Below are 288358 nucleotides of genomic sequence, written 5' to 3'. Positions count from 1 at the left end.
ATAAAAGACAAAGAAAAAAGGAAGAAAAAGCAATAAAAAACAGATGAGGATGAAATAACCAACAACTCTAATCTGTGCAGGAAAACATCATAAACTTCCCGGGCTGCAGTCCCCTTTTAAACTTCCTGAGGATGCAGCAGGCAGTTCGAGCTGACAGTGAGATGCAGAGCACCCCTGGCATTACGGGAAGGGTCCTCAGGTGAGGGGCAGTTTTTCCCATGGATACATTGAAATCATTTAATTTGCTGAAAGGCCAGATCCTCCTCTCTCGCCTCTGCTCACAGGGATGCTTTTTCCTGAGATCTTTGGTTCAGGTGAGTGTTCTTCAACTGCTGACATTTAATATTGTTCAAGGCAAAGAGGCTGTGTGACCAGACCTCTTTATCAGCTAAAAAGTAAACACGTTTGCAGCTTTGCTAAATTTTGTTCGACTGCCTGAAATGAAAACTAGACTGAATGATAACAGGCTGAAACACCCTGAGACTCAAACAAATCAAACACTACTTTAATGGGGACCATGAAAAGTCTTTTGAAAAAATTCCAAGAGCAAAACACTACAGAATGGCAAAAAGACTATCTTGAGGGAGTGTTACTTAATGACTTTTCTCCTACAAAAACTGTTAATACAAAAAGACACCTGGATTTTCTGATACAAAAAAAAAAAAGTAGACAAATAAATATCTCTACCCACAATTCTACTCAGTGTCACCAGTTGTTAGAATATTTTTCTAAGTCTCATCAGCTAGTGAAAGGCCATCTGGAAGAGCACTAGGGAAGACTACGTAAACTATGGCATTGGCTGTTGAACGTGGCTGTGGGAGCTCCATACCTGCAGGCTGAATGGAAGGACACATCCAGAAAGCAAAGTTCCTTCTTGGGTAATAAGATCCACACCAGACAGCTCTGCCACTGAATTACGTACACTCCACAAGAGTTTTCAAGAGAGCTTTCAGAAAAGTTGAGTGAATAGGTATTTTCTCTCTCTTAGAGAAAACACTTAAAGGTAAGAAGACTAACTGACAATAGCTCTGTGCATGAGGCAATGCTGTCTGCCAGTACCTATCTTTTGGTGACACACCTCCACCCACAAATGCACCTCTTTGCTGCAAGCTCCCTCATGAGGGCCTCTTCTCTCAATAGTTTTATGAAAAATAGCATCCTAGGGATGCTCAGTGCTACACTAAGCACCAGCCTTACACAGCACTGCAGATGCGTACATCTCTGCCTCGTGTCATGCAATCGCCCCCTTTACATGAAGACCAGAAACAGACGCGTCCCACCCTCTGCCCTCGTCACCCATCACCACCACTTTGGGAGTTTCTGCTTGGTTCCCTCCCAAGGCCTGTTCTGGTTTTGCTCATGATCGCTAATGCAGCAGCTGTCTCTGGATTGCCTGCCTTCTGTTGCTTCTCTTGCTGGGGTGAATATGTGCTTTCTTGCTTCTGAACAGAGGTCAGCTCAGACTCAGTAATGGGTACTATGTCTGGCCCTTCCCCCTCATCAGGGTTGTCCAGTGCAGCACTGCATTATTCGCAAGCTAGTTGGAGCAGCAGCCAAATGGCCTGGTTCTGCCCATGCGTAGTCCCCACCACCAAGAGCTTAGTGCATCCATCTGGTGTATGGCATCTCCATTCCTTGTATCTGATACTCCTGACATGTCTCTGGTCACAGTGCAGGCATTAAGAGATGCACAAGTAATTTCTTAATTTCTCAATTGTCTTATTTCTTAATCTGAAACACAGTAGATTTAGATTAGATATAAGGAAGAAATTTTTTACAATGAGGGTGGTGAAACACTGGAATAGGCTGCCCAGAGGAATTGTGGATGCCTCATCCCCGGGCATGTTTCAAGGCCAGGTTGGATGAGGCTTCGAGCAACCTGATCTAGTGGGAAGGTGTCCCTGCCCATGACAGGAGTTTGGAACTAAACAATTTTTAAGGTCCCTTCCAACCCAAACCATTCTATAATTCTGTGGTTTCCCAGATCAAACACAGAGGATTGCTGTATGTCCAATGCCAGTTGCAGGGTAGTGCCTACCATGTCCTTGCCCCAAGGCTGCTGTCACTGCAATGGACACGTCACTGACTTCATGTAAGAAGGTAGCTCCTCACCAAGTTAGGAAGATTTAACACATCTGCATGAACCTGTGATGGATGTTGCCCATTATTAGCAAGGAAAGGTAAGTGCTGCTTGGAGTATTTTGGCATGTTAGACGTGAGTTCTGGGAATTCCTTATTTTGCATTGTCAAGAGTACATTCCAAATAGAAAAAAATAACTAATATAAGAATAGCTATTTTCAACTCCAAAGCTGCCATCTACTGAATTCTTGTCACTACCCAGAGAAGCTGGTAAGCATCTAACAACCTTGTGCTGCAGGAAGGTAACACTAAAAAGCATTGATTTGCTTGAGTGTCAAAGCTGGAACTAAAACTCAACTCCCAGCCTCCAAATTTCTCTTAAAAATCTCGGAGTGGTCAAATATTAAGTTCAAGTTTTTCAAAAGAACCTGATCCAGTCAGCATATCAATGGGAAGTACTACTTCTGTGGACAATTTCTTCTGCAGCCCATGAAGCTCCTCACAGAAAGTGGGTTTCCACAGCTTGTCTCTGAATAGACGGAAGTCTAGAGCAAATTATGTTTTCTTTAAAACAGGAAAGAGAAACTGTCAGACGATTTTCCAACTTCAGTATTGTTAGCTGTTACTAAATTAACAAAACATCCAGTACGTGACCAAATTATCAAATGGCTTAAATACAATTATAGTGCATTTTAAATATCAGTTCTAATTATATTTTCCTTTGACAAAGTAATTACACTTCAAGAAACCACAATCAGAACAATTTTTCACTGCCAAATCTGAGAACAGAAGGTGAAAAAGGTGCATTTAGATGATTTTATAAATGACTAGCTTAACTTTTGTATAACAAAAAAACGTAATAGAACAGCTTAAAAATAGACTAGAGAACTCACATTTTAATCTTATTTCAAGTCATTCAATGATTTGTAATTTAATGAGCCTTAATGCAAAGCTTATATTTAGTTTTCTTTCCCTCCATTAACTTGATTTCTGGATATTTAAAGTTGCTGGGCTGCCATAGAGAGGCTATATATTTTTAGTCAAAAATTCACACACGAGTAAAATTAAACACAGCAGTTTCCTGTCCCACCCCAGCTCCAGCAAAATCCTCTTTAAAGAAGACTGCAAAATACCCTTGTGAGGACTGAAAGGTTATTTGATTTGAGAGAATATCAGGTTAAGGGCTCTCGAACGTAAAAGACTGGGACAAGAGGCAGGAAGAGAAGAAATAAATTAAAAACCCTGATGCAGAACCAACTGCAAAGAAGCAAGAGAAAATAGAGACTGCACCAAAGACCAGAGCTCTCACATTGTTTATTGATGGGACATTGCAGGAACCACTCAAAGCTTTGAAGAGTCTCAAGCAGAACTCTGTAACTGATAAGGAGGTGGGAACAAGGTTACCATGGGTCTTAAGGGCAAAAGCAAATTTATGAGGAGATATTTGAGAGAAATTGTGGGAATGTGATAAACTTATTATGGGGTGCCTAAAGGAAGGGGAAAGGCAGATGACATGGGAGATTGGGGAGCACCAATAATGGGAAAAAGGAGAGGAGGTCAGATAAAAGTGGTCCGGTCCTGTGCCTGACCACTGCAGTCTGCCATTGTTACACTCCATTTCCAACTCAACTCTCAACTTTTGAGAGCTGGCTAATGAAGGGATTGTATATCTGAGTCAGCTACCTGGCAACCCAGGGGCCTGAGAAGTGTCTACTTGGGACACCATGGGCAGGATCTGCTACCAGAGAGACCTACTTCTGTTTAAATGTGCATGTGTGGGTGTGAGATCTGCTAGCAAAGTTTCATCCCAACTAAACAGCAAGTAAGGACCATTTGTATTTCTCATGTTTATGTCAGGTGGCCACTGGAGCCTGGAAAATGACACTGAGCCCTGAAGCCTCCCAGGCTCAGCTTTCCTCCAACAATACTCCCTCTGTGGTCCTGGTGTCTTCAGGTGCACACATACACACACATCTCTCCAGGTGTGCTATGGATAAGCAGAACCACTATGTAAAGGCAACGCTGAAAGAGAAAACATCTATTCCATCCCTGCCACATGAACCCAGTGCTTTTCCAGCCTGAGGCAACAAGGGATGCAAGGAAAAATTCCCAAATTTTCACCAGGCTAATTTTGATAAATTGCTCCTTCCGGACTGATGACAGTGGGATATCATGAGCATGATAGCAAGAAATGCTGTTCTGTTTTCTCCTCTCCTTCTCACTATACAAAGCACAGAAGGAGTTTCTGATAGCACACAGATTCCAGACTTAACGATGCCTATGGGGTCTTCTGTGAGAGAAGATTTCCTCTGAAAGCGATGCTGCATGGACTGCATATACAGGGCAGTATGGTGGCCTGGATGCAGTATCTTTTTAAGCACTACCTCAGGCCCAAAAATCACCAATAAGGTCTGAAAAAGTTTCAAGTAACATTTGACATGCCACCTTAGCTACTTACCTCCCTACAGTGCCTTTGAGAAAACCACAAGCCCAGGGTAGGTCACAGAAAAGCTTGGTGGAGATACAAGTAAATAGTGGGTTTGGTACAAGTTTATCTCCACAGCCAGACTAGTAGCAAATTGAGAGGGGGAAGATAATTAGCAATTTTGGGATGTTGGCAATATGCAATTTGAGACAAAAATATTTGCTCTGAAGCTCTGACTTACAGTTTTGGCACCATTTCTTTTCCAGTCTTCCTTTCAGATGTTAGACACTGTCCAAGTTCTGGCTGACCGCTGCTTTATCTCCTTTTTTTCCTCCTTGTAATTAAAGTATGTTACACGCTTTTGGAATCAGATAATTTTGTTCAAGGTCTTCTTTTTTTCCCTGTATTCAGCTAATGAGCATCACAGCTATTAAATTTGAAATTAGTTTGGTGGTTTTCAAATCTCACCCACCCTGGACTGCAAGGTTCAGGGCCACTGCAAGCTCTTAGCAACTTCTCACATGCCTCCAAGAAGCTCATACTTATTTTCTTAAAAAAGGGAATATCCCTAGAGCAATGCTGTATAGCAATTATAATTGCTACCCTGGCTCTTTTTGCTGTATTAGAGACCATTTTGTGAGGGAAATTGCTTTCTCATCCTTTTCGATTGCTGCACATCTTTTCAGTGTCCTTCCACAGTAACGCCAGAAGTTGGGTCAGTTGTTCCTGTGTTTTGGAGGTCAGCAGTGGAATTCGAGAAGCTGTGAAAGTTGCACAGCTGGGCCCTGGCGGTGTAGCACCGATGTTCTCCTGACACATAGGACCTGGGAGTGACAATCTGCCCATTACAATGAGGTTGTCAGGAAGTAACTGTGGAAAGAGTCTTCATCATCCTTGCTGTCATATATAGAATCATAGAATAGTTTGGCTTGGAAGGGACCTCAAAGATCATCTAGTTCCAAGTCCTCTGTCATGGGCAGGGACACCTTCCACTAGATCAGGTTTCTCAAAGTCTCATCCAGCCTGGCCTTGAATACTTTCAGGGATGGGGCATCCATGGAAGTGGATATGCCTGGATCAGAAATAAAGGTCTATCTCATGACAGCATTACAGAGAATAGTAATTGCACCTGAGACTTTATAGGCTGACTGGACTAATCAGGCCATATTTCGACTCACTTCTCACTGGATTCAATTTCCATTTCTCACGTGAATACTGGAATATATCAGAGTACTCCACACATACAGTGTCTGGTTTTAATTCATAGCCAGGTTTTGAAAATGGACGACTCCCAGAAATCACTTCTTAAAGGCCTTTTTGTAGTAATGATTGTGATTAGCACAGAGAAAAAACAAATTCAGGCACATTGGTATTCAAATCCAAGCAAAAAAGCATCAATGTAGTCTTAAAAGTCATTGGCCTGATTTATGGCTTGAATTATTACATTCCTCCAGGGTTTCAGTGATGACATACTTGCTCCATGCTGTCTGTTTCACACAGTTCTTGGTCTATCTCAGTATTATTCTATAAATTCAGGATTTATGCAAAAGAAAACTAAGGGAAGATTAGAAAGGCCAGAATGGTACTACGCCCATCATGCAAATCACGTGGCAGAAATGTCTTATGTGTTGTCGCCAGTGGCACAGCTGTCCCTTCCACTTTCCACTCCCAGTCATGGAACATCTTTGTTTTCCCCTCAAATATCACGATGTTTCACAAAAAAAGCACATGAGCATAGGCTTCAGCCTGGGGTTCACAGCAGCAGGGCTTCAGTGCTGATTGTGAGCCATTCTGATGTTTTCCCTGATTACCATTCAGATTTCTCTCTTACACAACATCTAAACTGATTCCTCATGTTTCTGTTGTCTTCTCTCCCAATACAAAAGAAAAGGGCATTCCCTAATACTGAAAGGCAGATAAGGAGCACTTTCCCTAGGCAAAGTATGACTAGCCTGTGGCCAACCTCTTTCATAATATTCTGCTATGTCAACATCTTTTCTAGATCCCCCAAATGATTATGCATTCATTCTGAAAATACCCAGAGGCATCGTAATGCCAAGACCTTTGGTGCGAATGTGTCTGCTCACCCTTCCTTCAAGGTACAAAACAGTTTCACACTCAAAGAGATAAAAAAGAAACTTTCTGTACGCTCAAAATATTAAACTGCCAACTTTGTATTTCTGCAACACATCTGGTACCTCCTGTTACTGGAGGCAAAAAACTGAGCTAGATAGATCAGTGTTTGAATAACAAAGCTACTGTTTCTTTATTAATATCATAAAATATGTCCACTGGTGGCCAAGATGGAGCTACACTTGACAGCAGACCACTCAGCCTTTTCATAAATGTATGCCAGCTTTTATGGCAGTCGTGAACAAGATAGATGAGTGCAATACCAGCAATTTTTCTCTTTTCTTCCCTGTTTTTCATTTGTTTCCCAGTGTTTCTCTCTAAGTCCCATTAACAATCAACAATTCAACAGCCTCACAGGTTGCCTTACTCAAAGCAAGAACTTGGTTTAAATTTGACTCACAAACTCTCTACCAGAAGCAGAAATTTTACAGCTTTAAAAATACATTAATACGAAGCTGGAGGCAAGAGTTAATGACTGTCATTTCTACCTTTCTCTAAGTACTGACTGTACATGCAGGGACTCAAAGAAATTCTTGTTTCTAACAGTATGTATCCTTCATTACGAGATGAGGAATGAGGCAACTTTCCTTTCTTCTCCAGGAAGACAGGCTTTTAAGGACTTAACATTGTAAAGGAATCAAAGGGTAAAATAACCGTACCTCCGTGCTTTCCTTTACTATTTCACCCTGGGTTGCAGGCACACCAAATATGCAGCTGCATTGTCGTGAGATCATTCAAAAGGAAATATGGAAGACATTGAGGACCATTCAAGCCATTGCTGTCACACAATGTGTGAATCAATGCTAGGCTGACTGAACACATGTCTAACTTCGGCATTTTCCCTATGAAATGTCCCAAATGTTAACTCTTGACCACTTCTGAAATTTTGAACATAAACATTCTTTTTTTATATAACTGAGTAAGCTTTTCATTATGAGTCCCCAAAAGTATTAAGGATATTTTTATTAAGGATATTTTTATTCAGGATATTTTTATTCTATTTTATTTACTTACTTATTGTTGAAGTTGCAGACATTAAAAAAAAGTTATTTTACTACTGATAATTTAACATATGACAAATGAAGAGACGCGTACTATGCTTAAACGACTTTTCCTCTTTAAGGCTTTGTAAAAAAAAATAAATGTTTATCCTGTTTTTAAGATCTGACTGGCAGATCCAAAGCTGCAGGTTTCCTGATGAAACAGTGAAGTTCACAGAACTGGATGGCAATTCCCCCTACACCATGCGTTTAAATAATTTAAGTATTTAAATGAGCTGTCATTTAAGTCTGATCCTTTGAGTACATAGAAATTGTAATCTACTCTGCACAGTGGCCAAACTAAACGTTCATTGCTGGATGCAGCTGAAGAAGCAGCGAGGAAGGGTGATAAATCACTGCCATGGTAAGGAAAACAACCCCTTAAGCTGAAGACACCAGCTTTCCAAACCTGCTGCTTGGAAGGAGCACGCAGTCTAATGTCTCCCAAGTGTTTTGTAGCGTGTAACCTCTGAAACTGTAACTCACTTCAGACAAGCCTTGACAAAGAACTGAAGTAGGCATCACTGCAGCAGGCAGGCACTGATGCCATCAGAGAATACAGGGATGGTTTAGGTAGTGTAGGAGTGTTTAGTGCCTAAATCCCACCTTTCCAGACCAGCTCTGAATCCTTTGCACTGTGGAGCTCAAGGATACCAAATAAATGAGTCTTACTTCATGCTGCACCTTCCCCACAAGACTAACTCCAGAGAAGTTAACAGCAGGATTAACTCATGATTTAACAAGAACTGCATTATAAGTCATTTGATATCTTGCTCTACACGGTTTACACTTGCCATCACTAGAAGAGTCCCACCAAACTGAAACCTCTCAAACTTCCTCTGCACACACTGCACAGTTGCACAGAGATGCTCCATGTGTGCACAGCAGACATCTGACACCTCGGAGCCCATCAGACTTACTGCCCAGCTGCGAACTGACTTCCCATGATGTGGGCATGGAGTTTCAGACACGTCCACCTCCTCATGCAGATGAGCTGCACTGAAGCTAGCTGCTTGTAACTGCCGTATACAAGGCAGCCCAACCAAAGCAAGCAGCCTGGCCAAAGCTGTAGTTCATATGGAGTAAAACAGAGGTATTTTTCTCAGCTTCACCAGCTTTGTTCTTCTCAGTCTCTGTTCCTCTCAGTTCCTCAAGCTTGTGAGCAACTGTGAAAGCAGTTCATGGCTACAATTTGTAGGCTGAGAGAGGAATTTCCCAATAGTTCAAATCCTGGAGCTGACAAGCATGCTCTATAAATAAGAGAAGTGGCAATTTTTAATCCTGAGCTCAAATTAGGTTTAAACATTCTGAAAAACCTCCTGTGAACCTGCAGTACTGGTAGGAAGTACACACATTTACTCTTTGTCTAACCGACCTCACGTTAATCTCCCCTAACTTCTTTCCGTTTGGAGGAAATTTTGTGACGTTCTGATTCAGATCCAGAAAAAAAGATTTAGATGTGTCATCCAAAGTTTTATCTCCATCTTGAATGCTCAGCTAATTATGGAGGCATCTACGCTCCCTTACGAGGGCTTGAACAACACAATCCCAGGTGCTCAGATGCCTGCTGCCAGCATGTGCCCCGCACCTACTGTCACACAGATATCTGCCTTTCCCACCCCTCACACCTGCTGGTCCTATTGAAATGAACCCATCAGACTCTCAGAAAGCATCAGCCAACTCAGGCTTCATTACAAAAAAGAAACAAATATGATGGGGTAACTTCCTCCTGGTGCCTACCAGGCAGGCTGGTGCTTACTGGTTCTTCACCATTGGTGTAAAAGTGCCAGACGCAAATCCTTCCTTCCCCTACACCTCAAAAGAAATTCAGTATAAACCCAGACTTCTAGCAAGAATATTCGGATTGTTAGATTACATTTTGATTTCTCCTCTTGGAATTTCTCGACTTTGTATGCAATTATTCAATGTCTTTTGGAGCAGAATTTTAATGTTTGCTGCCTGCGCTTCTGGCATCTTCTTGTGGTACATCTCAGGTACCAATACATTACAAAACAGTGTCTACAGAAAATGTGTGTGTCCAAAGAAGTATTAACAGTGCATTAAGATATATTTGATTGCCCTAATGGAATCTGTCAGAGGTTTTCTGATGTCTCAGTGGGGAAAAAGAAAAGAAAAATCTTTTGCCTTCTATTGACAAATTTTTGAGCATATGCAGCTTAATTTTATTTTTTAAAAAAAATTTCTTCTTTTTAGGTTGAGGTATACTTTCAAGTGAAGGGATTCATTTTTGCTACTACAGAGATCAATGAGAGCACCACCATCTTTCTTTTTTGCCTCTGGCTCTACGATTTCCCGATTAAGCAATTCACTAAACTCTTTTTGCCTTAACCTTAAGGTGAACTTTCTAAAAACATCAGAAAGGTATCACATTTCTTGTGTATCCTTCCATAGTCTGTTGACAGATTTCCTATTCAAGAAAGATCTTTTAAATTTTTTCTCATCTAGTTTCTCACCTATTTATCTCCCTTTCCACTGAACACACTCTCAAATGAAAGCAAAGATTTGATGTGTTCTTAAACTAATAACGGGCATTATATTTCCTGATAGTATTAAATATTGCATCTGTTCCAGTTTATTTACCAGTAAATTTAATTCATATTTTCTTTCATGGAGTTTAGGTCACCTCAGCAAACAGGAAGTTTACCTCTTCACCTGCTGTTTGTGGATTTTCTTTCAGAAGTAATCTCTCAGTTGCTGGCACTATATCCATATCCAGCTTGAAATGAATAAATATCCCATTTCCTTGCGTGCTGGCAGTTCTTTAAGCTTTTGCTGCAATATTGACAATTATTCTTATGATATGTTTTCTGAGGTAATGTTGTTGCTGCTATCTTCTAAGCAGCCTGTGCATGAAAACACTAGCAAAGCAAATCAATACAATTTAGTTCTTGCATGTTTGTTACAAATACTAGTCACTGCCTGGGGTTGAGTGGTTTGATAGATGTGCTGAATTTTTGTGGTCTCAGCCTTAGAGTTAAGTCTACTTTCCTGCCCTAGACCTTTTTTAAGATTTTGATTCTCTACCATACACATAGCAGCAAAACAATCTTCAGCCTCCATAAGGTTCGAACTCTAGTGAGTTACTCACTTTTCTGGGTAACTTTGTTTCAGATTTTTCACATTTATATTTATTCATATCTGGAGTTTGGCTCAAAATATACTAATCTTAATATTTATGACTTGATTTGTAGGCAAATATTTGCAGAAAAAAGGACTCTTCTCATTATCTAACACAAAGACATGCTCTTGCAGCTCTTATTAATGGAAGTATAGTGAAACTCCATCCTTGGAGGTATTCAAAAACCAGTTATATAGGTCCATCAGCAGCCTGATCTGACTTTAAGGATGGCCGTGCATTGAGCAGGAGCTTTGACCAGGTGGCCTCCAGAGATCCCTTTCAATTTAATTATTCTATGAATACGTGGTATTAGCATGCTATCTTATACTGTTGATTTTATTACTGTAATTTGCTCTCTCTTGGGAAGTTTTGCTGTAAAATGAGATGTGAATCTGGTGCTTATGAAATCATCAGACAAACAGGGATTACCTAAACTTCATAGCAAAAGCAGAGATTGTGTAAGCTTCCCAGCAGTTTTTACAACTTCAGTTTGTAAATATGTTATTCTTGTTTTTTCCTGCCTAGGGAAGGCCTGCTGTACTAACTGTGTGGTAGATCAGTGCTCTGAACATATGATACCCTACATCTCTACAGCTCTACATGTTGCATGCAATGTTTGCTCTTTAGGTGGCAAATCACTAAATAAAATCCAAATCTGTAAAGAGAGGTACATGTGTTGAGGGATACTTATTCCTGAAGCCTGTGTGTTTCTCTGTAGCCACCTCTGGTTGCGAAAGCTCCCAGCCTATGCGCTTCTGCTGTCCATAGAGTCCCGCTTAGCCAAGCCAACCAGCACCTTTCCTTCAGCAGTGCTCTCCTCCCACCCTCTTCGCACTGAGGCTTTCTGACTCTGCTTACTAGTGTTTTAGGATGTTCATGACTTTTCTAGCAGCAGACTTGTTCAAAAGAGCAGGAAGTATGAGGACTTCTTCTCTGACTGACACAGACCAAGATGCCGCTGGTGATGACAGACCATGCAGTGCTCACCCATTGATGGGAAAGACTATGACAAAGTCTAGTTAGAAAACAATCACCAGGTGCAACCCCAACAGCTTCTGTTGGATGCCAATACATCACAGCACCTAACATACTTCATCATCATCTTCTCTTCCGTTTTTCTTCAGCATGATTTAATCCTCCTCCACAGGAAATTCAGGGTTCTGAGTATTACTGCTAAGTCCTAAGGCTCAGTGAGTGGAAATCTCCTACTGAAACTTATTTAAAATAAGGAGCTTTGGATGAATTCAAAAAAACAGAACCCCAAGTGCTGTTACTGTTCAGGGTGGACCATTTCCTACAGAGAGTTGGCACAGACGAAGGGATGTAGAATTATTTAAATAAGGATCAAAATTTAACAAATAAAGCATCATCACTCTCTGTTTTTGTGGTTTTAAAGTTTTTGGATTATAACAAATCATAACATTCATAAATCTTTTTGTATTCGATACTTTTATTCAATACTCATTCATCTACTGGAGTGCACTTTACATTTTTTTAAATAAACCATCTAACTGGAGAAAGTCAGATCTATTTTTGCAGGTGACTTAGGTGAGCATATAGATCCTATGATTAGCAAAAAGAAAATAGTCAAAACAAGCAGTTCACAGGAAGCTTATGAACAGAAACACTCTCTTCAGACTACCTGGTAATTAAATGGCTAGAAATAACAAATAGCTGGAGAAATCAAGGCCAGTTTGAAAAAGACCTGTGAACAAATGCAGGACTAAATCTGCAGTGACCCAATCGACTTCACAACCTTGATCCTACAATCTTAGCAGAGATAACTGTACAGTATTTCTAGTTGACATGTACCAGATATGACCAAATCATTTTATTTCTTGTGATCTACAATGGTGAAGTGACATACAAAAATCAGTTACTTCAGGATTTACCACAAGCTTATGATTCCATCTTCACAAGGAATCAAATGTTACATCAGACCTTACAGGACTATGCTGTAAATCTTTCGCAAAACTGGAGCACATGTTCAGTATGTTGAGCAAGATCTACAGTTACGGTTTTTTGAAACTTCTAAAACGGCACATGAGCTTCCTCCTTTTCTTTGCTATCCCCAGTGTTGCACATAACAACAAGTTTTAACTTTAATATAGTTTAGAAAGGACTGGGCAAGTCAGTATGTTTGTTAAGGTGAGTTGATGAGTACATTGCTTGCATGGTATCGACCAGCTGAAATCCTTTTTATGCTTCATTTACTTTCTATCTCTAATTATTTTGCATGATCTATTTTTTTTTTTAACATGTAACTATGCAACTGCCAAATTGCTTAAATGTGTGGTTACTTAGTCTGTGGCCAGTTAAGGATAAGCAGTACTTCAGGCAGCGGGATAGTTGAGTTAAATTGTCTTACTCAAACCACTCTACTGAAAATGTAATGGTTAGTTTAACTTATTGCTAATTCCACTTTTTCTTCCTCTGTTTCAGGTTCCTTTGCATCCTGCTCTCACCACATACCTCATGTTTGACTTTGTGTTCTAAATATAAGGAAAACCTTCTAGTTTTAAGAGGGGAAGGAGGGAGGTAATAGCTACAATAAGAATTGCAGAAATATATTATGTAAAATCCTAAGGAATTACTTCAATCATAAGTAATTTCTTCAATCATTTTAATCAAGCAATAAGAACTCACATTGTGACAACTCTCTGCATTTTTTAATAATTGTCCCTCCTGAACTGCTGTTAGTCTCCAGATCAGTTCTCTTTTAGGAAAAAACCTTGTAACCTCTTACTTCTCCTTGGCAAACAGTGTGAAATATGTTAACTCCTGTTGATGAGTCTTTTCAATGAACATAAAAACAATGATGTCACAGTGTACATGTACTCACTGCAGGAAATCCCAGCCTCTCTGAGAACCAAAAATCCAGCTAGATCCTCCAAAATGTCCCATATCCTAGTATGAAACTTTTTCTCCAATCCAAAATTCATAAGAGCTTCAGGTTTCTTTTCACTTGCACTTGCTCTTACTAACTTTCCATCCAAGAGATGTTCTATATTTTGAAGCTCTCCAATCTTCAGTACGTTATTTGAAGTCCTTTATTATCCTGCCATCCGTGGGCTCACTGACATAGAGAATCCTGTAATTAACAGGCAAGGACAGAATTTAAAAAATATAAAAACTTTAAGGTCTACTATCCTGTGACAAAGATGCAGTTTTGTCCCAACTAATTAATACAGATCCTGAGTGTGCTGCACAGCAGCTAAATTGCAAGCTGTTTTGTTTGTGTTAATTGCTCTGTTGGCATTATTTATCTGTCCTGCATTAATTTAAGCAAGAACAGGTTTTGTTCTTTGGATTTCAATGGAGACCATATTAAATATAGCTACTTTCATTTCCTTTGCCACTTTTCCTTGATGTTGCAAAAAGACCAATTTGAAAAGAAAGAAGAACACAGTAAATTTTGACTCAGTGGGAGATGCATTCACAGTTGGATCCCTTCTTTTTATATTTCTCATAAATGCACAAGTGTGTTGCCTCCTGCATTTTCCTAATGACAGAAATTTAAAGTACTAGACAACAATCAACACTACAGGGGCAAAACTAGTGCAGTTTTATTATCACAGATATAAAATCAAAAGCTGGATCTGAGGCTGTACATTTTTCAACTTTTTCTTAATTTCAGTTTTTACCACTTTTGCTTATCATTCATCAAAAAAACAGGGCTCTCAAGTTATTACTGAGTATATCAGATAATTTTTAATTAAGCATGAATAATAAATAGCCAGATTGCTGCTTTTCTTAGTGAACATGATGTCCACATGAGTAGCATGTTTACAGAGGACACTGAACCCCAGGTAGGTTAAATAATTTCCTCAAACCTCTACATGGAATAAGTGACAAAAAAGAGAGAGGGTGACATTATCAGGCTGTTCAGCAGAACAGGAGTCAATTTGGAGAAAGACTGCGAGGACTAGAGAAATCTGCACAGACAGAATGTAAACACACTTCACAGCTCCCACTGGCTGCAGTAAATTTTCTGACATTTTATGAAATGACATTGTTGAGTGTCCAGTTAGCATCTTAACCTCCAGTGGGGCAAAATTAAGATAAAACATAAAATTCACAACCAAATTAACAAGTCCACAGTCTGTTCAGCCATTTCTAGTTGAAGGAGAGGAAGAGACAGCACTCAGATTATGATTTTGGAGCAAGCTCGTTTGAAAGATCAGAACAGGGTAGCGGTGTTCAAATGGGATTAAATAACTGCCTTAGGGATTTAGTGAGGAAATTAATGAAGAAAAAGATCATGTGCCCCTTTTATTTCTCTTTTGCAATGAAAATAAGTAATGTGAGATTAATATTTGAAGAAGAAAAGAGTTTTATGTTTGACGTATTAGAGACCTTAGTAGTAAATACGGATGAGAATATGGGATTTTTTGAAGGAATTAAGAAGGTGGTGAATGCACTCAAAGCAGCATTCTCCACTCACACCCCCCTTGATTTAAACATTGCTACAAGAATCACTAATGCACTGGGGAGATAACAGATGTCCCTCAACTAGAGAAAATTACAGGGAAATAATCACAGAAATACAGCCTCAGCACAGAGAGATATTATTTTAAGACTCTGGCAACCTCAGCTCAAAAGAAATATAGTCAGAATCAGACCTAATTTACACTAGTGAAAATCCATGTTTAAGCCAATAATTTATTTTAACTAATTATTCTGAATCAGGCTTAGAACACATTCCAGAGCCTATAATTTTTCCTCATGCCTGAAAAAAAAGTAGTATAATGGAATTAAGTATCACAGGACTAGGACTTTGTATTTCTCTGAGAGACTACAGTAGTAGTTGCAAACTCTTCTTATTAAACATGAAAGACCAAAACATTTGACACTTCTTGAAAAAATGATCCTTTTTTTTAATCTAAGGCAGGAAAAAGCGTGTACAGCAATGCTCATTAGGTGTCAGTTTTCAGTTATTCTAGAAAGATAAACAAACATTCACATTCTCAAGTATGTAAGGGGAATTTCGTTATAATCCATTATAAATGAGGGAGGAGGGAACGATGGAGTTACATCCTTCCTCCACACACTTTTCTGCCCTCCCTAACATTAGTGCTGAATCTGCGCAGAGTACCGTGCAGATCAATGTATTACTATTGACAATATGTTAAGGTTTAACTTCATGAACAAGAAAATCACTTCTTCAATCTGTGTTATTCACAGTGAGAAACACTGTATTGCTATTGCTTTGGCTGCTTTTGTAATTTTTCACGTTCCCGGCAGAAGCAGAACAGAATGTATTAGTTAGATGGTATAAATGATTCACTATTTTTTAGGTGTTATTACAAAATCTGAATTTTGACATCCTTTATGGAAGAGTTTTGTTATTATTCCTCACAGTTTTAGAGCTTTGGAGATTTTGTCGTAAAAAAAACCGAAACACATCTTTAGTACTTTTTGAAATTCACATTGCTGTATATGCAACTTCTTTAAATAACTGTTAATAACATAACAGAAACATGCAACAGATTCTGATAATGTCTTGCAATCATACCTTTTGCTCTGTCCATGCTCAGGGATCTAAAGTGCTTTCACAATGCAACAAACCATTTGCACCCATACACCTTCATTCAGGGCACTATAGAAATCTCTACAGCCATTGCAGCTCAGCAGAGCAGCTTTTCACTGTTCGCAGCTGCACTGCATGGTAGTTATAGGTGTCAAACACTGAAAAATGTATACAGTGAAGCTGCAGGGGAATTTAGGGACACAAAATATAAAGTAAGACTCTACAAGCTAAACTGGTAGCAATGCCTGCAGTTAAGTTTATCCAACACTTTCTTTTATCAGGCTCTGGATTCAGTTGCTTATAATATTAATTTAGTCATTGATTGGAGGTTTTGTGTCCCAGATGTCTTTCTCCAATTAAAGTTTCAGCTCATTTTTTTTCTGCTGTTCCCAGAACAAGAGCATTGTCGGTGGAGTGAGTACAATGGGCTTCAGGTGGTTTGAGAAGTCATAGCTCCGGCAGGTTTCAGTTACCACTGGAGCATGCAAACAGGTCTCTCCCCATCAGCAACCACTGGTAAGGCTCACACACAGACACGATAAGGCAACAAAACCTTCAGTTTCACAGAGCTGACCTCAAGCGTGTTTCCACCAGCGCCATGAGCATCAGGAAAAAATACAATGCTTGGGCCATACATTATTCTCAGCTGTTCTGTTGTTAATGCACATAAGCTCTGAATGAAGCGTTTGAAAATTAGCATGAGGGGGGCCACTGAGGTGTTAGAAATTATAATGTTCCTGTGAGAACTCAAAGCTTAACCAAAACTACAAGTCTTCAGAGTAAACCTTATTTGCTATAAAATTATGATGGCCCGGGGTAAAGGATGGGGACAATCTCAGAGTGGATCCATCTGGGGAAGGACAAGCTGAGGGTTCAGAGTGTTGAGTTGCAGGCTGCTCTCTGTGATCCCTGAGGCAGCTTCCATGCATTTCAAAGAAGAGGAAATCATGATTGCAGGGCACAGAAAAATCTGTATGGGAACAGGAAAGAACAGGGAAAGTAGATGAAAAAAAAAAAAAAAGGCGGCAATTTATTAGCAGAGTGGAAGAGGTGGCTCATTTTTGAGGTAGAGCAAACAAAACAGAGAAGGTCTGGAGCTGAGGGACTGGAGGCCAGGAGGGACAGCAGGAGATGGGTTGAGGCAGGGTGGTGACAAGGGCCAGGGTAGGAGTCTGCAAGTGATGGGAGGAGGAGGCAGAGCAGGACACGCTGGGAGGAGCGGGGAGCAAGGAAAGGCTGGGGATATGGGCCCAGGACACTCCTCCAAAAGCCTGAACCAGACACTGTTGTTCTGAATTTCTGCATTCCTCTTTTGTGCTGCTTTTCCCAGTTAGGCTGGAAAAACAGAAAGTCTGTCATACCACACCATATGGGCCTATCCTAAGGGCCAGTCATCTGAAATCCGTCATATAAGTGTGAGCTGAGCGAGTGGCTGGGAGCTGCATTGCACGGCTCTGCCATGTGAATGTCTGCTGTCACCGAGGCACTCGGAATACTAATGGGGTTTACAACTGCTAGAGGACAAATAAGGATGCATTTACATTGGCAGACCTCAGGAATAAGCCCGTACAGTGCTGTACATTTGAATTTCTATGTTTTGAGGTTGGTGAGGGTTTTTTTGGTTTAGTTAGTTTAGTTGGTTAGGCATGAAAAACCTGACACTATTGGAAAGAAAGCAAAAAAATATTCAAGTTATCTGTACATGGAATGAACAAGGGCTCCTATGGGAGAAAGGAGCATGTAGTTCAAGGCAGTAACATGCTGCATAAATCCAAAGCAGCTGGAATTATTTTGGAAAGAAAACCTTCAGTCTGTCATTTCCCAACTTTCTCAAGATTGATTTGCAAATGAATGTTTCCTTACTGGGTAATGGAATAAGGAAATTATGCAAACTGTGGTGCAGAGGCCACTGGGGTCATCTCATCACCTCTTTTTCCAAAGTATCCTGGGATATTTAACTACTGCAGAGCGAAGTTACAAGCTTATTTTCAGAGTCAGTGCACCACAGTTTTAAGCATCATTGGAAAATGCTTTCCTTCTTCTACAAAGTCATCATAGGATGTGGGGAGCTTTCTCTCTTGAGACACAGGAACCGGGTGGTTTGCAAAACCAGGCATCTCATCTCCAGTCTGGTGGGGCTGGTTTAAAACATGCCAATCTAAATGCTGGAGCAGACATAGAGTGGCTTCCGCAAAACATGACAGGACCCAGAGAGGCTGTCTAGTGTCACAGGAGACCACAGAGCAAAAAGCTATTTTTGGAATTATTCCTTCTTGTGCAGTGTCGTGGGTTAGGCCACTCCGGCAACCAAACCCTACACAGTTGCTCACTCACCCTCCCCCAGCCCCAAGGATGAGGGAGAGAATTAAAGGAGAAACGGGAAACCCGTGGGTTGAGATAAGAACAATTTAATACAGATGATTTAATACACAGTGTAGATGCTCACCACCCCCTCGTATGCGAAGCCCGTCTCGTCCCGAAGCTGCAATCCCGGACGAATGCGAGGCCCCGAAATAGAGAGGGGCAGAGAGAGAGAGAGAGAGTACTCCGAGAGTGGGAGTACTGGGAGAGAGAGAAAAAAAAGGCAATAGAGCAAAAGCGCAGAAGCACAAATGAGCAGAAGCGGCGAAAGAGCCAAAGCGCAGAAGCCCTTCTTCCCGGCTGACCCTCACCTTTATGCTGGGCATGACGCTGCATGATATGGAATACTAATTGGCCAGTTTGGCCCTCAATCTTAAGTTCCACCACAAATCACAAGGGGAATCGTGGCCCCCCTTGTCCCAGCTATGCTCCCCCCTTATCCCGCTGTGCTTCTACACTCCGGCCAGAACACGGCACACTGAAAAGTCCTTGGAGTTTCACGTCCAACCACAAGCATCAGCTTGCTATCAACATTCTTCTCAGAGCGAGCCTCTGAGTAAAACCAAAACACAGAGCTCTTCTAGCTGCTAAAAAGAAGAGCTAACTCTGTCCCTGCTAGAACCAGGACATGCAGCAAATAAGTAATTTTTATTTCTTTTACTGCTTTCATAAGCAATTTCTCACCCACACAGGGTTTGATTTGTCAAATAATATATCTACCTATCTACATAGGTAGGTCTCTTTTTTGTTTCATTTTGTTTTGTTTTTTTTCCGGAACAAAGAACCACAGGAGATGTCCTGAGCTAGTGAAAATTCTTATTTCACTATGGAACTCGTTTCATTGATGGTTGAAAATTGAAGACTACTTGGGATTTGACATTTGGGGTACTCTTTGACATCTATGAACTGAAGAGTTCAGGCATCAACCAGAAAATAACTCCATATAAAATAAATAAATAAATAAATAAACAAACCCACCATTTTTTTTCTCTTGAAAATTATCATTTGGACTTCTTCCATGCCTACAAGCAAAATTTAGGAATGCAGTCAAACACATGTGCACAGCTCCCACTAAAGTTGCTAAGAGTTTCATGTGCTTACTAAAGGGTAAATAATTTTCTGTGAGCCTTTAAATGTTTTATTTGCAGATGTGCTAGAATCTATATGACCAGTATGTGCAGATATTATTGCATTTTATTCCCTTCAAATGGAAGCAGATTTAGAGAATGAAAATGGTGAACAGAAGTTCAGCATTAGCAGCCTTATTTTGCATTCTTGCAACTCAACCATGCTACAAAAACTGAATCATGAACTGATGCTTTCATAAATCATGAGCTATGCTCTCTTAGTATTTGAAAAATGAATGAATAAGTGATATTTTAAAATATGGCTAGTGTACATGTCGGATAATTTTCTTTTGGCTTTTTAAATCCATATTCCAGTACTAGCATCATGATCACTCCAGGCATGCTAGGAATCAGTATCGTCCAATATGGGTTCAGGGTGTTGGTCTCTGGAGGATGTTCTTACCATGACAATGTTTTAATGATTGCTTGATGTAAAAAATATCTTGAACGTTTTACAGTATCATCATGCCATCTAGAGGAGGGATATCATTGAGGCTCCCACTTATCTTTGAGCCAGAGAAAAGCAACATAGTTAGAGGTTTAGTGGGATGGAGGCCTTTAAAGATTGCCTTTCACTAGGATGGAGCCAGCACCATATGGTATTGGCCCCTTGCTGGGCAGTGTATCTGATGATTCAGGTCCCATATTGGGGTAGCAGTGGGATGCAGCCGTCCTAGAGGTAGACCTTTGGACGTTCTGCATCTGCATAACTTCTGGTCCTAACCTGATAATATGGACTTGGCAACCCAGAAAGCCAACCATATCCTGGGCTGCATCAAAAGAAGCGCGGCCAGCAGGTCGAGGGAGGTGATTCTGCCCCTCTACTCTGCTCTCATAAGACCCCACCTGAAATACTGCATTCAGCTCTGGAGTCCCCAATACAAGAAGGACATGGAGCTGCTGGAGTGGGTCCAGAGGAGGGCCACAAAGATGATCCGAGGGCTGGAACACCTCTGCTATGAGGACAGGCTGAGGGAATTGGGGCTGTTCAGCCTGGAGAAGAGAAGGCACCAGGGTGATCTTATTGCAGCCTTCCAGTACTTAAATGGGGCCTACAGGAAAGCTGGAGAGGGGCTTTTTACAAGGGCATGTAGTGATAGGACAAGGGGAAATGGCTTTAAATTGAAAGAGGGCAGATTTAGATTAGATATAAGGAAGAATTTTTTCACTCAGAGGGTGGTGAGTCAGTGGAACAGGTTGCCCAGAGAAGTTGTAGATGCCCCATCCCTGGAAGTGTTCAAGGCCAGGTTGGATGAGGCTTTGAGCAACCTGGCGTAGTGGAGGGTGTCCCTGCCCATGGCAGGTGGGGTTGGAACTAGATGATCTTTGATGTCCCTTCCAACCCTGACCATTCTATGATTCTATGATTCTATGACTTCTTTCTCACTCTTCATATCCCATACTAAAGTCACTCAGCTGATCAGAAGTCAAGCTGCCCATCTGTATCTTGTTGAGAATGGGGAACACTCAGTAGCCGGTGTTGTGCTGCACATACACTCCATATGGCATAAAGGAGAGGAAAGGGAAGTCTGTTCTGGGAGCCTCGGTGCTAAGACACGTGAATGAATGGCAAATATGCTTGCAATTATGGAGAAACTCCCTAATTTCAGCGAACATACTCACACCTCTTCAGTTACAGCCCTCATTACAGAGAGGGGTGTCCTGGTTTCAGCTGGGACAGAGTTAGCTCTTCTTTTTAGCAGCCAGAAGAGCTCCTTTTTTTGTTTCTAGTCAGAGACTTGCTCTGAGAAGAACGCTGACAGTGCACTGATGTTTAAAGTTGGCACTGAGGTCCCAAGGACTTTTCAGCTGCCATGTTCTTGCCAGTGTGCAGGAGCACAACAGGATAGGAGGGAGCATAGCTGGGACAGAGGGTCCACGACTCTCCTTATGATTTGTACTTAGAATTGAGGGTCAAACCGGCCAATTAGTATTCCATGTCATGCAGCGTCATGCCCAGGATGAAAATGAGGGTCAGCCGGAAAGAGCGTTCTTTGCTCTTCTGGGACTCTCACTCTCAGACTCTCAGAGTGCTCTCTCTGTCTCACTCTCTATTTTGGGGCCTCTTGCTCATCTGGGATTGTGGTGTCAGGACTTATCTATTTCGGGATCGTTAATTTGGGACGAGACAGGCCTCAGTTAAAGAGTGGTGAGCAATTACACCGTACATCACTCGTTGGTATATATCCACCATTGTACATATCTGTGTATATATATATTAGTAGCAGTAAATTGTTCTTATCTCAACCCACGGATCTCTTTTCCTTTTCTCCTTTAATTCCCTTCCTCATCCCAGGGGGTGGGGGAGGGTGGATGAGCGGCTTTGTGGAGTTTAGTTGCCAGAGCCACCTAAACCATGACAAGGAGTCAGGAGAGATGCAAAGGTCAGTAACACGAAGGATGCAGTTTTCAAGGAGCTTTCCATCTGGGACATGGAGTGTGGACCTCCTGCATTCAAACAGTCCACCTCACCAACTGCAGAAGTACTGCAGATCCATTTCCAATAGTTTTGTGACTGGTACTGAGAGATGCATGAATTCTGCCTGAGCTCACTTGCAAGGCTCATATCTCCTTGCACTTACCTTTCTCTCCCCTTTACAAGCATTCATCCCAGTTTGTGTCTAAGCTGTAGAGACACTAACAGAGTCTTTCTCCATTACCTAGCTTCTTCCTCTATTAAACACATAGAAACTTAATATTTGAGGCTGCTCTGTCATATTTAGTTGCAATTAGACCATAGGTTCCAACACTACTAGTAGAGGACAGAAAATGCTATTGCATGAGACTCATTGGGAAATAAGTTAGATGTTAAAAAACCCATTGATCATTCACAAAAGAAAAATAAGTGCTGGACAATCTGTTGCTTTTCTACCCAGCTCCACTAGAAACTGTGCTGCATCTGGCACTCCGTATTCACCTGCCTATGAAGTCCTACAGAAGAATAAACACTGTAAGGACCAACTCTGTTCAAAGCAGATGAGTCAGGTCCATTTCAAAAAGGAAAAATTAAAAGAAACAGCCAGCCTTGCATTCACCACATGCTCCCCATCTGCCTCAGCCCCCTGATTTCCCGATTCTTTTCCTACTTTCCCGAAGTAACAGGTCCTTGAACGGGAATCAAATATTTCTCATGAAATTAAAGGACTACAGGATAACTCAGACTGGAAGAGGAGATCTCTGGTCCAACCTCCTGCTAAAGCAAGGATAAGGGTGAGATCAGAATAGCTTTCTCAGGAATTTGACTAGTCAGGTCTTGAGGACAGGGTTAGGACAGAGATAGCACAACCTCTACAGTTGAACTGTTCCACAGCTCAACTGTCCTTATGGGGAACTAGTTTCTCCTTGTATCCAGACTGGATCCTTGTTGTTCAACTTACACTCTGTCTCTCACCCTTTATCACACACCTCTGTGACAAGGCTGGCTCTGTGGTTTTGTGACCTGCTTGTGGCTAGTGAGACACCAACATTGAATTCCTCCTGAAGTCCCTCCTGAAGCCACCTCGTCTCCAGGCTGAACAAGTGCCAGTCCCTCAGCCTCTCCCCACAGGACAAGTCCTTCCACCCTGACCACTCTGAAGACCCTCTGCTGAATGTGTTCCTGTTCATTGATGTCTTTCTTCTATTGTGGCCCCAAAACCGGCTGCAGTAATCCGGATATGGTCTAATGAGTTTAGCTCATTAGCAAATCTCAGAATTTATTATAAACTTATTAAATTTGTTAGCATTTTTTACAGTATTGGCTTTTATTATCTCATGATTTCTGTTTAATTGAATAACAGGAGATGTATGTATTTCATATGCATGTACAAACTCTCTTAATAAAGAGTTCAAAAACAAGGAAGAAAGGAAAGGACTACTGACAAGAAGGTTGCTGTTGGAAACTGGCAAGAGAGCCATGATTGTGTTTAGTTATGATTCTCAACTTCTTTTACCTTCAGGTGATTCTTGTCGTGTTTTTAAGAATACAAGAACAATAAATTAAATAAGGATATTGCATAGCAAAACTACTGAGAAAAACAGAAATATCTTTTCCTCATAGCAAAAATCTGTTGCTTCATTTACTTTAGGCCTCCTATTACGTATAAAACCTATGACTGAATTTGCTTTACTGTCTACTGTTATATTCTTGCACCTAAAAGTACAGAACAAGCAAACGTCAGCATTGAAAAACAATATAGAAAAGAAAGTCTCAGCTCAGTGCCCTTGCAAAATAGCATCAAAGGCATTCTAGAAACAACCCTCATCACTAGAAATATATGTCAAAACTAGTGATTAGTACTGTAATTACCCTACAGGCTTGGCATCTGGCTTATATAACCATTTAAGCCCCAAGAAAACAGGTCAGCATGACTTCAGTTGACACTTAGAAATATATGATATTGGAAGAGCCAATCAAAACTCAGAAAAATGCCATGCTTCCACGTGGACAGTGCTACATGGGATGCTCATGTTTTCAGCAAGCTCCCAACACCGTCTGTGTAAGTTATTCAACAATTCGTCCAATGTAAAATTCATAAACTGTTTTGGAAGCAGGAGTTACTCCATTGCCAGCCATGTCTCTTAACAAAAATAGTTGTTTCCACTGTGCTTTGTGCTACATTCAGTTGTCTTGGAGCACTAAGTACTCACCTCCACTACGGTGGGAACCGGGGTGGTTGCATGGCCACCATGGGCCCCACCGAGGAGGCTCTGCCCATGCCAGGGTAGACATCATGACAGACATGCTGTGGCAACTGAAAACTGAACTGCTGAAGCTACTATCTGCAGCTGTGGCTCAACCTCTTTGAGATACATTGGTGTGTCTCAGTAGACAAGTGTGTTAATGGGAATCAATAACTGTAGCATCATAGTTTGCAGCCAGGCATCGTAGGGGTAGATCTGGAACACGGAGATCAGTCTTTCCTGTGGTGGTGGGAGGATACCTGTTAGTGGGGCAGAGTGACCATGGCCTCAGCTGCCCTTCCTCATGCCACATCCGCCACAGTCTCAGGAGGTGGGATAGACTTTGCGTTAGCATCCGTATCCCATTCTGGCTTTCCTCTGTGGACATACGCACCTGTATCTCTGAGCCAGCACCCAGTTAGTTTTGGCTAGTGACGAGAATTTAAAACCTTGTTTTGCCTTTCTCTTTAGGAAAAGAATCAGATAAGAACAGCACCAGATCTGACACCAAAAGAGATCTGCCTTCTTCCAATCTCTGAAATTTCCAGCCTCTTAGAACTGCAAAACCAGGCACTTTAGAGGAATAATAGCAATAATAATTTTATCTCTATTTGTATAACTAAATACACTATTTTCAACCATAAATGTTTCTAAAACCCTTGGAAATCTGCTGTATAATATTGTAGGTTGAGGATATCTGCTTTAAAAAGAAAAGTTCAGACTTTAATCTGTGTATATTTATTTCAGAATTATTAATTTACTTCCTTTCAAGATTATCAGATGCTCCGTTCTCGATATAGTGGTGAAATTTTCCAAAAACTAGGCACAAGACTGCTGAGTTTGTTTTGTTTCCTGAAAATCAGCTACTACTTTTGAAGAACACTGCAAAGTCACAAGGTCTGAGACCTCAAAACTGTCAGTAAAATTTGAGAGGGTTCTGATATATTTATTTTTAGAGAGAGATATATTTAAAAAAAAAAAAAAAGATTATTCATGTGCACAGAAATCATTATATATTTATTAGATAAAAGATACATTTATTAGAAAGTGAATGTAGAATTCTCAAGACAGTTTGCAGTCCTTTTGGTTCATAACAATGGAAGCTCATTTAATTTCAGTTTTTACAGGACAAGCAGTTACACTGTTCAGTTTCCTATTTCATGAGCTAATGCTAAGCTTCCCAGCAAGTGCCTGCCTTATGAGTTAATCTTGCACTCATTATCTACACCAGCAAAAATACACCCTTGTGATTGCAAGAAATGGCACCTTAACAGAAAATAGAAAAGAAAAGCAGCTGCCCACTGTCATGAGAGAAAACAACCTGAGCATGATATTCCTTGAGGACCTGTTTGAATTGATACATAATGACAACCATCATCAAAACAAAGATAATGTCATAGAGCTCAATAAAACAGGAATAGTGAGAGGGTGTAGTAATATTTGCAGTAATAAAACTGTGTTTCTGACAAAAGCCTAAACAAAGAACAGACTAACACAATCAAGGAAAGAATTAACTGGCCTGGATTTCCTTCTAAGCAGTCCCCTGTTTTTTTACTATAATGGTGACCAATCAGTTGAAGGAAAAAAACAATTACACTAGCCCTTACATGGTGCAGCAAAGGATTTATAAAGAATCATAGAATCATAAAATTGTTTAGGTTGGAAAAGACCTTTAAGATCATCGAGTCCAGCCTTTAACCTACCACTGTCAAGTCCACCACTAAGCCATGTCCCTAAGAACCACATCTGCACGTCTTTTTAAACACTTCCAGGGGTGATGACTCAACCACTTCCCCTGGGCTGCCTGTTCCAATGCTTGACAACCCTCTTGGTGAAGGAATTTTTCCCAATATCCAGTCTAAACCTCCCCTGGCGCAACACAGAGTAAGAAGCTAGTGAGAAACCCAGAGTGTTTCCACGCATACCCCCAAACTCTTTTTCCAGCTAATGTGCTAATCTTTTATTCTTTGTGATTCATCTCCTCGCGCATGTCATTCATATTAACCATCACTCAAAGAGATTTAAGACCAGAGGTCAGTCAGAAACAGAGCCCAGAGACACCCAGCTCTGCGACCCTTTCTCCCTGCTGCGTGTCCAGACCTGACCTGCCGTCCTGCACACGAGGGCACTGCTGTACAGTGCTGATTAAAGGCAGGCTCTTCTATTTCTCAAAAGGCCAAAAAAAAATATGGCAATAACAAGGCCTTCAGTACCCAGAAGTGACTGCAGTGAATCTTTACCCGGCACCACTGGCAGCCCACGATACCGCTGCCAGGTGTGGAAACAGCCCCAGAAGAAGAAGGGCAGGGGAGCGGCAGCACCAGGCAGCGCTCCAGCTGCCCTCGCCTCACTGCAGCTTGCCACGCTCACAAAGTTCACCCGCACTTACAAAGGTGAGCTGAGATCTACGTGCTCGTCTAAACGTCATCTATCGAGACGTGAGCATTTTCTTTGATGCATTCCTGACTTTCTGCGTACTGCCCTCCTGCTCCTCAGTCTTTATCACAACCCCATTCTCCAGCTCTGCTGGCAAACGGTGAGTCGATAGCACGTGTAAAGGTAACTGCCAGCAGCTCTCTCACCAGCTGTCAGAAAGGAATCAATACAAATACTGTGTTTGGCTTCTCCATTTATTGCTGATACAGTAGAATATTAAATTCCAGCTTTTATTCTTTGAGAGCACTGCTCTAAACTTACTTTTGTATTGTCTGTTGCTACACACACAAGAAATACAAGCTATCAGTACGAGTAGAGCAGCCCCTGAAAACGTGTTGCATTTTTCTGGAAACACACTTTTTACTCTTTTCTCTGTCTTACCTACATTGTAATACTTTAATCTTTGCCAGTGCAATGCTTTCTATAAGAGTTATATCCATAAAAACAGAAAAAAAAACCCTCTTTGTAGAGAGTGACACGGGTGAAACAGTAATACCAGAGAATGTGAAGTAACGCAACAGCCCAAGAAATTCTGCTTTATTTTCATGCCAGCAGCAGCTAAACTCATGAATTGTTACCCCTGTAATGTGTCAGGTTTGTCACTTTACAGCCCTTACCCATGACTGAGACCCAGAAAGAAAGAGCAACTTAACGTGTTATGCGTGTTAAATGTGAGGTGTGAGTATTTGCATACAAAGATAGAACTTTTCAGAAAGATTCTCCCTTACCTTTATATTTGGCTGAGTTTTCCAAAGACTCTTTCATGTTGCCTATCCTGCCTTGCAAACCTGCCCATAGCTGTCTCCCTGGGAAGTGCCGAGTGCTTCTTGTAAAGCAAGCTCTTCTGTGAGCAGCACACAAAGGGCACCGAGCTTCAGATGTGTCCTGTACTCCTTGCAGTCACCACCCAGCCACCTAACTAGAACTGCTCTCTTCTAGCTTTCCCTTTCACACCAGTTCACACCAGTGTGACTCCTTCTCCTTTTGGTCTTTGAGCCTCAGCCTGAGCTCTGACCAACACTACAGTAACATCTGAGGTTTTTATTTTCGGCACAATGGTTTATGGCCTTTCCCTTAAAAGTCCTGCTTCTATACAGTAACGACTTTTACCTTTTTTTTACCTTTTTTTTTTCCCCCTCATAAATGGAAGTCCAGGAAGAAGAGGAAGCCCTTCCTTGCTGTGAGCTTAAGGCCAGATTTTGAATCATTGAAGAATTCAGCACATTTCAATTACAATTTTGCACCCTGGTCTGTGCAGATGTTCCTCCCAGCCTTACAGTCAGAAGCACAAGAGGGTAAGCATTTCAAAATGAACGTATCAATTTGTTTTCTCCCCAGGAACCTGGCAGACTAGGGGTGCACCACTAACAGGCAGACCAAGACATGGCCATCAGTAACGATTTTGCACTATTTCCTGCTTTCAAACTACTGGAGATCCCAGTGTGGTGGCTACACGTTATACTAACAGAAATGAGTCTCAGTAACCCAGAAGGTCTTTCAAGGTACATGATCCAGTGTTGTTTCTGGCATGTATGCAATTAGTGGAAAGTGAACTGGTAGCAGGGCTGGACCACAAAGGGCCTGGGAGCTGTATCACAACATACAGGTCTCCATAACCATGGGATCTGATATATGTGCCCCGGGCAGACTTGGATTTGCCAGTTAAGTGTGGTCAGAAGAACTCTCACCTTCCATCAGATTTCTACTGCCTGCCTTGCACGCACCTGTGTACACTAAGTCAAGCCTGTCCATACCCCAACGTCTCCTCCACATCTGCTGCTGGGCCACATCTGCTCCTGCAGCGGTCACATCCTCAGAGTCGACCACTCAGAGCCTGCTGTGAAATAAAATCTGATCAGGACACTTGGGTCGTCTCCTTCCAAATCTCCTGGCATTTGGTACTCCTTGTAGGAATGTATCCTCACTACCAGGACATATCCCATGCTAGATGGTGATGATGACGAGTTCTCTTCTTGGTCACTGTAGGAGAAAAACGTAAAGGAGATGCTCTGACAGTGGCTCACTGTCCCGGGCATGGAGCAGGCATGGAGATTTGTCTGCAGAGGGAAGCCCAGGCAGGGCTGACGTTGTACTGACCATGTCCTCAGTGCTGCAGCCGTCTGGCTCCTGGCTGGGCTGGGCAGATGTCAGCTCAGCACCACAGGAACCTCTCTGTCTTCGACAGCTTCATGTAGGGCCTCCCTGTAGCTCCTGGGTTTTTTAAGGGCTAATTTCCCAAAATTCAGCCAGTACAAACCTTACGCAAAGAACTACTGTACTGTCAGAAAAGAAGCAGTTCTTAATACGGAAGGACAAAATTCCTACTTTTTTTGTGTGTTAGAGTGCTGAACAAGAGATTTCACACAAGTCAATTGGCTATTTTTTCCTTTGATATTACATAGATAAAGTTAACAAGTAGATCCTTTGTTCATTCCAAAGACATTCTTTATTTCAGTTTTACTACAGCATCATTGCAGAGACAAATTTTGTTATGATGTTCTCCAGCGCAAGGTTGAATAATTGAATTGTCAGCCAAGAAGCTAGTTGAGATTTTAAAAAAATATTTATAACTGTCAAGCACAGAAGCACTGTAGTGTTTTCAGCACACATTTGTTCCCTTTTTAATACTTTCAGATCATTCAAATGGAGTCAGTCATTATTGTTTTAAAGGATGTTTCTAATACGTTATTATATTATCTCTACAGAAGTTGAACATTCATCAATCCAGGCAAGGTTGTCATGGCTAAAGACAGCTTTTGGAACCACAGATATTTATATACTATGTATTGCTATCAATCACAGCAGAGGTATCAGCATTCTTCTTCTCAAAAGAAAACAGGTACACACATGTCCTTTATTATTCTCTTCTCTTTTGATGTTTCTTCTCACATACAGGGACTGCTACTTTTACATCTTAATAACTGGTGGTATTAAGTATTAGAAACCTCTCTGGCCTGTCTAGGTCAGAAATTAGAACCAAACTTCCCAGACATCAGAAAATAAGGTACTGTATCAGCTTTTCCTTAAACAGAGAGCTGCAGACAGAAATCCAGGTGGAGACGGAGACTGAAAAGTTTTCAAAGGGGTTTGGTAAGGTACTGTTGACTGCAGCAGCACGCAGCGGGACACAGAGATGCAGCAGACCTTCTCCAGTTATACAATTAATATATGTATTTCTAAATATCCTGTCGCAATAGCACCTTGGTGCTGCTACCTTCATCCTCGAGGTTGTCCCTCTCCTGCACGGTGCTCCTGCTTGGAGAAAGGCTGACAGTTGTGGACGTGCCACTCTGCACGCAGATCTCGGGTGAAATCCAAGGTACCCCACGCCTCCGGAGCAGCCCTGGTGCCGCCATGCCTGTGTGCACACCCAGCCACCACACCACGTCCTCATGCCCGGCCGTGGCGCCGGCAGGGCTGGCAGCGGGGCCACCCGCCTCCCCCGATGGCCACAAACCACTCGTGGGAGCAGCTGGGTGTTCTCTGCAGATAGCCTTAATTAGTAACATCACTGGTAATCAATAATGACAGCTCAAGTAATATCCAGCTATTACAGTGCCATAAACGGAAATCAAATGCTTTTGTATTAGGTCAATTAAGCTGCAGATAGTAAGAGTCTCTTAAGCTATCAGAGTGGCATTTTAAATAGATTACTGAAACTTGAAATAGCCTTTATTTGATGTAGTCTTTATCTTCCGACACAGAGTATTTTCAAATCTTTGCACTCCTTGCAAAAGCGCTGCCAAACCTGCTTGCCCTCAACACGAGCAGCACAAACGCAGTCGGAAGTAAACAGAAAGCATAATCTTAGCATCACGTACAGCCGGCTGCGGGACAGGGCAAACAGGGGAACAAACAGCAGCCATCGAGAAAAGAGTTCAGGAGGGATAATGGAATAGCATAACCAAACAGGAAATCATCCATATTTTAAAACCGAGTGAACAACTGGCCAACCTCCTAAAATAAATATCTAGTCCTTTTTTCTAATGAATTAGTCATGAGACTTTCTGTTGAATTTTTTCATGCCAAATCTCTGGGTAACACCTAAACATATTATACAAGGAAATCTTTTCTAAATCGATCTTTTTTTTTTTTCTAAAAGAGCAGGTTTTATTGCTCTTGAGTAGATAAGAGATGTGGTTTCACCCCTAGACAGTGGAACTAGAATATCAGCATAATCCTTCTTAATGCTTTCTTTGCTGCTTTAGCTGTGTAATCGTTTCCAAAAATATCTGTGTGACTAGGGATCCAAGTGAGATCAACAACAGCTCCAATCGATTTCAATTGTTCACACAGCTGTATGACTTAAGAATATATCCTTTATCCTTATTTGGATTGCTAACAGACACCCAGTAAAATCCTGTAGGATTTTATCTGTTTGTGTGAAAACGCCTCCTGAGTAATATTAACCTGCCAGTTTAAAGCTGGGATAATACAATTACCTAGAGCTAGATCTTGCAGCCCTACTTACACTCGTGAGCCCATAAAAAAACCTCAGGAAGCAGTGAGTAATTCACAGGGGAAAAAAAATCCAACCAGTGTGAGGAGGGGATACATAAATTAGTATTTCCAAGTTTACACGGCCAAAGTTGATGGGAACTTTCATGGGAGCATAACTAGGCCTCTAGGCAATTTGTATCCTTGGCCAAAATTAAAATATGAGTAGTCCACCAGCACAATATTAATGTTAACAGATCATATCCATGTAATTAAAATCAAAGATAATCCTTACACAGTAATTTTTAGAATATTACAAGGCACAGATGAAGGCAAGAAGCAATTTTCACTGGCAGGTTATTGATTCATGTAATTTTAACTATACCAAAATATACCAAAGTACTGGTGGCACTATCATTAAGTCATCAGAGTTAATAGCTAGAATTAAAACACTGGAAGTCAAAAAGTTTAGCTTTCTATTTGTCATGGAAAATGCAAATTATTTTTTCATTTAGAGTGTTTCTTGATTCCAAAATATATACTGTTTTGAATTGCATATATGACCTCCCCAGAAGACCTTTTTCTGAGAAGAAAATGAGGTCTTCCCACCTGCCATGCTAGCGAGCACCATTAGGCTCCCAGAGCAATAAAAGGCTAGATTGAAAGTATTTTGCTAAGTCATGCCAAAATATCAGTGCTTAAACACTTTCTATAAGAAATTGCATAGATGATGCAAAGAAAAGGTGGCTATTAACAGCACATTGCTTCAACTATGAAAGAGAGATCAAAAACACTCATTGATATCAGATTCAACTGTTTGGCTCGATTGGGTTCAAGTATATGTCACATCTGGAAAATACTGCACAAGGCTTTAAAAGCACCAGAGCTGTTGGTTCAGGTATTTCCGTTGCACTGAGATGGTCTGTCTTGGTTCCTGGGAAAAGAATAAGCTCTTACAACAGTGAGCTACACTCCTCAGACCACAGCAGGTTTCCACGTTGCTTTTCAGCCAAAGATGACTAAGACTAAGGTGCTCTTTCAAATGTTTCTTCAGTTTATTCACATGATTTTCAAAGTACTTGATCCTGTTTTCCCAAGGGATCCAACACTGATGACTCCCTTTCAAAGAGTTTTACAGGAAGTGTTTGATAGCAGAGCTATCTACAACATGAAATTATGTATTAGCAGCACCAAACCTCTTAAGTGAAGAAAATTCTGCTGTATGGTGCATTTTTTCTATCTTTACACAAAGTATCTGTTCTGACGTTTCTCGATTTTCCTGCTATAAATTTAGTATAGTGTTACTTACACCTATACAAACCTCCTCAAGATGTATTTCATAATGTTTTTCAATGGATCTGCAGGTCCTCATGCTAGTTTCATGGACTGTCTACATTGCCTCCTTTGTATTTATATTTGCATTTATGTTCACAATGTGCTTTCTTTTGAAGACACTGCTATCTCGCACACCTGCAGTTCCACTACCGGCCTGTATTTCTGTATTTGCTTTCTGCCTGTTTATAATAGAACAATAATTCTGGAGAGAGTGAGAAACCCACTCAATCTGGCATACTTTCTCCCAGCTTGCAATATATTTTGTATGATGTAAAGTCCTACTACAGTTAAGTATGTTTTTATGACCAATTTGCAAGATTTTTTGGGCAGATTATTGAGGTTTTTGTTCTGTGTTGGCTGGCTATATATATATATCTAAATATATATAATAAAATAGGCTTCAGATGCCACAGTTATAATAAAGAGAACAACATACCATTCATCTGCCTTTTGTGCATCCATTTGCAATCATTCACATATACACTTCTGAGTTTTTACCAGATCATTGCGAAATTAATTATTTAATATTACATAATACAATGCTTTTTTAATCTCCAGTTCAATCGCTGTCACTTAAAAGGTGTGTCTCTTCTGTGTCCTATATCTGAGCACACTTCAAATGAGTATTTTTTGTGATGATCAACTTTAACAACTTTTTGTGAAGATCACACATTCAAAAACCACTTCCTTATTGAACTTTCGTTATTGTAACTGTATCATTTCTGCTTAGATTATTTAACTTTCCACTCTTGTTTCTCTCAATTATTGCTAAAATAGGAGGAAAAAACCCTTCGGTGGAAAGATCTTTCAACATTACTTCCTAGTGGTGTTCGTGAAACAAGTCCACATTAATTTCACTTGTTTGTGAAACAAGTCCACAATTCCATATTAACATGACAGAAGTGTGCATCAGTTACGTGTAGCATAGTACTAAAACGTAATAATAAATCAGATTTTTCAAAAGAACTGTTACAGATTTAATTTCAAACAACCACTGATTTGTCAATACAAGATAGAAATTACTTTCTACAAGACCAAACCAGTAATTTTTTTGTGGCTATCAGGAAGTTACAAGGTAAGTGACTACATGGCACGTAAAGGATTGGAGTATGAAGTCTTTTTTTAAAGAAGCATGTGTATTATCCTAATAATTTAATTCTTTTTTCCCTGATAATTTTATAGTCTCAGATCTTATAAACAAAGCTCATTTTCTATGAGAAACAGAATATAAAAATCTACATGGGAACTGCATATTTTTCTATTTAGCACAAAAAAATATTCAGTCTATGCAGTTCCAATGATTTCAGATGGAATTTAAGAAACTGATTAAATCCAACCTCTCTTCTTGATGTGAGAAGCTTACATTAACCATCGTGGTAGAACTAATTTAATATTTAATGGTTTTCTTCTGTTTTAGAGATGTTTTGAGAATTTCATTTTTCTTAGCGTCAGAGGAAACAGAAATAAATCCTGTAAAACTGCTATAATAAACCAGCAGGAGTTTCCACTATGCCTGCAACATTTATCTGGGACAGTTACTTTCCTTAGTGGCAGATGTTTTATGATTCGTGTCATTTATTACACCAGAATTTTACTGTGTAGTGCTATCGCACACTACAGAAAAGGCCACAGTCTGCATCTGGAGGGAAGAAACCTGCTTGAGCATTCTCTGGCAATGCTCTTAGCTCACAGAACCGTAGCAAAGAGCAGGGTTTTCACTGCCATGGGCGAAGTTTGGCCATCTGCTCCCCCACCCAGCACACAGCCAAACACAACCAGGGGATGCACAATCGCATCCTGTGTCCAGGCAACACTCCTGCCTCTCTCTCGTCTGCCCCTGCTCTCACTCAAACCCCTGCAAAGAAAGCTGCATTTAAGACAGCACAAGCTCTGGGAAGGGACATGAAGTTTTGGAAACAATGAAAACGGCAGCACTGTACTTAACTTTGCTTGCTTTGGTGTTTGATTCAAACACTTCTGGACAGGAGCCAGTGAAAGTCAATGCTGACAAAGGGGAATGGTTTGTGGTCCACCATAGCTTGTTTCTTCTTACCCATGTGAAACGATGTTCTCCCTTCCCAGGGCAGCCATTGAATAAGCCTGAGGCCAAACATGGCCACAAAGTTCCAGCCTGGAAGGAATGGTCTCTCATAAAGCAGGTGGTTAGAAAACCTCCTTACGCCCTCATTTCTGTGACATCTATATTCCATGTTTTTGCATATCAATCAGATCAGGCTCCTCAGAAGAGATAAGCCATGGATCTCAGTAGCACTTAGGCATGAAAATGAATGTACTATTATGCAAGTTCTTTTAACATTTCCTTTCCACCTAGGAGATTTTATATTGCCATCTTGTCAGAACATGGCTTGGTTGACTGCAGTGTGCTGTACAACTGAGGAACCAGAGCTATTAGTTCTTAGACAATACAAACTAATCCAGAACATAGGAAATCATCTCCTCGACTGACTGGGAACACCAGGAGTCTTCTCCTTTGAGTCTTACCTCATAAGGCTGATGAAACCTTCTTTGCTGCCTAGAAGCAGTAGCTAAGGAACAAGGCTCCATGGGGCAGAGCCCTACAGCAAGCATGGCGTTGCCATTGCTAGTAAGAGCCCACAACCTTTGTATTAGGTCTGCAAGGCCTTGGAGCTAGGACATGTCAGGATGGCTTTGTTTGGATTGCCTTGGCTTGCCTGGAGCTTGGTTTTAGCCAGCTGAGCTGTAGCAGCAATTATTTACCTGCCAGGTGAATATTATTCAATTTGGTTTATGTTTTAGCTTAGGTTTGTAGGGTTGTGTATTATAATGCTTACTGTTATAACACTTTGGAGATTTCTATATATAATAGATAGTAGAGGAACAATAGTTATTTTGTGTAGAGACAGCTATGACCTAGAATAAAACCAGTGTAGAGGATCACAGAATCATAGAATCATAGAATGGTTTGGGTTGGAAGGGACCTCAAAGATCATCTAGTTCCAACCCCACCTGCCATGGGCAGGGAAACCCTCCACTACACCAGGTTGCCCAAAGCCTCATCCAACCTGGCCTCAAACACTTCCAGGGATGGGGCATCTACAACTTCTCTGGGCAACCTGTTCCAGTACCTCACCACCCTCAGAGTGAAAAATTTATTTCTTAGATCTAATCTAAATCTCCCCTCTTTCAGTTTAAGTCCATTTCCCCTTGTCCTATCACTACATGCCCTTGTAAAAAGTCCCTCTCCAGCTTTCCTGTACGCCTCCCTTAAGCACTAGAAAGCTGCAATAAGATCACCCCAGAGCCTTCTCTTCTCCAGGCTGAACAGCCCCAACTCTCTCAGCTGGGTGCTCCAGCCTTCGGATCATCTTCATGGCCCTCTTCTGGACCTGCTCCAGCAGCTCCATGTCCTTCTTGTACTGGGGACTCCAGAGCTGAGTGCAGTATTCCAGGTGGGGTGTCACGAGAGCTGAGTAGAGGGGCAGAATCACCTCCCTCGACCTGCTGGCCACACTTCTTTGCATGCAGTCCAAGATACGGTTGGCTTTCTGGGCTGCCAGCGCACGTTGCCGGCTCATGTTGAGCTTCTCATCCACCAGCACTCCCAAATCCTTTTCCTCGGGGCTGCTCTCAATCCATTCTCTGCCTGGCCTGTACTTATGCTTTGATTGCCCCAACCCACATGCAGGACCTTGCACTTGGCTTCCTTGAACTTCATGAGGTTCTCACAGGCCCACCTCTGCAGCCTGTCAAGGTCCCTCTGGATGGCATCCCTTCCCTCCAGCGTGTCTTCAACACCACACAACTTGGTGTCATCTGCAAACTTGCTGAGAGTGCACTCGATCCCACTGTCCATGTCTCCAACAAAGATGTTAAATAGCACTGGCCCCAGTATTGACCCCTGAGGAACACCACTTGTCACTGGCCTCCACTTGGCCATTGAACCGTTGACTACAAGTAAAGGATTAAAATGGAGATTTTATAAGTGTGGAGACAGGATGAAATCAGAGACTCCTGGGTTATAAACAAATCATTAAAGATCAATTACTAGTCATTAAGCCTTTGGGAGGCCAGTAAAACTGGCTTTAGAGATAACAAAGGGAACAAAGAACAAATATTCAACATACGTAATTAAAACACTATATATGGTATATTTAGATACAGAGTGGAATTGTGGACCAATGAAGGAAGAGGAACGTGTAGTACGTGCTAAGAAACATATAAAAATAGCCTCAAGCAGATCCTGGAGTAAGGTGGAAGAAATCCTCAGCAACACCATACTTCTTCCACTGAAGAACTTGGGACACTAAACTCACTGTAACCCTCTTCTCCTCCGCTTCTTGAGAACCGACGGAAGGGTGAGCATAACACCGGAGAAAGGAGTAGAGACAAGCAAATTGGTATATACTAGTTTCGATTCCTCATGACTGGGAGTGAGCTATAGTAATTACAAAATTTGGAGTGTTGGTTTTATCAAAATGGCACTAATAACTCTTTGATTAGACTGCTAATACCTCAATTAATTCTTGGATTGATATGTAATGTTTGGGTTTTTAGCTCACATAAATTGCATAGTGTGTTTTGTTTGGTATATTCTGTACCCATGACGCTCAGTTGTAATTGTGAATGCAACACAAAACCACATTGAGGAGTTGTTATTCCCAGGAGCATATGGTCTACATGATGACAAAAAATACAAAGTGCATGAGACAGAAGCTGAGGTATGAGTTAGTACTAAACCAAGCATATTATCTACAGGAGACAGAGATTTCAGAGAGACAGTTCAGTTGTGCCTATTGCTTAGAAGAATAAATAAAGCCTTCTTGGTTTAGAGAAGATGAACACTTTTTATTCTGACAGCTCTGTTTTCCCATTAGTAGCTTTCCATGGCATTGCCATCAGATTGTTGACAGAAATGTGCTTTTGTAAGTATTAATTTCTAGAGGGGCTGGCTCAGTCCCTTAGGCCATAATTTTTGTCACAATAGAAGCAGCTTTTCACATTGCTAAAATTAGTCTTTCAGTTGACTTTGCTAGCAGAAATATGACAAATGCTTCTGAAAATTCTTATTAAGCAAATTTCATGGAGATATTTATTGTAACTTCCTGATATCCTTAAAAAAAATGCAAAACACAGAGTACTCTTCTGAGGTATATGCACACATTTAAATAACTTCTCACCAAAATAATGGAATGTAAATGAGAACAGTCAAGACAACAATACCTTCACTGTAATACATGCCAGTGTTTCCAGTTCCATTAGTAGCATCTCATATAGTCTACCTGAACCTGCTGCCTGTGTGATTTTTAATTTTTCTAAATAACAAAGCCAACTAGGGGACTGGAGTACAGAAGGCCAAATAGAACAGGGTAGAAATTGTCCTCTTTTTCATATGTAGTCTCTTAGGGCTGCTGTCAGCATATTTCCAGAGCACACCTGCCTGTGAAGTACTACTTGTGAAACCTGAAAGTCTGCATCTTTACTTTTTCTGGGAGACTTGTCATTCTCTCTTCTTTGAGTTAGCTGTAAACACTACCTTCACAAAAAATAATCTTAATGTGTCTGGGATACTGTGCAAGAAAAAAAAAAAACAGAGAAAAGCTGACTGCTAGTAAGAAGAGCACTTTTTAAAAAGTTGAAAGGACAAACAGAGAAGCTAGAAGAAAGAGTAGAGGAGCAGAGAGCACGGTCAGTGCTGTGAGGTCAGTAAGAGGAAAGTGTGAAGGGAAGAGACTTTGAGGACAGAACATTCGTTGTTCTGCCAAGATCAAAAGCAAGACCTTTTGGAAGAATTATGTCATTTAATAACAACTCACAATCATTTCTGAAGAACTCAAACTCACCCTTTCCAGTGGGTTAGGTGTTACTACTCTCTCTCTACAAAAAACTGAAGACAGGTTAGAAGGCTTCATGTCCTCAATCCAGATGAAAACAGCTGAGCACTGGCCTTTCAGCCAGCCAAGGTCCTAGCTCTGGGCTTTGAGAGAGGAGAGAGATGGTGGGATACTTATCTGGGTCTGCTCACCCTTGGATCAATGTCAGCTTTGCACTTGCTCTCCAGGTGACAGCAGCAGCACTGGCTAAAGTTGCTGTGTACACAACCCACTCTTCACATGGCATTGGCAAGTGCAACCTGGTTTTCTTAAAGAACTGATTTATGACCTTCCTTTCGTTAATCTGAACCACACCTCAAGTGTGGCTCAAGTCCTGCTAATTAAATGAGAGTAGTCATCTGGACAACTATCTTACCCAGGGAAACTAGCACCTCGCATTGTTCAAATTGCTTCCTCTTCCGTCTTCCGCTTGATGGCCAAGCAGAGCAATGATGACCAGTGATATCATAAGCACTCAGAAGCCCTGAATAAAACTACTGAGGAGTCTCAGAGACTTGATAACACTACAAACATTAAAGTCCTCTCTATCATTGCCAGGCTGACACCAGAAGTCATCTACTCAGTTAAGTAGCCTATTCATCTTCATGTCCCCTTCTTACTGCTCTCTATCATAATGTAGTAATATTGCATTATGTTATCTCTGTCATAATGCAGTAATATTGCATAATTGTAACATAATAAATGTATCACCAGACAAGAAGCTCTACCCTTCTTAAGGCAGCATAGCTACAAGGATATCAAAATAGTTTCTCCTAGATTGAATTTTAGTTTTTATTTCTGTCTGTGTCTGCTGGCTATTGCTATCATGATAACGAAGTTCCTGGTTTCAAAAGGAAAATAAAAAAAAAAAGAGCAAAACAAAAATATATGTCTAACTAGCCTAGAAGAAAAGAAATGCTTTTCAAGCTCTTTCTGTGCTGGATAATACTGGCACATATTTATTAAGAAGTTTGTGTCTGGAAAATTTTTTTACAAGTTGCCAGGAAGGATTAAAGCAGGACACAAATACCAGGCACATGCAGTCAGAACTAGCTTGATGGAGTTCTTAGGCCCTGCAGAGCTCAGAAGAAGAGATTTAAACTAATGTGGTAGTATTCATAGGAATAAGTAAAAAGATAGTATGGCTCAACTGATATGTAGTAACTCCTTCAGCTGCTGTGACTTGGTCCTATGTTCGAGTATTTTGGCAGCAGTAGTGATTTTCTCAGCAAAAAGTCTGGGTTTGCTGGTGGTGTGATTACCTGGAGTGAGGTGCTCAAAATGCATTTGGGACTTTTGTATTCTTTCTGAGTCCAGCAGATTGGTTGATGTCTCTACATTTTCTATGCTGTTATTAATAGGATTAATATTTCTCCTTGTGATTCAATTTTTAATTAGCTAGACGATAGCTGTAAAGACACTACATAAATAGGATGCAATAGTCTGGTAGGGTTACAGGCAGAAGTTCAAAAGCTTATTTTCTCTCTCATAAGCAATTCTAAATTTCAGAATACGGTTGCATTCCAAATGTGGGGAAAAGAAACAATGCTTTTTTCAAAAGTGAGATTTAAAAAGTAGTTTCATTTGAAAGATCTATAACATTATCCAGAAGAGATATTCAGCTTTCCAGAACACCTCTTGTTAACCTCTTCTAAATCATCTAAATATGACAGTTCAGCTTCATGGAATGGAAGCAAGTCTAGTTAGAAGTGCAAAGCAGGGGAAAAATTACCATCCCACTTATGGATGTTTGTAAATAAACTTTTAAAAGAAACCACTAGATGTACTGTAATGACTTATTGGACACATATGGCTTGTAGATCATGAGGATCTATTCAAAGGTATAAAAGGCTCAAAGGCATTACAGTCTCTAAATAAATACTTTTTAATTTAGCCTTTCTTTTCCTAGCCCCATTTTGAAATGTTATTGGACATGAACACACAGTGTAAAATATGGCACCCATTGCCTGTGAAGTTTAAGGTATGATGTCTCTAGTTGTTGAGGACACTCTACAGAAATAAAGTACTCCCAGTATGACATCATCACATTTGTGCAACATTCATATCTCCACACATCCCATGAAAAAATACATTCTTTCAACTCCAGAAAGGATCAGACAGAAGCTCAGAATTTAGGCTTTGCTTTGGGCCATTGACTGAAACATTTCAATGTGTTTTGAAGTCTCTTTTTTTTCACTGTACCAGGATGTTCTCCTCAGGATAATTCAATTACAAGTATTTTGCTTTCCATCTCACATGAAATTACAGTATAGTTTATCTGTGAAAGGCTTGACACGCGGACACAGACTCCATAACTCGGAGAGTTGTAAAGCAGGTATGTTTATTGCAGTGCTGGGTGCACGGGGGATCACTCCGCCACAAACGTGCACACCCGCCGTAGCAGTTTTCTTGTATTTATACAGACACACTCATAAACCCCTCCCCAAAAGGCCAGTCTCTCCCATGAGATCATTTCCACAGCCCCCGCCTCCGGATCCGCCTCATGCTCCTCCTTGACACGCCTCCTGGTGGTCATGGACCGGGGTCTTTGGGATGAAGGCCGTAGGTCTTCCTCGCTGTGTGTTTTCACTTCTTCCCTAAAATTCCTGTTTCGGCTGGGCTTGCAGAGCCAAACCGTTTCCCAGCCTGGCCTGGCCTTGAGTGGACACCTGGTTGTCTCCCACTTGTTATTGTTTGAAGACAAATGTTAGTTCTTGTTAGTCCTTATCTCTCCTCTTTGTCTGTTTTTCTCCCTATGGGTCATGAGTTACAACCTTGCCATCATTTATTTTGTCTCTCTTACCGGCCTTCTTTTCGGGTAGTATTTCAAAGCAGGGATTAGTATTTGATAACTTCTAACATTTCACAGAGCTATGTATTCCAGAGTCTTATGTAGTCTTAGGCCTATTCTTATACCTATCCATAGAAATAACAGCTAATATAGTTTTATATGGTCTTATGCCTACTCCTATACCTATCCCCCTATCATGCTACGAAGTTAAAATCCTGCATGTTACTCCACATCAGACAATAACTATATCTAAGACATCAGAGGATGTTTTGGCCTCCTGGTAGGCTCTGTTGTCAGCAGGGTATGTTCCCAGAAATTAAGTGAGCAACAGTATCACGTGTTTGTTGTAAATTAAGGAAAGACTAATTAGAAAAGAAGTAACAAGCTGGAATGCGGCAGGGACCCAGAGTAGCCTTCAGAAATGCATGCACAAGAGTTATCCCTGGTCACGGGGTAGCTTTATCTGCTGAAACAGCAAGGAAGGATGATATTGAATGGTATTATCATCTCAGAAATGGAAGTGTCACTCTGTGAATAGATGACAAACACCATCTGAACAAAATTACCTTTATTTAGCATACAAAACAGGATGTTTTAGCTGCCTTTAATCCCCACCTAAAAGCCAAAATGGCAGGTAGCCAAAAACCAGAAAATAATGCTAAAAATGGAAAAGCTCGTACAGTTGCATTTTTCTGTCTCCTAGTGACACTATTAGTAAGTCAGATAAGTAAGTAAGATGTCCTTCTAGGATCATCTTTACTGATCTTCTCATGTGCCTTGGAGACTAATGAGACACAATGAAAACCTGAGACATCTCACACATATGTATGTGAATGCAGTTCCTTTGCAAATATTAACTTTATAGGCAGGAATCTAAGAGAGCTTTCACCAAGCCAGGAACAGCAAATGGAAAAACGCTTCAGTCATTACCGACTTTCGGCCTCCCATGTCGCAGTCTCACTTCTGACAAGAAAAATGATTCCCCTTCTCACGCTCCTCACTTCTCAAACACTTTCTCAGAAGGCGGTCAAAATGAAGCATGGACAGGCTGGATGAAGTTAGTGATTTGTATTGAAAGAAAGAAGCTAGAAATTTCTGTCTCCTCCAAAAACTCACTTGTTCTCTAGCTTTGAACATCTGATCACACCACAGCTCATCTCTGTATGTATACTTTTGGCTTGTGTTTTCACTTGCTGAGCACCTTATGAAATGCTGTTTATCTTGGTCTGCAACTTCAAGCAATCTGCACTGCTCACCTGCTTGCATGCCCAGCACCTCCCTCACAGTCTTACAGATAAATCACTGTGCAAGAGAGAAAACTAAAGCTTAGGTTTGTATTACCACTCTGTAGAAATTGATAGAAAACATTTACAGTCAACATCTTCAGCCTGAGCATGTGAAGAAAACGAACCATCACATGAAATAGTGTCAAGCAAAGTTCAAGAAAGTTTTTTGACTTTATTTGAAAGAGAAATACGATCTGATTTGCCTCCTAAAGACCACTTTTTATTTTTTTTTTTTTTAAGTCAAGTTTCATACAACTGCTCCAGGGCAAAAGAGCATGAAGTTACTCTGAATGGTTTCCAGTCAGTGATGATGTCATTGTACGGAAACCCCACAGATTTAACAGAGACACCTGTGTCTGTGATTTTGTGAGGGGTACAAGAATCGTGTATTTACTGGTTCTGGGAAAGCTGACGTCAAGCCAGCTACCCTTAAACACTAAAGACCCAGCTCTTCACTCCCAATACACTATGAGGCCCTAGAGGGAAGAGGGGCACAAGAAAGCTGGTTAATATTCAAGATCACCTCCTCCAAGCTCAGGAGCGGTGCATCCCAACAAAGAGAAAGTCAGGTAGGAACACCAGGAGGCCCACATGGATGAATAAGGAGCTCCTGGACCAACTCGGGCACAAAAAGAAAGCCTATAGGGGGTGGAAGCAAGGACAGGTAGCCTGGGAAGAATACAGAGAAATTGTCCAAGTAACCAGAGATCAGGTTAGGAAAGCCAAAGCCCTGATAGAGTTAAATCTGGCCAGGGACATCAAGGGCAACAAGAAAGGCTTCTATAGATATGTCAGTGATAAAAAGAGATCTAGGGAAAATGTAGGCCCTCTCCGGAAGAAAACGGGGGACCTGGCCACCCAGTATATGGTGAAGGCTGAGGTTCTCAACGACTTCTTTGCCTCAGTCTTCACTGGCAAGACCTCTAGCGGCATGGCCCAAGTCATGGAAGGCAAAGGCAGGGACTGGGAGAATGAAGAACCGCCCACTGTGGGAGAAGATCAGGTTCGAGACCATCTAAAGAACCTGAAGGTGGACAAGTCCATGGGACCGGATGAGGTGCATCTGCGGGTCCTGAGGGAACTGGCAGATGAAGTTGCTAAGCCACTATCCATCATATAGTCGTGGCAATCGGGTGAAGTTCCCAATGACTGGAAAAGGGGAAACATAGCCCCCATCTTTAAAAAGGCAAAAAAAGAAGACCCAGGGAACTACAGGCCAGTCAGTCTCACCTCTGTGCCCGGCAAGATCATGGAGCAGATCCTCCTGGCAACTATGCTAAGGCACATAGAAAACAAGGAGGTGATTGGTGACAGCCAACATGGCTTCAATAAGGGCAAATCCTGCCTGACTAATTTGGTGGCCTTCTATGATGAGGTTACAGCATTGATGGATAGGGGAAGAGCAACTGACATTGTCTACCTGGACTTATCCAAAGCATTTGATACTGTCCCACACGACATCCTTATCTCTAAACTGGAAAGACATGGTTTTGTTGGATGGACCACTCGGTGGATAAGGAATTGGCTGGATGGTCGCTCCCAAAGAGTTGTGGTCAACGGTTCAATGCCCACGTGGAGGCCAATGACAAGTGGTGTTCCTCAGGGGTCGGTACTGGGACCAGTGCTATTTAACATCTTTGTTGGAGACATGGACAGTGGGATTGAGTGCACCCTCAGCGAGTTTGCAGATGACACCAAGTTGTGTGGTGTTGTGGACACGCTGGAGGGAAGGGATGCCATCCAGAGGGACCTTGACAGGCTGGAGAGATGGGCCTGTGAGAACCTCATGAAGTTCAACAAGGCCAAGTTCAAGGTCCTGCATGTGGGTTGGGGCAATCCCATGCACAAGTACAGGCTGGGCGGAGAATGGATTGAGAGCAGCCCCGAGGAAAAGGACTTGGGAGTGCTGGTGGATGAGAAGCTCAACATGAGCCGGCAATGTGCGCTGGCAACCCAGAAAGCCAACCGCATCCTGGGCTGTATCAAAAGGAGCGTGGCCAGCAGGTCAAGGGACGTGATTCTGCCCCTCTACTCAGCTCTCGTGACACCCCACCTGGAATACTGCATTCAGCTCTGGAGTCCCCAACACAAGAAGGACATGGAGCTACCAGAACGAGTCCAGAGGAGGGCCACGAAGATGATCCGAGGGCTGGAGCACCTCTGCTATGAAGACAGGCAGAGAGAGTTGAGGCTGTTCAGCCTGGAGAATAGAAGGCTCCAGGGTGATCTTATAGTGGCTTTCCAGTACCTAAAGGGGGCCTACAGGAAAGCTGGAGAGGGGCTTTTTACAAGGATGTGTAGTGATAGGACAAGGGGCAATGGATTTAAATTGAAAGAGGGCAGATTTAGGTTAGATATAAGAAAGAAATTCTTTACATTGAGGGTGGCGAGGTACTGGAACAGGTTGCCCAGGGAAGTTGTGGATGCTCCATTCCTGGAGGTGTTCAAGGCCAGGTTGGATGAGGCTTTGGGCAACCTGGTGTAGTGGAGGATTTTCCTGCCCGTGGCAGGGCGGTTGGAACTGGATGATCTTTAAGGTCCCTTCCAACCCACACCATTCTATGATTCTATGATTCTATGCTTTGTGCAGAAATGCCATGATAGGGAGCAAAGAATACAGGACAAATCTTATTTTTAGATCATGTTACTGCGTGCCCTGTTTTCACGTAGAAATTCATCCTAGTCTGGCATCACTAAGATTTGGGTTAACTAGTGTGCTTGATGGTGTTTTGTGATCTCTAATGCATAAATTCTGACAGATGTGCTGACTTCCATTCTGAATACCTTCATAATTTCAGACCTCAGAATAGGCACCTAGCACAGGATCTGGTTTATTACGTCCTCCAATCTGCGAAGGCTTCACATAACAAAGAAAGGCTTTACAATGCTATAGTCAGAACTTTTGTTTCAGATGCTAAAACTTTAAGGCACAATCCCAAGACTATACCTTCCTTGCCAAGGAAAACATAAAAACAAGTATATTTCAAACAGTGATATAACAGAGTTACAAATGTTTATCACCAACCTTGAGACTGCATTTATAGTAAATTTCCATCAGCCTTTGAGATGTCTCACGGTCTCCCTGTGGGTATGGTGGCTCCCCCATGGCACCAGGACTGCTTCTGCCAGAGGCAGCGGTCCTAGTTGTGTGTCCTGGGACTCTCTGGTCTCAGTGTGTGTTTGCTGCCTGATGGAGATTTTGCAGCACAAAGTGACAAGCTCTGTGCCTCTTCTCTTCTTTCCCTTCTGGGTTTTTTTTAGAAGATTGTCATCTCTTCTTCCACAGTATCTCTGAGCCTGGGGAAACAACCTCCTACAAACAACATGCAGCTTTGTAACACCATTGCTCTTTTTTTTTCCTACAAAAAGGAGCACAGGGAAGTGATGAGAGAAGACAACAAAAGGAAAAAAAAAAAAAGGAAAGGGTGAAGTGTGAGGGTTGAGAGCTCAAAAATGTATCAGGAGGACTCCAGGGAGGGACACGGAGTGGAGCACACTGCTTCCAGCGGGCTGCCAGTGGCTGTTGCCCAGGCAGGTTGCCCTGCTTGGCCATCTAGGAGCAGAGGCGAGCCCTGCGGCCACGGCTTCCCTGTGCCTGTGCTGCATTCTTCTAGTGGCAGAGACGGAACATTCTTCTGTGGCCAGAGCCAGGAGAGTCTCAGCAAGCAGGTCTTGGGATTTACAGGGGCTTTGGAGGAGCAAGGCAAAAATGGAGAGGTGAGGGGAGGAGTGGAGCCAGAAGCTGTGAGAAGTCCTGGGGGAGCCCGAGAAAGAACCGCGACCTACATATGGAGGTGGAGACTGTGCAGGAGGGGTGGCAAGGAGTTCCTCCCTCTTGGTGGCTGCAGGGGTCCTGCTTGCTTCCCATCCCAGGTCTGACAGAGGCCTTGGGAGAAGACGAGCAGCCCAGAGGAGTCTGCCAAAGGCAGATTACTGCAGAGGACAGCAGAAGGTCGCAGCTGCAGCAAAGCCCTTGATGGTGATGGAGGAAAGAGCACGTCGGCACTCCCCAGGCCAGACTGCCTGCTCCAGGGAGAGTGCCTGCAGGGCCTGGAGGAGGGAGGTCTGGACTCAGCTGTGTGCGCAGACCGGCAGCCCTGCCCTCCCTCCTCCAGGGCCAGGAGGAGCTGGACACCAACCCTGGACCTCCGCGACTGTGGCCCCAGAGGACGTCTATGTGAGTGCGATTCACCCACATCTGTACTTCTACACGGTGTTTGGATTCGTTTTTCCATTTCTTCATTGGACTGAGCAGGAGGGACTGGACAAAACCTTCTAAAAGCATAATTCCCTGCTTAAGCTTGTGTCTGCCGAATGGAGGCCTATTGTCAGGCATGCTAGGTCAACAAAAATAAATTTGACACACACAACGGTCTTCTGGAGTCATCTCGTTGGAGGCAAATAGTAATAGATAGTAAAGCTATCTCAGGAAAAGGAGAATAATGGTTTGGAACACAAACACACAGGACGCACAAATAAGCACATCCTCTCACAATTCAGGTTTTTTTCCTGTTTTTCTGTGAGCTCTTTTACTAGATATGGCCTTCACCATGGCCACACTACATAGGATATGCCTTATTCTCTTTCTAAACACAATTGCTCAGCTAAGACTCATGTATGAGATGTCCATGGCCTTTTCTTTATACATTTGAATTCTGAAATTATCCGCACGTACACTTTGGAAGATCTTTCCCACTAGTACTGTCAAGTTCACCACTCTCATGTTTTCAGACTAAATTTAATCTTGCATTCACGATGCGAATTGTTTTCTGAAGCATCTCAGCCTCAGTAACTATTGTTCCAATAAGAGCAATGTACAAATATCTCTCTGGATTTTCTTCTGTTGTCAAACACCCTGGAAATCCTGTTTGCAATTTCAAGGTTGTATTGAAACCGCAAGTCACACTCCATAACTGAAAAATAATGAAAAATAGCCATTGGCCAGGCTCTGTTTGGTAATTCCTTATGATTTATAATCAGTTTCAAATAGCACTGGCCTTCAGTAAATAAAAATGTATGGTTTTGTTTATTTCCATGACTAAGACTAAATCTTCTTTTTTTTCCCTCTGAGAATACCTAAGTTTTGTTAACTCATAAACAACTGTGATCATTTGGTTTTTCCACACTATTTAAAAGGACTACATCAACATATGTCCCAAAATCCTCCACGGATGATTTACTCTCAGGTCTGAATGTCTAATTAATTCCTTCTTTTTCTCAATTTTTTTAAATAATTACATGCAAGATCATCATGATGGCACTCTCAAGAATCTACACTAAGTATATATTTCTCTTTACAATTAGGCACCCAAATATTGTTGGAGAATTGCTGAATATTTGCTGGTGATTTACTTGGGTTTTGTGCTAACTTTTCTTCAAGTACATCATTATTTGTGTTACATGGCATTTACAGTGTTGTTCGTCCAGCTTCAGCCCAGAAGGACAGTTTTTTCCACGGCTGCTCCAAGCCAGTGTTTTTCATCAGAAGTAAATGTCATCTATATAAATCTTACAAACCTGAAAGGCATGAAAAATTTATCACGTTTTTCCTCAGGTGCCAAAAGCAGCCTAAATAGACATCTAAGAAAACAGTGCAGCTCACAAAGGTTTCATGGATATTCAAAAAACCTGTTCTTGTCTTTTTCCTAATATGAACAGGAAGCCCAGGTGGGAATATGAACCAGGAGCCCCATGATGTACTAAAGACAGAGAGGTATTTGTCACTGTCCATATCTCCCCTGGTCGTGTAGGAGATCTGTTTTGTTTCTTCAGGTCTATCTATGGACAATCAAGGGGTTTCATTCATCTTTTCTATCACTATAAGAACTACTCCGTCAGTTTCTCCAGTCATCCCAGAGCAATGAGAGTATCCAGCTCTTTCTTTAAGCATGGCCTTACAGTATGAAGGGCTCGCACAGGTGTGAGGATTGTTGGACAATTCAATCTTTTCCTACATTATTTAATATTCATGAGGTATTGATCTACTGAGAAATGGATTCAAAGTCTTTCTCAGCTTTTTTGTTCATGATCTTACATAGGATCTCAATGTAAGATCACCCTGATGCTCCGAAGGGCATAGCGCTTGTCCTTTTTTTCCATCTATTATGAATTTGTACATTTATTTCTCATACATCTTTGTGGGGTTAGCCTTGTGATTTTAAGCTCTGTGAGGGAACTGCCTTCCTTTCCACTCCCTCTAGATTTTATTTTAAATGTAATAACAATATTTTTGGCAGCATGTTAGTTGACGGGTCAGCTGAAAAAGAATACTACAGTATTTAATTCCAGGTATGTCCACTGCCTTGGTGCTCTTTGCTCCTGTAAGAAAGTCCAAGATTACCTCTATGTTTAATGTTCTCTAAGCCTTTTCCTTCTTAGTGTGTTTATCTAGTTAGTTTCCAGCTAGTTTTCCAAAAGCAAGCTGATATAAAAAATATTTCTTTTTTACTTTCTTCCTCTTTACCGGCAGACATTGCTTGCAGATTTAGAGTGCAACATTATTTAAATCCCCTTCAATTCATTTTCCAAACATCTTATAAAATCTTAGTGCTAGTGGGACTCTCTTAACTCCTTTCTCCTGTCTGGACTATGATTCAGTCCAGTGATCTTTCGACGTTTAAAACATCTGTTTGGAATTGTGTCCCATTCCAAACAAATATGTAATGTCAAGAGCTTTGCAGCCTCCCAGAGGCTTATCCCCATTTCTCAATACATATCCATCGCAGGCTCTGGCTCCACAGGATTGCTGTAACTGCCAGGAATATCTAGAGAATCTCAGAGATCAGGTACTTTCAACCATCCCCATGCCAAAATCTTTTCACCCCGATGTGACATTCTTACTGTCCCTACCCACAGCTGGAATGGCACAGGAGAGCTGTGACACTCAAAAAAAGCAACTTGCCTTCCAGGCAAATAGTTGCTGTTGCGCTTCTATGACATTCTTGCCTTCTGAAATTCTCAGTTTAGTCTTCCAAGAGCAGGGCAAAGCAGCCAAACCTCAGCTCTGGCTGATAGCCAAAGGGCAAGTCAGTGCCAGCGTGACAAAAGCAACCACAGCTTCACCTCAGCTGTAAACACAAGGGCTGGGACTTTCCCTGAGGCTTTGATGGGAAGTTCTTTCACCCCACACAGACAGACAAGGCTTGCAACATCCGCTCGTCTCTCCCTCGCCTGCGCGCTCGCCCTGGCTTCCACTAGATAAATGCCAGTGAAGCTGTCAGGGTTTCTGCACTCTGGTCTGGGCAAGAGAACCTCTCTGCAGCTCCTGAGGTCTCTCGTGCTCCGTCACAAACAGCATCTCACCGGCTGGGAGAGCACTGCCTTGCCTAGGAGGACTGCAGAATGTTGAGTGCACAGGTGAGTTTTACACAGACAAGCCACAGGTTGCTCTCGCTTCTGCAGGTGGGAACATGGAACAGAATGGCTAAATTATCCACCTGAGAAGTTTAGGTGGGCTTGAACGAAAATTTTTAACTCTCCTGATAAAATTTTACCCTAGCCTTTCTCTCTGCTAGGCAAAAAAATGCAAAGACAAAGCGCGTCTCCCAGTTTTGTATTGACATTATACAACCTATTAGTAACCACGTTGTAAGGAAACCCTGAGACATAGGGACGGATTTGTACCTGTAAAGTTAGGAGAAACCAGAGCCTCAGATTAGTCAATTGGTATTCAGAGAGCTTATATAGGAGATAACAAGTTTATTTAATCTTCCAGAGGTGTTTGCTATAGTTAAAGAAGTGGAGAAAGCTTCTGCAAATAAGGGTCGGTCAGTGTGTTTTAAATGATGAAGCTGGAAAGTAGATTTTCTTCCCTAAGCCAGAGCCAAAATACTGGTTTGAATTTTAGTAGCACGTGCAGGTACTCCAAGGGTGTTTGATTTACTCCAAATCATAAGCTATATCACTAGTAACAGTTGGAACTAATTATTCTTTTCACTTGTGGATTCATATGTGGATTTCATGTTTCCTCTTCCCATTCAAGCAGCATACCAATTTTAATCTTGTTTAATATTTTATAAGCAATGGGCTTCAATGTTGCAGAAAGAAATGGATTTTTCTTAAATATTGTCTTATACCAGCTTCACATTATTAATTCAGAGAACATTTGCTACTGTCAGAACTATTCTTCAGCTTTGATACAGGAGAATTTCATATCCCTTCTAAATCTGCAAACACAAACTGTCACTCAGACTACAGGCCAATTTTTCAAGACTGTTGAGACTGTATAAAATGATGGAATTAGTGGAATTTTTATATGTGGCCTTCCCGAAGCTCCTAGATTTGTTAATAGCAATGATTTAGACTAGCATGAAGTAGTACTGTAACTACATACCAAAATATTCCAACAGTCATTAAGAAATCAAGCATCCCTGTACTTTCTTCCTCCATATTGGAATTTTCTTATACAAACATATTAAGCACTTTCCATATTTGTACAATTTTAGGCAGATGGCACATTTTTATATTACTTCTCTTAGTTACAGGCAGAAATGATAACTGGATAAGGAGTATACTTCATGTCGAGAAATCATTAACAAAGCGTGTTGCCTACATTAGTGTTTTATTTCAGAGCAAGAGCTCATGTGGGAACTGACTCTGCTGCCCTCCACCATGCACCACGCCGTGTTTCACATCTGAGAGTAGGCTGGGGACATGCAGTCTCAGATGCTCTTAGGTGAAATGAAACAATCCCACCCACCTCTAATGGCAATTAAGCACAGAGGACCAGACCAAAGCTAGTCCAATGTAAAAACCCCAGCAATGTGCCTAGCATGGGTGCTAGGTGCTCAAAATCACCTTTTCCTCCCTACAAATCCGGTCCCTCAAAAATACAGACAGCAACTGAGGCTTTCAGGGAAGGTAGTTAAAATCTACATATTTTAAGACCTCCCTCACTGCTTCCCAGTCTATTTTTATCAAAATCTGTTTATTTGTAACTTGAAGATTTAAGCCAACCATTTCTCCCATTTTGTTCTTAGTTACACTGCTAACAGAGTAGAACTGCAACATTTTAAACATTTTCTTTTCTGCAGGACACGTTAGAGATGTTGGCATTTTGACTTCATTGTTATTCTATTTAGATTTTCCATATATTGACTTTGGTTTATGAAAGCTGGTTTTTGGGAAGAAAAGTTAGCAACAGGTATTTGAATGTCACCTTTACAGACGCTTGTTGCAGTTCAAATGTAGGGAATTTTGTCCCTGCACGCTCTAAAACAAAAAAAAAAATCGGGGTGTTTTTCCCTCTTTTGACATCTCTGTTTAGACCCACGTGCTCTCTTCTTTTTCAAAATTTCTCCTACATGTATTCGCCGTAGTGAGAACATGGCTAATAAAATAGTAAATTCACTTACTTGATGTCGTAGACGGGGCCACGGGAAACAGGTGCACTCTCAAATGTCCTCGCAGAGCATTTTTGGGGCTGCCAACGACGGCTGTCTCCTCTGTGCTGCGGCAGATGGGGCAGGGGGCTGCGGCCGGGCTGCAGTGGCCAGTGGGTGGCAGCTCGGGTAAGCGCTGGTCATGTCGGGGCTTCTTGGAAACAGAGGAGGAGCAGGAATAGCTACCCGCAAAAGCATTAATTACGGGACTGACAAAGCCACCTCCCAAGCTCATAGTGACTACTGAGTACAGCAATTGCAATTGCAGTGGGGCTTCAAGCTTTTATTTTTAATTTACTACACTGTTGAGATGACCTTCTCCTGGTCAAATTACCAGAGGAATGCTCTAACTTTGGTGGTGGTGGTGGTGTGCTGGAGGCACAGGGTCAGGCTGCCCAGCTCAGGACCGCACTTCTCATGCTCAGCTGAGCTGCTTTGTGTGTCGTGCTGGCGAAGTGCTGCAGACTGCCTCGGTTCAGTGACAAGGCTAGCTCTAAATCTCTGCTTGGGAGATGCAGATCCCATGACTTGCTTTGGAAAACATGAGGTTGAGATTAAATCAGAGTGAGGATGGATTCTCAGCTCTGGATTATTTCCCTCCTTGTGCTTTTCCCAAGTGGAGCAGCCTCACCAGGACAAATCTGAATGTGCAGAAAAAACATTTCCATAAACAGCATGATATCCCATAAAAATGAGGATATTAATAAATCTTGTTTGAATTCTACAACCTGAACCATACCAGAGCGACATATAACTTGGCACTTCAAAGGTACTTAATTATAATAATCTGCTACAAACTGCCTGATCAATGGTGGAAGCAGCTCAGGCATCCACCTTAGACGAGTTACAGCACCTGAGGATGGGGATCAAAGTCTTTTACTGCTGCCTGTCACCAATCCGTTAGTGATACCAACTATGTGAGCAAGTTTCTGTAGTCCTCTAGATAAACAAGCCTTAAGTGCTAAAAAACTTAGAGGGGAGGTTGATTGCCAAAGAGCAGAACGCTTTCTGGCATCATTAGAGCACAGGAATGTTTGACAAAGGATTTCTCTGGGGTGGCCCCATGCTATGAGGACTGTGAGAGCAGGAAATATGTAAAAAGACATGAGTACTCACACCAAATGGGTAATTATGCAATAATTGTAATAGCGTAGAATGGTATGCAATAAAGACAATGGGTTTATTCAGAAAACCCAGTTCCTAATTTTGTATTGCATTTCCTTACTGAAGAGAGGGTCACCCTACAGGAGGGAAATATTTTGTTCAATTAGGCAATTACAAAAGCAGAATGAGACTTTACTTTGTACCTCCTGGCTCACATTCAGCTCTCTTTCACCCCAAAATATAGAGAGTAGACCTCAGTGACTTTTGGGACTAAGCAGCATCGGCGATGTTAGGGTCAGGCTTTTTTTCGCGTCTCAGAAGTGACTGCACATACATTTAGGGAAAAAACCACCCTGAAAAGCACCCAGCAGATCTAAAATCTTTTGCTTGTAAAATTAGTGGAAGATCTATGCAAGCAAAGAAGGTCAGTACTTCCCTATGTCAGTATAAAAGAAGATTTTTTTTTCTTTAAAATCTGGATTGGAAATTGAATTCAAACTTCTGGATTACCAACCTAGATCTCTACCAAAAGTAGTAGCCGGGGCTTTTTAAGAGAAGTTAACTGTGACAGTTGCAATTTTCATTGGTGATACGCACTGGGAAAACTGTTTACTTAAGGAATTGTTTCTTTCAAGATATCATTTTAAGAACTAAGATTGAAGGATTTTGAGCCAAATTCCCTATCAGCATAAAAATAAGTTATTTCCTCCAGCCCACTCTTTGTTTTTCCTCATTATCTGTCTGCAAAGTGAAGGGCTCTTCGTACCCATATATAACTTAGAATCATAGAATGGTTTGGGTTGGAAGGGACATCAAAGATCATCTAGATCCACGTCCTCTGTCATTGGCAGGGACACCTTCCACTAGATCAGGTTGCTCAAAGTCTCATCCAGCCTGGCCTGGAACACTTCCAGGGATGGGGCATCCACATCTCTGGGCAACCTATTCCACCCTCTGAGTGAAGAATTTCTTCCTTAGATCTAATCTAAATCTACCCTCTTTCAGTTTAAAGCCATTGCCCCTTGTCCTATCACTACATGCCCTTGTAAAAAGTCCCTCTCCAGCTTTCCTGTAGGTCGCCTTTAAGTACTGGAAGGCTGCTCAAAGGTGTCCCCAGAAACTTCTCTTCTCCAGGCTGACTTCTTAGTTCCCTCTTCTTTCCTCTTCAGCTGACTTCAGTAAGAACACATAAGCTTTTCATTTGTCTCTGCTCCATATCACGTCTCAAATATCCGCCTTTTCCTTCACTCCAATTGCACAGACAGGGCCTGGTGCTCCTTTCTTGCATATTGCATGGTCTTCAGACGAAGAACCAGGAGCGTAACTTCTGCCTTGACTCCACGTATTTCACAGGGATTGGAACAAGAGATACCCAGTGACCTTACTGAGACCCAGGAGCAAGCAGAAGACAGAAATCAGGGTGACTTCTCTCTGAAGGTGACAGCCTCTGCGTAACAGGGCTCAGGCAGCAGAGATTTGTCGGAGATCCTATGTAAGGTTTCCTGTGCCCCTGTGCAGCAGACCATGGGATGGGTTAATACTGCCTGCCCTGACTGCGAGCAATCCGGTGGCAACGCTGTGCTCCAAGAGCCTACAGAAACTTGCTCACAGGCAGTACCCTGGCAGAGAGATTTCACCCGTGCCAATGCCTGGGCTAAGAGCCAAGGCAAAGACCAGCTGCAGGGTGCTCCCATCCCCCTCGCCAGGCTGGGGAATCACCAGCAGCAACTCAGCCATCCACAAAACCTGAGCTGAACTGGAAGGGAGCTTTGGTTGGAAAAAAATAACAAACTAGATCTTTCCATTTCTCAGTATAGGATGCTGCCCTCAAAAGTTCTGCAAATTTTTGATGAACCTCACCTCTGTTGGGTTTTTTTATAAAAAAAGCATGGTTTTGAACTCAGGCTTCTCAGCAGTTAATTTTCAAAGTCTGTAGCTGAAGGTTGTTGCTTGAAGACTCGTGAAGTCATCAGCTCAGTAAGAAGGGGAATTTCTTCCGTCTTGAGAAAGAACTAGTTTTTAAAAGATTGCCTGATAAGAATTTTTCCTTGTTGAAAAATGCAACAGCATTTAAAGCTGCCTCTTTTTTTTTTTTTTTGTGAGAAACATAATTTATTTCTGAAGATATCAATGTTCGTTTTGTCCTGAAGGCAGGCATGTCTCCGTAGATGCCACTTGACTGCAGTCAAGTAGCAGACGAAAATGTTTCAGTCCACGCAGAAGGAAGGAAACAAAAAGGAGCAAGTAAATACATTTAATGTACTTCATATTAAGTGAATAAGGGAGCTGATAAAATTATTCACTGTTAAATCATATGTCTTTAAACAGTTTTTTGTAACAGCATTTTAGTGCATAGGCTTGTGTGAGCAAGAACACAGATTAATGAACTTTCTGTAAAACCTTCTTGGCTCTGTTCCAGACATGTTGCAAATCCACACATATTTGTTTTGGCAAGAAAACTTCATATTCATGCTCCTTTTTCTTAAATCTTTCATCATACTCTCCCTCCACTACTTGGATTTCTATGAGCATAAGGCAGCCAAGAACATCGTCACTGTGTCACAGCAGCCACCTTGCCTTTGATTTTATCACAGGTGTTATGAAGCAACTGGGCTTCATTCTTTTCCTGCTTGTGCCCTCCTGATCCAAAAGCAAGTTAACTGAAAATCAACGATTGCATTAGTGTAAATGGGAAGAGAATCAGACTTATCACACACTCCTAGAGCTCATAATAAATGCGTGGATTGAACTCTTACATATTTAGTGCTCTGAAGGTCTGGGTTTGTTTGGTTGCTGGTGCAATGACAGCTAGTTCCAGTCTTGGTGTATCCGACTGACGGGCTGTCAATAAAAGCATCCCAAATAACATCCCCTACCTCGTCCTCCGTTCCCTTCAACAGACCACGACACAGGGTCACGACTGAAGAGCCGTTTCTCACTTGTTTCATTCTATTTTTCTGGTACAGACATGCATGTGGGTGTGTGTACATCATGAATTTTTTTAAATGTCCATTATTTCAGCCTGATTTCTGTAGGAAGCGAGATTTCTCTGATCATGCAAAGGTATGTGAGTATATGTATGTTTATTTGTGTTCCTCAATCATTTTTTTAAGTGATGATTTCAAGCAAATACAGGCCTCTGTTTTCCTTTTGTTGCATGGAAAAAGGGCAGCTGAAGACCCCACAGAACAGTCCTGAAAAATCAAAGACTATACTGTGACTATATACATTTAAAAGACCTAAAAATCCACATGAGAAGAAATGTTATAGAAGTCATCTCCTGTGATTGGAAACAGCTTCAATCAGTGCTTGTAATCAGCCAAGAAACACAAACCCCTAGGAAGCCAGGCTTCATTATTTCTAGTGTTATTTCTCCATGAGACAGAGCTATTTGTTAACGTCTCTAAAAGGCAGATAAAAGACGCTCAGAAGAATAGTGAGGGGACAACTCAGCAGGAATCCAGGAGGTACTTCTCCACACACAGTGGATCTGAAAACATGCCTTTCGAGGTTTCAGGACTTCTCCTGAACCAAAACCAGGGCTCCCTGCACTGTAGGCAGATCTGTCTCTCCTCTCACCCATGCTCACCTTCAGGTGTTTTATGAAATATTTTCATTCTCCTTGCAGTTGACTGGGCTAGATTAAAGCTTAATACCTACACACCTCAGAACAGTACAACAGCCCCGAAAAGACTGAGGGAATTACTCAAGTTATAGCTGGGTCTTACGTGTTTATGGGAGCAGTTGGAAGTGGTGAGATTTCCAGTTCTCTCAGTACTTTGCTATGATTTAGACAACGTTAAGCACATCTATTTAGGCCTATACTTCATCTGTTTGAAGAGCCTCCAGGCAGCTTTAGTGTTCTCCTGATAAAAAGTGAAGATGTGGGAAATGCAATGTCCTCTGTAGGAGGATTTATTGTCTCAAACAATTATTTTTTATCAGCTTTGTCAAAACTTGGAGCCCAGGATTTTCTGCTGAGAAGAACAGCAGATATTCATTTGCTTGAAAGAAAACTCATGAATAATTTGTTGTAATATGTTTGTTAGGAACTATTCTGCTATTTTCTTTATGTGTTTAAGTACCGGATTAATCATGGGAGAGTACTTTAGCCACATGCCTTTCAGTTTTAGGTATATCAAGCCACAGAAATGCAGTTTATAATTTAGGGCAGATTTGGTTCTACAACTGTCAGCTTATAAGAAACAGTATTTGTTACAGAGTGGGTTTTTTCTCTCTCTGTGGGAATGGTAAAATGAAATTTTAAGTAAATGAGATTGCTTCAAAGTAGTGTACGTGTCTTCCTGAGGAGACTTTTTAAATTGCAGGATTACCGAATGTTATGCATGTGTGAAATACTTCATAAAGATACTTCCAAAGCTGCAGTACTACATAGGCCAGAAATGAAGTATTAATCGCTTTCTTTTTCTACTATATTTAATGGGCTACTATATGTAATTTTAGTGTATTAGGGCACTTTCATCTCATATACACCTTTTGATCATAGATGACAAGACAAAGCAGGATTCTCATTTACAAAAACAAAACCACAAAAACAGTTGAGGATGACTTCTACTTGCCAGTACATGCAATAAACAGCTAAGACAATAATGAGAATTAACTCTATTTCTGAAAGAAATTGTTTAGCTTTGGAGAACTTGACAGCATGGGAAGCTGAAAATTACCGACCAAAAAAGTATAATTCCAAACAAAAATATGTACTCGTTTACTCATTTGGTTGAAGTTCACCACGCTCATCCAGAACTATACAGGGATTTGAAGGAAACTATGAAAAAAAGAGACTTGGTATTAAAAAAAACAGCCAAACAAACAAAACCTGGCCACTCCTACTGCCTTTGACACCCTTGGCTGTAGGCACTGTTCTCCATTGCCATCAGCACGAGTACATGCCGTAGCATGGTGTCAAAGCACTGTGCAGCTCACCCGTGCTTGAGAAAGATGTATATTTATCAGGTGGGGAAGGATCAGGTGTACACAGGGGCGCTGAGGAGGCAAACCTGAGGGAATCTGTTTAGTTTGTTCAAAGAAGTATGAGGAAGATCTGCAGGACACAGGACACCTCCAAAAGGCTTATTTTCATCAGTTTGGTCACAAATGCCAACTGAAGATCAGCTCACAGTTGCCCAGAAGGATTAAGACGTGACCATGTCAAGTCAGATGGCGTGCTGGGTTTTCTCTCCATAGTAGTGGTGACAATCTGGTTTCAAAGTGTTTTGGAAGAGACAAGCTCTGAATGTCTGTTTGTGAAATGAGTTGCAATGTGCTCAGCTCTGCCCATGTGGTTCAAACCATGTAAACAAGTTATTGAATCCAGGTAAGGAACTTAACACTTTCAGATGCTTCCTGACCAGGGAAATATAGAGCTTTGGCTGAAAAAGACCTTTAGTAGAGGCTTGAGGACTTATATATGTGGCTGCCATGTGAGAAAGTTCAGCTGATCCTTGCTGTAATGACAATGAGAGATTTGGGAAAAAAAGAAAACAGGAACAGACAAATCTTTTGTGTTAAAAGAGCAGTAGAGTTAAGGTGAGATGTAAGAAGTCATGTCAGAAGCTTAAAATGAGGTCTACAGGAGGACATAGAGCGAACCCAAACCACTCATCCCAGATGTCCTGGTTTCGCTACTGTACAAGCAGAGTTAAACACCAAAGGTTAGTGAACCTGAGGGAAGAATCATCTTCTTCATGTAGCAGCATACTATTAGAGTTACGCTGTGCAAGGGACTAAATTTAATAAGATCCAAAGTGTCAACCCAAGTGCCTCCCCATCATTACAGAAAAATAACTCTTTTGAAATTCAAAGAAACAAACTGCTTCTAGAAAGGTGCACCCAGAAAACAGACTGTTCATACTGATACTCTAGTACATGAATCACAGGAATACGCAGTCAGTACTGTTGTCATGACTCACATATAACTGTATATGAAATCACACAGATGAATCTACCCCCAGCATGCTATATAATCAGGCAGATGTATTATGTCAGGACCTTTATTTGCCTCCAGAATGCTGTGCTAGAACAACCAGCAAGCTGCTCCAGAGAGGACATTCTCATGCCTAGCACTGTTTATTATTTGCGTCATGTAACAGAGTCTCTGCTGTGATTTACAAGGAAAGAACAGTGAAAATATTTAGTTTACATAGAAAGAGGGCCTTTGATATGTCACTTTTTAAAGTTACGCTCTCATAATATTTGTTCTGCATATAAACTTTATGACTACCTTCAGGATTATGATTTTTAAAATGAGCTTAAAAAAAAAAATATGATAAATGGATCAGTGTTGCGAATGTTCAGACTAGTTCCTACAGTAGACAACACCATAACATACCTGGGTCACAGCTGTGCTGGCCATTAGCTCTCTTCTTATTCTACTTGCAAACCTTTCTTTTACATGGCTATGAATCAAACTCCTGTCAATGCTTTGGACATTTATCTTCTCACAGCCCTTATATATGCTGCTTCATCTTCTAAACTTTTGTCCTGAATCAAAGGATAAAAGAACACAGACCTAGTAGAAGGTTTTGGAAAATGGCAGAGGGGAAAATACAGAGGTTCTGTCACGACTGAGAGCCACCGCAGGCCACCAGGTGAGATCAAGTTCTCAAAAATGGGCTTGTCCATCTAGCAGAATAATAAGCAGATTATACAAAATTCTGAAGGTGGGAAGATGATGTTCCATGAGAAGTACAATTTCAGAGGAAGAACAGGTCAGAAGATTTGACAGCTGCTTAAAGAAACTATGTTAAAAGCAGAGACATAAAGTTTGCAACACAGAGGAAGGACTGCAGTAAGATAGCTACGCAGCTGGAGCTGTGAATTCTTCAGAAACTTGAAATTCAAAAAGCATACATAAATCAAAATCTATGGACAAGCACAGAAGAATAGTACTCATATGTTGATAAGATCTGAAAAGCCACAGCACAAAAAGAAATGCAATTAGTAAGGTACATCTAGAATAACAAGAAGTGTCCTGTAAAAACGTACTGTTAAAGGAAAACCGAGGAGATGATTGATCCACCATTGAACTGAGAGAAAGCTATTGAATAATGACTCCAAGAAAGTCATCTCTGTAATGCCTATTTTGTGCTTTCTTCACTAGAAGGGTCAACTGTGATAAAAGGGTTTACACCAGTAGCAAAGAGCGGAAAATTCAGGCTAGATGACAGAAGAAACATATCAGGCTGTGCTTAGGTGAGTCAAATGACCTGAGATCAGTGAGGCTGATGGAATTCACCTCACATTGCTCAGGGCGTAACTGAAGCATTTCCACAGTCATTAATAACTATTTTAAGAACTGCGTAGAAGAGGTAAAGTTTTGAAAGACTGGAAAGGCAAGAATAACAGCTATCTTTAAAAGTAAGAAGAAAAAGGAGGTGCAGAATTATGGCCCAATCTATTTAAATACAATTTTCAAACAAGTAGAGGAAGTAAACAGAAGATAAGAAAGAAACGGGCAATAGGCACAAGGATTAATCAAGAACAAATAATTCCAAACCAACTTCATTTCCTCTTTTAACAGGATAATAGGCCTTGTGAATCACAGAGGCTATGCAACTTGACATGGGTGAAGTTTTTAGTATGATAAGTGTTAGAGAAAATTTTCAAAAGCATACTAGGAAAATGCAGCCTAGATTAAACTAATATAAGGTAAGGTTCTGCACAAGTAGTGAAAGAAGCATTTTCAGTCTCTCAGTTAATCGTTGTCAAAATGGAAGACTACAATTACTGCAGATATACAGGGGGTCTCTCCTGGTAAAAGTCCTGTTCCAGAATTTCATTAAATGGCGTAGATGCTGGGATAGACACTGTGCTTATTAAAACTGACAATCTGTCAAAGTTGAAAAGGGCTGCAAGCACATTAGAGGACAGGCTTAGAAATCAAAATGATCTTGACGAATTGAAGCTACAGTTTGAAAAAATATGGTGCTATTCAACAGGGACAATTGCATGATACAGCTCTGAGTCAGAAAAAACCTACAGAAATCGAGGATGGAGCAACTGGAGGGAGAAGTCCAATTAAAGGATTGGGTGTAACAGGATGCACTTGCATTAGTATTTCAGTTTTGATCACATGTTGAAGCAGATCACCACCTATCAAGCTTTGCTTTACACCACAGAGAGCTCTTGGAACATATGAGACTAGATTCCTTTCCATGAAATCTGAGACAGAAGACATGCTTTAGGTGTACCCCAATGCACTGTGGCTACTAATGGGCATTCAGGCTGCGGTACTAGACCAAAGTTAGTCCAAGGTGGAAATCTCTGACACATGGACAGTGTGAACATCATGTGCTCTGCACCAGCTGTTTCACTCCACATCTTGGTTCTTGTTGCCACACGCTACTTGTTAAAGTACTCATAACCTTAATGCATCACAAGCTGACTATGAACCAGCTGTGTTGTGACTAAGACAAATGTGACAGCAGGATGATGTGTCTATGAGGCAAGTGAAGCAATCCTTTTCTATCTGATAAGATCTCAGCAAGAGTACTGCATTCAGTTTTAGCACCATACTTTTAATTAACAGTTGGAGCAGTTTAGCCTGGAAAGATCAGAAGCAAGCCACTTTTGGAAGACCACCACTCTCAGAAGCAGGAGTTTCAGGGAAAGATCTGGGGTTGTTTTATCTAGAGAAGAAAGGGGTGAAATGGCAACAGCTTTCATGTCCAACAAAGGCTGCTGCAAACAGAAGGGGGATAAATTGACACCTGTGTCTACTGTGGAGGAGGCGATATAGATTAGACATTGGAAAATGCACCTAATAGTATGGCTGAGAAAGCAGTAAGCGAGGAAGATTTCAGAATCCACAACACAGGGAGGTTTTACAAACAGGTTAGACAAGCATTTTCCAGACATGGTTTAAACATAGTTTATCCTGCCTTAGGGAGGAAATGGACTAGATAATCTCTTGAGATCACTACCAGAGTTATTTCGTTTGCTTCTTTTTCAAATGTAAATAGTAAATTATCCACCCGAGAGTCCTGAGAGAGCTGGCGGATGTCATTGCCAAACCCCTGTCCATTATCTTTGGACAGTCTTGGCTCACTGGGGAAGTTCCGCTGGACTGGAGGCTGGCGGACGTTACCCCCATTTACAAAAAAGGGCGGAAGGAGGATCCGGGGAACTACAGGCCTGTCAGTCTGACCTCGGTGACGGGCAAAGTCATGGAACAGGTTATCTTGAGTGCTATTACTGAGCACATACAGGTTAACCGGGTGATCAGGCCCAGTCAACATGGGTTTATGAAAGGCAGGTCTTGCCAATCAAACCTGATCACCTCCTATGACAGTGTGACCCGCCTGGCTGACGAGGGAAGGGCTGTGGATGTAGTTTTCCTTGACCTCAGTAAAGCGTTTGATACAATTTCTCATGGTGTTCTGGTTGAGAAACTGATAATTGCTGGCCTGGATAGGCACACCCTCCTTTGGGTTAAAAACTGGCTGAATGGCCGGGCCCAAAGAGTGGTGGTAAATGGGGCTAAATCCGGCTGGAGGCCGGTCACCAGTGGGGTTCCCCAGGGCTCAGTGCTGGGTCCAGTTCTGTTTAACGTCTTTATCAATGACCTGGATGAGGGGATTGAATGTACCCTCAGTAAATTTGCGGACGACACCAAGCTGGGAGGCTGTGTCGATCTGCTCGAGGGTAGGGAGGCCCTTCAGAGGGATTTGAACAGACTGGATCGTTGGGCTGAGGCCAATGGCATGAGCTTTAATAAGGCCAAGTGCAGAGTCCTTCACTTGGGGTATAAAAACCCCAAGCATCGCTATAGGCTTGGGGAAGAGTGGCTGGAGAGCTGCCTGGCGGAGAAGGACCTGGGGGTCTTGGTTGACTACCGGCTTGATATGAGCCAGAAGTGTGCCCAGGTGGCCAAAAAGGCCAATGGGATACTGGCGTGTATCAAGAATAGTGTGACCAGCAGGAGCAGGGAAGTGATCCTGCCCCTGTACTCGGCACTGGTGAGGCCGCACCTGGAATATTGTGTCCAGTTTTGGGCCCCTCGCTTTAAGAGAGATATTGAGCTCCTGGAGCGAGTCCAAAGAACGGTGACTAAACTGGTCAAGGGGCTGGAAAATAAAACTTATGAGGAGCGGCTGAGGGAGTTGGGGCTGTTTAGCCCGGAGAAGAGGAGGCTGAGGGGAGACCTAATTACAGCCTACAAATACTTGAGAAGGGATGGTGGGGAGGTGGGGGAAGGGCTCTTTACATTAGTGTTGGGTGATAGAACAAGAGGAAATGGGTATAAGCTTAGTCAGGGGAGATTCAGGTTAGATGTTAGGAAATATTTCTTCTCTGAAAGGGTTGTCAGCCACTGGAATAGGCTGCCCAGGGAGGCGGTTGAGTCCCCATCCCTGGACGTGTTTAAGAATAGGGTGGATGATCTACTTAGCAATATGGTTTAATGGGGATTAGGGATGGTTGGACTCGATGATCTCTAAGGTCTTTTCCAACCTAGAAATCTATGAAATGAAATCGATCTTGTCTTTCTACCTTTTGACTCATTCCACTGATCTCCCATCTCCCACTTCATGTTACATCTTTTTGATGTTTCCATTATCCATCCCAGTCTATGTCTCACTCTCAACTTTGACTTTCCACTTTTGGCACTGTACTTCATTTGCGGCAGTGTTCTGCGAGGAAATCCCGCACTTTTCCCAGTGCCAGGCAACCTGCCCATCTTCATGCAAACTCCTACATAAACAAAGTATTTACATATAATTGCTGAACTAAACATTGTACTTTCATTCAGTTCCCCTACAGTTTACACAGTGGGTAGAAACAACAGTTTTGCGCAGTTACCTTCTTTTTTTCTTTCAGTGCCTCCTTTTATCATTACTGACCAAGAGGTAATCAGCTCAGAGATTACCACCATTTTCTTTAAATAGGATAATTCGCTGTATAAGAATACAGCCACAATATAGAAGAGAAAGGACACAGTTAATCATTACAGAAGCTTACATGGATTATCTTTCAAATAACAAAAGGCATCACCAGTGCTCTCATGTTAGAGGGATGGAGATAAGCAAAAATATTGTGTATGGATACAAATCTTTATGGCTTTTTCTCAGATAATAGATGCCTACATATATAAAAGAACAGATAATGATTACTACATGTTTCTTTGCTGGTATTTCTGCTTTCCCCTGGGGCTTTGAGAGTGCTCAGCATAGCCCATGGGCACAGAGTAGACCCCAGTGTCAGCCTTTGGACTGAGCTCCCAGGCACCAGCCTGGCCCTGTCTTCTTTGTGATGTACTTCCGCTTCATGTCTTTCACACTGATGTATGACGATAAAACACCTTGTCCTATAGCAAATGAATATCTTCTTGCATTGCAGCTATTGCTGTCATGGGCTCTGGGAGGCCATTTTCCTTGCTTCGAATTTGTACCCACCCAGTTGCCATCAGAGGCTGCATTTTGTTCAAATATACAGAGCAAAACCAGAACTTATCTATGTGCTGTCTGTGTGTCCATAACCCACCACATAAACTAACCTCCAGAAGTTCACTGCAAAGCCCACAACCTACTTTTAGTTCAACAACAGCCAGCTGACACAAGGGCATGTAGGAAGGAAGGAAAAAAAGGATTCAGTGGAGAAAATTGATTTAATTTCCCTCTTTGTTAGAAGGAGGCATGGTTCAGAAGGCCTGGAATTTAAAAGTAAACGTGCCTCATCTTACATGTGATTTTCAGAAGTAGCAGATGCACTATTAAATTAATATCAGTTTACAATATACTTAATTTGTTAAGAAATTCATTGGTGAGTAGTTTATTTCTGATATATAATGTGTACCATCATAGCAGCTCTGGGCATCCCTATTAAGTATTTCTTAAAAAGAAAAGGTAAATTTTGCTTACTTTATTCAAGCAAATTGTCTCTCTTGTTAAAAATGGTATTAAGATAAATTAGCCCACTAGTATTAAAGGCAGCATTAATGCTCTTCAGCTTCCTATGGAATAATATTCAGTGCCTTATACAAGTTCCTTTACATCTTACATAGTGCTCCAAGAAACTGTATTTTGAAAAGAAAAAATGTTCCTTACGTTAATTTTTCTTTTAATCTCTCTTTTTTGCTTTTCTGGCAAGATGAGTTCAGTGCTGACTAGCAAATGAGATGTTCAGTATTAGTGAACAATGGAAGTGCTTTATAGATTTATTCCTTGCTGGTGAACCCATTTCTTTTATAAGCTCAAACAAAACATAACTTGTTTTCTTGTAATCTCGCAAATACGTTACCTGATAACACCCATTTAAGGGATTTTTTTTTCAGTCTTACTTTGGAGAGGAGAATGATTTACATGATCTACTCAGCAATAACTTGATTTCTTGAGGGCAAATATGGAAGTTTTCAACTGGATGATCATGTGTTACAAATAAGTTTTACTTTTCATTTTAAACAGGAAACTACTTTGTTAAAAGGAAAAATTCAGAAAGGAAAGTTGAGTCTTATTAGGTACTGAGTCAGACCATTTATTAATATTACATACACAACTCTTCTGTTCTCTTTGAAATATAGACTATGCCCAAAAAGGAATTTTATAGCTCTAGTCACATTAGAGCCTCATGGGACATGACTAAAGCCCTCAGAGAATGATTTTTGAACATGTCAAAAAGGACTTTGCATTTGTATGCGTGTGCCAGAGCACACAAATATGCAAGAGGCATTCAGATGGGTCCCTTTGAGGATCTATTTTCATGCTCAGTGTGTTACTTGATGAAGTACACAGTGTCTGGTGTGGTGGTTGTGATTGCTTCAGGATTGCTGGGCTGTGCTCCAAGGCCTCCCTTGGGACCTGCCCGAGCCACACCAGCCACAAGCGCTCATATCCTTGGACCTTTCTCTGCCCCAGTCAATGCCTTCCTCTAATGACCAGAAGCAAACTCCCTTGGCAGCTCTCCAAATCCCAGGGCTCCCACAGCCCATTGTAAGAACGGTGCTGAGCAGGCACTGATGCCAACGGAGGGCTAGCTCGCTACATACAGAGCTAGTTCAAGCCAAAATCTTCATCCATAATCCTCAGAATAAGCATTTCTCTGCCTGTCTTGCTAGTGAAGCTTACACCCTCCAGCACAGGCCAAAAGGCTGTGTGCAACCCTGGCTCATGGCCCTTAGCTCCTGGTGACAGCAGAGTAGGGGGAAGTCAGGGCTTGATTATTTTGTTCACCAAACAAATGCATATTTTGGGTCAAACAATTTAAAATCATGCCAGATTTTTAAAAAGCAAAAACCATAAAAGAAAGTGAATGGTATCATCTCAGTATTTTTAAATAGCATTTCATTCTGAATGGTGCTTCACAGAAGAATGTAAGCAAAGGGTTAATAAACAGCAGTAGCAAAGCAATTGTTTTGGGTGTAGCTACCCGTTCCATGCATTTCTTTCCTGCAAATTGGAAAATAGGTTATTCCCATGGCTTTAGTTAAGACAATTACCTGTGATGCAGTGAAAGACCTGAGTCAGGGCTCCTGCAAATTAAATGGCCTCTGTAAGTACTACATTACTGGCCAGTCCAAGAGAGGCGTCTCTCAGGATCTCCTGTTGGAGGTCTTCCTTCAAGCCTTAGGTTTTCTGATCTGAGTTCACCTTTTGTAGAGTGAGGACAACAGCTTGTGAACCTACTGCAAGACCTTTGGAGCAGACCTTTTTGATTCTGTATTTGTATCATGAGTCTCACTCTGCAAGCACAGAGAATAAGTAGTGCTATGGCATGGATAATACATTAAAGACTTTGAAGCTTCCAGGTACAGTGATAAAGGAGGATAGTAAAAACCTCAAAGAGAATTTTATTATGAGTAATATATAAATATCAGAAATAAACGTTCAACAGGAGATTTCCAATTCCACTGTCCAAATGCTTCACAGGACATTCTTCAGCAAATTGAAGAACAATAATAAAACAAAGTGGCACTGACTAGTCATATTAAGGAAATACTGAGGACAACAGATGGGTTTGTAGCTACCTTTTATAATAGCTCTTCTTCAAATATTTTACAAAAGACCTTTCAGGTTCTAATGTGATTAGAAACACACTCCTCTTCAACATTTTTCTATAGCATAAGTAAGCAGAAATTACCCTGAAACGTGTGCAACCGTTGCTCTCTGTGCTTCTGCATCTTTTCCTCCTGCTTTCCCTTTGAGAAGGGAAAACTGCAATCGTTCAGCTGAATGTTAAAATCCATGAAATGGCTGGACAAGCGGGTGCTATAAGAGATGAAGAGGTCAATATCCAGAACTGTTTTTTAAAAACTATACAGAAATCTTCTGAGAGTATGTATTCAGAAAAGTGTGCCGGAAGCATATTAAGAGGCAAGAAAGCTCTCAGATATCCATTTTGTATAGCCAGACTGGATGCTAACCTTTCATTTTCAAGAGATTGATGTTTTGCTTAGTTTGTTCTTATTACTTTTTTTCTTTAACAGATGAAGAAAAATTCTTCCAACACAATGGCTTTGGCTCCTAACACTTCTAACAAAAGAGAGACAGTGTGTATATTTGGAACTGGAGATTTTGGAAGAGCTCTGGGGCATAAAATGATTCAATCTGGCTACCCCGTTGTGTTTGGAAGCCGGAGCACACAGACATCCCCCCTGATTCCCAAGGACGCAGAGGTGTTGAGCCATGCAGAGGCAGCGCAGAAGGCTGCCATCATCATTATAGCAATCCAGAGGCAACATTACAACTTCCTTACACCACTGGCAGAAATCCTCCATGGAAAGGTTTTGGTGGACGTAAGCAACAACTTAAAAATAAACCAGTATCCCGAATCCAATGCAGAGTACCTCGCTCAGCTGGTGCCTGGCGCTAAGGTTGTGAAAGCCTTTAACACCGTGTCAGCCTGGGCCTTGCAGTCAGGCACGCTGGATGCAAGCCGGCAGGTAACAACAAGCAATTGTGGTTTCCTATGTCATAGAGTTACATATCATGTGGTTTCTTAACAGTTAGACAAAACACACATGGAATATACAAATCAGACAAGATTGAGATGGAATTTTCGCTATAATTGTCCATTTCAAATCAAATGTGAGCTAAAATTTACTATTGGTTTGTATTATGGCATGACAAGGGATATCGATAGCTTGCCTCTGAACTCGGTAAGGTGTTCAGAGAGACTAGAGAAGCAAGGAAAGAAAGATAGCAGGGCTAGAAAGAGAGAGACAGCAAATCAGGAGGAAATGAGGGCTGCATCATTTATTCACCAAGAATGTAAAGTCAAACAGAAAGGATATAGGAGGGATATATCAAAGCAAGAATAAAATGAAGAAAGCCAAAAAAAGGGAGGCAAGGAATATGATGGAGCAACAGAACGAGGACGGGCAACAGAAGTGAGCTGAAAGGTGAACAAATTAATAAAGTCTTCTAAATCAGAATCCACCATCACAGAAGTTTAACACTGTAACAGTATGTGCAAACCATTTTAACCAGCTCCTTAACCACAGGCCAGCCAGCACAGAGCTGGTCATAGGAAGAAATGCAGCAGCTTAATTGAAGACAAATCATTTATTATTACCCTGTTTTCTGCTGCTCTCAGGGATAGTGCTCTTGTACAACACAAGGTTTCAGTCAGCTACTCAAACGGTTTCTAGCTTTGCTTTCTGCTGCCAGATAAACCGTAAAGACTTCTAAGCCTAGGCTCTACAAGCCTTCATCACATCAGTGAAAGCAGAAATTACTCCCTTTTTCCCAGTTCCAAATGGAGTATTGTCTTGCACACTCACAGAAAAGATGGTTTCTTAACTATTTTACTAGACTTGGAAAGAAGTAATATTTACTTTTGTGATAGGGCAATCATATTTTAAAGATCTCTGTCCCTCGTTCTCTGCAGATCTTATGGACCACTGTAGCAGCAATTGAAAATTTTGCTCCTATTTACTCCACGAAATCTTGTGCTTACAAACTGCTTGCAGGTCTTCAGAAGGGTATGTCAAGTCTTCTAGGCAAAGACTTGTGCTAAGTGTGCATACGTTGTTCTTTTCAGACACAAAATTTTGCCACTTGAAACAATCTCCTTCCCCAGAGAAAGATTCATATTCTTAGTTCTTGGACCTATTGGCCAAGAAAGTATCCATAGGCTTTTTTTTGCCTATATAAACTAAGACCAGCAGGGTAGCCAACAAGTAGACTAGGAAGCTTGTGCTCATTGTCCGACTCCAGGCAGGACAGTAGCAAAGGATGTCACAGAAGTCTGTCTAAATAAAACTTCTCTTTGTGTTTCACTGCAGGTGTTTGTCTGTGGAGATGACATGGAAGCTAAACAAATGGTGATGGATATCGTTCGTGCACTGGGTCTCACTCCATTAGATCAGGGATCCCTTTTGGCTGCTCAGGAAATAGAAAATTACCCTCTGCAGCTCTTTCCAATGTGGAAGTTTCCCATCTTTTTGTCCCTTGGCCTAACCGCATTCTTCTTCTTCTACAGTTTGACTCGTGATGTAATTTACCCTTACGTTTATGAAAAAGAAGATTTTTCATTTTTTATTGCAATTTCCATTCCAAATAGGATCTGCCCTGTATTGGCCCTCATCCTTCTTGCCTTGGTTTATCTTCCTGGTGTATTTGCTGCAATTATTCAGTTATACAGAGGTACCAAATACCGCCGTTTCCCAGACTGGCTGGACAAATGGATGCTGTGTAGGAAACAACTTGGACTAGTAGCCTTGGCATTTGCTTCTTTGCACGTTTTGTACACTCTTGTTATTCCTATTCGTTCCTTTGTGAGATGGAGAACCAGCAATCAAATTGTCTCCCAGGTAAGATTTCTTCCCTGCTCTGTGTCTTCCTTTCTTCTGGCCCTGTTACAAATATTAACTGCTATCTTGAGCATCAGAAATTCAAGTGGACAGTGTAATGTTCTCTACAGTAGGGTTATTGGTATATGCCATTGGTATATCCAAATGTTGTTGATATTATGTTGAGTTGAGAGGATTTCTGGCCTCAGTCTTCCTCCTAGAAAGTTTATATATTAATAAAATAAGCAACAAAAATGTAAACAGTGAGAGTAATGTAAAGAAACATATTTCCCTATTTCTACATATGCCTTTAAGAATGGCACATATTTTGACTTTAAAATGGCACATATTTTTGCTTTCTGATCTTATTTAACAACACAGGATCACATATCTGTCCTCAACAGCAAGTCTACAGCAGTATAAAACATGCACCACAATTATAGGTACATGGAACCTATATATAACATAATGCCTCTTCTGTTTTTCAAGTAGGTGTTCACAGTAAATCTCCAACCATTTTCAGAGAGTTAATGTATAACATTTATCTCTTAGTTACCTTAAAGCATATTTTTTTCTGCATATTGATCCTAAAGCTGTTATCACTGAGATATACCTGGTCTTTTCTTCAGGCACTGAACAACGTAACAGAATCACTCAACATCACTAATGCCTGGCTTAGTGACTCTTATTTGGCTTTGGGGATTTTAGGATTTTTTTTGTTTGTTCTTCTGGGAATAACTTCCTTGCCTTCAGTCAGCAACAACGTCAACTGGCGAGAATTTCGATTTGTACAGGTAAGAAAATTACTTATTCTAAAAAACCTTCTTCCCTCTCTTCTGGAAAATTCCTTATTCCCTTCTCCATTAATATCTCTAAATGTGATGTGTGCACTACCCACCATCACATGGTGAAAGAAAAATACCTACACGGCTATACAGCTCACCTGCGAAAAAACACAACTGCTGATGGCTGCTTACGGTACAACTGGGATTACTGCATTGACAAGTGAAAATTGGGAAGATGCGAGCTCCCAGATGACAAATCGAAAGCTGGCATTGTGGAATTATCAAATCCCACAATTATACCAAGTCAGAAAATATTTTAGCCATTTATTGGGCTAATTTTGTTGGTTCACAAGATAATTAAGTTAAAATGGGTCTGAAGAATGACTCCATAACTCAGATCCTCTCAATGCCAAGCATCTAAAGAGAATCTGCAGTTTCTGCAGTCTCTAAAAACTGCTGTGCCTATAAACAGGCTGCCCTTGGTAACACTATAATCTCAGCCCCTGATTCGGAGGAAGCTTGGTGCAAGCTGCCGTGCCTCTGCAGGAGCTGGGCTGGCAGGGGAGAGGAGGCACGGGGAGGGCAAATTACCGTCAGCAATGTTTTATCAAGGCCAAAAACTTGCACAGTATGGTAGTTCTGGATGGATTAGCAGTAAAGCATATAAAAGCACTGAATTTCAGCATTTTCTCTGCATTTTCACAAATATGACAACCACTAGGCAGCATGTGTGAGCTAGCAAAAATTACAAGGATTGTTGATGGAGAAAAAACACAAAGAAGTGTGTTTCACCTAGATCCATTTGAATGAATCTTTATTAAAAAGCAATAAGAGCTTTTGTATTATAAAAACAGTTTAATTTCAGCAGACTCCAATTAGTCCCGAAGTCGGAACATTCCACAAAGCTTACTGTGTCTTGTAAAATGCATTTGTTCTGGTTTAATTTACTATTTTAACCTCAACTTCTTTCTTTCCTTTGTTCTCTCCTAGTCCAAACTGGGATATCTGACACTGATTTTGTGCACTGCACACACGCTGGTTTATGGTGGAAACCGGTTCCTGAGCCCGTCATCGTACAGATGGTACCTTCCAAACACCTATATGCTCTCCCTCATCATCCCGTGCATTGTACTGGTTGTCAAATTTGTGCTGATACTTCCTTGTCTAGACAAACCTCTCACGCGAATTCGACAGGGCTGGGAGAGGAATCCCCAATACTCAGAACAGTCAAATTACATTATCAACAAGTCTGCTGTATAATTAGACTAACCTGTATTAACAAAAAGAAGAAAAAGAAATATATGAAGGCATATAAAACTGAAGTCCTGAGCCTCCTTCATCTGGAGCGTGAGAGAAAAAGAGACAAACTTGTCCAGGCCCTTAGTAAAATAAAACCACTCCAATGACAAGCTTAAAACACAAATCAAACGAGGCCATTGAGTTTCTGCCACCCAGGCATGCTTTCAGACAGCTGCAAGCCCTCTCTTTTGCTAAGTACATTCCCCCTTGCCTATTCACACTCCACTCCTAAGAGGGTATGAGAGAAGTAAATGGTGCTCCATGACCCTCCTCTTGTCGTTCCAAACCTCCTTCAGGGCTGGACAGAACTAGAGTAACCTTTGGTGTTAGACAGTATCTGCTCCTCTTCTCTATCTGTCCATTGAGACTCAGATCTACATGCACCAACACACATCCACACAGATTCACACACAGATGTACATGGACACGCACCCTGCTTCCACGTGCAGAAGCCACAAACACCATAGAATGGGTGCAGGATGGATGCTGGCTGAGAAGAGCGCTCTTCCTCCCAGTCTATCTTCCTTTAACATCTGATCCAAAAGAGATCTATGTTCATACCTTAGAGATAGTTGAGTAAGATCTTCCTGGTTTGTGTACAGGAACTCTAATGTTCGAAGTGTATGGGCCAAGGATTACTGCATCCTTGCTTGTACTGCTCTACCAGAAACTCAGGTGGCAAGGGGATGGAGAAGAGACCATAATGCCAGAAAGATGTGAGACGTGTTCACAAGGCTAAGCTTCTCTACAAGTACAGGCAAAAAACGGTCAGTGATTTTTTTTGTGTAAGCAGTGAATTTTAAAGAAAGAAACTGAAGGAACACTGGAATGGGTTGCCCAGAGAAGTTGTGGATGCCCCATCCCTGGAAGTGTTCAAGGCCAGGCTAGATGAGGCTTTGAGCAATCTGATCTAGGGGAAGGTGTCCCTGCCCATGGCCCATGGTTGGAACTAGATGATATTTAAGGTCCCTTCCAACCCAAACCATCCTACGATTCTATGATTCTATGAATATACTACTATATCATGGGGTTGTATTATACGTCACGGTTATATCTTATAGAGACAGTATTGTTGATTTTTCAAAAAATAAATATCGGATGCAATATTACATATATTCCATGAAAATATACATATTTTAATCACAATAAAGAAAATTTTTTTACAGTGCTGAGCTGTGTTATCATTTCTGGAACCTCTTTTGATACAATGCAGCTGCTGGTACGCTCGGTTTTACAAAGGTGTTGTAAGGCCTTGAGGCAAGGAATAAAATGGGATCCTGTCTTCAGCCAGCTGCCTGGGCTCACCTTTCCCCATCTTTGTTTGCTCCTTGGATGCTCACATAAGCAGATCTTTGCTTAGTCATAGCAGTTTAACCCCAGCCAGCAGCTAAGCACCACGCAGCCACTCACTCTCTTCCCCCTGGTGGGATGGGGGAGAGAATTAGAAGTATAAAAGTGAGAAAACTTGTGGGTTGAGATAAAGACAGTTTAATAGCTAAAGCAAAAGCCATGCACACAAGGAAAGTAAAACAAGGAATTCCTTCACCGCTTCCCATCGTCAGACAGGTGTTCAGCCATCTCCAGGAAAGCAGGGCTCCATCACACGTTATGGTGACTTGGGAAGACAAACAGCATCACTCTGAATGTCCCCTCCTTCCTTTTTCTTCCAGCTTTATACACTAAGCATGACGTCATATGGTATGTGATATCCCTTTGGCTGGTTGGGATCAGCCATCCCAGCTATGTCCCCTCCCAACTTCTTGTGCATCCCCCAGCCTGCTCGCTGGTGGGATGGGGTGAGAAGCAGAAAAGGCCTTGGCTCTGTGTAAGCACTGCTCAGAGATAACAGAAACATCCCTGTGTTATCAACACTGTTTCCAGCACAAATCCAAGATACTATGAACAAAATTAACTCTACCCCAGCCAAAACCAGCACATGTTGCTTTGTTACGCTAAAACATAGTCCAAAACTTATTGAAAATGCCAAGTGGCTAGATACAGTTTGCAATTTGCTGTTTGCTCCAAGAATGAAGTGCCAATATCTGCTGTGTACAAACCAAGGAGACAATGCCGTTCATGTGCACGGGGTGCATGCAGAAGCTCTCAGGAGCTGATCCAAAGCCCTCACATCTGAAAGTCAGCAGCAGCCTCTTTGTTGATTTCAGTAGATAATAATAGGTCAGATCTCCAGCAGCACTTGTTTTTCCAGTCTGAGTGAAGGATTTCATATGCTATTACTCTTGGGCAGCTAGTGATATTTGCTTCACAAATTTACATATTCATTTCTTGAACATTGTAGCAAAAACTTCTTCAGTAATCTTACATGATAGTTAAACTGAAAGCATTCAATGGCAATATTTTGAAAACAATAGCCAGCGCTGTGAAAACTGTTGGTAGCTTGTATACATTTCTCATGGCTGAGCTCTTCGTATTTTCATATTTTTTTAATATACTGACAGAGCCTGGTAGAAAGGACATCAGAAGAATCATGAAATGAATTTTGGAAAGAGTGTTTTCCATATGATTCCCAGAAGCCAAGAAGAGCCTTTATGTGCATATGTACATAATGCCGTTCTAAGAATTACTGCAGGAAAAAAACATTGGCTCTCAACTCTACTTCTAAATCAGAGTCAATACTTCAAAAACATAAATTACAGCTTTTTAAATGAATGGTCACATGGACATTGTCATGATAACAACTAAAGGTGGATTTCATCACATAAGAAAGATTTATTCTGACGGAGAGTGCTACAGCATAGTGTTATTTTTAGACCTCTACATCCTGCACAATGTGGTTAATTTAACTTTCTTTTGCCTTATATACCTAGGGAATATCCATTTCAATCAAACGATGTACTCATTAGTAAAAAGAAAGAATTTTAATTAATCGGATTTACTTAGGTCTTGAGACAGTAATGGGATGTCAGATACCCTCTGGCCCCAGGGGATGCAGCTGACACCACAGGTACTGATGGATCTTGAACCACGGAGATCTAAGCAGTTCCCTTTTGTTCCACCACACCGCACTGCATGACCTGAGATCTGCAACTTATTTTTGCTCTGCAGCATGGCCTTCTGTCAGCCTTCTCTGCCTTATTGAACAGTCACTTCTCCAAGACATGACTGTTCATGACCCAGTCTAGAAAGGCCCTTTTTTTCCAGGATGTCAGGTTTTTGCGCCTTTGCTCCTGTTACATCCTACCAGACACAAGATTTTAGAAGAGCATATCTTGTCTCAAACACTGGTCAGCCTTTCTGATTCACTAATCCAAATAATGATCTAGTGGATGGAATGAGCACTCACAGGAACTATGTAACCTATATTCAGCTGCTTTTCCATACTATAATTAACATATTTAATAAATTTTCAGTGTTCTTGTAACAGCTTAAATAAAGCTTCTCCTCCACACACTAAGGAAGCTTTCCTCTCCTACAGACACTCTTCTTTTCCTCTGCATTATACATGCTTCTGTTGCAGATCTCCATTTGTATCTCTAATTCCTGACATTAACATGAATTATTTGCTCCCTGGAGGAAGCTGACATTCCTCAAGACATTTATATATATATATATATATATTTTTATATATATATCACTATGATAAGAAAATCTGCGTATCTCTTATTGTTGCACATTTCCTTAGTTCAATGTTCTTGAATCTGGGAATCCAGAATTGACATAAGTATCAGCTCCGACAAGACTAGACCCCTGACACACTATTTTCTTACAAGGAATCTCAGTGCTACAAAAAAATACACTGTAGAACCTTGAGAGGACATGCATGGACCTCAGAAAATTGCATGAAAATTAACAAATGTCTCCAAATGCTGCAAATCAAAAGTAATAATTTTTTGTTTATATGGCTTCACACATATCCCTGACTCTCTTTTGCTTCTACATCCAGATTTGCTTATTATTTGAGATTCATTCAAATACAGCCCCTTCCCTGTGCTTGCTTCTCTTCACACTTGCTCAGATTTAATCTAGGAAAAGCTTAACTGCAATCAGTAGACTCAAGCTGTTAAACACCCGTGCAGAGGCCTTTCCTAGTTTATTACCCATTAATTTTTTTTCCCCAGTTTTATGGAAGACGAGAAAGTGTAGTCTCTATAAATCTCTCTTTAGAGACTTCAGAAAATAGATAAAAGAAAAATGAAAAAGTGTAAGTTATTGTAATATGCTTATCATTGCAGGACACAAGCGATTGAACACCACTAGACCAAAACAGAATGTCCCAAAACAGGCATGTTTGGGACAGATTATCTATGACTGAGTGCTGGCATAGAAGGAGGGAGGTATTTTCAAAGAATCATTCTGAAGAAAAGTATATGGAACGAAACTAAAAGATTTATTATAATGTAAGAGAGAGAAGGAAAGAAGGAAAATGAGGAAAAAGACAAACCTGTTTTTCTTCTTCCCTACTGGCTCCATGACAGAATATGTCACACATTTTTGGTTGCATGGTACCAAGTATTTCAGCACCTTAAAAATAACTAAATGAAGAGTTTGAACTTGGCAACCCTGGAGTCCAATCAAGGTTTCAGGATCCTACCATAGCCTTCTTTCCTCAGTCCAACTTGATACAAATCAGCCTATTTTCTTATCCTTTACAAAACCTTTCCGAAGGCAGCTGCCACTCCACACCGCTCACTGTTGAGCAGTAGCAGTACCAAACCCAGATGTGCATCAGGCAGAGGACTTACGTGGGTCAGTAGTGAATATAGCTGGAAAAAACTGTTTCCCTGCAGAAAAGAATCAGGAGAGATGCTGGCGTTCAACTGGCCAGATACAGGACAGAGATTGCTTAATAGACTGCTCTGTTTCAATGTGAGACACCATCACCTTTATTTTATAGTTAAAGAACTGAAGCAAAATCAAACACATGATCTCACTGAAGAAAGGGTAAAAATTCAAGGTGGCATGAAAATTTGAAACACGTAAAACCCTACAATATTCAATGAAGAAGACAAGTGAGAGCTGGACAGGGTGGGCAGGATTTGAGGAGGTGGCTGGAGGAGTAGTCCCCAGGAGAAAGGAGAGGAGGGGGAAGCTTCCCCCTTCCCACTTGGCTAGCGATGAACCAAAGCTTCAGGAGGACCGGGACAGGACAGACACAGTGTCTCCATCCCTCAGAACCAGCCCAGGCAATCAGAGGGGATGGGTGCAGAAGTAATTGCAGGAAATTATGTTAAATACATGCAGGATTATAGTTTGTTCGCTTTGCTTGTAGCTTCTGTTTTCCAGTCCCATAGTAAAGACTGGAAACCAAATCCCAGCTTTAATTGGATTGGTCTAATGGTCAAACCTGAAGTCACACTGCAGAAACTCACAGTCTTGTTTCACTATCAAGCCTGCCTAGCATTGCTGAGATAAAGAAATCCAACAAGTTTAGACGCTCAATCTTGCAAGGACCTAAGGGATATCTCCTGTCCAGTTACAGAAGTCTGAGAGGGATGAAGGCTTGAGCAGCTATACTGCTGACTTTTGGGACAATACTGAATACCCAAGCATCACTGAATACCTTGAATCACTGAATACCTTCTAGCATGTCTTCTTCAAATAAACAGACAAACACTCAAGTTTCCTGGCAAAGGCAAGCCTTCCCTGTCTTTTACAGAGAAGTTGACACTTAGATTCACACTTAACTGTCATCACAGATATGTACCAAGTTTCTTTAATGATCCCTGTGTCAGTGACTCATATAACATCATGTAGGAAGTCAGAGGCAAGGAGAGGAATTGGACATAGGTTTTCTGAAGCTGAGGATAGTTCTCTAATTATGAGGAGCTTTACAGATTAGAAAGCCAGAAGGCAACCTTGTGATTAGCTATTCTCTCTTCCTGCAGAACACAGGCTGTAGACACTGCCTGAATTAATTCCTTCCTGAATTATCAGGAGTTGTCATATTTTTCAGTTCACAGACCCCTACAAATTTTCCAACAGCAATGCAGATTGCTGTAAAGTTTAAGCTTCCTGACAACATGCAGTTTTATCCTAGTTACCATTTGTTATTGCTGGCAGGTAATCCATTAAAACGGGCTGAAAACTCTGAATTAAAGATAATCTGAAAGAACTGCTGAGCTTGATTTAAACATTAGAAAACTCACCATAACTTTTGGCAAATTATTTTGACAGCTGACTACCCTCACTTCAATATATATAATAATATATATACATAGCCTGGATTTTTTTTAACTGTAGTATTCAGCCAACAAAATTTATTATTTCCATGACTTATCTGAAGTGCCCTGAATGGTGGCTACATATGGAACACACATATTACTCCAGAGAAGAAACTTAGATGTAATGAGAAAGAGTGTGACTTTATATATATATATATTTATGGAGAAATATAAATCATACTGGTCCTACTGCATATGTGGAAATACAACCACACACTCTTGATGATGACAATGAAAGATTCAAGGTATTTCCAACTACAAGTATTTTATTTTAAAGTTAAATTTATCATAAAATTTAAAAACCTAAATAAAGTAAAAAAACTAAAAATACGAACGGTCACTGCAGATGCTCTCAAATTTTAACACAATTTCACAAAAAAAAATGCTAATAAAAATTCGTTAATAGCACTGTGAAAACAGCTAGTATGTCACCTGCAGGATTACAGTTTTTGTAGTCTACTCTGGTGAATTTATATGGAGAACAACTACCACATAAGCAGGTTTCTAGGGAGTTTTTCAGGAATTAGTCGCAGGCCCACTATTACACATAACAAGTTCAAACAAACATAAAATCATTGCTGAGGTAATGTGCAAGCTATATTACCCTGAAAATCCTTATGAGCAATGAGGAGAGATACACATGGAAGCAATTTGATGAGTGGTGCATTTTTGGCACCCTTCAAATCCAGCTCTGCAGAAGGCCATTATAGTGGAATGAAGAATACATGCCACACTTCAAGCCCAAGGAGATGTAGCCTGGAAAGCATTGGCTGAAAATCATTCATAGAGGCCCTACCAGAAAGGGTTATGAACCATGTTCAAATATTCTAGGTGAGTAGGAAAGAGGGGAGAGGAGAGAGATCTAACATGGTCTTGTGATTTTCAGATGTGCAGGGAAGGGAAGTTACTCAGGCGCTGCAGAGAACGGTGCTGCGTACTGCTTCACGCTGTGAAAGGGACAATGAAGACTCTGGAGAAAAGTCCATTACATCAAAAATGGTCTAAGAATGCGGAAATATTCCTTACACTTACAGACTACAGGCATTTAATTCATTCATTTCAGCAAAAAAAGTTAGAGATGAATGCAATAAAACATACCCAGGTCACCATACTATTGATGAAATTTCATAATCCAGTAACTGGAGAAGTGGGGAAAAGCATCTCGTCTCTTTTATGAAACAGCAGCAAAAAATACAAGCTACACAAACATATGCAACTCTGGGATTGTTTAACAGAGCAGCAGGTGTGAGAGAAGCATACAAGGACTATCACATCAGCTTCAGATAAAACCACAAGTGTACTTAGGCAGCTTTCACTTGGTTTAAAGGTGCAACTCTATTTAAATCACCCTACCCAGAGGCTGAGAGTAAAGAAACATGTTCAATTCTTCCCAGGTTTAGGTATTTGACATTTGATGCTGTCGCACTTGTTTTCAAAGAACACACATAAGGAAATCTATAGCTCCATTAAAACTTCTCTTTCCAAAGAAAAGAACATGAAGACTAATAAGCTGTAAATGCTTAGGTTGGGAGGAGGATCAGAACCATTAGAGAGACAAAGCACCAGTATCAAATATCATTATCCCAGCATGAGAAAGATACAACAAAAAATGTTTGGAGTTGAAGCCATGCAAATATAGATTAAAAACCTTCTGGTTATACCTTGAAAAAAAAAAAAAACAGTGAGAATAATTATCCTCATGTTATCAGGTGAGTATGCTTTAGCACGGGTGGATTCACCGTCTCTTGCAAACATTAGATCAAATGTGGAAGCTGGTGTGGATGCTTTAGTCAAGCCGAAGTCATTGAGTTTAGCATAGGGACACCAGCATTAGATGAAATATTAATTGCCTGTGCAATGCAGAAGGTTACAGTGCATCACCAAATGCTTGTTTATTCTTTAAAAAGTCAGAATGCGTGTGTGAATGCTACCACTTGCATATCTTTCGCTTATTCTTCTGAGAGTTCCTAAAAACAGACAAATGAAAAAACGATCATGCTGTTTCATCATCTGCTTCTTTCCTCACACGGTTATGAGGAAATAAAATAGTGAAGACTTTCTTAAGTAGGTCACTCTAGCACAAGCACAGAGCATGTGTAAATAAAGAGCCACGGATTTCTCCCTTAGCTATCTGGAGAGAAGTTTCAGTGATCAGCCCAAACACTGTCTCTGTCAGAGATGTGCCAGGAAAAACAGTGAAAATAAATTTAGTGGAAAATACAGTAACAACAACCACCTAAGTAGGGATGTTTAGGTTTTAGAAAATACATAATAATAAAATAAACTAATTAAATTCAATCTGTTACCTATGGCAGAAGCAGCAAGCTCAAAAGAGATCACAATGAAAGAACTAGGTGCAGTGCTAACGCACTCTGTGAACATGCCTTAAATTCCAATCTTGGATGTAATAAATGCCTAAATAAGATTACTTCTGCTGAATATTCATGCTGTAATTAGTTGAATTATGGAAGTCCTACCTAAAGATTTTACGAATTAAATAAGTAGCAAGACTCAGAGGGAAAAAAAGTCATGTTTACAAAGAGGTAAAGTGTTCAGTGGTAGACAGAATCAGAGGCATCTGACCACTGTTGGCACCCTGAGATCAAACTCCTGCATCAGAAGAAGATCAAGTCCCTCTCTCTGGGTATAAAGTACTCATATCTAATGTATATCTACATTGAAGACAACTTTTAAAATCAGATTTTTCAGTCAGGACAATACCCCTTAACATGCTTCCATGTGTTATTCCAGGAAGGAAGAGGGCAGTATTTGCAGAGAATTGCTTTCTGACTAGTTTTATTAACAGAGTTCATGCGGGAAACAAAATAAAGCACTAAATCCATACTCATTCTCCACCCTCCTCTCCCCTCACTCACTTCTTCAGGAAAGCAAACCTCCAGAGGAAGCGGACTTATTTACTTCTCAGATAGAAAAAGCCTGGCCACTTCTACAAGCATGTAGATAGGTGTCTGTGACCTCCTCTCCCAAGCAGGCTTTCAGCAGAGAGCTTCACAAGACTGTTCACTGATTCAGTCTTTGCATCATCCTAAGTTCCTATGCAAAATAATACTGTGCAGGTATACCTCACTGTGCCCACTACCAGTGAAGAACTGGAGTCCATTAAATCCATGATAATGATGGTCACAAGCTATCATATAACCATCTTACATGTCAGAATTACTATGGAGTTGGGTATGCCCTGAATATGTTTGCAGTCTTATTAGACCATGCCTTTTAGGTGTTTTTTCTCCCCAGTTTTTAGTATTTTCATTAGCCTCCACTCTAGAATATGACGAGAACACTAGTTTTGATCAATTTTGTGAAGTATGTATGTGAAATATGTATGTGAAGGCTGACAATGCTTTGCGGTGTTAGATTTGGAGGTATTATGCTTAAGCTAAATCCTCAGAAAGCCATACTAGACATTAGCCAACATAAAAGGTGATGAAAAACACAAGAAACAAAGAAAGACACAAAACGTGTGGATGAAAAGAGAAAGGGAAGAGGACGGGAACATCCTTAGAGAGTTATACAAACACCCTAATCCAGAAGAGCGTGGAGTTGACTGTACTTATCCACAGCTTTGTTGGCTGCACAAGAGCTTTAGCCAGCCATGGGAGCCCACCCATAGACGGACACTGCCCACAGTGGGCTCCCACATCGGAGAGCAGCGCCAAACGTCAAAGAGCCGGGTTTTTGCCCGGTTTCGAGTGTTTGCTGCCACCAACCGGTTGCTGTAACTTTTGCTTAAATAAAATTCAAAGGGAGTACGAAAGCTTTGCTATAAACTTGCAGAGAACTCTTGGACAGCTCAAGGTCAGTTCGTTCCTGGATGTAACACGCCAAGCATGCACAACACAAATGCAAAACAGAGGGTGGTTATTAGCAACTGTAAAAGATTCCTGGAGCAGGTAGATAATATAAAAATATGTATTGTTGTTAATGACAATATACAGTTGTCAGAACAGCAAAAAAAATAAAATTCTGTAGCTTTTTTTAATTAGAGAGCCCTAAACTTTTTGAAGCACAGAGTACAGCAACTAACAGCCCATCTGGTCTCTTTACCTTTGTGCTTTCTCACAAGCCCTATGCATAGTTTCAAACAAGCTATGTGGACTTTTACTAAGTGGTGATGTAGAACACTTATTTTATTTTCCTGAAAATTCTGATCATTTTACTGAAAGAATAAGGAAGAATCACCTATAATGTACATATTACCAACGTATGAAAGGATCCAGCTACAAAAGAACTGAACAAGAAAGAAGTACCAATATGACAACAACAAAAAAAGTACAAGACATCTGACAAATAAGAACAATCTGTATAGCATCAGCTGCTCTGATAGCCATAGTACCATTTCCTGAAGCTCGAGGCATCAAATATGACTATGTTTTGATACATTATTACACTTAGCTGGCTAATGACTTCTGACTTTACTTGACTAATCATGACCTCATTTGTAGATAGTGTTCACTCTTTCTAGTTGGACTAAAAGATTCTTACCCTCAACAGAGGGAGGACGAATGTTCCCTATGATCTAGTTCATATAAAATATGGCAAAATTGAATACTTTAAGTGGCAGATGTATAGTTAATTTTAGAAATTACACTGCTTAATCAATCTAGTTATTCAGAATTATCATACCCATTTAGATACTAGGCAAAAACTTCAGAGTGGTTTTCCAAAACTGTATGCATGAACCTATGCCAAGTTATTTCCAATAGAAAAACTTATATATAAACTCCTAAAGCACTGTTAGATATTTTAAAAGAGAGTTTGGCACAAAGAATGGCTCAGGAATATTACAGTTGCTATTAGAGCTCAGCACTGAGACCCAAGAAGCTGCTCCCGCAGCAGGTACCTTAGGCCTGCCTAGTTGGGTTCCGTTTCTACCTTTGGCTGAGCTTGTATTTGTACATGGTAAAAACCGGGATATAGCTTAGAGAGTCATTAAGCATGGGCTGATGTGCTCCTGTTAGAAGTACCAGTGTGACATCTGGTGGGCACTTTTTGGGACTGCAATAGGCTGATTCAATCCTTAGCAAACCGGAAAGGTCATAAGAAATGAAACAAAGAAGCCAAAAAAAAAACCAAAAACCACCACCAACAACAAAAACAAACCTAATACGAGGAACAAGGAAAACAGCATGGACTATTACATGTGAGAAAAAATTCTTACAAACGCCAGAGCCAGAGAAAGAAATTTCGTGTTCACTGGTATTGCTTTAAGAGCACATTTAAGTATGATAAAATTTTGTGACGGCGACTGCAAATACATCTCATGCTGGCTGCTCGCGGATGTCTGTTGCAATATTTGAGGAATTTTCAACACACACCTTGCGTAGTAACAGAAACAGTAACCAAAACAGGCACCAAGAGGAGGCATCAAGATGAGGAAAGTGATTTTTCTCCACGGGGTGCAGCACACCTCTTTCATTCCAGGCATGTTGAAACTTGTGATTTCCCCAAATGCAAGAAACTCCATTGCATCATTTGTGGTAATGGGACACTTAAACAAGCAAGCAAATAAAAAATAAACTTTCTTTTCCTGAAGTCATTTATTTGCGTATCACTTCCACTATGTGAGTGACATGCAAACCACCCCAAGACATTTCCCCCAGTAATTCTGCCATTCTCATTGATTGTGGAAATTACAGATCAGCAAAGAAGATGAATTCTGGTAGTGCTGCAGTGGTGTCAACTCTGTTCAAGCACTAGACTTGGAGAGAATAAACACTACCTGCCTAGATTCTCAAGAAACCTAGGGGGGGAAGATGAGAGCCCAAATGGACATCAGGCACCTAATGGCTGAAATCACAGAATCTGGACACGTGAAACAACTGGGTTTCTGCCCAGAAGGGCTGACCTTGACTGACTAACCACCTATGAGCTTATTTCCCACCCACCGCCGTTCTGGTACTCAAGCAGAGCACAATTCTTAAATCCTCCGACTGGATCACTTGGCAGAACTGAGTTCACTGCAAAACATGGTGGTGAGAACAGCACAATGCCTTTTTTTTTTTTGCATAACTAATGCATAACTAACCCCTAATGCTTAGAGGTTTCACTCACAAAGTGGCGGAAATGAGTTTTAGGCTGCCTAAGAATAAGCCATCCTTTAAATTCCTAGCTCAAGGGAATTTTGTAAAACAACATGCGTCAGCTCACATATTAAAACCAAGTCGCTGTGCAACTGAAAATTTAATCAAGAGAACAAACAAGTAGGATCTTTTTCTTTAGCCCACAGATTATGCATTTCAGGCTTGGCCTCCTGGACTATTTGTCCATTTTTTCATTAGTTAGCCACAGGTTTTTAATGAAATCCTTCAGAAAACAGGAAGTGGAACCAGGAATATCCTCATGTAGCTGGATACCCATGACACTGCTTCAGAAGAATCAGGCTTCAGAGCACTTTCGTTCCATCTGCACCCAGGAGTTTTACAAGCTAATGCTATCTTCCAGCCAGGACAGGAGAGTCCTACTCTATCGGGAGGTAAAGTACAATAATATATATTCTGATTTATATCAGAACATATATACTGACACACGTGGTTGCAAAAAGTTCTGTACAGAGGGAATTAGATGCCTTATTGCTGAACTTGTTCTGTGCTGCTATCATTTATATACAGTTCATTTTCATACTCCAGCTTCTCTCTGGTGAAAACAGAGCAGATCTGGATCTGACCCCATGTTTTTCAATCAAAGGATTAAAGGAGCTTGTATGACTTGCTCTAGTTCGCATCAATCTGTTTTAAATTATCCAAGTTTTCAGTGCTGAAGGTTTTGAAACAAGGTACATGGTAAAGGAATAAAGATCAGTTGTAAGGCGATACGCAAAGCAAGCAGAATTGTAAGTGTCTATTCCAGGTCACAGACATGTACCGCTGTTACCTTCAGAGAGCTTTATAATGTAATTATAACTTCAGTTATAGACTATCTTGGGAACAATCTGACTGCAAGCTGCAAGATCTTAGAAATAAATGTTGAAAACTACATTTTAGCTTTAATTCTGTAAAGATCTCATGCCTGGGGAATGCACAAACTGCTATGTTTACAATGAAACGGACGTGGTAAGTTGTGTTATTGTACTGCATTGAATAGAAGCTGATTGTGTGCCTCGAAAATCTCAATATCAAAACCTCATTAGCTGCACCATCCACAATTAAGGTTATTTTGTCTTAGGTCTTCAGTGATACTCTTGCTGATGTCCAGTGAGTGACAAAGAATTCCCACAATTCTGAACACAGAAGAGACAAAGAAGGGAAGAAGTATGGGGTAAGGAAGTTGGTCACCACTGAACCATCTATTAAAGAGGTTGGAGCTGGGAGGGAAAAGTAAATCTGGAAGTCATATAGGGTTGCAGAAAATTGAGGTAGTTCAAACAGGACAACCAAAATTTACAGAAAATTTTAATCTCCAGACTCTCTTTACCTATAAAGTGACAGAAATGTCTTCCCCCTGTCCCCTATCATTGCAATTACATTATTTGATGATTCCAACATAAAACTTGGCTATTACAGAAAATCCTTGTACAAAATAACTGGCTGAAGAGCTGAGTATAAATAATGTGCCGTAAATAGAAAAAGAGTGGTGTCAACGAGAAGGAAAAGCAGAAAAATAGTGGAGCACTATTCATTCTGGGCACCAAGTGACACATTATATTAAAGACTTCTGTCTGTACTATATTTATCTTTCCACTGTTAGAATTTATGTCTCTTCTCAATTTATGACAATTAAAAGAATAAGGAGATTATTTTTTGTCCCTTCTTAATATATTTATTCTCAAGTTTTTATCCCTTCAGACGTGCTGATTCCAACTTCACACTTTTAACTCCCTGTCTCCTCCCTAGCTTCTTTTATTGCAGTTCTGGAAAGGACAAATTTCACATTCGGCTTGCCAGGGAAGCGTGACACCTCAGCACGCCACCACCGAGCTCCCAGCCACTACACCAGATGGGAACGTAACTGGCAGCACGGTGTGGCTCAAGGCTTTCTGTTCAGGGGGGCTGAATTCCCACACCATGTGCAAGATTATGTCAGAGTTAAACGTACCCAGACTTAGTGGGGCAGAGGGAGGGAAGACAGGCAAGAAGAAAGTGTGTGATATGTAGTGGGTTTATGGTAGCCTTTGCTCACTGGTGAGAAAGTGTGGTACATACAATGAATGTGACCTGTGATCAGATTTTAAGGCAGTAACGCTATATTACTGTATCTCCGTTTTGAATTCCTTCTTAACATCATCTTACGAAGAATCCAGCAAAAGCTATGGAATGCAAACTGCACATAAAATTTTCATTTTCTAAATCAAATTATTTTACTTAGATCTTCTCTTAGGAAAATACACTGAATTATCTCAAACAAAAAAAGCAATAGTACTGGCATTCTGTGTAGCTTGACTTCAGTCTTCCCACTAGAGGGACTACATGTTCTTTGAGATCTGCAAAGTCAGCAGCCGCTTATTCTATACAGATTTCTTACTGGTGTATTTCTACTGCGATGATCTTAATGTGACTGAAAAGGTTACCACAGCTCAGTAGCCCTTCAGAAGGCAGATACATACTCATTAATTTCCTCGAACAGCCTTCCTTTGCAGCCTTCCTTTTCCTCAGATAAGTACTGAATAAACAAATGCACCAGTGCAAACCAAATGCCTACCCAACAAACCACATGAAATATATCACTTTCTTACATGTCTCCTAGTTCTTTTGCTTCTGTGTGGTTTAATTTAAATAATCTTGCAAATTGTAACTACTGAGTGCAGCGTTCATTACCGGTAGTCTCAGCAGAAGCACTGCAAACGGAGGATGTCTAGGTATTTATGCTGAGTTCAAGTACAAAAAAAAAAACCCAAACTAATGAAATACATCTACCTTTTCTATACAGCTACAATTGTACAGTTTCAGTATCTTTATTTACCAACCGGTCTGCATCTTATCTGGTTTTTTCTTACTAATGCAGTTAAAAATTCCTTCCTATTATCTTTAAGCTATTGGCCAGGCATATATACTATTTGACATTTTGCTTATCAGCGTATAACACAGTGTCTCCAATAACCTATACTGCACATAGATTAAGTCTGGTAAATAGAACTATTTGACCACTGCACAGTTTGATATCAACAGTATTTTATTCAAATACTCTTGTGAGATAGGCATTTCTTAAGCCAAAAGCTAGCCAGATTCACTACTTTGTTTCTCAGCTGCCCTGAAAATATGGGCTTTGTATATGCTGTCCTGTGTGACAAAGGTATTAAATAACGATTTGATTCTTTCATTTGGCAACCCTACTGAATATTAAATTTCACAGAACTCCACAGTGCTTGTTTTCATGTTACTGGCAACTATTAACAGTATCAGTGCAATTAGTGCTGAAATAATCAAAATGTATGTTATATAGATATTGTCAGAAAGCCATGTTTACTGGATGACTTAGAAGCTGAGAAGGGTGACTCACTTGAAAAGTTTACCACAAATTAGGGTGATTAAATTAATAAGGTCCTACACAAATCTAATAAAGTTCTTCAGAAATAATGCTAACAAACAGAAAATAAAATGCTATGCTTTTAGATTTCTGACAGTAGGCCATTTACTCTGCAAAGCCTTCATCAGTAGATTTGTTTCACTCATACAGACTTTAGCAAATAATTTCTCATCCTCTTGCAACTTAATGAAATACCTCTCTATATCAGGAAGTTCTGATACTTTGCAAGTAAACAGTCCAGCTCAGACCAAGCTGTGGCCGTTTGAGCTGTCACTGCTTCCTGGGATACCGGAGCGAACAAAGAGTCGAAAGGACTAAAACATGGGTTGTATCGGAGTTCCTCCAGCTTGGAGGAGGCTGCTGAGTCAAAGCTGAGACTCCTCCAGCTAATTGCCAGAGCAGCCTCAGGCCAAGAACTGCTGGTGGAACCCAGCACCAGAGGGCTTTGTAGCTCCAGTAGGACACTGGCATTCCCCTCATTCCTGCTCCAGAAGAGTTTTGACCTACAGACCCAAAGGAAAATTGTACAGCTTATCCGTTTTCTCTGTCTTTGGGACCAGCAATAGGTGTTGAGACTCCAAAGAGAAAGCTACAGCATCAAAAAGGAGGTGGACACATTTAACATGATACATTCTGTGGTGCAGGTGAATACGTAGGCACAAACTACTGAGTCTCTGGGCTTTAGGGCCGTTTTGTAAATCGCAGATGGGCGATGTAAAAATAATTTGACATCAAAGCAGGCGATTCACCGGCGAACACCTTCGGCACTTTCCAAACGCCTTGGTGACACCAGAGCGGCACAGCTGAGCACTCCCACAGCGCAGCAGCCCCCAGGCTGTGCCTGGGGCCCCGCCGCTGCCGGCCGGAGCCTGGGACGAAGCCCCGGGCCTCCCGCGGTGCTCGCTCGGGGGTGCGGCTGTGAGGCGGTCACCGCCGGCGCTGCCTGCCGGGCGGGTCTGAGCCGCTGGCGGGGGCACCCCGCCGGCGAGCCCGACTGCTCCCCTTCGCCTCCGCCAGCCCCGCGCCTCGCACCGCAGCCTTCAGCGCCCATAGCACTGTTCGCCGGAGTTCCGCCAACACCGGCAGCGACGGAAAACGCAGAGGAAGGGACCGCCCCGCCGCTCCGGTACGGGCGGGCCCTGAGGCAACACCGCACCGCCCAGCTACTGCGAGGAGGAAAAGCCGCCCCCGGGCCGGTGGCCTGTACCACCCCGATGGGGGGGGGGCGAGCGGAGGGGCCGATCCCTCAGCTCCCGGTGGCTCTGTCTTGCAGTGCCCGGCTGCCTCCGTGACTGCAGGCGGCCCCATGCCCCACACGGGTGGCAGAGCTTCCAGCTCCGGCCTTTTCCAGACGCCGCGGCCCGTCTCGGTCGCCTCTTCCTGCCCGGGTGGTTGCGCCCGGGCGAGGCCGGCCTGGCAAGGGCAGGTGTCAGCAGAAGATGGCGTTTCCCGGGCAGCCGGCGCCCGGCGGCGGTTTCTACCAGGGCGGGGTGAGCGGGGGCTGGCGGCGGGCTGAGCTCCGGGCTGGGCTTCGGCGGCGGCGGCTGGCGGGCGCGGCCGCGCTGAGCCTGGGCTTAGGGTCGCCACGGCGGCGGGGCAGCCTGGCCGAGGCGGAGGCGATGGCGCCTGAGGCGAGGCAGCCCCTTCCCTGCCTTCCTGCTCCTCGGCCTGCGCGCTGCCAGAGACCCGAAGCGCCCTCCGGGCCGTCCCGCCCGCGGTGTGAGGGGAGCCGGCCTCGGCCCTCCCGCCGGCCCGCTGTGGCCGTGCGCGGCCGCGGGGCGGCCGGCAGGGTTGGGGGGACGCGGCTCTCGCCCCCGCGGCGCAGGCAGGGGTGGCTTCATGGGTTCTCTCAGGCGGGGGACGCTTCACCGGGGCCAGGGGGCCGCGTTGGGCGAGGCTCTGCCTGGTCCTCCCGTCGGCCTGCCCGCAGGGCCCCGCGGGAGATGCTGCTGGAGCCGGCCCCGGGGCGCCTCGGGACTCTGCCCCGGGAGAGAGGGAAAAGGGGCGGCACAAGCCCGGCTGGTGCTGCCGGGGGGCTAGAGTCGCTCCCCGAGCGAGATCCTGTGCCTGACACCTGGGGTAAAGCTGTCTTCGCTTCGCGGGGCTGATAAATAAATTTTAAGTGGCTTCGAAGAGCAAGGTGAACCTGTCAGACTCTGGCCATCTTCAAAAAGGACATACTCTTGTCTTGGCAAAAGATGAGTTAACTTATATCATTCCATGATTTTCAGTTAAGAATCAGTTTTATTTAAAAATTTCCGTGCTTAATGCATATTCCTCCCAGTATTTTCCCTAGAGATCTGTCATGCTCAACCTTTCTGAAGTGGAGAGAAAAATCTGCAGTGCCTTAGTAGTCTTATCTTCAGTACCCCATTTTCTGCTAGTGGTAGATAAAATTCAACCTTGATGAGATACACCATATTGTATCAGATCAGTAGATTGCTTCTGTGTAAGATTTTACACTAATCTTCTTAAATTATAACAAATGAGGATATCGATACCAAGATTATGGGTTTTTTTTAAGAAATTTCTATTTTTGTTTGGTTTGACTTGTTTTGCATGGTGTGCATATAAAAACGAGTTGATTCTTAAGTACAAACACTGCAGTTTCTTAACAGTTACCGTAATCATTAATTTTAAATTACTTTTCTTGATTTCTAAAGTATGGAGGAGCTCCAGGAGGACCAGCATTCCCTGGACAAGCTGAGGATCCTTTGTACGGTTATTTTGCTGCAGTAGCAGGGCAGGTAAACTTATAAAATGTTATTTATTACTTGTTTGTTTGTTGTTTTGTTTTGGTTTTTTTTCTGGGGAATAATCCCTACATTAGCTTTTGGAAAGAGGAATGCCTAATATTTGCAGTGAGGAAAACTTTCAAGTTTTTAAGAAAAAAAACCAATGGTTTTATTTAGCTTGTCTGCTGTATTTAGTTGTCTAGCCATGCCATATATATATTGTATACACACAATAACTGCAGATTGTGTAATGCTGTTAGTTACTGTGTAGTGTGTGTATGTGTGTGTGAATGCACACATAGATATGCACACATATATGCATATATGTGGTTTATTTCCTATATAAGTATGCACAGGGACTACATGAAATGTCATAACTGAATTGTGGCTTAGCTCTGGGTTGGGGAATGCTGTCAGCTGCAAGAGAAGGAAGCGCAAAACGATGGGAAGCATGGGCTGTGGAGGCAGCCTGGCTAGAGCAGGAAATGCTAATAAGAAAGAGATTGTTACTTGATCCTAATAGAATCACAAATGGAAAAGCAGTCTTAAATTGTGCCAATATCTGGGTTTGCTGGTAGGATAGAGTGATTATTGTTTTAGAGGAAAAGGCATTCACAACTTTGATTTAGGCCTTTCTTTTTATCTTCCTGTCATTCTGCACTGCATTTTTAATTTCCTGTAATTTAGTGGCATGTATTGGTTTTGTATGATTATGGATGTTACTAGAAATAAGTAGTTCTTGAATTACATTACAAAGTGTAGGAGCAAGTAAGTTAGGTTTATTGAGCTGAAGTTCTTTGTTGGCCATATGCATAGCTGTTTATTGGACACTTCTAGGGGGTGTGCAAATCTAAAACTCTGCTCCTGGGTCTGTTATCCACAGGTGGGCATAAACATAGCATGAAAGTTTGAATTCAGCAATATTAGCTGATGTTTAAATTCCCAGTTTAAGACTGTCATTTGGGTTATTTTTTTCTCTACATTTTTCTTTTGAATTAATAATGCATCTTACAGTCTATATATTACTTCTTTAAGATTGCTTATGAAAATATGTAGACTGTGTATTTTTGCAGTAAAGAGCACCACTGGAATGACCTATGGCAGGCCTCTCTGTTAAGGTGGAGCCCGAGCTAAATTCTGCTGGATGTGCTGACAGTTTGCCTGCCAGCTGAGACACCTCTGCATCTGGGTGCCACCTGGATGTGTGCCAGGACTCAGCAGTGGAGCCGGTAACTGATGTTGGGAAAATGAGTAAGCTCCTCCTGTAAAGAGAAAGGGAGGTAACCGCAACAGTATGCAGCGCTGTGGAGAGGAGGTGGCAGGAGCTGAACCTCAGCAAACCATAGACCATCCTCAGGCTTCTCAAGTGAGGCATGGTTAGTGAAAGCTGCGGAACCATCGAGCTCATGGGTAGGACCAAGTTAACACCTCAGAGTATTGAAGTTAGTAGTCTTAAATACTTCTTATTTGTAGAAATCGTTCCTTATTGAAATAAACTGGGTAGCTTTTGAAATGTTATCCTTGGAATTGGAAGAATCAGTTTCAGAGACCAGTGGCTGTGCAGAAGTAAAAATCCCTGTAAGGAGACAGTGAAACAGAACAGAGAAGTTACTGGTTGCTCTTACAGCCACCTGTGCAAGTCTGTAAGTCACATCTCACAGTTTTCTGTGAGTAATTATTGTAGAATTAGTAAGGTTTTTTTTTGGCTGTGATTTGCTTTTCTCTGTTGGTTTTGTGCCTACATGATATATAATGTTATCTCTGAACTCTCTTTGAAGTGGTTTACAACAGAGATCTTGTCTTAGATTTGAGGAATTGGTTTCCTTTGTTTACAGAAGAAAGTCGAAAGAATTATTTCAAATCTTTATTAAATTAATTGAGTCGGACTTTATAGGAAGTAATAATTTTCTATTTTAGTCTGTTCGCAGAGCAGAGCTTTGTCTAGTTTAACTGCTTAAGTTCTGCTTAATTTTTTTAAAAAAAGCCAAGTATTTCTTTGCTAGTGTTAGTCATGATTACAAATCATACTCTTCTGTCTTGTGCCTGTTTTAAAGTTATGCAGATCCTGCCTTTGTTTCAGGAGGCACAAGGGCTTTGAAGAGATTTGCTGCTTAATATGCATGGCTATTTCAAATATTTTATTTTCATTTTGGTTTTTTAATTTTCCTGTGAATGTAAAGTTTTAAATACATCTGTATAGTTAGACTGATGGAGTAGATTGGAAGTAATTTTGAGTTTAGCTGCCATCAGTTTTACATAGAATCAAAACGTTGTTGATCTTTTTTCAGACCTTGTCAAATATCATTTAACATATTAATTACTATTTGTCCTGCAAGTAACGATACTTCATTTCTGAAAGTTACCTGGCTGTGCCATTTTCACCATGCCGTTTAGTAGCATATATCTGTTCTTAAGAAAAGAACAAAAAAAAAATGCTTACTGGATTTAAAAACATTAAGAAAATGCTACAGTAAATAAATTTGTTTCAAAGCAACTCTCTCTTCCCTATTTAATACTTTACAAAAGTCATATCATTTTTTGTATCTACAGATATAATGTTCCATCCTCGAATGAGGTTAAATTATGCTCAAACTCTTCTGTGAACTGAAGTTCATATTGGGTGTGTGAGGAATGTGCCCTAGAATTCCAGCTCCACTTTTGACGGCTCATTGCTTTCCATGAATTGGCAGTTGCTTTCTCTATTTGGCCCTGAGCAGGATGTGTTGGAAGTGAGTCATTTTCCAAACCAGGCAGATAGGTATCTTTTCTGTGGGTTTTGTTTGTTTTTTTTTTTTTCCCCTTCAAAGATCTTTGCTTTCTGCTTTTGATTGTTCTGCTAACAACTATTGCCCCCAAAAAATGATGGTTTAGATTTGTAAATCTTAAGGCTGTCCTGAGAAGAGGGTATGTATGATCTAGGTTCTAGGTTTCCTACTGTAGAAGTGAGATAAAACATGTCATCTAAAGTGACTACAACACCCACTAAGTTAAAACTAGTACTTTAAGGAAAGCTGTCGGGATTTTGCGCCTTGGATTCTATGCAGCTGGCTCTCAAGTATATGCTACCAGTATTTGATGTAGGTTTGTTCTGGTTTTTTTAAAGTTAAGTTTAGAGCAAACCTGCCAATCCTGTTCGTTTTTTAGTGCATCACTTGATGGGAAAGGTAATGCATGTTGCAAAAACAGCAACTAAAGAAACAGCATTACAGATATGGATTACAAAACGCAGTTTCTGTCATATAGCAGACAGGTCATCAGTTGGTTTTTGAAGGCGTAACTAATTTAATGCCACTGAAAAGGGAATGGGTACTGGGAATAACCAGCCTGGGAGAGGGAATTAAACCAATAGCTGATACGTCTTCTGTTATTGAAAGGATGGACAAATAGATGCTGATGAGCTACAGAGATGTCTGACCCAGTCAGGGATTGCAGGAGCATATAAACGTAAGTTAATGGTTTAAATAAACAAAAAAAAACCCCAAACCCTTAACCCTAAAGCATACTAATTCTTACACTATATACTAGAAAATGCTTGTGGTTGGGGTGGTTTTTTTCATTTGCATGGTGGAAGGGCTTCTTTCCCATATGGACTACTTTGAAACATAAATTCTCTGTATGAAGTTCTGTGCATATAAGACTTACCTTCTCAGCCTCCTTAGTTCCCCACTGCTGAGCAGTGGAGTTGGAGAAGTGTTGTGTTTTGTTTTGTTTTGTAATGGATAGCTAATTCTTAAAAAGGTGTTTTGCTTTGATATTGACCTGAAAATTCTGTGGCAGGACTCTTCTGTTGGGATACCTAGTGTTCAGTTTACAAAATTGAGCTTCTGTGAGTAAAACTGGCTTCCTCAAGTGGTGTCTATGGTGACATATAAATGACTACTTTGACTGAAACCCAAAACTTTTATGAATTGAGATAAGAGTAAATTAATTTTAAATATAACCTGAATTACCTCCAGATCTCTGCTGTCAGTTTTTCTAACAAGTAATGGTTAAAAGCTCTTATTTGGATCAAAATATGGGATGGCTGTACACAGTGGAAGCAATTATATAATATTACATTGTAATATATTATCAGTATATAATAAAACACAATTTAAAATGTTACATTTAGACAAACAAAACTGAAAATCATTCTTTTAATGTAACTTATTTTTCCTTTTTCTTATTTAAACAGCTTTCAACTTAGAGACTTGCAGGCTCATGATCTCAATGCTGGATGTATCCTTTACTGTGAAATGTAAACATTTTTGCGTTACGTAAGCAAAGGTGAGAGGGTGCCGAAAATTTGGGAAATGCTTTGTGATTCCCATTCTGCCCTTACTTGAGAAGTATTATGATTGGGGAACTACAAAATTCTGTTCTTATTCACTTTACAGGATGGAATAATAATTCTAATTGGCCAAAAAGGCCAATGGGATACTGGTGTGTATCAAGAATAGTGTAACCAGCAGGAACAGGGAAGTGATCCTGCCCCTGTACTTGGCACTGGTGAGGCCGCACCTGGAATATTGTGTCCAGTTTTGGGCCCCTCGCTTTAAGAGAGATATTGAGCTCCTGGAGCGAGTCCAAAGAAGGGCAACTAAACTGGTCAAGGGGCTGGAAAATAAAACTTATGAGGAGCGGCTGAGGGAGTTGGGGCTGTTTAGCCTGGAGAAGAGGAGGCTGAGAGGAGACCTGATTACAGCCTACAAATACTTGAGAAAAGATGGTGGGGAGGTGGGGGAAGGGCTCTTTACATTAGTGTTGGGTGATAGAACAAGAGGAAATGGGTATAAGCTTAGTCAGGGGAGATTCAGGTTGGATGTTAGGAAGTATTTCTTCTCTGAAAGGGTTGTCAGCCACTGGAATAGGCTGCCCAGGGAGGTGGTTGAGTCCCCATCCCTGGATGTGTTTAAGAATAGGGTGGATGATCTACTTAGCGATATGGTTTAATGGGGATTAGGGATGGTTGGACTCGATGATCTCTAAGGTCTTTTCCAACCTAGAAATCTATGAATCTATAATAAATGAGGCTCTCAGTGGCCGATCTTCTTACAGCGAGTGGTATCGCTGTAAGCCTGGGGGACTGATTCTCCGCTGAATGTGTGAAGAGTCAGGTCTTGCAGCCCAGAATAGAGTTTTGTGCTAATCACTTGTGCTTTTCAAATTGGACAACATTCTAGTCCTTCCTAATGAATTAAACATTTGTACTACGCAGCCTGAATACAATCTGAGTCCCCCTAAATCCTATTCCTTGAATGAATCAGGTTTGAGTATCTAAGGGGATGGTATATGGCATTCAGCAGTAGGACCTGTGGAAGTCTTAAGCATACTGCACAAGGCTGGAATCTTTAGAGCTTTTTTGTCAAGACTTAAATTGTCGTGTTCAAATGTTTTGCTGTTTTAAAAGAAAAAAAACAGAAATGAAACCGGAAGGGCTGTTAGCTCACCTTGAACAAACTGCTTAGAATGCGAGAGAACTGATATTATTCTAACTTAAAGTCATTCTTCATTTGGCATCTGTTTTTATTTAAGTATGTATTTTATTGGTAACAAACTGTGGCAGGTAAAGGAGAAGCATGTGAACTAAGTTAAATTCACAAAGAGCAAATAGTTTTATCAGGTTTCACTGAGAAGTGGGGAGAGCAAGTTTTCTGACCTTTGATTTTGGTTGATAGTATTATCTCTGTGCTGTGGGATGCTCTAGTTTGTTTTCTACCAGAAAAATTAATGATAGTAAAATATGGCTAATACTGACCTTCAAGCAAGAGTTTTTAACTACAGATTATAAAGATCCAAATTTCCATTGAAAAGAGGGGGGTTTAAATTTTAGAAGTTAAGAAATGTTTTTCTTAGCTCTGGAATCAGAGGGATATGTCTGGCACACTGGGATTTAATGAGTTTAAAGAACTCTGGGCTGTGGTCAATGGCTGGAAGCAGCACTTCGTAAGTTTTGATAATGATAGAAGTGGTACAGTGGATCGTCAAGAACTTGAGAAAGCCTTGACAAGTATGGGTAAGTTATGAAATGTTCTTGCTTCTGACGCTGACCGCATTTCCCAGTCCCAGTTACCATCCCGCAGTAACTGACACGTGGTGTTTCCAATTAAAATGTCTTGCATTCTGTTAACTTGCCTGTCTTTTCAGTGTAGATGTTCTATTTTCAAATAGGGTTTAGACTGAGCCCACAGGCAGTGACTGCAATCACAAGGCGATACAGCACTCGTGGAAAGATTACATTTGATGATTACATTGCCTGCTGTGTGAAACTCAGAGCTCTCACTGGTATGCTTGATTGTAGCCTTGTTACTATCATCCCCATAATGTATTTTTATGTAATAAAATCTGATTACTCACTTACTCTCAAGTTCAACTTTAACTTTACATACCACAAAATAGGTTTATTTCAATAGAGTTTACAGGAAGAACTGGAACAATTACAGATTATGATTTTTTAAATCCCCATTGAAAAAATGGACTTAAAACTAATGCAGGGTTTATTCTAGAGGCTAGAAGAGTTGTGTTATCAAAATTTAGAAACTGTATTTATTAACAGAATATAAAGGGTTGTATATGATAAATATGAAAATCAAGAATGGGAAATTAAGTCTTAGAATGAATTGCAGTGTTCTGTGTGAGTTCTCATTCATGTGACTTGGACAATTGTGTGAAAGCATTGTGTGTTTTTAAAAAATTGATTAACTGTAATTTTTCTTAACTGTTTTCTGTTTTGTTTTCTTAATGCATTTTTGCAGAATGTTTTAGAAGAAGGGATACATCTCAGCAGGGTTTTGTGAACTTCCAGTATGACGATGTAAGTGAGCTTCAAGGAATCAGTTAAAGTTACAGGATAAAACTAAAGAAAAAATTAAAACTGAAGACAAAACAGTAGTGATTTGAGTTTGTGCCTGTCTTTCCTACACTTATGGTGTTACCTGAGAGCACAAAGGTTCTGGGTTTTGTTGAGTATTGTCTCAAAAAGTTTTCACATATTTTACAGAGTTCTGTAAAATGTTGTTGTGCATTTTTGTCTGGACTTCTTGCTAGTGTGGCTCAAGAAGATCTAAAAAGCTACATCACTTGCTAACATCACTTTCTGTGACTTTTTTGTTCTTTGTTTTAAGGCTTGATAGGCATTTTTCCTAGGAAAAGTTGGCGGAGGTGCGGTGGGGACAGACGGAAATCACACTCAATCAGGCTTATAGGTCTTGGCTTTCTGGCCACATCTGTGCAGGAAATGGAGAACACTAGATTCAAGTATTCCTGTTTTTTTTTTTTGTTGTTCTTATTAAGGAGATGCTTTGTGTTAATTAACTCTTAGCTAATTTTTATACTTAGTTTCAAAGCTTAGTTCTTGATGGACTGAATTTGTTTACAGAAAAGGGTAGTGACAATGGGTGTTTTAGGAAGAAAAAGTGAAAACTTGTTCTCTACCATACATTAATAAGTGGTTATTCTTTTTTCAGTTCATACAGTGTGTTATGAGCATCTAGATCAAAAGGAAGGAAGCCGTTGGATGATCCCAATCAACATTCCAGTTTCTGTTTTGCTTTGCCAAATCTTCCAATGATTGTGTATCTCAATATTGGAAATCAGATATTTTTATGAAGGTATCACTTTACACACTTGCTTTTTTTTTTTTAATTTTGACAATGATTACAAATTACTCATGTACTGTCGTCTCTAACTTTCAACCTGTGACTATTAAAGATGTTTTTATTTTCATAAACTTACAATTCACCAAGTATAATTCAAATTATGCAGATAGTAGTTTTTTCTGTAGTGTGTTTGCTTTTTACTAACTAGTTCCTGGAGCACAACTTACTTCTCTGTTTTAAAGAGTGTCATGTGTTTGACATAAGATGATACATATTCTTTTGCCTTTGACAGCATAAGACACGTGCAAACTGAAAGAGCTTTTGGAATGGTTGTTTTACGCTGTTCTGTTAGAACATCAGTAAGTTTAAGTTGCTTGTTTTGACAGCTAGGTATTGTCAAGATGAAGCCTGTGACACCGTGCACTGAGTGTAAGACAACCTGTTAGAACTTCCCATATGCAGGGATGTGACAAAACACAGCAGAGAACTCTTCTAGCCATGTGCGTTTGTATAGGGGGCTTTTGTCTGCTTGTGTCACTATTTATAAACACTTTTAAACATACCAAACTATGTTGTGTCCATTTATACATTAACTTTACCTTTAACAATGAACTTCTAAGCTGCCAGACTTCAGTTACATGTAAATTAATGTTTCTATCATCTCCTCTGCTTTAAACCCTAACAAGCAGCCTTTCCTGCCTCTTTATGCCAACTGACATGCAAGGGCCGAACCCCACTTTGAAAAATTCTTGCCAGATTACTGTTTCAGATCACAGCAGTAATTACCAGTGCTGTAGAATTCACATGAAAGCAGATACAGAAAGGCAAGCCTCTCTTGCCTGAGATTTTTCTGGGGGAAAAAAAGAGTGTTTTTGTTTGGTGGGGTTTTTTGCTTGATTTTTTTTTTTTTTGAGAGGAAGATTGACATTGTATGGCAAGAGGGAGCAGCATAACTTTATGGAGGTAGTTTGAACTTTTTTGCAATGAAATAATAAGTTAATGAAACTTTTGTTAATTTCAGTCACTTCTACCTACCACAGAGGAATGATAGATGATCTTTTGCTAGCCTTGTAAATGCAAAGAATGCCGGAAGAATGTTAAAAGGAGTGTATTTCTTATATTAGTGGTTTAGAGCGCTTTTGGGGAGGAGCCTGTGCACTAAGGAATGAAAGCAAAACTATATATGTGTGTGTATATATAGATATAAATCTGTGTATGTCACGGGACAAACAACAGAAGCAGAAATCTTGTTTGAAGATACTCTTTTATACCCTAGTTTGCTCAGTATACTGTAAAATCCATGTCTCTAGTTTCTTGCCTATAAATTCAAAGTTGGCTCGTTCACCTAAAGCAGCAACTAGTACTACTTAAATTCAGAATACTTTGGATATTGCTTCCAATTTCATTTCAGAAGCTAGTTCTCTTTTTGTGTTTCTTATCTTGTACTGGGTTTGGCTGGGATAGAATTAATTCTCTCTAGCAGCCCATAGGGTTCTCTGCTTTAGATCTGTGATGAAAAGAGGGTTGGTAACACACCAGTGTTTTAGCTGTTGCTGAGCAGTGTGTGCACAGCATCAAGGTCTTCTCTGTTTGTCACGCTGTGACCCCAGTGAGTAGGCTGAGGGTGGCCTGGAGGCTGGGAGGGAACACAGTGGGGACAGCTCGCCCAAACAGACCAAAGGGGTATTCCATGCCATGCAGTGTCGTGCTCAGGCGTAAACACGTGGCAGGGGTGGGTAAGCCTCTTCAAAGTAGCTGTTGTGTGGGGACTGATTGGGCACTGGTTGTCTGGTGGTAGGTGGTCAGTGATTGCCTTTGCATGGCTTTATTTTTTCCCCCACACTTTTTTTTTTCACTTATAAAGCTGGTTTACCTTGATCTGCATGGGGTTTTTTTGCTTTTTCTCTTCCAATTCTTTGCCCACCATAGGCCTGAAACGACTAATGAAAAAAACCATCAGGCAATAATGAATAGAACGTCCTTGTAGCTAACTGTAACTTGCTAAATGATCTGAGACTCCCTTGGAAGTTCCAGACTCCTATACAGATGTGGAGTTCTGCAAGAAACCATGAGAATTATTGATGAAATAATATGTGGGAGTACAATTGCACCTACAAATAAAAGCTTGGCTTGAAAAATGTGTTCAGCTTGTTCTGCATACTTGGGTTTTTTTTGGACAAGGGGTTTACTCTTTTTTTTTAATCAGAGGCATAACAGGTGTTTGGTGCAATAGAAGAGGACCAATAACAAAAACACTAAGTCTTTCTCAGTTCCCCAGGCTGAATTATTATTTTGGCACCAGCCAGCAGTGAAATGCTGCAAGAGCAACAGCAGGAACCAAGAGGGTTTTCTTCAGGGATCTTCTGGTAAATACAAAACAGAGAAAACTGGAAAAAAAAATTGCTCCAAAACTAGGAACAAATTCTAGCTTACCCAATGAAGAAATGTTTTTTGTTCTCCATAAGCAATTCAAAAGCCCATGGTATTCAGAGCATAAATCATCTTCCATAAATCATCTTCCATGTTTAGACATAAACAAAAGTAATAAATATGGTTGCTAAGGAGTGACTGCAGAATTTGCTGTCATCTAGCTAAAACAAAGCCACCTGAAACCTATGTGAAAATTGCTTCTTCGTTAGGATTAGACTCAGTAAGCAATCTGAATATGAAGTTCCTGCTTTAGAGAATCAGTTATCCAAATTCAGAATTAAGGGTTTCTCTTTTCTCTTCTTTCATATCACATATGATAGTAAGTGGGGTGATTGCTCTTGACCTTTGTGCAAACAATTGGGTGTAGTTCAGAATGTAGATAATTCTCCCGGGTTGCCCTCAGACATGCAAACCTAAGGAACAGTAATTCTAGATTTGCCTGGAGAACAGGACCCTAAGACAAAGACTGGGAAACTCACAGGATCATTTTCAACCCTGGAATTTGAAAAATAACATCTGTATTCCATTATTAGCCATTAGCCTTTTTTTCTTCCCCATGCATGCAGCATCTCTTTTCTAGAGAGGTATAAACCAGGAAGTGCTAAATATAAGGACCTATGAGAACAAAATACACACAACAGTCTTTGTCATTGAAAGTCACTTTACTGATGTTGCAATATGTTAGTAACATTGAAAACCACAGGCATTTGTATTAAATACTCTCATACAAGTGGATACTGTGATGCTGTTATTAAAAGTGAGCAGGAATTTAGAACCCCAAATTACAATGATTTGATTTTATAAAAAGCAACGTTTTGTTTAGCTACAAGAAAGCCAGATTCATTCACATCAACAGCCCAATGCCTGTAATGTTCATGACAAAAATATCACACTGAAAGCTACAAGTTGTAAATTGCAATTGCAATGCGTCATTTTGGTGTTTGTCAAAATCTTATGTTTCTCTTACATCGGGTATGAGCTTTAGAGGATTTTTAACTAGCAAAGACAACAATATGGTATAGATTGGTTGGTTTTGCTAATAGTAGCCCAGCCCCAGCAGTGAAATAAGATTCTCCTTGCCTCTAAATGTTTTAACAATAAGGGCTAGTATGACTGAAAAAATAGATAGGGGTTTTTGGGGGTTTTGGTGTTTTTGTTTTTTTTTTTTTTTTTTTTTTTTTTTTTTTTTGTTGTTTTTTTTTGTTTTTTTTTACCGCAATGCCCAAGATAAATGTTAGCACAAAATGAAGCTGGCAGAGGAGCCAATTGGTATATATGACCCCAAAAGCTTTGCTGAAAGAACTGGTCATACTGTAAATAGTGTTTTCTCCAGCGGATTAAAAATTATGTGATGCTTTGCTATTCTGAAAAAAATATTTTGCATTTATGCAACAATAAAAATAAGTATTGTATTCTCTATAAAACACTACCTATTGTAATATATTTGTACCCTTAAGAAAAGAAAAATCGGGTTCTATATTCACAGTTTGAATATGTTCTGGACGGTATTTCCAAGCATAAAATATGCAGCCTCTGCACAGGCAGTGAGCAGGAGTCCTTGTACCAATAATCAAAATAAATCAGCATTTACTGTTACACCGAGCATTACAATATTGCATGATTAGCTGCTAGCACCACTATACTTACAAGGTCAGTCAGGCCTATATACAGAATTTCTAACGTGGTTGTAAAAATAGACTCTCCGTGCTAAAGTTAGAATATATAAGGTCTTAAGGCCTCATGTTAGTAGGTTTTTTTAAACCAAAACTTTATTTTTTTTATTCAGAGGAATACAGAAACAGAAAAACATTAGCTTGTTGCTTTGACATTTTATGCTCTAGTAATTAAAAATAGTGTAAGACACCTATACTTCTCCCTTAGAGAATATGTTTCTTTCGAGCTGCTCTGCGCTTACTTTCCCCAATCTTCCTCATCTCCTTCTGAGTTATATTGCAATTACAGCCTGTCTACATAGCGGAAGTTTTTAAACAGTTTAAAGGTGGCTTAGCTGAAGTGGTTTTGAAACTGGTATAGATTGATTTTAGAGAACTAAACGCACCAGACCTGGCCAGCTGAGCCAATTCTGAAGTCAGGTACAAAGTTTCTCAAGTCCGAGCAAACCACCACATTTCTGTGCTCTGAACTTATTTTTACGGCTTGGCTGAGATAACGTATTAATGTTGGTTGTTGTAGTGCTTTTCTAAATAGTTGTATAAAACTTGTGGAATGACAAAATAGATACTACCTGCTGAGTATATGAGCCACTGTTTCCAAAGCTTTAGTTTACATCAGCATCCATACTTGAGGCACCAGAAATGTTTTTCATAAGCTGACTTGGAAAATACTCAGGTGAAAGGAGATTTTTTGTGTAGATGTAGGCAATATTACTTAATGTCCTGATGAAACCACAGTTAAGAGTTCCTGTCTGTATTGCAACTATGTCTACACACTCAGTCTCGCCATTTCCTTTTTTCCTGTTCTATTAGGATAATAGTCATGTGCACACAGGAACATTACCCCACCATGCAGTCATGGGATGACAAGTTGTAGATACATGTGCAGTTTACTCATGTTGGTCTTCAAGGAGACTGAGCAAAGTCAAATCCCTTATTGCTGATGTCTCATACGGTTTGAAAGTCATGCAAATAGTGGGTCATCACCTCAGCAATCTGATGGATAATCCATTCTGGAAAAAAAACTGGCTTCAGAGCAGACCAGAATGCTCAAGCTCTTTAAAAATGAAGTAAATAACCTCACGCTGGTTTATAACAGTGGCCCAAATGGTCTGCTAATGATAGAGATACTCAAATAACTTAGAAAAAGAAATGGATGATCTTCAGACTTGGAGCAAGAGAAATAGGACATGGCACAACTTTTAGGTTTATGGACTTGGCTTTCAACAATGCTAGAGGGTGAAAAAGACACAGGATGGGTGAGCCACCAAACGGTTTTGCCAGTGCAAACTGCAGATGAGGCATGAGGCTCCATCACCTACTCTGCCACAAACGCAAAAGCTGTATTAACGGCACTGGAAAGACCTTTCCAGGCCATTGTGCGGAAAGGTGACTGATTTAGCAGCTTTTTGATCTTGGCCAACTAACACGAGAGGCTGTTAGTGGATGTAATTATCACTCATGGAAATGCTTTTCAGTTCACAACTTAGGTGAAGACTGGCTGTATAAAATTAACAACCTCCCTAAAACTCCTATTTAACTATAACAAAACTGTTTGTAAATTGTCAATCACACCCATTTCTGGTATATTGCCTGAGTATATTCACTGAGAGTCTATAGTATGGATTACTGAAGCTCTTATGTAAAAAAATCCAGAATTAGAAGGTAGATTTTTACTTGTTGAACTGTGGCATCACTGTGCAGCATTATTATTTGGATACAATCTCTATTTTCCAGCCTCAATCAGTCAGTCATATTAATTTTATTTAAAATTATACAAGATTCTTCTCCCACGTTGAAATACATAACAGTAACTTAAGTATAGCTCATCCTCCAGATCCTATGCTCATATGGACAATTACTTCTATTTGAGAGAACTGGTAACGTCCCCACTTCAACAGGTATCTACAGCATAGCTGGCAATAACTAGTTCATTTATTCAATAAAAATAAAAACAAAATAAAAGCATGAGTCAGAATGAGTCAGAATGACTGAGCTATCTTACTGACAATACAAGTACTCTGCTTTAGACTGGATGAGGTATTATGCGGCAATGTGTATTGCTATTGCCAGTGTAACTAACTACAGTGGATAAAAATATTTGCAGTCTTCAAGGTTACTAGTCTGGCAGCTTTCCAACACTGCATTTTCGAAGTAGGAAACCACAGAATGCAAGCAAACAACTTCTCTTGGACCTCCACTGGCTTCGGAGGCTCACACAGCCCTACCACCACTTCAGGTGGTGTGCAACGACAAGGTCAAGTTACCAACCTGATGCAAAATTCTCTGCAGAGGAACTTTGCAAAACTCTAGACCATCAAAGTGAAAGTCAGTATTTATTTAACTTAAACTTAGTGCTCATAACTAGACTTCCAGTCACTACAGATCTCCAAATGTGAAAGCGACTGTCGAAGTTACACTACACACATACCTGTGTCATCATATGCTACAAATGAATTATACCACAACAAGAAAGAAGCTGGAAGTACACACTACATTGAAAATACAGTCAGGAGAGCCATTTGTTTGCGAAACAAGAAGCTATGAACATTACACAAAGAGCCAGTATGTTATATCCAGTTCAGTCTGCTAAATCTTGCTGCTTCTTGATAAGGCAAACTAGAAAGGGAAGAGTAAACAGTGGTAAACATAAGATAGGCACAGAAATCTAACAGGATTATTCAAAATTACATGCCAGTTTGTAACCAAACAAAATAAAAGGCACATGATGAACAGTCCAGTTACTAAAGACAAGATACTAATATGTGAGAGAAAAACAGCTTCCAGGTGACCGCGTAACACTGAGGCTAACGGGTTAGCGTAATGTCCTGATGTGGGTGAACTCCTCAAGGGTCCTGCTTGAAGCCCAGTGAAATCAGTAAAAGACATATTGATTTCAAGTGATTATATGGTGCAGGCCCTAATTTCATGAGCTATACGCTACCAACTATGTTTCATCTGGTTACTTACACTCAAAGTAAATCTTTGCAAAAAATATTCTTCAGTGCTGATGGGTATTTATTTACTCTTCACAAAAGGACAGAATCTTTTCCTTAAGCAATTACAAGGGACTGGCTCCTTCCAAATGGTCTTGTCTGCATCCACTTTTACTCACTCATATTTGTATTTCTCCAAAATACTTACCAGAACCTTTTGACTGTGAAGGAAAATCATTTGAACACCAAGGCCAATATTTTGTCGTAGGCCAACACACAGCCTAATCATAAAATATAGTGTTTCTAAAAATCTTACATACTTTACAGTTGCTGACATCTTTAAACATTTCTTAATTTAATCTTACATATATTTAATTTTATCGAGAGACTTAAAAAAATATATTAAAAGGCTGCAAGTGTTGGGTTCACTTGTTAAAGGAAATATGTGAAAGAGGTAGAAGATTCAGAAACACCGTAGATGTTCCCATCACAATAATATTAATTGATCATACGGCTGTTGGGCAATGTGTTCAACTGCACCACACAGAATCAGGTGGTTTATTCTGCAACGGTACTACCGGAAGCTAATAATTAGTCAGTTTTGGAAAGCTGGAGAATTATAAACCCATTTAATATGGTCTAGTTTCTTACTGACTGAAAATTCTCCATCAAAAGACATTTATTTTTCAACAACTTCTAGAAGTCTCAGGTGTTAGAAATCTAACCATCCACTTACACACAAGATTAACATCTCCATGGTGAAGGGTTTGTTGCCTCCCACCCCTTTTTTTTCGGCTAAACTCACTCGTACGCAAGTTTAATGCCCCCAAAAGTTGTCAAGGGGGCTTCAGGGGCAGCAAGCATAGCATCCAAGCGCATGGTAAAGGCGATTCCAGTAACAAATAACAAATTAAACACAGCAATGAAACTGGCCACTTGCCCAGCACTGTTACTATCTAGCGCAGTGAAATCGTTACGCTTCTCATAAGCTACACCTTGCCATCTAAAACAGTGCCTGAAACGCTCTATCAAAAATACACAGCAACTCTCACCAGGACGACTGCACATCACCACATCCGGAATTGACTACTTAGAAGTATTCCCAAGTGTCCAGTAAGTTTGGACCGCACACTGCTTAAAGACTCTGTTGTCTGCCAAATCATTCTTGATTACACCTGTGAGAGGATACACCGGTCATCTCACCGAACAACGTATTTGGGCTGGTTCCTCTTACGATGATTTAAGACAAAGTGCTGCTGTACTGGTTTCTGCAGTCTACCATACAACTGAGATTGTCAAGACAGTACAAGATACTGAAAAGATAGTACAGATTTTGGTCAAACACCAGTTTCTGAGAGACACGGTTTTACAGTACTGTACTTTCTGTGTTTCCAAAGTTCTCTGCTCGTAATATTAGAAAATCTGAAGTGTGATGATGTTAGTCATGACTATTTCTTTATGCATTTGGCAAAATACACTTATGTATAACAGCTATTTTTGACATTATCAAATGTTTACATATATACAATCTGTATACTGAGATTATAAACATGTAAGGTAAAAAAAAAGATATAATCCTTGTTTATTTGACGTTTCTGTCAAATAGTTGCCTTTCAAAGCTTGAAATCCTGTCACAAAAAAATCCTGTATTTCTTACTCCTGCATGCTAATTTCTACTACAGTATGTTGTTTATCCCTTACATGTGGAAAGTAAAGAACACAAGGTTCATGCATACAGCGTACAAGTTTACATCATCATCTGGGCTCTCCAGGAGACATGTTCCCAGTTCCGCTCTGGTCTGACTCGGGACTGCATTAAACCAGAGAAAAACCTGTCTTTCGCAGGACTGGCAAACAGACTGCAGTTGGGATTCTAGGTAAGTGTGTCTGTCATCATGCGGAACAGCCCTCTCACATCCAGGCTAATTATCCCCTGTTAATTGTTATCATTTTGGTTGTTCATCAAATCCATAAAATACTAGTCAACAAAAAAGAAAGAAAAAAAAAAGGACTGCTTTTTTCCCTTCCAGATGAGAGGAGGTTCTCACTGTGATCACAGGCATCTCTTGATCTTTTGAATTGTCTGAAGACCAGATGAATGTCCAACGACTCAGTGATGCTGAGTTTCTATAAAATTCGAAGGAAACAGTTCCAATGTCACCCCAGGAAAACGGTGCAGCTAAATGGATGTCTCCCATAGCTGGAGAGGGGGAAAAGGAACACAAACACACATTGAACACCAAGGTAAAACAGGCTGTTACCCAAACAGTGTGAGGAGCTTGTTTGGGGAATGGCATCTACATCTCTTGGGTCACCTCCCAGCCTCTCGTGGGTAACTGTTCAGACCACAAAGTCAGCAGCCTCAGGCATTTTAGCACCACTTGCAGTCGGCACAATAAGCATCCACAAGTGGGAGTGCAGAGAACTTGAAGGAAAAATGTCAGTGTAGCATCAAATTTTTACTAGCTAGCTTTTACCTTACAGTTACACTAACTAATATGCAGAGATAATTTCCCACTCTCTTCTGCCTACCTCTGCTCAGAGCAGCATGAATTTCTGCTGTGGGTTTGAGCTGGTGCCAAGACAGCTCCAGGGCTGAGAAACATCAGCACAGCCCTGCCTCCCAGCTGCTCTGCTCCACACCTCACTGGGAGACCCTGTGCTGCCCTGCACAGAACCTTCTGCCCCAAGCAGGACACAGCAGCATGCAGGTCTCCTCAGCAGCACTCTATTTCTTTTTTTTTTTCTTAGAAAAAAAAGGGACAGAGAGCAGTGATGGGAACTTCACCTGCATCAGGAACACAAACTAAAGCTATCACAAGTAACAGTCCTGAAGTAAATTTCAGAGGTGTTTCGCTTATTCAAGTATCTGCCACGTCTGAACTGACACAAAGGAAGCAACAGGAAGCAATGGCTAGCATTGCTTTTCAGCAGCAGCTGGAAATCTCTCCCTGTGGAGCAGCATCACCATCCGCGGCACATTCCAGCAGTTGCTGCCCACCCTGGAGGGCCAGGGCGGGCTCAGGGCACGTGGCAGCAAAGTCCCTCTAGCTCTTCAAGGGCTTCATACAAGCTCTCCACATCCTCCTTAACTGGAACCAAGTTACCTGTCCATAAAGCTGGAAAGCAGTTATCCCCCAGCCCAAATAAGAGTCGCTGGCAGCATCAGCGCCCTGGAAGGGGTAAGGGAGGAGAGCCAGACGTACCACCTGCTCCAGGGCTGCCTGAGTTCCGAAGCCCAAAGGCTGCCCCAGGCACACTCTCAGCTTGAAATGACAAAACTAGTGAGATCTGGGCTTCAGGGCAGGTTTAAGAGCAACCTGAACAGGTATCTGCAAACACGGCGGCTGACGCTGCACTAATCACTGCCAGAGGCTCAGCCTTCAGCAGCTTCTGGAGTTAAAGGTACAAAGGAAATGTCACGGCTACTACCACTGTTAGTCAAAGGTGCTGATCTGCCACAACTTCCTTTTGAAAAACTACCAGTAAATCAAGTCACTGACAAAATACACAGAGAAGAGGGACGCTTACCCTGGCACTTTGCCTGTTGGCTTTTTTCTCCTCGTCAGGAAGTGGTGGCATTGGGTAAGGGTATTTTCTGCTGGAAGCGATAGATCCAGTGGACGAAGATGGAGACTTTGCAGGAGACAGTGTCCTGAGATGTTGAAACACACAAAATAAATGTCATGTCTTCGGGTCCTAGCACTGCAACAGCAACTGCCATTACTCTGAAGCTTGGTTCAGAACCAAGTATATAGCTTATTATTAGCTCAATATCGGGGGGATAAAGTTGTTTGATCAGTAGTCTGATAATTTCATTATATGAATAAAGGTATTTATAGCTTTCGGGAACACTGGAAAAAAAAATTTCCTACTTCTTATTAGAATTGTATTGCATAACAAAAATGATTTCTTAAACTGCTTTATACAGTACTATAATTAACAATAATAAAATTAACAAACCAAGTCTGCAATTGAATAAATACAGAACTAAAAGATAGACATGGCATTATGAAGTCTAAATAGAAACAGTGATCATATAAATACAAGCTGAACAATGTCTTCTGCCAGTGACTAAATGGCAATTATCAGTGTCTTTATGCATATCTTACTCATCTCCTATATTGATACAAACATAACAAATAAATCTATTCTTTTATAACAACACATAAATTTACACAAATGCATGCACTTGGAGGCCAAACTGTTAGTTGTGAAGTAACAAAGGCATATACAAAGTGCTAATAACAAATTATTAGACATGCAAGCATCATACAGTGCATATTGTTCCAGCCAAAGAAAGAGTCTGATGAGAATATACAAAAATGGACTGATTAGTCAATGGCAATCAGCATTTCTGTACAAGGTGAGTAGAGTAAGCAGGAGCAAGTAAATGTCTGTATCACATGAAAGGCACTCTTTTCATGTCAATAAGGCAGCAGCACGTTATTGACTGAAATTTTATACCCAAGAAAATCTCTTATGCTTCTGTTTTGAGATTCTGCACTTTTCCCACTTGAGAGGTTCCTATCAGGCTCTAAATCTGGGCAGAATAAAAGAAAGAAAAAAAAAAGCCTCGAAGTAGAAAAATTGAGTTACCCTGGCCGCCTTGTTCTGTTTTGCAGACTGAAGGCATTTTTGAAAGGAGGCCTCCCACTAGTGCAGGCACATCACCCCCACCCTCCTTGAGCACTGCTACCTACTATCTTCTGAACTCCACGTGTCCCTGAGGATGAAAGTTTTCCCTTGGTTTCTACAGACAGGTCTTCCAAGGCCCTCAAATGCAGCAGGGTACTGCATGTTGTGCAGCTGTAGACCCCAGTGATAAGCACCGTTGCCAACATCACTGATCTCAAGGAGCCACTGAAGCCACCACTGGCAGACTGCCCCACATCCCTGGCTCTGGGATTTATAGGATCAGGTCCTTTCCTCTAGAGAGGATTACAGACAAGGCAGGGACTCTTTTGTGTCTGGAATGGGTTTGTATCTCTACTATCTAAGTGAAAGTAATTTACTTTCAAATTAATAATTATTCTTACACTGGACTAGTGTATCATTTTGGTCGTGTCTGTAGCTCCCTACAACAGCGCACTCTCTTGTCTCCCACACAAACAATGATTGATGGCAGCCACGAGCAAGAAGGTGTCAATGGAAATTACATGGTGACAGCTCTCCCATCTGGCTCATGATGCTCTAATGCTTCACACTGTAGCCTCTAAGTTCAACAGCACTTAAAAGACTTAGGTTGGTACAATTATCCAAACATGGAAGAGCACATCTTCAGCACATGCACTTTGATCACCCAGTAAGATGAGCTGGACATACATGAACATTTTCAAAAAGAAAATTTTGAACAGCTACTGCAGTATAAAACAAGGCATTCATATGTCCAGCACCACAGATCTGGGCACCAAACTGCACATGCAACAAAACAGGTAATTTTATTTTTTTAAATCCAGAGAAAGATTCTCCACAGTGCGCTGCTGTTCACTACTCATACAAGTTCTCTCATCTGTGCCCACACTTGGACTGATAAGGATACTAATACTAGTGGATCTAGAGTAGCAAAAGAAGGAAAAAAGGAAGGGGGTAAGATAAGGAAAGCAGATTTGACATATTATTAGTAATCCAATTATTCATTAATTTGCCCCACAGCTGCAGTAGGATTTAAAATCTCCACATTTCAATTTATAACAATGCACATGGAGATCAGAAGCAAGGAACTGGGGGTGTTAGATCTGACTTGGCAAGCCCTATCAGAAAGCTCTTCATTTATATAGGTACCACAGCTAGGAGCTGGCATGCAGAATCAAGGCATCTCTCATCGCTTGTGCCACAACCAGGCACAACATCACCTCCTGCACACCACAGGCTCTTCCCATGGGTTACTTTAGGCATCACAAGAGAAGGCCATAGTGAGAGGGAAAGCTATGGCCAATCTACCTGTCCATCAGCCTGAGTAGGTGATCCTGGAAGACACTATATTCACCCCCCCAAGGATGGGGCATCTTGAATGTTTTCCCCGCCCAGCAGGTCCTCCGAGCAGGATCCCTAGCTCAGCCTGGAGCGAGGTAACTTTGCACTGTAACTCAAACACAATGCTGCCTTTCCAAAAGATTTTTAAGCCCAGACCTCCAGTGCAGTTGCCTGTATTTCCTTCTTCTCCATCTCTCTTCACACTGCCTGCTCACCTACGGTTTGCACACCTAACGGATGCATACGACACGGCTCACCTGCACGTGCAAAGCTACAGCTGAATACGTCGAGAATGCAGTTGCACACATAAAGAAATGACCTCGCCCTCCCCTCACAGGCCCTCGCCCCTTACTTCTGCTACACAAGTTAAGGGCTGGTTTTATCATCTTTAGTGCCATCTACTGAGACTGTGAAAACATACCACTGCTCAAGCTGATGGTCACAGACCTTACGATGCGTCTTGTGTGACAAATGTAGCTGTTTGAGGTGGTTTTGACCACTTTTCAGGTTCCGCCCTGCAATCGTTTATGTGCTGTGTATCCCAGATTTACACGTACTTTAAATGAGAAAGAGACAGACATGACCTTTCTCATTTACAGGATAGAAGACAGACAGCAGTCAGGGACGCTTGCGGGTAATGCTGGGGTTAAAGGTAGGCAAAACTTTGCAGTTTTGGTCAAAGGTGGGATCCATTTAGCTTTCACTGGGGTTTTACTTCTCCTGCTATCACGTCCATTAGCTTTCATGCCAAATCTTGTTCCCAGCTGAAATCTATACAAGAAACTAGGAAAGCAGACTGGGTTTCAGACTTCATTCTGCCCTGCATATGGCACAACAGAGATTCAGAGGATTTACTGCCAACTCTGAAAGAAGCCATGCACCTCAATGCACTGCAAGAATTCTCATTTCTAATCAGAAAACAAGATGCAGTGGCCACTTCATGTCCATCTTTGGCCACTTCATGTCCATCTTTCTGTTCTGGAAGCTGAACCTAATAGCGTGGGGAGACCATGCTGGGTTGACAACCGCGCGCTGGGGCAGTGGGAGGACATCTGCATGCGCTCTCCTGCAGCCAGGCGCCTGCCTGCTTCACCCACTCATCACCTAAACAGGGAGAGCACTGGCCCACAAGAGACGGTGTGAAATGTGTCACCTGGTCACACAACTAAACATCTTGTGACTTCAAGTGTCACTTTAGCTGAAGTCAAGGCAGGTGGCCCCGACAGATCTGAATTGTTTATGAGCTGTACTTCATTCTGTTTCACAAGCTGAAATAATTTAATGAAATTCACTTAACATTCAACCTGGCAGAAGCATTTCAAGCCCAAATGTAGACACTATCAGCCTAACCTGACCTTTGCTGCCATGGGTTCAGCTTTCTGTAGGACATCAGCCTAAATTAGCATAGATTAGGAAGTTGGGATCTTCTAAAAACATTGCTGTGGCTAAACATTTAAGTATTTTAAATGCAGTTCCTTTTAAAAACCACAGACATGCGCAGGTTTCCTCTGGACAGGCAGCAGCGGAGGGGAGGTTTGGCTTGGGAGGCTGCAGAAGAGGCAGAGGCTGTGGCTTGAGCCATCCACTTTAAGCACTGCACAGCAATGCCCCAGAAGCAGGCACTCACACACCTTAATGAACTCTTTTCCCTAATTCTTGAAATGAAATCCTGATCCTACTGACATCAATAGGCATTTTAATCACTGGCTGCCAGCAAGGCCAATATTTTGCTTTGGCTGTAATGGGGAAAACTCTCTCCGAAAGGGCAGAGCTTCCTAAGAGAAAGGGTCTCTCTCCTCAATGGCAGCTCTCCTCAACAGGGAGGCCTCACGCTGGCCACAGATCCCACAGGGAAAACATCCAAGAAATGGGGACGAAGCCGTCCTCACCAGGGAACCACAGCCCTTACTCTAGACCTTGGGGGATCCCTGTTGCCTTTGCTGCTGAGCGACTCACATTGACAGAGCTTTCCAGCAATTGCAATTCGTTACAGCAACTGGAAGATGAAAGGAGGCCATGAAAATTTAAAAAAATATTTAAAAAATTCTTGAGAGAAAGAAACAGTGAGAAAGAACTTTTTTTTTTCTTCTTTAAGCACAGCCTAAAGCTGCCTCAGCAGGAACAGGTAGCTAATGGCTTGTCATGGCCCTGGCTGCAGCTGGATGCTCAAAGTGGATGTTGCACAGCATCAGAGCAAACTCTGGCCTAATGGTCAGCTGAGGAGGAGCTGAGAAGAAATCAAGGAAGAAAGTAAAACCACCAAAGAACAGAAAAAATAGGAGGGAAATGGATAGCCTGTTGTCTCCTGCCCTCCATGCTCCTTGCCAATGACTTTCTGATATGAGATGGTCATTTTCCCTCTGGGTATGCATCCTGGGTCTCCATCCAAAAAACCTGTTTTCTTTGTAAACTATTTTTATACTTAAAAAACTCCCATAGAATCTAAGTTACTGTGAATATTTGCATTAGATCAAATGTAGGCAGCTCATTGCTTCAGAAGGTGCCTTCTAGTCTTTTTCTGTCTATAATTATGTACAGAAATGCCACATTTTGGGATTCTGACAGTTTATTTTCTGATACCATCATGGTTTCTGAGTCTTTCAAGATTCAGTGAGGATTTCAAGTAATCCTTAACCATATTTCATAAGGTCAGTCTGTGCAGTAGCCACTCTAATTGGCAGTAACAAAAATAAGTAGTAGTATCCCACTGGTAAAACAGCATGCCTTGCAGCAAAGCTGAAATCAGGGAAAGGTTTCCTGTCTGGGTTTATTGCTGGGGTTACGCAGCTATGGCCTGGCATATAAAATTAAAATCTAGACTTTGAGCAGCAAAATGAGATTTTTCTTTACAGATCTTATTTTCTTACAGAAGAGAATCCCACAGCTGGGAGCTTTCTGGTGCCAGAAAGCTACTATTATTATTATCATTAATAAAAAGTAATTATATAGAAACACCCATTAGACTTGTAGACTAGGGAAAAAGATAAGTAACTAGGACATCAGGTGTCAGACAGACAAACTTTGATTTATACACGGGTTTTTTAAGCTGATGGAGAAAGTTTTTGTGATGACTAATATCTCTATTTTCAACATTCCTAGGAATTGTAGGAAGTGTTTTTGTCTTTTTTGCTGATTCTACTTCAACTCTGCCTGCCACAGCACCAGTCATCAAGACATTATTGCTAAAACTATAGGGAGACAAGTAAAACAGCAGTGCCACTTTCAGGACGTCTTTAAAAGAAAAGAGAAATCAAAGATGATTAGCAACAAAAATACTACTCAGCTAATTATCCAGTGTAAATGTCTTATCCTGGGCTATGATTCCTAAACTGTAGTATCAGCTGGACAGCCTAACTTCAGCATGACTTTCTGGTTTACCCAATAAGATTTGTTTTGTTTTGTTCGTGAATCACTTCACAGCCTCAAAACCCAGCCATATGGTGTTCAGACACACCGTTCCTCAGAACAATATTTTCCAGTCTGTGACAGATTAACCAAAATTGCACCTGAGCTTTGGGGAGAAACAGTTCAGTTCAACCTCTCATAAGCCCATGGCAACTCATCCCAGGAGATTTGACCCTTTGCCTTCCATAATGTCCCTGCAGAATACTTCCTCATGGTTACCTCAATTAATTAGGACATACAGGTTTCTAAATTTATTCTAGTTTCTCTCTTATTTCTAAAGCTACTGCTGCAGGCAGTCATTAGTAAGCTTCTATGGTGTCAAATTTTTAATTTATGTTTCATCTCTGCTGACATACAGCCCTTAAAACTCACATGGGTCAGCTTAATTCTTATCTACATGCCAAAAATGTTTGCTTTATCTCAAATACAATTAGAAATGTGACTCATTCAGTGCAACAGTTGAAAACCCTCAGGGGCAGGGTACGCTCCCATCAATTTATTCTAGTTACTAAATCAAGATATATTGACATCAAAAGATGAAAACCAAATTATAACAGTATTCACATAGGAATTTAAACCTGTTTAACTAAATCATTTAAAGTAACACACTTTAAACCAGTGCTATCTTCATTCTCCATCAGCGTCTTTGTTTTTTGTGACCACACTGCTTCTGACAGAAACACCCAGAAAGACAGCTACGGGCTTAGATTATGGTGAGTGACTGATGGCCTCGCCTGAACAACAAAGGTCCCGAGGGTATTTTTAGGAAAAGGTTTGCTGACAAAAACACATCTCATTTCTAGTGTGCATTTGCCTAATTTCACTTTCCAGTGACTGGGTCATTATCAGACTCAGTTTGCTAGTCTAAAGGACTTCCCACAAAGGTTTTGCTCCATACGCAGCTATATGGATTTTATCACCAGGTAAGCATTTAGCTGCTCCATTAAACTGAACAGCTTGAGGCCCTGCAGTCCCTTCTAAGGTTTGTCAGGGCTTAAATCTCTCCAGTTTTTGAACATGCTTGTTGAACTCTGGACACCAGAACTGGACTCTGTATCCCAACGCTAAAACCAGCAATGGCAAAACTACTGGATTCACAACACGCCCTGCCTGAATGTCCAAGAACCAACACTGAGACCTGGCTGATACTGGCTGGCAAAATCACAACATCTTCTCGTAAGCCTTGGAATCTTACGCCACGGATTTTTACTCCTTGTTCAGGACTGAGATCAGGACTGGCAGGCTTAAATTTACTTCATTTGCCCTATTTGTTCATTGGAAAGCCTTTCTGCAACCTACTCTGTGATTTAAGAGTTCTTCAAAGTAAACACAAATGGCTTCAAAAAGTGACAATTTTATGCTCTTTTAAGACTTTTGGACATTTTTAGTTCTAAAAATTACTAAATTCTCACTCTGGCACTTAATATCTGCCAGTGCTACTACTGGAATAGAAGTGTTTCATTAGCATCTTGTGATACAAGTCCATCACGGTTTTTTTCCTAAATACACACTCAACATAATTAGTGAATGTTTCTACCCTTTTTGCACAATTATTAGGTCTACTAATGTAGTACAATTATTGTTAAGATTCTATTTACTCGTTCTTACCATCCATCACTGTTTTGGCTGAAGATTTTACTTTGTATTCTTTTTCTTTGTGTTTCAGTAATTCTTGTTTCAGCTTCATTTTTGATATGTCAACTTACAGTTTCATCAATATCTTTCATGTTTTACATTATTTTTCATAAATTGCCTTCCATTCTCTCCCATGCCAGTTGATTTTTTCAGCTGATGCAAGCTTCTATCTCAGCTGTGGGATTGTGTCTTTTGGAAATCTACTAAAATGTTCTCAGTCTCGTGATTCATGTGCAACAGGGAGGTCAGCCACATGCAAGCTTCTTTAACTTGGAATGTATCAAATAATACACACTTTCCCCTCTAAAAACCAAGTGATATTTTTTGTTGAACCCTACACTCACTTGTAACAGATTCATTAGTGGTTTGATAAATAGAGCACAGAGTATATTCTCATACATTTAATTTTCCAATCACAATATATTCGTTATTTCATTATACGCTGAGGGTAAAATACCACTACTTTTCATTCTTTCTTCATTCAAATTTTAGTATGCACTATATAAGACAGTGGGTAGAGTCAATGTGTTATGAAACCACTTGCTTCAGTAATTTACGTTCTATTTTAGTTAATACTACTTTATTAGTGACAAATATGTCTCATGCCCATAAAACACTACTTGGCATAAAATGATGAGAAAGCTACTACAAGCTATAGATGATGGTGGAAACGCATGCACTACACACACCCTTTTCAATGGCTTCATTAAAACATTCAGAAAAAGAACGGTAAAGTGCACATGAAGCCAAAAACAGACATCAAAATGCAGCAAAAGAAGAGGGGCCCTTTGCACCTACAGTAACTTGTATTGATTTATACAAGGTAGGAGTCCCAAGGTATTTGTATATGCTGGAATAGGTCTTAAAAATTATATAGAATTAATTTACAAAATACCTAAAGTATGGTCCTTCAGTGTTTTTATTCACATCTTCTACCCACTTAGCTACATTATATTCTCTTTTGAACCATGGGTTTAAATACCTGCAGAAAGCAATGGAAGGAACAGAGAAAGCAGAAGAACAAGAATAGAAAATCTGTGAACACACAGCACAAGCTTAGCAAGGATGTCTTCATCCCCAAAATGCAAGTGATTATGGCAAATAAATCAGTATGAATGTTGGGTGAGGACTAGGCAACGTGTACAACTGCATGAGAAAATCTGACCTACAACAAGACTCAATATGTCTGATTAACCTGGAAACTTTTTAGGATACATCATTCATTTAGAATGTCTTAAGGGTAAAATTCACTCCTATGCAGATGGCCAGCATTAAGCTCAAGGTTTGAACTCCTCTCATGATCTCAGAATAAGGATGAAGGGGCATATTGGCTCCAATCCTGCAGTTTGCTTGTTGAAAATACACGTTTGCACCCATCTAGAATTGCAAGACAATAGCTTAACGAGCACAGAAACTTGGGCTTGGCCCTTTCTACAGGAATGAATTTCGGCCTCAGTGTATTAAAAGGCTTGAATTGTTTGCCAATACAGTGGTGATTTTTACACTCATGTGCGAATAACCCTCTGATTTTTCAATGATCATTTAATTTGGTAGGACCACAAGAAGCTTTAATGGAGGTGGGCTGCAGAGTTATCTCACATTCTACAGAAGCAATCTTGATACCAAAACCACACCTTTTAGGAAGAAAGTCTGAGCTGCATACTCATATTAGTTACATGAAAACTATGAAATATAAATAGTATTTAATTATCAGACAGTAACATTACCAGGGAAGAAGAAAATTTTTTTTTGTAACTGGTTTCTCTTAGCACTCAATAACAAGATTAGCGAATTCCTCTCCCTCTGTCACGTTAAGAAAAAAGGGCAATGTAGAAACAGGAGTCTGCCTGGTACAATTCAAAAGCTGTTCCTGATGTATAAGAATAGCAAATTTAATGATTACTTGCGATCACCACCTTTATATAATACAGACTGGCACACTCTGAAATAGGAAATAAATTGTAACCAAGGAAAATGGGAAATAAGATTCCTCTTTAAGTTATTTTTGGTATTTCTGGGCTGGTTCTCGTCACCCTTGTTTATGAGAGTGACTCCAATGACATCAACCATGGGAACAGGCCTCGCAAGGGATTGCTCAGATGAGTAAAGGTTGGGCCAGATCATGTCATTCAACCCCCACTATATTTCAAACCATGTTGACAACAAAAGCGGCAGCACTTTTCGACTTCTTTTGCTCCTTTTTTGCTCTGGAACTTCTCCTCCCCGCCCCGCACAAGCACAGCCACAGCTCTCAGAAAGTACTCGCCCTCAGCCACAAGTGCTTCTAAGTAGCTCCCTCAGCTCGCTTATTTATCAGGAATCAGGAGTGCTTTATGCTTTCCAGCTTGGGCTCTCAGAGAAGGAAGACATCAAAAGTGGTAGCACAGCAACAGATGAACCGCAAGTGAAGCAACAGGCTGACACCAGCATCACCAGGAACTAATAAACTTCTGCTTTAGCTTAAATTGTAAGTGCGCCTGCACATTTTCTTGTACTTGCTGCAGTACTTTTGACTTGCTTTTTTTCATTTGAAAGGGTCTTTTGGTAACCATGAAACACTCCCAATCTGGTTTCCTGTATTAGAAAACAAAGTGTAACATGATATCGAAGCATGCAGTTGTTGCACAACCGTGTTGCAGGGCTTTCTGGGTCTGGTTGTATTGCAGACTGTTGTTCACCACCCTCAATTCATCTGTTACCGAAAGGTTAAACTCAAATTACTGCAGACCACTACGTGATACCATTAGAAAGCTCTCAGGTCAGGTTGATCTTCCTGGCCACGTGCTCATTAACAATGGCCAGAATCCACATTTTCTTTGAGCGAGAAATTCTGCTTTATAACACAGGTGTCCTTACACGTAAGCCTATAGCTAGACCAACAGCTCCATTTGGCTTGTAGCGCAACATGCAACAAGGCAAAAGACCTGGGCTCAAGAGTACTCGTACTTCTCAGGCTAGCGAGGAGGAAGGTTAGCTAGCGCTGCATCAGCAGGAGCACCTCCAAGCAGTCACCGTGTTTTGCCACAGTGAAACTATTGTATACTGAGGGAAGGGACTTTTCACGGGATAAAACGGCAGCCCAGAATGCAGGGGCAGGTGAGACTGACCTGTGATCCCGACTCCCTGTTTGGGGGTGGTCAGAACCCCCTGGGCTTATGCCTTGGGCCGGGGTTTGGTGGGCGAGAGAAAGCCCAGGCTCAGATGCATGGGTTACCCTGCTGCAAAAAGACAATATATAATAGAAAGTCTAAGCCAAAGATGTTCGTATCAGTTATAACAACGAGGAAGACAAACGCTTATAGGAAACGCAGCGCAAATTAACAGAGGTCAGAATCGCTATTTGGCAAAACGCATCTTCCCTGGGACCTGTTTTAATACAGGCTCCCAATAAAACTGTCAGCTTATTCAGAAAACTCTCATTATCATTCCTGGATAACTCCAATTTTAATAGAAAACTTGTTTTATCAGGCCATTTCATCAACCTTGTTTGTGAAAAAGCTGCAGAAACATTTGGCCTGTTGGCATTCCTTCTGTGGGGAACTGAACCATCTGCCTCCACTAAGGAAAACAATTTTTTTTAAAAAAAACAACATCTAGAAACAATTAAAAATGTCCCAAAAGAGCTTTAGCAGTGTCCATAGAGCTCTACCCTTAGCAGAAGTCTTGTTCATGTATCTGTTAGGTACAAGGGGTCACATAAAGGCGTGAGCAGTATATTTTTCAGAAACTGCCCAATGTGCTTGCAATCCTCCTGTCAGTGCTGCTCGTGAGGGCTGCAGAGCTCAAACCTTTCTCAGTGCTTAAGAAATTTTGCTTAAATGATTAATGGCATGAGTCTCTGTCAGGTGCTTGGCTGTATACAAAAAAAAAAACCTTGTGCAGCATATGTGCAGCTACTGCAAACTCAGGCAAATGTCAAATATTTTTGTAGGCAACTGTACTAGTGCACATCTGCTTAAAAAAAAAACCCTGAATTCTGCACAAGGTATCACATGAACCCAATTTTCTAGTGGTTAACTACACTGTCTCTACTACTAATAGGAGACAGACAGCGTTATCCCTTTCCTTCTATCTCAACAAGTGTGCTTCATTGGACTCCCAGGGGTAACACAGATGGACTTTCCAAATGCCATCCACCATTTCAGAACAGATTACAATATTCTTCTATATTTCCCAGAGAAGGTACAAAGGTAAATTTGCCTGAGAAAAGCCTCCATGAATTCTAAGGCATCCTTGAAGCATCTGGCATTGCTTTTTGTTTTCCTAAGTGAGTAAATGCTGCCCACAGTTAGATCATTCTCAGTCAATTTTGCCCATTTGCAAAGGAAGTTCTCTCTCTAACCAGAGCCATAGTGCACCCTCGGCAATTCTCTCCATTCCCCACTGAACTGGCACAGTACGTGGATCATTCAGAGGGAGCTCTCTCTCCAAGGGGTGACAGGCTTGCTGAGGAGACTTGGACAAGCCATGCGGTCCTCTACAATCCAGGATCAACCCCGTCAGGAGAAAGAGCATTTTCCTGCCTGGCAAGCCTCTCCCAGGAACACACAGGCTGTGACAGGCTGCTGGACAGCCCTTGAGAAGCACAAGTCTCCTCTTTCAAGCACCAGGGCTGCTGCTGGGCTGAGAGATCGTAACAAGCAACAAGAAGGAAAGCAGAGAATTAGGTGGAAATTCAGGGGCACTTTTAAAAGAGAAAAAATTTACAGGGAAAAAGATTTCCAACTCACATTCTCCCTGTCTACCCACTTATTTAGTGCTCCAAAGTTCTCAGACCAAATGTATAATATACCAGCTGAGCAGCACAGAGGAAAAAATATGCCGATTGGGTTTTTCTGCTTTTACTGAAAACAATACTCTTCCCATGCAGTTACATTCACTCTAGGCTAAAAAGAGCTGATCTGGTGTCATTCTTTATGGACCAACTCAGCCCCAGCGTACACCTATGCTGAATGATAGAATAATGGTACCTTTTTTTTTTTTTTTTAACAAATTTTGTTTAGGAAATACAATTGGAAATGAAGGAAAGCATGGGACAAGTTTCTAAAAAAGAATATGCAATCTCATCTGTATTCTTGGCAGTTTGGTCAGACTAATTTTGCTTTTATCAAACTGTCTCATGCAAGAAAAAAAGAAAACAAGCAAAATATCGCTCCAGCAAGAGTTTATCAGCATGAAGACCAAGAGCACAGGGGCACTTGACAGATAAACTCCTGCAAGGGATCTAGGGCTAAAATTTCTGGTTGCATGTTGTCATTTTGAGCATGCAATGTTATAATTGCAATGTGCATCAAAACTATTATTTCTGTAACTTGTAACAGAGGGTCTTCTCTACAAACCTTTCTGAGCCTACTCACCTCAAGACAGTGCACTGCAGGTGGAAGAAAAGTTTCAGAACAAACTCAAAATCCCCAAATCAAAGAAAGTAAGGCCCGGAGAGGAGTTAGCGTTATTATTTTCCAGCGGGTTTGGTATCAAGCCGATTTGCCCATAGAGGTGTGAAGTTAGTACTAATGACAGAGGGAAAGGGCACTGTCATCGCCACCATGGTCAAAGAAGCGGCCATTCCCGTGTGGCATAAGTGCTGTAAGAGCAGGCCAGCACTTGACAAGCCCAGAGATTATGTTTTGAGCCATCCACCATTCATTCACAAAAGCAGCCTGAACCAGCAGGCCTAAGTACAAAAGAAAGGCTCTTTCCCTATGGAGAGCACTGCACACAGGAGCTCTTCAGTAAATGTAACCCCTAAATCAATAAGAAAGCAACTCTAAGCCATACTGGAAAGATCTGCGGATCAGTCGCTTGGTAAGGACTCTCATTACCCATTTATTGCAGGGCTTACTCAAGTCCAGCTGTTTCAGGCTTACAATGATAAACTTCAGGGTACTCTCAAAGCAGACAGATACCTCTCCTAAAACCTCCAGGCAGGTACGCAGAGACACAAATCTCTAACTCTGCAATGGCCCAACCCAAGGTGAAGACAAGGGTAGGAAACAGGTTATCAGAAATTCAGTATTGAACCAGGATACACTCAGCAATGGCAGTTTACTGTAGACAAAAGCCTGCAGTGATGGTGCAGGCTGCCACCATCATTGGGAATTGCTATGGGAACGACTGTGAGGAAGCCTACATAAAAAAGAAAATCGATAGTTAATTTTTAAAGAATACATTAAAAGAGGTTGAAATACGTTAGCCAAACCATTTACCAGATTATCAGTCAGCAATCAGAATGGGCCACAGTGCAAAAATGCAGCTGTCTACTTTTCAGTACTCTTAATCTCCATCTACAAAACACAAATATGAAAACTGTACTTTTTGGCTTTGCTTTTTTAAATTCAGACTTACTCAGTTGAATTAGACCGTGGCCTAAATCTTTTGCCTCTGACTTTCTTTCTGTTTCCTCCTATATTACCTGAAAGAAATCAAAGGATAAAGACAGACGGTAAAACAACTTGAAACTCACCTGCGTCCCATGCCAACCTGTATATTCTTTTTGCATCTCCAGCAAAAGAGTCGTTACCTCATTAGCTTTAACCGTTTAAAAGTCACAGGTCAGTCCCTCCTGATTTACCTCAGACTGGGAAAACTTAGGTAATCTTTCTCTACTTTTTGCTGCAACCATGCAGAGAAAAAAACTCCTTACTTTCAGCTTTCATTTGAGAAAATCACTACACTTCAAGAAAAACACTAAATACTGCATGATAAAATTACAGAAGCTGGCAAGAGTGAATAGACTTCTTCCTACTTTTCATTGTAGCTCACACTGGAGGAATGGGAGAAATTAAATGTCGTTTCTACGTACCAAAGCGTTGTGCAAAAAAGGTACTTGTGTAAGGTGGTTCTAAATCCCAAGTCCAGGTTAATAACAATCAGCACAATTTTAAGGAGTCATGCTGCTGTCTTAAGATCAAACTTTCAGCAGGGCAGCAATGGCCCAAAGGCTGGTTTCCACTGTGGTCAGCACAGAGATTCACACTTACCTTGCCAAGAATTACTCCTAGGCCTCCCATTTTCACAAATGTCTGAAATATGTTTTGTGTCTGGGATCCTTTCACTCCAGGAATGAGATAATCCATTTGACCTGGAACAGGAGGGCTCAGATGCGGTTATTGTTAAGGGTATTGTCTCACATCAACGTTAGCTCAGCTGTTCAGAGAGTCAAATTCCCGAGGCCAGTGACATAACACAGCCTAAGGTCTGTCTGCACTAGCAGAGCATCCAGGGCTTCTGGTTGAACTCTGCTGTTACATTTTGCCAGCTGTTCCTCAACTGGTTTGGCATGTCCATGTTCAAAGGCCAGGCTTCAGAGCACTGCTTTCTCCCACGTCTACTGTGGAAAGCACAAACACCAGCACACACCAGATTTCCAGTTCTTCCCCAGTTCTTAGCTAGAAGATGCTCTTCCAGCTGTGTTCATCTCAAGGTGCTTTTCGTCACATCTCGTCTGCAGGCTGCCTACTCCCTCCTCGTGCCATTGCAGGAAACCTGGGACTGCTTCCCTCTACCCACTGCGACAAGTCTCAGGGGCCCAGGAGTCTGCAATGAACATCCTCCCACCCACAGCTGGTAGCTCCAGTGGAGGGGTAACTGTGTCTCATTTTTGCTAATTTTGAATTTGTATTATATTTTGTTGGCTAGTCACCACAGCATATAATTTTAATGCCAAACTCAAAATCAAAATCAGTCTTTAAATCTAGGTGCTTGGTGCAAACTAGTTTTTCTTTCTTTTTGTATTCCCTCTAAAAGCCAGAGATGTGTGTGGCAAGGTCCAACACATAGGGTTTTACCATGAGATCTACGATTATTACCAAAAGAAAAGAAAACAAGAGGAAGTTGAAAACTGGTCAGTATAGATGGCTTATTTATTACAAAGAAGTTTTACTTAAAGGATCTATTTCTGCAGTTTTTAAGTCTGAATACTCTTGCACTTTTCAGTCTCTGCTTTCCTTAGAGGGCAGGCATCTGACAGATGCTCTTCAGTTTCTAGAAGACCAGGCTAATCACAGTCACACTGTGATTTAAGTCCAGAGTCATTAATTCAAACTTACTTATGCATGAAAGGTCTGAGAACCAAGAGATCCATTAAAGATTTTCTAATAATTTTCTCCTCCTAATGGTCTATTTTCAGGCTCAGGAGTGTCTTGCTATATACTGGTTTTGGTGCTTGCTGTTTCATACTAGCAAGAGTTATCATAAAGTTATCTCTTAATCCTTGAACATCCTAATACTAACACTTCATAGCACTTTCCAGCATGGAGAGGCCCAGGTGGCTAATGGCCCGATCACTCTTACGCCTCCCAAGAAATGACATCTACATCCGCAAGCAAAGCAAATCAAAACCAGCTTGAAAGGTAGGAAATAGCACTCTGGGCACTGAAATGGGAGGACTATGTTAACGGAGTATTTGTCAGACTTACTTTTCCAGACGTTACAGTGGCACAACACACCTGAACTGGTGGTAGGGAACAACAAAACTCTCTAGTACAGACAGACCTTAGAAGCCATTAGCTTTTTGGAACAAATAATAAACAGAGACACGTGAAAGAAATGAAGCATGAAAAGAAACACAGATTTTGAATGAAAGAAGAAACATATTAAATTATATTAATTTAAAACCAAACTTTTTTCCCTTAACTGGTATTTGAACCTGCTTACACAAAGCTATGAAAATTCGCTTCTTCAAGACTTTTTAAAAAATTTTACCCAAATGAGAAAAGATTCTGCAACATAAACAGTGCATCATTTAAGATTAATGCTTGCACCCTGAAAACAAATAATTTATCCATTCACAAATCTAAAAGTTGATTTTAAAAATTAGAAATCATTAATTAATTATACACTACTACAGTTTTCTTAATAACATATTCATTAGAACAGAGTGAAGATGCATACAGGATCAAGCTGCTATATGCAAATAGCAAATGTCACTGCAAATGTATCCCTTCCATACATTTCTCTCTTTCTTTGAAACAATAACAAAGACAATGGCTTCATCAACTGCACAGTCATAGACTGCTCAGCAAGACAAGAATCGAGAATTGTGGCTTTCTTATGAAGCAGTTCAGGATTGTCTATCCTTCCCCTACAACATTGTGCTTATCATAAATTGCTTTAGAGTGCTAGCTAGAGATTTTCATAATTTAAGGATCTCTAACTGCAGAGGGATGGTGAGCATCAGGACCTAATGACCTTAGCAATTACAAATGATTCTCAATGCTTTTCACTGAATTTTCATTTTAAAATGTCATTGGGTTTTTAAAGTAACTGGAACAATAACAGAATTAGTGAAATCTGACCAAAGGCAAAATCTAATGCCCTCCTTGGTTACTCATAATAGCAAGCAGAAAACTACAGAAAGTCTTTGTAGAATTATTTTCTAAGATAACACTCAGTGACTGTTTAGTATACTAGTCTAGTAAGTGGAATAAAATGCAAGCAATGTCATCTTTAATGTGAGACAGCAAGATTATTATCCAGAACTCTAGGTCAACCCAGTGAATTAAAGACGCCAACAAATAAAGATATGAGTAACATTTATATTGAACAGTTTATGTTTATAACTATTATTGACACAAGACAGGGTTCCTTTTCTTTGATTACATGACCATGATTTAAAAAATTGTGGTTCTTTTAATATTTTTTTTGAGTCAGCAATTATTATTACAGTCTACTTGAAAATGATTCTCAAGCAGGGAGATGATGAAAATTTGATTAACCGAAAACTGGTTCACAATGGAAAATTTGTTTATTCTGGACTAATTGTAATAAATAGCAGCTCAGGGCATGTAAAAAAAAAATAAATCTGTAATCAAAGCACAAAGGATGCTATTTCAAACATTCCACAAAGAAAGAAGAAAGAACCAAACCTGCTGCAAAACAATGAAATGTTCTGACTAATGGAATAATGGGTGATGGAACAGGTAGAAATCTGAAAATGCGACAGAAAAGCAGACCTCTTCTTAGAACTAGATGCAGAGTTTGTGCTGACTCCAGGAGGCATGTCGCTATAAAAAGAGTCGGCCTCTCCAGGCTTTTTTACATAATCTCCCTGGGGTATTTGTCTAAAGTGTAATAAACATTGTAGAGTCAGAAAACATGACAGGTATCAGCACACACACAAACATGCACAAATATTAGTTTAAAAGAAAGAGGCAAGGACAGTGATCCTTGAGGAAACCTGCTAACCACACAAAATAAGCCTGTTAATAAATAACTCAATCATCTGAGAGAAAACTCCCACATGCTTCTGATATGTGCAGAGAAGTAGATTATGTGGTTTCGGTACGGGAAAACAAGGAACATTTCACTGATAAACTCTGATCACAATTTTCAAAGTGAATAGTCTGTGGGTCTTGAGATGTTGGATAACCAAGTTCAGACATTTCAATGGCTCAATGTGCTGGTTGCAAAAAGCATCCCCAGGTGGAGTACAAGTACTGCAGCCTGAGCTGAACGCATGCCTGCATCAAAAAGGAGTTCAGGAAAAGTGAATGCTTTTTTCCTTCTGAGGTAGATTCTTTCCATTTAATTTTTGTGATCATAATTTAATTCAAGAATAGCAACCTGTCTCAGGAGGAGAAAAACCTCCAGTTCATAAACTATTTTCTCGTGCAGGGGAACTAACACCAGCGTCAGAGGTTCTCAGCTACTCCCGATTACCACAGTAGACTAAATCTGCCAAGACACACAAAAATAATGCCACACATATCTGACAATAGTTTATCCTTTTCCAGTAGCAGAATTTTTGTTATAGTGCATAAAACTATCTATGCATTAGACAGCCCTAATCAAGTTATGCAAGCTTTTTGCAGATAGTGAATTCATTGTCAGCAGAAAAACTGCCATGCAAATATTCCAGTTATGGTTCCACCCAGTTGAAAAATCCTTCCTAGTACAAGTATCTGTTTTGAAAGTTGGCTATATCATAATACCAGCAGCTTAGTTATCTATTCAGCCTTGCACTTTCCAAGGCCTTTTTGCTTCAGACCGCCTCTATTAAGATGCACATTTATCAGAAGGTTGATTCACATTCACATTGTGTCCAACTACAGCCCTGATTCGGGCTCTCTTCATTCCATATTTGAATTTCTAATGCTCCTGAAGTATTTAAAATTATATGGCATATAAATCATTAGTGTAATGCAGTATTTTCACACTATTTCTTCCAACACCTCCTGAGTCTCATTCTTTTCTCATTGTCTCATGAATTCTTGTCTTGTATCATGAGTTCTTGTCTCCTTCCTCAGCTGTTACATTGATGTGTTCAGACCTGACTCAGTGTGGCCAGCTCTGTTCCCCAGGGTTCTTCCAGTCAACTGTCCTCTCATTACACCATCAGAAATTACTTCTCCCACGTAGCTGTGCCCTTTAAGCTACACTATCCCAGCTAGCAGAATCCTTGCTATGTTGCTCTTTTTTATTATTTTCAGTTTACTCATTTCAGTTGCTTAGTACTACTAAATATCATTCCTTATGTAATGCTCAAAAATACCTCACTGGCTTGTTTTTATCTTTATTTAAGGACTAATCATAAACAATTCAAAAAAAAAAAAAAAGGACACTCTGGACACTCTGGTTGATGTCTGTTATTTCCATTTATGGAGCACTTCTTGTATACACCCAAAATTATTCTATTTAGAAGTCAGCCTACAGAACTTCATTTTCTGCATGAGGGAGATGTCATTACTAAATACCTGCATCATCTTCAAAAGCCTCAGCTTATGCTGGTTTCCACTCTGTCCATGCCCACAGACACAGCTACCGACTGACTGCATACTCACAGCTCTCTGTCCATGTACTAATTTCTGGAGATGAGGGAATTTGAAAAAGTTAGATTGTCTAAAATTCCAATGTGAACATGTATGGGGTGATCTCTTTCTGTATTTCGAGGTTCTGGCTGCTCTGTCCTCAGCCAACACTGAAACACCCACAATAAAGCGACTCGATGGCCATGTTAATCTGTGGTTATAGATACATCGCGTGCCACTGAGCAGCACCAAACCCTGAAATTCTGCCTTCCTTGTGCCAGGTGACATTTACTACCCACCAACCTCTCCATAAAGCTTGACTTCAATAGCTTTGCCTTTTGCCTGTTACCATTCCTGCCACCTATCTGACCTTGTAGGACACAACCAGCACTTGGCAGAGCTTTTCTGCTTTTTGCAAGTATTTTGAGCCTGGCAGAGAAAGCACTACGAAGGCAGGGGAAATGGAGAACAAGCACAACAGGTAGCAGTGACAAAGTAGCAGCTTGGACCAGAAGGTGATGACACAGGCAGAAAACAGGAGAATTTGAGACACTCTCTTATCTGTGGGGGACTGGGAGAGAAAGGAGCCAACTCCTTTCCAGAAGACCAGTCTGGCAGGCAGATGATGAAAGGGAAGTTGTCTACCAGGAGCCAAACCTGAGTCATGAGGAACTCTTTTTGTTTTGGCCACGAGATTGAAAGCATGAAAGCTTTGCCCTGTGCTGAAAACAGCACTGTGCTTTAGCTACAAATCAATCGAACAGGGTGATGGGAAGGAATGGGCTCTTCATTAAGAGCAACTTAAATGTATTGTATTATTAACTGCAAAGGAGCTCCAGGAATGAGTTTGTCTCAAAAGGTTCCTGAACATCATGTTAATATTAATTATTCAATTCTCACCCTCCCAAGAACAGTTTCACCTCTAACAGCAGATTTTCAGTGTCTATTATTTGAAATATTCTCCTGTTTTCCTAAATAAAATAGTCTCTCTCAGAAGTAAACACTATATTTGCTAACGACTCCAGTGAAATGAGGATTTCAAGCAATGCCTTTCTAGAATAAATACCAATTTCACACATTCAAGCAAATATTCTTTAAATTATGATAAATAATCACTTTATTTTCCGTATAGAAATATATATTTTCCTTATAGAAAATATAGTGATCACTTTATTTTCTTCATAGCATGTAAATGAGCAAGAGATAAGAAAAGCTATTTTCAGAACTTTCTAATATACATTCTATCACTTTTATCACATACCTCTGTCTTCTGTAGTTTCTTTCCATACAAAGAGAAGAAAAAGAAAGAAGAATGAGTTATCACTATGCAGGTATACATGGTCAGTAAGAGAAAAAAAAAATGTAAAGAGAAAAGTAATGTATGCAGAATAAAAGTTTTCCTCAAAATATTTCTATAGAAAACATTTCTGAAATAAACATACTCATAAGCATTCTAAATCAGAATAAACGAGGAAAACATCTTCACATTGATGGCTAAAGTCAGAGCTGAGCTGAAGGTGCAGTTCGTTATGAGTTTAAGTTTATTCACTGTGAAGCTGCTAGTGAAAGGTGCACTCTTTCCCGTCATCTCCAAAAACTAATCCCACTGGCTAGATGTGATCGCAAAATAAGCCCTTAACTTTTGAAGTTGTACTCAAAATACAAGTCCAGATTTTCAGATACTGCCAGAAGCCAAGGGTGATATACCAAGACAGCATAACCTATCTTTTTACTCTCCTAATCTTCATGCTTTTTTCCAAGTGCTTCTTTCCTTACATATTTCTGAGCTGCGCTCAGCCTACCTCATTCTAACAAACCAGCGCAGGATGTGCCAGCTCGTTACGGCAAATTGCTGGGGCCGTGTCCCAGCTATAGCACTGCCTGCAGCTGAACATGCCCTGCCCCTCAAGCACGCCAAGGACCTGTAGAGGAAGGACTTCAAGAGCCAATCTCACCCAAACATAGGTGACAAAGCAGGTACCTTGAATATTTTTTAATGCATGCAAAAAAACTCAACTCCTCTGGTTTTAGAAGAAATTCACAAAAGGAAAAAAAATGAAAAAGATCAGTCAGGCAAAAATTATCTGTTCTGCCTCTCAGTGAGCAGAACACTGACAGCTCTATACCAGGAGACAATTGGCCCTTTATTTGCAAATTACAGATCTCTCTCTCTCCCTCTTACAAAAAAAAGGTGCCTGAATTAACTTCAGGTTACTGTGACTGAATATAAACATCTGTTTAAGGAAGTTTATGGTTAAATGCTTTACTGACTGAAGGCTAATCTTGCTAAATTTACTGTCATTAGGAAAGATTTATAATTGATTCAGACTATACTCTTGTATTTCCTTTGTCAGATACAGTAAAATCATAATCTGATCGTCTACCAAAAAAAACCAAATAACTAAATAAGTTTCAAACCTGGATCAAGCTCTCCAAAACGGCATATACATATAAGAATTGCTTGAAAAATGCTAATACTATAAAAATGTCACTGCACAAATATAATATGATTTGGACTTTTTTTAATATATTTGAACTGTTCTTTTCATAACATAATCAGCTATCAGATGAAATAAAAATATTTGTAACTGTACTAAGAAGAACACAATTTACTTACTTGTAACCCCAACCAGTGATTCCTAAAACGAGAGCCAACACTAAAATGGTGCCAGCAATAGCCCCTATTATTATATTTGTGCTAACAACACCTGGAAACACAAGAAAGGGAAAAAATATACACGGTTTTAGGAGAAAAATATACAAAAACAGTAAATGCACTCTCTTTCAAAAACCTGCTTGGACAACTTGCACTAGGCTGATTAAATGTAACCACTGATATAATCTTCAGGCATAGCATGGACATAAAAATATCACTTGTAAATCAAGCTTTGACCTCTGTGTCCATTTTCCTTAACTGAACACTTGCTACATGGGAAAGTTGTGCCACGTATGCCAATATAATGTTATCAATATTAAACTGCTGTAGCCTATGTCCTATAACCTGCCTGGCAAATACATGCTTACATTGGAATAAAAGTGACTTCTTTGTTTCTTTTTGCTCAAATCTCTTCCATAGCTGAATAAACTAACCAAAAGTGACATTCTGGAACATGGTAAAACTGTCCCCCGATAAGGAGTTATAATGAAAAACATTTACACTCTAATTTTTCCACAGTATAACTTTCTCTTGTACGCAAGCCTAAAGATGAATAAAAACTTTCACTCAAAAAACGTAAAAGCCTAAAATTTGTGTGCCAACATTCTGCATACTGGCCATATAATAAAAAATTGACCCTACAAATAAAAACCAATCATGTAAGCAACATTACCTTTCCATCTAGATATGAAAAGTCCCAGTAACTTTTTGCTTGTCCTAATCTAGCAATATGCTTAATAAGGACACTTAGGTGACTGGGACAAGCAAGGTACAACTGGACACACTGGTACCAGTCCGAGAAGTGTACTGGGTGCTAGTGAGTGGCACTGCTTGCATGCAGCCCCAAGTCTGAGAGCTCATTCACAGACACCAAGTACTTCTGATGTGGGAGGAAGGGAAGGGAATGAGGCTCCTAATAGTGTTGTATGCTAACTGAAGGAGCAGGAGATCTAATTTTGCTTAACGAACTTCCCTCAAATCCAAGCTTTTCCAGTTATTCGCAAAAAATTATAACGACGTACCTTTATTGATGGCATCTTTATCAAAAAATAGATCATCTTTGATGCGAGAACTGCAGTCATCTCCTCCCCAGAATCGGTCACAGACACACTTTATTTCATTGCTACAAACCTGCAGCCAAAAGCGTAGTTCAGAATAAAATAACAAAATTAATCTGTTCTCATAATTAATACCTACAGTATAGGTACAGTCATATAGCACTGATTTCGACTGCCTGCAAAATTTTGCAAAACATTTTTAATATACACCGATTTTTAATTTATATGTTAGATATAAATGTAGTAAATGTATTATTATGCTCTGTATATAAAGATATGTCGTGTGTTAAGTACCTTAACATATTTAATGTAACACATATTTAATAGAGCCGTTTATAATTGCTTTGGGAGACTCTGAACCTCAACGATTTTACTTTTTCAAAATACGATGAAACAGTTAATTTGAGATTAAAAAAAATCTTTTTTTTTTTTTTTTTTTTTACTGCAATGTAAAAGACAAAAGACGTTAAGAGAGAACAACTCCTTTGCTCTCAGCTCAGCCGTAGGCACCTGGACACCATTTCAAACTGTGTGAGAGACTAAGGGACTCGCCAGGGCCACCACAAAGCCACAGGCTGTGCACCGAGTAGAGAAGCTACCAGTAGCCAAGAGCCAGCTCACTGCCTTCTTCTCTAGAGCAAAGTAGCTCTCAGCCAACAAAATCCAATGACTTTATGAACCTTCTTGGCTGTTGACATAATACAGAGGGAATTAAAGAGAGCATCTGGAAGAACAGAGACCCAAGTTTCTCAGTTCTTGAACGTTTATATTCTTCAGTACGTTGCCTGAGGAAATATCAAGTTAGCAGAAGCAATAGCAAAAGAATTGATTGATAAAATCTTTGCAAAACTAATACGTACTTACTGTGACTCATTGTTTAAGATGCCTTGACTAGATGCATTATATTTATCTATGTGCCTCCTCCCCCTTTCCTCTTCAAAAGCTGCTCCAGTATAAAGACTTCTAGAGTCATGCTACTGCCTTCCTGAAAGGTCTAGCTAGTACGCTACGCAAAACCAGATACTCAGCAAAAGTAGAAAAAAGGATTAAAGAGTACAAGAACATACACCGTGTCCTGAACAAATTTGGCTGTCTGTGGTGCCTGGACAGGTACTGAAGTTGAAGGCCTCGGTGGGGAGGCAGCGATGCTCAAGGCACACCATGTTCGGCCCACAGGGCGTCCCGTTCTCCACATAGCCCAGGTCTGTCTCCTCATCGAGCTTCACATGGCCACCACTGCAAGACAACCGAGAGGACCCCAGAGACTTGTGCTGTGATTAGATGGGACGGCTTGAGAAACTGGGCTTTGGGCTGCTGCCTTCATTTCTGTCTGCATTATCCAACACCCAGGACCAGGAAAGAGTTAAGTACTGGCTTATTTATCTTTGGCCTTAACACGAAAAAAAGCCAAAATGCAGTATATCTACATCAAACAAATGTAATGGTGAAAACAAAGACCATTTTTCCTGCATAAGAGATATGTTTGATAAAACATTAAGTTTACTTGCGTAGGACTTTGTTTCATCTTACAACTGTGTGAAGCTATGATAACACTCCAGGTCTATAATTGGGATTCAGCTAACATATGGCAACTTATTAAGCTGCCAGTTAGCTTTAGGAGAGCAGGCATGTGTCTAAGTATTTTGATTACATTAAGTACTTCACAAACATTGAAGAATGTAAAATCAAGAGGCCAGAGAAGAGCAGTATGTCTCTACAGGCAAAATTAAATACTACACAGAGGGGACTGTAAAACAGCTCCCCATATGCAGTCAAGTTCCTGAAGCTTAACAAAGGCTGAGTGAGAATAACGGTTATGTGTCAATAGGGAAAAAAAAAAAAATTAATGGAAACAGTTGTTCTTCACTTAGGAATGAGAAACGTGCTTTTCCATGCAAGATGGATATTGATTGTCTCTGTTCTGTCTGCAGGATTTCCAATTACCTGCAATTGTAGACTTTTCCAAACTGCAAGATTGACGATGTGATTTCGCCATCAAGTTCTCCAAGTCTGGGCACACTGGATATATTAGAGCACAGAAGGTATCCACAAAGCACATCCCTGCATTGAAAGAATAAACAGACACCCATTGAAAAGAAAATTCAATGAAAATAGATGATCAAAAAAAACTGGTTTTCCTCACTTGTTTTTTTAACATGTTTGTTATCTCTTGTTTTTCTCCCACAGACAGTAACTCCCATAAATAATATCTTGTTTCACAAGAAAATTATTCTCCTCTGAGCTTAGACTGGGAGAAGAGTCTTTTTTAAGATATATTATCAAAAGTGCTTTGAGTAATAGCAAGTAGGGAGCTGTCAAGAACAAACCACATCAAATTGATTTATTATCCTATTAAGATACAGTAATTGGCCCATAGAGCAGAAGCAGTAAACACTGGCTTTAAACAAACTCTCATACGACACACATGTAAGAGAACAAGAGACACTAAACTGTTGAAGGGACTTTACAACTCGTGTGTGGAGACTTGTGCACTGTCTGGCCTCTCCCATATTACTGAATATTTTTTACTCATGAATTTGTAATGGAACAAAAATAAGGTTATCAAATCTGCACTGAAAGGTGGCAAAGGACATTAGTTCACCTGTAGGCAGGACTAGAATTCAAATGGCATTGACAGAATGGAGAACTCATCTGAAAAACCAAGGTGCAGTTTGATGAGGACTGGTGAAAGGTTCAGAAATAGGCAGAAATAATCAACTGCATAAATAAAGAATGTGAAACAATGGTTTAGGCAGCAGCTTGCAGGAAAAGATGTGGAGAGTTACGGTACGATGAAAACTGAGCACAACTTAACAATACAATGACAAAGCATAAAAGGTGAACACCACACTGAGATGTGAAACCACAGGCTGCTCTCCTTTGCTCTGCTGAGCCTCATCGAGAGTACTGGGACCACTTTTGGTCCAAATGCTCCCAAGGTTCAGATGGTGCCCTCTTGACAGAGTTCATCTCCTCTCCCTCCAGAATTTCCTGCATTAAGGTCTGCAGAAGGTGGCCAGAAGTCCATTTCTGTACAGAGGCTTTTTGAGCCTCTTCATGTCAGCTAAAGAACTGGACCACGGATAAAAATCTGATACCAATTGTTTTCTAAATGGATCAACTTACTGTTTATTGCACTGTATCCAAGAGTCCTTGTCTCTTCCACAGTTTCCTTTCTCAGTCCCTTCAATATTCAGCTTCTCATAGCAATACCTGTCAGCAGCTGTCACTTCTAAAAACAGAAGCAAATCTCTTCTAAGATGATGAAGACTTTGAAAAGCCAGGTCCTGGGAAATGGTAATGCACAATCAAAGCAAGCAGAGTTTCACAATCTGTGAACCGCAGTACCAATGGTCTGCATGTGGCCTGTGAAACTCTGCAGTGTTCTCAATGAAAAATTTAGTGTTGGCACCACAGGGCTGTTTTAAGATTTTGTTCAAATTGACGAGGGTTTATTGGTTCAAAATGCCCAGAAGCCACTGAAATAAATCAATAAACATGAGTATAGATGGCCTAGGTGGTTATTAATGAGAAGTTAAACCTAAGACTTCAGAATAATCACCAGTAAGTTAACCAACACTAGAGAAAGAGCTGCAAAAGAGCACAGAAAGACAAAATGAGGAGGGAAGAGGGGGAAGGGCATACAGTCTTAGCTGGTTTTAATGGTTCTGAACATGCCTCTTCCATAATTTTTCTGGAAATGAAGGACAACCAACTTAGAAACAATAACATTCACTCACTTTCACCCCAGATATATTTACACTGCCGGTCTCTGGTTTTACATCTTCCTCCAAAACAAATACCCTAGAAAGAAAGAAAAGATACAGAAAAAGTTTCAAATAACTTGATTTTCCAAAATATGTATTCGTTTAATATACAGATTTGTCACATGCTTTCTATTGAGGCAACTAATATAAGATTCTACTTTCTGTTCATTTAAATGCTTAGCTCCAAAGTACAACTAGCACCCAAAACTCAGGTATGTCAGCAGAACTGTCTCAGGTGACTTCCAAAGATCTTAAACCAAAATCTATAAAAAGCAATTTACAAAAGCAGAAAGAATGAAAACAAATTGATGTGCTAATTACCTGCTTGTTATCACATGAATATCCATCCATTTTATGAATATTGGGAGAACACTACAGAAAGAGAAAACAACTAATAGATCATAGATCAGACAAACAAGGAAGCAAAGCATAAAATAAATGTCATATGGAAAATTATTTCTGTATCAAGCTGTTTTTTTCAGTACCAGCAGGTTTAATACAATATTTATATACCTTACTATAAAAACGAGTAACATTCATAGTGATTGAGAGACTACAGGTGTTTTTTTTTCATCTCTTGGATAGAAGATATAAAAATCACCTGACTGGAATTTCCTGTGCAGTTCTCTGCAATATCACAATCATTCACTGCTTCTCGGCACAAAACTCCTTTAGGTTCAAACTGAAAAATAAAAAGGATAGAAAGTTAATGTTGTGATTTCTCCATACCTTGCCTTAAATGCAACACTTGCCTAGACTTTTAACTAAAATCAAAACCAGGAAATTTTCATGTGCTGACTGAAGTGGGAAGACTTTCCTTCCCCTGGTGCAGACATCGCACCTGTCAAGTCAGTGGCCATTTCCTAGGGCAAGTGGTACCACTCTCTGGGACACCCTCTTCTGAGTGCATCGAGTGTGGAGCCAACTGGGGCTCTCCTGGGACACAGAACGCCTGGCGTTTATCAAACCACTACTGCAGCAGCTTGCAGCATTATCTTGACCAGGTTGCTGCACCTTTTTGTGACTATTTTACTCTTATAAAACAGAGAGTGATCCTGCTCTTTCTTCTAGCAATGAAGAACACTGCAAAGCTCTGGGTGTAAACACTATGCTTGTTACAATGCTCCATTGTAGAACAGAAACTGTTAATAAATGTACTGGATTCTGTACAGTTTGACACCATTTTCTATGTGATCAGATATTTAACAATGAAAAAAGTATCCATGACCTAACACAGGTATTTTGGTTGAAGACTTCTGTGCTAACTCTCAAGACCTGTAAAAGCAGGAAGACATCCCATTAGTGGCAATTATTAGTGCAGATCCCTTACTTTCCCTGAAAGGTTTCTTAAGTCTGTGATACTCAGTTCATTTTTCAGCTCTGTGACACTTTTTCTGGATCTGCATGCACATACATTTTTGAGGAGACAACTACTAACTCCCTTCACAGCTGATATGAAGGGGCACATGTCAGTGGAAGAGCTAGACTCTGGTACTTTCTCAACCTTCAGCTTATCTTTTCCCTATCAGTCTCTGGAAAAGTGCAGACAGGAATGTTGTCAGAGACACTACAGACACTGGGATGTACATCCACCATGTTTTGTTTGCAATCCCTCCTTCACCCCTGCTTTCAGGCAGGTAATTACAGGGGAAGATAACACCAAGTTTGGGAACTGTTATATATAGTCTTCTCAGTTGTCCTGATTAACCTCTCCTTAGGGACACGTTTTGCAAAATTCTGCCTTTCTCTTCTTTGGCTTACCCTCACCACTCTGTATGTAGATAAAACCTTTCTCATTTGCAAAAACAATGTAGGTACACAGAAGCTTAATTTTTTTCCAAGAGTCTTTAATATGGTGCCTATGCGACTTGGATACTTGAACAAAATTCACCTGCACTGGCAATCTGCTAATCTTTTATATTATATTTAAAAAAAAGGAATGTGCTTAGGGAAATGTGATCTGTTCCAGCATAATCTGTGCTTTTTCTTTTTTTAACATCAGGACGAGCACAAAGTCAAGAATGTGGTCCACAGTTATTACTGATATTCCTCCTAAGGAAGGAAGGGCATACGAAGCCCTCGTATGTCCACAGACGAAGATAAAAATATCACACATAGTACATTGCAGTTTTAATAACATTAATAATAATTATCATTATTACTAAATTAGTATAAACAACCATTTTAAGTCATATTTAGCTAGGCTCCCTTATAGCCAACATCTGGCTAAAGCTCCTTAATTTACTGATGTATCAGGAAAAATACCTTATAGTTTACATAGGGCTTAATTACCTTTGACTCAACGGGATTTCAGGCAGTTCAAACATAAGGAAACACAGGCAAATCTAACTAAAACTGAAGTCAGGTGTCTTTTAGATGAACTTTTATGAACAATTCCGCTAGCTGCAGATTTTTTGTTTGTTTTTGTTTTGGTTTGGTTTTACTATATCCTTCTCTCGGGCCTCTGTGGTATGATTTTCCCATTCAGTCTCATGGGGCAAATCCAGAGCAATATGTAGGGCGTTGGGAGCCGCACATGAGTAAAGATGTGCATGTTTAAACACGGACATCTAACAAAACCTCGTGGAACTTCAACCTGATTCAAACTTGTCTGAAACCGGAAGGCTCTAATTCACTCCTGCATTTGACCACAATCCCTGTCCCAAGAAGCCCAGACTAAAGGACAGAGAATAGCCCCAGATAAATCCGTTTTCAGCCTTTTTTAAAAGATAAGCTTTCAGAAAAGGAAATACAAGGTCTGCAAGGAAAAAGATGTGCTGTGGTGTCTGTAGCCACCCGGATGCATTACCGTCAGGACGCTGCAGTGAAGGTCACTGCCCTTACCCGGCACTTCCGACAGCAAAGCCCATTGCTGCACTGGGAACCTGCCGTCAGGGTGCAAGTATTGCAGCACTCTCCTCCTTCACTGGCACACTCCTGAGGAACACACACACTTATAACAGAATACATGGGAAAAGCAGGTGAGCCTCAAGCTCTCTTATTACTTCTCATCTTAGCATGCTACCTGAACAGATTTTTAACCAGGCTTTTAAGCATCTGGAGGCAGAAAAAAAGCATGCACTGTCAGGTAAGAAGCTCCTGCACAGCTGTTTCCTATCCAATATAGGAAATAATTTTCCTAATTTCACAATGTCATTCATTACTTACAGACATTTTATCACTGACCAGACTCATATTCCCATCTAGGAAAATTCTTTAACGTTTTTTAAGGCCTGATTCTGCACAGGTAGCTATTGCTATTGCTCTTCAGAATTTATGTAGTGATAAAATAAAAAAGCTGGCCCACATTGTGTTTAAAAATGATGGAAAAGGGTAAAAAATGATGAATCCCTTACTGCAGGACCTTAACATTGCTTGTCTTCCTCCACTTAATGTCAGCCACAGTGATGGGCTGCACCATGTCTTGAAGAATCTAGTTGCTAATTCAAAGTACATTACACTTACCGCTATTGTCCCACAGTCACACTCTTCTCCATCTTCCACAAAGCCATTGCCACATTCTGGAGGATCCAGAAGCTGCAGGGCAAAATCAGAAATCAAAGGGCATGTCTCTCCTAAAGGAATCATTGTCATATTTATCACATAATCACAGAATTACTTAGGTTGGAAGAGACCTTGAAGATCATTGAGTCCAACCATTAACCTAGCACTGCCAAGTCCAGCATTAAACCATGTCCTTAAGCACCACATCTACATGTCTTTTAAATACCTCCAGAGATGGTGACTAAACCACTTCCCTCAGCAGCCTGTTCCAATGCTTGACAAACTTTCGGTGAAGAAATTTTTCCTAATATCCAATCTAAACTTCCCCTGGTGCACCTTGAGGCCATTTCTTCTTGTCCTATTGCTTGTCACTTGGGAGAAGAGACTGACACCCACCTCACTACAGCTTCCTTTCAGGTAGTTGTAGAGAGTGGTAAGGCCTCCCACGAGCCTCCCTTTCTCCAGCCTAAACGACCCCAGTTCCCTCAGCTGCTCCTCATAAGACTTGTGCTCCAGACCCTTCACCAGCTTCACTGCCCTTCTTTGGACACATGCATTACTCTGTACAACATATTTTTCAGCTGGCTCCAAAGACATTAACCAAAACACAGCACTCACAACTCAGAAAAAAGCAGACTAGAAACAACACAAATAAAATGTGAGAGAACAAAGAATGCTGTGAATTAATTCAGCAATACTGAAGTCACATAGTGTCTTCTGTGTGAGACTGCCGTTTTTACAGCAGATTCAGTTTGAGCAGAAGCCACAATCAAAAGCAAAAGGTGCGACAATAAAAGAAAAAAATTAAAACAATATGACATTTTCATTATCATCACAGGCGTTGCAATTGCTGCTGCTCTGGAATTCAAGTGATGAAGGCTGTGTCCTCATTTGACGTCTGCATAATACCTTCAGAAGGAATAGCCATAAAAAATTGTCCTTTGGAGCACATGGCTCAGAAATGCAGGGAGAGAGGAAAGGCTGAGTTTCTTTGCCAGCTTTTGTTGCAGTGGAATGCTCTTTCCTTCCCTTTCTCTCTACCACAGCTGGGAACTTTCAGCAGTTTTCCATAAGCATGTGTCACAGGCAGATGAGAAAGTATAGCTGGTGAGGCTTCCTCCCCTTCCCTTCAGCCTCCCCAGTAAACTGTAACTTAACATGTCTAAATCTGTACATTTGTATTAGCATTTTCCTTTCCCAGAGGCAAGACTCATTCACCATTTTTCACACAGGACCTGTGCTGTTACCTTTTAATGGACACCTACACTCTCTTCTTTCCAGTTTCATTGTTTCTGTTTTCCTAACATTTCTAGATGTAGTTTTTCATAAAGAAAATATTTTTTTTTTAATTTGACCATAACAAAACACAAGAGTACTTTTATTACATAAATAAGAAGGCATATAATAGTGTCACCAAGACTAAAATTTTGCAGATTGTCCTCTGAGTTCTCCAACTACACTAGGATCGTTCCAGAAACCACCCTGCTTACAAATCATCTGCACAAGTACATCACTCATGGTGTACAGTGCATTTTTCTCTGGCTGTTGCCTTCCTGCCAGTAGCCCACAGGATGGATCATCACCCCGTGTACTTCACCGTGCCACGAACCAGCCCAAGGCTTGTACTACACGCTGACGTGCTATTATTAGATCCCTCTATTGAAACAGAAATTTGACTGCAGCATGAAATACCTATGTAGAATGTTACATTAAATATAAGGAAGCAATTATCTTTCAGAATTATTAAAGAGTTGTTAAAACTGTTTGCTTGCTACATATTTTTCCAGACTTCCTAGCTTCTTCAGTATCTCTAGGTGTGCCGCACAATACTGACAAGTAGATGGCAATAACAGAGGGTCCTGCCTTAAAACTTTGGGCCAATTTTCTGCAGTACATAGGGACAGTTAAATATGAAATGGAAGAAAAAAAAACATGAAAAGCAAATTGGGTAACTTTCCCTCAAAAGTCATAGAATTCATCCACTCATCTGAAAAGAGCATACGCTCAATCTGCTCCAGCAGTCATTGATGCAATTTTTGGGATCATGGCTGATCTTACAGTGAAGCACTGTCAAACACTGCACCTTGTCACATCAATTTTCCTTTATCTCGTATTTCTTGAAAAACAAAAGTAAGTTTGTGTTTCACCACCTTCGCTAGGAAACATGTCTTTGACAGCCTCGTGAATTAGACAGACATCCAATGATAATAACTTTAAACCAACCCAAACAACAACATGTAAGAGTCTAAACCACCCAGGCTTCCACATCTAACTTTCCCATTTCCGCACACCATTAGAAAAAAACATAAATGCTGCCAATTTAAATTGAGATGAGAGTAATTGGTTTTTTCCAAATGACAGATGTGTAAATGAATGCAATTGCCAAAACAAGCCCAAATAAGACACATTACACTATGGAAACAATTCACTCAGCAAAGAAATAAAACCACCAATATTTCTTTTGATCTTTACTGAGATGGGAAAAAGTAAACTTCTAAAATGTAGATGCATTTAAAGAATGAGAAGCCTTACATCTTAGTAATGAATTACAGCACTCTCCACTTTTAATAATACGTTCTTCCACAAAAAGGAGACCTTTGAGAGATAAGCAGACTCAGCTTATCCAGGTTTGATGCCTTCTCTTCCCCTCTCTAACATTTATTGAAATTCAGTGGTTGTTGGAATATGCACTTTTTCCTCAGCTGCTCCAGGAGGAACATGCATCATTCTAGAATTGACTTTCTCTTTTAAATCCGTGATGACCTCAGCTACCAACTCTTTTTTTTCCCATGTTGGACTGTCTTTCTGCCTTAGCCTCTTTCCTTTGCTTGATGAAAGACAGCCATTAAATAGAGGACAACATCAATTATATACAGAAAAGAGTCAAGACCATTATCCTGATTACTTTACATTTTAACACATGCTTCAGTAAATGGAGCAGAAATAGACTAAAACCCTGCTGCAAATCCTCCATTGTAGAACTCCGTCTTGGCTGCAGTTTCTTTAGCCTTGTTTTGCATTGATCTCCCTTAAATGTCTCAGTTGATCATTTCATACTCTTTGCATCCTTGACATGAATACACCTGTTTACCAGGCCAAAACTGAGATTAGAAGCAAAGAAAAGGCGAATACTATCTTAAGAGGTATTCCTCACTTCTCCTGATTTCCAAAACTCATGCAGCAAGACCTCCGATTTCGTACTTTGGAGGCAAATTTGGAGAGGATGGGTCAGTCATTTAAGTGGGTCCCAGTGCATTCCCAGCTTTCCCACCTCCAAGCCTTTAGGGAGGTAATGCACCCTGCTAAATGAGGCAAGGTACAGTGGCACTGAGGACCACAGTCCAGCAGGGATTCACCAGCCTTTCTTGTCTGGTGGACTACCCAGCGCAAGGCAGCATTGTGTGGAGCCATATACGCTGGCCTGGAAGGAGGTAACACAGGGCTAAGATGGTCTGAGCACTTCTCACCAGACACATTTCTCCCCCAGCACACGTGTTTCAGGGGATGACAGACCCTGGTGATGGTGATGGGGACTGTATGGACAGCACCTGGGGAATGAGCAGCATGACGGGCGCTCATCAGCAACAGGCTCTCCCAGTGTCTGTCCCCTACTCCTCAGGGCTTTCTCTCCAGCTCTGCCTCTTTCAGAGTTGAAAAAACTAGTTCCAGTTTCCAAAATCTGTTCTGAAAGTCACTGTAAAAACTCTGCTTTCTCCAACAGGGAGAATACCACAACCTTCTGTAACCGCTGGTACCCGCAAAGCCATTGGGCTGCATGGACATGCATTCCCTGTAGAAGCTCTGGAAGCTGTGCCTTCATCTTGGGATAGATGTGAAATAAAAGGAATTTTATTCTTCAGCTTCCAGAGATTTGTATCAACAGACATCAGTTCAAAGCAAATTAGAATTCAAGCTGTGCAAAAGTTTACCAAGACACTTGAAACCTCAGCAAATAAATTCAGCAACATATTGTATTTACAATATTTAGAACAAATTGCGTAAGGGATGGTTCTAGATCAAAGCCTGTGGGAATTCTGTTGGACATGAAATAATTTATTAAAAATGTATTTAAGCATAATTTCCCAACTCCTATGAACTAAAATCGGCTACTTTCACTCATATGTCATCAGAAAATTTAGAACTTACAGAGAACCAGAAATATCAAAATTAGAGGTGTTTCTTTTTCCAATATTATCATTTTCATTCTTCTTAGTTTCATCTGAATTGAAAATAGCATAGAAATAATACTCAATAATAAGGTAATACTTACTTTGGTTGGTTTATTGAAAAGGCAGGCTCCACCTCCATTGTTTAAAAATTCATGATACTCTTCAATATCACATTTGGAGAACTTGCTTGGAAGATAATATCTGCACAGAAAAAAGGTAGCAGGATTACTTTCTATAGTGTTTTTTACACTATATTTTCTTTTTTCAAAATAGGAGGAGAAACATAACATCATACTATAGAAAAAGTACAAAAACACACTGTTCAGAATCAGAGTGACTATCTGCTTGTAACTATCTAATTTGTAAATCACTTGAGTAAATGACAAAGAACTTTGAACAATGACACAGAGCTCACGGAAAGAGAGAGGCCTAAAATATTTCACTCAGTTATTTCATGGCAAATACCACAAATCTTATTACACAGTGTATAGTTCTCACAAACATGACCTGTTCCAATAACAAGCCTGATCTCAGAAGTACATTTATTTCTCCCCGTATGTACCACAGGAGACAAAGATTGCTCATAGTTAATTTCTTTCTTAGATTAAATTGCTCTCCTGGCTCACAGAATTTTTATATAAAAGAGTTATGCCATTTTAAAACATGCTTCTAACAAACATCAGCTAACATTTCAGCTTCCCTCTCTCACATGTCACACTCAATAAATTTCATTTGAGTACAGAGTGCCAACCTGAGGCACAGCGCACTACCTAAAAACAATATGATGCAGAGAATCTTTGCATGGATCCTTTCCACAGGGAAAAATTTTTTCATAAAGTCACTTAAGTGATCTTTATATTCAGGTCCTTAGTCATGAAAGTACTTATGCTTCAAGCAGATTTTGGAGTCTCAATGGCTTTCCTGTATCAGCTCATCACTGGATAAAAAGAAATATTAGCAGAAGTGCTATACAAAATAATCCTGCATTGTCAGGAGTGATGGCTTGCAAAACATAATTGGTCTCTTCCATCTCTAGTGTTTATGATTTAGGTTTAAAGACTGTATACAGAGAATGTGGGATTCACCAACCTCCATCAATAAGTCAGGTAAATACAAGCCTTTCTTAGTGTGCCTAATTATTTGAAAGGTTTGGACTTCAGGTAAAGAATTTCAAGACCATTAGATAAGGAATCACTCTTACAAGAATCAAGAATGCTTCTCAGATTGGCTTTTCAATGTACTAAAAATCAGAAAAATCCTACCTAGTATGTTTTTAAGTAGACAAGGTGAAAAAGGGACATGTACACACTTCCAAAGAGCTCTGAATGAAATATGCTGCTTTGTTGAAAATTGTTCTGACCACAAAGCTATTGTGAAAATTTGCAGGTCAGTTTGAAATTAACATAAAAATCTGGAGCACCGTCTTTATCTAAGACTAGACTATAGTTTAATTCATACACATAGCAAAAGACAGGCCTGTAATACGAAGAATTAAGGTCTGAATATACATGTTAGAAAGTATCGAATCTCATCTAGCAGCAAAAAATTATTGATTCACTAGTCTTTAGATAAAATCTCTCCAGTGACATTACATGTGAGTATAAGCATACTCTACCTCCAATGGGAGCAGTTTTCCCTAACATTATCACACAAACTGGGGGATAAAAAATGATAGATATAGATTAAAGATTCCAACAGAAACTCTGAATATGAGGCATACTTAAGAAGTTTGGTAAGAATTAGGATGAGTCGCTGTTTGTTCCCACAACTCAACAGCAAATGTGCAGGGGAAAAGAAGTTAAGGATGTTTCTGCTTCTTTGCAATGACCTGGCTTGGCTGTTTAGCCCTGTGCTTTGTGAGTTAAACCAGCAGTCACCAAAAATCCTCATATAACCTCTCATTAACTTACTTACACTCACATTTCTTTGAAAGTGCTTTTTCTACCTATGTTGTACAGCTAATACCTTAATTTCTGAAAAATGATTGACAGAAAATATTCTGCTGAACCACAAAAGGCAAACATTTTCACACCTTTTCTTTATGTCATTGTATGAAGGACATGACTTTCCTCTAGTGAAATGCCTTACCCCGTGTCTCCCATTATGCATCCAGACCACGTGTCCTCACACTTACACTCACCTGACAACAAAAAAAAATAATTATATCTCCAGTCTCCTAAGTCCAAAATACTACATTTCTTACCACAAAAATCACACTGTAGTCGATTACATTTTATATTTAAATGCAAGCTGAAAAGAATAATTTGCTGTTTTGTTTATTTATTTAAACTAAATACACTTAGCTTAAGTGTATCAGTGCACACTGACAAACCGTGCATGATTCTATGCAATCCTGAGCTTTGAAAGTAAGTCCTGTTTTTCTTTTCTTCTCTTAACGTGAAAAGAAACTGCAGTGTCAGCCTCTAGCGCTTGCCATTCATGAGTCAGCTCTCCTGCCTTCTGTGCCATGATATTTGATTCCCAAACTTTCAGAGTAAAAAAAAAAAGAATCATTTTAACCCTCCTAATTTTTTCATTCTCTTCTACTACTATGCTAATGTGACTGGGGCAATAGCTTGAAAAAAAAAAAAACAGAACAAACAATAACACACCCACAAATGCATAATATGGTCTGTAAACACAAGCCAGTACAACAGGACCAGGAAGCTTCTTCCTCCGCTCTCCCTCCCTTCCCTGCTTGCCTCCCCTTCCCCATGTGGCTTCTCAGCAGGCACAGGGCAGCCCTCCCTTCTGCCCTGCCAGGCTGCCTGGGATTGCTTTGCTCTGGTCTTGGCCCTCTGCTTTCAAGACTGTGTCTTGTGTCTATTTCTGTGCACATACTTTGCGTGTGTACTTTCACCTTTCTGCAATTTGCCTTACTCTAATACATGAACATCAGTTTATTGCTTCTATTTTAAAACTACAATGAAAAAGGAAAAGAGGCTCTGTCCAACAGATGCATTCTCCTCCCTCCTCACCAAAACCATGTCCTGCCCCTCTGGTCAGCCAAAAGAAAAGCAACCACCACTATTATCATTTTCACTTTCAGTCTGCCCCTCAGGTTAATAATATGCAGCTGGAAAATTAATACTGAACATGTTGGTAGCATGAGCATCTATCCTACATTTCTGAGTGGTTTTGAAAATAAAATTACGTAAACTGCAAAAACTTTTACATGCAGTTGTATCTCTGCATTATATACTGTCTTTACAATGCCTGAAAACAAAATTCACCTAAGCAGAGTTCTATTACTCAATATAGTAATTATTTTTTTTATACGTAAGCCACATTAGTATGTATGATCCAACAACTAAGCACTCCAATTCATCATCTAAAAGTACATTATTATTTTAATGGTCCACTGTTCTCCATGTGCTGGAATTTCCATAACATGGAAGCAGGGAGGGTGAGATTCTTGTTGCCAGGGGGTGGGGAGTGGAAATCTGAATTAAGGCATTGCAGGTAAATAGGGGTTACTAAGAAGTTAAATACCAAGGTTACAGCAGAGAAGCGGTAGCAGTAGCGTGGTAAATACAAGAGATTTGGGTAATCTACAGGAGGAATTCAATCAAGGCAAACAGGGAAAAAGCTATGTTGTATGTTGTCAAAAACATGCTGCGTAACTGGACTGAGGTAGCTCCTCATCATCCTCAGGCCTAATGATGTACATTTCTACCTTTGTGCCATAAAATGGCAGCCATTCTGCCTGTGGGTGTGACACCCATCTGAAATGAATGGAAGCGGCAGACACCTTTACGATTCATTTTTAAAGAAACGATGGCACCAGTGCAGCCAGCAGTTATGGGCAGGGAGATATTACAGCATTTAAATAGAGGAAAATTAATGATTTGTCAGTCTCTCTTCATGTTATTACAACAAAAATAAAAATATTCCAATATTCCAATATTACAAGAAATATGAGAAAAAATACATATTAGAGAGACAATGATAAGATCCTCCACCTTTTAAGATTTTCTCTTGAGACAGAGTGAAAAAGTAAAGAAACTTACCACTTATAAGTTTTCTTCTGTCTGAGAAAATGCCAATGTTTTGGGCCAAGGTCTGTGCCAAAGTAACTGCCATTAAGTCTGGTTTTCCGAACTGAAAGAAACAAGCAAGGTAGGAAGAGTAATCAGTTATGTATAGGTATCTCGGATACAAGTAAAGCTTTTGTCATTTTGAGGCAATAAAAGGCAAATTAGGTCCCTTCCAACCCACACCATTCTATAAAATCAGATGCATAGTGCTAAGAGTTCTTACTTCAGAGCTGCTAGATAATGGACAAGTGAGGAAAACTGGCTGGCTTATGGACAACTTCAGTAAGAGAAAGTCTGTTTCTTCGTTGCCATTCTGGCTGCAAGTACGAATGACAGGATATTGCAGAATCTGCTGAAAAGTGTATTTGAATCCATATCTGACTTTATTCGCTCGTCATTCTTTATTGAGACATTCCTTCTACAGAGCTGCACTAAAACTCTGCACCAGCAAAGCAGCAGCAAGATATTTTGAGGAACACGTCTGCGCTGATAAATTCTGTGCAGATAAATTTCTACCACTTTTTGCTCATACCAGTATCCCCACCTACCTCGTTCACACCTCCGCCTTTAAGCAAGGAGCAGATTCCACCAGTGTGGGCTACACCACTCCGACTGCTCTGAAATCGACTTCCCCTTTGACAGAAAGGAAAAGAAAATAAAAGTTTACCCTGCTCAGCCCATAAGTTTTGCATCTATCCATCCCAGTATTTACCCTTCTGATTTTCAAATGAGCAGCTGGCATTTACAAATGCTGGCTGCCACCAGTAAGCTGCAAACTACACTAAAACAAAATGGGAAAAAGACATCACCACTCACAAACCTCACATGATAAATTATCTCCAGAAAAGTTATATCATCTTCCTTCCTCCTTCTCAGACTACCTAAGAAAGAATAAGGGTACTATTTTGCCAAAACACCTGAATCTCACCAGGCTTTTATTTGTTGACATACTACTGCAGCAAGCAACTTCTGCTGGCACATGCTACAGACAGAGCACAGGAGCGGCCACCATGCTGCCAACGCACACCAGACTAGTAAAAAGACATGTGTCTACTTGGGCAATGCTGATGTGGCAAAACTCAAAGGAAGATGTGTTAGTGGTTCCCTGATGCAGAGGTAGGTGAAAACTCCCTGGAACTGCGGCCGATCTCATCCAAGGGAAAGAGGCACTATGAGCCTAAATCTAATCATCTCTTTGGTGCTGACCACGTCAGCATAAATGACTCCCAGACACTGGAGACAAAACACACTCCGCTTCACTTCAGAGCACTGATCCATTGGAGCTGCAGCATATTTGTTTTTCAATGGAAACAGAAAAACATAAGAAACGATACAATGGGCTAACTGTGCTGAAGGTGGAAGTTCATTTGTAACCAGTGTAGCATCACACCAGCCAACCTCACCTCCCAACTTAGCTGCATCTCACTCACAGATGCAATTTCAGGAACCGGTATTTCTAAATAGTCTAGGAAAGCAATACTTCAAACATCAGTGGTGGTGTTATGGACAGCACTGGAATTAGCATTACACTGGTATCCAGAGTCCAAGTCACAGGGCAAACACAGCCCTCTTTGTCCTAACCAATTCACAAACATTCATAAGAACAAGACTTTTCCCAAAAAACTTACAATATCACCAGAGAAGATAGACGAAGGACGTGAGAAAACCTGATTCCCATTTTACAGACGAAGAACTGAGACACGGAGAAACCAACATCTGCAAGCATCACTTGCAGATCTTACTAGCTTGCATCATGGCAGAAGTCAATGACAGTAATTAAGCACATGAAAAAATTCTGAGAGTGGATACTGGAGTTGGTGTCCTGGCATCCTACTGGAGTCATGTTAAAGTGAGGTGTTTAGGTTAAATTTATTCATATAGGCTCCTACAACAGTCAGCAGAGAGGGATAAGGATTCCCAACACAGCAATTCAGCTGTCCTGTTTCATGCGGATCAAAATTCTCAGTCACGAACCTCTCCTCTATTTTTGTAGATATATTTTGGTATATCAATCTTATGTCCAAAACAATTAAGAAGTTTAGAGAAAATAACATTCTTCCCAGCCTATTCTTATAGCATATGTCTCTCTGCAGAACAAACTGGTTTAAGGATCTGAAACACTTCAGTAATCCTGTAGCATGCAGGTCATTCAACGAAGTAAAGCAGGCCATAGTGCTTTTTAAGCAGGAAACCTCACTGGTTTCGAAACCAATGTTCTGCCTTTAAGTAATACAACAGGGCTGTTCGTGCTCTACTGCCAAAGAAGCCAACCTCTGAGGTGGAATCATGCATCACCTTCCAGGCAGCTGCGCTTGCAGCGTAGGCAATTGCACAGAATAACCAAGGACGCATGCGCATGCAGCTCAGGCTTAGCACATTAAAACAAGAGTCAAACCTCTAGCTGCGCTGGCGGGCAGTTTGTGCATTAAATTTTCCCCACCTCCCCATCAGAAACATTATTTTCTGAATTATTGTGGACTGCACACACAATAGAAAGGAGATGCATCAGCCACTTGTGATAAGCAACCCCCAAGGAAAGAAAAAAACCCAGTAGTAAAACATCACACGAGATTACGTACGAAAAAAGGTGAACTGCGTCACTTTTCTCTCTGATAAAATCCCTCCTATATTTCATAAACTCACGTAGGGTCACCAAGGGGTTTTCAGATATGGTGAACTTGTTATCAGTAGCCCAGGTTTCCATGGCAACCAATACTATCCTGGTGTTAAGTTGTTCTTTATATATCTAGTACATTAACAGAATGAACAAATATATTATGTCAAATAGAATAAAGGTGAGTTTTACTCCTTTTTTGTAATAGCTTGCATTTTTACATAACTAAATATTTAGCCTGTTCTAGCACACTTTAGGTGATTCTACCTCCCTTAAAACCAACAAACAAACATGAAAACAAAGTAAAATCTGTATTTTAGGCCTAATTCTTTGATCAGCTCTCTGTCTGCAAAAAGATCCCTTGCAGGTCCTACACAGGCAGAGGTGCATAGAAGAGAGATGGGATTTTTGAAAAATTACTACAGAAACATTCCAAATAGTTCGAAGATTTGGAATTAATAGGCCTTTTATAATGTACAGCTCACCCCAGTGACACAAGGACTCTCTTATACCAAACTGTGACCTAAAAAACCCCACAGTTTTCACTGTTATACACTTCTATAGAAGTATTTAACCTCATGCTGGCTGAATAATGAAAAAAGGTCATCCTTTCAATGCTGAGGGTTAACACTCCACACCAAATACTTTCAAGAGCGGCAACTGCTTTTTTTTTTTTTCTAGTAACACTTTTCTGGGGTGACGTGCAAAAGCCAGCAGCTCATCCAATTTAGCTTCACAAATATAAAACACCTGTATGTCCCTATGCTAACTCATTGACTCAAATGTGCTTTTTCTGGTGAAAGTCTTCTGGGTTTCAGGCTGTCAACATAGGGATCCTGTGTTAAAAATTTTCATATCTAAGGTGCTCTTTAAAACTCAGGCTCAAGGGACTGGTCCAGCAGGATACTTAAAACGTTTGAAGCCACAAAAAAATCTCTAATGCTTTATGTTAGACAAAGGCTTTATAGGTGGCTGCCTGTAGTTCTAGATGAAAATTTGAGATCTTCACATATGTTATTATTAGGCATACCATAAACTGACAACTCATGCATCTATCGGCAGGAGATGATATGAGCCATCTCACACATAAAAGAACATTTAGCTGAGCGATACTTACTAAATCTGCCATGTTCACAACTGATTTAGCGTAGCTGTTTGTATGGCCGACTGACAAGCGGTGTTTTTTACACTGTGAAATAAAAAGACAACTTACATATACAGACTTTGGAAAAATAAGCTCTATTTCCAAAAAAGCACAAAGTAATAAGCAACTACATCAACAGTGAAAGCCCCGTGCAAGGTTTGGTCTCCTGTGCTGAATGTAATGTTAGTAAGAGATAGTAGAAAATTGCTCAAAAATCATTACTGATATACTTTACAACAGCTGTCATGAGGATCTATTAAATCAGGTTTGGAAAGTAATCTAAGATCTTTACTGAAAAATGCTATAGGAACAGGAACATAATGTTACTCTCTTCGTTATCCTTATTATTGGCAATTTTAAAGTTAATTCCAAATGGCAATACAGAAATTAGCAACACAACTTTCACAGTTGAGACTCCTTTAGAGGCATTACCCCACGAGTGCCTGCATCTGTGTTTTTAACTATCAGACTTCCTATTTTTTTTCAGTTCTCTCTCTTAAATTGTCTTCTGGATTTCTTCATGTACAATTTCACACTCCATAATGCCACAGTAACTGGTTCAAATCATTTTAGGAATCAGACTGCAATGGCACCTTTACCGAAATCTGTAATACATGTGCTATAAAGATGACACTGAAGATAGCTGTCCAGGTACTCCTATTTGCAGAAAAAAAAAACACTTAAAAATGAGGACCACAAGTATGAAAATCACAAGTATCTTAGAAGAATTTAGGACAACAGGGACAAGATTTTCAGAAATGTTTAATCATCTCGTGCCTCGTGACACTTGATTTTAGAGTGACTGTTGTCCATGTTTTCCTGAAGCTGGAACCTTTTAGTGGGGAAAAAAAAAGTGCCCAGCAGCTAGAGGGTGGGAAAAGTATGTTTTCAAGCAGGAATAGGGGAAAAACCACCACAAATGAGGAAGTTACACTACGCAAAAAAAAAAAAAAAAAAACACACAAAAAAAAAAACCCAGAAGGACAGGACTGTGAAGCTAAAAATGGTAGAAAGGATGAAATTAAAAAGCTACAAAACAAATGGAAAATGAAGCACGGGAACAAGGGGAAACAAGTATACTACTCATGTCTCTATTTGCAACTAAACTCTCAAACCTTAGGCCTCCAGTTTCTCTAAGCATCCTATGGAAATGTTTTCAGTATACTAATTTATAAGCCTATTTCAATGTTTGGGTTTTAAAAGCTTTATTCCCTGAATGGAAGCAATGTTTGGACGAGCAGCGGAGGGGGCGGACAGGAAGGCACTGCATCCCTCGCAGTGGTGGGCGCCCAGGGGATCTGACAGGATGCAGCTGGCTCTGCCGACCAGAGGAAGAAACACGAGGTTCATTGCACCCTCCGGGCAGGAGAACGGTGAAAATGGTCCGACTCTGCAGGGTGTCAGTGCATCTGGAGTGTCGCATCTACTGCACATGTACAGAGTAATCCAAACACACACGTAACGCACCAGCTCAGGCCATGGGGAAGGGAGGAGCCCAGAGCATACAACACTTCCTTCTCCCAGGAGGACATTATTTGGCTTCTTTGACCACAGATGTTCACTGGCATTTGCTTCAGAGAATAAACTCCTAAGTGGACTGACTCTCACAGTAGCTTTAATTAACCAAAATCAGGAAATGTTGTCTTTGAGGCGAATGGGCCCAGACAGATTAGGTCCCAAGGGGAAAGTTGTGGCTTCAGGTCCTCAGGATCAAACACAATGACACCAATTTAGGGAATTCTGCATCCTGTATTGTCCATTTTAATCCAATAATTTATTGCTATGCTCACCAAACTGAGCTGATGGAAGAGTACGCTGTCCAAGGGCAGTGGCACATTCCTTTTACACTCTGATATCTATTTTTGCCAATTTGGGTAATGCTTGAGAGAGGTTGCACATTACAGAAAGGGCAGATAAAATGTATAGATACATCTTGATCTTAAAGCCATAAGAGACCATCAAATCAACTAATGTCACCAGTTCGAGGGGCACCACCAGTCTCTGGACTTTATCCAGTTACTTCAAGATCCAATCCTATTGTTTGTGTTTGACATCACATCTTCCAGAAACACACTGTCTGGATTTGAAGACTGCAAGCACTGAAGAATTTATAATTTCCTTTGATATTCCTTTCATTAATTATTAATCATCTTCACTAACGAAAATCTGTGCCTTTTTCCACTTGAATGATCCTGGTTTTTCTTCAACACACTAATCTTTATTATGTCTCTTTCCACTACATTAAAGAGCCTATTTATGTTCTGCCAGAGAAGGTATACAAGCTTAACAAAATAATTTTCACTATATTGACTTCAACATATCAAAAAACTCTAGTCACTGTTAATCTCCTCATTGTCAATACTTGCTGCACAATTGCCATAACTGCATTATTGATTGCTGAGTGGTTATAACTAAGATAAGTGCTCAAGAAAGCCAGAAAGAAAATCAACATCTTAAGTCACATTGACACTAGTTACCTTATGACACGAAGCTTTAATTTATGACCCTTCTTTCAGATACTCAGGCCTGGTTGCATTCTTGGTGAAATTACCTTGCCAAAATTCAGAAGCAACTTCACCAACGGTTAATGAGACCATAATTTCTTCTCTTAAGGCCATTCTGGCCATATATTGTTTTTTATTGTTATCCTTTTTTGGACCAATTAAGGCAATTTGATGTCAATAGTTGTAAGATGTTGAAGTGTGTCAGTCTTACCATTAGATGATCATTCACAATCATTAACTCAATGTATTTTGTTTCCTCTTCAACACTACGCGGAATCTGACGAACCTGTGGAGAGAGTACAACCGTAAGAGAATCTAGCAGAGTACAGAGTGTAACTGGTAACTAGAAATAGCTTCAGAAACAAAACTTCTCATGCAAACATTTTTTCTACTGTCTTAATTCTGGTCTCAGATATTGATGAATCTTCTGGTGCTTAGTTGCATCATTTAAAAAAAATATTTCACCTTCACCGGGACATTTATACGACCTTGAACAATGAAATCAAGTATTTCAACCAATCTAATCCCAAGTTTAGTTTTTTTTAAAGAAAGAGTATACAAGCTTAACAAGCCTCAGTGAGGCCTATATCTTTAAAAATGGCTTGTGTCAGCTATAAACTTTTTCTTCCACACAGAAAGGGATCTCTCCTGCATTCTTTATGAAAAATCTCTGTAACAATTCCATTATTTACTCTCACACTGCTCAATTAACACAGTATTCACCTCTACGTTATGCTTACTTTGAAGAAGAAACATTACAACTATGATCCTTCATGGTGTCCTTGTTTTCTTGAGTTTTCCAGGAGAGTTATTGCATTATTATGATTTAAAAATGCAGAGTAATGGCTAGTTTATAGAAAGGTAGCAAACTACCTAATATAAATAAGACCCTTAAGAATGACTTCCAGAATTTTTCAAATGTCTCTCTCACTTCTCTTTTGCCTCCAAGAGGCTTGCACTACTTAGAGATGTCAAAGTCATCTTCCCTCCTCATGGCTTTCGGTATGTCATTTTCACCTGCACTGTTCAGCCCCTCTGACCCAGCTCTATTTTGACCTGTACCATTATTTGAGCTCCATTTCTAAAATGCAAAGAATTGCAGCTATCTTTCCAAGGTACAGACAAACATCTGCACTTAGTGGCTTCCCCACTTTAATAAAGAGGGAATTAACTCTCAATTTAGAATATTTATATTAAATCAAAGTCAAGTGAGATAAAAGTAGCTACTTGTCACCACTGCAACATGAAAAAATATTTGTAAATGTTTCATTGATTGAGAGTTTCTGATAAAACTCTACACTCAAATGAGAAAAATATTTTAGCTACTTTTTCGTTTGCAATTCAGCAGTGTTTAACAATATTATAACTCTTCAGGCAGGCAATGTTTAAGAAAACCCAACAATGTTTTGTCAACATTAGATACCTCCTTTTGTAATAGCTGTATTGATATAGAGACCTCATGTCAAACTGGCAGCAGGACTTCATCTGAACAAATTAGTTCAGCAGACACAAAACAAAGGTGATGGCATATTACTTATAAACAAGCATATTGGCACATACCTGTCGTTTACTTCTTTTGTGTCTTGGCTTTACAACAAGCTTCTGCAATGTAGTATTCATTTGCCAGGACTCTAAGCAGAAAACACAGGCAAATACATTGAATATTTACACAAATATAGCCCAATAATTAGTGACCTTAATGCCACATGACAGTAGTATGGCATTCTTCCACACATGAGATGCAGCAACAACTCCTTTTTTCAAGTTTCCAGATAGAAAGGAGGCAACATTACAGATGCTTCCCAGTAATAGGGCTCTTATTAAAAACTCTACTAGTGATAATCTGGTTCTGCTGGAACAGATGATCTGTGGGTGTCATGCTTCAGAAAGCACAGCAGATGTTCTATGCCAAAACTTCACCAACACCAGGCATGTAACATTATTAGCACAGTGCTTCCATGGAGCGAATCACATTTTCGGGAATTCAGCAGATATTCACAGAGCTTTTGCAACAGCTACCTGAATTAATAAGAGGAGCATGGAAGGCAGAATTAATGCTTTAAGACGATTACATTCACAAAGTAAAATACGTTAGAGTCAGGAGAAACCTTTTGAGATTTTGGCAATGCTCACTATCAATACAATATTCCTTCCTACTAATCCCACTGTGTCTTTCATTTCTTAAACCTCTCATCATAAGCACCAAGTAGTTTATTCTTTTGCCAAATCCCTTTCATCAAATCTGTTACTAGCCACTCATGGAAATGGACACATTATAAACTAAGCAGAAGATAACACTTGCTCTCGCCCTTTTAAATGTCCAAGAATTATTTTTCCATCTTTAATTTTAGATTCAAAGTCTCTGCCTCACTTTTCTCTATACAATAGAAATCTCTTTCCTTATCTTGTATAAACGTGTTTACTATTCACGTTAAGCACAAGATGATGCTTTTTTGAGACACGTAAATTAAATGTCTGCAGTTGCTTTTTTTGTAATATGCTTTTTTCCTTTGTTCACTCCTCTGTACTTTCTCCAGTTTTGGTTATCCTTTCAATCTCCAGGGACTGAAAACTGCTTTCAGTATTCCAAAGTGATTTTATCAGTCCTGCAGAGAAGTAGATGGTACTATAGGGGCTGTGTAAATTAAGGGACTTCCAGTTCACACACTTTGTACGCAACTTTTGGTTGTGTTACAAAATCCTAAACAGTTCTGTTTCACTGGTGAGACAGGGAAGTTTCTCACAGCTCCACCTCCCACCTGCTGTACACTAACTGTGCAATTCCTGCATGAGGTTCAAACAATAGGATTACAAACAATGCTGATAGGAATTTGACAGGGCTGCCATATAAGCAAAATGTTAATACGTGAAGCTGAATTACCCATCTGACAAAACACTACCAGGCATGAGTGCTAATCTTATCAGAAGTGGCTAGTTATTGATAAGACAAACCAGGAAAGCAAAGCATGACTAATTGGTATTGTCTTGGCAAAATCTTGGGGATTATGCTGTTATTGTGGTATGTGAAGTTTGCAGATATCTTTTTGTGGAGGAGCCTGGACAATCACAGGCCCTTTGCTTAAAAACGTTTTCATGGTTACACCAGTGCACTGGGGATTTTCTTTAAAGAAGGACCTAAAATAAATTCAATCACATCCAAGGGTTCCTATTTATTGCTTAAAGACTTGCAGTCTCTAGAGCTCGCGATGATGAGAAACAGAATCTTGAAAATTTTTTTACAAATTTGTTTTTGATTATGCTTTACATATGCTGATTAATTTAGTCTGTGTTCTAGTGCCACACAACTGGATCTCAACCTGTCATTTTAGGTTTTACATCACGGTTAATGAAACCGGTAAAACCACAACTTTTCAATCAATAAAATAATTTACAATATGTATATAGAGTCTCAGATAACTTTACCAGCAAATGTGATCATTTTACCCACCATCGGAAGTCAGTCATCTCTAGAGGGGAATGATGAAGCCATTAACGTTAACACATTAACACACATTAACACTGCACTATAATTCACAAGCTGGATGAATTTAGGCAGGGTGCATTTCCAGCCAGGGACCCTGAGGCAAAACAACATGACCAGCAAAATCACAGGAAATGTTGACAGCTGAGAAAGCCTAGCGGAAATTTTGATGGGAACATGTTACCTTGAAAAAGTGTAATGAGGATTCATAGAATCATTTAAGTTGGAAACAATCTTTAAGATCATTGAGTCCAACCATAAATCTAACCCTGCCAAGTCCCACTAAACCATATCCTTAAGTGGCACATCTGCGCATCTTCCAAGTGACCTCAAAAGAAAAGGATATCTATTACGTATTATTTGAAAAACACCACCTTCAATAACATAGTGTTGTCTAAGACCATGCCAGGGTACTGTATGTCTGTATACAGATTGTGAAAAAAATACAGTCTACTAAATTATGAAGTCAAAAGCTCTAGGCATGCCAAGTCATTCAGCCAAGCTTTCCTTATTCAAAGTCCTCATTACCTCCTCAGACCATTGCAGAGTATAATAGAATTAAGTCTTTTCTGTAATAACTTTAAAAAAAAAAAAAACAAGGAGCAAAAGAATGTAAAAAGTACATTGCTATTGAATTGTGATATAATAGTGAGTGCTTTTACTATCACTGATATCAAGTAATGCCTATTACTTTATTTTTTTTCCTTTCTAACATCAATATTGAAGCCAACGATACATCCAGTCCATTCCTAATGAAGTCCTGAGTGGAAATCTTGGCTTACACACAGACTCTTCTAAAGATAAAAAGAAAATCTTGACATTAAGGAAGATCTCCTTAGGCTGGGTAAACTGATAAATTATGAGAGTAATAAGGAATATAAAAATACTGATGACATAGCCTAGCACAGTGCTTGCTACTAACAGTAACGATTCTGTTGTAGTATTTAAAAAAAAAAAAATCACAACAATACTATTCGCAACTAATTGCAAATATTGTTTAAAGAAAACAAAAAGAAAAGTCAGGACAACAGTCAGCACTCTCCATGCTGGCAGGGAAGAGGCAGTGCCAAGCAGAGACACTGGTGGAGCGGCATGTGTGAGGAGTGAAGCAGAAGGTGGGGCAGGGTGTGCAGCAGGCTGGGGGATGAATGATCAAGCTCCTGTGGGCACAGGGAAAAGGGTGGGGAAGAAGACTGCTCTCATCCTCTGGAGCTGTGGCTATTCATGGAGGATGACTTAAAGACAGAGATAAACTGCATAATCACAGACAAGGAAAAATAGTGGAATTCCTAATGAGAACATAATCTATTACATCCACCAAAACTTTCACTACAAACCTCAGAAATACCTTTCCAAACAGTTTTACAGAAACAAGTATGGGTGTGTGGGAGAGCAGACTATGAGTTAAAGTTTATTTCTCCATATATGGAATCCTAAACATAAAGCAATAGAAGACTAGCCTTTATACCTCTTGTCTATGTTACAAATATTTATATAATTAATAACAGTAGCACTCCACAATTAAATCTCATTTTCAACCTTTTCTACAACCTTGTGATTCAAATTCAATCTAATAGCAACATATTCCCTTATGTCACACGCTAGGCTTTGCGCAGGAAAGCCAGCAACTATTTACTTGTTATCTACAGTAAAATCAAAACTGCACAAGCATACCTGGATTTTTGTGGGGGGAAAACAAACAAACAAACTAACTAACTAACAAACAAACAAACACATACCACACAACCAAAAAATGAAGTTTTATTTTGACAGTTTTTTTTGAAAATTGAGAAGCCTTGGTGGAGATGAAACTGGTGGATTATACTTGCAATTCATTCATTTTCATAACTTTAAAAGCGGAAAATAATTTTATTTCAAAATGTTGAAAACATGAAATTTCACTACTAGGAAATCTTACAAGACAGCTGATAGGTGTCTACTAAGAACCAGCTTTAGCAATTTCCTACTTTAACAACCTGAGACAGAAAATTTATTTTAAACTCAGCAGTGGTTCCATTATTTCCAACCTTTCAAAGGACACATCCTCAAGAAAGTGTGATAAAAGATGCACTTTGTTATTTGGCCTTATGTTCTGTAAATTGTTCTCATTACACTACCATCTCCACAAGTACAGGGAGTAACCACGGTATGTGTCTAAGATGCATGTGCATAGGAAGCTTCATGATACAGACATCAACACCTTGCACTGCAGGAGCCTTTTGTGCTGCCCCTCCATCCGAACGCCTCCTCCACCTGGCCTGGGCGATCATCAGCAGAGGATGTGAGGCTCCAAGCTGGGACACTCTTTTGTTTAGACTCAGCAAGATTCCTTCTTCAGAACTGAAATCAAAGTGACCCAATTGTAGCAATTTCCCTTGTTTTTTCTCATTAGCTCTCTGAATGATTCTACTTTGCTTAACAACTAGCAAACCTGCACACACTGTGTTCCAGGGAAGGACCCATCTACGTGCAGTACCCAGCACCTTAAGATCCCAGATCCAACTGTTACCATAGCACAAATAGTTTGTAACAAGATGACTGGACATCTGTAACTCTCCTGAAGAAATTAGTCTAGAGGTGGTTTCTACCTAAATGACAGTGTCTGCAAAGGACAGTTTTATTTATCTAGGACACATTTTGTAGAATAGGAAAACACATCTGTAAAACTGACAAATCTTTGACAGAATGGGAATATGCCATAAATACTGCAATTTTAGCTTCAATTAACAAGCAAACTTCTCAGATTAAAACTTTCTGCACTACAGCCAGTACTGTGGAAGATGCTGAACAGACCAGATATGAGGGACTCACTGAACAGCAACAATATTTGGCAGGTTCTTGACTCCCAGGATTGTGCTCACACCATGGTACTCACTCTGTATCTCAAAATAGGAAAAATCCATGAAGAGTTATCAACCGCTGGCAATATGGGGTTTATTTTTATCATCTTTAGGCTACCTCAGTCCCTCCCTTTCTACAACTACTAGCATATAATGCAGTCCATAGACCACATGACTTGTTAAGAGAAACATACATCACAGCATGAAGGTCTAGCGGAGGTTTGATTCATTGGATTCAGAGTTTTTTCAACACTTCAGGTTCTTTTCCAGTGCTTTCAGTGTTTCAGATTCTTTTTTCTCAATGCTTTTTTATTTAATTAAGAAAAAGAAGAGATATACAAATAAACAATATACTATCAGAAGATTATCTATCAAGTACGATTAAAATCTGGCCTTAGACTAAAACAAGTCATTAAGTCATGAATATTAAAAAAAATCATACCAGATGGCAGGTCATCCGAAGGAAACTCAAACAACTTGGATTTGTAAACAGAGTGGAAATTGAAGTCATCCTGAAATAGTAAATAATTGCATGTATTAATCCTGGATAAACTAATCCATCTCATGAGCATTAAATAGACAGTTCCAAAGGTTCTTGTTATCCAACACCTACACTAGTGAACGTGCAAGTAGCAAGGCACCATTACTCTACACTCTTCTCCTTTTCCCAACTGTGATGTGATAGCTAATGCCACAGTTAATCATCTTTAATTTGAAATATCTAAGTACATCAGAGTGGCTGATCATGCTTAGAGAGCCTTAAGAGAGCTGTCCAGGGAACAACAATGAGAGTCACAGGAGCTGCTGACTGGAGTTGAGGACAAACCAGGAGGAGAGGGATGTAACAAATGCAGAGCAGAAAGTGCTAGAGAAAGGGACAGGGTACTCATGGTCTGCTGCTGCTGTCTCTGAGGGACCCTCATCACCCTCTGGTGCTGCACTGCTCTACATCCAAGTGTTACAGAGTACACACATATACACATACCACTGCCTAAATTTGGAGGTCTACTTTTGTCTGTGATAATGGAGACTCACATACGAGGTTGGGAATGACAGCATGACTCTTTGGTACTGGAGCCTTACACCTATGCTGTAGCCATGAATGTCTGTATTCAACAAACAACACAGCAGGACTACTCTAAGTTCTACTTACGTCTGAAGTGTAGTTTTCTTCTGGCTCAATAAGGTAAGTATGATTTCCATCATAGAACATCCCACTGTCAAGAGCAGGAAACGTAAACACTGACTCAATAAACAAATACTAGTGCAACATGGCAGTAAGTTTAAGAAGTTAAATTATTTTTAAAAATTAAATATTTAGAAAAGGAAGCAGTTAAAAATGGTTTCAGGAACTGAACATAATTCTGAGTCAATCTTTTATTTCTTTGCTTCAGCAAGAAAGATATTCTCTCTTGTGGTAATATAGACCCCTCTTTCTTCCCCAAAGCTTCTCTAATACACATATAAACACCACAAAAACTGGCTAATTTAGCCAACAGAAAATTCAGTTCCGAGTACCCACTCCCATGCAAGAGAGATCTGCCTGCAATGGATAAATAAGGGATCTGTCTTTAGGAACACGCATACTGAGAACAAGTGCACAGCTTTCCCTCAAATAAAAATATTATTGAATTGAATTGATCCTTAGGTTTTAATGGCTTTGATTAACACTTTTCTCAGTAATTTCATACAGTACCAAGTACAGGGGGCATAATGGGCTTTTCTTTTGGCATAGAGGGCTGTTTGAGGCATTTCAGCAATAATAATTATGACAAATGGTTTTTTTTTTTTAAATTGAGTTAGTTTATTTCTAGGAAACATAATGGCTATACGTATTATCATATGAATATGGACATTACATGATGTTCATGATAAGGAGATAGGAAACCCCATTGGACAGGCTTCCAATGGGTTGTGGTAAAAGGAATACAGAGGTCCAAGTCTTCTGCCATACCCATGGTTCTGGCAAAGTACTCATGGTGTCTTTCTTAATGGCATAAAATCTTCTCAACCACAGAAATTTGAAGGTCATTCATAAGTACACCGCTATATATCTCAAAATCTGTCACTTTGCTTACCCACACGCAATCATCAATTTTCCATATTAAATTCCACCACACAGTTCAACTCTAAATGAAGAATAAACTGAACTGTTAAGGCTCTCTAAATGGATGAAGATAGCCTGTGGACAGTAACACCAGAGGCTTTTGCAATACCACTCCAATGTACAGCAAAAGTGAGGTCCAATCCTCCAAGGACATTTTCTATTAAAAGCTGCCTTAAGTTTACTTAGGTAAAGAGTGTACTGAGGTTTAGTCTTTAACATAACGCAACATGCACAAGTGTGATTGAATTGCACCTTAAAAGAAAGTGTTGATACAGACATTACTCTGTAAGCGTAATGCCAAAGGGCATTTCTTATATCACTATCATTCTGATCTTCAACCAAATCATCTTTTTTTTTTAATAATTTTGCCTTCATTGCAGTGGCATACATACATGGTTGGAATTAGGCTGTATCAGCATGTCCCTTTCAAAGTGTCTCTACTAAGGGCTTTAAGCTTGGCCGTAAATATGAGGTGTAAGTTCATACTTGGCACATAGTACCAACAGTGGCATGAAAGTAAGATTATTTCTTTAGATTACTCTTTAACAAAATTCTAGTCACCCAAAAAAAAGCCCCATGAATTATAAACAACAAAATCAGATAATTTTCTTTTTTTTTTTTTAAGCAGTAAAATTGACTTTGGTTCTGCACAGGACCAGATGCAGTCAGTAAAATATTGTCATTCTTTTCCTGACTATTAAGAAATATAAGCACTTATTAAGCTTGTAAACCACTGCAATCCACTTCTCTTAATATCATTCACTTACAGGTTAACCATGTAGGATTCACAGAAGTAGCTTGGGTTACTGACTGTATAACATACATCAGGTGTGATCACGAGTATATCTACAACTTAAAAATGTTTCACCTTCCAAATTACCTGTGCCTATTCTCTAGAAATAAATACTTCTACAGATCTTAAGATAAATATTCCAGCAGCTGCTGAAGCTTCTTTGCCTGGGAATAAGAGGAGATTTGGGAACATCCTGCAGCTCTTAATCAGGCAAAACTTCCTTCCCTCTAATTGCAATTTTACTTAAGCATAGTCTGCAAGACAAAGTGCTATCAGCAAACGGCTTCTTTTCCAACTGTTGCACCCAGCAGCACTGACCTTTGAACAAGTCACTCAACGGTGACAAGAATAATAGTCACGGCTGACCTACAGACCTGACTTGCCCACTCAAAGCGTTCATGACTCTTTTCCCACTGACTTCAATAGCCCAGTGCTCTGTGAACAAATCACACACTCACGGACATATTAAGAGAGAAAGCAATAGCAAAACATAGGCCATTTTGAAAACCTGAACTTTGATTATGTACATTCTTCAAACAAACAAATTTGTAGTCGTGTAAGCCTGATTTGCAGTAACAACAGCAGTTTTTATATTCACCACCAGTAGGCAGCAAAATCATAGACCAACCTGGAGTCTGTGCAAACCGCCTCAAAACACAGGGCAAGACATGCCTGACTATAGTTTATTTATATCCCAGCAACCAGTGTGTTTCGCATTCAAAGTTTTTTTGTGTTAATTCACAGGAAACTGTGTTTACTGCATATCCCACAGAAAACTAAAAAAAAAAAATCCAAACAAAAAGGCTTGCTCGGAGTTAAGGTTGCAGAGATATATTTTCCATTAGCTAAGTCATTAAGAAGAGAAGAAAGTCATAATTTTAAATATTCTGTCAGCCAGTCATCCGATTAATATAACTAATAAAAGGAAGACCACAATATAGACATTAAGAACAGAAGAACTCATAATTTATGATTAAAAACCACAACGTTTTCTCACATGTATGAAAAATTCTGCTGTTACTGGCCACGATCTAGGGGTACTAATAAGTAAGAAAGGAGATTAGCACTAACTTTGGGAATATGAAGCTTGTTATTCTACCAAAGGCATCTGTTCTGTCTTATGCGCTTCCTGAAATTCATGAAAGCAAAGCTCCTGCCCTGCAGATCTTATTAGAAGATAACTCTTCCCAGCTTCCCTTATTCCAGTGAGATGCTCCAAACTGTGGTTGGGGCTAAGGAGCTCTGATTGCCAGTGCAAGTTTCTAGTAATTACTTAGCATTTAAAATCAACTGTGGAGGAGCTAGTTGTAACGATGGAAATGCAGTGTCAGAGAATGTGAGTTTAATCCAGCTAAGGAAAATGTCACTTTCTCATACTGGATGCTGGAATAGCTGCCTGCTATAGTAAGCTTCATACTGTATCTTGTGTGAAGAATAACTGCTGAAACTTTATTGTATCAGAAAAAGGGGGAAGAAAAAGATACCTCTCAAGGGAGAGCTGAAAGATACAGGGGAAAAAAATGCATCTTTCATCATGTAACTTTGTTGGAAGGGACCAATTTTGATATCAAGCAATTTAAGAATACAGAGCAGCAAGAGGGTCAGTCTTGAGAACAAGCCCACAAAAGGAGGGCAGGAAAGGACATACGCAGGCCCTCCTTCCTTTCTGCTTTTTCTCCTAGGAGTTAGCAAGGCCAAGACCTAATGGATCACTGTTAACACGAGCCATGCAGTGGCTCAGGATGCATTAGAATGCCACTATTTTTAGGCTCACTGTCCATACTGAAACTGGGCTCAGGTTGCTTGAGCTGTTCAGCCTTGACCATAAAAGAGATAAACACAGCTGTAAATCAGACAAGTGCAAGGATGACAAGTCTTCTGCATGCATTCTCCCCCTTCCTAACAAAGAATATACAAACACAAAAGAAAGACATTACCTAAATACATTTACTTATATGGCTGGTACTAAAACTACAGAACAGTTGGAGATTTGACAATAAGCTGAAGATTTCCATCGGCTAAGCCCTGCTTCCTCAGAAAAAGACACAGCTCAGGTAATCTCCACACAGACTCACTTGCTGCCATGACTCTTCAAGATGATCTCAGTATCAAAAGCACTGAGATCCCATAATTCCCAGATTCAACAGACACTGAAGTTACTTGGTTTCTCTAAACACCCCATCAGCATCTTTCAATAGTGCCAAAAGTAGACCGGTTCAAAAGCTGTACAGGCAACACACAGCTCCATGTAACCTTCAGATGACAAATGCTTTAATTATACTATCAATAAAATGATGTACTTTAAAAAAGATTATTAATGCACAATATTATATCCGTTCTTCTAGATTTTCCAAGATTTTACTATATCAAAGGCATCCCATGCACACAGCTTAAGGGCAGCAGTTCTGTGACGAAAACAGACAGAACAAGAGAAACCCTAAATTGGCACTTTCCTTTGTGAAGAGAGTGGAGAAGAAAGATAAAATACATCACTGTAGCAACAAGAAAAGAACACAATTTCCAAATGGTTCATGTCAATACTGGCAGTGGTTTTTATTCTTGAAAAAAAGGATGTTTTCAGCTACTTTTACTCTTCTATCTCTATAATAAATTATCTTAAAACAATACCTGGCCACTGTCATATGTCTTCAGTTTAAAAAAAAAAAAAAAAAAGAAAGAAGCTTGTGTGCTTTGTCAGTGAATTCTGAAAACAAACAAACAAGGCTTTTGTAACATTCAAATTAAACCCATTTTTTCTAAAGATTGTTGAGTACTTAATACTGGTGACAAACTCATAGGAAAATAAATAGCACTTATTTTACTAGCCAGTAAAACAAAACAACAGACTTACTGTAATCCATGGCATGTTGACAAGGCAACAAATGATACAGGATTTCCTCGAATTTCTCCTTGATAATAGCAATGTTCTCCTCCCTGAAATCGGAAATTGAGACTGTAAATCCACAGGACGACCCACGGTATCACTCTCCATCCTTTCAAACACTGCTTTTTCATAAATACATTGCCAAGCCACTGACATGGCACCAAGAATTGACTGTCACTCACAAGGGTGTTCATCCCATCTCCTTTTAGCCAGTTTGGCACCTAGACAAACATCATCATTTAAACTCTCTACACCAAATGGAGATATTTTCAGTGTGAAATCCCTGGCATCCTGAGACAGATTTCAGAGACAAATGACTCCAGAAGTGCCCAACTTTTTTCATTGACTAGGAAAAGAGTTGGAAATACTTAGGCTCAACACCTGGTCTGCACATGGCTACATCGGACAAGATGAACTCTGCTCTGAGGGTAAGGCAATTTCCTGCTTCTGAGGAGAAAGGTATGCCTATCAAATAATAATAATAATACTTGATTGAAAAAGAGAACAATTCAGAAGTGCTCACTACTGCTCCAAAATTAATGGAAAGTTTAAGTACAACCAAGCAGTAAAGGAATACAATGAAAATCAATATTTGTCTCATCTCTCCTGCAAATAAAATATAAACCTTTCCAATCACATTCAGCAGACCTTTCTCAAAAAATCCCCCTTAATTTCACACAAGTCACATCGATAGTGAAGTAAGCCCTACTGCACATGCATTGAATGTATTCAATATTCCGCAATGTCAATATTTGTACGCAAAATTAGAAAAACAATTCTGACATCCTTAAATTCTCATTGCCGCTCTACCCTCTAGAGGAAGTTACCTATTAGTGCCTTGCCAAATTCAGCTACGTCATATTGCTGCACTACTGTTGGTTAACGGACTATGAAGATTTTCAGTGTCTTTTTTTTTTTTCTTTAAATCGCAACACTTTACTATTTCTATTCCCTACCAGTAGATGCATGAATAATCTACCTAGCCTAACATATCCATTCATGTGAATATTTATGTCCATTTATCGCAGGGAGGGAAAGCTTTTATTGCTTTTTTCATTACTGCTTTTTCAGAAGCCAGCAGTCACTTGCATGATGCATAGTACAGTCATTTAGACATCTGACATTAAATGCACTTGGATTTTATTTTTCAAATATGAAAAAAAAAAATAATCAAGATCAGGCAAAAGGCAAGAAAACACAGAATACGTTGGTAGTTTTGTTCTTCGATCAGGAAATCCTGTTCTGTTTTCTACAACATGTGCAAGCTACTTTTGAAAGCAGGTACGAAGTGTGGGCGCCTTAAGAGAGTACAGGAGCCTGTGTGTCAGAGCGTGGCTGCTCGCAGGGAAAGAGACTTGATCTCAACCTGGTCACTGAAAATCATCAGCTCCTCCTCAAAGTCTTCTCTGGAGTGTTCATGCATGCTGTGCTCCTGTTGGACCCCCAAGCACTCAGTGCAGCGCAGCTGGGGGCAGCTCACAGCTCCTGCAACCAGCAGCAGCAGCGCTACAGAGAAACGCAACACCTGATCCAACAGACTACGAGTCTGACACTATTTGTCAGGCTTGCTGCTTCACTCTGCGAGGACAATCCCTGTGACATACCTTCTGTTAAAACTGTTACACTTTTTTCTTCCAATTTCTTTCAATCTCGTTACTTCCTGTCTTCTACATACCACTTATTCCTTCCACTCGCTGCAGTGACAGCAGCCACCTCCACTGTCCATCCACCTCAACACCATTTTCTCTGTGTATCAGTTATAGATACAGAACACCTTCACCAAACTGACCTGCAGACTGACCATCATGCTACCCACCATGGGCACCTCCCTACTAAGATGTCTGCAGGAAAATGGTACTGGTACCACGCAGGTAACATTCGACAGGCTGTGCTGATATTTATCTGGCTCACATCCGTAAGAAGCTCTGGGACTGACCCTCCATACCAGGCTACAGCAGGGTGTCTGGCAGAAGACACAGGACCCATCACCCTTGGACCAGCATTTCTCAGGACCATCAAGAGTTTGGGGCTCAGATGGAGTACAAGTGAACAGGAGATGGTTTGAGTTTCTGCTTTGCACTCATATGCATTTTAGCCATCAACATCCTAAGTTACATGGGATTTTAGACAGACTACATCTTACTTTGTTTTTCCTGGAACCTTGGCTCATTTTCTCTATTTTATTCTCCTTTTTTTACACCTACTTACTTCCTAATCTTAGTTACTTCAAGCTCTCTTCATTTGAGATTTTCTTTCTTTCAGTCTGTAGGGTGTCCCCCACTACAGAAGGCTTTCAGGTCTTTCTGGAATATATGAATAAAAAGTAAACAAAGAGAGACTCCAGTAAGCCAATAGCAAAACTAACATTCAAACTACATGGATGAGCTAAAACCTTACGAGTAATAAAATACTCTCTAAACAGAACTCCTGCAGTAGTATTCCTGTAAAAGATGTAACTGGAGTAAGCACATGAATATGGGAATAATATTGAAAACGCTACCAGTAGGAAGTTTGTACAGAGTTCTATTTGTGGAAAGAATTTGAAGTAATTAGACAAATTGGTTTGTTCTCAGAAAATGCAGTTAATATGTACCAGAAGTAGAATCTCAGGCTCCATTAGATTGCAAAACCATGTCTTTGTAACCAGGAGGAACGTTTTTTCATACTAAGAATCCAAGTCAGTAGCTCAAAAGTGTGTTTTGATCTTCTTAATGAGAATCAAATAAATGCCCCATGACAGTATCTCCAAATTAATTTATTCCATAATAAATCCATGAACAAATTTTTATGCATACAGATATAGAAAAGAAAAATATAAGAAAAACAGCTTTAAATTCTTGCCTAGGAAAAATACAACTCAGACACACAAATTCTATCCTATTTAATCAAATCAATTTAACTCATTGACCTGCTGAAGTTCAAGGTAATTCTGGTGGAGACAGAAATATAACTCTGATCTTCACGGTCTCAGGGATCGACTCTTACCACTAGCATTTATTTCTATATGCTAACATCTAGGGGGTATTTTTTACACATGGGCTTATGTTCCTATCAACATGATGTAAGTCACCTCAAACCAGTTAATAAAATTTAAGGGGTTTAAATGAAAATAGCTTTTTTTCAAGTACTTGATGCACTAGTGGTGTGTTGTTCGTTTGGGTTTTTTTTTAAGAAAACTCTTCAGTGTAAGAAATCCTGCTCTAAGAAAGTTCTGAGGATTGTTATAATCTCAGCAAGGAAATAAGAGGTGATGCGGTGAAACCAGATGGCACTGGATGGCTCTGGGAACCAGTGATTGCTTAGCATTCCTTAACAGTGACTCAAGTGGATAAAACATGCTAGTAACACGTGGCACGTGGTGGGTAGGGTGCAAATTGGCTATTGTACTTTTGGGAGACTCATTTTTAAAAGTTCACAAATCCTATGAAGAGAAAAGCATTTAAAGCTACAAAGTCTGGGATTGGTTCTGTACTAAGAGTCAGGACAACTGAAAAGACTCTACAGATCAATGTCTTCTTTAGAGCACATGTAATTTTGAACAAGAAGTTTACTGTCATTGCCTCCCTGTAGTGCTGAGGCTGAAATCCTGTCGGTTTTGACATGTACTAAAGCTCCTTTATAGCAGGTTCTGTAATAAAATATACTGTACTACAGGAAGAATCGCAGTATATGGGAGACCTAAGACCACCAAAACACTAAATGCAATCATCACATCTATCTTCTTTCACTCTGCTCTCAGAAACACTCACTGAAGGATTGGGGTTGTCTCTCTTCTCTATTGGTAACTGTACCAGTGAGACAGGAGCTGAAAAAAAATATTCATTTTTTTCCTAAAAATATTCTGGTCCCATATGAAAATTAAGACTTGCCCCAAGAGCTGCAACTAGCGCAAACACCAACAACAATTCAGTCCGGAGCATCAAGGGTGTTTTGTGAAGGGCTATTGGCTTCCTGTAGCTATCAGAGCCCTTCTCTCCTCTCTCAAAAGCAGGCAATAATTGCCCATCTCAGCAAATCAAACCTCTACAGTCAGCTACTGGGAATGGTTTAGTGTTAAGATGAAAAGAAAGACTGCTCTTCCAACACATGCCAGCCATCAGTGTGAGCAGCACATTTATCCCTTTCTGCTCTAAAATTGAACCTGGTCAGTGTAGAGTTTGGGATAAAATTAGTCTAAATATCATCTCCCACGAGACAGGTCAGCCTGATGATAATGCCTGTGACACAGTCCTGCAACAGAGACGCGCACACACGCACTCATGCCATTCCAAAGGCGGTCTAAACTTACAGCAGGGGGAAGATCAACACTTTTGCCTCCACAAGGCACACAGTCACTGTTCATGCTGTGGTTAGCACAACGCAAGGCAAACTTTCTGCCAGTGCCCATGGCACGTGGTTGTCCTTTTCCTTGGTTCAGTAGGTTCTCCTTCCTCCATGAAACCTCTCAGCCTTACTAGTGACTTTGAAGAGCAATACAGAATACACAGGTGTTTAATAAGAAATCTACTGATCTGGGAAGCTAAAAATGTAATAACATCCTACAAAAAAAAAAACACCACAAAACAGAATGACCTCATGGTCAATTAAAACAAATTATGACAGTTATCAGTTTATGACTTAATCTTCTTGATGCTTAAGCTTGATAATTATAGCAAAATCCCGAATTAGGGTGAACTGCTACAGCTCCTCACCAACCAGCATAAAACCCTTTTTGCCCATGTCAATCCAAGTTTCCGTGCAGCCTGCCTGGGTAGGTAGCATGGCAAAGATACTAAAAACTGAGAAGGCAGGGATGTTAGCAATGCAAGTAAAATCTGTCCCCATTTCTATCCTTTAAGATAGTTTGTCCCTGCCCAGAGAGACACCAGTTGCTGACTAAACACAAAAGAGACAAAAAACACATTAACTGATATTCACAATGAAGGGAGGAAATAAGTAAAGCAAAAGAACAGCCACGACAGTCAGTGATGGAGGTGGTTCACTCTTCTCTGCAGTCTCAGTGAAGCATCTGCTGACCGTACACTGACAGTGTTTGTTATTCACCTCAGAGACACTATGACCTTCCCAGGAGAGGAAAATTAAGGATGCACATTCATTTGCTTTCAAATAACACTCGACATCAGATCTTCAAGTAAGCAATTTTCTGCAATTAGGAGAGGTGCTGGCCATTTCAACTCATGCTACAGTCAGGCACTGACCCTAAAATTAATAATTTCCTTCTTCCAGCAGCTACATATTCCTATTTTAACACTCCTTAATCCAAAGGAAAGCAGATTGCTAGTCTAGTTCAGATCCGAGTAACACAGCTCCCTCTTTCCTTGCAGCAGACAGTTCCCAAAAGGTCAGCTAAAGACCGCACCACCACCACCTGTTCTGTGAAGTGTCAAATAGTGATTAGCATTCTGAAGAGCTACCCGTTGTGGGGTCGCTAGTTTTAAAACTGCTTCCTTAGGAATCGCTTAGATCTATCACAAATTATTGATGCTTGCACAAGTTTTGACCCAGTGATAACTAAGATGATATGATAAAGAGCAACAGGAGAAGAAAATGCACACCCTCTCACTGACTTCTACAGCAGAAAATGACTTGTTACAGATAGATTTCTATTTGTAAATAGAAAAGTTAAAATAGCAGTTTGACCCATGTAACTGCAATGATAGAAAACCTCTTTTAATTGACATGTGCTTCAAGCAAGGGAAGGTCTCAGCTAGTGGGGCTGTGCTGTCCTGCAGCAGAGCCCTGGGCTCTGCCCTTACACAGCTCAGTAACAATTCCAGGGACCCTGGCATCACCTCTTTGCAGAGTAGGTCTCTGGACTTCACTACGGTGCACTGTAGACTCCTGAAAATCAACTGTTTTGAAAATGAATGGTGCCTTCCCTTTGTAGGAGGACAGCTATCACATGTACTCATGCAACTCAGAGCTGACATGCTGTAGTAACATTAGGTTATAACACTATTTCAGATTCTGAAATCAGAAATATGGATTCCAAAATTAGGATAAAGCATCACCGCTCCTAAGGCTTCTCCACAAAATGCCGCTGTTTAAAGACTGTTGGCAGCTCTTAAAAGACATAGACACATGTGTGCGTAACAGGATCCTGCACACAGGCGACTCGCTCCAACCGCCATTGGTGACTCACGGTAGGTGCTTTCAGCAGATGGTGTGTGCTATCAGCCCAGCTTCCCGGTTCAGAGGCCAAATGAGGCTTGTGTTTACTGCCCAGTAGCTACAAGAGAAGATGCTCCACGAACACGTAGCTGCAGGGTGTGGACGGAGAGTTCATGCCAGTGCAATGCCATCTGGTCTGGGAGCTGCCTTGGCATCTGCTTGGGAAATGGCCTCTTGACTTGCCTTGCCTTACCTTGGTGTTAGAGGAAATCATTTTAATTATCAGATGTCGGATAAAGATGAGGCGGAGGAGAACAGGGTTAGTTACCTCTTCCTGCCTACTCTGTTGTCTTTAAGTCTGCTCTTGTAGCAGTGCCTAGTGTCTCTGAGTCATGGTGTACAAGACATTTTAATGACAGTCATTTTGCCCTGTTCCTGCATGCCTGCACGTAGGGAAAAGGGAGCAAACATTTTAAGGGACTATATGAAAATTCTTTATAATCCACCCGTACTAATCTGTCACATCAGCTCATCAGCCTGCCCTGAGTCTGAAGCCAAGTTATAAGGTGTGATGTACAGGATTACCATAAACACAACACAGAAGATGAGATGTTGGCACGCACCTACACGGATAACAAGCAGCCAAAAGAAGATAAAGTTCTGAGTAAAACGGAGAAAAATATTAATTAGATTTCCTTATTGGCTCATTGTTTCTGAATGACAGAAACTTTTCTTTAAAAATTCACAGAGCTTGAGACTGTGACTGGAAACATTAACCTACTGTACATAATACAGTGCCAGTTCAGTATCCGTAGGGAACAACAGATGTGTCTAGGCAAAGGTATTTACAGAAGTCAAGACCAAGTAAGTAAAGATGTCAAGCTGAAGCACACTGAAGTCTTTCATCGAAGCACTCTTTCAGAAGTACAGCGGCTTCAGTTTGCTTAGCTTAATTCCCCCTCAAAGGGATTAAGTTAAACCCAAAAAGATACTTTTATTTCTTAATAGGGGCATCTACAAAGGGATTTAATGTTCTTTAATGTTATAGCAGTAGTTAATTTCTCTTAGCTATACTCAATTCATGCATGGTCTGAGTTTACAGGACGCTTGGTTGTTGCCATTCTCTGCCTATGTATGCTGTATGTTGTAGCTCATGGAAAATAACTCGTGAGGTACACAAAGTCTGGCAGGACTTTTCTGCAAATTCGAGCACTGGACTGCTGCCAGGGGCATGAGAGTACTCAAGAGGTGACTCTTTATGGTCACAAAGTCACCCAGCTTCTCACTTCAGTAGAACCAGGACTTCACCACTGGAGCCCACATCCACAATAGGATGTACATTGTAAGCTCTTGATGGCTTCCACTTTCTGACAATTTTTTTCCCCTCCAGGACTAGCTAAAAATGCTGCATTTATTTTTTTATGTCACAAAGAAAAGGAAGACAAGATAATTAAACCTGCAAGATCCTACATGAGTCACGATCTGAGATTCATTCTAGCGTAGTATATTCAAAAGCATGGCCTCAGGAGGACTCCTAACACTGAAAGCTGCCACTTTTCATTTCCTCCTTCTCAGTAGCAGGAGGTATGTAGAAAGTGAGCTAGTAATAGCAGGGAGATAAACAGACATAAAAAATGTTAATGTAAATGTACATTAAAAGTGTCAGCCTGCAGGACCATTAGGTCAGGCAAATGCATTATGTACAATAGCTGATTATCTTGCCCTGGTGCCCCACAGAGGATACTATACTTTACTAAACCCCAAAGGAATTGCCTTCATAATTCAAACAATGCTGAAACAGGAAAGCGGGATATTTCTCAATGCCTATCGACTCTGTGCAGCAGTATGACACTGCTGGAAAAAAAAGACGTCCAAAGAAACTGAAAACACAAAGAAATTTAAAAATTTTATGAACTCTTCATCAGGGCACATACAGTAACATTAATTCTAGACAAAATCTACAGGGAGTAATTTGACAACAGTTCCCTTTGCAATGGCAGCATCCTGTAAGATATGAACCATGCAGTTATTCCCTGCTCCACTACTACACACACTCTGATCTTCTTCTTGTGGACCTTTCAGTTTATGAACTCCCATCATACAGCAAAAATGCCTATAATCAGTCTCTAAGTGAAAGAAGTTGCCATTTGTTCTATCCAATTTCATCCCATTTTTATTCACTTCACCAGACGAAGACAGTGACTTCTCCATCTGATTGTTCTGTGCACTGTAATACTCCCCAGTTTTGCACTGCTAGCAAATTTCACTAATATACACATTTTTTTTTTTTTTTTACCTAAGTCATTAATGAAAATATTTGATGAGAGCAGTCTGAAGATCAACGTTGCAGGAATCCCCTGCTAAACTGTGTCAGACTCTCAGACTCCCTGTCAGCTCTTCTTCAGCTAGTTTATTGCTGTCACTAAAAAGGAGATTATGGCCTAGATTTACTAATAATTTGCCATGAGGCAAGCAGTGCTCTGTTGAGGGAGTAGGGGAGAGGAGCTCTGATGACATTACAGGAATCCTTATTCAAAATCTTCTCTCAAACAAGCGAGAGTGATTTTTCTGGTATTATTTCTCTAGTCTCCGGACATAGCCCAAAAAGCCCTGCCAGAAACAGGCATATATAATTCCTGCATTATTTATGATTTGTTCCTCTTCAGTTTCTTTTTTCTCCCAGGGGCTCATCACCAGGTTGTGCCAGCTCCGGGTACATGCATGCACAGCTCCCCATCAGCCTCAGGCTCCCATCTCCCAGGGCAGAGCCTGCCTGCGCTCCCCTCCCATCCCCTCCTGCCAGCCAAACTGGCGCTCTGTTTTTCAGAAAGAAAATGTAATCCCTCACAGGAAAGCCCATTTGGCATATGGGCTTTTCTGGCACATTGAAACACCTTCCTCTGCTTAAAAAACAGGGAGTTAGTAAAAGCTGAAGAAAAATTAAGAGATTCTTCTACAGAGCTCAGAGAGTGGGTGCCTCTAAACCTGGAAGATGCTGGTGGAAGCACCTTGCTATAAGATTGGAAAGATACCAGTCAATGATAAAAATGACCTGCTCACTGGCTCGGTGTTTATTCTGGCTGCACTGAAAATTATTGTAGTCTTATGATCGGCTCGTACCTGTGGCGATACAGCGAAACGTTGGAATGCGACTTAGGATAAGGTCTCATCAAACACAAGCACTAAGATGTGACAGACTCAGACGCTGCCCTCAGTCAAGGGACTGTACCTTAACAACTCCTCAAGCAGACCAGGTCTGAAAGAGGGAATTTAATCAAAAAAGCAATATCCATCACATCAAGGGTCCTCAGCCCTCTCTGGCATTTCAAGATTTTAATATTTTTCTCCTTTCTATATTATTTTCCCAAAAAGGGGCATTTAAAGTGCCCTTCAAATACACATCATGGTACACACAAGCTGAGACTTCAATCACAGCAAGGCAATGAAGAACAATAATTTTCCCCTCTTGTGCACAGGCATTAAAATAGCTGTAAGCTACAGTAACAGGCATTTTGCGCACGCTACTAGCCAAACAACACATATAACGAAAGGAAATAATGACTATTTTTCCAAACTAAGGGCTCTGCTTTGCTGTGCAGCATTAAAACTCATCTGCCCCACAACCCTCGCTCCCCAAACTGCAATGACAGCACCTCTGCTAGAGCCACAGCAGAGCACAAGGCCACGCTGGGACAGCCCAGCTCCAGCGGAAGGCCACGGGCAGCTTGAAGGAAGGTGCCAGGCACTGTCCTGCCTGTGCACCATGGTAGCCAGCAATACAGCTAAGCACAGATTGGGACAGTAAAACCTGAAGCCACAAGGCAAGTTTGGCCAAAGCTTCTCCATCGACACTAAAATGGAGAAAACCTACCATTTAATATTAGGCCATTTATGTTGTTCGACACTATCATGATTATGATTATTTCCATCCTTGGAAGTGTTCAAGGCCAGGTTGGATGAGGCTTTGAGCAACCTGGTGTAGTGGAAGGTGTAGTGGAGGTTGGAACTGGATGATCTTTGAGGTCCCTTCCAACCCTAACCATTCTATGAACATGCTGTGAAGTAGAAGCAAAAAGTAACATTCTTTTATGCAAGCACTCTTGCTTTAATTTTGTGCCCATAACACACACTGACTGTTGACACCACCACACTTAAAAATTTTAGGATTGTCTATGAAGTACAGTTTCTTCTAGTTATATTTAAACATGCCATCAAAAATTTATGGCATTTATCTACCACAACTCTACCTGTGCAAGTTCTCTGACTGGGATCTGAATTATTTTCATTGCTTAATTTTTTGAGAAAGCTATTTTCTAATAACTTATAGAATTGTCCAATGTTTTGGGGGAATACAGGCAGAAACATTTATTTCTACACTCTCCAAAGATGAAAACTGAAACATTTTATATGAGAAAATGTTACTGAATAGATATCAGTTGCTCTTTCTGAGAGAGAAAAATCCAGCAATGTGAATTACTCAGCACTATAGCTGGTTTTTGCCTTTCATCTCACTGACAGCATCAGTGACAGAATGATAACCCAAAAAAAAAGAGAGATAAAAGAACACAGAGACATACTGCAGCAACATTAAGTATATACAAGTTGAGTATCTATGTGCTGTGAGCATAGGATGATATGGACTGACACAATCAGGAAAAGGTAATGTATGAAGGGTTTTTCTCTTTCTTATTAATTGATTATTCTCTTTGCTACCAGAGGGAATTTAGGCCAATACTGCTGCTTTCCTAGCAGTAAGAAACACGATCTAAAGTAAAGGAGGATGTAGGAGGGAAAACACTGAAATAAATCAAAGATCTACCTCCTTTTGTTTTTCTTAAGCACTGCACATTGCTGCTGATTTAATAAGAATGTCTTAGGTGCTGCCTAACCGTGCCACATCAACAAGGACATCTCACAGAGAAGCCTCACTTCTGCAGCTGCTAAATGCTGGCACCCTGCAAAAACATGTGTAATATGTTCCACCTTCATAATGGTCCAATGTATTAATGAATTATGCAGCAATCAAATGTAATTCAACTTTCTCTCATAATAAAAAGGTGTGTTAAACTGAGGACTCTCCTCCCTATAAAAACCCTCTTGCTCCTTCAAAGTGACATCTTCAATGATCTGAATGTTTCTCCCTTTCCCTGCCCCTCTCTCCTCTCTGAAGCATCCTAAGCAATGGCAGAAGATCCATATGTATTTTACAGCACAGGAAGTTTGACCGGGGGCGGGGGGGGGAGATGGAGAGGGGGTCGAGCAGCAAAAGTAGTTATCGACTCCTCTTTGCGTAGGAGCCAAGGCAGGCATCTGCTTCCCAGACACATTCATGCCTGTAACATTCCCAAACTGCTGAGCGTACGTACAGCTGCCTTCCCACAGTGATTCAAAGCTCCTGCCTTCTCCCATATTGCTGATGGCACAACAGCAGCACTGACAATTTGCACATTTGTGCAGTATTCCTGCACTGAGAAATGCAAGGAGGAAAGATCTATGTGTTTTGAAATACACCCCTCCTTACGTCACTAAGGTGGCCAAGAACAGAGGAGGCCCTTTGGCTGTATAAACAGCCTTGCTCAAAGCCTGCAACTGCCAGCGGCTGGCAGATGGACATCTTTCTGTCACTGTTTCTCCCACCAAAGCAGCAAGAGAGATGTTGCCAGGCCGCCTCTGTTTCTGCCTACAGCCAAAGATAAATCGCACAGAGGTGGGTGAAGAGCAGTGTGTTGAAGTTGATAGAAATCTGGCTCCTTTCTGAAATACCTCTTCCCCCTGCCTCTGTTTAAGAATATGCTGCATAGCCGAGTGCACATTTTCCGATTTATTTATAAGTTGCACCCTTTTACTAGCTATTTTTAAGTAAGTATCTAAGCAATCTGCACAATCCCTAACATCTAGTATAATTATGATGTTTTGCCTGATGCGTATTGTAAGTACCAATTTAAAGGTGGTTTTACCAGTTATGGAAAACAGTTTCCACAGAAATAGAAGGTACTAAATCACCATCATGAAAAATTCTTGTATTTGCAGTAAGATGTTCAAAACGTTTGATGTAAAACCAGAGTTCAGTTTCTCAAATGCAAAACAGATACTGCTGGGCTTTTCAGAAATTGTTCGATGGATGAACAGGGCTCTCCAGGGCACTTACAGGTGCTCTGAAAAATACTGGCTGGTCAGAGGGAACCAGATTTATTTTTAAACAGCTATTGGGTACTGAAATTAGCCTCTCTCAGCGTCTGGCATCAAAATGTACTCAGCAGCCTGTACTCTTCCAAAAATCTTTTGATATCTGAACTTTTCTGAAAATCTGCCCATGACTGCGGCCAAGGAGCTCTTCCGGACATTTTATCACAGCAGCTGCTTCCCTTTGTGATCCCAGACACTCACATGCAGCAAAATAAGCAAAAATATATGTCGTCCTTCCTGGCATGCATCTGTAGGACTGCTACTTGTTGAACTCTGGGAGCAGTGAGCAAAAAGGGGGCAGAAGAGCCCCACACACCCACCCCAGCCACCCCTGCGTCCCTGCCCATGGGTGCACAAGGTGCAAGGAAGCGTGGAGAGAGAAATATGCCACCCAAGCAGCTCCTTTGCAGCGCAAGATACAACATAGCAACCCTTTCACTCCCCATTCAGTCCATCTTGAGCATCAAGGTCAATGCAGCAGCGCTGGTTCTCTACTTAAGGTTGATTTGAGAGTACTAAGTGAGGTAGCAGAAGCCATCTCTGAAGGTATACCACCACCCTGCACAGCAGCTAACTGAAGGGGAAATAATCTGTAGGACCCTGGAGACTGGGAGATGTTTTGCCTAGAAAACATTTTATGACCCTTCCTCTGAAAGGCCCGATCCTGCCATCTCCTCCCCATTCAATTAAACAATACTTACCTGAGAAGAGCCACTGATTTCAAACATCTCCTTGCTTCATTCAGGCTTACTCATCAGAAACAGACTTGTCCTAATTCAGTGATGGGACTCGGATAGATTAACTTAGTTAACTTGCATATATACCTTGATGCTGACAAGTGGAGTGTTTTGTTCTTATTAATATCAGCTATTATCTTTATTTCTGCTTTGACTCATTCTGAATCTGAGTCAAGACTTCTTGACTGCAGAGCACAGCTGACTGAGAAATTAGTCTTTACAATTTAATGGAACACATATGTGTTTGTCTGTCTGACAACGTATGCAGACTATTATCAGAGAGTAAAAAGAAAGCAGATTTCAAGTTTGCAAATGCTAGACAGGGAGAAACCAAAGGAAATGCTTATCTTCTGCTATCCAGTGGCTAAAGGATTCAGTCACTCAATGGCTAAAGGATTGCTTTGGTCATTTCCACTTCCACTTTTACACTGCAGAGGTTAATGCATTTGTTTCAGGGTATTCAGGTGATCTCAGATTTAATAAAAGACTTCTGTGTGTTTTGTAATTAAATATAAACTTTGAACAAAATTTGACCTTACAGGGAAATTCAAAGAGTTTCCAATATGCACAGCATGTATTACATTCATGCACATTTTAGGTAATCTACAGCAATTTTATACCTGACATCTACAAAATATTGTCTTAAGAAACAGAAGGTCTTCAAGAAAATTCTCCCGTGTTGCATGCAAACAACAAAACATTCCTGCAAAGGACATAGGACATTTCACAAAAGACAACTGCAACCAACAGGATCTTGTAGCTATCATACCAACAAACATGCAGAGAAACTGACAACCCAAGACTTGATATTTGGAAATACTGTACAATAAATCTTGCTATTCTCGAACGTACAAAGTTCATGGTTACCATTTTGATATAAACATTAACGTACTAAATTTGCCAATAAAGTTTATTTGTCATATTTTAAAAGATCAAAAGCTAGAAGACATGAAAGATGCTTGCCTCAGAAGAGTAAAACAAATCACCTGAAAAATCACGTATCTGTCCTTCCAAGAAAATAGATGAGTTTGCATTAAAATCAAAAGTGAAACAAATTTAAAAAGCAAAGTATAGAAATTAAATTCTTACTTTAACTTCCACTGTCTTTCCACCTTGCTCGATATGCCTCTCAAGATATTCAGAAGACAGCAGGTCACTGCAAGAAGAAAAAAAGAACCGTTAAGCCTCGTGCATGTGTTCTTGCAGTCCCTCTCAGCAAGCACTGATTAAACATTTACATTTGAAAAGGGCAAAACCTGCAGGATACTTTTCCTAAAACGTTCATAAAAATCACTGAAACAACCACCTCCAATGGAGTCACACCGTGCGTGGGATACATTGATTTTTAATACCAGAAGGCAAGAGAAGGAAAACTGAGGGGGGGTTCCTTCATAGAAGGTTTAAAACTAGATACTGATAACGATTTTAATTCAAGAGACTTCTCTATTTGCTGCTAAAAGCGAGCAGTAAGGAAGTTAGGTGAACTTTAAAAAAAGAAAAAAACAGAAGAATGAGAAACAAGTTGAAGTCACTCCTGCATCAGGCTGTACCTGAGGGAAAATGGCAGCTGCCTCCAGCAGGCTCCTAAAGGACACCATGAAATGACCTTGTAATACCAATATGGTGAGCTCAGGATCACACTGAATGGGTAGGCAAAGCTACACAAGGCTTTGGAACAAACGCTGAAGAAAATGAAACAATCAGACCTGAGGCAAACATATATGAGATAAACACATGCTGCATTTACTAAGACACTTCAATGCTAAACCAGTGAAATCCTCTCCCTCACAAGTTATTTTCTAGGCGAGCAAACCATCTACATCAGAAATTTCACTAAACGTTTTCAAGGACTACAAAATTTTACTGAGATTAAATCTGTATAAAGACTCGATATGGTCCCACCTAAGAGGCAACTGAACTAGAAAAGATGAAAAATCGGTACAGAAAACATGACAACAGGTGCGCTGACTGAGGGGACAGGAGGCAAGGAGCACGGACCTTCTTGGCAGAAGACGCAAAACTGAGTGTTTCTCCTTCAAATACCTCGGCTGGAGGCAAACTGGCCCGCGGTGAGAGGGCAAGGGCAGCCGGGCGGCACTCGGGGCAGCAGCCGCACGGTTCGCAGAGCTGCGCCCTGGCTGAACAGGCAGCGGGGCCATGGACTTTTCTTGCTCACGTAGGCATTGGCGACCTGCCAGAGCAAGCCCCAAGCAGGACAAGGTTGCTAGTACGGGTCCTTCCATATCAGCCCTATGAACTACCAGCTTGGTATTTGCATTAATAACCTAGGCACAAAACCCAGGAGCGCTTTAATGAAATACGCCGATAACCCTAAGTTGGAAAGCATGGGGAGTAAAGAAGATTGAAAAAACTCCCACAGGAAATAGCTGGATGATCTTCAGGACTGGATATTAAAGATAGGATCAAATTCAATTGTACAAACAGCAAATTTATGCACTTAAGGGCTGGAGGGAATTTCTATTACGTTGTTTTGGAGGGCCTGGTTTACAAGAAGAGAGACATGACTCCACTTGTTTCTGGCAAAATGATTTGCCAGATCAATAGAGTGTCTTCCTAAAAACACAACTGTCATCCCAGAATACATCAAAGAAGATGCATTTCCAGTCAAACTCAGGTAAGATTAATACCACTGTCCAAAGGAGACCTTTTTTCAAATACTGCAGACAGGTACTGGACAGCTTTGCTTAGACAGTTCAATTACCTGGAAGCACAGAGAGGAGGCTCCTGAGATAACCAGGGAATGGCAAGCTCCTGAAGTCCAGCAAAAAACTGAGTTGTGAGCGGATGTGTATACACCAGAGTTTATACACTGAGATGAAAAGGTAGCTAATTAGGCTTTAGAAGATGCTGGCAGAACCTCAAATGTACACAGACTGTCAATGAGTCAACGAGAACTAGATGTTAAAAAAAAGACTTTGTATCTAAGTGCAAGCAATAGAGGTGACAAAAAGAGGGATGCTAATAAATTTCTGAATAGTAACATCAATGGGAAAATTGTCCATGGAGGTGGGCTCCCCTCAGTCACAATGAGTTCACAGCTGGTTGCTGCTGAAAGCAGGTCTCAGTGCCCCCTCAGCAGTGAGCGTTGAACCTACCTTGTGTCAGCACGAGCACTCATCAAAACACTCTCAGTGTCAGAACTAACACTCATCAAGATACTCTTGGTGTCAGTGCTGGCACTCCTCAAAGTACACTTAGGAGGGTTCAAATAACCTACATTTTTGCTGCATCAGGTAATTGAAGTCCCCTGTGAAGAGGTACGATAAGCTCCAAAGCTGAAACAAGGGAGGGGAAGTACCTGAGCACCTGTCAATAGGGGAGGAAGAAAGAGTGAGCTACTCTTTCAGCCACTGCAGAACAACTGTGACCAGCTGTCCCCAGATTCGCCCTCTAGGACGCCCTTCATTCTGGTCAGGCCCATATATCTATATTGATTCTTTGCACAGCAGCCTGCGAGTAACCCATTATTGAGGAGCACCTAGAAGAGATGCTGTTGTTTGAATTACTGATTACAAACCTCTAATTCCTCTTAGAAGTGAATATTAAAAATTTAGGATACTCATCCGCTTGGAAGAAGCTCAAAGACTTCTATAAGGTCTGTATGCCTTTTCCAGATTTAGAAATTTAGATAGATGCTCTCTTAAAATGTATTTAGTTTAGCTTACTGAAGTTAGATATATAATTTCTCAGCATTCACTATACTTTCTTTCCAGCAAAAGTCTACGGTTTCATGGATTTACTAAAGTCACCTCTATAGCTTAGGACTCTACTTTTACTCTCAGTTATTTCTGGGGAGTTAGTTAAACTAAGGTAGTCCTCCTTATCTGATGGCCACAGAGGGTTTTTTGCCAAGAAAGATGCAAGAGATTATAAAATGTAAGATATTCAAGTAAGTATATAGTACAAAAGACAGATCAAACAGAATGACTGAACTCAGTGAGAGTTTACAGTTGTATTTGGAGGAATGACAAGGAGAAGCACAGGGTCTTCTCATGTGGGTCTGACAAAATTACTGCTTTTTAAAAGATACCGCTGTTAATGTTTTTATGTTCTGGAAGATCATATGTTATGTTCTCAAAGATCTGGAAATTGTGTCTGGCATGAGAAAACAAAGAGATTGATCATTCTCTGCCTTGTACAATTCAAGAACTAGGAGGTAACGGAAGAGGCCAGTAAACTCAAAACTAATAAAAAGAGATCTTTTCTGGCACAGCCCCTGGTTACAATGTGGAACCTCTTGTCATAGGAAAGCATGGATGCTGGAGGTCTGTACTGGTTCAGCCTGGGAGTGGACAAGTTAAAGGCCGTAACTGAGTCCTGCCAAATGCACAGAAATCATACCTGACTCAGTCTTGGAGCCCTGGGAAAGGACTCTGGAGAAGCCTCATACATGCTCGTTCTGCTCTTCTGCTTCTCTCTCAGCGTTTGCCTTGGGCCACTGCGACAGGACAGTTGGCCAAGAGCCGCTCTGACCTAAACTGAGCTGCTCCACCTGTGCCCTGGAAGGGCTTTGTTTCTCCTGAGGGTTACGTAGGGTCCCCTCAGCATCCAGCTCCAAGGTTGCCCATGGTCAGTCAGCTGCTCTTCTTCTACCCACCACTCCTCTGATGGACATACCCAGGTTGTTCGAGTTGTGTTTACTTTCAAAATAGGCCAAGAAAACAATTTCTAAACAGGTCTGCCCATTTCGTCCTCCTGCTCAGTCCCTACTTTCAGGATAAAAGGGCTTGAAATGGCTGGAGAGCCACTGGCATTCCTCCGCCTCTCAAGACCTGTCACAGGCGCCTCGGTACCCAAAACAAGCCTGGCTAGAAGGGAAACACTATGGGGTCACCAGCCTGCACAGCTCCTGGGGACCAAGCCCAGAGCTTACAAACAGACAAAAGGTCTTAAATTTAAAGACATTTTTAAAGCCTACCCTAAGTAACATGACAGGCAGGATATAGAAACATAGAATGGTTTGGGTTGGAAGGGACCTTAAAGATCATCTAGTTCCAAACCATTCTATGTCCAGGAATATTTTATCAATAGAAAAAAACCACAAATGATGCCATGTTATGCTTTATTATTATTATGACTCACTGCACAGAAAATATGATAAAAAACACAACACTCTTGCAGATCCAATAATGCAATCAGTGCTATTACAAAGTAAGCTACAACCTAACAATTATACACAGTCTAGGAAACTTATGCCAAAAGATACACTTCTCATGAAATAACTTCATAGGTAATGTTTTATCTTCAGTAACAGGGAGGCAAAAAACTGTGTAATTTTAATAAAAGCCATTACTTCAAAACAAACAAAAAGGTATAGTGAAACAGTTGTGAAACACAATTAAAAATATTTAAGCAACATAAGACACTGAGCAATCACCATTAAAATAATATGCATTCCAACATAAATCCCACAACCCTTTCCTATAGGAGAGATAAAATAAGTTAGCTTGCCTGCCAATCTATCCTAAAAGCCATCTTTGTCAGTTTAAGTAGTAGCTTTGGTATTAATTATAAATAAAACATGCATGTGAAAAAAAAAAAAAAACACCACCACAGATTGTGAAAAAGAAAATCTTAGAAGCACAAGGGATGTAGAAAATAACAGTGAAAAAAACATCTACACTATAAAAGACAATACTGCAGAATGTGATTTTCAGAAACATTCACTGAGGAATTGATAGAAATTCTTTGCAAAGGCATGGTAAAACCTGCATATGTTAAGACCTAAAAATAAAACATTTCACAGGAAGGAAGCACATGTGATCTGTGGCTTTTAGAAAGAAAAAAATCAGTTATACTAATAATAGCAATTCTGTTTTCAGAGGTCTGTTATTTTAAAAATGTACACAAATCAAATAATGTGGTTTTGTTTACAGTAGCATCAGTTTTTGGAGCATTATCTTAAGTTACAACCCTATGAGTCCATTTCATACAGACTCAATGGCAGAACAAAAACATGAGCAAGTTCCCCTCTGCTCTTCCAGCTCTCCCAAACAGTCACAACAATAGTACACAGGAGGCGGCACCTGGGGGAATTTTCTTACAGATGAGGGCCTCAACTAAGGAAATTTTCCTTATCCAAGGTCATGCACGTATATGCACCTAAATTTTACTTGAATTAACTGTAGTATGTGCATATGAGGTTTATCAAACCAAAGCTGGGACTGGGAGCCCAGAAAAACAGATGAGTTTTGGAAATAGATGAGTTCACCAGTAGAAAGAGGCTGCTCCAGGAAGCTTAAAGAAGGAAAAAAAAAATGAGGTGACAAAGAGAAAAAAGGACAGAACAGGCCAAGGCTTCAAAGAAACAGAAAGAAAAAACAGGAGATTATAAAACGCTTCAACTTGAAAGAAGAAAAAAGAGGCCATTAAAGATTTTTAAAAAGGGAACAGGTTTGCATTTGAATATGAAATGGATAATAAACCGGGAATTATCTCTGAAAATGAAAAAGAAAATTTCATTTTCAAGAAAAGAAGGAAAATGTCCATAATCAGCTTCTGAATAAAAATTAACTCTCCAGATTTAAGAGACTGTAAAGATGGAATGCCTAAAAGTTATGGAAGAAAAAGAGCACAAACAATAGAGATCTCTTTAGAGGCCATAGGAAGAATTACAGACTTAAGAAAGGTAGAAATAAAGTGGGTTCATAATCACAGTGCTAAAATACATCTTTGTTGTCATATCAGTGTTATAAATGAGATAAATGACTGGCTTCATGATATCCGATATCGTTGCTGTGTCTGCTTGGACATTGTGGGAATTCTTTATCATTTTGTCTGTCTGTTCACCCTGATTTCTGTCTCCACAACTCTCCATTATGTACACCTGAAATCTCAGATTAAATATGGTGCCAGACAAGGACATCAAATGAGACATCTGGGCTGAGATGCATTAGTGAAAAGGAAGACAAGAGTTTTAGCTGAAATCAGCGGAAAGGCCTGGATGGGTCAAACACCAGTAGGAAATTGTCAACAGACATATGGAGACAGTCAAGAGAAAACAACAGGTTCAGGGAAACGATGGAGACACTGATAAGAGAAAGATGCCGTATCAGTTGCACAATTAACGTTAACCCATGTCTCAGGAGTAAGCAGTGAGAAGGGAGTCTCCTGCGACATCATGCTTGAGAGAGCTGCAGTAAAAGGAAGGGGCACTATTTGGGAACCAAGCATTTGAGGATGAGGAAACTTTCCATCATGCAAAACTTTTTCCCCTGATGATGTACATCCTTTACCATGTAACCTGGAAAGGCCTGAATAATAACTCAAATATAATTAAGAGGAAAGTTATCCCCCTCAAAAGAAGGGAAAAGAGAGGGAATCAGATTCATCTAGAGGATTATTGTAGAAGATCAGAAAATACCAGCATGTTGCTTTGAGAAAAGTGCCGAAAGACTCCTTTTATTAACAGGACTAAAGATACGGAAGAAGTAACTAGGGGAGGTAATTTTTTAGAACAGCCCATCTTGTACACCAGGGAAGAGAAGGCAGGTTGATTATTGACATGAAACAAGGACCAAGAAAGTGGAAGACTAGATGAGAGGGAACAGAACGGATGTTTCTATCTGCCAGTCAGTAACAGTACAAGGGACAATTAGCATTACCTCGCCTTACACTATGATCCTAAAACATTTGCAGTATCAGCCATGAGCTAACTTAAAAATACAGTAACATAAACTCAAGAAAGCCACTTAGCCTGCAGATTTCTGTATCAGACTTGCTAGACATTTTAATTCTCCTTTATCCTCAAGTCTACCCAAAACACCTCTCTGCTCATACATGATCTTTCCTTGCACTTCAGGGGGGATTAGCTATCTCCATACTCCATGAATCTATCTGCTTTAATAGCCACGGCTCTAAAACTTTCATCCCCTGCTTCCCCTCAAAAGAATTGCTGAATTTCTTTTTATGTGGATAGTTAATTTAATGACTGTATCTGTTAAGTTAGCCAAATGGATTAATCAATCAGAATTAGGTAGCTTCTCTTAGATACGGCAGCAGTTTTCACAGTGCCTACTTAGAGGAAGGAAAAAGCAACTGAGAAAAACAGAGCTAGTTCTTATCTGCACAAAGTGAACCTTCTCCCCTCTTTTAAATATTCTTACGGTGCTTTTCTGTTCTTGCTGCTGCTAATATGAAAGGGAGAAAGGAGAAAGTAATTTCTTAATGTTTTTACTCCTACTGACTAAGACTTTCTCCAAAAAGAAAGGAATGATTTACAAATGCGTTGAGTCCTCAAAGGATTATACACAAATGCTGAGTAGTACCCAATCTCAGTCCTCTCCTGGAGCTTAATTTCACGTTTCAGTAACAGACAATGGTACACAACTTCCATCTCTGACGAAGTTTCTTCCAAATACTAACATTTGCTCAATCTTTTCCTCTCCAGGACTTCTCTCTTAGATCCCTAATGCCATCTGACTTGAAAATGCGCTTAGTCCCTTTATCCCTTAACAGCTAATCTGCCTGTGGGACACAATAGTAACTGCCCTGCACCCTACTGCAGACACCAAACTGCAGAGCAGCTCTGCAGCCCTGCGCAGGGCCTCCACCTCTAAAGTCAGAGACGGAGTCTTACAGCTCTGGCTTACAAACTGCATGTGCTTGATTTACTGGATTAGCTTCATTTCTTGATGGGAAAAGGTTTGAGCAGGTCGAAGACATTCTTTCTTAATTTCACTGAATTTCTATCACGCACACGGTTCCTATTACTAGCATAAAAAAGGAGAGAAGACACAACAAAAGCTGCAAGAAAAACCTGTAAAGCAACAGTGGTAGTTTCAACGCTCAGGCTGGTGAAGCCATATCCTGATGCTGGACATGCCTTGTCCATGTGGAATGTACCTGAAGTACATCCAGCTCTCACTGCCAGTGGGCATTTCGTGGTGTCATTGTCCACCTACAGTTACTACACCACGGACTTTTTGGCCCATCCTTTTCAATGTTTGCCATTCAGTCTGATCTCCTCAGAGATTGCCATATGGGCAATTTTATGAGATATTACTGTAAACATGGCACATAACGATGAACAGGTATTGCTTGTATTTTCCAGGGAAAACCCTAAGAGTTTCTATTGAAGTTCTACAGCTAGAGAGACATTTACAAACTAATCATGTACTCACTCATATCACCACACACTTCTTTTCACTGTTTTAATGAAATATGAAAACAGTTCCCTACCCCAAAAAAGTAAGAATCAGAAAAACCTAAGGCAGCTCTGAAATCACAATTTCAGATTCTACTTTTTATTGCAACTTAAATATAATCAAATTATTGTTAATATTTCTTGCATTAATATTAACATTTCTTCATATGAATATTGGAATTGGTAAATAACATCTGATATGATATATAATGAATTTTTTTTTAATAAAACATTTTAAAACATTTTGTGGCACAAGTGCTGCCAAGGGCACAAATTCAACACGGCAGTTAATTCATCCTGCTGGTGATCGAGAGAAAGTGGTTAAAGTCTTTTCTTTCAGACAACAAGGAGACTTAATCTACTACCCCTCACCCAGAAGCTGCACCCTCTGCCCCCCTCAAGATTCCTCCCAGTATCCAAAGGGAGATACTGCTACTCGAGATTCCATAATGACAACCTAGAGACTTTAACAAGCACAAAGAGTAGACAGCAGCTGTTTGCAAAACTCTTGTCAGGCAGAAAGATGAAAAAAAATTTTTCTAGTTCTAAAACTTCTGTTTACACAGGAAGAGTTGAAAGCAGTCTGGGCAACGTTCACTTCCTCTGCTCCTTACCTAGTTTTCCTTACAGTACTGATAGCAGTGCAAGTGTCGATAAAATCTCACTCCGCTTTTGCTGATTAATAATTTACACCAGCATATTTTCAGGCAATTACTTTTTTTTTTTCCTACCGAAATTTCAGAAGGAGTCCTACTAAAATAAGCAGATATTTTTAGACCATGTTCAAACCCCTACTACAAAACAGTTTCCTCAATGCGATTCTGTTCATACACTTGTTTCTTTAAAGTCAGGATAAACGTAGCTAATTTTAGGATTTGAGAAGATGGTAAGTTAATAATAAAGGGAAGAGGCAAGCACACAAGCAAGGCTACACATTTTCCTGCACAAATATACCAGTGCGGTCTAATTCTAGCTTTTAATATGCCTCTTCATACAGTCAAGCTATTTTATACTATATGGCAAATCCTTCCCAAGTAAACTCACTTGAGATTTCAAGCACATTTCCACCCAAATTTTTGTTCATATTTGTGTATTGTCCACAAACACTATATTAAAGGCAAGGAACCACAAAATTAAATGCTTGAGTGTTACAGAATATCAGCCATCTCAATGTGGCTTCGACATGCCTTTATGCTAGTAAATACAAGCACATCGCATTTTGCACTGAACACCTGTATCATTTAGTGAATGCACGTTACTAAATATTTTTATTTGGTATTCCTTCAAGATTTGCCCTCAAATTTTAGTTACTGTATACATCATTTTTGCCATGGAGCAAATATACAAATTATTTCTGTTCTCATGGGCATTTCCATGATACTCTCTCAAAGTATTTACAAAACACAAATATTGAGTCCTCCACATATCGCCCCTCAGCAGAGTAGGTGTTGGCATTTTCCTCAGTACTAGAAGGCTGTCAAGCATCTGTTTTGGGTGCCCAGTTTGAAACTTCACAGAGCCATATATTGTAGAAATACAGTATCTTTTTCATCATAACACATTTCAAATGTGTCCTGCCCAGTGTTGCAATTAGAACAACTCAGGAGCTCTCGGAGCTCTTCAGAACTGATCCCAAGTGTCCTGCTCACGGGGTGCTCAAAGAACAACAAATAGTCACTTCAGCAAATGGTGAAGTCACCGCTTTGGGGGATGGTTGTCCAGAGCCATGCAGGAAATCCCTGTCAAAGGGACCAGGCATTACCACTTGCTTTTTGCACATACACACTTCCCAACCCAGTAACAGGTAAACTGGGACTGTCCAGCAAACTGCCTTGTTGCCAAGCACAGCCTTGCTTCACTTCCAGACTACCTGACTTTGGCAACAAATAGCATCTGATTACACAAACAAAATATTTTAAAAAATTAAGCTGCATAAAATAGGAACACAAAGAGGGCAAATTCTGCTCTGCCTCAGCTCCTGCCTGTTTCATCATCTCCTTCAACACTCCCCGTTACCTTACCAACCTCCTCTGTCCTCATGTCCCCTCTCCCTGGCCACATTCCTCCTTCTCTATTCCCCAGCCCGTCACCTCTTCTTACCAACCAGCATTTCCATGTCGCTGCTTCCCGCTTCTGCATGATGCCAAGAAAAATCACCAAAGGAGTCAATATCTCTTCAAGGTTACATTTACAGTTTGGCACTAACACTGAACACATCCATCCTAAAATGTGCATTCTTACTGACAGCAAAGCTTTCCCTGCTGTGCTGTCATTTCTTTTATAAGCACTTAGGACGATCACCCCCTTACGCTCATGGTTACCTGCTGTTAGAACTTGCGTTTTATCCTGAAATTTCAAATATTCCTTGTGCCCCAAGAATTTTTTATGTAGTAATCACCAAGAATAATTTATTCTAAACAGCGTGTATTTTTATCTAATTAAGAAGCATTAGCATAAATGGATTGAAAAATTATGGAGAGGGCTGGTTTTGTTGTTAATCTAATGAATGCATCAACTGTTCAGGTACCTGATATGTTTCAGAAATGAGATCAGAAAAAACGGTTACTACTACTTTTATTTTTGTTCACAAAACGTGAACTTTAGAAAAGGGTACACCTGAAAATAGCTTTAATTCAAAAGATAGTAAACCTTAAATGTAGGAACTAAATCATTTCCAGAAACTATTCTGATGGAGGCAATCTGCTAGAATTTCAAGAAGATAGAAATGGGCTTGAAACTACAAAGACATTGAAAAAAGCCTGTTATTGGTAGAGGGGCTAAGGAAAAATGAGTCATGATGTGAAAAATATCTACAATGGCAGGCAAACTGAAGAGTAAGAAACTGAAATTACAGGTACCTGCTGTACCACTGTAATATCTCTCTCTTTTGACACAGAAGGTCCATTTTAATAGCACAGCACATTGTGTGGATCTGAAGTCAAAGGTCTCACACCGCATTTGTAGGTGAGCCAGAGTTTTAATCTGAAACTATGCAGACAAATTCAAATGCACAGTTAAGGGAGACGAGGAAAGGAGTCTCTCGAAGAAGCAGTCTGCATTACCGGGAAAATATCACAGAATATCCACACACAACAAATTACACAAAGCTTTGTGAAATAAAATTTATGGCTCATCTTAAAAATGAAGGAAGAGTGGGAAGAAAAGAGTTCCTTCACCACCAAATCCTCAGGAGCCAGATTCTGAGACAACACTAATCACTTAACCACAGTCCATGGAATTATCACAGCTCCCCAAACTTACAATCATCAATCTTCATTTAGCATACACAACTGCAAGAGAAAGCTAACTTGAGAGACACAAAAAAATCCATTTCCTAATGCTGTTCCAAGTCAGATTTGTCTGGCTTGCCAGACAGCCCTGGCATTGCTCATGACCCAGCAGGTTACTTCGCCTTCCTGTGTGTTACCTACCAGTAAATCATCCTCTCTAAACTCAAAAGGCTCTTCTATTTGGAGAAGAGAGGATGGAGTGAGGGTAAGGGAATATGATCGAGGTTTACAATATCATGTGGGCCATAGAGAGAATTACTGCAAAGCTGTTATTCACCTAATTTCACATCAGTAAAATAAGGAAGTAGTTGAAGAAATTAGAAGACCAATTTAAAACAGATCATAGAAAGCACCATGTCACAAAACAAACTGTGAATCTCTGCACCATGTTGCCAGAGGAGGCTGTACAGGCAGACAGTACCAGAAAGTATCCCAGAAAGGGATTAAAGTCATGGACAATGGGTTCATAAACAGATACTAAAAGGTATATCCAGCGATGTGTCTTCTGGCATCTTTAATCAAACAGCCATGGATGTTGGAAGGAGGGGGTGAGTGGAATGGACCCTGAAAGTGGCCAAGACCATGTGCTCTTTCACAGCATCTGCCATTACCAATGCCAGGAAAGCTGGACTACTGGAATGAGGCATTACATTTCTTTTCTGTTTAAAAGCTGTCACTGCTCCTTAGGGTAAAATGAATACAGTAATTTGATATTTTAAAATTACCTTTCTATCCAAAGCCGTTTCTTGAAACTCTGAGAGAAAATATATTTGTGCTTATAGGATGCAAACTATTTTCCAAATATCAGCACAGGATTGCTTTTAAATACACGGTTCATATCCACATCATGTAACCTACAATAGCTGTACGGAGCGTCAGCAGTCAGCAGCACCCCGCTAGCTGCATCCATTGCAGAGTCTGCTCCACATTTGTAACTGGAAATCAATTTCTGAAAATGCAGCTTTGACAGTTTTCCATCTGCTGCTGCATGGATAAGACTATGATTCCACTCATACTGTCAATCCTATAGTAAAACACCTGAAGGGTTCAAATATTTCCCCCTTTTCTTATCACAGATATCACATCCCTCTGACCATAACACTAGCTTCACTCCTCTATATGCAAAACACCCCATCTTCACACTCCTCCTCAAAGACAACCAAACTCTGTATTAAGGTCAGTTACACTGGTAGGTGACATAGCTATGGCTGGTTTAAGCAGTAAAAGGAAACAGGATTATATCACTGGCATTACTAACAGCGTTCATATATCCACCTAACTCGGTGCACTGATTGGTCAAAAAAAGTTATAAACAAAATACTGAGTTTTTTAGTTGCTTCACTCATATAGCATTGGTAGAAGTTCTCATTTGACTGATGCTCTGCTGCTATCATCCATTTCTTATATACATATCCTATATACACATATAGATCCTCTCTATGCTACAGAAGAGGATCCTAAGGCTGGAGCACCACTCCTATGAAGACAGGCTGGGAGAGTTGGGGCTATTCAGCCTGGAGAGGAGAAGGCTCCAGGGTGATCTTATAGCAGCCTTCCAGTACTTAAAGGGGGCTGTCATGGTTTGATGTGGAGGGGGGGGTGGTTCTGGTGGCAGGAGAGGGGTTTTGCTCCCTGCGACCTCCTCGGTTGATCCAGCAACTAAAACTGTTGGATCAGTTGCTGGCTGATCCAGCAACTAAAACTCACACAGTCTCTCCTTCTCCAGTAAAGTAGAGAGGAGAGGGAAAAAAAAAAAAAACAACAAAGGGACGGAGAGTTTAGACAAGAACAGAGGGAGCACCCACCAACCATGGTCCTGGGCAAACCAGACAGGGCTTTCTCAAAGCAAAAGAGTTTATTAATGATTACTTAGAAGGACAAAGGGAAACAAAAACCGATTACTCGAGAGGACAGAAAGAAACAAAATCAGATCTTAAAACCGACACCTTCCCCCCGCCCCTTTCCTTTTCCTCCCGGCTCTACCTCCTCCCCCCAGCAGCACAGGGGGCAGGGACTGGGGGAGTGCAGGTCAGTTCATTCCGTGCTGTTACTGCTGCTTCTTTCTTAAAGGAGGAGGAGTCCTTACACCCTTTTCCCCTGCTCCAATGGATCCCCTACCCACGAGGAAAAATCCACAAACTTCTCCAGCGTGAGTCCAGCCCACTGGAAACAATCCTCCCCACAGATTGCTCCGGTGTGGGCTTTACCACAGTCTGGGGTACTTAGGGAGCTGTAGCCACTCGCTCCGGCGTGGGTCGTCACGCAGACTCCAGATGCCTCTCTGCCTTGTCGTGTGTCCCAACACGACCATCCTCAGGCTCAGGCATCTTCTCCCCATGGGCTGCGAGTGGGTCTCTGCTCCACCGAGGCCGTCCTGGTTGCAGGGGGGCCGCCTGCTATCTCACCATCAGCCGCAGGGGAAACTTGGCTCCGGCACACCTCCTCCCGCTCCATCCTCACTGACCTGCTGTCGATGCGGCTGTTTCTCTCAGATCTCAGTCCTCTCCAGGTGAACTCAGCCCAGTGGGCACCCCGGGAGTGGGGTGCCCCCGAGTTCCCCAGCTGGCTCCGCCGCCGCCATCCTCCGTGGGCGGCGCCGGCCCGACACAGGCAGCTGCCCGGCCGGGAGCCAGGGAGCGGGGGCAGTGCCCTCCTCCCTTCTCTGCTCAATCCTGGGCGAAGCACCTTTTCCGGTTCCTTTGTCCTGACTTAAATAGGGCAATTCGCAGAGGCGCCCTATTGGCTCAATCCCAAGGGGGATGGCAGTCTGATCTGGTGGCCAGAACTAAGCCTAACCCGGTTCCAAAACCGGGGAGGTCGCAGGGAGCAAAACCCCTCTCCTGCCACCAGAACCACCCCCCCCTCCACATCAAACCATGACAATATCCCAGGATGGAAAAACTGGAAGGGTCAAAGCAGACCCAAGTATATTGCATTCTTCTCATAGGGTCTTAATTCTGAAGCACCATCTCCTTACGTTTCCATAATGCTTGCCACGATGATTTCTCTGAAGTGGGCTTATGGTGCCAGCAAAGACCCAAAATTTTCTTTTTGTCATAATGCAAACCCTTATGACTATTTTGTCTTTTCCTGTAGCCTCTCATCTTTCAGTCATGATGTGCCTATGGATAGAAACATTATATACCCATTTATAAAATGAGAATAGATTTTTAATTAGTATCATATTTATTATTATCTATTAATCTTATCTATTTTTATCCTGAAGTATTCTCTTCAGGATGAAAAGGGGTCTTCATATGTGAGTGTGCCAACTCCAGTTAGCACTTTTCAAAGGACTAACCTCTTCATTCAGAGATTACTTACCTGTTCCAGGTTTTTTTTCCAGGATTGTCATATTTTCTGTAGGTCAGGCTGAGCACCTGCCATCCCAGCTCTGCAGGACTCAAAGAATGGTATTCTTTGCAATTTGGCAACTATCTGGCATCGAACAGTTACATTTTGAATGTTATGCAGCAAAGCACTGCAGTGACGGTGCAAAGTGCATCTTGCAGGAGGAGTTAAGAGATGCAAGTATGAAAGCAGCTCTAGCAGATGCAGAAGTAAGCAGGAACATATTCTGCCGTGCTGGCATATGCCTTGTTTTCCTCCAAAGGGCTCCAAGTCAATTTCTCCCAAGAGCTGAATATAACTGAGATGAAAATGTAAGTCTGTTTAGAGTTAATTTTCACAAAGCCACTGCACAATCAGATGCTTGTTCGCAAAAAAAAAATGAACGTCCAAAGGTGCAGAACAGCTGCAGACCCTTTTAAATGCTATATAGCAGTGTGGTAGAAAGCCTTGAAAGAACAAAAGAACAGCCCTAAAGAGCACAGAGCATAACATATTCCCTCTCAGAGCGAGACTCAGTTACCCTGAATGGCTGCTTCCACACAGCACTTCATCACAAGGCCTCCGATAGCCAAAAGTGTCACTGTTGCTAGGCAAAAGGACAGGGAATAGAGAGCTCAGTGTCACTTCTGAGTGCCACCGTCCCTTTTGCTCTCCTGTCCTTTTGCCCACCCAAGGGTCCAGTCGCACATCCAGAACTGAGATGTGAAACACAGCCAGCTGACAGGATCTGCGGCTGGGAGCACACCAGCGTCTGCAAAGCCACCCCATCGGCCAGGGACACAGTCACACGCAGATGGCTCCAGCTGTGATCCGCATCTGAGTGTGGAGCTACCTCTAATTAAAAATTTAATTCAGTGAATGATGAGTTTGAATTTGACCAAGCATTTATACAAGAAACCTACTTTCAAATCTCCTGTCATCTTTGCTCGGCATCTCAGTGATGGGCTGACACTGTTTCAACAAGAGAACTGCTCCAGCACCTCACTTGTCCTCATCCTGAGCTAACCTGGTGTCCTGGAGGAACCTCTGCAACTGAGCAAAGCTACGGAAGGACATTTTAAAGAGACAAGGAAACTACCCTCCTCCTTCACTCTGCTGAGCCACAGGGAAATGGCGAGGTTGGTCCCTATGGGATCCCCCTCTGCACAAGCAGTGGAGGGAGCGAGCAGTTGCTCACGAAGGCACAGCATCACCCTCCCACCAGCCTCCTGCCCCGATCACCCTCTGCAGGAGCCCACGCTCTCCATGCTGGCTACAGAGATCCTGGGAGATCAGTCTCCTAATTTAGGTGCCTCTGTCCATCGTGCCTGAAATCAGACACGGAAACACCCCCAGGAATACAAACCAGTGCCTCAGTGGAGGGTTCAAGAGCTTCTCGCTTACAACAATGCTCACCAGTTCTTAGGCAGCATCATGTGTGGTTATGCAAACATTAATTTAGATAAATGGCACCGCTGTTTATACCTACAGCTCACACTAACAAGCACACGTTCAAGATTCTATTCTCCTCTTCAGCAGAAAAATGTAAAGGATATCCTTATTATCCTCCTTACTACATATTTCTAGAATCTGGCTCAATGCTTTAAATTATTTATGTTTCTAAAAATAATCCTTCTAACATGTCATGTGTTACTTATAATAAAGACTAGATTTAAGACTCCAGTTCTACAGTGCAATGCATTTGACAAGCAATCATCGGAGAGGCTAAGGTGACTTGCAGAACAAGAAAAAGCCTTCCAAAAGCTCCACAGAGTATCACTGAATTTAATGCTGCGTTGAACTATAAATTAAAGCTAATCAACCTCCAAGGATGCTAATGGTTTTTAAGTTAGAAGATTTACAAGGTTATAAATATATATATATTTTATATCTATAGCTCTATATATAGAATTTATAAAAAAGCCTAGACATTTTTTCCTCCTTCACAAAAACAGACACAGACGTATTTACAATAATACTACCAATTAATTAATCCTGTAATGTTTTTTTCATAGGAATACTTTCGGTACATCTGCTAAACACTGCTGGTACAACTGAAATCTGCATCACTTTATTTAATATTTGGAGACGAGTACTAAACTGAAAGTTAGAAAAATAGCTGTTTCTTAAATGACAAATACATTGATGCAAGTTTCTTTACAAGCTAATTGATTCTGCATATAGCTTATCAGTGTTTAGGGAGAGGTGATGTAATCTCAAACACTGATTGCCATAATCAGAAATATATACACCCTTACAGGAAAGATAATTCAAAAGTCAAGTGCCTATGTTTAAGGACTATCTCAACAGGAATAAATGCATTTTCTTTTTACATTTGTTTTGCTTACAGACCAGTGTTGTGTGGAGGTGGAAATGACTATGCTCCATAGTGGTTAGGGAATCAGAGCGTAAGAACAGAAAGCAAGATGTCTGAGACATCTCAGATGCCCTGAAAATATATATTTAATTAGTGCTGGTCAGGAATTTCCAACAAGTGGCTTTTAACCAGCTTTCCAAAGGGAAACTTTAATCAGAAATGTAACAGTTTAAACAAAATCTTTTTTTTTCAGAAGACATCTCCACAGAACCAAAGACCTGCACAGCTCTGTACACTCACATTCAAAGCCCTGATTTGCTTGACTTGGATCAAGGAGTATAACTGGAGTATCTATAATAAGATGTGTACTCTAATCATTGCTCTTCAGACTATTCTTGGGTTGGCATGAATTCCATCATTTCCACTCTGTGCCATACAAGGGATCCATTGGATCAAAGGAAGCAAAGATAAGACTAACTGGAAAACGTCTGTAAATCTGAGATACAACAGGCTTCGCTTTAAGTCTCCTGGACCTACTGTCAGTTCTCTTCCCTCTTGTTCCCAAATTGCCATTTTCTCTCAAGAACCTACACGAGATATTTTGAGCTGCTGAGCATTCATTATATCCAGTAACAAAGCAGAGAGCATTAATATGTGACAGTTTTAAAAAACGGTGCATTTTTATTTAAGCAACAGAATATGGATCAAGCGTTTAAGATTGATATTTTTTGCCAAAAATATGTAAGCGTTAAAACACTCAAAACAAGAGAATAAATATGTGGAAGGGAACTCTAGAGAGATGGCTGAGTTTCACAGAGACTTACTCTGTGGAAAACATAGTTAAACCCAAACAGCGGAATGGGTGCATTCCAGCTTTTCCAACATCTCTATTATCACCTTCCTCAGAGTTCAGGCTTTGCATAACAGCATAGTATTTTGGGCTACTGTAGCAGAGCAAAGACCTGCTACCACTTCTGCATTACAAGAAGTATCTGTCATCATTAAAATCTACTGATCTATCTTAGATTTCTTGTGAAATATTTTAAAGGGAAATAAACTTTAACAGAGCAGAACCCTTTTCTAAATATGACTGACTTTCTCTTCAGGGACGTGCACAATCTCTGGGGCACAGACAAATTTCTCATGGAGAATTCCAGCATTTGCAAAGCTCATTTCCTTTCAGTACAACACACCTTACAGCTTCTCACTGTGGAAGGCATGAAAAATAACACAGGAACTATCCAAATATATATGGGTTTATATTTTGTATTGAAATATTTGAGTTTAAAAATCTCCTTTAATAGAACTCAATTTAACATGAGAAACACTAGCAAACTCCTGAAATGCAACGATACAGTCTCTACAAAGCCTTAATCCATGTATACAAATAGTATAAAATTAACATTTACTTAACCAAATTAAAAATAGAGTAGATGTCTTCTCACTCAGCTCAAGTATGCTTTCATACACTATTCCACTTTCTAAGAGCTTGCAGCCTAAAATCCTCTTTAGAGTTAAATAATGCATTTGCAGAATTAATATATAATATCAGCAGGAAACACACATTCAGAACAAGGTGAAGAGAGGAATGTTTTCAACTTAGAATGAGGTAAGCAAAAAGCAGGAGCTGAAGAAGAGCTATTCCAGATATTGCGAGCTACTAAAGAAATTTTCTTTATACACAGGATGATGGTACTGTTCTGAGACATAAAGATCGTACTTCAGTCCCCGCAATCTGAGCACGCACAAAGTGAAGATGCCTAATTCCCACTTAACTGAGTGAGAGTCAAGGCATGCAGCCCCTGAAAGAACTAAACCCTCTGAGATGAGACACCACTCCTGTCAGCTGAATTTCAGATTACAAGAATGGGTCTATAAGCATAGATGGGTATTCGTGCCTGAATCCACGTGCTTTAGCTTCATTCATAGAAAATGAAATAGAAGGTGACACTTATTCAGAAAACGTAGACTTAGATTTGCTACTCCAAAGCACTGGTGTGCAGCAGAGCACAGGAATTGCTCCATCAGCAGCAAGGCAGAACCCCAGCCTTGCACTCAACAGAAATGAAAGAAATTAATATTATTTATACTATTGTGCCATCACCTTAGGAAGGTGTCCAGAGGTGTAGAACCACAAATGGACTAAAATTGCAAAAGACAGCAGGAGAGGGCAAATCAGTTAGGTGTCCCAGGGGTCATCCCATTGCCAGCTCCTCCCACTGCCACCCGGACCCAGATACGGCCTTAAGGTGAAGGAAACCTCCTGGGCTATCTGATCATCATTCTCCTTCCCTCCTATCTAAACACAGTCCAAGTATGTAAAGGCTTTTGCCCACAGAATGTTGATATAGTTCTCTCCAGTATCATAATTTTATACACCTGAAATCCTTCCATTTCATTTCTTATTTTAAAACACAGAAAGCACCATACAGGGAAATCTCAGAAAGTTCTACTTTGTTACCATCTTTGCCATGCCATAAATGGACCATAAATAGAATACACACTTTACACTTTTATCAGGACAGTTTCTGTTCACTAGTGGTAATTCAACACACAAATACCAGACCCCTTAGTCTACTGAGAAAGAGTGTATTAACTTTTTTTTCCAAATGGGTTTTCTCCTCCAAGCAATTCCTTTTTTAATCTTCAAAGATACTTAAATAGGAGAAACAAACCAAAATAGAATCTTATCCAACTTTCCTGAATGAGCAACTTGTTGGAAAGCATTGGAAAACAATTCAAAATAATATATAAAAAAATACTTCTTTGCTACTTGGCCACTTGAGCCCCAGCAATTTACTCAGGATACAAATACGTATTTTAGCAGTACTATTGCTACGGGTTTATAAAAGGACATGGAAAATATCATGAGTTACTATCCCAGACTTGCAAAATATAATTTCCAAAAGCACAATAACACTCTTGTTTCAAATTCGAGTTTTTCAGAGCTGCGCAGCAAAGAACCCTACACTATGACTGAAGAAAAGTCAGTGACTGGGTAACAGCAACACACTAGACAGTGAATGAAACACAGAACACAATATTTCATCCAGGGAGTAAACTGAAAGCTTACAGAAAAAGAATACAACCAGAAGAATAATAAGCACAAATGTACACTAATTTGTTAAATCAAAATTTAAGAAAATGTTTAAAACGTTGTAAATTGTGTTGGTTTATTTAAGCCAAGACTTCAAAATATTTAAGCCAAGACTTTTGCAATATTTTAAAAGAATGTTTTTTGTTTTCTTTCCTCCCACTGTTACTCTTTCTAATCCATCAAGAAAAAAAACTATTGCAAAAAAGAAAATCCTAAACTTCTTTATTGTTGTTGGTTCTGTCAGAAAAACTGATAGATAAGATTTTGGCAAACGAACATGTTATTTTTCCAATAGAAAATGATCTTATCTTTACAGCAATTATTTATTTTATTTATGATGAGAACACAGGTTACCACTGGCAAGCCTGCTTTAGAAGTTCACAACGCAGTTCACACAACTCCAAAAACTAATTAGACAGAATTTCAATGGAAATTGTTGAGACTTTTAAACATTTGTCTTACCGATAGAAGATTTCTACCATGACCTAACCAGAGCTGGTCAGGACTCTGGCACGGATTTGAACCTCAGATCTTCAAGGACCAGAAGGTTTTCCATTTAAAAAATAAATACATCAACAGTAGGTTTTATTTTAATCTAAATTAGAAAAATTTACTTTTTTAACCATGTGTCATAAGGAAAAAAAGAATGGCTATGCAATACAGCCTATGTACATACAGAAAGGGTGTCTGCAAGGTCTCTGAGCCTGGGAAGTGGGGAGAGAGTGAAGAAAGCCTTCCCAAAGACCCTGGGAACAGTTTTCTTTCTTGGGGAATATCCTCACAGACAACGATCTCTTCAAGCATGAAGGAATTCATGCTCTTTCTAGCTTTCGTGCACAGTCCTGAACTCTGGGACTAGAGACTGAGGGCAAGTACTTCTCCTCAGGCTAAACTTGGACTTTGGTCTAAAGCACCTTTCTGGGACAGAAAATGAATGAAATCTTACAAATACATACAGCCTGGAGACATGGTTCACCTAAACAACCTTTAGTGCTCCACTTGAAGGCAGGCAACCTGGAAAAGCCAAATTGGAGTATCACTTCTGTATACAGGCCATACAGCAGAAGCCAGAAGACCATTGTGCGTCACTTCATCTGTAGTGACAAGCCTGAAGATGGAGAAAAAGACAGTGCAACTCTCTGAAAGACTCCAACATGAGAAGAAAAGGGGCAGGGGAAGAGGAGGGAAAGAAGCAGTTCAGGGAGGGAACAGCTGCAGACCATATGGGCATCCTAAAACATGGTCCTCTGCCAAAGCTAAATAAGAGGCGCAATGGGAAGCATGCACCACCTTTTACGTTCTTAGGTCTGCAACATGAGGAAAGACACAACACACGTGCACCCTGTGAGACTGTAAAAGGCAAAACCCATCTACACGGACCATTTGAAGTGCCGATGCGAACACAGGTATATACGGGTAAACAATCAAAGGAGATGTATACATGCAATACTACAAAAGTACAGAGTACTACATATTTCGCAGGATGAAATATCAAATCAGTTCCTTCTTCACAACCTCTACAAAGTGCACTGTAATTGACACATGGATTTTTAACTAAAGCTCTTATTGCCCATTGTTAATATGTAAACCAAATAATATGTTCTCCAACTCTCTATGCAGATTCATCCTAAAACTCTTTCTGACACTAAACCATGAGGAATAATCCTGAAAAACTACAGGTGCTACATATCACTATGTTTAATTTTTATAAATTAAGCAGATATCACAATTTTCACTGCTTTCAGTCAACAACCCCAAAACCCTGCTAAAAGTTCAATGCAGTGACACAAATAGGTATTACAAGTATTATTCTTAAAAGCATTTCCTGTGTTGGTCTCAGATTGATGATTATTCTTGTCTCTTGCGTCAGTTACTGAACTATGGCTAACATACTGGTAGACCTTCTATTTCTTTAAACCCTGTAACACATTAATGTCTTAATAATAGGCATTTATTAGTAAATAACTTTCCTCTTCTGAAGACAAACAAGAGTAAGCATTTACTTATTTGTAAATAATTTAAATAAAGAGAGAAAAGAGAATTCTTACAATGAAACAGTTCCAATTAGCTAACCATTTCACCTAAAATATCTCACAAAGTATTAAAACATGTCTGAAAACCAGCACAGAACTGTAATTTTTCAGACAACCAGAGTGAAAATTATTTCCAAATGTACTTGAGGAAAAAAAAACCCTCTATCTTTCCACCCACATGAATATTTATCACTGTCTACATGATGGTATAAAAGCATTTGACACAAGCAAAAGAGAATAAAATTACATGATTGATACTGGACCCCTCAATACTTCGTTTTTCTCTCTTTTCCCTTTAAGATCATTAGAGTTCACTTTTTAGGAAATAAATGCAAACAGAGATTACTGAAAACAGACGTTCTCCCTTTCCTTCACTCAGAGGTCTCATTACCAAAACTAAATCTAGATGACATGAAAAAAGCAGCAGACCCAAATCCCCCAGTACGTTCTTAGTTTCACAGTCCTATTCCCTCCCTAAATTCACAGCTTGTGTCAGTGCTGAGCAGAGCAGAGTGGCTGCAGTCCTCCAACTCAGGCTCAGCAGCACTTTGAGGTTAACACATAAGAAGAACCGAAATCAGTTCCGCAGTTCCTGCCTGCTGGCACGGTTCACACGCAAGCACAGGCTGCTGTGGCTCACACTGTCCTCAAGACCGCAGAGGTTACAATCTGCAAGCTGCCAGGATAATTAATCTGCCCAGCAGCTCAGTCCCTGCAACCTCCTTTTTCTCAGAGCAATCGGGGCCAGATAAATTGGCCTGGCGGTGACAACATTCCCAGTCACCACTTTGCCTTGATCCTTCTCCATGGACGTGTGCCAGCTACCGAGAGAAAGCACGGCCACTGGAAACAGGCTGCAAAAGCCATTTGGATGTAACCACCCCTGCTAACTATCTTTCCTGGAACAACCATTTTAGTGCTTCAGGTCTTACAGGTTCACATGCATATATGAGCTGCGGTGGCTTGGCTGCCTGTGCACGGGATAGCCATGTGGAGCACATGGAACAGATCTGGCATGGCTTGGAAAAACAAGATTAGTTGCAGTTGCACAGCTCAGCTGTGCCATTCATGCATACTGTTCCCAGAGGAGAAGGGTTTTCCTGACACTCCTCCTCCTGACATGTAAAGGTGGTAAGGTACTTAGCACAGCCCAACCTGGCTGTGCTATGACAAAACATAAAGCTCACAAAGTGATGTACCTCTCTCAGCATAGTGTTTATTGAATTGTTTTGAATTGTTGTAAACGACAAATCTCAGTTCAAAGACAGGAGATTTGCTCTAAAAAAAGAATTTCGCAAAAAATGTCTGGAAACTGAACAGACAAATGTGCTCTGTTCCTCCCAGAGACCCTCCCCTGGAAGCAGTCTGGGTAGGATTTTCTGAGGTTTTTTAAGCTCATTCGTTGTTTTCCGGTACTATAAGTCTCTATTGTTAACTTATGCATTATTTAAAAGATACTGAGTTTAAAAATAGCTCTAACTCGCCAAGGGAAAATGGGAAAAGCAGTGAGCTGAAAGCCACAGCGCTTCTCTCACAGATTGCTTCAGCATGCAAGACATCACAGCCTTCTCCCGTTTTCATTACAATTTAGTAGTTGTCTTTGACATATGCCCACCCATTTTAACCATCAAAGTATCTTGAGGATAGCACATTCCTGAGGGTGTGTATTACAAGTCTCTGTGCACCACTCAGAGCGCAAATTACTACCACTATAGATCCTGGGATACATATATTAAAGCCTTTGGGTCTGGAAGTCCTGCGTTGAACTCCCATGATCTGAGTACACCTACTAGGTGAGCACCCTACACTCTAACATATCAGAGCCCACAACACCCTTTCAAGTTACAGATTGTCTATTATCTTGTTGGACAGACAGGAGCTGAGTCACAGTGGGACGAAGTGATTTGCCCAAGACTGTAACTGAAGCACATGGTAGACCAGGGGACTGCCCAGCCCCAGGGGTGTTTCTAGCTACTGGATCACCCTTTGTTCTTGCTTCAACTGCAAACAATCACTAGACACGTCAGGTGGGTGGGCTACCAAGGCAGTTCAGACACAGAGGAAGCTCTCATGCATGCTAAATGTGCAGTATACAACCAACTACTTGGGGCAAGCACCAAGCATTCCTCAGGCACTTGAGACAAAAAAGACATATGGGACCAGAATATGAACATCCTGGGGCATCAGGAATGAATTAGAAGTATCTGAAGCCAATCTAAAATCAACAATGATCCTGACTCTTCATTTCATCTGTAAATTGAAGTCCAGAAGAAGACACGCCTGGAAGTACTTAACAATCTTCTGTTTACAAAAGTAGCAGCACTGAGCTCCGCAAGGAAAGAGCAATCCTCATGTAAAAACTATGTACACATCAGAACTAGAAGACTGTTTTGCACTGCAAAAGAAACTAACTCAAGCACACATACCTTAATTTTAGTCCAAAACATTTTCTGGACTTTAGCTACGTACTGGTTTAGACACTACATTAAAATTAAACGTTGTCTATGAATGTTTACTACCAAGGAAGAAGGAGAGAAAAAAAAAGCAGGGAAGGGGGCAGGGAGAGTTACTCTGTTTAAAAGATAGCAGGTTGTCCACGTAAGTCAAAATTCAACTAGGGATAGGCAGGCCTTTTCTCAGATACAGAGTAATAGGTAGAACCTGTATAGCCAACACCCTATATGGTAAAGGCATAACAAAAGCATGCATCACTGTATAAGTAAACCCATGGATCAATAAAAAGAGTTTTCAAACAGTTTGAAAACATATAAAAATAACCCTAAATGGACCCCAGACTGCTGAGGTAGAAATCCCCACCATCAATATCAAGCTTCTGACAAAGACCACAAGACAATTCAAGAGAGAGTGGTGAGAATTAAACTGCCAGGGCTGCTGTTAAGATAATGACTTGATGTTCATGTAGTGAAGAGAATCCTAGAGAGTTGTTTTACTTACACCAGTTTGCAAGCATGGAGACTGTCCCCTTGAAGTGAGAGGTGATTTGTCATGTAAGTCATCCCCTTGTTATAGAGGCATCCCTTTCATATAGAAGCACCCCCCTTTCATATGCTTCTTTCATAAGAAGCACCTTTCATATAGAAGTTGTGGGAGGCAGCAGAAGTCAGTGCAAGAGCACACAGTGAAAACGCCACGAGGCTTCTAAACTTAACACTGGCTAAGGACACAAAAGAATAGAAAAAATAATGTTTGTTTATAAATATATCTATACAGTCACCTTGAAATCTCCACTTTTGAATAATGAAATATGATCTGCAGCATTTTACGAGAATGGTACAGGACTAATATCTGTACAGAGTGCAATAGCCCTGTAGCACAGCAGATACCACATGGTACCTGCAAATTGATTTGGGTTCCTGACAGAAGGTACTGCTGATAACAATCACTGCAGTGGAGACTCACAAAAAAAAGAGCATTAAAAGCTGCATAGTTCTAAGAGCTAAGAAACAATACTATTCTTGTTTAGAAAAGATAGAGACAACAGTTCTACAAAACACACTAAGACAACACTGTAAATATAGGTACAAAAATACTTCCAAAACAATAATTAAAAACAATTCGTGAATCACGTGGGTAATTGGTAGAAGAGAGAAGACTTTAAATGGGAAGAAAAAGCAGAGGAGAAAGTCACTGAGAGAGGAGAGATATGGATGGAGGAGTAGATCTGTGAGTTATTGCCAGGAAAAGGAATAATACATTAAAAATAAGAGGAAGAGAGGCAAATTTACAAATTAGGAGAACCCCATTAAAACTTTCAGCAAGGTTTAGGGTGAGACAAAAAAAAACCTTTGGTTACTCAGATCCCTGGTCTCTGGCATGGAGACAGTTCATTTTTTCCAAGTGCAAATGCAATTTGAAATTAATGTGCCATAAAGAAGTTGAAGGACACAAATGTCCTGGGCCTGACATCCTGGGCAAAAACAACCATAGTGAGAAGAGACGATGCAGCACACGAGCTAAGACGACAGCCAGGCAAGTTCCTAGAGAAGGAGGAGGAAGAGTATTGTTGAGAAAAATCACTCGTGAGACTGCTAGAGCAAATGTCACGCTGCTCTTGATATCAAGCCAGGTAAAGGCAGTACTCACACTGGAAGAGTTCAAAGGGACACCTGAATAAAGGGCATACTTTCCTGCATAAAGTATTTTCCCTAAAGTTCAAAAAGCGTCTAATCCCAGAGACACATCACATTCAGTATCATGGAGCTTAAGAAAAATTTATCACAAAGACAGTACACCTGAAAAACGCTGCACCTTAAAGGTTCTCCAGCTGTACTGCTCAAAGCATTGCATGTGACTGTTGACAAACAGGAGACATTGTCTGGGTTGACAGTTAACCCCAAAAAGCCAGACTCAGAGTGATATCAGGAAAGCAATAAGGATGTATTCTCAAAAAAAAAAAAAAAAAAGAAAAAATATTAGCTCGAATAATGAAAAGTTTGATCAATGACAGTAATATAGGGATAGAAAAGGATGCAATGGAAGAAGCAATAGTGGCAACAGGTAAATGCTTGCACCAAGTTACAGCAAGGACAGAAAAAGCAAGCAACCATTTTCGAAGCTTTCTGAGCTCTTGCAATACCAGTGTGAGAAGGAAGATGACAATATCGACACGGCAGCATCAGCTGCCTCCTAACATAGCACAGGTGCACTGATGCTGAAAGAGATCAAAAGCTGTGCAATATTTTGGCAACCAAACTTCCTTAAAGGGCAAGAGAAGAGTCAGCTGAAAACTCTAAGATCCTGTTCATTCAGGACAGGGCACTGGCTGAAAACAATGATGACATTTTTCAAACGTGATTATAACTCTCCTGGTTTTTTACTGGATGTTCACCATGACACTTTGGGGTGTTGGCACTACTTTATGCTGGTTTTTCCATATCTAAATTTTGTGCTTAAAATCTTTTTTGTCTTTAAAGACATTTAAAATCTTCTAAAAACTTGTAAAAAAAATTTTATAAAACAGTTTGCAGTTAAAAAAATACCAACCAGTAACCCTGGAGACATTAAATTTGTACTAAAGGAGAAAACTACCTTTATACAAAGGGGACTGAACAGGACCGCTCAAAGTTGCTTAAAGAGAGGGCTTTTATGGATCCTTACCAGAAAAAAAACAAACTCTATTTGAAAATACTTGTTAACAGACCAAATTGTCCTGAGACAATCCTTAATATCTCATCGATGATTATACCAAGGGTCAATGAAAGTACAAACTGTGGCATTCATGCACACCACTAAAACCAACCCTGGTATTATATTAAATAATCTCATTACCTACTAATTATAAAAATTGAGAATATGACCATTTATTTGCAAATTACTGAAAAGGATCACAGTTTCAATAACACAATTATTACAACACATATTGTGAAGTATCTGTAAGGAAAAACAAAGAAGGAAAAATTCAGCAATTCATAAACAGGAGTTTATCTGTTCACATCCTCTAATTTAATGCAGCTTTCCTTAGTCACTATAACAGCAAATCCTCGTTGTTCTTCAGACTGACACTGCCATCAGCCTCATCCCTGAACAGCTGCCACAGATTACTGAAGCATTTCTCTATCTCAGTTTAGTATCTACCCAGAATCAGCTCTCACACACTAACGGATGCCTAAGGAAACAAGGCAGCTAGCAGACCTCTTTAAAAATCCCTACTTAGGCTGATTTGCAGAAGAAACCTCAAATCAAGTTTCTCACATCCCAAGGCGATGCTCTAAACACTGAGCTTTTGGAATGCTTTTGATTCACTATATGCTACACGTGCTAAACAACTCTTACACCTGAAAGGCAAATTCTGCAGCCAACTAGGCTGGGCCACCAGCTGTGTGGCAAATTTGGTCCAAGCCCTACATCAGACACTGGGAATTGTCCTTCCCATTAATTGGGAAACTCGTAGAAACCCAAAAACGTTTCTTATTCCAGCTTCAGTTTACTGACAGCAGCGTTCCCAGTTTACCAGCAAGCAGGCAATCCTGCTTTACCCATTCACAACAGCATAAAATTATTATCAGTATCTGTGGGAAATATCTAATGCAGCTTCAGCCTTTTAGCTTCTCCAGGTGGTTTCTCCGTACATTGATTATTCCCTCTTCTGGCCTACTCTTTGGCAATTTAAATTCCTTTGTCTCATGGCTCCTTTATAGTGAAGTGGAAGATTTTGGTTGCCATATGGTCTATGAGGAGGGGGAAGGATTCTTGATTTCTGATATGCTCCTCTGCCTGTACCACTGCTGACAGCTGAGAGGTGCCTCCCCCCATCTTGGTATTCTGCCTCTTCCCTTAAGTAACAACAGCAAACCACAGCAGAGGTTGTGAGCTACATTCAGAAACTCCAGGGAAAATGTGACTACATAGTTAAATACATTAACAATACATAAAACGCAGCTTAAGAATTATACAAAACACTTAATACTATCCCAGTAAGCACATCTCTAGCACTTTCTACAGATTGACTGCTGTTTAAGATCATTCTGCTATGGTTAGGGCGTTAATTGTCCACGCACACTTACAAAATCCTCAACGCTTTGGTTAGGTGGCAGCTGATCTCAGGGTCTGGGATCTCAAGGTGCTCAAACATTGGCCTCTTATTCCCATACAGTATTTAGGTCCTTCTGTTTGGATTTCCAAGAATGACAGAAAGAGACTTGTTAACAATGATGGTAACTGCGTACTTTGGAACAGGCAGATACACATTCCTGGATATAGGATGCAGCAAATGGATTTTTAGATCTGAGGCCAAGTTCTTTTTTAGGATGTTTGCCTGGAGCTCCTGCTGAAGTCAACCAGAACTACTAATGTTCATTCAAGGGCAAAATTTGACATATAACATTTATTTTATACTATACGAAGTCTAAATAGGGAAAATATGAAATATGTAACTGAAAACTTGCTATTAGGTTTGGATAAAGCACAACTGAAAGGCAGCAGTTGTCCAAGTGCAGGAGCATAATTTAGTTGCCATAGCCCATGTGCAATTCCATCAGCATCTTGTCCTTTTTCTGCTGGGGTGACACAGCTGACACAACACAAGAGTATTAATACATCTTTAAGCTGTCTGAATTCACAAGCAGATTTCTGCCTAGAAATATTGAAGGACTAGTGGGCCAACAGTATGGAGAACAACTCATGACTTGCTCATTCTCCAGCCATTCCCCTGAGTCCTGCACTGTCAATGAGGCAGCACCATGGTGGTCTTCCTTCTCTCAATGCCAGTAGGCAGTAACTCGTGTTATCCTCAACACGGGGTGAAGGAATTACGTTCACAATGATTACAGTGACCTGCAGATGATTCTGAAAATACTTTAAGGCTAATTTCAATATACCAAAACCACTGAAATGTCCACAGTTTTTCCTCATTGATGTTCAGTTGAACATTTTTTTTAATTCCTGCTGGCACAGTAAAGCGTCAGCATGTTGTCTGCATGTTGCTGCTTCAATTTCTCCATGATGGAAAGAGATGCAGAGAGAATAACAAAAAAAAATAAAAAAAAAAAATCTCAGTCATATTGTCCTAAACCAATGTAATTAAAGCCAAATCCTTTCTCATTACAGGCTTTGCAAGGACCAAGCAGTAATTGTCTTGTTTTTCTCATGTTCATTTAATGAGAAATGTGAGTTGCTCTCGAGAATTATCTGCATGATTATCAAGGTGCAAGAACAGAAACCAAAATAAAAGCAGAGTATTCGCTTCCAAAAAAAGCAACCACCCTTTAGAATTTATCTGCAAAAGAAATAAAAGTACAAAGATCTCACTCCTCTGAAGTGCCAAAGTACCTCTTGTTCAGTCTGCACATTTGAGGTGGAGGGTGGGACAGAAATGGAAAGCAGGAAATTTGAAAGAGTCCTGCTAAGAGGTAGGCAGGTTTTCAAGTACATCTCTCATAGAAGAGGCCAAGTCCAGAATTTTCATTATCTACATTATTCTATTGTCTGCACACCCAGACAATGTCTAGACAATTCCATTGTAATAGCAGTCTTTCTGTGCTGCTATTAGGAACAGGGGCACATACAAGAATTACTTGAAGTCTTAAATGCAGACCTACATATACAAAGAGAGGGAGGGCAGAAATAGTCCTCTGTGTGTATATATATGTATTTTTGTATGTGTCTGCGTGTGTGTATACACATATGTTCATTTTAAAAAAGCACAGAAGAAGTTACTAAAGTTAGTAATACAATTCATTATGCTTTTTGTGAAGAACTGTCAGATAATACATGTTTCTTTGCATTCTGACAGCCTCTACCTATTCCACTGAATTATACAATTAGCTAAGAGCAGAATTGTACTGCTAATCCATTGGCATTACAGCATGGACCAAAGTCAAGGCTATCAGAATGATTCAAAGATAAATATCAATCAACAGATTACCTAAATTTTGCTCTATTTTTTTTTTGATTGAAGATTATTTTCTGTACAGAGTCGAAAAAGTCAATAGAAGCAACGAGTGCTTGGTATCCCTCTATTTAACTTGCGTTGCAGCTTAAGAAGACATTCAGTGAAGTCTTCTCCCTTGTTTGTACTTACATGAACACCTTGTTTAGTGAATGTTTACATGAGATTTTAAGGAAGGAGAAAAAGAAAATAAAACTTTTCAAATAGTTAATGACGAACTTTTGTTACTGTATTTCAATGATGAGCCCATCCAGGAATAAGAGCCTGAGTAAATCTACAAAGTACTTTATTTTTAAGTACTCCCTTCTCACTCCAGCAAAGACCAAAAGCAAAGCATTCGTAGATCACCGGGCAAGAGAAAAAAAAATTGTTGAAGCAGTTCAACACACCTCATGTAGGGAAGAGGAGGAACACATCTCAGCACCAATCTGCATTCAGTCTGCAGGAAAATACTTCTGCCCCTCAGGAAGACCAGATCATTGGGAAGATCACAGTAAGTGCCTGAGCACTGATATAATGCAGCCCCCAAACCCAAAAGATACACTTTTAGTAAAGAAAGTTTACTATCTCACCATATTTTTGTTGGCAAAAGACTAAAACGATACCACCCCTCCCTACTTCAGCATCATCTGTTTCTTTTCAGAATTCTACCACCACACCTTCTCTGTACTCTGTCCTTGAAATCTGATACCAGCTTTATCTGTCAAGCTTTTGGGGTAAACCACACTGGGCCTTAATGTGAAATGTTCAATCATTTGTTAGAAACATAATCATAAAGAAAGGCTCGTCTTTTACCCTTCAAGTAAACCCACAGGTCACATTCCAGTTTTTATATTGGTAAAACAACTCACTGTGAAAGCGTGGGATAAATGAAGCAGGATTATTAGTAACAAGCAGCAACCAACCATGTGAAATCCAACACTCGGTACCTGAAGGTCCACCTTCAAACGTGGTTAAGTCATTACCAGGCTAACTTAAATCAGACTTTGATGGGAAGTGCAGAAATGGCATCAGTCAGTTGGGCCTCAAGTGCTCCATTTCTGCTGTCCACACAGAGCAGGACTGGAATGAAGGTGAACTCAAATGACCCACGTAGCTCAAAACCCATAAAAACATATGCAGGAACCCGGCCATCACTAGAATGGCAGAAATTCATTAGCATCAACTCCTAGTCTTTCAGATTCCCAGCTGCAAATTTTTTCTAGTCATATCACCAAACATGGGAAATAAACACATTCAATAAGTAGTGATGAATTGCACCTTTTGAATTCCCAGTTTATCTAAGCAGACAGGCAAAGGGAAGAACAAAGCATGAGTACAGCATAGCTGTCTAATACAAGTGGCAAGACACCACATATTTGCAGGCCATCAGAGCATTACAGTATCCGTTCCTATTGTAAAATTTCTAGCACACCAGAAATCCATTAGCAGTGATGTTCTGGCAAAACACCAAAGACAAATACATCCTCTTATACCAAAAAAGAAATGAAGATCAAAGAACGATTATGGATAAGTACAGGCTAAAGATCAGCAAGCTCATCCAGAAAATACATTGTAATGTAAGATTTAACAATTCTTGCAAAAAGAGAAAGACAAAGAAACCCTTTAACTTTGTACCGAAGCAAAGGCTGTGCATATATAAATGAAAAGCTCCAGCCGCCATTTTTCATTAACACTGGAAATGTATTTATATTAATCTCTTTAGCTAGACTTGGCAACCTCTTCATAGTATCATATGCAGCTTGATCTTGCTGTTTCTTTGCAGCTTCACATTTCGTGATTTCCACTTACTGACAAGCAACTTACTGGAGTGAAGTACAATAAACCAAATTTATTCCTTGGCTAATTTCTAGGAAGTTTCCTCTGTAATCAAATTGGCCACTTGACATAGGCAGAAATGCATTGATAATCTGACACCTTTGGATGGATTGCTGTCTCTAAAGTCATTGGGAGAACTCCTTTGTTTCTTATAATTAAGTAAAAACAGAGGTGATGCTAAAACACATGGCAACATAACAAAAAGCTTTTCGTCCTTTCGCTGATATTTAGAAAGAGCTGTCCCTTTAGGAAGAGGGGGATACATCTGAATTTCCTTATTACTTTGCTCTGAAAACACATGTAACTCCATTATAGAAAAATTACATTGAGCTCATTTTTTCTCTTCTCTCAGCATAACTTTATTGACTACTATCAAAATTTACAGACTAAATGGAAAATGTGATTCATTACAAGAGCAATAAGAAGCAGAGAGACAATTACAATTTTACTGTCACCGCCAAAGCTATCTCTGTGAAAGGAAGGTTGAATAAGTGCCACAACAAATACCACATTTACAGTGAGAAAAGGCACAGTTTTGCTCTAACTGAACTGCTTTGTAGAAAGAAAATCTTTAAGATGTTCTTTTTTGGCTGGCTGGCTTAGGCAGAACCACAAGATACCAAAAATTCACAATCTTAAAAAAGACAGGGTTATTTTTTCCCCCTCTTTTAAAACGATGTATTAAGTAATCTCTACAATGATTAGAGTCTCAGAACTGTCACTGCGGTATATTTGATAACACGCAACCAGGGGCTTAAAATCTGTTATGCCCTTTGGACATGAATGCTTTCGTTTTGTTCTTCTGAAGCAAACTCATATCTTTGATATTTAGGCCAATCTTCAATATGTCATCAGGAGAAGTTTTACTTTAGGGGATGAGTACATCCTGTACATTTCTAAACTCTTCCTGTACATTTATACCCTCCTCAGTAGCTTCAAGAACAAGGAGATCTGATATGAGGTAAACAAAGGTGGATAAAAATAAATTTGGCTGTTAAAAAGCTGGATTTTAAGTGGGTTTATTTCTTTGGGGAAAGGAGGGAAGAAAGATCAAGAGAAAAAAATTTTTTTTTTCAATTGACCTTTTACATCTGAAAAAAGGGCAGAAGTCCAATTTAGAAGAAATATCTCTTTATAGGTCATCTTTAATAAAAGTACAAGATGATTCTTCTCCTTCATCTCACTGTGTATCACACCAAATGACAGCATTTTATTTCCTTTGGGATGGCAGAAATAAAGTAAATGGAACAGAATGAGGACACATGATAAATAATCTCTAACATTGTTTTGTCATTTCTTTTTTTAAAGAAACAGAACTATTATCATACAACCAGTCCTTCAGTCAACTGATAAAGGGATCTTTTCTGGCCTACATGAATTTATTTGTACTTTATGGTAATGCAAGCAGATTCCAGACTTCTTGGCCAAAACACTTGAAAAGAAACACAAAAGGGATTTAAAACAAAAAAAAAAAGTTATTTTCAATAACATACCATACAACACGGCTCGGTGTTTCTGTTGGGATTATCTGATGGTACATTTCATTAAATAACTTCTTAATATATTCATGCAATGTAAATTGTTCCATATTTCCATAAACATAGATTTTAATGCCCTATTTGATGAACAATATAAATAAGGTATCTTTCATTGCTCTATTCATCTACTACTATTTCTTAGTGGAACTTGGACAATAAAGAACTAAAACTAAATAGGAAAAATTAGATATTTGAAGAATTTAGAGACATATTGAGTTCTGTTCAAATCAGAAGATTATTTGAAAGGAAAATTTGATTATCATATAATTGAATAAAACAGAGAATTAGATGAGCATTACAGAAACATCACAGTAACACTGAATCACAGACTGTAGAGTCCAAAGTCCTGGAAAGCATCAAAAGAGTCCAGTTGTTTGAATTGAGGGAGAATCAGGTTATAGCCAAGCCTACTCTGATCTACAATACGTCAACAGAGTAAGAATATATTTGGGTTGTACGCAAGAAGTGAAAGGTTTATCAGTAGGACATTTTTCTATCAAAAATCTTTTAACACACCTGCCTACAACTCAAGCATCCTCTGTGAGGGACACCTCTGACAAAAGGCAAGGAGCCTGACTCAGCCCAGGGTGCCTCGGGGTGCTGCAGTACCAGTGGGACAGGATGCAAACCCCAATGGGTAAGCGGGCGCGTCTGGCTTCCTTGGACACAGCACCCTCAACAAAAGGGAAAGAGGACCATGGGCAGGATCAGTCACTTCCTACCAGATTTGCATTTGCTAATTGATGCTCCTCGATTTGGAAACCTGATTTTTGCGCATGTTTTGGAAGAGGAAAGAAGCATTCCCATAGGGAGGAGTCATTACGCTGAGGTCATTAGCGGTTCTCATGCTAATACAGCTGGGAATCAGAGCAATGTGTGTGAAGCCTTTCAAACAAAAGTGCAGAATTTTTGTTAGTGGTTTTCTTCAGGGAAACAAACTCTCTGCACTAAGATGACACAACCGTCTGTAAGTGAAACCAATTACATTAAAGACTACACACCATACAAAGTTCTTCAAAAGAAGCCTGTTTCCAGCCACCAAGCAAGAGAATGTGAGCACACCCCTCTTGAATCTTACTAGCAGAATGCATTAAAAAATGCTATATAAATCTCACACGACCACAGAAACAAATGGCTATAGACTTCATAGGTAGCACCTTATCTCTGTAATAGATACTGCAAAGAAAGCAAATGAGTCCGTTGCTTTGATACAAGAGTTTGTGTGCACAAGTCCAGCAGTATTATTTGCTAGGTAAGGTGTTCCATATGTTAACAACATACTGTTCTAATACTGCCTGTTGATTCAGTCACTGGACTAAAACCACATTTCTTAAGTAGAACCACTATCCTGAGTAGAAGAGGGTTGAATAACCTATCCCTCATGTAAAGATCTTGCGAAATTAAAGACTGAGTTCGGACGCTGATGGTCATCCGTTAGGTCCTCTGATTCCCCCGGAAAAGTCACGTAATTTCTACTATTTCCATTCTCCATATCTTCATTCCTAGCTCCCTGCATCACTTGACTCCTTGTCTAGAAAATGGATTCCAATTCATTTCACTGCTCAGCTGAGGAAAGTATTTGAGCCCCAAGCTAAAAGGCCCACAGCACTTCCTCTGTTTCTGTAAGTGCTATTTTTAATGCATGCATACAGAAGGTCATGATGCCAAAGGAGTTCTCAAGGAGAAAGTGAAAAAACAGGGCAGAGCGGCTGGACAATGCAGGGAGAGGCATATGAAGTGAACTGTATCAGCAGGAAGGCTGCTGACTCATGGAAGAGATGCCCTATAAATGACGGCATAGAAAATACCTGCTATTCACATTCCGGGTCATGCATTTTCCTGTTTACTACCCTGTTCATAAGTTTTACTCCGACTGGTATTTATATGTAACAATTTGTAGGACAGTAGTAGTGTTGTAACCACAGTGGTCTGAGAATCTAAGTCACAGAAAGTAAATAACAAAAGATAATCCCTTTTATTAGACCAACTTGTATGGCTGTTGCTTGCTTTTGTAAACACAAATCCTATTCTAGCGGTTAAACCATAACCAAATATAGAAATCGTTGGAAAGGTCAATGGTTTGTTTTGTGTTACTTACAGAAGTGGCAGTAATGTATATAAAATCCAAACATTTAAGTAAAAACTCTGGTGTCCAAGCTAATGGTAGCATATAAGGATATAATTCCATTTCAACAGTAAATCCAGAAATTACAGTTTGACTATCAAAGTCACTTTGTAAAGGCTACATCAAAAACACAATTAATTTTTCTTTTAAAATGTTTCATAATGGCCAAAGGTCATTTGATTGTTAAAGTTACTGCCACTTGGAAATACTCGGCACTTAAAAGATAAATTCAAAGGCACTGAAACATGTTAAGCAATTTGATTCTTTCCCTAGTTTAAGCCATTTTATTTTAAAGAAGATGCTAAATATAGTACACGATGGATCTGTACACATGAGGTGTCTCTGTATATGTAGGAGATACAGCTCCTAAGTGATCTGGTAATCTAAGGAATATCATCAAGAAGGAAAAACATTATAGTAATAGAATGGCACTATCTCCCCAGAATAATTAATCATTTTCTTCCTACACATACACTCGCAAATGCACAGTAATACATTTTCTGTAATTGTTTTTGTGTCAAAGAAATTCAGACCATGGAAAGGCAATTTACTCAGTGCTGATAATCCCATGTTTTAATTACTCTACTATAAACCAACAAATATTGCTTCCAATGAATGCAATTACCTAAAAGCAATAAAATATTCTTTATCACAACCATTGAGAGGAAAACAAAGAACTGACCTTTTCAGAAGCTTTTTTTAATGGGCTAGGAAAGCATCTTATGAGGTGATGCACAGATTTGAAACAATCCGAAGGCTGGAGCACCTTTCCTATGAAGACAGGCTGGGGGAGTTGGGGCTATTCAGCCTGGAGAGGAGAAGGCTCCAGGGTGATCTTATAGCAGCCTTCCAGTACTTAAAGGGGGCCTACAGGAAAGCTGGAGAGGGACTTTACACAAGGGCATGTAGTGATAAGACAAGGGGCAATGGCTTTAAACTGGAAGAGGGGAGATTTAGATTAGATGTAAGAAAGAAATTTTTTACAATGAGAGTGGTGAAACACTGGAACAAGTTGCCTGGAGAAGTCGTGGATGCCCCATCCCTGGAAGTGTTCAAGGCCAGGTTGGATGAGGCTTTGAGCAACCTGGTGTAGTGAAGGGTGTCCCAGCCCATAGCAGGGGGGTTGGAACTAGATAATCTTTAAAGTCCCTTCCAACCCAAACCATTCTATGATTCTATCATTTTTGTATATACAGATAAATGTTTTCAAATGGTATTTTTCTCAGAAGTCACGAACCATTGAGCTTTAGTGGTGTTTCAGAAACATCAGGGGAATTCTTGCAGGTGCTTAGGAATATCTTATAGTGACGCACTTGGAAATAATAGATGAATGAAACAAATCACCTTTTTTTGTTCTCATTTTAACCAGAATGCTAATTAAGCACTTGCTATCATTTCACAGTTATCACTTAAACTTTCCATATCCCCATCCAACTGAAGTCAGTAGCAAACTCGTGTTGATTTCAACAGCTTTTACCAATAGCTGGTACTAAATTCAACAAGAATAAAAAAAAATATAATATATAATTTATAATTATAATTTATAATACTAAGAAATAAAATGTAATGGAGTTATCACAACTAATTTACCTTTTCCAAAAGAAGTCTTAAGCATAATGGGACACTGTACACAACAAATTAAAGGAAGATAATAGGTTTACTAATAACCAACATAGATTTATGGAAAATTTTTCTTGTCAGAGTAAACCTGATATTTTTCTTCTACAGGGTTAGAAATTCAATAATAGTGATGATGTAGCAAAATTAAATAATATAGTTCCTATTTACCAAACAGTCAAGGAAATGGAAGAAAAAATCTTGGGAACTACGTAAAGAGGTATATAAATTAGAAATGGGAAGATTGTGTTACCTTTACACGTGATACTGCCAAAACGCAGTATTGAGTCTACAATTCTGCAGGGATGCTGATAAACTGAGGAGGCCAGAGAAAAGGCACAGAAATTAGAGGACTTAAAAGATCCCATTTTCTCAAGATCCAGGAGCTTAACCTATTTACTGTAAAAAAAGAAGGCTGATATGTTATACGTACCAAGGCGGGAGGGAAACTCAATGCTACAGGGCTTTTTCAGTCTAAAACTAATGTTCAAAGTCTTATCAGTGGGTGTAATTAACCATTAAAATAGTTTATATTTTGAAAAATTCTTCATTCTCATACTACTTTAACACAAAACTTGGAAAACATCCACAAAGGCAGGAACCCTTAGTGACAATTCTACACAGGTCTAACTGCATAATACTCAGCATTCTCCCTACCTTCAGGATATGTTTATTGATAGAAGAGTAAAACATTGAATTTTTGTCTTACCTTTCTTTGTATTTTAGAGCAAACAGAATTAGTGAGCAAAAATCTCTGCAGAACTGACATTTTTCATTAAAGATAAAAAACCTATAAGCCATTCGAAACCAGTTTGTATAAAATACATGCTAGTAAAGCATGCTAACGCAAATGGAGATGCAGAATAACTGCCTCCCAGAGAAAAAAATCAACCTTTGAAATTAAGCAGCAATATCAGAGAGAAAATGTTCTTAAGTCTGGTTTGCAATTATGACCATACTAATTTTTCCACCACAGACTAGGAGGGGGGAAAGAATGACTTTGCAAAACGGGGTTGTGAAAGAACAATCCTGTTGGGTCAGCTGGGGTTCTGATCACAGAGCTCATGATAAGCAGCACTTAACAAATATTTCAAAAATAGTGCAGAACATGATTCAATATCTCATTCAGAGAACCTGAACTCAGTCTGCATTGTGCTACCTTGTAAATTGGTACTAAACATCACAATTAAACTTTCAGAGCACTCTTATATGATGCCAAAAAAGGCACTAATTTTAACTAAGAACCAATTACCAAAACGTGACCATACCCAAGTGGGGCTCCTCAGCCTACATGCACAGGGCAAGAATAAGAAAAGTGAACCGAGCTTGAATTCCCTCGATCCCAATAAATTTTAGCTGCTAGTGAGAACAATCAGGACTGTGTGCAGCCAAGGTATTCATTAAAATAACTAATAAGGGATTGAATCAGATTTAGGGAGACCCAAAACAGCTTCAAGGAAGAGCTGCTCCTCCTCAGGTGTGATCCGACCATCGCTTACCACATCCAGTTGCTGGGATTCGTTACAAGAATAACAAAGCATAAAGCACGGAGTACTTTTCGAGCAAGAATAGAAGACGTCCTCTCACACCAGGCAGAACGACTGAGCAGCTCGGGCAGAGCCCCTCACCCACTGGCCCCCCCGTAGGTGACCCAGAGGAGCACGAGACTCACAGAGGCAATGTGGGAGAAAGACTTACCAGAAACTACAATAGCCAGAAACAGTGTAACTGCATTTTTTAAACCACGTCAGGAAGCTCATCCTTTTGAATTCCACACATGTTTACGATTTAGAGCAAATTTAGGAATATGTTTTTCATTTACAGCTTACATGACACATTGATATTAGCGTTGGAGACCATTTGCCAAGAGAAATTACAGGCAAAGTTTCGGCAGTTTGTCTCATGAAAAGCTGGCACTTGTCTGTCAAGCTGCCTTTTATTTTGCTTCTGTTTTCAGGATTTTTTGATGAAGTTTATGATCTGATTCTGTAAGGTTTGCAAAGCTCTAGTTAAAAGATATTCCTAATAAACATTCCCACAAGGCATGAGGAATGTTGATACCCTTTCTCAGCAGCAGCTGCAAAAACCATTCAGCAGCAAGGCAAAACAATTAATTCCTGGAGTGCCAGGAACCTTCCAGTATCACTAACCAGAAATAATTTAAATTAAGACTGAAATACACAAAATACCTATCAATATTTTCTGAAGAAGCTTCTTCGGTTTTGCCTACCTTTTGATAACTAAGAGAAAAGGGCGTCTATTTCCCACACAGAGAATAGAGTGATTCCAGAGTTTATAAAAATTGCCTTATTGGAAATCTTTCAGTCTTCTGAATGTCGTTGATCATCATGACCATTGAATTATACACAATGTTGGTCCTCCAGGACAAAGTCAGGCACTCAATGGGAACAGAAGATGTGTGAGCTTCCTAAAGAGGGTAGGGTTTCTGAACACATCTTGCCCTGCCTACTACTTCTTTATAGATTATTTACTTCTAACACACGGACCACAGGAATTAAATTTGTGTTGCAAGAAAGCAGTTGGCAATTACGCTCCATCCTAGTGACGGAGTGTCACTTGGAAGGACAGAGCAGTCCCGAAGTGCTGAATGTAAGCTTGACATCCTTAGCTATGCTCATGGCTTTTCAGAGCATTTCCCCATCACCACAAATCGGAGGATCTCATGATATGAATATGTTCACTCTTACAAAAAAAAAAGCATCATCAGGGAGGGCTCTTCTTTTTGTTGTAGCATGAGGAGCTGGAGCATGTGCGGATGGCCAGATGCTCCAGGGAGCTTTCTGAAGGCCACAAGTCCCCTCAGCAGAGCATGTGGTGTGCACACTGCACCTCGTAAGTGATCAAAATTAAGGCAGGCTCTAGAAACACTCTGCCCATCTCCACAACAGAAGACATCAGAGCCCTTATACAAAGGATGCTGCTGCAGCAAGGAAGGACCATGATCATCTTTCTTGCCCATCATGGTTACCATGAAGCGAACCTGGGGTGGTCACCCTGTGCCAGGGTCTGTCCACACTCCAGACAAGCACAGATACTCGCAGTGTGCTCTTTCCCAACCCCATGATCACAGCTTGCTTTGGCCTGTTCTGCCATTAGGTCTCTGGTACTTCACAAGCGTGGATATGCCCTGACCCAGGTCTCCTGACAGATCTACATGGTTTGCAGGATGAAAAGGGCCTCAAAGAGGCTTTCAGAAACATGCCCCATTTCCTGGTAAGTTCTGCTGTTTAATGGTGTAATTAAACCCAAGATCATAGAACAGTTTGGGTTGGAAGAGACCCTAAAGATAATCTAGTTTCAACCCCCCTGACACGGGATGAGCATATAAATGGTCATGTGGTTACATTTAGAAGAAATATTCAGCATGACAGAAGAAATAGCCATTTGCCGAGCCGCAGATGCTATCGTAGTATTAAAAACTCCAAGGGGAGGAAATAAAACAGTAAATAAGAGGTACACTTGCTTGCTATGCAGCTGCTGCACAGCTCTGGGTTGATGGCCAGACCTGGACGCACGCAGAAGGCGGCTTTACTACGTTGAAGGCAGCATTAACAACGATGGCCATGGGAAACAGCTCCATTAGATGCAGTTCCGAATGCACAAGGATACTGAGGCAGTGGATTCATAAGCACACTGATGTAACTAATGCATCCCTAACCTTTGCCTAAGGGATTGAACCTTTTAAAAGTACAGCTGATTCGATATGAAAGCTCCTTTGTAAATACTTCAGTCAGTTGAACAGGCAAAAAAAAGTTTTAAAAGAAACAATGTATCTTAAAAAAAGCTTATTGTACAGACACTATGGCAATTCAGGGGAAAAAAAAGGAAGAGAGAAAGAATGATGATGCATGCGGAGAAAATTGCACCCACCACAGCAAAAAAAGGAAACTATACTGCAACTATATCTTATTATTATTATTTCTTATTCAAGGTAATGTTTCAGTGTATCTCACATCGACATTTAATGTGACAAATGCGCATTCAAAACCACTTCAGATCCAAAATGAGCAAGAAGAAAGGACACAGATTTCAATGTTAAATTAAACTGCCACTGCAATGCCAGCTCAAAAATTATTCTTCCTTCCTCTCACTTGCATCCAGGACTAGCAGAACACTCTCATCCTGAGCCACAGTTTTCCTGATGTCTGAAATGTCAGTGTAAGCTCTGCTTTCTGACTTCCCTGCCCACCTCCTGTATATTCCCAGTTTGTTTCACTGAAGAGATGAGCCTTTGGTGACAGCTCACTGCGTGAGAGGTGGCAAAGGAAGGGACTAGGACAGGAAAGTTGCTTTGACTAACACTCAGATTCAATCGTAGCATCTCCGTTGGTGAAGCGAAGAGATAAAACAGAGGGTATCAGGGAATGGGGAAAGAGAGACAAGAAGGAGACCATAAACCTTTCTGCCAGCCTCAGCTGTCAGTGCACAACAAGTTGTCAAGAAAAAGGTCGAGAGAAAAACAAGAAAGTTGTGTGGTATGTGACAATGGCAGAGGGGACAATTATTCCTGATGGAAAAAGAAAAAAAAAATGTGTGACTCTTTACAGAATCTAGTAAGAAAAGAGATGGAAAACATACGAGAAAAAGAAACACAAAAAGGTACATAACAGGGGCATGCACAACAAAGCACAGGCAAATGCAGCGGACGAAATGGAGAAACTGGTGGTCAGATAAAAAGAAGGAATTGAACAGGATATAGAAAATAATGCCACAAAGAAAGCTGCAAATGAAGAAAATGTATTTGTAGACAGGCATTAGGGAGAGCAGGGGTGCATTTTAGTTTCTGATTTTTTAAAGTTCTCTGTTTACTACCATAATTTTAATTTTGAACTTTTTTTCTCCATAAATTGGGAGCTATACGGAAAAATGAACACTTTCACTGTCACTGTCCACCACTGACGTTTTAACTAGAGCTGATGCTCAGATGTATTCAAACACATGAGCTGTATACACTAACATCTAACAACACAGAGACTGCAAGAAAGAAGGCTGACAAAGACACAGAGAGTCTCTCCTTTCTGAGAACTTATGTATTTTAAATTAATTTTCCCCTCTCTGTCCCCCATACCTTCTTTAACATTCCTCAAACGTGTGTTACACATAAGAGCTAATTTTACCACAGAGGTCTGCTTCAGCATGCTTTTGATATTAGCAGAGGTTCAGTTATAAATACTAAGCCAATATTTTTTCCAGAAGAAAACTAAAGTCTTGAAACTTGTCCCTTTTAAGCATTCAACTACTTTTCAATTATAAAGCTACTATGGTCTAGATTTGCAAATGACCTCTCAAAAAAAAAAAAAAAAAAATAGTGTTTTTCTATCAGGACCCCTAGCAAATACATACAGAACATACTTGGAAAGTAAGAACTGAAAGATAATAAAAATATATACATCCTTCTGAATAAAACAGATTTGTTCACAGGAATAATAATTCATCAAGAATATATTTTAAATATTGCTCTGGTATACTTGGCCCTCTTTTTATTTATGATCTGCAAATGCTATTTCAGAAGAAGTGTAAATGTTGATTTAAATATCATTATAGAAGACAAACATCTTAACTCCATGCAGTCTTCTTGCTTTCATTATCCACACTTGTGACAGGACTTTTTTCACATTGTAAAATATATAACTCCTTAGGAAAAGTTCATATATAAGTTGAATTCTGGCACTCTTAAGAACAATAAGGACACATTTTGACAGTCTTACTCACACAAATGCTGGTCTAACACAATTAAAGACATAAAAGAATAACATAAAACCAGGATCCAGCTCAAAACAAATCAAATTTTAAAAATACATGTTTGTGTGTGTGTTTATGTGCATATGTACGTGTGTAAACAAAAAAATCCACCTATAGAGAATTGTTGCAGTTCATACAATCACATCCTTAACTTGTCTTTTCATATACCATTAGTAAATGTACTTACTTTTATTAAGATGACCTGAAACTCATACTGCAATGAAAATCCTGACCTTTCAGAAACTAACTGTGATCACACCATTAATCTGCCACCCAAAGTAAAAACATTACTGAAGGCTATGCACCAGATTTCACTTTAAGTTTACCATTGTTCAATCTTTCCTCTTGACTGAAGTTCACAGTGTGCTACTGCCTTATAATGCTTGTCTGTTCCCAAAAGACTGTACACACATACGGAGGATAGTTGGGAATGAAGTTTCATCTCATTCTTTTTTGCAGATTAGGTGTAGTGCAATTGCTGTATCGCCAGTGCTTTACACTTGGTTATTGAAATGCTAACAGCTACCAGTTTTCAGCAACTCCATTTTTAATATCAAGGGAGGCTCTGTGTGAGTACAGTAATTTGCCTTTATGGTAAACTGAAAGACGGCAAATGAAATCGTTAACACTGAAAACGTTAGTTACACTGCAATAGCTACTAAGTAATACAATGGGAATATCAAAGCCTAAAACAGGACCTGAGAAAATAAAAAAATAACTTAGAATGTACTACTACAGATGAGCTCAATACCTAGAAATAGGATTTGTGCTATAAAACAGCCTCTAAAGCCTCCATTGAAAAATGACATTTCACTGGCACCAGGTCTTGAACAAACATAGAGCAAGACACAGTCATTACTTACTGGTTAGTGTAACATCTAGGATGAAAGATGATCCAAAAGCATCAACCTGGAAGCTGGCTCGAGCAATGTGGGTGGACTGCAATATTGAAAAGACTGGAATTAGTATTCAGCCACAACAAAACATATCGTACGCGTTTGTGAATGCTGAAAGTAAATATATTACTAAGTAATGATGCGCCATTAACCAAATAAAACGGAATTGAAATGGATAAAGCAGTCTACGAAAATGAGTAAAAGATTTGTTTTCTGAAACTACAAGGCTTAGTCCGAATTCCTAACAACACAGCCTGTGACTGGGAGGCTCTGCCTTAGTAATCCCTCCATCTTAACCCATCCCCACTGTAGGAAACAGCTCTTCTCTTGGAACTTCCATCCTGGGCAAAACCCTGAGCAAACACAAGTGCAAAACTTCCCCTGGCTAATGTGTTACTCATTCATTAACCTGGCTCTGGACACAAGCCGGTGGAGAATAGCTGAGACATTACTGGTTTGGTCAGACTGAGATACACTCACAAATCTCACCAACCTTACCTGAAAGAAACCGTTCATTCAGACAGACTCTCATTTAAGCCCCTATAGCGAGGTGACAGCGAGGGGCTAAAATCTGATTAGTTGCATTTTCTGTAAAGCTCTGACTCATCACCCTGTAACCCATCTCCTCCAAAAGGCTCCCAAAACTCCAAACCCCTGAGCAGTCACTAAAACCAAAGAAAAACGTGTGGGAGAGAAACATCTCCTTTCCTTCTTTGACATAGATTTTCCCTGAACAAATTGCTTTCATTGGGTCCTGTAGAGAACAAACATGGGAATACTTTGTAACTCATGATCTGCCAGAAATAGAGTATTTATTCTAGTAGTAGCAGAAGAAAATACTCAGCTATCCAATAGAAATGCAACAATTGTTTCTAGACCCCAAAACTCCCAAGAAACAAACAGCCATGTTATTTAACTAATTATAAGAAAAGCTACTTCAGACATTTTGGAGTAGTTTCAACTTTGTTCTTATTTTCTTTCCATTGAAATCTGCACATTAAGATTTGAAGCATGTAGACAGAAGAATCTAAGAGGAAACACTGAAGAACCACTTACAACCCTAAACTGCACTTCTCTAAATAAATACAATACAGGATAGTACAACTGTAACAAATGATTTATTGAAAACTCTGGGAAACACAAGACAGGATGGGATAATGTGAATCATCAAATTCACCCTCTCTAAAACTACTGGCAGGCTTTCAATAGGCATTAAATCCAGAAGAGTTGAGAATACCAGTTTCCCTGGAAATGAACAGCAACAAAGAAACAGAAAGTTGAGGGAATCACAACTTTTTTTTATTACATTTTAGTTGCCCTACAGTAGAATTTTCTTTTTATTTCTACATATATAAGCATGAGTACTAATAAATAAAAAGACAATAAACCATGAACACATATTTACAAACAGTTGATTCTTTTTTAAAAAAAAAAAAAAAGTCAAGACAGTTTCTCTTAATTAAGAGGATTCTCATGCCGATGCTCTCCATGAAAATGCCTTGCTGCGCCAGCTGCAGTGAAGATACACACAAAATTGCACGATGAGAAATTCCAGATATTTACATTAGAAGGATGCAGTATTAACCAGAAAGCTTCTTAGAAGGCCTCTCAGTAGACACAATTCACAGAATTGAATATCCTTTCAGCTGTTCCATTACATCTAACCTGCTTTGTAACACAGGCCACAATTGTCTTCACTATGTGGTTCTTGTAATTTCTGGATGACTTAAGAGCATCTCTTTGATCAAATGTATAATATTTTACAACTAACTAAATAGAACATATAGTTTACCTTGTCTGGGTAAATAATTTCAGTGATTAAAAAAAAAAAAAAAAAAAAAAAAAAAAAAAAAAAACAACCACACCAGCTAGTTCCAAATGACCCGTGACACAGCCAGCTGGTATCTGCAGTGGCAGACACCCACAGCATGTACAGACACCCACAGCACGTATGGTTGCCCACATGTAGGACCATCATTTAGCTGTTTCTGGCCTGCAGCAGCTAGCACAACCACAAGTACAGCAAACACAACCATCAACAAATTATCACGTTAGCATTAGCACTCCTTTTCCAACTCTGAGGCAGCAGAGTTCGCTTTGAATTATTTTAAAATTCTATCTTCTCCTGCTAGATGTGACTTTTTAAGCTGCTACTCATAAAGACAATGTGACAGGCCAAGAATGGAGTAAAGTACTAGGGGCCGATGCCAGTTTTGTCATTCCCTTGTTCCACTGCAGCACATTTGCTAACCTTAACTAACTTTCACTTACCTGCACGGCAACCATCACTATTCTAATCAAAGGAGTAATGGCAGACCAGCTGATGGCTTGTCATTGTCACATTATTAAATGAAAAAAACATGCTACAGCACTTCATTGTTTCTGTTAACAACATAGTTACATAGCCACCATTTAGATCTGCATACACAGTATAACCAAGTCTTCTACATGACCATATGTCAGTACCAAAACAGAATTGTCAGTAAGGAATAATATAAAAGCCTAACTTAAATTTCTAAATGTGCATATACTGAATGTAGCCTTTGTCATTAAAATGTATTCACCTCATTCACTGTAAGAGCAAAAATGACCAGGGTTTTTTGGTTTGGTTTGGTTTTAACTGCTAGGTATATTGCATCATATCGACTTGGTCTGGGAAATTTCCTCCCTTGAACATGTCTCTAAGATAAACAATTACAAGGCTAATGTATTTCTGAGGTGACCCTGGACCACAGTTATTCCCTGACAGAATCTGTTAATACAGATTTAAGGGAGAAAATGCCTATGAATAAATTAAGATGAAAAACATTACACAGATGTAATCACCCCAAGACAAGTGGTGCAAAACCCAGGAATCTCATCACCAAATTCGAGCTCAAGTGCAATCAAGCATAACCCAAATGTATATACCAAGGTGCACATTTCGGATAGCCAGACAAACTCAGCCCTTTCCAGAAATTGCTGCCCTTCCTTCAACCCTGGTATGTGGTTGTCAAACACTGCAACACTGCGTACTGCTGCCAAAAAATGGACAGTTCTGCTCCATCCTGGCCACATGTTTCCATCTGCTCTCCCTTGTCGGCTTGTGTGACTACCCAGAAAGTTAGAGCAGCATCAGAAAATCAATCATTACTTGGAGTGGATCCGTTTTTCTGTCAGACCAAGAGGCTGATACAAACAAACCATATAGTCCACATCATGAGCAAATGTGATGGAAAGAAGCTGGAGGGGACACGCGAAAGAGAATGACGAGGAAGACAGATTCCCCCTTTTAATGACAGCGAACAGACCTCATTCAGCATAACAAAAAACTGCACCTTAAGAGCACCAGCCAGTACATTTTTTAGGGTAACAATTCTTCAGGATATCTGGTTAAGAACCATGAAATAAAGAAACAGATTTTTAAAAGTCTCAGCTCTACAATAATTTTAAGCACATCTACCTGTCTGCTCAGTGAATAGGCAAAATGGCCAGCTGCAAAGGAAGCTTACGCTCATAGACATGTATCAATGAAAGAACCCAAAGAAAGGAAATAACTACTTTTATTCCATCTATACCACCCCATTCAAGCAGAAGTAACAAGAAAGACACCTGCAAAGGCTCTGCTAAACCACTGAAGCAAGACAATCAATTATGTCATTCGGTTCTCAAAACAAGGAACTTTCTCAGAAAATTTGAGGCTTTTTCAACAACCATAGGCATGAAACACCAACAGCAGACAACTGAGTCATAGAAGGGGAGTTCTTGGAGACCAGGAGAGATTCACTCAATGCAGAATATGAACAAGAGCCAGGAAAGAAGAATCTATCAACTTAATGGAAGCGCACAGTGCCATGCCTCCGACACAATCAAAAAGTTCTGAAATTTTAATGTCATGTAACTGAAGGAGGAAAGTATCGATAACAACTCTGAAATTTGCTGCAGTACTTTCAGATGCAATTTCTAGCAGCACATAAAGTGCACTTCCCTGCAAGCCCCCCTATAGAAAATACTAAGCATCCCATGCATCTAACGCAACTGCGCAAGACCTAGCTATTGACAAAAATTGCAAAGTTTAAAGCATCTCAGTGAATGTCTAAAAGGAATCAAAAGTAAATGGAGTGGAAAGGATTCTTTCAAATCACTAAGCACAAAGCTGTTTTATTTAAAACAAATATTAAAAGCTTGAATCCTAGAAAAACAAAAGTGGTATGCAAACCTTCCTGCCAAACCAAGAGGGATGCAATTCCAATTTTTTAAATCACCTGCTCCATGCCTCAGGGATCACTGCAGTAACAGAGGAGATGGGCAGTCAGTACCAAGTATGACTAATTATTATTACAAAGAAGCACAACAGAATGATGATGATTTCTGATACTGGCCCTTCAGTACCTCTGCTGAGGATCAGTCTTCTCCAGAAACTGGCCCTGGAGAACCAGCATCTGCAAAGGGAATACAAGTACACAAACGACAACCAATGTACCTCACTGCAGATCAATGCCAAGCCTCATTGCACGGTACTGTAGGTAACCTTATATATGTTTGGAAGATTTTCAAGTATTTTAACCACCAGTGAAACATTTACAAGATAGGCACTTTCTTTAACAATCACACTGACAATAATTTTGAAAGGAAGTATTTTAGAAATTTTCCTCACATTGTGTATAATTAGTTGAGTGTTGAAAGCAGCACAGTAAGATGATGACTAATATTTTCCTCATTAAAATAAGGAAAAATAGAATTAAAAGCATATTTTGATATAATGTGAATTCCTCATATTACATGTTTCTTACTTCTGAAGTATCCTGCATAAAGCACTTCAGATGCTTTTTAATAAGTTTGCTGGAAGAGATAACAACAATTTCTATCAAAAGAGAGGAATGTCTTTAAAAAAAAAAATATATGAGAAAATCCTATTTATATCCTTGCCCTTTGATGTAAAGAATTTTATATTTACAACTATTTATAGCATTGTGGTTTCTAATTAAAAGATTCTTATCAAATTTGTAGACTCGAAAGAAAAGCATCAAGAGAATCAAGAGGGAAAATAATACAGAATGTTATAGCAAGAGAGAACTTAAAAGCTACGCTTCAGAGCTTGTAAGAACAATCAGGTTTTATAACAGACATTCTGGGAGTCGTTCACATTTACAAAATAACAGATTCCTTAGACATTAATTTAATTCCCTCTCCTTCATTTAATAGAATAGAAATCTCAGCTTTTTAACAACCCTTTAAAGTGCGTATGAAATGACTATTTCTCAAGTTCAGTAAGGACACGGATAAGTCCATGGAAAATCAAAATAAATACCATAATGAAATTAAATGAAAAACATACTGAACATTTTATGTACATTTACCTAAGAAGAATTTTAACTGTGGTTTTGAAAACAATTGTTACATTTAAATTTATGCTACAGTAGAGGAACACAGTGCTATTACTACATGTACACATTATAAAAGGACAATTTTCAGCCTCAGTTCTGTTGTAATAAATCCAGAGTTATGCAGCATATTGGTACTGTATGTAAAATAAGAAACTTGTTCCAAAACTTACTTTTCTACTTGTACTGGGAAGAAAAAAATTATAACTTGGTCAGAGACAAAATTCAGGAATAAGTCTAGCTCTAATTATAAAAATAAATATCTCCAAGCCAAAGAATCTTTTTTAGAAAATACACAATAAAATATAAACGCAACATGATTTCCTCAGGCCCCCTCTATTGCCATTTGCAAATATCTAATTTAATCAAAAGTTCAGTGTCAGTGAACTGGATTCACATATCACAGAATATCAAAGAACTGCAAAAATCTCTTTTTTACTTTCCCTAGCATTCTCAAAATAGTTATAGGCACTCATTTACTGTAGTAATCACCATTATTTGTCATTTTTCATGCAAGCTCTCTCTTTTTATCCATTGCATAAATCTAAATATCTATGCGGCTTTCTTTAGGGAGGGGAAGGGGGAGAGGAGTTGTTTCATGAAAATACTGCAGAATAGAACCATGGTTTGACGAAAAGTCTTTTACAGCTGCCTCTTTGGGGTACTTTTAATAAATAAGTCATTTATTCTGAGGAAAAGTTAGAAATAAGACTTTAGGAGGTCCGTGTTCATTTTTGAATCCTGGATCACATATCTCTTCTCCATGTCAATGAGGGCGAGGCAGAGGGATCATTAACACCACCAGCTGGAGGCGCAGTGCCACAGCCCAGTTCACTTGGTGGGTTTCACCAGCTCTCAGCAGACGAAATCTTGACAAAGACATAAACATGACCTAAAATGGCTTTTCTCTCCACATGAACATCACAGTATCATGAAATCAGCGTAAGAAGCAAGGACCACTTGTACCTCCAAAACGACAGTAATTATTCTTCTCAATAATAACATGTGCTGGGTTTGTGTGAAGGGATTCTGGTTATTTATTTGTGGTTTTGAAATCAGAGGCTCTTTGAACTTCCTCAGTACAGTACAGTAAAAGGGGTCCCCAGAAATATGGATGAGGGAAGCAGCACCAGGAAAAAGCAGGCCTGAGCACAAACCAATGCAATGTATTACGCAGGTGTGACTCCCGCAGATCCAACACCGGGGTAAGCAGCTGAGACCCTTCTGAGGTCCTGCAGAGGTGCAATGCAGAGCTCCGTTGGACTTGGCTACATCTGCTCACGCATCTCACCCTAAACCTCCACCCAGCACTCCAAAACCATGGACATCTTCAAACAGTTACAACAAACTGACTAAGAAAAAAAATATTTTTATTTTCCCTGAAAACTGCTCTTCTTGCTCTCCTTCCTTGCCTCCACTTCATCTTTCTCAAAAATTCACCCAAGGTTAAATGACAGAGCAATGAAGACAGGAAAACTATCGGGCTGTCACTGCTACCAAATTCAGCATGAACTACCATTTGATCTCACTGATTTAAAAGGACAAATTTAAGTAACTGAATGGGCAAGATGCTACTTCCCAAGAGGCAATCTAACACGTTTCCAGCAACAAAAAAACCCTGTGGTACTGGATCTTATATTAGCTGGGCTTTTATGTATAAAGGATAACATTAATTTGAGCTTAAGAAAATTTTAGTTATAACTTTTGATTTCCCATGAGACCAATTACTGCAACTTCTGTTGTTGTGAAAGTCTTCATATCCCAGTGAAAGGAAGAACTGCAAGAACTTTTGGGAAGCCATACTCCTTTTTTGTTCCTCCTTTTTCTGAAAGGGAAGCAAGGAGGTGGACTTGCACCTTTACATTAACTAATGTGCAAGAGGTCTTAAATATATCACTACTGGGGCAAAACCAGAAACATTGGTGACTGCTCAACCTCATGTTTTTAAACACGTTTGACAAGGTTCTTCATCAAAGACTAATGGCTAGGAAAAGTATGATAAAGTAGGTTATTATAAGGGTGATTAATAAAGTACTGGGTTACAAATAGGAATCAAAGAAAGTCATGAATGAAAACTTGTGAAGCTCAGAATGCTTTCCTGCCATAATTCATATTAAAACTTTGATGAAGACTGGGGAGCTGGGCAAACAGAGACTCACCCTGTGACACAGGGACACCGCAGTTTCCATTGCGCCCAAGACCAACTGCAGGTTTGGAGGGCCAGATAGAACTGAGGAGCAAGGCTAAGATACAACAAGGGTAGAGCGACGCATTCTGTCTACCTCACTAGATGCTACAGGACTTGACTGTGCAACTAGACAGTGCACCTAGTTCCTTAAACACGAGGTCAGAGGGAAAGGACTCAAACAAGGAAAATCTCTCTTTAACAAAAGACCCCTCTCTCCCAAGGACACCTGGCAGTTTAGAGCAGGCAGAACGCAAATAAGCGGCTACTCGTGCACAGCTGCAGCAGGAGAGGAAAAGAACCAATGCACAACGCATCTGCAAGGGAGAGAACACAGAACAAGGACAGCAAAGTGCGCACCCACAGGCAGCCCTTCAGGGAGGACCCATCTGGACCACTGTGTCATTCAGCTGTAGAAGGACTATTGTCTCAAGGACACCGTTTAGGCAAGAAGGAAAGCTCAACACATCCAACACCCAAGAAGAGTGAAGGCGTTTCCCTCTCGACGCAGATGGTGCCTTGAGGTCATTTTCAGCTGCATGTTTTCCAAGCTCTGAAAGGAATAATAACATTTAGAGAAAGGCCCCATTTTCAGCATCTCTTGTAGGCTTCAGAAACGAAGGTTACAGAGTTCCACTGCAAGAGGAATCTGCAAAACCCCTCCACTAACACCACCTTTACGTTACAAATAAAGCATTCAAACATAACAAGAGTGTACGCTAACTTTGGTCCTTTATGCAACGAGTATCAGTGAGCAAAACAATTTTCAGCAATGCCATGACATATTCCAAACATTTTCAACTGGTCTTACATACCAAAAGATTAGCTCTTCCACTGGAAGTAACAAACACTCTTTGATAGCTAGAGCCTACCAACATGGCTAACTTTTCCCATAAATGGTGCTCGGGCAACAGCATAAAGTTTACTAACATTTTGTCAGCACCACAGGCTAAGAAGAGCTTGATGAAACTTGCAGGCTCTTAGGCCTGCCAATACATTGCTCAATCAACTCCACAAATAAATAAGACATTTTAAATATGACTCACCCTCTACATTCAAGTATCAAAGTCCTGTTTAAAGTCGAAAAGTGTATGAAAGCACAGTTCGAAACTCCTTTTCCTCTTGATAGAGCCTAGGAGATCAAAATGAATCAACATTTTCACAGCATACATTTTCTGAAACAGCTGACGGAGTTTCTTCATTCCCACAGAATTGCAGGGGCTGAAATACTCTAAGGAGACATTCCTGAACAGTCTGTGTTCCTACATACTGCTATTCTTCTGGGCAATTTTTGAGCTATAATCAAGGCTGTAGCCTCCATGCTCACATATATCACACTTTCAGAATCAAGGCACCATTAAAAGACATTTATCCACACAAACTTTTTCTAAACCTTGTATTAATATTATTCTAGAATATGCTTTTTCTAAAGCATGGTCATTGCTACTGTCTTCTGGTCTGGGAACATTCATTCATTTTGGAAAAGAAAAAAAAAAGAGAGATTGTAGAGTGAATTTGGTGTAGGTAGACAAAACAGAAGTGGTCAAATTACTAGAGGAATCTGTCTGATGACAAATGCAGAGTAGCAATGCCATGCTTCTTGACTTTGTTTAACTGAACCTAATTTTCAAGTTGGACTCCTATTGACTGAAAACATAAACAGCTCAATATCATTTGCTACTTTGTTTGATTTCTACAAAATCATGTCAGTAATTTCAGGTCACATTGGCTTTCCACTTCAACTTACCCAACCAGCCAACCCCCATCGTGGCAGTGCACACTACAGCCTGATACAATCCACCCCGTCTATGCGCTCAGCACTCCCATGCAGCTCTTCAGCCACCTTTGCTGCTCAACACTCACAAAATAAAGTTTTTGCGAAAAAATATGAGCCTTTCCTCACACAGTCATCCCACTAAAGCATTAAAAAGCTTGCACAGACATAATCGTCTATGTGCAAAGCTCTCCCCTACACTGAAAGTGTCTCCATCTGAGGAGGGAGACGTGGTTCTATGCTTGGCTGTGGCTCAACACAGCTGCTGCTGCACTGTTCATCCCTGCAGCAATGATTTCTCCTCCTCAGATTAATGCAATACTGCAGTGGCTTCAGCGGAGTACTATCAGGGACCATCTGTGGCTATGAAGAGCAAAACTTCAATCTGACAGGCCTCTCTGATCCTTTACACACTCCAAAAGACATCTCCTCAGAACGGCATATCCATACACTACCCAGGAGGCCACTGGCAAGCCAAAGGGAAGAAGATGACTAGAAGGGCTCAGAAGGCTTTCTTATCTGAAAGTTTTCCACAGACAATCATAGCAAATGCGATGTAGTTTAAAACAAAGAAATCAAAACTAGAGAGAAAAGGGCCAGGATGATAGTCTCAGTGATTTTTGGAGATGTTAAATGTAGCAGTTATGGTTAACATGCAAGAAGCCAACAATTACACTGTTCCTAGAAATACAATAATGTCAAAAGATTATTTCGGGACCAAAAAACTGAAACACATCAGTAGATGAATGAGGAAGAGATATTGCATAAGAACACACCACAATCCTGTGTCCAAGAGGGGTAGGCTGATCGTCTGATAGTACTTCACCTTCCACATCCACAGTCATCCAGACTCGGAGAACAGACATGGGCCTGGGCGAGCAATCACATCATCTGACAACAGCCCAGTAAGCCTCTTCCCCAGAGGCAGAAGGGTAGTCTACCAGGGAGGAGAAGTGGCTTTGGCTCAACCTCATGGGAGCCAAAGACAAGAATCCCCATCCTCTCAAGGGAGAGAAACTGGCAGGAGGCAGCCGCAGTAAGTGGAAGGATCACAAACCTCAGCAGAACTGATTTGAGAGAGAAAAACACTGAGACAGTGCTAGCCAGAAGGACCCACAATTTAGAGAGCTAAAAATTGTCAGGCTTTTGAAGGTTTTACAGAATTCGATTGACCTTTAAGCAGTGTTTGACAGGATAACTGCAATAATGTTTTAACAAACAGAGCCCTAAGAAAAGTTGTTAGTCTTGAGTCACTTAAAGACTGGTATAATTATTGAGAAGACTACAAAGAGGACCTGATAGAATTTAATCTGACCAGGGACATCAAATGCAACAAGAAAAGCTTCTATAGGTATGTCAGTGATAAAAGGAGAACCAAGGAAAATTGTGGGCCCTCTCCAAAACGAAACAAGAGACCTAGTTACCTGGGATATGGAGAAGGCTGAGATATTCAACAATTTTTTTGCCTCAGTCTTCACTGGCAAGAGCTCTAGCCACACTGCCCAGGTCACAGAAGGCAAAGGCAGGGACTGGGAGAATGAAGAATCACCCACTGCACGAGAAGATCAGGTTCAAGACCATCTAAAGAACCTGAAGGTGCACAAGTCCATGGGACCTGATGAGATGTATCCACGGGTCCCGAGGGAACTGGCAGATGAAGATGCTAAATCATTATCCATCATATTCGAGAAGTCATGGCAGTCCAGTGAAGTTTCCACTGACTGGAAAAGGGGAAATATAGCTCCCATCTTTAAAAAGGGGAAAAAGGAAGACCCAGGGAACTACAGACCAGTCAATCTCACCTCTGTGCCCAGCAAGATCATGGTGTAGATCCTCCTGGAAACTATGCTAAGGCATATGGAAAACAAGGAGGTGATTGGTGACAGCCAACATGGCTTCACTAAAGGCAAATCGTGCCTGATTAATTTGGTGGCCTTCTCTAATGGAGTTACAGCATTGGTGGATAAGGGAAGAGCAGCTAACATCATCTACCTGGACTTGTGCAAAGCATTTGACACTGTCCCCGTTTAGAGACATCCTTGTCTCTAAATTGGCGAGACATGGATTCAGTGGATGGAACGCTCAGTGGATAAGGAATTAGCTGGATGGTCGCACTCAAAGAGTTGTGGTCAACAGCTTGATGTCCAAGTGGAGACCAGTGACGAATGGTGTTCCTCAGGGGTCTGTATTGGGGCCAGTGCTGTTTAACATCTTTGTCAGTGACATGGACAGTGGGATCAAGTGCACCCTCAGCAAGTCTGCTGATGACAACCAAGCTGTGTGGTGTTGTGGACACGCTGGAGGGAATGGATGCCATCCAGTAGGACCTTGACAGGCTTTAGGAGTGGGCACATGCAAACTTCATGAAGTTCAACAAGGCCAAGTGCAAGGTCCTGCGCATGAGTCAGGGTAATTCCAAGCACAGATACAGGCTGGGCGGAGAATGGATTAAGAGCAGCCCAGAGGAGAAGGTCTTGGGGTCACTGGTTGATGAGAAGCTCAACATGAGCCAGCAATGTGCACTGCAGCCCAGAAAGCCAACTGTATCCCAGAACGCATCCAAAGAAGCATGGCCAGCAGGTCAATGGAAGAGATTCTGCCCCTCTACTCTGCTCTCATGAGACCCACCTGCAGTACTGCATTCAGCTCTGAGGTCCTCAACAGAAAGAGGACATGGAGCTGTTGAAGTGGATCCAGAAGAGGGCCATGAAGATGATCCGAGGGGCTGGAGCACTTCTCCTGTGAATACAGGCTGAGAGAGTTGGGGTTGTTCAGCCTGGAGAAGAGAAGGCTGCAGGGTGATCTCCCAGCACCTAAAAGGGGCCTATTAGAAAGCTGGAGAGGGACTTTTACAAGGGCATGTAGTGATAGGACAAGGGACAATGGCTTTGAACTCTAAGAGGGTAGATTTAGATTAGATCTAAGGAAAAAATTCATCACTCTGAGGGTGGTGAGGCACTGGAACAGTTTGCCCAGAGAAGTTGTGGCTGCCCCATCCCTGGAAGCGATCAAGGCCAGGTTGGATGAGGCTTGAGCAACTCAATGTAGTGGAAGGTGTCCCCTGCCCATGGCAGGGGAGTTGGAACTAGATGATCTTTAAGGTCCCTTCCAATACAAAACAATCTATGATTCTATGACAGTGTCACACATACATCCCTAATGCTCTTGTGGCAAATGCTTTATAGGAAATGTTATATTCCTAGGTGGTTCCTCCATGATTTGGGTAAATCTCTGCGAAATTTATCATGACACTACTTGGAATGCAACATGCTTCTGCATCATGAATGCATTATAGCAGATCAGTACCCACACCACAGGTCCAAAACACGTATCCTCAGTAAAACAGCAGCAGAAAGAATATTCAGTTTGATCCTGCACTCAGATGCAGCAACACAGATCAGGAGTGAATGTAGATACTGATTACCAGAGCTGGAAAGGACTTCTCTATCAGACTTGCCAGTTATTACATTGATGATGGCAACAAACAAATGTTGACAAAATACTTTCTATAAGGATTGTTACATCCGAGCCTTTAAGATCCGTCATGACTGTAGATAAGCCTGTTTATGAGATGAAGCCATAGTTTTTTGGAATATCTCTTCAGCTCTGCTATGGCACCAGCAAGAGAAGGTATCACAAACCAAAGATTTCACATGCAGCCCTTTCACCCAGAATAGGCTTTCCAAATATACCTATGTCTTCTAATCACCTCTCAAATCTGAGTCCTGATATGATATTTTTGCAGCATGAACTCTGGAGTAGCAGCGACTAGAGGTTTCTTTGCTGGATGATTTTGGGGCATATTAATTTACATTACATTAATCATAACAAATCTCATTGTCAAGTAGGGATAGACTTACCTTGAAATGGGCTTGCAAAGAAGGATAATTAGAAATTTTAATATTCTTTGCCTATAAATTCCAAAACACGGTATGAATATATATATATATTTTTTTTTATCAAAAGATGTGTCTGAAAGTCTCTCCTATGTTAGAAATCAAAGGGCACTCTCAATGCCCTTGCAGTAATCTATAGAAAAGTTGGCTTTCATCACTTCTTTCCCTCTTCAGGAAGGCAGGACCTGCATCAAGAGTATTGACATTTTAACTGTCATGCACATATTCATAAAATAGAGTATTGCTAAACTGGTGAAGTTTCTTATCCTTACATGAATATTGTAGAAATGCATTACTGAACATACAGGAAAGTAAGGCACACCTTTTGCCTTATAAAATTTAAGGAAAAAAGGGAAAAGGGGCAATGAAGCAGGACGAAAATCAAATCTGGCAGTAAACCAAATGCCTGTTCTTATTGCTCCCTACAGCCTCAGTCCCAGTTTAGCCTCCTCCCACTTTGGTTTTGTGATAGGTTGATTGAAAATTGTGCCTAAGTTTCCCCAAGAGACAGCAGTCATTTGATTAAGTGGGCAGGAAAGAATTTTTAAAATTGGGCAATTTCTCATGACACTTCCCTTTCCAACAGTCATCATCCATCACTCCCAAAATCTAGAGCTGTTTTATAAGCCCCTCAACAGTCAGAACTCATTCTTTAACAAAAAAAAATTACTGTTTGAGCTATCCAGCATGCGGATTTGTAATTCCAACAGAAGTTGGCAGCATCAGAACAGAAAGCGAGAATGTTTTACACAAAGTCGGCAGTTTCAGAAGCACCTGCAAGGAACAGGGATATCTTGTTCAAAGACTAGAGTGAGAGGCCAAGACATAGACTCCAATAGCAAAGACTAGGCAAGACCTGAATAACTAATGAAGATTTCAGCTCCAAGTGCAAGCAGAGCTATGTGAGCTCAGCATGACAGAGCAGAGCTTCCTTGCAATTGATTATTAGCAATAAGAAGTTATTTAAGAAATTTGTAAGCCATGCTTCCAAATCAATGTATGGAATTGTATCATTTGGTCACAAGCAATTCAGAAATGCAGACTGTGGAAGACAAATAAATACTTTTACTGAAAACTACTGAGTCACTCTGGACTACAAACCACAGGTACCTCTATCTCCAGATACAATACAGTCCTACAGCCCCTTCACACCAGGCTCCCTATGACCAAGTCAGCCCTTTTACTCACTCGGAAGGAATCCAGTGCACCTTCATGACAACAAGCAATGAGCAAGAGAAAAACAGGTTGAGAAACAGAAGTTGCTGTACCGTGAAAGTTTTGTACAGCCAGCAGAGATGAGTGAACTTATTATGTCCATAGCAGGTTCATTGAGTCAGGATCTTGTTCCCACTGAAAACTATAACAAATCTCCCAAATTTCCATATCAACACCTAGATATATCAAAAATGGATAATGCAATGAAAGCCACAAGACGAACAATGTTGTCCCTCAGATTGTGTGTGTAAACCTATTAGCATGACCACAAAGTGCTCATCTCAAGGAGAATTGCCACCCTTCTCTGCTGGTGTTGAGAGGCAATCTCCAGCTGAGAGTAATATCACTATAAAGTTATATTTCGGGATGAGGGAAGGCATCTGTTGGGTGAAGGCACGTAGAGGTCTAGTACCCTAATCTCCAGCTAGAAGATGAATCTCATCTTCACAACCAGAACAAGCGATCCACTGAAAATTATCAAGAAAAAGGTCCTCCAAATCAGGTGCTGACACAGAGTACAAACTCAAGTTTGTAAAGGCATACTTTGAGCTTTGTTTTGCTCTCCTTCACAGGTGGAAGGACAAATACAGGCAGTGGGGAGGAATGCTTACACACTCCCATGTTTTAAAGAACATGCCCGCACAGTATTGACTAAAGAAAAGTATTAAGAAACTTCTGATTTCTCATGTGCTTCTTACAGTACCAAAATATGGCTCAGGGCATGGAGTTAAAAGGTTCCTTATATATGTCCACAGTAGGAACTTTCTTTCCTATAAACACAAAAATCTTAGCCTAGCCTTCACTGAACACCCCTGCCATACAGGACGTTCATCTTCTAATAGGCTTATTTATGCAACAGTAAATTAAGTGTCCACTGCTCAGATCCTGGATTGCATTAATGATAGTATTAATATTAGCATATTCTCAGCTATATCTTATCTTGATCACTCTTTAGATTAAGTGCTATGCACTTTCCCTTGGGAAACAGAGAAATCAAAATACAGGAATGTCATAGATATTGGTAGTGACTCTATTCCATGGTGGAATTAAAAGCAGAAACCAAAAGTCACCTGAATTCTCCAATGTCCACCATACACTGTACATTGAAACATTAATGACATGAATATATAATAGCCTACAACATTTTCCCTGTGCTGTGCTCTGAAGTCCAGCAATCTCAGACAACTACAAATGTGAGCACACTGATTTTGTTTCTTAGGCAATTACATTCTGGGTTTCTAGGATGAGTACATAGACTATTTCCTTTAACATTTAATAGTAAAGCAGGCATGTAGATAAGTCACTTGAGTTATGGCAATGGCCCAAAAAACCTAAAACAAACAAACAAAACAAAGGAGGCTGCTAGAGAAAAACCTCAACAAATGCTGAAAAACAACACAGATTTTCAGAAATCTGCCAACCATCACTTCTGCCTTCAATTCCCTTCTTTCACCTCCTTTTCTCATATTCCACTCCTCTGGCTAAACTCCATTACAAGCCTGCTCTGAAACTCCTGATCTGCAAAGGCCACGCTTTGCTTCTGCTTTCCCGTGACCCTTTGTGCAATTCCAAACTCAGGCTTGCATCTTTCTTGTATGACTTCTGCCCTTTCTGCAGCTAAAGCTTTTATCCAGGAATTAAAGGGATCCGATCCGATTTAATGGGACTTCCTTTTCTACAGCTTATCTTTCTCTCTCTCCTTTTATCTTTATTCAATTCAAAACACAATTACATTGTTTTACGTTAATTCAACAGCTACAGCCTCATCGTCTAGTCCTCCGACTACACCATCCCATTCAGGTAACTTTGCTTTTCTAGACACGCTGCTTGTCCTTCAGACATCAGAGATTCTTCTTGAATGCTTCAACCTCCTCCAAGGACATTAGCTTGGTTTGAAATCTCTATTCAAGACCATTTTTTCTAACTCTGATACATAACTGTCCAAAGACTACTAGCAATGATAGGGCATGGAGATAGTTACAGCATATTTAATCATAAAACAAACTAATACATATGAAAATTTTATTGATGGAGAGCGCAACTCTGTTCCCCTACGCTTTATATGCCACTGATCTTGGATCAGTAATTCCTGAGGGCAGGCATGGGTGTCTCTTCATGTGTAAGCAGAATCCAGTACTCGATATTTTTATACTTCACATGACCTTTACCAGCCACCCAAAACCAACCATAAAAGTTAACTCAGTTAGCCCATAACTTCGATAAACATTCTGGCAGAGGTAACGGTGTTGGGTTTGTTATGGGATCCTAGACTTTAAGAGTAAGGATATTAAGTTACTCAGTTGCAACAGTTTATTACTGAAAAAATATCTTCCTAAACGCAGCTTCTACAAAACTTCAGTCGAGCAAAGGCAGCCATGCTGCTGGTCCATCGCTTCCCAGCTGACTCAGATCTCTGGGTGAGGAATGCAGTACCCTGCAATTACGATGTACCCGTGCCCTGTGCGTGAAGCACAGATATCAGTGCTGCTCCACTCACTCTGGCCTGCTTTCGCTTCATAATTTTCTTCCTCCAAATCACTGCCAGCTACTGCATCCTTCAGTGAGTAACTACCATCAGATACCATGGGAGAAGCCGTGGATATTTTAAGCTGCAGAGGGAAACTTCTTGATCAGGAGGAAAAGTTGTTGCTGCAGGCAGAACTTTACACATTTAAGCTCACTTTAGGTGGAGACTGCTGTGAAAGAAATGCATTTAACCTTTTTTGACCCACTAGTGCTACTTCTTTTCTGGCTAGAGTAAGGTTAATACTAACAACTAAATAAGTATCACTTGAAATTTTTTTAAGAACATAACATTTGATGAATAAAAGTTGAGACATTCAGAAAAAAAAAAAAACAACAAAACATTACTTAATGGTTTGTTCTGCAAGACTGGTATTTGAACCCTAATACTACACCCAAATACAACCATTACTATTTTTTAAACGGACATGTCACAAAGTGTTTGAACTAGTGAGCGTCCAACCATGTTCTGAGAATCCTGAAATGCTGAGAGCATTTTTCTTTTCTAAGCAAAGCACCTACTTTAGAAATCTATTTTATTGTACTGTAAACACGGCCTTCACATCTGAAAAAATCTTTACATAAAGTTACATTCAGAAGCAAACAAACACGCTATGAAGAGACAGTTTATAATTTAACTACACAAAAAAGAATGCAAACCATCAGGACTTACACTTTATGGATTATAAAAAAGAAATTTGATGCAATTTTTTTCAGCTGTTTTGTTTCTTAAATGGACAGCAGTCAATCGAAAAAGGAGGAAACGGAGGCCTGCAACTCATCTTGGAGGTCAGCAGTTACCCTCAAATGCACAAAATTTTTTTTAGAACAGCATAGACTCAATGTTTTTCCCTTTAGTTGTAACAGCCATGTATCACCTCAAATATAATGCTTAGCTACCAAGGTAAAAATCACTGTATTTTAATAGAAATTGGAGTAGCTATTTGTTAAAAACTATAGGGATTGGTCTTCACGTAACAGAAGTCTGAAAATATATCCCAGTCTGGGTCGTAATAGAGAAGTTAAACTGCAACGTTAAGTTCACATGTTGTATTTTAAGCAATTCCCTTCCGACTTCCAATTTCTATTTTTAAAAACTCATCCGAGTCCACAGAACACAAACCCACCCTGCCCACGCTTCAGCCAGAAACCGAAATTAAGCCGCAGCGTTTCAACTCCAGCTGTCGCAAAGGCACCGCAACTTTCATTCTGTGGCTCCGCGAGCCCACCGGCAGCCGCGGGCACCGGGCTCTGCCCGCCCGGAGCACCCACCGACGGCCGCGGGCACCGGGCTCTGCCCGCCCGGAGCACCCACCGACGGCCGCGGGAGGGCATTAGCAGCCACGGGGACCGCGTTAACTCATTTGGGCGCTGCTGCAGCAGGACGGGCATCCCCGATGGTCCTTCGGGAAACGAGCCGCGCGTTTCACCGTGCAACGCTTTAACACAAACGTTATTATTTAGCGGTAAAAACACACTCGGGGGAGGGGTGCCGGGTGAAGCACCGCACCGCCGCCTCTGCCGCGTGTGGGGAAGGGGCCCCTCACCCCCCGCGCCCGCGGGGGCTGCCAGGCCGCGGCGGCAGGTGCCCGGCGCTGCCCTCGCCTCCCCCCCGCCCAGCGCCTACCTGTGTCCGCGCCGCGCCGCTCCGCACCCGCGTGCTCAGCGCCGGCCGCCGCACCCCGCCGCCGCCGCCCTCGCCGCCGCCGCCGGAGACCAGCCGCAGGGGCCTGATGCTCTGCCGCTCCGCGAAGCGGCTCTCGCCCCGCCGCCCCCGCTGCCGCTGGCCCGGCGCCTCCTGGGCAGGGGAGAGGCACCCGTCAGCCGGCTGCGCCTTCGCCCCCGGCGCGCAGGCTGGAGCGGGGGCTCCGTTTCCACGGGGCTCCGCAGCGGCCCTGGGCGCAGCATCCCCCTCCCGCCCCGCCGCCTTCCCCACCGCCGCCCCCGCCCCAAGCGCGGCGGCGCTGCCCCGCGGCCGCGACTCACCTGGGGCAGCGGGCAGGGCGCAGAGCGCCAGGGAGAGGAGGCAGGCGGCAGCCCGCATGGCGCTGCCCGCCGCCCCGCTCGCCGCCGTCACCGTGTGCCGCCCCGGCTTCCGCCGCCGTGCGCCGCCGGCTCCGCGCCTGCACGGGGGGGGCTGCGGGGCCGCGGCTGCCGAGCTCCGCCCCGCCGCGCCGAGCCCCCTGCGAGGGAAGGAGATGGCGAGAGCCGGCGAGGCTCCCCGCAGAGCCCGCTTGGAAGAGGGAAGTGCTGGGAAATGTAGTCGTTTGTCACGGCGTGAGGGACCAGTGCGAGACCGGAGGGGAAGCCCCGGAGCCAGGGGAGCGCCGCAGAGCATCCGCAGCCGCCCTCGCCCCGCGAGGCAGCCCCGGTACCGCACTGCCCCGGGGCTGAGGGAACCCCCGCCGCAGAACTTGCATCCACTGTCAGCCCGCCCTGCCGGGTGAGGGCGGGGGCCCTCGGGAAAGGCGGCCGGGGCGGTTTCCCTCCCTTCCTCCCTCTCTGCTCGCACTGCCCCCCGTCCCCCCTCTGACGGGCATTCTGCCGCCAGCCCCTCTCCTCCCTTACGTGTTCCTTTTCAGAGCAAACCTCCAGTTTCTCCTCTATGATCTTTTTCCCTCCTTTCTTAAACTTCCACCCCCTCCCCACTTTCTCCACTGGACTAACACTTAAAAGAGAGTTGAAAAGGATTACAACGCAGAATCAATCATTTCAAGTTACAACACGCTCTTCTGGACTAAGCAAGAGGCAAAAGCAAGGCTGGAGCAAGAGGCAGAAGCGTCAAGGAGTCATCACGATGTCCCTTCCCCGAAACCCGAGGGTTATTCTCCCTCAGCAGAGGGCTGGCTGCATCTGCAACCCAAAATTCTCCACTCCCACCTACCAGGAAGCCGCGGGCAGCGGTACAGCCCGGGACCACTGTGTATCTCGCCTTTCTTAACTACGTTTCTTTTTGAAAATGGGACAAGAGTGGCGATTGTCTCCGTTTTCCGAAGAGGCGGTAGGAAGGGCTGCCCTGGCATACGCTGAAGGTGAGTCAGGAGAGGAGAAAGAACGTCAGGGCGGCACAGTGGCAGATGGAAGAGAATACGAGGTCAAACTACCCACGGCAAGGTTTTGCATCCGTTACAAGCGCATAATACAGAGGAAGCATCACAGGAATGCTGCTCGTTATAGTCTGAAAGATTAAAAAGAAAAAATTCTTTGTAATCTTAAAACCATCATGCAGATCAATATTAATTGCATTGCTTGCACTGGCAACAGTTCGGACTCCTGACGCCCCCATTTCTGCTCGTAGGAGCGTTTCAGCCCCCCGGGCTGCCCTCCGTGGGCTCCGCCACCGGAGGGACCGCGCTCCGGGATCCACGGCTCTGCAGCGGCTGCCTGCGCCCCCTGGCCGAGGAACCACCTGCCAGGGAAGGTCAGGGCTCCTGGCCTGATTATTCTGCAGTTCTTACCTTACTTACATCAATCATCTTATTAAGGGAAGCAATTAGAGGGCAGAGGGAGGAAATTCAGTTTCTCACAGATTGTTTCCAAGATATAAAAACACAGATAAAATGATGATTCGACACGCTGACGATGGGAGCAAGACAGGCATTTTGAGGGCACAGCATTACATCTAGAAATATATATCAACTTTGAGGAGAAAGTGGCTCATAAGTTTTGCTCTGTGCTGCTTATACTGCAGTCATACGCTATGGGCAAGGCAGAGTGTTACCTCGAAGTATCCATTAAATCCTCGAGCGGTTGCTGAAACAGCACACAATTAGCTTATGAAATTCTGCTGCAGGGTATCAAAAGGACCATGGGTGGAGTGGGTAAAGAAAATCAGAAAGTGCTATTTATAGAGAAAAATAAGTACTATAATATGATGCTTCAATCTTGTTTCAAAAGTCATAAATCCTTATACTTCAGGCTGTGGCCAACCTCTACAGTTATTTCAGTTAGCCCAAACTGTCCCCACTGGCATGCTATTTCACAGCTGCTTGTGTCAGTACTTCTGTAAGAATTCATGGCATTGGGTATGTATTACACCCATTATGCAATAGTTACATTGCACAGTTATAGGCTCATTTCCTGGATCGGTATATCGTATATTTAATTAGTCTCTTGCCATTACCATTGTCCAGAAATGCTGAGGGATTTGGTGATATCACACATGGAAGGTTGACCAACTCAGCACCAGCCAAGGCACAGCTGCTTTAATCTAAATTAGACTATGAATGAAGAGTTTTATCCAGACTGGGGGCTCAGGGGATGTGGAGAGATACGATGAGAGTAGCTCCATAGATATAGCATTTTTTTAGTATGCCAACTCTACCTTTCACTAATTTTAAGAATCATTTTTAAAACTGTTTTTAGAAATACAGCCAAATAATACAAAGATAAAGACATTTTAAAAGTACATGTTCTAGAAGTGATTAGCCAAAACAGAGCTGAAAAAGTTTTTACATCCCTTCCCTTGCAAACCTCTCATATTTACCTCCTTCTACCATTTGGCTAGGAAAACATTTCTATGATAAATACTGAAGATTAATTCAAAAGAGAAGGCTTAAATAAATTGCAGAGATTTTCTATATCACACTGAATGATCTAAATCAGGATGAAGGAAATCCTGATCTGCACATCTGAAACTCCCTTTTATTGTACATATAGATTAGAAATGGATGATTTGACAGGCTTAGTCCTTCAGAGATACAGTATTTTAATTTATTGATGGCTTTTCCAGGTTTGGGAAATCAGACAGACAGCATTGATATTGACTTCCTTAGTCTTACCTTACTGGAAGCTCCTTGCCATTGCTCAGGACTGTGGCAGATGGTCTGCCTCTGAGCAATGAGCTCTTACACATCAGGGGGCAGATTTTTTCTTCTTCCAGCAAATCATAGAATACCTCAAGTTGGAAGGGACCCATAAGGATCATCAAGTCCAACTCCCTGTTCCTTGCAAGACTACCTAAAACTAAACTATATGGCTAAGAGCATCACCCAGACACTCCTTGAACTCTGACAGGCTTGGTACTGTGACCACTTCCCTGGGGAGCCTGTTCCAGTAACCAAACACTCTCTCAGTGAAGAACCTTTCCTGATGTCCAATCTGAAGTTCCCCTGATACAGCTTCATACCATTTCCTCCTGTCCTATCACTGGTCACCAGAGAGAGGAGATCAGCACCTTTCTCTCCACTGCCCTCCTTGACGAAGCTGTAGACTGTGATGGGGTCGCACCTCAGCCTTCTCTTCTCCAAGCTGAACAAACCAAATGATCTCAACCACTTACAAGACCTTTCACCATTTTGGTCACCCTCCTCTGGACACACTTTAAGAGAGTTTGATGTCCTTCTTCCGTTGAGGCACTCAAATAAATTGTTGTTTGCAGATGAAGGCCAACTTTCCAATGTTCATTCTCTTACCAGTTAATGTTCTATGGAATTTTACTACACTGAATATCTAGGCCAGTTATTGTTTAAATGAGCACTAATAGCTCTATCGTACTTTGCAACATGTCTTCATGACTTGCCAAACATAATGAACATATTCTATATGACTATCTGAACCACAATTGCACAAAAATGAAGCCTGAAAAACACATGCCAATATTTCAAAGGATCAGGAAAAAGGAAGTTAAAAAATAAAAAAAAGTTATGAGTAGATATTCAGCTTTTGATTTACCATAGGTATTCCAAAGATTATTTTTGAACCATAATTAATTACATAATGATTGAAGTCATAATCATAATTTAACATTTAAATTTAACATCTCAATGTTACTTCTCTCCTTTCCACAGAAAATAAGAAAGATACATGGGCTGAACAGCCCTGTTGACATTGTACTTCTAATTTACTTGGGGTATTCTTGAAAATTACCTCCCAGTTGTACAACTTAAGCTTTGCTGTAATGACTACACTAAGTAGCAATGACTTTGCAAGCATGATTTACAGTTTTAAACTGCCTAAAGTTCTGAAGAATTTAGCCTACTTTAAAATGCTGAGAGCAACACATTTTTAAAGGCTGAAAACCTACAGAAATTGCTTTGAATTTTTGTAATTTTGATAAAATCTGATTTTTTTTGCTTTGAGGAATACACAATGGAGCCTTGTGTATGCATAGACGTGATGGAAAAATAACACTGACTCCAATTACAAAATATTACAGCAATTTAATACTATGGGAAGAATAACACTTCTCACACACATTAACTTTTGTTTTCTCAAATATAATAGACTGTAACTGAAATCCAGGGCATTTTTTAACAAGCAAATTCTCAGTGGTTGACATTCCATCATGATTTAAGTTTATAAAAAAAAAAAATTATTAAGACTTTTTCCTGATAAAAAAGGTAGATCTATGAATATTTTGTCTCTATTCATCTGGCCACCTATTACCATAAGTGCACTGCCCTAAATGTTTCCATGTGAAAAATACATTTACATTCTGAATACATGGGGATTAAATTTTCTTATATCAGTACCAGTTACACCCCAAATTACAGTCAACAGTGCATTTTAACTGCATGATTGTACATTTACAGTAGTGACTTTTTGACTAACGTACATAAAAACATTTGACTTTGCTGATTATTTAGTTTCGAGTATGAATATTACCTCGAAACAGGAAGCATGTGCAATTGTAATCTAAATATAGAGCACATCACACAGAATCTGTTTTGACGTTAAATTGGAGGTAGAGCCTGATCTGGAGCAGTGCACCGGCCATTCCCAGTGAGGACATTGCAAGGTTCAGAGAAAGACAGTGACAGAAACCAGAAAGATCAGGATTGTTCAGGATGGCGAGGAACAGACAGGAACAGAATCATATGTCACATAGATGCTATAGGGAAAGTAAGCCAGTGCTTTCTCTTCTCCTGGTAGCATGGTGTGTGAATAAGAGGGCATTGAATTGAATTAAAACCTAGTAAATTCAAAGCTGATATGAAATATGCTTTCATTCAACAAGTAATTAGACCACTGAACTCTTAGGCTGTTGATGGAATCTTTCAAAATTTTTGATGTCAAGAAGGACAAGACATTCTTGTGAACTGAGAGAACATCCAGATGTGCAGCGATTAACAAGTTTTGTTCAGTTTTGGACAAAAGTGCATCAGCTTTGTCCATTTTTTTGCTCCAAGTTTACAAATAGGATTTTTTGGTTGGGGGTTTTACCCTGCATCTAGTCATTGCACAGGATCCCTCTTGTGCTTCATAGGAACACTGCTCACCACTCATCGCATTAGGAGATTGGGCTGGGTAACTACAAGTATGATTTAGCATTGACAGTTTCTCAAAAAATCTGGTGACATAAAGAAAGCTTAAAGGGTTTATTTATCAAATAAAAAATAATCATTTGGCTCAGTGGCAAGTGGTTTAGAAGGCAGGGTACCAGTAAAGTAGAAAACACTCAGAGATCTCGTGCATGTTTTACAACATACAACACTTGCATTCACTTACAAGCTTGCAGGTTAGAACTTCTGCAGCAACCCCTAAAATGCACCAGGAAAGTTAGTTGTTAAAACTATCCTCAGAAATAAGTTAAATAGCTACTCAGCTAAAATGCAAGATACAGAATGAGATTCTTGTATCTTTCCATGGCCAGAAGACTTTTCCTTTTCCAAGGGCCATGAACCTTCTGAGGCTCAGTTACCCTGCTTGCAGACCCCATGTAACACCTGCTGTTGCACCTGCACATGACATGTGTGAGACCCACAGCCCAATTCCTACTCTACCTGGTGTGTTTGAACCACAGAAGTGACTACAATCATTTGGCAATTGACTTCTATCCTGTGGCTCTCAACCTCTATTCCACAGGAGTATGACATTGCAAAACTGTTCTAAAGGTCACAGGGAAAGCCTGGTTTTCAAGCCCAGCTATCTACATACTCAAAGAATGTTGGCAACGCGGAATCTTGAAATGAGACAACCCCTCAGCTTCAAAAAAAATGTTTTAAAAAAGGATTAAATCAGATAGTCACTTGAATCTACAGCTGCTTTATTCTGTATGAAATTGGACTCCACCCAAACACCTGTTCGGCATCCCAAATCTTTTTATGGTGCTACACCTGGGATACTCAGCATTTATTTTGGATAACTGCATTCTCTAAAGCAAATGCACTGGTGAATATCAAAGGCCAAAGAGTATCATTTACAGACGGCATGGTAAAAAAACTCAAATATTCATCTTGTGTCAGCTTCAGAGATGTTAATCTGGTTAATTAACTCAGTTCACACTTACCTTCATTCTGCTACAGGTACCAGTGGTGACACTATTCCTGGCTGGAATTACCAGTGGTATTTATCTTTACTTATGCTTACATTTGGTAGCATAAACCATTTCCTTACATGGTCTAGAAGAGTAGTTACACTAAAAAATAAATTTTGGCATCCAGTTTCTAGTCCACCTACGTATATTGTGTATATAAGCTGTACAATTGCTCTGGATTAATTGGCTGCTAAAATTTCCCTTCCTTTGCCTTCAAGAGTGGGGATTAGCTAAATCTGAGTGGCAGTAAGCACTTGAAAGAAAATAGCTTATTTTTCAGAAAAATATTTTCATGAGATGAAACACAACAGAAAAAATGAGGGATAAAGGAGACCATCTCCTGCTGTAATGCAAGTAACATCCCAACTAGTCACCCAAGAACAATATGAACGCTTGCTCATGTTTTACTTCACACTTTGCTATTTTAGAAGTTTTCCATAATTCTTAATATAATCTAATTGCTTGTCTTAAAAAATCTGGGAGACAGAGCATCTACATAATGAAACTAGGGCAAGGAAGTGATTTCCACCTTTGAGTAGACTCGGTATAAGACTAAGATAGACTGTGACTTGATGCTACTGTGGTATCAACTATCAATGTGGCCAAAAAGCCCCACATGGGCAGCCTTTGCCAGTCTTTGGTGCTTACCAGCCAACGGCCCAGAGGTCACATTGGCCATATAGCTCGCAATGATTCTCCAACTGGGGAACACAGGGGGATTTGTATTTTTACCCAGTGTCCACAAATCCCACTGTAACTATGTCAGTTAGAGCAGCTACCGTTTTTTCACCCCTGCCCTCAGAGACTGCCACAAGAGCTTCGTAGATACCACCATCAGTTACATGAGGTAAGTTCTTCAGAGCTGAGGCTCTTCAGAGTGCAGGATGAAGGCATGCACACACACACCGCTCATGGATGCACCTGAAGTTATATGCCTTGCAGTCATATAGGACACGAGATGAACACAGAACAACAGCGTGAAGGGATAATTTAAGCGTGCCCTTCTGTTGCATGCTTGAGGTGGAACATGGATTCAACCACCTCAATGCACGTTGGCAACCCCTGAAGGACAGAAGAGATGCTGACATGCTCGGTGCTCTTCAGGTTGTAACTACCTTCCCTCCAACTCCAGAGGGGAAGGTCAGCTTTCCAGTCACCTACCTGTTGCTTTGTGTCAAGTAGTCTGTAGTGAAGATGTTGAGCAAGACGGATTCCTGCTTGAAGATCATGCTGCTGAGCACAGGGCTGACCTGAGTGCATGAATCTCAGAAATTATTGCAGAACTTCCTTACGTGTGTGTGGTTTTGGAGTCACTAATCTCTACTATCATCATATACCCATATGAGTATCTAAATGCATATCCATATGCATGTGCACAGACACAGAGAAGCATTCCTGACCCTTGGGAACTCCATCCTCTCAGCTATGCTACAGATTTACCTGGAGAAACAATGTTTCTGTCCCAGATAAACACATATCCTGGAGAGAAGTCGTCAAGCAGTGGCTGGATCTCCACTGCAAAGATACCAAACCAAACCTGGTGTAGCTGTAACCAGAGTAAAACATCCCTTCTTCTAATGCTTTATTTCTAAATGCAGATTTCCACACCTGTGTTTCTTTTGATATTGTTATTACCATCCCAACTTTGTACTGTGTAGCTACAGTTTCCATTTTAAGTCTTGACTGAAAATCGTTTTGGTGTGCCCCATGGTAACGAAACAAAGTCAGTGTTAATAGTCAGTCACAACTCACGCTTAAGTACCAAACCCGTACAGTGTTTGCACAGGTTTCCAGTAATAGCACGTGTGTGCGTGTACGTGCCTTCTATTTTAGCATTTTAAGGATTATGCTAAAACATTTCACATCCCCAGAAATGCGCTTGCCACATCTATGAAAAAGAAACAGTGATGGTCACTGGGCCACAGGACAATCACGGAAATTTAAGAGTACTTTTATAATGTAAAAGTCTAGGGGACTTTTTTTTCTCCCAGTCAAAGTTTAAACTGAAGTAGTGTCTGTTCTACAGAAACGTTAAAGCATTCACTTTTTTGTAACAGTAAAGATTTGGGTGCTTCATTAAAATTTTGAATCCCACACTGTGTCTAGGTGTACGGTGCAGACAGTGTGGGAATACTGTGCCAGCTTTCTCTAACCACCACAAAAGGGACGCAACAATTAGCACATTAACAACTGCTTCTGAATAGAATATAAAAATTACCTTCACCACCTCCTCAAATTCACAGAAAGCAAGACAATCAAAAAGTAATGGGCATTAGAATTTGCGTAACTGAAGAACGTGTTCAAACTGTATTGTATCATATGTAATTATCACAAAAGATGTACTTACAGATAAAATGCACTTCTAATGCTAAACCTTTATTCTAGTGACTACAGAGGTACTTGTGTAGCATTTGTTTGAACTGTTGGATGTTTCTGAGAATCCCTGCCACGTATTTTGAAAATGCTCATTGTCTTCTCTGGGAGGAAGTCAGAGAGACAGAAAAACGTTCTAATAATCAGCCTTCCAAGTTTCAATTATTTTTTCAAATAGTAATATAATTCCTTCTACATTTCTGTAAATTTTTTTTTGTTTAAAAAAACCCCAAGCTTTAAAGACGGTAAATGCATGAAAATCTCACACAACATGCTGAATAAATCTGCTTTACAAACAGTTAATAGGCTTACTGTGGCTTGTGACGCTACCTGAACATACTACCTGCAAAGGGGACTCAGCATGCGCTAATGTGACAGGTCATCTCTACACAAAATCTGCATCACGACCAAAAGTGCTTCTGGCAACCAGTAGCAGTGACTGTCTTGTTCTGCATTATAAGCAGTCTTCACATTTTAATGACAAATCTCTGAAATTTTTTCCCTTAAGACTCTAAAGCCAGCTTCCAAAGTGTTTAAATGGTCTCTTTCCAGTGCCCACTGAGGTCACGTGTTCTAATATTGCATCTAATCATTTAATATGCAACACATACACACTGGTTATCCGGTGAGCAGATTTACTAACGCTGACTACCTCTCCCCTTAACACTTAAGCATTGCAATAATCTTCATGTGTACAAATAACTATCCATATACATTCCAGTGAGATGGTGGACACCACACCAAGAGGAGGACACGTCTTGGGGACACGAGGAGGAAAACGTCCGCAAGAGATATCGACTGACAGATCATTGCAATGTGTTAGGGGAAAAAATGCAAGTTTTTCTTAGACTTGACTTTAGTACTGAACCAAAAGTTAAAAATCAAACAAAACCGAAACCCAACAAACCAACTAAAACCCAAACAAATTCTCAAGAGGAGAAAAATGGACACTTACTTATTCCTAAAATAGACCGCATTCATTGAATCGCAGAGCAATCCTTCTATCATTAGTGTCACTCAAAACAAAGAACAAATTAATTGCTTCAGTGTTCTACTTCAAAATCCCATTCCTAAAACACTATATATTGGTAAATTAGAGGCAAAATATATATAGATACACATATTCAAGATCAACTCCCTTTTAAAAATGTTAGTTTTGCTCACTTCTGTGATGGCTTTCTATATAATTTTCTTTATGTGAATCCAGATCAGAAGAAACTATAAATCAAGCCAGAAATGACCACGTAAGATAGAGAGGCCAAAAGCAGTTCTTTTGGCAATTATATCAACAGTGGAATAAGAAACGTCACCTTTAAGGTCACAGTAACACCCCGAGCAGCTACTGTCATCATGAAGCTTCCAATTCATATGCTCTTTAAAGGAGAGTAATTTTATGTCATTTTCCTCACCCATTCATAGATTCATAGATTCATAGATTTCTAGGTTGGAAAAGACCTTAGAGATCATCGAGTCCAACCATCCCTAATCCCCATTAAACCATATCCTCAAGTAGATCATCCACCCTATTCTTAAACACATCCAGGGATGGGGATTCAACCACCTCCCTGGGCAGCCTATTCCAGTGGCTGACAACCCTTTCAGAGAAGAAATACTTCCTAACATCCAACCTGAATCTCCCCTGACTAAGCTTATGCCCATTTCCTCTTGTCCTATCACCCATCGCTAATGTAAAGAGCCCTTCCCCCACCTCCCCACCATCTTTTCTCAAGTATTTATAGGCTGTAATCAGGTCTCCCCTCAGCCTTCTCTTCTCCAGGCTAAACAGCCCCAACTCCCTCAACCGCTCCTCATAAGTTTTATTTTCCAGCCCCTTGACCAGTTTAGTCGCCCTTCTTTGGACTCGCTCCAGGAGCTCAATATCTCTCTTAAAGCGAGGGGCCCAAAACTGGACACAATATTCCAGGTGCGGCCTCACCAGTGCCGAGTACAGGGGCAGGATCACTTCCCTGCTCCTGCTGGTCACACTATTCTTGATACACGCCAGTATCCCATTGGCCTTTTTGGCCACCTGGGCACACTGCTGGCTCATATCAAGCCGGTAGTCAACCAACACCCCCAGGTCCTTCTCCGCCAGGCAGCTCTCCAGCCACTCTTCCCCGAGCCTATAGCGATGCTTGGGGTTTTTATACCCCAAGTGAAGGACTCTGCGCTTGGCCTTATTAAAGCTCATGCCATTGGCCTCAGCCCAACGATCCAGTCTGTTCAAATCCCTCTGAAGGGCCTCCCTAGCCTCGAGCAGATCGACACAGCCTCCCAGCTTGGTGTCGTCCGCAAATTTACTGAGGGTACATTCAATCCCCTCATCCAGGTCGTTGATAAAGATGTTAAACAGAACTGGACCCAGCACTGAGCCCTGGGGAACCCCACTGGTGACCGGCCTCCAGCCGGATTTAGCCCCATTTACCACCACTCTTTGGGCCCGGCCATCCAGCCAGTTTTTAACCCAAAGGAGGGTGTGCCTATCCAGGCCAGCAGTTATCAGTTTCTCAACCAGAACACTATGAGAAACTGTATCAAAGGCTTTACTGAGGTCCAGGAAAACTACATCCACAGCCCTTCCCTCGTCAACCAGGCGGGTCACCCTGTCATAGAAGGTGATCAGGTTTGATTGGCAAGACCTGCCTTTCATAAACCCATGTTGACTGGGCCTGATCACCCGGTTAACCTGTATGTGCTCATTAATAGCACTCAAGATAACCTGTTCCATGACTTTGCCCGTCACCGAGGTCAAACTGACAGGCCTGTAGTCCCCGGATCCTCCTTCCGCCCTTTTTTGTAAACGGGGGTAACATCCACCAGCCTCCAATCCAGCGGAACTTCCCCAGTGAGCTAAGACTGCCCAAAGATAATGGACAGGGGTTTGGCAATGACATCCGCCAGCTCTCTCAGGACTCTCGGGTGGATACCATCAGGCCCCATAGACTTGTGGGCATCCAGCCGAAGGAGCAGATCCTTGACCTGTTCCTCTTGGATCACAGGAGCTTCGATTTGCTCTCCCTCCCTGCACTCAGACACCGAAGGCCAGCTCACCTGGGAACTGCTGACCTTATTATTAAAGACTGAAGCAAAGAAGGCATTAAGGACCTCAGCCTTGTCCTCATCCCTAGTGACTAACGTACCGCCTGAGTCCAGTAGGGGCTGGAGGTGATCTTTAGCCCTCCTTTTGTTATTAATGTATTTATAGAAAGACTTTTTGTTGTCCCTTACGGAGCTGGCTAGTCTAAGTTCCAATTGGGCTTTTGCCCCCCTGATTATCTCCCTACATGTCCTAACTTCCTCCCTGTATTGATTCCTGGATGCCTGCCCATTCTTCCAAGACTTGTAGACATCCCTTTTTCTTTTGAGATGTTCCCAAATCTCCTTTGTCATCCAAGCTGGTTTTCTACCCCGGCGGCTCGACTTCCGGCACACGGGGACAGCTCGCTCCTGTGCCTCCAGAATTTCCTTTTTGAATAGTAACCATCCCTCCTGCGCCCCCTTACCCTTGAGAGCTGTCTCCCATTGGACTTTGTTAACCAGACTTCTAAACAGCCCAAAGTCAGCTCTCCCAAAGTCCAGCTTGGCCGTTTTAGTGTTCCCCCTCCTAACTTCCCCTAGAATTGAGAATTCTATTATCTCGTGGTCACTATGCCCCAGGCGTCCTCCAACCTTCACATCTCCCACAAGACCTTCTCTGTTCACAAACAGCAGGTCTAGGGGAGCACCTTCTCTAGTCGGTTCACTGACCAGTTGTGATAGGAAGTTGTCCTCCACACTCTGCAGGAACCGCCTAGACTGTTTCCTGACTGCCATGTTATACTTCCAACAGACATCAGGCAGGTTAAAGTCACCCATAAGGACAAGGGCTAGTGAGCGCGAGACTTTCCCCAGTTGTTTAAAGAATAGCTCATCAGTCTCACTGTCCTGATAGGGTGGCCTGTAGCAGATTCCCACTACAATATCCGCCTTCATAGGCCCCCCTTTGATTTTCACCCACAGAATTCCTGCACACCAGGAAGCTTTACCTACCCCTCTTAGAAAATACCCTACAAAGGACAGACAATAGTATGCAACCACTGAAAGCACTTTAACCATAAGAACACAGATGGAATAAGTTTGAGAATATTAAATGGGCAAGAGATAAAAATGCAAATGAGTTAATTTATGCAAAAATTAATGAGTAATTTCTGCCAGTTTAGATCCCTTATATGACCTCAAGGCACTTACATTTCTTAATAAAGCTTTGCAATTACCTCCTGTAATTCCATACTCATGCCCTGCACTGATTTACAGATATGGAAATTCTGAAAGAGTTTAGCTCTGGTGAAGACAAATGACCTGAGTCAATCGGAAGCCTATTGGCTGCTTTGTTGTTGTCATTGCTGCTGCTCTGTTTTTCTTGTGTGGCTTTCTTGTTTAAGAAAAATTGAGGTATACCGCTTTCCTACCAGCTGAAGTACACAATACAGCTAGTTTTAGTTTAAAAATAAATTACATCAGAGTAGCCAAAAAATGTAAAGTATGCTTTCCTAATCCTATTTCTTTGTGATTACATAGGTTCCCTGAGACAATTTCAGCAGAAGAAACATAAGGAAAGCAAGTGACTTTTTTTTTTTACATTCTCTAATAAAGCAGCAGCAGAAGGAACAGGAAGGGAAGCAACCCATCTCCACAAAACATCAGTAGTTCGTAAGTACTGGACTGCCTTATTTACAATGGAACATCTAGTTAATCATAATGGGGTTATTTAGACTTTAGAAAATTGTTCTGTCCAAATGTAACTACATCATGCTTATTGGTTTTGCCTCTCAAATAATTTAACCCCAAATCTGGGGTCAGAGCCTTTTACTAGCTATGATAAAGCAGTATCTTTTAAGAAAAAAAACTAATCATCTTTGTTTTATTTTCATATTTACATATACAGAAGTTTTTGCATTAAAAAAAATCTTGAAAACCAAACAATCTGTACATATAATACAGCAATTAAAGTTTCCGTGAATAAAACCTTAAATTTGCAAGTTAATTTGAAAATCATTAAATAAAGCAGCATTAAAATCCAACAAATGGAGATGATGATGAAGAGGAAAATAATGACCACATAACATTTGTATTCTGCCCTTCCCATATATCCTTAATGCTAGTTGAACCTTTATTCTCAGAGTAACCTGAAAAACCTCCAAATTCTGAGTTTCTTTCACTTGTCTGAAATAATTCCAGTAGGGCCTGCACTGGTGAGCTACAAGGACTTCTCTTCTCTTCAGGAAAAGACAGTCCATCTGTATACTTTACACATAACTCCATATTCTGTTTCCGGGTTTCTCTTTTATTTTTTCCCAAGCAAAGCTTCACTTTTCTGTGCAACTTCCCAGACGGTGAACTATGTGCGGCGCTGGCAGCTGATTCATTGAGCTCTCTGTTTATAGCAGTATCAGACACCTCAGCCTCCACAACTACATTGTGCTGCATCTGTTGATGATTATCACACAAATCACAGTGTTTCTCGACAAACGTAGGATTGGCATCTGTTTTTCTCAAACACTTTGCTGGTAGAATCGCTGCATTACTTAATTTTCGTTTTGGCTGCGATAGGTTTTTCTCTTTTTCACTAAAATCTGTAACTTGAGTATGAGAATATAAAGCACACATGCCTTCCTGAAAACACTGTAAATTCTTTTTATTTACTTCTGGTTCCAGTATTTCTTTACTGAATGGCTCATAAGGTTGAGGTAAGTTCTCTGCGTGTGCTTTGTCATCTCTCTGAGGGAGCGTGTGTATGAAATTTGATGATACAAAAGTCTCTCTTAAGTTTGCAGCCACAGGAGCAATCAGTTTTACTATTTTCATCACTATTTCTGAACCTGCTTTTTAGTTCTGAAGGCTGTGAAGATGACAATAAAGAACTGAACAGACAGACCCAGAAATAGGGGTAGGTAGTGGCACAGAATGTGGTTGCACTTCTGCAGGCTGGCGATCCAGTTGAGTGCCCGCATTGCCGTATCCTTCCACGAATACTTTTTCAATGAAATGAGTTGCTTTTTCAGTCGTTCTTTCAGCTCATCTGGTCTAGTTATCTTCCCAATAATAGGCGAAAAATATCCTGTACTACATTTTGTCCTACAATGAAATGTTTAAAATTAACCAACACTTTGAAAGAAACATGGGTAACATAACTCACATGCAACTGAATCTAGAAAAGCCACTGGATCCTGACAAGCAATTTTTGTTTTTACATTTAAACAAAGGATATTCAGGGTAGGAACATGCTCTTTCTACAGGAACAGAGTGCCTTTATTTGAATCTGATGTTTTCTTATTAATTTCTACAGCTCATAAATCTGTTTTAAAAATGTATATGAAGTAAGCAGTCTAGTATTTCAGTAAATTGCAATTCACAGTTATATTAAGAACAAAAGAAGCTAATGACTATAACACAGTGACTATAATACTTACAAATATTCTATGATATATACACACAAAATCAGCATAATATATATGCTTTTCTTGACATAGTATTTCCAACCTAACCACTCAGTATTTTTAAAATCACAAAAGGAATAAAGGCTTGCCTTCATTAGGATATCAGTTGTTGGACTCTATTGCATTTCCTTATATTTCACCAAGAATAGCTTATTTCTGTAATACTTTTTTTTTTTTTTTAAGGAGCCAGTTTCTCATTTCTTTATCTCCTGACTCATTTGCTAACAAATCAGAGCAATCTTGAATTTAGTGACTGTTCTAAGTAAGGAAGGCACTGGTGCTTAGAGTCCAAGACATGAAACAAATCCTTCTCTCCATTTAAGCTTTTCAGTCTAGAAGAAGAAAGAAAATCTGCTTTCTTTGTCCAGCACAGGCAGGACAGAAGCTAAGAGGCTTAGAGTACAGATAGGAAGATCTAGATTAGCTAGGAAAAGTCCTTCCACTGGTAAGGAGATCAGATGACTGAAAAGGATGTCTCATTTGCTGTTCTTAGGCTACTAAGAACATCAGAAATTTTTGAAAGCAACATGTCCAGACATTGATGTCGTCCTGTCAGCAATGTTTTAGTACAGTAGATCTTGCTTTTTCTGAAGCTGAAAGGACAGACAGCGACAACTTTTGGCAATTCCTTTCGGTCTCATTTGAGGTCATCTGCACCTTTTTTTTTTTACCTAATTTCTTGCTTTATCGATCATCTGCCAGGTACAACTGCATTGCAAGTTTCAGTGACTTATTTCAGACTAAAAAGACAAATTGATTCGCGTATCAGATCCAGAATTCAGAACTATTTATCTTACACTCAAGGTCTTAACTCAAAGAGACCTTAAGTTTAGGTTAAAAGGTAACTTACCTTTTTATTTTTTTTGCATCATCATTGTATTCAACAACTCATAACTAACTTTGAGATTATATCATCAACAACTTGATACTGTGTGCTTTGTGCAAAATTTCGGTGCTGTTCACTTTCAAGATGCTGAATTAAAGAAAAACATGAACAAATCTATTAGTACAGACATGAATATACAAGTCAACAGTACAACATGGAGCAGTAACTATCATTAATTTATCATCGCGGTCTCTGAGACATGAACTATTAGTGCCTTTAGCTACCAAACATAAGGCAGCAATCAAGAATTAAAACCTACAAGAGAAAAAAATACCCACTTGCTGCTTTTAGGAGATACATTCAGAAATATTTTCAGATAAAAAGTACATTAAACTAGCAAGTAGAAACCATTGTTGATACCACCCTTCAAGAGATATGACTGTATCAAAGCATATACTTGACATTTCACATACTGTTTGTAGGTCCTCGTATTCTTCCCACAACATTCACAATATCCTCTTTTCTTTTTGTCCTTCTGAGGGAGCTGAACAGGAGTTCCACAGTCCTTGTCACTATTTATTTTGTTTCTGTTAACAGAAAAGATATATTAATGAGTCCTTAAATACGGAGCTGAGCTGTACTTGCCTCTCCACATATGTTCATTCTTATTCCCTTAATTGAAGAAAAAAAAAAAAAACCAAACCAAAACAAACCTCTTTATTTCCCCTAAACTATTTACACTATGTTAGTCTATGGCTTAGGAAAAACAAACAGAAAAATTGTGCATTAATTAAAAAGACAGGCAGATCCAGTGGAACTAAATGTAAGCATAAACCATCTGGGTTAGTACAGACATACTACTATCACTGACTTAGAATAAGCAAAATTGTTGAACAAAAAAATCACTCTTGCCAAATCAAGGCATATGAAATCTCTGTGCATAGCTGATAAAAGAAAAGGAGGTTTGATAAAATCAAAACTAGAAAAAAAGAAAAAGTTTTCTAGCATCTCATCGACTGTCAGTATTTTGATGCCAAGAAACACGCAGCAAAAACACTTGGTCTAACAGATGAACTGTCATTCTTGGTAAAAGTAAAGAACAGCCATATTTGTTGGTTATACGTAGCTTTTGAATATGCTGACCGAATGCCATTTTGTCCTGTTTTTCTAGGTACGAGCTAAGTGGAAATATGAGGAAATGAACCTCAAGTTCTTCCTGGAGATGAAAACACGAAGAGGTTTTCAATAGCTGCTCCATGACCTTCAGAGTCCTTGTCTGGGAGAGCTACTGTTTTGATGTAATCACTATTTAAACCACCTAAGGATGATATGCTAGTGGTAAAGGAAAACCATCATCTTCTACTTCTCTTTCACTTCAGAGGAACAGTGCCATCTCCCTGTCTAGCCAAAATCAGTGTAACAGACCTTTAACAAGTAACTGCATAGATGTAAACTCAGGAGATTACATAAAAAAACCTGTCCTGAAAAATCTTAACTTACAGTATGCTCTGCGTAAGGAAGTATACACTGCTTTCAATCATCACTTTAAATCAACAAGTTTAAATTGGTAACACCGGCCCAGCATTTGCTGGCGTCCACAGATAGGCTCCACTTGTGTACTTTACTATTACTACAGCCTTTCCCTTCCCTCTTCAGACTGTAAAAATCACGGAGAACCAGTGAAGCAGGATATAAGCAACAGCATTTGTCATCTGAAGACTGAGGTACATCGCCGGCCTTGCCTGACACAGAAGCAAGGTAGAAATTGACAACTTGGCTTCAACAAGCTTTTCTCTCAGGTCAACGGGAAACAAGCAATACTCCCCCTTTCTCTCTCCTGAAATGACGTTCCTCACATTTACCTTCCAAGTATTAAATAATCTCCCACCTAAATATCTCTTTGGCACGTGCCAATCTGAAGATTAGTACGAATGTTTCATTCAAACATAACCTTCAGAAATTTTTAATGTATCATATTCCTTAATCCGTATAAATGAAAAGAATATTGCCTTTTTTTGTTTGTTTTAAATGCTTTAAAAAGGATGGGCCTTTCTAACCCCCTCTGAGAGATACAATCAGAAATTGCCCTTATTATTGCAAGGGTTACTGCTGTATTATAGTTCCTTTGCTTGTTCATACTGCTACATTCATTGAAATTAAAAAAATAATCACGGCAACATCAGCTGAAAACCTTTAGCAATATAATAATGGTGAAGGACTGGACAGAATCTGAACAGCAGAGAAGCTATTTTATAAAGAAAACAAGCATCAAATCTAAGTAAGTCTTAGGTCCAAGGACAGAAAGCAGCAAAAGTTACTAGATACAGAAAGTTTCACATATAGCAAAGCTATCTTTCACCTAATTATCTTCAGTCTCTTATGTGACTAAATTTTAGAAATCAATCAAAGAATTATTAATACTTCAGATATGCCAGTTAGAAGAAATTCAAAACAATAGTTTGATTCACCAAAAAACAGATAATTCAAACTCTGAAGTAGTTTCAGATCATAAAATTGATTTACCAAAAGTCCTAACTGCATCTGGAGTGCTACAAACAGAGACTAAATGTCAAAATGTATCAAATAAACACTTGCAAGACCGGCCGCAATTCTACTGGGCAGCTGGCATCCACTTTTCATCCATGAAGAACTGAAGCAGGTGTTTACAGAGTCTAGTTTCCATAAATCAGGCTTTATCAATAATGTGCACTCTTTATCAACAATGACTTTGCACTATGACTGAATATCACTGTTCTAAAATTTTTAACTGCCTACTTTGGCATTATACTGACAAAAATCAAAAGAGTCTTAAGGAACCCACTTCCTGTAAAATACTTACTGGGTGGCATCCAAGATGAGGACAAAGAAGAAACCAGTAGCAGAAAGGAAAAAAATATCTTATGCTGACCCACAGTGAAAGGAGAAGGCCGCATTTTTGGATGTATGCATCTGTATGTCCAAAAAAAGGACTAAAGACAGGATAAAGAGGGTACAGAAAGATAGACAGACACCAACAGTTATAGTGCAGCAAATACATCAGCTGAGACATGGCTATTAGTGTTAAATATCACACAAAACTAGAAGCTGAGCAATTATTTTAGAAAACAATTACTTCAGAATTATTTTAGAGAACTGCCCTCTCCTCTATCCACACCTCAATAACAAGTTTTCAACAAACCTTGGCTTAGACTGAGTTTGTTTTTGACCAGAAGATGCTTCTTATCCACCTCAAATGGACTATACGGCTTTGGAACACAGTAGTTTAGAACTGAAAACTGGGTAACTGCAGATAAAACGGTCGGTACTGGCTGTATTAGACAAAACAAGTGCATATAGAACATCAGAAATGGAAAAAAGAGTTTATAGCACAAACTATAATCAGACCAAAACATCTTGAAAAAGTGTTTCTCTTCACGTATAACATACAAAGAATGCCACACAGATAAATTTCCTAGAGTAAGTAATTAATTCCTTTCTTCCTGCAAACTTGATACTTTCTCAAATAGATTTGCCTTGAGTTTCCATAGCTGTCTTACACATTCCCTGCGGTATGCCTTTTCATGCCTATTCATTGTTGAGAGTTGAGTAACCAATAAACTAAGAACAATTTGGATGACGGTGCATCTGTGTTCCCCATAAGTAGCTACAGCAGTCCCTAACATCCAAGGCATTAATTTTTTCATTTTACTATATAATTCCTTTTTGATAAATTTTAATTAAATTCACCATTCAAAATATAAAAACTGACCTTTTCATTTTCCAGAAGATAATTTTCCTGTACAGCACTGTACTTAGAGAGGTATCAGAACTATCAACTGTACCAGTGCTCTGAATATATTAAAAATGTTTAAAATGGGGCATGACAAAAGTTCACATACTGAATCATTTGATTGAAGAGCTGATGCCAGAGTTCAGCCTGATTTTTCCCCTGACATTACTATTATAAGCTACCTAGGCAGAAAAGAAAGAACGCATCTGGAAAACGTAATAGGGACAGCTAAGCGTCTTGTCCTGCTTCTGAACTGTTATCTATGTTGCATAAACATTTAAAGATTAAAAACATTCTTTTTGTTAAATAAGCATTCAAAAGCATTTCACATGTTTAGTACACAGCCACATTCGGAAGCCTAATTCACACACATTTATATACGAATTTCTTGTACTTGCAACTGTGTTTGTCCGATTCTCCCCACTATCCTCATGTCTCTCATACCTATTACACCAACTCACAGTCTAAGACCAGGTTTAGATCTTTTATTTTTAATTTAGGAAAGTGTGAAAGAAATCAGGTCAAAGAATTTGGAGCTTATAAACATCATCATAAAGCAGAAGTTAGTCAGGAATATAATGGTGCAAAACATGGTGTGCTGAACTGCACTTTTTAATAAATCATTGTTCTCTCAACTTCTGTCAAAAATACTTCCTTCCACAACCAGTTCTGATCAATTATAGGACTAGAAGTGAAAATTTTAAAGGCTGATGAGTATCGGATTTCATGCTACTGTGGATACTGAAATCAGATTAATAGTTGTTTTTTTTCCCCTTCTAAATAGAAATGATTGAACATGAAATTAAACCTAATTTCAAGAGATGATTTAACTATAGCAACTCCCTTTCCTTACACCTAAACAGTCTCTGCAGGAAGTGGAATGTTATTGAGTCAGGCCTACAGGATTGGAATTTAGTATACAAAGTTTTATTGGCCTTTTGGGGTACGGGATTTGGCTCTAAGAAAAGATGTGAAGGTTCCATTCAGATGGCCCTTGGCAGAAAGTTACCCAAAGACTCATTCTCACGATCTACAAACTGGAGCTAGATATTAACTTTCCACTGTCATTGCCTGTTGCAAAACTGTCCTTACTGTACTACTCACTGCTCAGTCTCATTCAGTGGCTAAACACAGACACCTACCCAGAGCGTGCAGAGACAAGAATTTGTATCTTATTATAAGGGACAGTATGCCTGGCATCTAAAGTCAGGAAGTCAAAGGAAATTGAAATCTGAAGGCCACTTCCTAAAGGCATACTAGATGTTTCTGAATTACTCGGTTTAAGAACCACATTGTTGAATGCATGAAGAGAACACTTACCGACTTCTGTCTTCCACCTTGACAAACGGATTTTTCAGTCTACCTGCTCAAGAGGGAAGAAAAGGAAATTATGAGAGAAATACTTTTCTTTATTCAGCAAGCTAGTCCAGTAGCTGAGTAAGTAACTTAGATAGTATTTTAGAACTCATTATGTATATCTTTTGACAAACTCTTGATTTCTATAGTTTTTCTACATGCTTTTCTCTAGATATACGAATTAGAATACAGCAGCACACTTGAGCAGATGAGAAATGTAACAGATTTTTAAGCATTCAGAAAGTAAGGCAAAACAAAAACCTCTACTAATATCGAAATACTTACTTCTTGACTTTTGAGCAATAACTTGTTTTCCCTATTGAAAAAAAAAAAAAGAGACAGTATAAAATCCCTGTGAATATTATTCTTCATTTTACTTCGAGATTTAGCTGTAGCTAATTTTAACTTATGAGGGTCTCGCTATGTTAATCATGACTTCATACACAGTCATGACAAATTTTGCAGGAAACTAAGCTCATTCCTTAGTACTTCAGAAATATGGTGACATGTTTCCCAAAGAAACATTTATTTCTACACCGCAAAAACAAGGTTCATGAGACATTTCAGTTTATTTGTCCTGAAACCAAAACCAAACAAAACTCACACAGGTAAATTAATTCACTTACTTTCTCTTCTCCCCCAAAATACCTTGCCACGGTTGATAGAGACAACAGTTTTACAACCCTTTAGAAATGCTAATTAACTACAGCTGTAAAATGCCAAAAAAATCCGAAGATAGCACATTCTCTAATTTAAAAAGATCTTCTCATTTAAATGGATTTACACAGGTTGTTTGTTGGGCTTTCCTTAGCAACAAAGATTAAAATTAAAAGCAGCATTTTGTCTTCAGAAAAGAGTAAAGTCTACATTCAAGCATCAGCTGTTAGCTGTAATTGATTCTGGTAAATGTACAAAATCATATTTTATACTACTTGCAAAAAAAAACCCACCCTGCTATCCATGAATACCGATAACGCTGATGATTTAACAGAGTTTTTCATGTGGCCTTAACAATTACCCAATATCACATCCCAAAACCACGTAACACACACTAGGTGGTATGTTTCCATTTACGTATCACAGACCCCACCTAGACCCAATTATTGCACAACTTTGCAGGTTTAATTTAATTACAGAGCAACTGCAGATACAGCGCAAAAGCAGCTAAAACAGTTTTAATGTCTCACTATAACATACACTAAAATCCGAAGAAACCAGGATTTTCACATGCCAACTGCACATTATTGGCAGAATAGCTCACAGATGTTTTATGCTAGTTGTTCAAAACATTGGGAAAGATGCAGAGTTGAGCAATTGACACAGATTCCCTAGGGATAGTTTCTTCAGGAAATGTAACTATGACTCTTAAAATGGTCCATCAAAAGGAACGGGTTTCTAATCACTGGGTCATAGGGAAAATTATACAAGGCAACTTAACCACAATCTACATCATACTAAAACCAAGCTATTAATTATTTTTTTAATTATTTTTAATTTTTGAGGCAGGCCAAACGGAAATTTCAGGCAGCTCAGTACTTTTGATTCTTAGACATCCTTTGCCAGAGAAAAGGTCTACACATTATTCAGTCCATGTGACTACAGAAATTATTTTTTAATAATGCTGGAACGTATAACTAATATTTTCTATTTTTCAAAGATGGTTTTAAAATCAATTCATAAAACATACTGATCTGTGAAAGACTGAACATAAGCAAGACTATTAAAATTTATTTATTACATATTTATTATGACATTTATTATGTATTTAGTACAACTGTGTTTTCTGTTAATAAAAAAAATGGTAAAGAGTCACTTACCACATCTTTAAAAGAACTCCCTGCTTTTTTGATTAGGTAGAGCTCCTTTTTCTTTTGTTCAATATAATTCTTAACATCTGACAAAATGAAGGAGAATTAGCTCAGCTGAGTTTATTTTTGTACATATGAAGTAATTTGTCATTTTTAGTATTTTTAATTAAACAAAAGAATAATCAAATGAATGTGAAAAGTTCAAGTTAGGCTTCATCAAACAAAAATACTTACCATCAATATGAAGTATCTTCACTCCCCAACTCAAAGCATTGGATAGTATACTACCAGAGGGAATTAAGTCCTGCAAACAATAAATGATATTAACAGTTTTAAGCAATATATGGGTAGATTCCGTAAAACAGTTGCAAACATATTACAACATATAATATGAAAGCTGAGATCAAAAGTGGGTTTTTTGGCTTCTTGCCAAAACACTATCACTCTCCTCAGCCAACATTTCTGTGTCATAGTGCTTCACCATTAAAAGATTAAGTATAATCTTTCACAAAGCCAAAACTGTTCTCTATTGTCACATTTTACATTAAATCAGATTTGAAGACAGTGAATTTATACCTTTCACTTCATGAGCACCTCTAGCTATATTGGTAATCCTGATAAATTATAATACTGGTCATAAGACTCTATAGCCTTTCGATTCTTCAGGAAGTACTCAGAAAGCAGGACCTGATGGTTTTACTTGGGACAATCCCTTGAATTCCGCCTCAGTGTTCCATGAGACTTCTTTCTTAGACAACCAGGAACACTCTTACTACAGCTTGATTCCTAGAAGTGCAAAGTTTCTCAACCACGAATTCGCTGACTACTTGGCTCACCTGCTCTTTGATTGCTTTTTCAACTAAGGATTTTCCTCTGCTCATTCGTACCTGTATGAAAACAGAAACACATTTGTAGCAATTTAGAACTCATTTCAAAAAAAACAAAAGGTAAGACAATTCACATTGTTGCTAACAAATATGTATTTTAGCTAGAACAGTCCTCCTTTACTGTACTGTTATTTTTCCTTATTTCACATCTTTCCCACAAGGTTAGGGTTGATACATCCTGGAGGGGAAAAAAAAAAAAAAGGAAAAAAAAAAACCCAACAAGTAGTCGTTTTCAGCCAAGCAGATCACTGCATGGCTGAAGCAACGGCCTGAACAACATAGATGGTGGGAATAAGCAGCCAATGGCACATGCCAAAGGTTCTATCAGCTGGACTTGTGTCAAATTAAGCTAAGCCATGAATATAATCACAGCCTCTGTCTTATCCTCATCTTTTCTATCACCAGTGCGTCTCCTTTTGTACTGTATGCTGTTTGTTCATACTAAATATGCCTTTACCTATCCAGGTTATTTGCAAAATGAGGTGATCTCACGTATGCAATGCAAAGACCAGCCCACAGACTGGCTCGCAGTCATGTTTCTAAGTACCATGTACACAGTACAGCTAATCGTTTCCAACTGTATTTCGAAAGGACACAAGAAACTTCACATAAATCTGCACAAATTCAGATCCTCACTGTTGCAATTAATGTGATCCTCTAACAAAGAGCTCTGAAAAACTTAATATTCATAATGTTTGATTTTATTTATTTCCTTGAACTATTATCAAAGACTGCTACTGTAGATATCTGCATTTACAACACCACAGCAGTCAGATATTGATAGGCTGTGCTGCTAAAGAGACAGGAACCAATGGATGCCATCATAAGCCTATCCATATTGATCCAGCTGTCAAACATAACAACGTCCATGTTTAATTAAAGTCAGGCATACTATGTTAGAACAAATTTTAGTATAGTCTGCTTATTTGCAGAAAAAGCTCTTTTTTAAATCCTTTTTTTAATTAAGCTTTTGAAACTCTGATTAATTAGTTTCAGTTAAGTTTAACAAGTTAGTCTGAACTAGTTTAAAAGTACGTTTTACCTGTTAAAACCACAGCAAAAACCACAGCAAACAAACAAAACTGAAAAAAACCTTATTCACTCAAGGAACTATTGCCATCTTTAGGAAACAAAACTGGAGAAAAATTCTAAGATTATATTCGACGGGTTGTACGTGATTTGCAGTATTTTTGCAAAGAAACTTACTGTATCTACTATCTTAAATGAACTTCCATCATGTCGATCTTTTCGGTTGCTAGGATGAGGTGAACTATTTCCTCCATTACGTGCAGATTCTGGGCTAGGAACAGGAGAAATCTGACCAAGAGTTGGTGCAAATTTCGCCTCCTTTTTACTAGACACCAGATAGCTGATATCTTTACTAAGAAAACTCTCCACTCTCTAAATATAAAGACATAAAAGAAGTAAATATTTCAGGACAATAAACCAGTAACTCAATTTTACATTGCATACTTTAAAGAAAAGTGACAAAAATTCTAGAATAATTAAGTTCAAAAGCATTGAACTAACGAGAATATATTTTCTAAAGGTCCAGATGACAATTACAACTGAGCTGTAGTAGCATCTTACCAGTCACAGATTCTAATTTCAGTTTCTTAATTTTGTAATTTCTATCAAAAGAGCTTTGCTTTATTTCGATTATTATCATTCTTTGAACTATCTAGCTGTCATACCTTCCAAATAGAAGCATTCCAATACTGCATTGAGAAATGACAGAATGATTCAAGGAAAAAATAACAGTTTATAGAATATTATCTAGCAGAAATTACACAGAAGTGTTCAGCTAAACATAAAGGCGTGCGTATGCAAATGTAATTTATAGTCTGCAAACAGCTATAATGAATTCATTGAGTCTAGAACGGGTAGAAAAAGTAAAATTTCAGGGTAGTTACCATGATTCACACCTGCAGTACTCATAACACTTCTCAAAAAGGTAGAAAACTTAAGTAGAATCATATTATCATACTCAGTAAGACAAAACATGTGGCTATGCTAGGCTTATTCCCTTCCATTTTGCTCCTTCAGTCTTTCCTTACCAACTGTTGTGTGATTCTCAAATCTATTTGCCTTACTATTTTCTGCAGTCTACGTAGCTTAAAATATTTTCCTCTTCTCCACTAAACAATATGGAAAGCACAAATTGCACAGCTAGCAAGCTTGAAACGGTGCCTTTCAATTCTGCCTTACGTACGTTTTATAGAATTGGGGACACAGAGAGAGAGGCACTTTTGAGTGCGCTCCACACAACTAACAAAGAAACATATGTGGCAGTTGATCTTGAGGGCACTGGGCACCTGAGATTTAAACATATACTCCTCAGAATAAAATAGAAAAACTTCCTTTCAGTCCTGACTTGCAACCTTACCCTTCACACAGGAATTCCTAAAATTGTTTTAGAGAGAAAGACAAAACATAGCAGGCACTCATTTAATGCTAAATGTAAAAAGATGCATTTAACTTGAAATCATATCATGGCTATTCCTTCCATCTACTGTAATTTCAGACAGCATCTTGATTTCAAGCATCAATTTCATAAAAACTACTCAGCATTCATCTGAGGTCAAAGAACTGCCAAAGCAACATCCAGAGTAGCTAGCAGTTTAAGCAGATCCTTTTTGCTTTTGTGGTTTAAAGGGTGTTAATACTTTAACTGTCAAGATTCCTCCATACTAATTCAAAATATTCAACTTTCAAGTGGACTAAGCAATTGCATTGTTTGTGTGTTACTGTGATATCCTGTACTTGCTTGTACCGAAGTGTTTCTTCCACACAGAAGAAATTAGGGAAAAAAAAGTATTAAGATGCTTATAAATTTATGGTTTAAATAAGAGTATTTAAAAATAATCATTAACATACTCTGTGCAGAAAGTACTTACTGAAGTTACCAACATTTAGTAAGCATATGCAAAACACTTCCTCTAATCTCTTTCAGGTTCAGCTGAACAACTGTAGTTGTAATATGTAAACGTGTCAATATAGTCAGAAGCACCAGAAAAAAAAAAATCAACTCAAACAATGAAACTTACTAAATTTGGATAAAATTTTAAGCAAATGAATAATCAACTGAAAACAAACCTTTCTAATAAACATTTTTGTTACAATTAGCAAAGCAGCTTCTAGCAAACACACACAAAATAATTTGTTGGTAACTGTTCATACTAACATTAAGACAAATATTAAAAAAACCACACATGGTCATATATAAAATACAAATAAGATTAAAATTCAGTCACAAAGAACATGGAAAAGGCATTCCACATGCGCAGATTTTCCTCTAGTTTCCTAAAGGTCTCTGCTTATTAACTTACTCCTCCTAGCTCTTTGAGGTCCTTTCCTATTTTTGCAGAGATCACATTTGATGGAATATCGAGGTAAAACACCTTCCCAGTGAGTGGCTTGTATTTAAGTTTCTCTTGTTTTCCTGTATCTTTTTTCACATTCTTCAGAGAAGATCGTATCTTTTCTGGTTTTGGTTGAATTCCATCTGCTGCAAAAAGAAAACAGAATTTAAACAGGACTCCATTTTATGAACTGTGTTTATTTTTTTCTTTTCAGTAAGGAAAACTCCTAAATGATGGAAATGGACAAGGCAAGCTTCCATGCAAAAAAAATAGCTGTATGTTAAACATGTCAAAAAGAAGACATAACAATAATACCACATATAGCCAGTAAAAGTTTCTTCTTAAAATCATATCCTAAAATGGACTTTTCATTTCAGTTGCTATACAATGCATCAATTTTCTCCCCCCGGTTTGGCAAGTATTTGCTATCTCTGTACTACAGTACATACACTACTTGCACAGTCACTGAGGATCACAAGAACACCATTTTAGAACAGAATCTGTTTCTCTCTCTTATTCATCCAAAACATGAAAGATTCATATAGGCTCATTAGAACAAAAAACGGTCAAAAGCAACTGAACACCAAAAAACACAAGACCTAGATCCTATTATTTATCTGAATTTTGAGCACCCATCTGAGACGCAGAAAAACTAAGCTTAAAGTTCAGAACCATTCTAGTTATGACTGCTCATTCTGTCCCAGTGAGTTTTACTCTAAAACTAAGAAACCTCATACAGCAATTAAACTGTGCTGATGAACTTTCCTGATGCTCAACATAGAGGCATCCATGCAGGCTTAACTGTTAGACTAGATATTTAAACAAGCAAGTAAAAAAATTCAGTCTGAGTGAGAAACAACCCTCATATCTCAAGGGAAATCTTGGAGTGTGGTAGAGTTCCATGAGAACATCAGCTCAGTACTGAATAGCAATCAAAAAAGGAAAAAAATAGAAATTGCTAAGAAACAGAAAATAAAATGGGTAATTTATTATGCCACTTCATAAATGCAGGACTCAGCCACATCTTAAATACAGTCTGCAAAAGAGTAAGTAACTACGATGACCAAATGACCCTGTAGATTAAGACCTTGTCAGTCTGTAAAGTAAATGATTTAGGCAAAAAAGAATATAGATATACAAAATCATGAACACAGAACGGCTGAACAACCTATTCCAGTAGAAGAGCTATGGGGCACCAAACAAAACTAGGAGTTGAGTACAAAACAAGAAGCAGGAATTGATTCTCCATGCAACAGGGCAACCCTGCATAGCTTGCTGCCAAAGAACGTTGTCGATACTAAGATGCGATTTCTAGGGGAGGCTGCACAAGCGCAACGAAGAGAAATACTTTGAGGAGTCCTAAATGCACAAAAGTTAACATGCAACTCATGAAGTTCGTGTAGATAAACATAACTGAAAACTAGAATATTATTAGGTGAAAGTAATTGCACCTTCTCTGCTCTTACATACTTCCACAGGAATCCATTTACAACCAATGACAGAGACAGAACCATCTAAGACTTTCTCATTAGTTTTACATTGTCTTTTCTTCCTCACTGACTGTTGCTGTTCTTCTGGAGAAGCTCAAAACAGCCAATGAGGGCTGCTGCAGGAAGTGAGCAGGCCTCTTCTGAAGACAAAAAGCCAACATGCAAAGCAGTCAGTCCCTCTGTTACGTATTCTCTCTCTCTCCCTGAAACGGTCTTAGACGGGAGAGGGAGCAGAACCACCACTCATGCTGCAAGATTCCGTAAGTAATGGTTATGAACACACATAAGTGAAGCAGGAACAGCACGCAGCTACGTAGAACCTAGGAGACCAAAAGAATTAGAGAAATAGGAAAATGGGGTGGCTTAGGATAGTGTAACTGATTCAGAATCTAAACAGAAAAGATGGATGATAAGCAGGTGTGCAGGTGAAATCCCATAGACGACCAGGGATAAAATATGGTGTAACAAAAGTGCTAACCAGGGCAGCTTAAAAATTAACACGCTAAATATTGGAATTAATATTGGAAAATACATATTAAACTTCTTAGGGATAATAAAAAGTTTGGAGTGAGACAGCAGCACTGCATAACAGTAAAGCATGTCTTGCAAAGCGACTGCATTTCAATATGCTGGGCCTAACACGCTGAGGCAGCCTTCCATGCCTGCTCCCGATACCAGCAGAGTCCCGCCTGGGCGGAGCAGCTTCCACGGCAGTGGCCTCGCGAATTTCACGTAGCTACCAGCTTCTTCGCACTGCAAGCATCTTTTAAAACAGAACAAGTTATCCAGCTGCCTCTTCAGTTACACGCCGTCACGTTTAACTCTCCAAACCACGCAGAGGTGGTGTGAGCCGTCCGCCACTAACAAGCCGGCCCGCGCCGCGCTTACCGCCAACCTGACAGGGGCCAGAGGCCCAAACGCGGCACCGGGCTGCCGGCGGGGGCTCGTAACGGGAGCCAAGAAGGCGGCGCCAGCAGCAGGCCGCGACTGAAAGCGACCCCGCTAACAGTGGGAAAAGCTGCCCCCAGCCCCCAGCTCCGAGCCGGGGCGCGGTAGCTCCCTCCCGGCCACCCCCACCGACTCGCCACTCACGGGGACGCGCTCCTTCGTCGGCGGCCTCCGCAGCGCTCGGTTTCATCTTCCCCCGAAGTCACATCCTCCTCCTCGCCGCCCGCCACCAGACCCTGCGGGGGTTCAGCACCGCCGCTGAGCTCGCCAGCACGCAGCAGCGCCAGTCCCCTCCCCACCCCCCACGGCCGAGGCGGCTCCAAGCCCTCCCCTCCCCTCCCGCCACAACCCGGCCGCCCGCCCCCCCCCTCCCCGGGCTCCCGGCCGCCTCCGCTGCAGCCGTTGTAGCCGGCGTAGGTTCCCCGGGCGGTGCGGTGCGGTGCCGTACCTCACCTCACCTCACCACCAGGCCCTCCCGCCTCCGCCAGCCCCAGCGCGCCGCGGTCCCGGGGGCGCGCGGTGCCCCGCCGCGGGCCCAGCTCCGCCAACGGTCGGCCCCCGCCGCGCGCACGCGGCAGGGCGCGAGCAGGCGGTGGGAAGGGCGGGGGCCGAGCGCTGGGGGTGGAGGGAGGAGCGCGGCGGGGTGAGGGGTGAGGGGCGCGGGCCAGGGTGGGCTCCCTCCGTCCCGGGAAGGGGAGGGTGGAAGGGAAAGGAGTCCCTCGGACTGGCGGGGCCTGCGGGGTCGCTCAGCCAGTGGCAGTTACTGCGGGAAGAGGGGTGCCACCGCGCTTCCCTCACAGCACCTCAGGGGCCGGGGCGGGGGCCGGCTGGTGGGCGCCCTCCTCAGCGGGAATCCCGGGAAGCACGCGCTTCGCCCAGCCCCGGCGAGGTGCGCGTGGGGGCCTGCCGAGGAGCAGCCGCCCGGTTCAGCGGCCTCCCGCAGGGGCCGCCGCCCGCCGCTGGAGGCGCGGTGCCGCTGACTTCCCGGCGTTCGGCGTCTCCCGCCCCGGGCGCTCCCTGGCTCGCGGGCAGGTCTGGTCGCTGGCCCAGCCCGGGGCGCGGTGGCCATCGGCGGCTCCGCTGGGGCTCGTGGGCTGGGACAAGCGGCTGAGGGGCCTGGCGGAGGGTGCCCCGCGTTTTGTATTGCGGGGGGCTTTGCCTGCGGCCATCGCGACCTGGGCGCTGCTTCTAAACGGATTATGCATGCCGTTCTGGAAAGTAGCTTTGTTATCAAATAAATTAGAAATACATTTTAAAAGACGGTCCACCCCCAAGTTAGTAGTTGTTAGCGTCTGAGAGGCAAATCTGGTTTTACGGAGCTTAATCTTTCCTATCTTTTCTTTGAAACTCGTGAAGAAAGCGAAACGTAATGTTCCTGTAGAGCAAATAAAAAGCTTAGATCAATGTAAACTAATAAAGTTGTAACTGCACTTAAGCACAACGTGCGTTTTGAAAGATACATTTTTTTTTTTTTAATCTTATGTTCTGAAATTATTTTTTTAGTGTTTTCTCCTGTCCTGGCTAGTTGCAAATACTGGGAATATGTAAGCTCCTTATGTTTAGATACTGTGTGTACATTCCTAAGGTATTGTAACTTTGCCTATGCAGCCATATAGCAGGATTTGTTCAAGGAATTAATGTTTAATGGTAGCATTAATACAACCCTTTGTTGCAGCAAGAGATAATACATATTAAATATTTAATGTGGTTTACAAAAAATATAAACACTCAATTTCATGTAAGAAGGATTTGGAAGATTTATTGTCATTTAGAAAGCTTAGATTATTTATAAAACATGGCGCAAATACTCTGATTTCAAAAGATTACAGAGATGCTTGTATACAAGTAAAACATTAATATTTACATTATTGCTGCTTATACATAATGTATTAATGAAAGCTGAAAATATTTTTTCCTTTGATTTTTCTGGAAGTTTTGAACATAGTCTTGCAATGTGTTTTTCTCCTCATTAACAGGTTTTTCTTCTCCAGGAATAAAGCCTTGGCTGAAATGAGTGATAGCAACTTAGATGAATTCAGCAAGCAATAGGCTCGTGTTTGGGGCTGTAATTACATCATTATTTGGTAAGGCAAACTATCAAGCTTGCCACAGAGAGAATCTTTGCAAAGTGATTACTCTTCAGTTTGACTTAGCATGATATCTGTATATATATGGTTTGTACATTTCCACTAGTATGTTCAACAAGGATGTTTTTGAATAGTTTTCTTATAATTTTTTGTATTTTAATAAACATGGTTAGTTGAAATATTTCCCATCCCTGATAATCTTTAACCATTTCTGAAAACAAGAATAATTTTTATTGACTTTTCATTTCTATATCATTTTTCCTCTTGGTATAGTAATTCGTTGCCTGCTTTCTGCAAGGAACAAAATTAATATTAAAAGTTAATTTCCATACTTCCTGTTGCTTAAAAACAAATGTTAAATAAAAGTCTGCTTTACAGTACAAGACACAAATCCTGCAAGGTTGGCCCCTGTGAGATGTCCCCTCCATGGTACTGCTTCAGTAATAACATTAATTTATTCTGCTGTGATATCTTACACTATCAAAGCATTTTATTGCTTTTAAAGATAGCTTTTTGTTATGTTTTTAAGCTTCTGGATAGTCTGTGGAATTCATCTTCTGCTTCATACTCAGTTGTCTCGCTCAGGACCTCCTTCCCCATGCATACCGAAGGAGGAATTGGTTGATCAGATTCGGTATTTCATATCCCTTGGAGCTCTCCAAGCTCATTAGCTTATGCTTAGTATTTCGGTTACTTTTTGGCTTAAGCTAGCTTTTGGTTTTGACTTTTAACACTGATTATGCTGCAGGGAAACGCGCAATTTTCTCAGCACGATTTCCCCACACCCCCCTCCAAATTTCCAGATTTTTACAAAATAGGATTTTACCAGGAACCTATCGAATTCATGGTCTTTTTAGTCTGGTCTTTTTAGACACCATGTGTCCTGTGATGTCAGATAAAGTGGCAAACAAAACTACATCAGACTTGTGGAATTTCCAAAATGGATTCCAGCTGTGTGTACATAAGATCATAGAATCATAGAATCATAGAATCGTTAGGGCTGGAAGGGACCTTCAAAGGTCATCTAGTCCAACCCCCCTGCAAGGAACAGGGATATCTCCAACTAGATCAGGTTGCTCAGGGCCTCATCCAACCGGGCCTTGAACGTCTCCAGGGATGGAGCATCCACCACCTCTCTGGGCAACCTGTTCCAGTGTTCTACAACTCTCATGGTAAAAAATTTTTTCCTAATATCCAACCTGAATCTACCTCCCTCTATTTTAAAACCATTACCCCTTGTGCTATCACAACTGGCCCTCCTGAACAGCCTCTCCCCATCTTTCTTGTAGGCCCCCTTGAGGTACTGGAAGACCGCTATAAGGTCACCCCGGAGCCTCCTCTTCTCCAGGCTGAACAGCCCCAACTCTTTCAGCCTGTCCTCATAGGAAAGGTGCTCCAGCCCTCTTATCATCTTCGTGGCCCTCCTCTGGACCCTCTCCAACTGGTCCATGTCCTTCTTATGTTGGGGACTCCAGAACTGGACGCAATACTCCAAGTGAGGTCTCACGAGGGCAGAGTAGAGGGGGAGAATCACCTCCCTTGACCTGCTGGCCACGCTCCTCTTGATGCAGCCCAGGATGCGGTTGGCCTTCTGGGCCGCAAGAGCACATTGCCGGCTCATATTGAGCTTCTCGTCCACCAGTACTCCCAAGTCCTTCTCCTCAGGGCTGCTCACGATCCATTCTCCGCCCAGTCTGTATTTGTGCCTGGGATTGCCATGACCCAGATGTAGGACCTTGCACTTGGCCTGGTTAAACTTCATGAGGTTGGTACGGGCCCACCTCTCCAGCCTGTCGAGGTCCCTCTGGATGGCATCCCTCCCTTCCAGCGTGTCGACGGCACCACACAGCTTGGTGTCATCGGCGAACTTGCTGAGGGTGCACTCCATGCCACTGTCCACGTCACCGACAAGATGCTAGTACAAGATAAGGAGTTGGTATTCAAGACCTCAAGAGGTATAGGAGACAGTCTCCTTTCTGAAGCGGCAGCTGGGAGATGAGGCAAGATATGTGTGAGTGGCTAAAATGCTTCTAAATTTTAAGCAACTGAGTTGAGCTGCAGGAGTCACATTTAGATCCCTACATTTAGATATGGAAATGTGAGCCAAGTATCCAACCTCCTGTTAGTCAACGGAGAGGCATCAACAGAGAACTAAGGTGTGAGTCAGTTGCCTGTGCATAGGAGTGTGTTCAGTGAGACACGTGCTAGAGCCCTCAGTCAATACAATCAGTGGAGGCTGGTCCAGTTGGCCAGCCACTGCAGTGCTTAGCATGTCTAGGCCTGTAATAACTGTAAGGGCTGGAGCAGAAGCAATGAAGTATTCACCGAACCTTCAGTTACTTTTCAACAACTCTAAATGTTTGGATCCTGTCTGCACACAGCAAAGAAGGGAAGCACAGCATAAGTTTAACATTTTTCTTTTGAACATCGCTATTAGGGTCAGTTTATTGAAAAAGAATAAACATATGAAAAATGCCATAATATTTTACATGCTTGAGGCCAAAATCTGATCTCACGTACCTTGTGGTACACCACTTATAAAAGGTTAGCAGCACAGCAAAAAAGCAGTTGTTTTAGCACTTTCAGACAAGATGACACGGTGGTTTTTGGATGAGCTTTGTGTATTTCTAATATTTGTTGTCTGTGCAACTGTTAGTGAATTAGAAAAGATACTTGTGGTCACTTACAAACCGTACAGGATTTGTAGTTCTCCTTTTTTCCTCTGTCTGATAAGATTGTGAAACACGTCTCTTTTTTCCTTTCTGGAAAAAAAAAGTTGGAGAAATGACTCAAGGAGCACAGCGTGATTAGAATCCCACTGTGTCACTAGTCCAAGCATGAGTGATGTGCTTCACGCATGTTCCTTGGGAGGCTAGTTAGACTGAATAAGACTTAAGCTGTGAATGTTTATAAGCTCAAGAACTGGGTTAACAATAATACTTGAGTCATTCTTTAAGCAGTGTTGCAGAGAATATAAACATAAAAAGTATACAGGGAAAGGAGTCCTACAGGTGCTTCAGAAAAGTTTTGGATTTAGAAAATTTATATTAAATTAGGGTTACATTCATTTCAATAGTAAGTCTTCATCAAACCCTGAAAATGCCTCCTGAGATACTGCCTACATTTACTTTTGCAAAATGTTGGACGGCAGGCATTATGTGCTGGCAGTCTTCATGGCAAGAGAATGCTTCGATACTGCTCTGCTGGCACAGCCTCCAGAGCTCTGTGCTGAATGAGGCACAGTTATCGTTCAGGATATGCAACTGTCCGTTGCAGTATTCATTTGACCAACTGCCACAAGGAAACACTCTATAATTCAGTCCAGTAACACATATCTTGAAGTGTTTTGGTTAGAATGCAGAAAGAGTGCAGTTTAGTTTAGGAGACGAAAACACAAACAGATGTTATTCCTTAAAGTTATTCAGCAGACTCGCCTTTGAGTCCTCAGAGGCATTTCCCCTGTGGTAATTCCAGAGAGAACAATCTCTCAGAATGAAATTTTACACTCTGTCCCCTAGGAGAGCATGAGGCAGTCCTGAGCAATGTTTCATTTTTTATGAAACACATTTTTGTAGAATTAGTGAGATCTATGAAATGTGTGAAACATGCCTGAAAACAGCAAATAATTAGTAGCCTACCTTTTTTATTTAGGATAAATTGAATTTAAAAAAATCAGTTTATGTGAGTTTTGTAGTTAGTGTTGGGTTAGATTGTGTTAAGGTAGGGGTTACTTTATGGGAATGACAAAATGATTAGGCTAATTTGTATCATATGAAGAAATCTGGAATATGAAGAGAAGGGCAATAAGGCAGTCTGTCCATGGATTGTCTCAGAGAACACTTTTATTTTGCTTTCAGCTCTTGTTTCTTTTTGCTCCTGTTGCCACAGTAAAATTCTTGCATCTGTACTTGATAAAAGAATTACTGGTTTTGACCTACAAATATGTCGTAATGCAAGTTTATTTTTTTATAACCATAGCAATGTACTGGTGTAATTATGAGTGTTTCAAGAAGATGATGTGCAAGGAAGTTGGTGCACGTGAACCAATATTTTTTATTGCTTTTATTTCAGGAGCAGTATCTGGCTCTGAAAGGACATATTTTTGTTTCTAGTACTACTCTTTATTATTATCACTATTAAACTATTTAAAAGAGGTATGATTTTATATGATTCTCTCAGAAACGGTGGAGGTTTTGGGGTGCATCTACTTTAAATACATATGGCCTGACGTTCAAGCTGATTAGATATATCTGAATAAATTACAGTGTTCTGAAATGCAAGACTTTCAGTAATATCAGGTGCTTGGAATATCAAATCTAGTTTTAAATTTTGTGCACGTTAATTTAAAAATTTTGATTAAATTTTAATTGTTTGTGCTCTAACATTAAAACTGATTTCTTTTCCTAATAGATTGCAGCTGTCATAACTCTGCCACTTGATGAAGTGAAAACACATAGTCAGACTGAACTTTGGGAGAGTGAGACTTTAAAAAGTAAGTTGCTGGTAAGGAGAAGAAAAACCCATGAAGTTTGGAAAAATAAAACCTAGTATTTGAGTATATAGACTTTTGGTAAGGATTTTAAATATTTATCTCTTCTAAAGTTTATCTAAAAATGGTATCACTAAGGCCTTTTTTCTTCTCCAAACTGTAACATCTCGTAGGATATTTTTTATCTTCTAGAATAAATACAATATTTCATTAATGGCATGGAGGAGGGAAAAGATGTGAGTTCAGTACCATTTAGGTTAATAAGATGATATAAAATAAAAAAAGTCCAGAGCTATTACATTTAGGCAGACCAATTGCAAATTTGTATACATTTAAGTAAGTTATATTTAAATAGGCAAACATTTAATTTCTTATAAAACATTCAGGTTAACAGTGTTCTATTGAAAAAGACTTTTGAGTTGATAAAAAGAACATGATAGTATGTTTGCACATTCACTACCACTTGCTCCTTCATAATGATATTCTTCTTTTAAATATTAAGCTAGAGAGAGAAAGCACTGTGCTCAGGTTGTGTATGTGTTACCTTCTTTTTTATGATTTCAAAGAAATTATTTTTGAGGGGATATTACTGAATATTCTGACAGCTTAGAAGGATGAAAGAGGAAGGAAGTTCCTTTTTTGTTTTGTATTCAGTAGAGTGCCACTGTTTTTTATACAAATTCAAGTTGTATCTAAAACCTTGTTTTTCCATTGCTTGGGACCTGGACCAGTGAGGGACTTTCATTAACTTAAATAAATGTTGGATCATGGCTTTCAGATTATGGACCAGTAAAACGCAGAGTACCCAAACTATTTCTGCTTAGAAAGTAATTTGAAGGCCTCAGTTCAGAAAGATGTTATGAAAACTTAGTTCTCACTTTTTGGCATGAGGTTTCATTCTCTCAGGTAAATTATTTTTTTCTGGTATAATTCTTTAAAAAACATTTTCATTGCAGAACAGACAAAACTTTAAATATAATAGTTCCTGTGTTTCAATGCTGATAAATGTAAGAATTCATTGCTAACACCACTTTGAATCACAGGTAACTGCCAAATATTTATTAGGCTGATATTAATTAGATTTATATATATTTAAAATTTTGTTATGGCTATCTATAGTTGATACTAGTTTAATTCTTTCCAAATCCAGTTGCTGTTAGAGTTGGACACTGACTATGCATCTGCGTACTGTCTCTCTGTGGCTGTAAAAATATTTTGCAGCTTCCAGATGCTGTGGGATGTTCCTGCTGAATGTATTCTATGGAACTGTTTTAATATTAATCTAAAAAATACTTCTTAGCCACTTTTGTATTACAGATGAATGAAAACAGCATGTGCAGAGTGAAATAGCACAAAAAAATTCCTCTGTTTAAAAGTTACATGTGTCAGCAATGAGATTGCTTCTTGATGCTGCTGCTGTTATGTTGCTTGTAGTATGTGATTTAGCTCTACAAGAGACTGTGATCCACATCTCTGACCTTTACTTTCTTAAACTAACTTACAAATTTAGAGGGGATTTTATTTTTGTAAACTTAGATGTAAGGTGTAGTGTCCTAGCTTGATTATTATATTCATTCTTATGATATCAATTTTCAAAACTTAACTTTAGATTCAGTTTACCATAAAGGCAAATTCTTGGTTAAAATCCAAATTGTGATGATCTTTTAGCTGCATATATAAAGGGACATGGAGAGGGACTGGCTCATTTGAAAGACAGCTGACTTTTTTCAACCATATCAGTTACTCTAGTAAGGAATTTTTTCTCTGCTCACGTCTTACTCCAGGCGTTGCTACAGGTTTTTCCATGTTATGCTATTTTGAGTATTATATGAATTTGCGTACTTTATGAATTTAACATCCTGTATAAATAGTATGGATAAAATTAACAAAAATTAATTAAACCTAATAATTGCATCTGTGACTGTCTCTGATTTCTAAAAATATTCTTCTGTAGCATTGTATATATTGCTTAATTCAGTATTTTCTTGTACTATATTGAGTTCCACAGAGGCACGGTACATCAACCTGGCCTTTTGGAAAATCGTTGCTAAAAATGGGATTACTGCATTATTTACTGGTAAATCTTTTGATATCTTCCTAGAAAAAACTCAGACTAGAGAGAAAGTTTTATAATAAGTAACAAGTGATTATAGATGTTACCATACATAAATTACATATTTCCATCTCTGTGAATGCTGCCAGCTATGGAATAGTTTGCATATGTAAAGCAACAGACATGCATACATACAGAGAGAATTTTGCTAATCTCTTCACAAGTTACTAAACTATAGCTGACGAAGATGGTCATGATTTATTTAAAAAAATAGAGGGATTTGGTTTGACAGATACAGCAATTAGAAATGGTGGGAAAAGCTTAAGTTCAGGAAATATTTTTTTTCAAATTTAAATAATTTGTTGATCTCTTAAACTGTAATGTTTAGAGTTTTCAGAAAGAATTAGTACAAAGGAAATTTAATGGATTGTAGGTTTGGAAGCTACAGTATGGAGATGTTTCTAGACTGAGAAGGTTTCTTAAAGGCAGTTTTTAGTCCAGTGCTAAAAATTTCCAAACCATCTGTACAGTTGCAGCACCTGTATTTAGGAATAGCCATCCTGATTTTTGTTCATCTCATACTGTTTTCTATACTCAACTTTTTTGGTTCTTTCTGTCTAAGCTAAGCTTCAGTGGTATTTTTATATTTCCCTTCTTAGTCTTTGAAGAAAATGCATTATGGAGAACTCAAGAAGTCTGAATATGGAATGGATATTTTGAAGTAAAATTAACATCATGAAATACTTTTACTGTCCTGTGGGATAGGAGGCCCAGGATAGATCTCATCTATCCTAAGATGCAGTCATTTTAAGTTGGACTTCGATGCATTTTTTTACAGAGGACTGGAAGATGTAGCAATTATATTAGTATTTGTTTATTTGCTAGATGGGAGTAATTATGCTGGATAGTATATAATATTGTAGACATTCAAGGTCATGCAAAAACTATGCCCCTTCCTCAAGAATTTTTCCCTTTTAAATTTTCTATCAACCTGGAAACTTCATTTGAAATCTTTGTTAAATTTTTATGTTTAAACAGATGGAGAAATGCAATGTTTACATTTTAATGAGTTCTGAATGAGTTTTTAAATTTTACTTGTATGTTATTTTGTGTGTACTCATACAAGTGTACACATCTTACATGACTTCCTTACCCTCACCGAACCTGTTGAGAGACCATTGCTGCCCAGCTGTGTCCAGAGTTCAGCACATCAGTACACGGTTGAGTATGTAGCTGTTAAGACCTCATTTAGCTGTGTAATTCCTTGATATATTTTTTTTCTTCTTGCATGGACTGTCTTAAAGACTGTCTTTCAGTCTTTTAGATGGCTTTAGCAAAGATCACTTTTTAGCCCTGAACTATGTGCAGTAGTTATCTCTACTGCTGACCATCACAGATGTATCCCTGACCAGCATGAGATAACCTTGGCCATTTAAACCCTGCATATTTATAGAACAGAAAAGAAACCCCCAGGAATACCTTCTGGTGTCTTTTTCAAATCCTGGCAACTCTTTGAAACCAGTGAGCTCTACCTAATCATATGACCTAATTCTCGGTACTAACTCAAAACTCCCAGCAAAAGGACCATTTTCCTGAGAGGCCCAGCAGGAAATACTATTCCTCCTTATTGTCATCATTATGGCTCAACTGTAAGAGGATTTTCTTGCATCAAGGAGTGATCAGAGAGGCTCCTGAGACCTTGTGAGACTTATGAGTGTCTTTTCAACTACATAACCAAACTATTTCTCTTTTACATTAGATTCCTACAACTTACTAAACATCACAGCAGATATCTTGAGTTCTTGAGACACAACAAACTCTACATCATATAATTTGCCCTCTTCAATCTCTCAATACATATCTCTTCTTCCTCTGAGAGTCTACTTCAAGTGGAAATGCTTGTATTCTGAATGGAGGGCGTTTTACAGTAGATGTGTCTATGCCTTGTTATTTCATAGAAGAATGGGGGTGGTGGTGTCTAATTTGAATGGAGGAGTCTGAAAGTTTGCATCCATGGGTTCAAGAGCAGTAGTATGGCAACTACGGAGCCATTTGAGAAAGAAGCTGGTATGTTCCTTTAGCTCTTCTAGGTGTTTATTTTTGTACCTTACAGAAAGTCATATTTTATATCTTATCTTCCAAAATACTTGTGCTTTGCTGTAGTTCATCACCATTATTAAATTTATCTTAATAAACATCAGAGTGTTTAGCCAGATGTTTGCAGTCATAGCCCACATCAAATGAAACATTTTTTTCCTGCATGATGGCTTCGTATGAGGTTCCTAGTTTCTCCAACCTACCTATAACTAAACATTCTTCCACCTTTCAATAATTTGCATTTCATGGTGAATGCTTACAAGTTTGCTTCACACTGCTCAGTCCACAATTTGTATCCAAGTAAATATGAATGTGGAGGTTACTGTGTTACATTTTGGGAGTGCATGTGTATGCTGTGTTGTGATTATCAGTTAGTGGAGTTCTTTGAGACCTGCTATCCACAAGTGCACTCACTATCTATCTTCTCTCCCTTTCCTGTGTTGTGGCTGAGTGGAAATTAAGAGGAAACTCAGGTGGTGCTAGGCATTTCTCACTCTGTGTACCTGAGTACACACAAAGGCAGTTTGGGACTGCCACCATATCTGACAGAAACTGAGAGAAGAAGAGTTTCCAGCCTTGCATGACAGTGCAAATGGATATTCACAGTGTGAATGTTCAAACTGATTACACATCCTCAAGAATTCTAATTACGGGTTCCTATCTTTTTATGAAGAACTACTATCCTTCATTAAACAAAAGCAAATCTTTACTCGAGGGTAAAACTTTGCATTTGTTGAATACATACATTCAGGTAGTTCTATGAATAATTTACTAGCCCAAGTATCACGAGACTAAAACAGTATCACTTGATAACTAAACTGTTTTTAAAGTGTTTTGCTTTTGAATAGCCTCATTTCTGTGAATGGCAACTGGAGACTGAAAATTCAACCTTGAAAGTACATAAAATGCTCGTAGTCACAAGGTGCTCTTGAATTCCTGTGTCCCCCTCAGGATGCCCCTCTCCCTGAGCTTTTTTACTGCCCCTGTGTTTGTTGTTCAGCTCCCCCCATGCCCTTCCAGGGCAGCCTTCCCCAGGCTGTGGGGGAAGGGATTCCCATGTCTGTCTGTCTTCAGCAAGTCTACCTGATGGGTGAGGCTGCTGTTCTCCTGAATGGCTAGGGCAGTACTCTGTTGTTGCCACGCGCAGAAGACCTTCATAACGCACACACGTGTTGTCATGTGTGACTGTGGCAGACTAAGGAGGAAATGACAAGATACTGAGATTAAAATAATACTGAGATAAAAGCCTATAGTACTTCATACTTAAACAACTGCAAGAGACGCTCCAAACCCAAGATACTTACCAGTGTTGACAGCATTGCATTGGTTCGTTGGGGCGAACAGCTACACATTCAGTTGAAGACTTGCAAGACTTGTTTGTGTTTGCCAAGAGAGATTAACTTGCTTTACTTGCTGTACAGTGATGACATAGCTGGGTAACAGGATTTGCATGTTTCAGAGCACAGATGCCAGCAGAAAGCATGACACTAGGAAATATCAATGTTATTAGGTATTTTTGGTGGAACATAGTTCATAGATTAGGATACTTACATTTAGGTTTTGGCATGTGAGTAACGGAGTGTAGAGACAGTCTATTGATCAGCCACTGTCTCAGTTCAGTCACTCACACATAGGTGAGATGACTTGAGAATATTCTTCCCGGCTTCCGGCTCCTGTTCCAAAGGAACACAAGTTTTCCATAGGTGATGTGTCATCTGCACCAGCTCCATGCAGACATCTTTGCACTCCAAGCAGAAGTAGATGGCTCTGTGCAGACAAGTGGATTCAGCCTTATTTTCCTACCTCTAGGTACACTGAATCACTTTCTAAACCACTGGCGAGATCACAGTTGATTGTAATGGGAGACATTTAATTCCTAAATTCTGTTGTTTATACATGTGACCAGGATCCTTCCATTTTAGTAAAGGTGCTGTAGGTCTTGGGAGACAGCGGCAGGGGAATCACGCTTTTTACTTAACAGTTGTCTTGAAGGGCTGAGACACATACCTATGGCAGAGGGTACAGCCCAGCACAGTACTTGAGCCCTTTCCTCTCTAACTTTATTTATTTCAGTATTCAGGGCTTGGCTTCCTAAACCTCTGGTTGTCCTACCTGAGAGGTCACAAGCCTCTGCTTGTCCTATATGAGCAGCAAGTTTGCACTGGCACATAGGGCAGGGGGATGGCACACAGTCTGCCCCATAGCCACCTCTTCTGTGGCCCTGCAGGTCAAGGTGCTCCACCTCCGTGGCCAAACAGAAGAGGTAGAAACACAATGGGCTTGAGGCACGCAGGCCACACAGGATGGCATAGGTGAGCGCATAAGGTTATTACAGTGATAATACTTACAGCTGGTAATTTCAGTATTTTGAGGAATGTGGGCAGGTAGAATCCCAGTTCTACACTAAGACACCATGTTATCAATATATTGTGACCACTAAATGGTTCTACAGCACTTCAGTCTGAAAACAAACGATAGTGAATACTTTCCTTTCTCTTCTGGGCAGGTATTATTGCACGGCTGTTTAAAGTTGCTCCTGCTTGTGCCATAATGATCAGCACATTTGAACACGGAAAGTCCTTTTCTCATTTAAATGAAAAAAATGAACCAACATCCATAATTCTCATTCTTCTGATTGTGTGTAGTCAAAATATATGGTGAAATATATTGTGCCATATTTGAATCTGTCAAGGCATTTTCTAGAATTCCCAGTGAATCTCTGCCATTACATTTGGTAACTAAATACAGCTTCATTTTTAACTTTCACAAAGGATAAATTCACTTTTCTGTTTTCTTAAGACTAAGAAAATACACATGACCCTTAAATGATCATTGAAGATTTTTGTGACTTCTCTTGCAGCTACAGAAAAAAATGGAAGGAAGACGGGGTGGGAGAAGAGGTGCTCTGATTGTTTTTCAGTGATGATTGAAGGGGAAAAAAAATGAGGCAGGACAGAGCAACATAAAATAACCACTGCCGCTATGTTAATTTTCAGTCTGACTAAAGATTTTTGTTGAGTATTTAAAATGATGTTTACAAAATGTTTTGGGCTTCCAATTGTATATGATTATTCCTCCATAAGGAGGCTGATATAGAATGAATTCAATAAGCACTTATTTATTCTTGCTTAAAACATGTTTAATTTGGTGCATGTTTCTTATTCACAGCTCTGTATTTTGTGTAAATGCATATCATAAAATAGTCTTTGGCTTCTTCTCAGGTTTATTTAAAATGAAAAATGCTCTAGGTCAAGCTGGTAAAAGAACATTGTGCTCATTAGAAACTCAGAGAGCACGGTGAATACATTGATAGGTGCTGCAGTGGCTTTTTAATTTAAGGTAATGTTCTAAGAAACTAAAGCTGTCACTGTCACAAAGCTCCAAGGCAAGGCCAGGCTCCCTGCTGGGGAGCGTTCCCCAGCCACAGTCTGTATGGGATCACCTGGTTTTGAAGGCCAAGTTTGCTGGCATAAACGCAGATGGTTCCATGTCGGTTTTACTGGGACGCGTACCTAGCTGAAGGCACAAGCACATTTAGTTTGCTACTATTGACACGGCCATTGTCTGCTACGCTGTGCTGTGCACACGTCGTATGAACAGCTGCAGCATCTCCCTTGCCCACAAACACTTGACTTGTTGAATCAGAGCTTCCTCTGTGTGTGTGTATACATATATATTTAATTATTTTTAAACTACCCTCACTACATCTCTTCTTTCATGCACTTTCAATAAAATGGTTGAATTTTATTTTTTGCCTATTTTAATGAAGGGGTCTGCTGGTACAAAAGCAACTCAGTAGTCAGGTCATTAAGACACCAACTTCCAGGTACGCTTTACCCAGGAAAAAGACTTCAGTCCTACTCTACTATGAAAAGATATCTCCCCCAGCATGTGTTTGGACTTGGTGAAAATTCATCATGCACTGAAAAATGCTCTAGTTGTAAAGATGTTAGGTACAAAGTTACAGCACACAGTGCAGGCAAGAGGTACTGCTACAGGAGAGATTTGACACTGTTCCCTCGTTGTTTTCAAGGTAATTTTACAGTACAAACTCAAAATCAGACCTAAGAGAAAGAAAGTAGCAACAGCAGATTTTGGACCACATGGAATTAAATACAGCAACAAAAACCTAAGTCTCCCTGTTTTGCAATAAAAGAATTTGCTATAGGCTCCATAATGCTGCAATTTGCCAAATGCTCTTATTTTATCCTGTATGATTAAAACAGAGACAAAACTAGTAAATTCGCGATGATACAAAATGTTTAATTTACATGCAACATTTATGGAACATCAAGGCAACAAAACATACAGTTTTGGCATTTTTTCAATTTTTTTGAAAAAATGATTAATGTTTACAACTGAGAAAGACACACATAACTGATTTCCCATGCACAAAACACCCAGAAACTCACAGTGGTGTCAGACCACACAAAAGACTTCAGTTAAACGACACGTGAATTTCACACCAGTAGCTCCAAGAAAAGAGCCATCAACAAACATGACTGAAGATCATGATTGCACCCCTCTCCAAAACACTGACGTAGTGGGAGAAGAGTTTAACAGCAAACAAGACCGATTAAATCACTGTACCTTGATGTAGAACATTAACTTGTGGAATCCGGATTCCCTCATTGTATTTGTAGTAAAAATGCATCTCTAGTTTACAAATTAGTATTTAATAATGTTACTCAACTGCCATGAGAGAACAAGTGCTTAATGTGGTAACAAAAAAAAACCCCAGTTACATGAAGTAATGGATATTCTGAGGATGTATGAAAGGATTTAATGGTCAGAGTTTATTACAGAGAAATTAACAGGGTGGGTATATGTGGGCTTGAAAGACAAGGTCTGCTGGATTTTGTTAAGCTGCTTTAAAAATCTGCATTTAAATGGCAGCAGTAGTTGTTTAGCCTGCTGTGGATGCCGTAACCTCCATCGCTGTGGACTAGAGGGTTGAGGAGATGCATCTTGAACCTCCTCCAGCTAAATCCAACAGCGCGTTGCGTTCCAGAGATGCGTAGCCTCATACTTACAAAGGCTAAATATTTCCTACAGTTTTTAGTAAAAGTAAGAATGACTCTTCTTTCTTTCAAGCCCACGCTAAGATGACCAGATTACAGTAGTAGTGCCAAGGTACCATTACAAGAGGCAAATCAACTAAAACCGTACGGAGTGTAGTGACATACTGTAAACATCTAAGAGTAAGCAATAATTAAAAATCTGTCTCGTATTGCAGCTACTCATGTAAACAATTTATGAAACTTCTTTGGCACAAAAAAGCATTTTCCCTAGCACTTATAAATACAACGTACTTACATGCATTTAAGTTTTTTTTAAAAAGTTACTGATCATACTGATAAGCATTACCTTGATTAGCAAAAGTCATAGATAAAGGATCCATTGTATCTTACAA

At 40.3% G+C, this 288358-nt stretch overlaps 4 protein-coding genes across 4 annotated transcripts; 2 read left to right on the top strand and 2 right to left on the bottom strand.

Moving 5' to 3' along the window:
* The first annotated feature begins 67555 nt into the window (after nt 1-67555).
* On the top strand, nt 67556-71991 carry STEAP4 (STEAP4 metalloreductase). Its single transcript, XM_009982029.2, has 4 exons — nt 67556-68011; nt 69356-69883; nt 70492-70656; nt 71638-71991. The coding sequence occupies exons 1-4, from the start codon at nt 67556-67558 to the stop codon at nt 71905-71907; spliced, it is 1419 nt and encodes a 472-aa protein (XP_009980331.1). The 3' UTR covers nt 71908-71991.
* Nucleotides 71992-89023: 17032 nt separating this feature from the next.
* Nucleotides 89024-99152, top strand: SRI (sorcin). The gene is made up of 8 exons (XM_086614858.1): nt 89024-89098; nt 90272-90355; nt 93718-93787; nt 94518-94561; nt 96191-96338; nt 96494-96607; nt 97078-97136; nt 97789-99152. The coding sequence occupies exons 1-8, from the start codon at nt 89048-89050 to the stop codon at nt 97813-97815; spliced, it is 597 nt and encodes a 198-aa protein (XP_086470984.1). The 5' UTR covers nt 89024-89047; the 3' UTR covers nt 97816-99152.
* A 7986-nt stretch (nt 99153-107138) lies between these two features.
* Nucleotides 107139-242711, bottom strand: ADAM22 (ADAM metallopeptidase domain 22). The gene is given in 34 exon segments (XM_086615071.1): nt 107139-107159; nt 108491-108614; nt 116871-116957; nt 119083-119193; nt 122321-122387; nt 122956-123056; nt 125842-126036; nt 128984-129001; nt 130340-130430; nt 131401-131509; nt 132504-132672; nt 133381-133497; nt 134563-134668; nt 135177-135240; nt 135525-135575; nt 135805-135885; nt 138048-138140; nt 138669-138740; nt 142978-143077; nt 144965-145016; nt 146887-146977; nt 147462-147546; nt 149493-149659; nt 150645-150716; nt 153387-153461; nt 154736-154806; nt 159939-160008; nt 160650-160713; nt 165248-165330; nt 179404-179470; nt 223675-223754; nt 242295-242442; nt 242444-242465; nt 242654-242711. Coding segments are annotated over 34 exon segments (2982 nt in total).
* Nucleotides 242712-256295: 13584 nt separating this feature from the next.
* Nucleotides 256296-272463, bottom strand: DBF4 (DBF4-CDC7 kinase regulatory subunit). Its single transcript, XM_086614691.1, is given in 19 exon segments — nt 256296-257111; nt 257113-257183; nt 257186-257275; nt 257278-257411; nt 258624-258659; nt 258661-258746; nt 259073-259092; nt 259095-259186; nt 261778-261809; nt 261812-261864; nt 261867-261907; nt 263689-263734; nt 264010-264040; nt 265542-265618; nt 265767-265836; nt 266369-266419; nt 267626-267820; nt 269749-269927; nt 272364-272463. Coding segments are annotated over 19 exon segments (2115 nt in total). The 5' UTR covers nt 272410-272463; the 3' UTR covers nt 256296-256346.
* Between the last annotated feature and the right edge of the window lie 15895 nt (nt 272464-288358).

Source organism: Tauraco erythrolophus, chromosome 7 (genome assembly GCF_009769465.1).
Source record: "Tauraco erythrolophus isolate bTauEry1 chromosome 7, bTauEry1.pri, whole genome shotgun sequence".
Lineage (NCBI taxonomy): Eukaryota > Metazoa > Chordata > Aves > Musophagiformes > Musophagidae > Tauraco > Tauraco erythrolophus.
This window is presented reverse-complemented; position numbering and strand designations above follow the sequence as displayed.

Bases quoted from the DNA above. Each gene is read 5' to 3' on its own strand.
- STEAP4 (XM_009982029.2), top strand. From the start codon at position 67,556: ATGAAGAAAAATTCTTCCAACACAATGGCTTTGGCTCCTAACACTTCT. The intron at 68,012-69,355 runs GTAACAACAAGC...GTTTCACTGCAG, and splicing joins CGCTGGATGCAAGCCGGCAG to GTGTTTGTCTGTGGAGATGA. The intron at 69,884-70,491 runs GTAAGATTTCTT...TCTTTTCTTCAG, and splicing joins GCAATCAAATTGTCTCCCAG to GCACTGAACAACGTAACAGA.
- SRI (XM_086614858.1), top strand. From the start codon at position 89,048: ATGGCGTTTCCCGGGCAGCCGGCGCCCGGCGGCGGTTTCTACCAGGGC. The intron at 96,608-97,077 runs GTATGCTTGATT...GCATTTTTGCAG, and splicing joins GAAACTCAGAGCTCTCACTG to AATGTTTTAGAAGAAGGGAT. The intron at 97,137-97,788 runs GTAAGTGAGCTT...TTCTTTTTTCAG, and splicing joins TGAACTTCCAGTATGACGAT to TTCATACAGTGTGTTATGAG.